The sequence below is a fragment of the Melanerpes formicivorus genome, unplaced genomic scaffold (genome assembly GCF_026170545.1).
Source record: "Melanerpes formicivorus ecotype bairdi unplaced genomic scaffold, bMelFor1.0.p_v2 SCAF_3, whole genome shotgun sequence".
Taxonomy (NCBI): domain Eukaryota; kingdom Metazoa; phylum Chordata; class Aves; order Piciformes; family Picidae; genus Melanerpes; species Melanerpes formicivorus.
In genome coordinates this window covers 33,364,212-33,652,569 of record NW_027142355.1, presented here as the reverse complement: position 1 = coordinate 33,652,569, position 288,358 = coordinate 33,364,212, and the positions used below count along the sequence as shown (strand labels likewise).

General features: G+C 42.8%; 3 protein-coding genes across 7 annotated transcripts; 2 read left to right on the top strand and 1 right to left on the bottom strand.

Moving 5' to 3' along the window:
* Positions 1-78,024: 78,024 nt before the first annotated feature.
* On the top strand, positions 78,025-151,928 carry PRICKLE1 (prickle planar cell polarity protein 1). Of its 4 annotated transcripts, none has more exons than XM_068170268.1 (8): positions 78,025-78,222; positions 141,594-141,773; positions 144,818-144,931; positions 145,770-145,907; positions 146,388-146,591; positions 147,143-147,329; positions 147,473-148,336; positions 149,632-151,928. In XM_068170268.1, exons 2-8 carry the CDS (start codon positions 141,642-141,644, stop codon positions 150,486-150,488), a joined length of 2,496 nt encoding a protein of 831 aa, XP_068026369.1. In that variant the 5' UTR covers positions 78,025-78,222; positions 141,594-141,641; the 3' UTR covers positions 150,489-151,928. The 4 variants fall into 4 exon arrangements, with proteins under 4 accessions (XP_068026369.1, XP_068026374.1, XP_068026370.1 ...); XM_068170273.1 differs by lacking the exon at positions 78,025-78,222 and adding an exon at positions 132,929-132,945; XM_068170269.1 differs by lacking the exon at positions 78,025-78,222 and adding an exon at positions 134,517-134,850.
* A 4,501-nt stretch (positions 151,929-156,429) lies between these two features.
* On the bottom strand, positions 156,430-233,801 carry PPHLN1 (periphilin 1). The gene is given in 11 exon segments (XM_068170242.1): positions 156,430-158,514; positions 158,516-158,668; positions 187,716-187,856; positions 191,565-191,684; positions 198,460-198,542; positions 202,169-202,416; positions 222,250-222,311; positions 223,768-223,938; positions 226,569-226,660; positions 226,890-226,937; positions 233,706-233,801. Coding segments are annotated over 10 exon segments (1,179 nt in total). The 5' UTR covers positions 226,891-226,937; positions 233,706-233,801; the 3' UTR covers positions 156,430-158,406.
* A 93-nt stretch (positions 233,802-233,894) lies between these two features.
* On the top strand, positions 233,895-249,978 carry ZCRB1 (zinc finger CCHC-type and RNA binding motif containing 1). Of its 2 annotated transcripts, none has more exons than XM_068170252.1 (8): positions 233,895-234,020; positions 240,791-240,878; positions 241,033-241,061; positions 244,844-244,955; positions 245,052-245,159; positions 247,299-247,408; positions 247,509-247,584; positions 249,381-249,978. In XM_068170252.1, exons 2-8 carry the CDS (start codon positions 240,795-240,797, stop codon positions 249,510-249,512), a joined length of 651 nt encoding a protein of 216 aa, XP_068026353.1. In that variant the 5' UTR covers positions 233,895-234,020; positions 240,791-240,794; the 3' UTR covers positions 249,513-249,978. The 2 variants fall into 2 exon arrangements, with proteins under 2 accessions (XP_068026353.1, XP_068026361.1); XM_068170260.1 differs by having other exon boundaries at positions 233,895-234,056.
* The last annotated feature ends 38,380 nt before the right edge of the window (positions 249,979-288,358 follow it).

The window sequence follows — 288,358 nt, the reverse complement described above, 5'->3', positions numbered from 1 at the left end:
CATTACTGGAAAATGCAGGAATTAAAAGCAGACCTTAAAAATAGTGACCTTTTTCTCTTCCTGCGTTTTGCAGAGCATATCTAGCAAGTTTGGAGTGACGTAAAGTGATGCAGAAATAACTGTAGGGTTGGATTCTCTCATATATGCCATGTTTACTGTCACCAAGGGATTCAGCCAAAAAAATAAAACCCAAACCAAAAAATAAACCCCACACCAGTGAGATTTGTAGCATTTCAACAGCACATAGCACACATGTCAGTGAAACAAAATGCCAGCGCATCCAGCAGCGACATGCCCCAGCTGAAAACGCCTTCCATGACATGCATTCTACTTCTCTGAAAGCCATGCCAAATATTATAAAATGACGAAACTGTTTTGCTGTGTGAAGTCAAGCTGTTCCTATTCAGCGTTGTTCTTGACAGAGGACGCTAGGAAAAAGTTAAACAAAATGTAGAAAGGGTTGGTTTTTTTACGTGGCTGTTGTCACTTGTGTTTCTTTTTCATCTTTCCTGAGTTATTTCACATGATAAATTGCCACAGCTCTTCATCTCTGAATAAGACCAATCCTGATACCAACTAAACCAAAATAGATTGACAAGGAAGGTCGCGAAAGCGAAAAAATGCTGCCAAGTGTTAGTTTGCATCTAGTCATGGGCTTGGTGGTTAGGCCACACCTCGAGTACTGTGTCCAGTTCTGGACTCCTCAGTTTAGGAAGGATGTTGACTTGCTGGAACGAGTACAGAGAAGGGCAACAAAGTTGGTGGGAGGCTTGGAACACAAGCCCTATGAGGAGAGGCTGAGGGAGCTGGGGCTGCTTAGCCTGCAGAAGAGGAGGATCAGGGGTGACCTTATTGCTCTCTACAACTACCTGAACAGGGGTTGTAAACAGGCAGAGGTTGGTCTCTTCTCCCAGGCAGCCAGCACCAGAACAAGAGGACACAGTCTCAGGCTGTGCCAGGGGAGGTTCAGGCTGGAGGTCAGGAGGAAGTTTTACACAGAGAGAGTGATTGCCCACTGGAATGGGCTGCCCGGGGAGGTGGTGGAATCGCCATCACTGGAGGTGTTCAGGAGGAGACTTGACAGGGTGCTTGGTTGCATGGGTTAGTTGGTTGGGTGGTGTTGGATGATAGGTTGGACACGATCATCTTGAAGGTCTCTTCCAACCTGGTCTATTCTATTCTATTCTATCTATCTAAACATCTTCTTGTTAAAGCTAATCTGAGGAAGTGAATGAACCATCTAAATGGTGTAAAAAAAAAATACACCCACAAAATTTACTCCCATGGTCAAGTGACACTTTTTTCACTTGTCTAGGTACACATTCTTATGTGGATTTCTGGCAGCTCTTCCACCCATGAGAGAGAAAGGACTGTCCATAAATGAAACATGGACTTTCGGGTCTGCTCTTCAGACTATAAAGAAGGATCATCTCATGGAGGAGCTGTGACTCCCTGATGGTTTTCAGTGAAGTGTCTTCAAGCAAGAGCCTCTGCCTGAAAGCATCACGCTTCTGTAATAAAAACTTTTTAAAGCATTAAAAGATCATTTACAGTGGTGACATGATTGAGGAGTTCATTGGGAAAGGCATAGCTCTGCATGCCAGGAAGTGCAGGCAGGCCAGATTTGCATGGCACAGCATGGTGTGACTTTGCAGCAAGGATAAACCAGGAGAAAGGAAGCGTGGTATCTCCCAGTGGCACTTTAAAATAAGATCCTCTGAGCTGCAGATTTGTTACAGGAAAAAGGAGGTTTGGATTGTATCACATCCAAGTCTGTCCATGGATTAATCCCTGACAGCCAGGATCCCAGCTCCATTCCTTCCTGGAGGAGATGGTGTTTCTCACCACTACCACACCGCTCACTCAGAACAAGTGATGGGATTCAGCCTCACACTGTAAATCACAGCATCGGGCAGCTCCCTTCACAGGCATGCCCCGGGAGATAACAGGGCCTGGCAGCCTCCTTGACTTCTGGGAGCTCGCCAGCCGCCCGCTGCTGGAAGGGCTGCTTTAGTGATGCTTAGCAGGGGAAGGGCCAGGCATGGCTGGGAAGGGCCCAACATAGCTGGGAAGGGCCTGGCATGGCTGGGAATGCCTGAGCCAAGGCCAATTGCAGTGCTCCTTTCAGCCTTTGCTGAAGGCTAAGAAAGCTTCACTGATGGAAGTGAGACCCCACAGGTGTAAAGGAGAGGAGATTTTGGATCTTGGCAATGGTAACAACCTGTGTACTCAGGACAGGATCTCTCACTCTATGTTTTGTGGGTTTTGGGGGATTTTTTTGCTTCCTTAAAGGGAATGTTTCCTGTTTTGGTGTTGCTTGAGACAGGAATTCCTTCATTTCACCTTATCTGTCTCCAAACCATACAGTGGTGGCAGAAAGGGTCAGGCTGATATTTTTCAACATCAGACTTTATGTTTTGATGACCTGCTCGCATTCTCTGCAGATTGTTTTCAGCCAGGACAATTATCTGTGCCATGTGCAAAACATGTCGCCTCTGTGGAGATGGGCGGGCTTCACAAGCACTTCTGAATTAAGCTGCCCGACACACTTGCTAAACACTGTTATCCTGTCTCTGGAGGAACATTAAAACAGAAAGAGATTAAATAACTTCTTCAAGGTCACATAGCAAGTGTGTGACAAAGCTGGGAAAATAACACAAATTACTGCAGCTCACTATCCTTTGTCTCCATTAACTTCCGCCTTTTGTTGTTATTGCTATTAATAAACGCAGACAGTATTACAGCAGGCACACTTTCCAATGAGGAGCAGAGACCGTTGCTTCAAGAACTGTAAAAACACAGTTGAAAGGATGGTCTTTCTCTTGAAGAGTCTGAAATCTTAAAGTGAGCCTTTCAGCCCCTCACGTTGCTGGGATGACCCTGTCATTTTCACTGGCCAGTCGTTCAACGTGTTACGAACAGTGCTGTCTATGTGAGGGAAAGGTTGTAGCCCTTCTATGCAGGGGAGGTGGGGTGCCAGGAACATGAGGGGCACTGAATTTCAGCTTCCCCTTTTATTTCTGTCTTGCATTGAAAAGCACTCAAAGCAGACATGACTTTTGCTCATTTCCTTTGAACAGAGCTGAGAGGGAAAGTTACTGATAGCACTGACTGACCTATGAGAAATGAACACAGAGCTCAGCAGCACTCTGCTCAAACTTCAGCTCCATTGCAATCCCTATACCAGCTAAGCTTGATCTAACATCAATATTGCAATATCTGGTGCTGCCAGATTCAGGCCTGGCTACCTTTACAGATTGGACACAGGTTTCTCTTGAGTTGTGAAACAGCTTCCAAACTTCAGATGTGAGTGCCACGTGCTGACTCACAGCCAGACAAGTCACACTGAAGACAATAATGTCCAGGAACTGCAACAATCTGAATTCATTTTAAAAGTTATTTTTATTTATCTCTTCTTTAACATAATAACAGTAATTTTCTGCTTTTTCAATTCCCCCTTTCTCCTGATTCTACCAACTAGGTGATCAGGCAATAAGTAACTCCAGGCACTGAATTTACAGGGAAATTGTTGCACTTTTCAGGTGGTTAAAGTCATTAACTCATACCTTATTACAGCAGCTGAGGCATGCAATAATCAGCCCCAAAAGTACTGCTGTTTAGGTCTTAATGCTCAATTAATTTTCTGGAATCCACATCATGAAACAAAGGAGTGAAACCACAGCAAGAAGAACTAGGCAAAGAGTTATTGTGCTTCCTTTATTCTTTAATTTCAGCCTTGGTTTATCAGAATAATAAATACTTCAACAAAAAACCATGCAGGTCAAACCTTGTTTCCAGTCCAAATTGTTCTTCTGTTGACTCAGACAGGATTAATCACAAAGAGCAGCCACATAGATCAGACCAAAGTCTATCTGTCCCAGCGTGAGTCCCCAACAGTAGATGCTCAGGAAACAGGAGAACCATGAGGCAAGCAGAAAATGGCACTTCCTTGGGATGTCTGTGAATCAGAGTTGGCGTCCTTCTCACTAATACCCATCCGTCGATATTTATGTCCAAGAATCCATCAAATCCATTCCTGAATAAGTCTGCAATTTTATTGTACACAGAATTCTGTGACATGAAGGCCTATGAATTAATAGTGCAGGAAGCCCAGAGAAGAGTCCTTCTGTTTGTTCTGGACTTGGCAACTGCTGGTTTTCTCGGATGTCATGACTTCCTCTTTAGCTGCGTGCTAGCGGGGCATCAACGATTTTGCTTTTTGGAAGGTTACCAATGCTGCTTTCAGTGTAAGAATATTACAAACACTTATTTGCAAAAGAAAAAGGAATAAAACAAATGACAAAACGCACTTATGCAGAGGAGTTTTCGTGTCTGAAACACTTAACAGAACACCTTTGCTGCCAACATACATTTCAAAGCAGTGCAAGCATGCAAGTCTCTGGAAAGGGCTCAGCCTCCTTTACTAGAACAGCTGCAGAGTAATGTTATCAATGCAAGCTCAAGAAACAAATATGCAACTCTATATTAGTGATCCCAGGGCAGTATTCCTAAATTTTCCTACTGCTTACAAGGCCAGAGAGTGCCATTCCAGTTCTCTAGTTCAATCACATGGTTATGAAACAGTACTTCTGTCATCAAGCCCACATTTTCTATTAGAGATATAAAAATACTCATGCTAATTGGGAATTTAAGAACACTCTCTGAGGTGCCAAAAATCTGCAGTTGAGAGAGACAGAGACAATGTTTTGCTTTGTTTAACAAAACATAACTTCGAGGGAAGATGTAATAAAGTCACAAAATTATTAAAACAAATGGAAAAGCAAGAAGGTTGACAGCATCAAATATCATGGTAGAGTGGGAAGTGAATAAGGCAGGAAATGGGACGTGAGATAAAATCTACAGCAAAACAAGGTTAAGGACAAAACAAAATTCAAGTATAACTAAAATAAAAGGAATCCTAACAATTACTTCAGTGCAAGAGGGCAGAAGTACTTAATAAATATTTCTAATCTTGTGGTTGGGAAGAAAGACAGATTTATATATATGATAAAATATTTTGCATACCAATTATAAACCATTTCTAAAGAGGACGCTGAGCAGCAGATTCCAAATGAAGATTGAATATATTTTTTTTAATTAAGAAAAATAACCACAACTCAGATAATTCCCATGTATGATTTTTTGAAAAACCAGACAAAGATCTCTTACATGCTCATCATCATTTCTAGTAAGTTTTGGAACACCTAGTAACTGCAGAGGATTAAAAGAAATCTGACGCTGTGGCAATACATTAGAAGTACACGGGGACAACCTGAGCAGTCACGCTCACAGCAACCTGCTGTCAATGGCGATGCAACAGCTACTGGTGGTTGCTATTAATAAAATATTTTAGAAGGCAGTAGAAGAAATGCCAATCAACACACACTCATGCAAAATACATTTTGCAAAATTAACAGGACAACATTTTCACAGGACTAAAGGTTTGGGTCATTCTTTGTACATTTTTACATCCTTAGCATCAGTGCTGGAAGTAGAGAGAGGATGGCTCGCTAGAGGGAATACATGGAACACTGGGGGAAGGCACTAGGGAAAGACTCTGGGGTAATGGGAATAGAATAGAATAGAATAGAATAGAATAGAATAGAATAGAATAGAATAGAATAGAATAGAATAGAATAGAATAGAATAGAATAGAATAGAATAGACCAGGTTGGAAGAGACCTTCAAGATCATCGCGTCCAACCCTTCAACCAATCCAACCCACCTAAACAACTAAACCATGGCACCAAGCACCCCATTAAGTCTCCTTCTGAAAAGCCTCCAATGGCAGCGACTCCACCACCTCCCCAGGCAGCCCATTCCAATGGGCAATCACTCTCTCTGTATAGAACTTCTTCCTAACATCCAATCTAAACCTCCCCTGGTGCAGCCTGAGACTGTGTCCTCCTGTTCTGGTACTGGCTGCATGGGAGAAGAGTCCAACATCTGCCTGTCTACAACTTCCCTTCAGGTAGTTGTAGAGAGCAATAAGGTCACCCCTGAGTCTCCTCTCCTCCAGGCTAAGCAATCCCAGCTCCCTCAGTCTTTCCTCATAGGGCTTGTGTTCCAAACCCTTCACCAACTTCATTGCCCTTCTCTGGACTTTTTCCAGCAAGTCAACACTTGACACAGCATGCAGAGGGACAAGGAGATCCTGTCAGCCCTGTCCTATCAGAATCACATGTGTAAATGGCTTGGTTTCATGATTTAGTTGATTAGGTGGGTTGGATAATAGGTTGTATGCAATGATCTTGAAGGTCTCTTCCAACCTGGTCTGGTCTGGTCTGGTCTGGTCTGGTCTGGTCTATGCTATGCTATGCTATGCTATGCTATGCTATGCTATGCTATGCTATGCTATTTAAAGGTAATTAATTAAGCAAAAGGCCACTATCAGAATATGAGAGTTTGAGGTAAAAGAAAGGTCCATCTAGCACAGTAACAGGTCCTAGTGTGCCCATCACAGGCTGAGCATACTCTTAAATCCGGCTTCATGAAGGGTACTGAGGGAAACAAATAGGGAGCCTCTATTTGCAAATATGGTACCTGTTGCTCTAAGGTTTATTTATTGCTCCTTTGTAAATGAATTTTTAATGTGCTTTAGGTGGTGAACATGTGGCAATGTAGTTTGATCAGGGTTATACTCTTTTGCTGATTTAGTGCAACATCTATTGTTTTACATCAGACCTTTGCACATCAGACCTTTCAACATCAGATCTTTGCAAATAGTGCATGAACTTATAAACGCTCCTCTTGAGCAGCTGTGAGAACGCGTGTATACCACAGTGAAAAGCAAGAAAAACTATTTAATGAGATTCAACATCTTTGTGGGGGACATGGACAGTGGCATTGAGTGCACCCTCAGCAAGTTTGCTGATGACACCAAGCTGTGTGGTGCAGCAGACACGCTGGAGGGAAGGGAGGCCATCCAGAGGGACCTTGACAGGCTGGAGAGGTGGGCACAGGCCAACCTCATGAAGTTCAATAAGAGCAAGTGCAGGGTCCTGCATCTGGGTCGAGGCAATCCCAGGCACAAATACAGGCTGGGCAGTGACTGGCTGGAGGATAGCCCTGAGGAGAGAGACTTGGGGGTGCTGGTGGACAAAAAGCTCAACATGAGCTCTCAGTGTGCACTTGCAGCCCGCAAAGCCAATCAGATCCTGGGCTGCATCAGGAGAAGTGTGGCTAGCAGGTCAAGGGAGGTGATCCTCCCCCTCTACTCAGCCCTGGTGAGACCCCACCTGGAGTACTGTGTCCAGTTCTGGAGCCCCTATTACAAGAGGGATGTGGAGGTGCTGGAACGTGTCCAGAGAAGGGCCACGAGGATGATCAGAGGGCTGGAGCACCTCTCCTATGAGGACAGACTGAAGGAGTTGGGGCTGTACAGTCTGCAGAAGAGAAGGCTCCGAGGTGACCTAATTGTCGCCTTCCAGTATCTGAAGGGGGCCTACAGGAAGGCTGGGGAAGGACTTCTCAGGATATCAGGTAGTGATAGGACTAGGGGGAATGGAATGAAGCTGGAGGTGGGGAGATTCAGGCTGGATGTGAGGAGGAGGTTCTTCACCATGAGAGTGGTGAAACCCTGGAATGGGTTGTCCAGGGAGGTGGTCGAGGCCCCGTCCCTGGGGGTGTTTAAGAGCAGGCTGGATGAGGCTCTGTCCAGCCTGATCTAGTGTGGGGTGTCCCTGCCCATGGCAGGGGGGTTGGAACTAGATGATCCTTGTGGTCCCTTCCAACCCTGAATGAAACTATGAAACTATGAAACTATGAGATCCAGTCTGAGCAGTTTCTTTAAAAAATTAATTTAACAGTTGCATTCCCAAATAAATGTTAATTAGCACCTATTTCATGTGCTGCCTATGTGCACGACATGTGCATAAACTGTGTTATTGTTGCACAATCGAAGACTTACTTTGCATTTTCTACCTACTACCAGACGACCAATTTTGGGCTAATTAATTGCCTAATGTGTTTGCAAACATTTTTGTGCTTTATTTATTCTATCCTTTGTCCATTGTTAGTTTCCTAATAAAATACAGTCTTTCAGCTCTGGATTTAAAATAAACCTCCTTTCTCTAAAATATGAACAGCCTTTAAGATTTGCAGTGAAATAGCCCAAACTTCACTGTATCCCTTTTGACAAAAAGATTCATAATTTTCATGAAATAATTATATATGAGAGAAGGCAATTTTAACCTCAGCTGATTAGTTCTTATTGTAAACATGTCCAATATTTGAGTTTTCTACATGTTCCTTAGTGAAGCAAATCTTTCTCCTCCTTTAGTTCCTGGATGTTTTTACATTCCTGTTACAGACCAACCAGGATTTTCACCTGTTTAAGACTTGCAGAAGGAATCTAAATGCAGAGTCACCAGGCAGCGTTTGTCAGGTACACGGACTGGAGGTTTAAGATGGAAGGCGACACAGGTCAGCTGCTAATATCAGTGGAGGAAGTTTTAACCTAAAAAAATGCAAGTCAATGAATCTATCAGATGCTTCTGCCCAGTTCCTACCTCCATTTCCTGCTCACTCTCTCTCCGCTGACCTCTGAATCCCCTTGTTTCCTATCTTGCTGTCTTCTTTGTTTCAGCATCTTCATTACTGCTATCTTTGATTGTTCTGTTGCTGGCTCTTCTTCCTTATTTTCTGTATGCTGTTTTTAAGAGACCATTTCTCAGCAACGGCCTAATAATCATTATGTAAAGTGGGAGGCAGCAATGGGTGAGTGACTGTAAGATAAAAACATACATGTTGGACTGATTACTGCAAATCCCCGAAGGTGAGAATATCTTTACAACTTACAATGAACTTTGTGGAAACAGCATTTTAGCAAGGACTGTAGAAGTAACTTATGCTTTAAAATATAGATGGCTGAATAATTTCTTTCAGTTCTTTAAGTAGCTAAAAGAGTTGCTGAAAAAGTTTCACTGTTTAGCAGCTTTCACAATGTTAGATCTTACCCTATAGATATTTACAATGCATAGAAATGGAAGTGGCTAAAATACTGCATATTTTTATAACTTTTTTGTCTTTATAGTTTAAAATTTGTCCTTTTAAAGTAAAAAAAAAGAAAAACTTAGAAATTAAATATCTAGCCAAATCTCTAGTCAATCGAAAACAAAGCTTAAGCTGGACACTGCTCAGCTACAAACCAAAATATGTCCAACATATCTCTGGCACTAATGTGCTCTGTGCTGCTGAAATACAAAAGAATTCTGCAAATCTAAAAAGGACTCAATTTGAAATAGCTTCCTCTACTGCCATAGCAACTGGTACTTAAAACTAATACAAATGGGAGAGATCAGATTAACTGTTTGGTCGTTTTCTTTTGAGGAGTTGCTGTCCGTTTCCCCCATTGCAATAACTTGATTGGGGTGGGACGTTTCACATCTTTATACTTCTTTCATAAAGCACCAGCACAGAGAGACACTGCTTTGAAAGAAGCAAAGGTACCTACAAAACCTAGAAATGTTGAGCAGGAGTGTGAAATGCTGGCTGCTTTGCTGTATTCTGGTACTGACAATGCAAGATAGAAAAAGTGTGCTATTTACCCAGATCCATTTTGAGACCATTTAACAGAGAATTTTATCCCATATTCTGGATAGTTCTCTCCCCCAGACAAAAATGCATCATGTACAACCCACTTGCATCTATCATCAGTGTGCATGTTGGAAAAAAAAGTCTGTCCTCAAAAGTGGGTTGTAAGTGCCCCATCTTCCTTCTTCACCCCCACCAAAGCCTAGGGAAGAGCTTTGCAGCGTGTCCAGGTTACAAATGTAGACTCCAGGGCAAAGCACAGCTCAGACATAATGGACTAATAGGGAGTGTTCCCCTTCAGCAGCCCCTCTGCTGGGGCATCCAGACAAATGTTGTGGCTGGGAAGTATGAGAAGAAAAGCTGTCTCCTAGGCATAGGAAAAGGTGACTCAAACTTTTCTTGACCTTTCCTATAAATGGAAAGATCGAACTATTTGTGGTTGAAACTGTAGTTAGACTAGTGTGGATGGTAGAAGTTTTTTCAGTCTCATAGTATCTGTAAATATTCAAACTGATTGACCCCCATTCCTCCCCCTTCCCCCCCCCCCCCCCCCCCCCCAATATCTGTTTCAGTTAAACAGCATAAATTTACTCTGACTTTTAGCAGACATCACCATGGGAAAATAAGACATGCCACCCTGCCACAGACTAGCAACCTTGCTTGTCTGGGATCTGATGGGCGAAAATATCCCAAAAGTTGGAGAGAAAGATTCAGGAACATTTTCTGTTTCACCAAGACCTATTTTTTCTGAAAGAGTAGCGTACTAAGTCTCTATGAATTTCCCCACTATTAAATTCTTCTAATTCCATTTCTATCCTTTTAGGATCGGAGCACTAACAGCATGATGCAGCTGTGTCCACAAATTCATTCCCTCTCATGTGAGAAAGTGCAGCCTCCTCTCAGCTTTAAACTTCTCCCTGCCTCCTCATGAAGTGTCCTAATTAGCTTGCCTGGTGCAGCCAGTATTTCATACACAGCAGCCACATTCCCTGTTGTATCCTTTCTGAGCTAAATATAGAGCAAGCCATTTTGCGGTGCTAAGGGCAGCACAGCCGCACGAGCAGCAGCTCCTTGGCCGCCCACAGTGTCCGAGGCAGCCACCCTACTACTGCAACATCTCTTTAAGAACAGATGTCTCTTTACGGTTTCCTCAAGATCCATTTTCTCAACAGGATCCTTTGTCTGACTACATCAGCCAAAAAAAAAAATCAAGAGGGCCAGCAGAAAGCAGGATTTCAGTTTCTCCCTGAAAGAGAAGAAAAGACAACCCTCTGTGGTATATGGGATCTTGGGCCAAGCCTCCAAAGCAGCCATTGCCAGGCTCTGAGTGCACAGACAGTGATTCTGAGTGTGCACAGACAGTGATTCTGGGTATGCACAGGACAGTTCATCAAGAAATACCAGCTCACACTGAGAAAGGCATCTGATACATGAGCCTTTTCCAAAACAGGAGTTTGCTGAGAATTCACTGTTCATCTCTGTAGATTGTACTGGTGTGATTTTAACCTCTTTGGATGCTGGACCACGTCAGAAATCAGAGGTGCAGGGATCACTAATTATCTATGGCTGAGGATCAGGACTGTGTGAATTGCTTTAGGAATTTTTACAAGTTTTTTACCATGGGTTTAGTTAGAGCTCCAAAACTGAACCTCTGTGTCTGCTGGCATTGGTAACTTGATTTCAGTCTGTGCCATGAAAATACATAATTTGATTTTTTTTTTTTAAATTCAATCAGATCAACTTTAAAGAGAGTTTTGCCTGAATTTCACTTCCACTTTGAAAGACACTAACAGCAAAAGATTGGTTTAGTCTTGTCCCCTGGCTGACTCTCTTCTTCTTTTAAAAAGCCTCGAGTCATCATCTGGGGCTGAGGCAAAGTAGGCAAATCAGCCAGAGACATCTTCCTAACTAGGTCTTGGCTGTGCAGCAGTGCACATGGGATGAGCCTCTTGTGTGGTGTTCACTGCCCTGAGAATGGCACAAGACTACAGCTCCTTGGTGTTGGTGTCCTGGAGCTGGCAAAGTAAGCATATGAAATGTGGGCTTCAAAAGTATTTCCCTTGGCCAAGATGTCTAGAAAACTATCTGCAGTGGGCAACATGAAGGAAACTTTAAACTGTTATCCAATCTCCTTAAAATTTGGAGCTGAAGACCTAAAGCAAAAGCTTAGGTACTTTCTAGCAAGAACTGATAGCATCCTGATTCCCAGGCACACATACTGACCAGAAAGAAGGAATATTAGTACATCATTTAAAAGTAGAAAATCCAAAGACCCAAACCTGAAGCCTGTAGACATGTAGGAGGATATTCTTGAGGCACAATACTACTTACCTATTTTAATACTCTTCCCAAGTATATATATCAGAAACAGACAAGAGGGCTAGATGGACTTCTGTTTGGACACATTATGGTTGCTCTTTTGTTCCCAGGAAGGTAAGACAGCTGCGAGAAGGTGCTCCGACCCCCTGACTTTCTCAGTGGGTCGCCCTTCAGCTCCTCGGGCTGAAGCCCAAGGGAGCTGCACAACTGATGTCAACAAGAGAAACATCAGACCCTGGTGCCTAAAATTGCTTGCTTTAAGTTAATGTTAAACATATTGCCAAAGCATCTTACACAATTTCAATTATGCACTGAAAGAATCTGCATTGTGGAGTTCAAGTTTGATTGTATCGCCATTTGCTCTGAGGAATGCTTGCGGTTTAATCGCTGTTTACATTTGTTATCTTTTGGTTTACATTGTTTTTCACAGATTAATAGAACATAAGATACCACCGAATCAAGATTTTGCATTAAGGCAAGACACTATTTTAACATGATGTGGTAGCTCTTTAAAACCCAAACAACCATCAGTGCCATCCCCCTGAAATAACTCTTAGTTCCAAATTCAAGTCGCTGGAAGCAGTGGAATGTCCTCATTGGTGAGGTGGCCTGCCAAATCACTGAGCGAGGGCTGGGGTCAGCTCCCCTGCTGGTCTAACTCTAATGACTCTGTGGAGCTGTGCCAATAGGGATTTTGGCTCTCCATATAACCCCCCTCCAGGATGTTCATTGTTTGATTATACAGAACGTGTACATGCTGTGGACATGTAATGTCCTTTGAGTAATCCACCCCAGCAAAGCAACATTAAGAGGCTGGTTAATGAACAGAAATAAAGAATCTGAGCTTCATGTTAACCCCATGAATGCAGTACCAAGTGGCTGCAGAACCCTTTGGTGTAAGTGGTAATTTCCATCACAAACCAGCCATGTAATTTGTTTGCTTACCGCAGAACTAACGCTCATCTCACAGCAGCTCAGTTGTTCTCTGGGCCCTGATTGTGCCATCAGGCAGCAGGTGTCTTCCCAGACTTTCCAAAGGTTGACCCTGACCTGTAACTGCTGCCCTGGGTATGGAAGGCACTTGCACAACCTGCCATTCGTGTCAGTGAAGAAGAAAAATGAGAAGAAAAAAGCTGTGCAGTCAGGGAAGATGTATCATAAAGTAATATACAAACCATACTGGACTAGGATGTTCTGTGTAATCCAAGAAAAATATCTATTATATATTAATTAACAGACATGAACACAAAACCCATACATGGGGTCTATTCTTTCCCTTTCTTACATTAAAAAAAAAAAAAAACAACCAAAAAACAACAAACAAACACATACATAAAGTTCTTAAGCTTTAGTAGACACCTTGCATTTGTAAGGAAGCAGAATCAGGCCATATCAGTAGCAGTAATTGTGTCGGTTTGTCCATTTTATAAGGTCTGTGCTAGGAGAATACACAGAGAACTGACATCTGTCCTAATACCTTGCTAAAATACACATGGCTTGATCAAATCTATCTACTTAATTCTTTTTTTTTTTTATCTTTTTTAATTAAATGACAGATGTTCCCCATATGAACCATCAATGTGTGTGGAGGCTGTTAAACTACTCGTTATAAATGCAGACGTCTCTGCATTCAGTGAATCACTTGCAAATCAATTCTAATTTCATTCTAATGCATTCTGCGTACTCAAGGATCCACCAAATATTTTCTGTGACAAACTTTCAGCTGATAGGTGCTACTCAACATTCCCTGAGCACAGCTAGGAACCCACTGTGCAGCCTTTGCCTTGATTGGATGAGGACGAGGACTTTGTCAACGAGAAAATTAATTCACTTCCAATCTGATTTTTAAGGCATTCAGAATCATTCATACTAAAATTCATGAGGCTTTGGGGATTTATTCATACCAGGAAATTCATTTCAACTCATTTGTATAGAGGCTGACTTAGTGAATCGTAGACCAGTGGCCACCTTAATTCTTCCATTGATTTTTTAATTCTCTGTTTCTTGCTGGATTTTTTTTGTCTTGTTTGCTTTCTGTGTTTGACCAGTCATAAAATATGTATTAATTTATATTTGTGCATATATAAATACAGAAAATACCATATTGGCCACCATTACCAGGAAAAATAATGCTGAGGGGCAGGAAATACCATGGTGGCCACTTCCTTGGTAATCTGGTAAGGGAGAGGGTTTTGTTGCCAGGTGTGACCGTTTGAGGCTGTGCCTTTAAGAAAGGGGCAGTGCTGGAACACTCTGGCTGAATGTTTTGAAAAGCAAAGAGAGGTCTAAACAAATTTCATTGGTAGATTGGTAGAATGCAACTTTAAGTTTTAGTGCAGTTGGAATCTTTTTCAGTTCCTCCCTTTCCAGCCTGTCTGCTTCTGAGCAACTAGCCGGAGTTTTGACCTTGAGTAACAGATAAGCAAAACTAATCCCTGCATGTGCTTGGAGGCCTAATAAGAATTCTCTTCCTTAATAACTGCCTTTTCTCTTTCTAACCCTCTTTGGGGGAAAAAAAAAGGGAGGTAGGGGGAGAGAGGAGGGTACAGGGGGGGAACCCTCCTCTGTCCAGAGGAGGGAGTTTTGTTCCTGTATTCTTCTTTGCTGTATATTTCTGTATATATATTGTAAATACTGTATATATTGTGTATATACAACCTGCATTGCATATTGCTTGCAAATATAGCATATCCTTTGCTGCTCCAACTGGGCCAGCCATGGGTTTTTTTTTCCTTCTTTGTGGGGGGAGGGAAAGCTGGGCCTTCTCTCACCACCACATTAGGACTGCACTTGTTTCAGATATTCTGCCCCCCTGAGTATTTCTAAATGGAAAGTTGAACATAGAGGAGAACAAATGAGGCCAAAGTTTAGCCATCCAAAACGTAGACACTAGTGGGGTCGCTCGTCTGGGTTGTCTTTTGCACCCAGTACAAAGAGGGCCCTCCCATGATGCACATCCTAGAAGGAGACAAACCACCACATGCAGATATTTCTCTTCATCTAGGGGGAGACAGGGCTGTGGAGACAAGCTTGGCAAACAGTGTAGTAAGAAAAAAAAAATCAAGTTTTATGTAGTTCACCATAAGTCAAATGAATATCACCCTTTTGTCTGAACTTGGGAAAATAATCAAGTAAAACAAGGAAGTCATAAGAAATTCAGTCTTTTTTTTAAATACACTCCACCAAGCTTCATATAAATGCTGGCTAAGGCATTTCTGTATGTAGAATAATAACATGAACTGACATTGCTGGCTGCAATTTTTTTCTCCCTTTCATTCTGTGGAGGCTAAACATGGAAAACAAGTCACTGGGAGGGAGGTAAGGGTGAAAAATGTGTCTCCGTCTGCAACTGGAACCTTTTGTTTATTAATTCTCAAAGGACTTAAGGCAGAATCTCATGGAAGTTTATAATCTGACAAAGCTTATGGGGAAAGAAAGGAGGGAGAAAAAAAAACCAAAGGAGCAAGTCCTAAAACTTTAAAGATAATAAATCATAGATTTCAGCTTTCCTATTTTGTAGAATGTCAGTTGAGATGAAAGAGCCTGAGGAGGAATAAAATGTCTAATTTTTCTTTGTCCAAGTCATCACTCCTGTGTTTCTTTTTATTTTACCTACAGAAGATCCATTTTGCTCTGTGTAGCTTACAGTTAATTTGCAGGGGGTCAAACTTTTCCATGGCTTTCTGCAAGGAATGTAGCATGATCTCTGCAATGGACTGTCATGAAACAATATCCTAATGTAGCGTACTCGACAATTGTTTCAACTTTATCTCCTCTTAGACAGGAGAAAGATGCATCAGATCACACATCTATTACTCAAATCAGCCTGACACTGTATCGTTCTATTACATATGCCCCTGAAACTGTAGAAAAAGATCACTGAAGTACAGCATAGAGAGGTTAGAAAGTCCCAAAATTATGGGTGTATTAAGTACAACATCACTGGGGTTTCATTACACTCAGTACCAAAGAACAATTTAATGTTTCCATGCTGTGTGCACAGCTACCTAGACATGGCCAGTGGAAATGCCAGGCATAGGGATGTTTCCTCTGCAACTTGTGCAATTATGTCACAGATCTTTTTGTCCAGTTGGGATCTAAAATTCAGAGTTTACTCCAGACAGTAGGTACCTACCTCTGCATGGCAGAAGAGAAAGTTCTGTCACCACAACTTATAATGGGAAAACAACTGATGAAACACTTGGCCAGGAGGAAACATGAGCTTAATTAACTCTGAATTTGAACTGAATGCTGACAAGGACACCCTGCTGACCACTGAGAGGGTCAGTGTCGGTGACAGGGAAAAGTCATAACCTTGTCTTTGGAAAGACCACTGAACTGCTGAGCATGGAAACAGCACCAAAATAATAGGAAGTGAGAAGAGCTGAAGAGTCCAGGTGCTTTGGGCAGGTCTGGCAGACTGGCGTCTCCAGGGAGTCAGGTGACAGTCAGGGACCTCTGAATCATGGTGAGAGAAACCAGATAGTGTATTCATGGACAGACAGTTGGTCTGTCCAATCTACTGTCCTGCCTCCAGCATAGGGCAGTGCCGATGCCTGAGGAAGATTTGAAGAGGACAAGCCATACATCCATGTTTCTCTGGTGCTTGCCCCACCTTGGGGCATAATTGCTGATGTCTTTGTGTCTGACAGCCCATGGTGACTTTTCCTTCTATGGACTCACTCTCTAATGTCATGAACAAAACCAATCTCCTGCAATAACAGAGACATTTTTACCCCCACAGGGAGCTGCAGATCCAGAGCAAGGGGCCAGCCAGCAAGAGTGGGGGACAGGCTTTCTGAAGGGCTCCCCAGCATCCAGGTGCCTCGGCTCCACTCCAGCCTGCCAGAGGTGCCGAAAATAGCTAGACCCCGTCTGGCCACAGGAGTTTAATGTTCCCTTTATTGCTGAAGCAATGGCATAAAACATCTGAACAACAGTTCCAGAATGTAATCTAACACATTGTTTTGTTTGCATCTTTTTAAAATAAAATCACCAGGGTATAAAAGGCATTCTGTGAATTGTGCTGGCTTTCATGTGTACTGGAATAGGATGTTTGAAGCCATTCAGAATAAGAGTCTTCTGCGGCAGATGCTGCATTCAGACAGTAAATGTAGCGTTATCTTATGATCTGACAGAGGACATTTCCAGAGCAGGTAATCCTTGGCTTTCTTTTTTTAATTAATTTCATTAACTCTGTGCTGTGGCAAGGATATTACAGATACAGATACACAAAAAGCCTTCAGTATGCTTTAGACATTCCCCATGGGACTCAGAAGAGCCCTGCCTCAGCAGACGTCTTCACAGCTCACTGTTGGCTGACTTGGTCCCCCTCTCCACCCCTCCAGGAGCGCATAGCAGACCGCATGGCTACCCCAGGCAAAACTGGATTTTCCAAAAGATTTCATCACCTTCAAGCAGGCTTGGATTTTTAAATCCACTCAGCAACTACTAACTCCTACAAAAGCTGAGAGCATTTAAAGTTTCGTCACTTCATTCAGCTGCCTACGTGGGAACTGGTGCGTGCTGAACTCTTTGGATCTTGCCTACCCTGTGAAGCCAGCCTCCAAGCGTTTTATATCACAGCTGATGGTGTCAGTGTTGACTTCTACATGTTGAGTTAGCAAGTCCTGACATAATACACTAACATGACTCCCTGTGCTGCTCTTTCAGGCTTTTATGTAAAAACATACTTAGACGTCTTAATAGCCCAGAGTTGTTACTTTTACTGGTCATAGATGTCTTACACATAGAGGTTCATATATCAATATATGTCAGCGTAACTGCTAGGCAAACATATTCACAGAATCAAAGAATCAATAAAGTTGGAAAAGACCTCAGAGATCATCAAGTCCAACCTGTCACCACAGACCTCATGACTAAACCATGGCACCAAGAGCCACGTCCAATCCCCTCTTGAACACCTCCAGGGATGGTGACTCCACCACCTCCCTGGGCAGCACATTCCAATAGCTAACAGCTCTCTCTGTGAAGAACTTTCTCCTTACCTTGAGCCTAAAATTCCCCTGGCACAGCTTGAGACTGTGTCCTCTTGTTCTGGTGCTGATTGCCTGGGAGAAGAGACCAACCCCCTCCTGGCTACAACCTCCCTTCAGGTAGTTGTAGAGAGCAATGAGATCTCCCCTGAGCCTCCTCTTCTCCAGGCTCAACAATCTCAGCTCCCTCAGCCTCTCCTCACAGGGCTTGTGCTTGAGGCCTCTCCCCAGCCTTGTTGCCCTTTTCTGGACACGTTCAAGTGTCTCAATGTCCTTGGAATCTTTCTTGGAAAGTGTACCAAAGCTTTCACTGCCTCCCCATAAAATAAGGGGCATCCATTTGAGGGGGTTCTTCCTCTAGTGTTCAAAAATGCCATTGCTACTAGAGTTAACCAATTATCTGCCAAAAAAAAATCATTGATAAAGATATGCCTGTCTGTGTACCCACTAAGCTAAGTGGTTTTCAGTCTAGTAAATTAAAATCACAACTGCATTTAAGTCTCAGGTTTATAAATTGATCATTCTCTGTTTTCAACTTTGAAGAGGTTTCTTCATCTAACCATTGAATTCCTGAAAAAAAAAAGATGGAGTTTATGTCTGGAGCTCTACTGTAACAAGAGAAGCAAGCCTTTAGATTGCATGTGTACTTTAGACTACATATGTATTTTGCAAACACACTCCATGTGGTCATGTTTAACAGTATAAAGTATATCATAAAGATTGAACAATTTGAAATAATCCCATAAAGGACAGGGGAGACTTCTGGATTAATCACTACAGCTTTCGGGTGGTCCAGGATATGCTTGTAAAATTCTCTGCTGAGCACATTTAATATTATGTAGAAAAATTGTCTTTGCAGTATATTTAACTTCTGCATTCCTGTGTTGGCCATACTGCTGAGCAGAGCCAACATGGCCTCAGGCACTAACAGAGGCTGAGTCCCTAGGAGGGGAAATGCTCTGCAGACCCTTCACAACTGCAGGACCAACTGTGCAGGTTTGTTGCTGGATGATGGACTTTTCCGTCGGTACTTGCCAGACTGACAAATCAGACCTGCTGCTTTTCTTTCAAATACATTCCTCATGCTGCCAAGATTTTGAGAAGGTCTGTATATTGAGGTGTTTGGCTTTATTTTTGGCAAAGCAGACTCTCTAAACTCAACTCACAATGAATGTTTTTTTTTCCCTTAGCCTCTAGCAATATGTAAATAGGTGAAATCATCTCTTACATTTAAAAAATAACAATAGAAAAAAAAGTTAGAATGCAATTAGCTAAATCCACTTTTTCAGATCTGGCATTTATTGCTTTCTCTGTTTATAATAGTATCATAGTATCATAGTATCATTCAGGGTTGGAAGGGACCACAAGGATCATCTAGTTCCAACCCCCCTGCCATGGGCAGGGACACCCCACACTACATCAGGCTGGCCAGAGCCTCAGCCAGCCTGGGCTTAAACACCTCCAGGGATGGGGCCCCAACGACCTCCCTGGACAACCCATTCCAGGGTTTCACCACTCCCATGGTGAAGAATTTCCTCCTCACATCCAGCCTGAATCTCCCCACCTCCAGCTTCATTCCATTCCCCCTAGTCCTATCACTACCTGAGATCCTGGGAAGTCCTTCCCCAGCCTTCCTGTAGGCCCCCTTCAGATACTGGAAGGCCACAATTAGGTCACCTCAGAGCCTTCTCTTCTCCAGACTGAACAGCCCCAACTCCTTCAGTCTGCCCTCATAGGAGAGGTGCTCCAGCCCTCTGATCATCCTCGTGGCCCTTCTCTGGACACCTTCCAGCATGTCCATATCCCTCTTGTAATAGGGGCTCCAGAACTGGACGCAGTACTCCAGGTGGGGTCTCACCAGGGCTGAGTAGAGAGGGAGGATCACCTCCCTCGACCTGCTAGCCACACTTCTCCTGATGCAGCCCAGGATCTGATTGGCTTTGCGGGCTGCAAGTGCACATTGAGAGTTCATGTTGAGCTTCTTGTCCACCAGCACCCACAAGTCTCTCTCCTCAGGGCTGCTTTCCAGCCAGTCACTGCCCAGCCTGTATTTGTGCCTGGGATTGCCTTGACCCAGATGCAGGACCCTGCACTTGCTCTTATTGAACTTCATGAGGTTGGCCTGTGCCCACCTCTCCAGCCTGTCAAGGTCCCTCTGGATGGCCTCCCTTCCCTCCAGCGTGTCTGCTTCACCACACAGCTTGGTGTCATCAGCAAACTTGCTGAGGGTGCACTCAATGCCACTGTCCATGTCACCCACAAAGATGTTGAACAAGACAGGTCCCAGGACTGATCCCTGAGGGACTCCGCTTGTCACTGGCCTCCACTGGGACATGGAGCCATTGACAGCCACTCTTTGGGTGCGGCCATCAAGCCAGTTCCTTATCCATCTAGTGGTCCACCCATCAAACCCATGTGTCACCAGTTTGGAGACCAGGATGTGGTGCGGGACAGTGTCGAAGGCTTTGCTCAGGTCCAGGTAAACAGTGCGTTCTTACTTTTAACAAAATAATTTCATACACCTTTCAAGCACAAACTAATGCTTCCCAGTTGTGGTTTTCTTTAGAAAGATATCCTTGCTATAGATGCCTGTCTGAAAACTATCCAATTAAGAGAAGGATCCAAAAGCAAAACATTGATATTAATTTGTCCAAGATCTTCTGCAGCTGCAGTGGCAAGGGAGGAAGAGAGCGGTTGGCTTTCTCCAGCAGACAGGAAGGGGTACTTCCCAGGTGTCAGGAGCTGCATGTACAGTTCAACATGTACAGTTCAAAGTGTACAGTTCAGTGCTCCCCTCAAGCCAGCACAACAGCACTGGCACAACAGCAAGCACACCTTGTCCCTTATTATTATTATTTTCCCAGTAATAAGTCAGATCAGCAAAAAACCTCTTGGTAGAGAGCAATGAAGAAAACTTCATTTCCCATACAAAGCTTGATAGAGTTTTGGTTTCCCCCAGGGCATAGCGAAGGGAAGCTGTGCAGAAGCGCCACACAAACTGCTCTTGTCACATTCAGAGTTTGTTTTCTCTTCAGCTGAGCCTTCCCGTCTGGATGCAAACAATGCAGCAAGCAGCAGTGACAGAACAAAGCACACACACACCTCTCTGTTTACTGCGGTCTGTCGCAGGATACATACCAGCTATTACCTAATATTTGAAGCAAGGAGTGACTGAAACAAGTGATCAGCTCTGGCATGCCTGCTGGTGGCCCTGCTGGAGTCAGCCTTCACCCAGGCATGGGCCCAAGGCAAAACAGTCCTGTGAGGGCCAAGGCTGCAGGGATGCTGAAGGGAAAACTGGCCGAGAGCAAAGGGGAAATTTGCAGTGCTGCTGCTCACATTATCTTGACTGCATGGATAACAAGATTCTCTTGCCCCTGCAGTGTATTAAAGCCTTTCTCTCTCTCTCTCTTCCTAGTTTCTACCTACCTGTTTTACTAATCACAAACCCAAAAAGGTTTAGACTCTTTCTTAGTATTAAAACCCTCTTCATTGCTCTAGCTAAGGAAGGTGATGAAAGAGGATAGATGCTGAAAAACAATCTGTTGTTAATATTAGCTGAGAGATAAACAGTCAGGTTTTCACACTGGTGGTTCATTTTGAGAAAGCTCTCTGGCTTTATCATTTTTCTGCTCACATTCAACATGTAGCAGGACTAACAACTCATCCTCCATTGGCTGCAGATGATACCTCTGCATGTACGTCGACAGACAACAATGGCTTAAATAGAAGTACAAACAAGGCTAGTGTTCTTGGCCCCTATTGTTTAGAACTGGCAGCAGAAATAAAGCAATAAAAATGTTAATAAATATTTCAAAATACTTACTAAATCATAGCTAAACCAGACCTAAACTCAATCTTTTTTTGGAAAGAAGGAGGAAACAGACACTTCATTTCTGCTCCTCAGCTACTCGTAAGCACAGGGCTTATTTGTAAACCTGGCAGCCTTAGGCACATAGACCTCTAAAGTCACAACAGCATTACGTGCAGAAAGCTGTTTCCATTCATCCTTAGGAGTACCTAATCATGTACCATCTTTGTGGCTTGGTCTACAGTAAGTACAAAGAGTGTTAACACAAAAAGGTAAAATGCCCAGGACACTGAGAGAGACATAAGAACCTTGAAGTCTTTTACCCTCCTGAAAAGAAGACTTTTTCAGGAAGGTGAATTCTCCGTGAACTACCAGAATTTAGGAGCTAATCCAGCTGTAATTGCAGATTAAAACACTTTCATCAAGTATGAGGTGAACCAGATCAACCTTCACTTAAGATGATCTCCATGTATTTGCTTGTGGCTTTGCATCTCCTGAGCAATAGAGTCATCCCTAATAATCACTCCTCAGAGGACCCAAGCCCCACCGATCAAGGGACTGTAAACACAATAAAAAGGCTGTCTAAAGGAGTTCAGACTGTCTACCATACAGACAATCAGAGAATCAGCTGAATGCCAGCTGTATTTACTTAGCTGTTTTTCCTACCCCCAGTGTACACAATACATGCAATTTCTTTAAAAATCAGTTGCATATTAGTTGAAAATTGACTTAATAAATAAAATTGGTACAATACATTTAAAAGACATTCATTCACTGATTTTGCACACTACTTATTTAAAATAATAGCATATGATCAAAAATTGTTTTGGCTAAACCAAAATATCAGTTGTCCCAACCATTAAAATGTCCTGGCTGTGCTCCTAGGTGATGACAGTACTATATTTAGTCACTGAGTACCACCAGCTGTCTTGCTAACAGAAGTCTGGCATTTTCCTTAATTGAGAGATGCAGTATGTGTGAAATGATACCACTCACACTCACTCATGATAATACTAGCATGACCTAGTTGAAAGCTTTTGATTTTTTTTTGCTTCTTTGTTCAGAAGAGTAACAGCCAGTTCAGCACAATGTGCAAAAATGAAACCTATCCAAGGGGTTTATAAGGAATTCTCTGCAGATTATGATCTAGAAACCTCATAATTTTGAGTTCCCCCCAGAAGAAAAGGGCAGGTGAGGGAGAAGAAATGGAAAACGTCTCCTTCAACATTTGACTTGCCCACTCACCCACACCTTGAAAGTTTGGATGTTGTTTTCTCTTGGGGATTTTTTGGTTTGTTTTTTCTTTTCCTAACTGAGTGCTGGGCCAGAGGTTGGCCAGGGTGTTACATTCTGGTAGACATTATTGCTTTCTGTTAGCTTTCTACTTAAAAAGAAAAGGTATTACTAAAGGTGGATAATGACTTCTGTTGCTAAATAGTCTGCCCCAGAACTGCAGTTTGGGATACAACAACATTATTTGCACATTCTGATTTGTATTCCTAGAGATGAAGCCAGTGGTCCCTTTCCCAACTCTCATTCCAAGTCTGGTATTAGCCATCAGGTCAAAAATGCACTGCTTCCCATGGGAGCTCCCTGGAGCTGAAGTCTAGGTGACAGATAAGGTACAGCATTCATTCTCTCTTGCCAACATGTTTCCAGTCATATTTGTAAATAAACATTCATTGGAGTAGCAACTAAATATCTGAAGTTCTCCTTCTCAAAAGACCTAACCACCATTTTAGTGAGATGTATGGGGGTTTTTTATCCCCAAACCTTTTTGTTAAGTAGTCCAGTCATAAGAGAAGAGCCATGAGACCCCTGCCTCAGCACACACTGCAGCTTAGCACTCACAGTGTTTTCTGAGTGGGGCAGCTTGGTGTTAAAAGAAGGAATCAGACCCAAAGTTTTCCACATGTGATATCTATGTCCAGCACTGGGATCTAGGTCACAGAAGGGAGGAACAACTCTAATACCAGCTTCTCATATTGACCTCATTCCTCCTATCAATCTGGCCCTTGGAGGTTTCTTGAGTGATGTCCCAAAGTGAAACCAAATTATTATTATGTTGCAAGCAGTCCAGAACTGCCTTGTTGTTGTTGTTGATCAGGAAACATCCTTGTTCACTGTGCCTGCTCCTGAACAGCCAGCTGAAGCTGATGTGTGCAACCAACCATCTTCACTGAAAGTGCAATGGCTTGTGAGTGGACAAAATAAATATTTTATAACATTTATAAGCACTGTGTGGAGGTGAGGTGAGGAAGCTGAACACAAGCCTGCAATTCAGAGATGTGAATTTGGTTCCCAGCTGCGTCACAGGATTTCTGTGCAACCTCACGTGAGTTTTTTATTCTCTGAATATGCAGATGCAAATTCTTGCAGCTCCATGAGATGTTTCTCTGCTTCTGTTGACTGGTTATACCACCTGGAGATCTTGGACCTGACACTTCATGTGCCCCAGTATAACGGGGTGGGTAATGCTTTCCTAGATCTTGAGGACCTCAGAGTAATGATAAAGTCACTAGTGTCTCATGGATGCCTATTGCGATGGATTTAAATATCTGAACGACCAGCAAAAGTCAAATAAATAACATGGGAACACCGTAAGTAGCAATTTCTTGTATATTACATAGCAAGTGGCTATGTTCTATAAAACAGCACCATCATGGGCTTTTAATATTTTTAGAATAGAATAGAATAGAATAGAATAGAATAGAATAGAATAGAATAGAATAGAATAGAATAGAATAGAATAGAATAGAATAGAATAGAATAGACCAGGTTGGAAGAGACCTTCGAGATCATCAAGTCCAACTCATCATCCAACACCATCTAATCAACTAAACCATGGCACCAAGCACCCCATCAAATCTCTTCCTAAACACTTCCAGTGATGGTGACTCCACCACCTCCCCAGGCAGCCCATTCCAATGGACAATCACTCTCTCTATGAAGAATTTCTTCCTAACATCCAGCCTAAACCTCCCCTGGCACAGCTTGAGACTGTGTCGTCTTGTTCTGGTGCTGGTTTTAACCACAGAATGTTTTCCTGTTCTCACACACTTGGTGTTTCATCTCAATGGGGAACTCCTGGTGCGTATGTTAGATCACCCATTCCTGTAGTCACTGTTCCATGAAGTCACATTTTTCAGGAGTGAAGCTGTGGCTTTTTGCTTCAAAGATTATGAAGAAAACAGGTGAACCCATACTACTTAGCAAAATAGTGTATCAGGTCAGAATTTCTCACCATATATCAACTGCAAAATATACTTGAAAACTGAGATTTTAATTAAACATCAGTGTTCTCATCTGACATCACTGGAGGGTCACGGAGTAGCATAAGAGTGCAAATGAATTCTGGTCTGCTTCAGTAGTGGTTAACAAGTCAAAGGAGACTATAACGTCTCATGGAAAGCCCAAAGAGTTGAATAGGAAATGTGCTGTGTTTCCCAGCCCGCCAATAAATAAAGGTCATCAGATCTGGCTTTTTGCTTTTCTGTTGAACACTGGTATCTGCCATGGTGACAAATCTGGAAGGGATGAGTGGGCTCTCAGTCACTGGTTAAGTGCCTGGCTTTTCAAAAAAGCATGAAGCAGAAGTGGTTTGTTTTCCACTGCATTTTACAGCTTCTGCAGGTTAAATGCCTTCAGATTCCTGCAGAGAGTTAAATCTGATGTGGAAGCTGCAGCAGGTAAACAAAGTATATCTTAATGAACTGTCAAGTAACAACATGAGAGAATGCTGCTTTATTTTCATTACTCATGCTAAGCTCCATGACTTCTCCTATGGCTTCTAAGCCCTGAAAAAGACAATGTTTGTCCCAGTGATTCCTGATGGCTAAGAGGCATGGAGGAACAAACCTGACCCTAATTTAGTGCAGCTGAGTCACATGCCTTTACAAAAAGATTGGGTTGTTTGGGTTTGGTTTGTCATTGGTTTTGTGTGTGTGTGTCTTCTGGGATTTTTTTAAGGAAAAATAAACTGTTGAACATCTACATTTAATTAGAGAAGTTGTTTGGTTTCAAGAATATGCCCAGCTGGGTGGCATTAATAACAACGTTGTCTTTTCTGGCGGTAGCTTGTCAGACCAGGAGCATCCAGTTCTACTTGCTGTTCAAACACAATCTGAGAAATAGGTCCTTCCTAGAATATTTTAGGATCTCACAACAAAATGTGACAACTTGGTGCAAGCAAACAAAAAGGGCTGGAAAGGGAGAAGAAGGGAAAAGGAAGGTCATATGGCAGGACAGTTTGGCTTAGTGTGGCTTCAACACATGCTCTTCTAAAAGAAACAAAAGATCCTAGTAATCACTGGACACCTTCCACCCTGCACCAGTTCAGCATGAACACTGTGGTAGTAAGGAGTCTTGAAAACCAATCTGAAGGAAAAGAGAGAGTCCACAACCATGGAATGGCTGGGGCTGGAAGGAACATCTGGAGATTGCCTGGTCCAACACTCCCCACTCAGGAAGAGCCACCTAGAACCAATACTCCAGGATCATGTCCAGATGGCTTTCAAATATCTCCAGTTCCCTCCCTGGTCAACTTGTGCCAATGCACAGACATTCTCACATTGAGAAAGTGGTTTATGATATTCAGAGAGATCCTTCTGTGTTTCTGTGGTGCATTTTGCCTCTGGTCCTGTCACTGGGCAACCAGGAGTAAGTAAGATGCTCTACAGGAAATTGTTTTCAGTCAGTCATAGATTGCAAGACATGAGATTTCTGTGTTCAAAAAGCATGAGATGAATGACTTGATAAAATCCTTACCAGGTTGCTCACAAAGCCCAGAATTTAAGAAACTACAGGCCAGCTCCAGACGTTTAACCTGGCCTGTTTGAAAAGACCTTGTTTGAAAAACACACAAAAACCTGAGCTACTATATGCAGTCTCTTCCTTTGCAGTAAATCAGTGGCTGAAAGTTCCATTTGAAATGGTTTTGTTTCTCAGGATTTCTATCAGGGCCACTTTTAATGTCACACTACTTCACGTGTTTCAACCTAATTGTTCTTCTTTCTTAATCAGCCACGCATTCCTGCCCCAGAAATACAAACATTCATTCTGAGCACAGTAAAAGCATTAGCATAATCAACAGTAAAGGAAAATGTCAGGTAGCCAGTATGAATTCTCTGAGGTTGCAAACACCATGAAAACAACAGCTTTGATATATGACCTGCACTCATTCATCTCAATGTAATATTAACAGTGGAATATTAGGTTACACGCACAAGGCGACTTCTTACATCAAGTTTTTTATCTATTTCACAGGTCACTTCTGTGAAAACATCACTGGCTGATGAATGCAGTAGCAGATGTTACAGAGGGATCCACCAGACAGCTTGTTGTTATCAGTGTTGTGTGGATCTCTACATTTGCGTAGATCTCCAACATTTTTTGCCAAAGTATAAATTACTTACCAGAAGGAGAATATTCTTCAGGTTTTGCACCAAAGGAACCAGCTGCCTTCTATTCCCAAAAATCACAACCAGGTTGCATATCTCTGTGTCTCTCCACCTTCTCTCAAGACCATTTACACGGGACATCTGCAATACAAAATTGAGTGATACCAGATTGACCAGCTGCCCAACAACTAACTCAGCACTGATTATATTGTTACCAGTGACGGCACACAGCTCACCCCCATTCAGCTGATGGCCCCATGGCCCTGGGTTATTTTCTGACTCACAATGATCTATTTCTTAAAGGCTATGTAAATGGTTGCTAGCAATGAATCAGCCCTATAGAGCAGAACATCTGTATTATGCTCTCAGCACAGAAGCCAGATGTCTCATACTATATACTAATGGAGAAATGTGTGGTTGTGGTTTTTCGTCTCTTATATGAAGACCTAAATTAAAACAACAAGCATCTGGTGGAATTGGCCAAAGAGCTTTGTGGAACTGATGGACTCTCATGGGTACTGCTTAGGCCATACAAAGCCCAAAAGGCTATATGCCTGAAGCATCTGAAATTGCCTAAATGGCTTTAAAGACCAGAAACCCTTTAAAGACATGAATCTGAGCACTGAAAGGCACGATTCTGAGGGGTGTATTTTCTGAGATGATTGTCATCCAGTTCAGAGAGCACAAACCATAAAATGTGAAAATTTTTGCTCTCTAAGGGTTGGGAAGGAAGGGAAGCAACCAGAGGGGTGCGGGGTCAAACAGCACATTCTAGGTGTCTTCCAGCTTCAGTAGCCCCACTGTGAAGATCTTCTGATTAGGAACCAGGGCAGAAGCAAAAAGACTGGAAGTGAAGGAAAAATTATTGTTTGGCATAGCCCTCCATCCTATCAGAAATTGGGCAGCTGATTGCAATTAAAGATGCCAGACATTGCTTTGAACCTGTGTCTTTTCCAAACACAGTGACCATGCAAAGAGACTCGGGTGATATGACCAAAGCTGGCATTTCTGGTAGAGAACCTAAGGTTTGTTTAGATTAGAGGCTTTGCTTTAACCAATATTAATCCCTCTCATGTTATAGCTTTTACAATTGGTTTTCTCCTTTTTTCCATGTTCTTCCATGAAGCAAAAGAAAAAGGAAGGGCAGTTCCAAGTCAAGCATTTTTTTTCCTTTGTCCTTTCTTAACTAAGATAAGGACAAATGAGTAAGGAAAGCATGACAAATAACATGTCAGACTATTCTCGCTAACAGAAGCAGAAGCCACAAAAAAAAAGTGTCCCAAACAAACAAACAAATCTGAAAACACAGAAGGATGCATTTATAAAGTGTCCCTTCCTTATTCCTTATGCGGTGAGCTGTTTTCAGTATTTTCCATGCCTATTCATCTTGCAACATTTTTATGGGTCTAACCTCTTTTTTCATCTCTGAGCCATTTCTAGCACTGTGGCTGGAGAGCCCAGCTGGGATACAGCTGTGTACTGTCCAGCTTTGAAGAGCTATAAAAGTTTTCCCTTGTGCTAACATTGTGACGTTGCCCACTGCTTTGGTTTCTCAAATGCTGGTAAGTTAAAAGGCAGACCTGAAACCCCAAAAATTGCTATTTTGAGTCAAGCATTGCTCTCCTTTTGTCTCAGCAGTTTCTAATTAAACAGCACCATACTAGAGGACCTGAAGATCATTAAAGGTGCGCTTGGGTTGTCCAAGAATAGAAACACAATGCAGGTGTTGTTCCCTCAGTGCCTCTGCAAAACAGACAGTCAGTCCCTTTGTTGATTAGCAATTGCACTAAATGTCTTATAAAAGAGTGACCCTAACACTGCTAATACCTTTGGTCAGCCAAATAAATTCTTTCAGACTTTCACAGTGGAAAAAGCCTTCTATTTTATGATTTTATAACCCTGTCATTAGCAATCTTTGAAACAGCATTCCACCCCCAGGTTGCATTCTGTGGTTATGAACTTCATTTGATCACTGCCCCATCAATTTGACATTAACTGCTACAATTTACAACTGCTCTGGCTTTCCACCTATTATTGTCGTACCTCTGCAAGTGCAAAAAACTGCTGCCCAGGGGAAGTCTGAAAGAATGCAATGTCTTGTTAAAACCTGAAAGGGCAACGGGAGTCGAGGGGGAGAACCTCCTAGAAGAGAAGACCGAAGGTTTGATAATGAATAATGCTTCATTCTCTGCTGTGAACACGGGTGACCTGGCATGTAGACCACAGCAAAGTAGTGAATAATTCACTGAGAGAGTCATAGACCTCCTGGTAGACCACAGCATTGCTTTGTCTCACAAGTATGTTCTCCCACAGAACAGGGCTCAACAGGATATTTCAGTCTACAAATGTTTAAACAAAAGGTGGGTGTGACAGGCTGTGCAAGGGGGGTACTGTGCACAGAGCAGGCAAGCCTGCATGACTATTTTTCCATTAGTAGTTGATTGATACTTCTGTAGGCACTACACATAAGGCAATGGAGAGAAGAATGGCTTTGATGGAGCTGAAGCATGTAGCTCATGTTCGATTTCTAACCCAGACAAGAAGCAAATTCCACCCACAGAGAGAGACGTTTACACAGCATTAATTATCTGGTTAAAGCCATAGGTGCATGGACATTTGGAGCAGCAGCTGGAATCCAGACTGATTTCCTGACCTTTCTTCTCATAAAAGAAAAAGCATCCAAAGGAACTATTAGGGCTAGAATATGGTTCCAGTTTCCATGTGAACTGCTTTCTTTGCTTTTGTGGGTTTCTCAGCCTGAGAGACAAACCTTAGACCAGGTTATTTCTGGTTTAGTTTGCAAGGGGGGAAAGGCTGAACACTAGTCAGGCTCTATTTCCTTCTGTCTCTGAGTCTAGGAGCATGAATATGGGCCTGAGCCCTAAAGGCTGTGCTGGAGACAGGACAAGAACAATGCAAAAACCCCTAAATCTCAGCTTTGATCTAGGTGTCCGTTGTGTTTGACAAGAAAGACAGCATGCATTTTTTGTTAACTTGAGTATCAAATTGTTCACAGAAGCTCTTTGTTAGTTCTCTTTTCCCCTTCTATCTTCATAGGCAGAAATATTTTGAGACTAATCTCATGGTATATCTGAAGTTTAAATCATAAGGTCTGATGGGTCTTCAGGTTAAGTAATTTCTATATCCAGATCTTCTCTTTTTACCTTACACTAAAAAAAGATCGTTTTATTTCTTTTCCATCACATAAGACAGTTAATGTCTAATCTCTGCTTTTCTTCTGTTATCCAGATGAGTTGAGCTACCCTCAGGATCTGTAAACTGCAGAGGAATGAAGAACTATTCTTCAGTTCTTCCTGATTATTCTTACACATTGCACAATGTTCTGTAGAAGAGAGAATTGTCTTCTGACATAGTGAAGGATATGTCTGAACCGTCAGCTTATGTGCCAGGAGGAGGATGCCCAGATACAAATTTTTAGTTTGGGATCATGTCCTTTGATCATGGAACAATAAAGCAGAGAACATGAGTTCTGCCCATGATTTGGCAACTGCTGTGTCTTCCTCAATAGGTCATCAGGCAGAAGGACTGCAGGTTGGCACTGTGCTTGAGAAGTGATCAGGATACCATCCTGAGAGCATGGGAAAGGAAGGCAATGGCCAAAAGCAGGACTCCCATGTTCTGCATGGAGTCTCCAAGGTAAGGAAATCACATAATGAGTGAAATGGTGATAGGACAAGGGGCAATGGCTTCAAACTAGAGAAAAGCAGATATAGATTGGATGTTAGGAACAAGTTCTTTAACATGAGGGTAGTGGAACACTGGATCAGGTTGCCCAGGGAGGTGATTGGGTGAGGATCAACAGGGCTCTGGGCAGCCTGATCTCGTTGAGGATGCCCCTGCTCACTGCAGAGGGGTTTGGACTGTATGACCTTGGAAGTCCCTTCCAGCCCAGCCCATTCGATGATTCTATGATTCTGTGTTGTCTTTCAGTCGCCTTCCATTTGGCAGTGTTTCCTCAGCCCCGGTGTTACTGAGTGACCTCAGTATAACTCAGTTCCATTCAACATCACACCACAGAGGATAAGATGCACTACTGTTGTGATTCTGTGTCAAACAGCCTTTTGGCTTTTCCATTTGTAGGTCATGGACTGTTAAGAATGGGACAATTCATTCTGAAAATGGCCTTTCCGGTTCATGCAGTTCTGCACATGCTTGCAGAAGTCCCTTTATTGAAATGCTCAGAGCAACCTGGTTTTATAACTAACCAGAGAATTATTTTAGATGTTTCCCAAATAGATAACGTTCTTTTCACTTTATGCTACAAGTTTGTCTAAAAAACAAATTGACTTCTAAAAATGAAAGCATTTTGGTGTGACTGCAGAAAGGTGGCTATTCCACCTTTTTAATGCTGCTTTTGACTTTCAGATCAGACTGTCTCTTCTCTTACTTAGCAAAGCTTTATAATATCTCCTATTTTTATTCCAGTTTCTTGGAATGATTTAGTCATCATTTTGACTGGTTAAAAGAGGCTTTAGAAGCTACACCTAATATTTACAAGCTTGCACTGTAATCTTACTGGTTTTTTCCAAGCATCAAAGTCACATGGTCTCCTGAAAACTGGCTCATGGAACACCACTTTCTCAGTATCTTTTTTATTATTTCCATCTATTACATACTACCCTCAAGCTGAGAGGAAACCTTAAAGGCACATAACTGAAGAATCTTTGTTTGTTATTTGGAAAAGCTGGGATGTATTTCCTTTGGACGGATTTTACTGACTACGACTGGAAAGCTAAATGTTCCTGTTGTTTCTAGTAAATAACCTTTAAAATAGAGTTTTCTAACCCAGAGTAGATAATAGCAGATAAGGCTGCTCTTGGTATCAAACGAGCCCTCATATTTTCCCAATCAACGGATGTCTGGCAACTTGTATGAGAATTTTATCTGAGAACAGACTTATTGTTCAGTCTCCAACAGCCGAGTCACAGGCAGAACCCTGCCGCTCACTGTCTCCTTTCTCCTGCTTTCTGGAGGGGCCTGGTTTGGCTCCCAGCTCCCACTGAAATATAGGGGAGGCAGGAGTCCTGTCAACCTTTCAGAAGACACTCAGGGCCTTCACAGAGTTGAGTCCATTATTTTCAAGACTGTTTCATCAATCTGAATGCACCCCAGAGGTACGAGAGCTGCGATCCTGTTTCAAGCAGATTTGTTCTGAGAGTCACTGCACAGCTCCCACAGATTTTAATAGGTGTCCCACCTCCTGCAAGAGAGCCCATTATCAACACAGTACAACTCCAGTGTTTACTACGGTGATATTTAAATCTGCTTCTTTATCAAGGTGATGCTCCTGCTGTGTGGCCATCACTCTTTGTCGCTGACCCGCTAATGAGGCTTTATTCACTGACAGTTCAAATCAGACTCTCCTCCTACAGTGCACAGCAAGAAGAGCTTGCCCTGTCTGGTTAGACCTCGGAAACAAGACTGACAGAATCTAACCCTTTGCCCTATAAAAATTGCATGTTGTTCTGAAAGTCAAAATGCAAATAATTCATGAATTCTGTAAACATCTCTAAGGGAAGAGAAAAATGGTTGGCAAAATTGGAGTCTGCTATTTTTACCCGTGTGCCTAGTTGATTGCATGTCATTCTTCTTACACAGAACTAAATATCTTAAATGCAAATAGCCAGAGGTTGTTGTACATTTTTTTGCCCTTTCCACAGCTGTTCATTATAGAGCTCAATAGCAGCTGACAGCAGGTGAATATGTGGATGATGGGCCATGTGTATATTCTGTTAAATAGAATGAATAAAGCATTAAATGATCTTATTTCTTGATATGCCTGGATGCATGCTGCATCTACAAGCAGAGCAACATTAAATTCTGTCTAGCAAATCCCCCTTGTATTTTGCAGTACATCAGTCATGCAAATTTTATGCTATAATCCTTTAAGTAATTATAACCCCCATTTATTTTTAATGATATCAAGTATCCTTTTGCTTTTAGTTCCAGACAATTGAAATAAGGCTGCATGAACCTGGAATATTAGACTACTTACACCTGGTTCATTTTGTATGCTACATTTGGTGATTTACATAACTTGTTTAACCTGGGTAGGAGTAAGTGACAATGGAGATTCCTTTTTCTGAGAATCAGCAGTGCCTTTGAAATTCCCTAACACACTCATTTATCTGTATGTCTTCATGACATTTCTTCACAGGAACTGAGGATGATTTGGAAAGTGCCATTTCTGAGTGAACACACGTTGCTCCTATGTAACAGATATACAAGCATATGTCCCAGGTTGAGGCCAGGCAGATCCTCTCTTGCCTCCAAAGGGGGCAAAAGAATGACACTCACACAAATGGGTTGCAGAAGTGATGGAAAGTTTAAATGGAAAAGCAATCAGTGTTTTACAGGGAGCTACAAGCACAGTGACAAAAGAGGTCCCAAAGCATACAGAGTATCTTATAGCATACCCAAAAACCTCCCAACATCTCCCTTCTCCCCACCTGAGGGTATACTCAAAACCCCCAGGGCTCTTTCTTCCCCCCTCCACTGTTATGCTGGTCTCAGGCTGGCCAGGTCTGAGAATTCCCCTCCCCCCTTCTTCTCCTGGCATTAGGCTCACCCAGGTCTAAGAGGTCTTGAGATAACTCCTCCAGCATTACCTGATAGGAATCATCTCCCATGGGAGCATACAGGGAAGAAAAAGGAAGTGAGAGACTTTGCAGACAGATTTATAGGGTGCAGGATATTATGGGTATGAAATACACTATTTCTCGTGTCCACCCAGTGGGCTGGACAGGGACACAGGAGGTGTATCTTGTGGGGCCACAATAGGAGGCATCCAGCCTAAACTGCCACAGCATATAATGTAGGCATAAAGAGCATATTTTAGGGAAAATGAAACAAAAGGGCTCTAGATGGTATGGGGGTCCAAGAGAGATGGTTAATATCCAAACACCACCTCCTTCATGCCAAAGAGAAATGTATACCCTTGAAAAGAAAATCTAGTAGAGGAGGCAGGAGACCTGCATGGATAAGCAAGGAGCTGCTAGAAAAACTCACATGGAAGAGAGAAGTCTGCAATAACTGGAGAAGGGTCTGGGCAGTTCAGAGGTCTATAGAAAAACTGTCAAAATATGTGAAGATGCAAAAAGGAAGGGCAAAGATCCCTTGTAACTAAGCCTGGCTACAAAAGTGAAAGATAACAAGAAGGGTTTCTTTAAATACATCAATAGTAAAAGAAAGAATGAGGGAAAAGTGGGGCCATTGTTAAATGAAGTGGGAGGCATGGTGACAGATGATGCAGAGGTGGTGGAATTACTGAATGCCTTCTTTGCCTCAGTCTACTGCTAAGACCAACCCTCAGGAATCTCAGACACTGGAGGTAAGAGACCAAAACTGGAGGGAGGAAGAGCCTCCACCGGTCCATGTGGATTGGGCTAGAGATCTCTTGGATGGAATCTATGGGTGCTGATGGGTTGCTGGCTGATGTTGTTGCTGTACCACTCTCCATCATTTTTGAAAGATTATGGAGCACCGGGGAGGTTCCTGAGGACTCAAAGCGGGCCAGTGTCACTCCAGCCTTCAAAAAGGGCAGGAAGGCCAGGCAACTACAGACCAGTCAGCCTACCCTCCAACCCTGGAAAGCTGATGGAGCAGCTTGTTCTGGAGGCCATCTCTAACCATGTGAAAGAAAGAAGGATTATCAAAAGTAGCCAGCATAGATTCATTAAGGGGAAATCTTGCTTGACTAATTTGATAGGCTTCTACAAAGGCATGACCAAATGGATAGATGAAGGGAAAGACTGTTGTCTATCTTGACTTCAGAAAGGCTTTGATACTGTCTCCCATACCATCCTTGTAGATAAACTCAAGAAAAGTAGGTCAGATGATTAGACCATGAGGTAGGCTGGTAACTGGCTCAACAACAGAGTTCAGAGAGTTGTGACCAGCAGCGCAGAGTCCAGTTGGAAGATATAGCTCTGATCTCCACTTGCTCCTGGAAAGATTTATTTCCCTGTGGCTTTAGGAATGCAGGACTTTCAACTCCTTCTACAGCACACCAGCCCTCTGCCAGCACAGTTTTTTTCACCTGATCCATGAGACTGTGGGATTTTGGAAGGTGAGGCAGATCAAGGTGTGTCTCTGTAAGATGACAAATTGTAAGGAGAATTGAAGGACAAGACTGGGTTGGCAGCTTCATCTGTGGGATGGTATCACTGCACAGCTAGTGCTCTACCTCCAAATGTGGGTCTGGGAAGAAAGTTACCAAAGAGCATTAGGAAGGTAACCCCTCCTGCCTTCAGTACCTCTTGTGTATCCTTGCTTACTCTCCCCATCTTGCTCACACAGCAGAGTTTTTGTCTGGACTCCAAAACTTTGGGAGATGCCTCATCACCTTGACAGAGACCATCATGGCACTGCTGAGAACTGTAGAAGACATCCAACTTAGATTAGTAACACCTACATCTGTGAGACTTTCATGAGCACAGTGAAAAAGAGTTTGAACTGCAAAAGTGATCGATCCCAACAACATGAAAGGCCAGGTATTTGGTATAATTAGGACATTTCTACATCCCTTCCTTGTATGCAATCAGAAAGCAGCATGAACTGTTTGTCCTTCAAGTCAGTAAAGCTTAAATACAGTAAGATTTGCTAAAATCAAAAGTACAGGGCCTATGAATTGTAAGTAAGTTCTAGTAAACCAGAGATATATTATCCTGCCAACCTATATGAAAGTTAAGACTCCAACTCCATAGCCCACTGTTATTATATTTTTGTGTGGAATTAGATTGTGCTGTACAGCTGGCCTAATACTGTTTCTTTGCAGCCAACCGTGAACTAAGAGCAGGAGAGAGATTTAGTTAAGTTTAATCCTTTGTTTTCTGCCAGCTTCTGGAAAGAAGTCGTGTGCTCTATATTTGGAGTTCTCTTTAGAAAATTCTTCTGTTACCATCTTCCAGGGAGCCCTTTTTTCCAGCTATACTGCTGCAGTTTGGCCACAATTTTGACCTAACATGCTTTAAAAGGCAGCTGCAACATTTCTTTTTAGCAACTGAAATCCATGAAAAAGTGCTCTACAGTTATGTGCAGAATTGCTACAGATTTAAAGGAATGGGGTTTGCCATTAGCAGGCTTAAAGAAGCCTGGCAGCAGATGCATTTAAAATATAGCAATAAGAAGATCTGAACATAAGCAACATGTAGGCTACAAAAACATAAACTAGGTAATATTTCTATATTAAAACCTATTCTAGTAATGTACAAGGAAGTTGCATTATAATGAGAAACAGATACAAAACCATCTAGATGTATACAATACTGTACATTTGTGGATGTAAGAACTACCATAAAAAATTAACATTGAAGCTAACTCAGTTGAACAAACCAGAAAACAAAGAACAGCCCTGTCAGCATACCAAGTTTCAGTAAGATTAATCTGTGTTGCCAGTGTTGTTCCCAATGTATCTCTCCACACTCATCCATCATCGCCCTCCATGAAGCCAACATGAGCTTGTAGCCTTTATGCTGCCTAAGGCAAACTGGTGTATGTCTGCTTGTGTGTAAATGTAGCCTATTTGTCCAGTCCCCAGTCCAAAAGCCCTCATGCATTTAACAACCAACTGGACATTTTGAGGCATAGGAAGTTTCATGTAAATATGAGGGGGGGAAAATTTCACTGTGAGGGTGATGGAGCACTGGAACTGGCTGCCCAGAGAGGTTATGGAGTCTCCCTCTCTGGAGATATTCAAAACTCTCCTGGATGCATTCCTGTGTTAATCTGGTGTAGGTGATCCTGCTCTGGCAGGAGGGTTGGACTAGATGATCTTTTGAGGTCCCTTCCAGCCACTGAAATTTTGTGATTCTGTGATTCTGGGATTTTGCTGTTCCCTCACTGGAAATATCCAGGCCTTCTCCTGCTCTTGTGTTCACCCCAACTAACTCCAGCTGATAAAAACAGTCTTTTTGAGTCCCACCATAAGATATGTGGGGAAAACAGGGCACTTGCAAAGGGAGTATTTTAGACACTTATTTTAAAACTGTAGAAGAATTTATGTTAAATGCAGAGGAAGCCTAAATGTCTAGCTGAAGATAGACACCAATTTGTATGTGATTAATATCAAGTAAGGGAATTTGGTACTTAGAAAGATGCATCAAAACCCCACTGCACACATAAGTAGCTGCTACAGTCCACCAAAACCTGCTCATAGCCCAAGCACTCACTGGACCAGTGCTTGAAAACCACCAAAGACTCACCAGCTGCACTTTCAAACTAGCTTAAATTAATTTACTCTCTTCTTTTTCATCAGAATGGTAACTCATAGTGATCTTTTTCCATGCCCTTATATACAACACCAGTTTCAGCTCCTGGTTCCTATGTCAACAGAGCCGCAAGCATGTCCCATGTCCACAGCAGAAATGAGGGAGCAGTGGGAATTCTCAGAGCCCTGTCCTTCAGTGGTGCCATTTTCATCCTCTCTCCCCATATTTCCTCTGGTACCATAGATTCATATAATCGTAAAATCAATAAGGTTGGAAGAGACCTCAAAGATCATCAAGTCCAACCTGTCACCCAAGACCTCATGACTACTAAACCATGGCACCAAGTGCCACATCCAACCCCCTCTTGAACACCTCCAGGGATGGTGACTCCACCACCTCCCTGGGCAGCCCATTCCAATGGCTAACAGCTCTCTCTGTGAAGAACTTTCTCCTCACCATCTTCAGTGTCATTCCTAGTAGAGAGCAGGGCTAATATGTATCTCACAGGAATGTTGTGGGCATTAATTAATAAATGCTCCTAAAATGCTTGAAAACCTTCAGGATAAAAAATGTGCAAAATCTTTCCTATAAATATTGTTCTTTTTTTCTGTATCCTGATACTATGTCCCCAGAGGTCTCCACGATTTTAAAGTAGGACAAAATATGGCTCTTAATAACTCAAGTTGGGAACTCTGAAATTTTCCTCCTGACACAATTTTGTACTGCTTAAATTAAGAAACATGAGGCCTGCTTCCCTGCACCAAAACTCCACTGTGCAACGGCTGAGGATAGTAATGAAGAGACCAGAAGATGTGTTCCACATGCCCAGGCAATGTTCATTTGCAAACCTAATGTTGCCTTCAACACATCAACCCACCCCATGCAAACTCAGAACTTGATTTCCGTGGGCTTTTTCACTTTTATCGTTTGGATTCCAAATAGAAGGCATCCACATCAGATACCATTTATCATAGTATCGTATTATCAGTCAGGGTTGGAAGGGACCACAAGGATCATCTAGTTCCAACCCCCCTGCCATGGGCAGGGACACCCCACATGAGATCAGGCTGGACAGATCCAGCCTGCTCTTAAACACCTCCAGGGATGGGGCCTCAACCACCTCCCTGGACAACCCATTCCAGGGTTTCACCACTCTCATGGTGAAGAACTTGCTCCTCACATCCAGCCTGAATCTCCCCACCTTCAGCTTCATTCCATTCTCCCTAGTCCTATCACTACTTGATGTCCTGAGAAGTCCCTCCCCAGCCTTCTTGTAGCCCCCCTTCAGATACTGGAAGGCCAGTATTAGGTCACCTTGGAGCCTTCTCTTCTCCAGACTGAACAGCCCCAACTCCTTCAGTCTGTCCTCATAGGAGAGGTCTTCCAGCCCTCTGATCATTCTCGTGGCCCTTCTCTGGACACCATTTGCATGAAACCCTTCCTTTTGTAGCAGTCCAGATAGACCAAGTGGATGCACACATTTGATTCACGCCATCTAACCAGGTAGAACATGACCTGCTAAACTTCCCTGAATGTACCACCTGGAATGGCATCAACTCCTAAACAAAATACACGGCATTATGCTTTTCATTTCCATTCTGTAGGAGCAGACACAGCTGAGATGTAGGGTGTTTCCTGAGGTTAATGATAACCTGAGGTTAATGGTTTCTGGCTGAACTTTAGGCCCTCGGCTCCCTCTAACCTGTCATTAATCCCCAGGAAATGCCTGAAACCAAGCGTATTATTTAAATCTGGCAGCAATTAATTTATCTCTGGACCTTACAGATGCTCATATTAAATTAAAAAGAGGATGATTTATGGAGACCGCCAATAATGTCCAGATCTGGCAAAGATAGATGTTATCCTTAATATTTTAAATTCAGGTTTCCTTTTTTCACTGAGTCATTTGCTATCAGCCATAGTAAAGGCTTTTATTTAATTATTCAAGCAAATAGGATCTTTCCCCTAATTATTCCATTTAAAAAGAACCATTTTATCTTGTATACCCTGCCAGCTGCATCAAGATTATATCTTTTATTTTCCCTCTTTAGGAGTGTTTCATGAGCATTGTTCGCTAGTGCTTCTGAATCAGAAAATAAAAGTATTTTTAGCTACTCAGTTTAAAAAGAAGCAATCAGAACAAACACGGTGGCATATGTAAGAAATAAGAATTATCACAGTATCACAGTATCACAGTATAACTTAGGTTGGAAAGGACCTCGAGGATCATCGAGTCCAACCTATCAACACAGACCCCATGGCTAGACCATGGCACCAAGTGCCACGTCCAATCCCATCTTGAACACCTCCGGGAATGGTGACTCCACCACCTCCCTGGGCAGCCCGTTCCAATGACGAACGACTTGCTCGGTGAAGAACTTCCTCCTCACCTCAAGTCTAAACCTCCCCTGGTGCAGCTTGAGACTGTGTCCCCTTGATCTGGTGCTGGTTGCCTGGGAGAAGAGACCAACCCCTTCCTGGCTACAACCACCTTTCAGGTGGTTGAAGACAGCAATGAGGTCACCCCTGAGCCTCCTCTTCTCCAGGCTAAACAATCCCAGCTCCCTCAGCCTCTCCTCATAGGGCTTGTGTTCAAGGCCTCTCCCCAGCCTTGTTGTCCTTCTCTGGACACGTTCAAATGTTTCGATGTCCTTCTTAAACTGAGGGGCCCAGAACTGGACACAGGACTCAAGGTGCGGCCTAACCAATGCAGAGTACAGGGGGACTATGACCTCCCTGCTCCTGCTGGCCACACTATTCCTAATGCAGGCCAGGATGCCACTGGCCCTCCTGGCCACCTGGGCACACTGCTGGCTCATATTCAGGTGGCTGTCGATCAGCATCCCCAGGTCCCTCTCTGTTTGGCAGCTCTTCAGCCACTCCGACCCCATCCTCTTGCTCAGCAGTCGATCCACAAGTCTCAGACAAAATAGCATCTGTGAATTTATTACCACATATTCAAAAGATAGGCCAAAAACACAGTATAAAGTTACCCGCTTCTGGAGGGCTAGGAGGTGGAGCTGTACATCACTTTCTATTCTAAGTTTGTCTCTGGTTTTCAGGCTGAGGCTGCCAAAAGTGTGCACACTCTCTATTAAGGCTTCTGAAGCCTTACCAGACCTCTCAGTTGTGTGGCTTGGCAATAGGTACTAGTAAATCAGAGACGCAGTGCAGCTGACTCCGTAATTGCAACCAACAGCCGTAAATCCATTGAAACTAATCTGTGTACCAACTGAAATAAAATCTTTAATCTTGCCTCCTTTCTGTTATTCAGCTTCCACTTTCAAGTCTTATCACAGAATAGTGCCATTAGCTCCACAGATAAAATGGAGTCTTCCAGACTCCTTAAAATCTGGACTTCTGCTGTAAAAGCAGCTTAAGAAAAATATTCTGAAGTTAAAGGCAAGGGGACAAAAATCAGAGCTGTAGATTTTTTTCCACAGTTTTCATTGCAAGGAATTCATCCCATAGTATTTTTTTCATAAGATGGTTCCTGAAAACCCACACTTTATGCTTTAATATTTCTGTAAACTGAGTAAACCAATTCCCTACAGAAAAATTACTGCCTGTATTGCAATGTGAGCTCTCCTGATAGGCAGTATTACTCCACTCTTAGAGAATAACAGGAACAATCTCACATGTGTATATGTGGTCACACATCTGGCTTTGTGCAGCATTAGCACTCCCTTTCCTGAAATCAGTATCTCCTGAATTATTATTTTTTTTTCCTTAATAGCCTTTTCTCACATGCTGATTCTGCTGGCTCTCAGCAGTTTCTGGTACAACCCACCCATGGAGAAGATGGGACAGGTGTAGCAGGCACGCTGCTCTGGTAAGCCTCCTTCTACACCAAGGTGGGTCTCAGCCTCAGGGCTGCCTTCTCTGAAGGTGTTTCTACCTCTGGTAACACCGGTCTGTACACATGGGAAGTGCACAGACACTGTTGCACACATATCCATGCATACTGCACATACTACAGTTTTGTGTGAGGACTGGAAGACAGACTTCAGCTTCCTCCACTGACACTTGGATCACAGAATCTTAGAATGCTAGCATGCACTGAGTTGGGAAGGACCTCTAAAAATCACCTAGGACAAAACCCTGCACTAAGCAGGGACATCCCCAAGAAAACCAGATTGCTCAGAGCCCCATTGAGCCTGACCTTGAATGCCTCCAGGGATGAGAACTCCACCATCTCCCTGGGCAACCTGTTCCACCATTCTGTCTGAAGAAAATTATCTTTCTCAAGAATCAGTGCAGAAAGTGTTCAGAAATGCTTTTTTAACCCGCTCTTTATTACGAGCTCAGTTTCAAAAGGCAGAACTTTCAGCCGTTTTGCTTACAATATTTTGTCTCCTTCATTTTGAAAACAACAGAATTATCTGTTCCAGCCACAGGTTTTGTCCTGTTTAATAATAACTACTCAAAACACATATTCTGCAAGCTCGTTTTCTGATGGCTACAAATGGATTACAGAAACATGATTATGAAATGCCAGTCAGGGAAGGTAAGGGCAGTGCCTAGCACAGCCATACCTTCCTCTTTCCTGCACAGTCATCTACAATGCCCATTTCTTCCAGGATGTAATCAAGCAGTTAATGAGCTTCATCAGTGTGCACTGGAATCTCCTGTTCCAGCTGATACAAGTGGTTTGGGGTGTTTTTTTTTTCCCTTGGAGTAGTCAACATATTTTAACTGTGACTGAAAAAACTGAAGTGCTGACAAATTTTAATGAGCTAAAGAAAACAAATTTCTGATGTTCCTCTAATCATTTAGGGACCAATCTGTACCCTGCATCATTTAGGAAGGACTTTGTTATGTTCTTTTCTAATCCTTGGTGTGAAAGACAGAAAATGTGCCGCCATGCATGTTTTGCAGAGATATCTCTATGGCAAGAGTCAAATTCAATGATGTTTACATGCTGTTTGTTAAATGAATACTATTTCCAGGAAGAAGCAGCCAGCTACGAAGATATGGCCACATTTCTTATGGTTTCCTGATTTTCTGCCTTCTGTTATACCTAAATCCTCTAAATATGTGCTACTGAATCAGCATTCTGTACGCTCAAATGTGATTAGAGCTGTTCAGAGGACAAGGATTCCATTTTGCTGTAAATTTCGAGGTTTCAGAATTTGTTTTCACTATTCAGAGGAATGAAAATAAATCCCTCAACCATTTTTGCAAATGGAAATTGTTATGAAATGTCTGTTTCTGGATAGAAAACCTGATCTTTCCAGCTCAAGTTCTTTCTCCTCTGGCCATAAGTGACAAGGGAACCCTAAGCAAAAACTTTCTCAAGAAATGTTTGTCAAAACTGATATGTTGATACAACATTTTGGCTTTGATGAGGTGACATATTTCATTTCACTGCAAATATTCTGACCAGCTCCAGATGTGATTGACTTATTTAAGCTAAGAAAATGATTCATTGTGAGAGTCTGAATAACCCATTAAAATAATAAAGTAATGCATGGGAGAGTCTGAGTAAGCCAATAAAATAACAGAGTAATGCAATGTTCTTCGAATCAACAGCGCTGGATTTGAACTCTGGTCTTTATGTATGGGTAAATTCATAAACTATAAGCAAATTTGTACAGTAGAAAGGATGTTTCTCACCAACCAATATAATCTCTTGGATAATATTGGCCATTTCATTTAGAATCATGAAGTAAGGTCTTAATCCAACTTTCTCCTGTGCTGAAGAACTAAATAAAACACATCTGAGAAAATTTTACATAATGTGGTTCTTAAAATTTTCTGATAGAAGGAAGCCTAAAACTTCCCCATATCACTGTCCCAGTACCAATCAGGATATGCTGATCATTTGAAATGTTTTCCTACTAACCTAACCTACATTCCTTTGATGAAACCTCAGCTAATTAAGCCAAATCTTGCATTAGAGGACAACGGATCATTGCCCTCAATTGTACCAGTTCCACGTATATTTTAAATAGAGTGAAACTTTTCAAGGTCCTCACATGTTATTCCTTTCTCATCATGAAATCAAGCATTTGTTGAAGTGCTTTCCAACTACCTATGTTTTCTAAACATGTCTTTTTGAAGAGAAGTGAAATGAATTCATTTTATGGAATGAATTCTGAATTGTGTTCATATTACCTGATTAGTCATTTCAATACTTACATAACCACACAGTATCTGGGTTGTATTTTCTATGTCAGGTTCAGCTACTACACCCTGTTTAGTAAGGAGCCTCAGCCTCCCTTGCAGTAAGAGGGAGAGGTAGTCAAATAATCCACCAGTTCACCACCTCAGACTGTGATAATGATGTCTGGTGTTAAGTGGAGCTCTGACCACCAGCATATATCATGCAAGCCTTGATACAGCCCTCAAATGCAGAAAATGCAGAGTGGCTAACTTCTTGTGAACTTCACACTTATCAGGGATTAGAAATCCCTGGCTGAACTAAAGCTTTGAGTATCGGCTGTGGAATTTCCTGAGCCATCTGACAAAGAGCAGGCATCACATCAATACCTCCTGCCAAGCCATAGCAGTGATCCAAACACCATTTCCTTCTTAATGTGTCAAGAAGATCAGTGTGTTATCAGATCAAGCTAGAATTAAACCACAGAAACAGTTACACCATGAACAGGGAAAAGAGAAGAAGAATCATCTGTATTGTTTGCAACATCAGAAAAGAGCAAGACTTGCCACACTGATTTTATCTCCAAATCTATAAATGAAAAATGTGGCTGGGCCTCAACAAGGCTCTACTGCAGTCAACCAAAGAAGATAAGTTTCATAATTAATTTGGGATGTTTGCCTAATTAATACAATTACAGTATCTATTCGATTCAGAATTGATGCGGCTTGGGCAGGGTTTGAGCAGCAATAGGTAATAAAGCCTGATTCCTAGTCATTTCTCTTGGGAACAGGCTGTCTAAGCAAATATAGATCAGAAAATCTGATTCTTACTGTATTCTCTTCAAGAAGACTCCTGAGGCCAGTGGAAACATATGAGGTTTCATATCGGGTCATTAAATTGTCATGCTTTGTCCTTTTATTTAATTAAAATCTTCTTAGTTATGCAGACTTCTGTGCTGCAAGCTGGAATGTAAATGAGCGCTAAGACGAATAGTTTAATATAACATCCACAATCCCACATTCCTTCTTACTTGAGAAGCTGAAATTTGATGAAGCATTTCTATCTCCACACAATCATCCCTCCTCATCGCTATCTTCAGAATAATTGCTTGCATTATAGAACTAGAAAACATCATTTACAGGTTCTATATTACGCAGGTTCCCTGAGACATTCTTTCAGCTTTTGCTATCCATTAGAAAGTTGTTTAAATTGCTATGAAGTTTCAGGGGCTGAACGACATCATACAGCTAGTTTTGACCCTTTTTTTTTGGTATGTCACCTAAATATACACAAAAGCAGATATTTTTCATTACTCAATCTCCTCCTTTTCTGTTCCTGTGGTGAATAGGAAAACACTTAGTCCCATGGACATAATGTACTTTTTCAATGCACCACAAATGATTTATTATAAATGTCTCTCAGGAAGATGAATAAGATTCTCCTGTGCTCTTTGCTGGCTTCAGCGAGATAATTAGATATTCAATTTTATTTCCACTGATACCACCGAGTCCTAAAAGCTGAGAAAAATGTGTATTTCCTGATACCACTTGAAACTAACATTCAACACAGATGTTTGCATTCGGCACATTTGCATTCTCCATATGTATTCTGTTTTAAAAATCTCTGCCTAATGTGGATGGCAACCTTCTCAATTACCCTCGGAGTATTTTGCTCTTCTAGACATAACATCTGCAATTCAATTAAATGTTTCATCTGTTTTCTTCCTATGATTCCAGGATACAAACCTTGAGTCTGTTAATCCAGCGTCGATGCTTATTTCATCGTGAAAAGCGCATTTTGGGATTCTTTAAAACGATGCAATGCTTGAGGAGTGAAAGGAAAAGGAGGTTTTTTTTTGTCTAAGGAAAAAGCTGCTATGGGATCAGACCAGAGAGGGCTTCATAATCACAGCTTTTCCCCTGCAGGCAATTAAAGCGGATCATATATGCTGCATTTCTCTGAGGGCACTGAATTGCTTAGTTTCTTTTCCAGATTTTAATAGGAAAAAATTTAACAGTTTTACAGCTTACAATTCTGTGATCAGTCTCTGGTTTTCATCTACTCTTCTAGATAATTTTGTAATAATTTCTGCAAAAGGAAGTCACAGCCTTCAAGCAGTGGATTTTCAGAAAGACACTTCACCTGAACAGCTTAATGCCAGACAACCTGACAAAATAGCCAGTACTTCACAGGTAGGCTACAAAATGCAGCTTATTCCACATAAATGCTTTTGCAGGCTATTCTGCATTGCACTGGCTTTTGTGAGGCCTTGTCATTACGGTATTTGAGCACATTCAGACATGAATTAAGTGACAGCATTACTATCTGTTGCATTTTCTTTCATGCTTTGTCATTCCTTTCTCCTAAGATCACTGCACACAGTAGAGAACATTAATCCTTCCAGGCCTGTTCACTTAATATCTCTTCAGTGTTTACATGGTTCAGCTACTCTGGGAAATCAAACCACTATCACCCAGGATGTCCCAGGAGATGGGACTCATCTCTTGGGTTGGGAGGTGCTGGAGAAGCACGACTGCTGCTCACAGTCCTTCATTGGGACATCCTGAAGGGAGGTTGTAGACAGGCGGATGATGGTCTCTTCTCCCAGGCACCCAGTACCAGAACAAGAGGACACAGTCTCAGGCTGCGCCAGGGGAGGTTCAGGTTGGATGTTAGGAAGAAGTTCTATACAGAAAGAGTGATTGCCCATTGGAATGGGCTGCCTGGGGAGGTGGTGGAGTCGCCATCATTGGAGGTGTTCAGGAGGAGACTTGATGGGGTGCTTGGTGCCATGGGTTAGTTGTTTGGGTGGGTTGGATTGGTTGATGGGTTGGACACGATGATCTTGAAGGTCTCTTCCAACCTGGTTTGGTTTATTCTAATAAAGGTGTATTCTAATCCATTAGGGCTCTTGTCCCCAGGCTGCTGAGTACACTCCCTGCTCACAGGAGTGAGGCAGAAAGCACAGGAGTGAGCAGCCCCAAGGGCTCTCTCATGGTGGAGGTTTCCCAAGGCTTCTCTTGTGACTGGTTCTGTGCTGCTGCATGCTGACTTCCTTGGGGACCCCATTCTAGTCTGTTCTTCCAAGATATCTCAAAGGTTGGCTATAAAACCTGGGCTCTGGCTTTTATCAGCATGATTAAATTTCAGAACTCACTGTCTGTACAGTTGCCCAGATCCAGACTTCTTCAAGCTAACCTTGAACATGGAGCGATTCAGATACAAGTTCTGCACCCCAAAACTGTGTGTGTGTTCTTTGTCTGCAGTACATGCTCCCATCTCAGCCTTATTTACTTTTCTCCTCCTCATTCACATCATACTCTTGGCTTGCTAGGCCAGTGCTGCACTTATGCTTAATCTACAAACGACAAATTATTCAACCAAAAAGCACACAGAGGAGACAGCCTGTGACAATAGCATCAAGTGTTGATACCAAGGGATCATTGTTTTATAATAGAAGCTAGAACAAATTATTTTTTATGAAAGAAAGTCTGCTTTCTCAAATACATAAAGTTTATACAATGGTCAGAAATTGGCTAGTTCAGCAGATTTTGTGCACATAAATGTTATATGCAATATTTTATGTATAAAAGTTCCAAGTTTACTCCAGTGTAAAGTCTTCCTTTAAAGAGTAATTCTCACCCCATAATTCATTTTTATGATTTTCTTAGGGCTTTAAGTGTAAAAGCTCAATCTGGTTTTGTTTTATTCTTAAAAAAAAAAGTAATAATTTAAAAAAGGACACAGAGCAAGTTAATTTTGACATTGAATCTGCCAAAGGCATGTTGTCAGATCTGAAGTTAAACATGTCACTTTTGCATACACATGCACACACACACACACACGTGCACATCCAGATACACAACTGCTCTTTAAGGCTTAATGACAATAGAAATAGTTTCATGCAAGTGGAAGAAAGGAGGCCCTGACTGGAGCTGATGACTGCAGCAGGCTGTGCTCATTCTTGGGCTCCTCTCCAACCCTCCCTCAGGCCCTCCTGTTTCACATCTAGTGTAAAGATGTTTCTCTCCCCCAGACAGTTTCTCACAAATCTGAAACTTGGGATTTCTGCCAGATGCTGGATCTTAGTCTGAGTCCCTTGCCTGACCACGACCCTTTCCATGTCCTGTTGGTCTCAGAGAGCTGCACAGGCAGGTTCTTCATTTGTCCTCCTCTTCCTCTCCTGCCCTGTAAGCAGAGTTCTGTCTCAAGCTGCACCAGGGGAGGTTTAGGCTGGAGGTTAGGAAGAAGTTCTATGCAGGGAGAGTGATTGCCCATTGGAATGGGCTGCCTGGGGAGATGGTAGAGTCACCGTCACTGGAGGTGTTCAGAAGGAGACTTGACAGGGTGCTTGGTTGCATGGGTTAGTTGATTAGGTGGTGTTGGATGATAGGTTGGACATGATGATCTTGAAGGTCTCTTCCAACCTGGTTTATTCTAATTCTAATTCCTGGTCAGCCAAACCATGTGTACAGAGTCATGAGCGTTTTAGTATGACCCCAAAAGTTGATGAGACTAAATGAGGAAATGACATCTATTTGGACTGGAATGTTATCAGACCACAACAACAGTCCTGAGCCCTCCCTGGATCGGTCAAAGCCCAGGAGGAGGCTGCTTCTTTGGGAGACCAGTAAGAATGACTAGCAGAGGAATCTGCTTCTTCAGTCTTTCTTCAATTGTGCAACTCTCAGATACCATGCAACCTACCCTTTTTTGCCCCCCAATATTATATTTTAAACAGAAATTACTCCAAGTATTTTCTAGTATCTAAACTATACCTGTTCTCAGAATCGCAAAACCAAAGCCATATGTGGTTTGCATTAGCAGAACTGTCTCTGTTAGGATCTCAAGTCCTAATACATTTTCTCTCCATGTAGACTGCGCTGTACTTGGGAGCTGCAAGAATTCTTCTTGCATTCTGCTTTATATTTCAAAATGTTTTAACTCATGTACGTGCTGCAAAAGGCAACGGCTTTTACCATCAGGATGCCATATGAAAGCATTTAAATTCCCTTATCATCCACACAGGGGTTACAGCATGAATAATGGCAGCAGCCACTCTACTCCCATTACCTCCAGAGCCACTGTCATGTCATTGCTATGGCAGTTTCGTGGTCAACAGACAATATTCAATAAAGTGGCATTTTGGTTTCAGCCACTAATGCAGTCCCAAGGTTCATAGCACAGCACAAATACAGAGCATCTTATAGGATTCCTTCTGCTCTTGAGCAGCTTGCAGTTTCTGGTGTGTACCTAGGGGTACTGGTTGATGGTAGGCTGAACATGAGCCTGCAGTGTGCCCAGGCAGCCAAGAGGGCCAATGGCATCCTGGCCTCCATCAAGAACAGTGTGGCCAGCAGGAGCAGGGAGGTCATTCTGCCCCTGTACACTGCACTGGTTAGGCCACACCTCGAGTCCTGTGTCCAGTTCTGGGCCCCTCAGTTTAGGAAGGAGGTTGACTTGCTGGAGCGTGTCCAGAGAAAGGCAACAAAGTTGGTGAGGGGCTTGGAACCCAAGCCCTATGAGGAGAGACTGAGGGAGCTGAGGCTGCTTAGCCTGGAGAAGAGGAGACTGAGGGCTGACCTTATTGCTCTCTACAACTACCTGAAGGGGGGTTGTAGACAGGCAGAGGTTGGTCTCTTCTCCCAGGCAGCCAGCCCCAGAACAAGAGGACACAGTCTCAGGCTGCGCCAGGGGAGGTTTAAGTTGGATGTTAGGAAGAAGTTCTATACAGAGAGAGTGATTGCCCATTGGAATGGGCTGCCCGAGGAGGTAGTGGAGTCACCATCACTGGAGGTGTTCAGGAGGAGACTTGACAGGGTGCTTGGTTGCATGGTTTAGTTGATTAGGTGGTGTTGGATGATAGGTTGGACGCGATGATCTTGAAGGTCTCTTCCAAACTGGTTTATTCTATTCTAGTGTAGTCTAGCCTAGTCTAGTCTATTCATGTTATGTTACCATGTTATAGAGGTGGATCTAGTTGTATAATAGTTTTCTAGGAAAACAGATATCTTTTTTTCAGCCAAAGGAGATACACCCACCTCACCAGAGTCTATCATTCGGACTGACCACCAGAAATGAGCAATAAACATTGGTCTCATAGGATTGCAGAGAGTTCATCAGTTTAATTGGTCTTATCCATGCTGCTTATATGTTGGTTCACTTTCTAAGTGAAGAAAAAAAAAAAAAAAGGTTCTCCCTAAGGCATAAGCCAAGTGCAGTTCTGGAGATAGTTTACTCCTGGAATCACTGCCTGCTGTGAGAGGTTTGGTTTCCAGCAAGACACATAGTATGTGCTCACATGTAGGCATACAACTGTCAGCCCCAGCATCATCTTATCAAAACACCAGTCTGCAATACTGTCTTCACATTTCAGGTAACTTAGACTGAAAAATCATAAGTAAAAATAGGTATCTATGTATAGGCACATGAATTCACTCCTACACAACACAGTCACAGACATGTTGCTGGTGCCTCTATGCACTGAGCACTTCTACTACAGAGAAACTGCCTCAAAAGAGTGTAAGAGATATCTCTCTATCTATATTGCTTAAGCACTGTTTAGTACCACTTGACCCTATTTTTGCTGTCCTGGAAGACAGATCTTTCCTTGGAGCTCTTTAATTTGGTGAGAGGCCTTGAGCACAAGCCCTATGAGGAGAGGCTGAGGGAGCTGGGATTGTTTAGCCTGGAGAAGAGGAGGCTCAGGGGTGACCTCTTTGCCCTCTACAACCACCTGAAAGGTGGTTGTAGCCGGGAAGGGGTTGGTCTCTTCTCTCTAGCAACCAGCACCAGAACAAGGGGACACAGTCTCAAGCTGCACCAGGGGAGGTTTAGACTCGAGGTGAGGAGAAAGTTCTTCACCAAGAGAGTCATTACTCATTGGAATGGGCTGCCCAGGGAGGTGGTGGAGTCACCATCCCTGGAGGTGTTCAAGAGGAGATTGGACGTGGCACTTGGTGCCATGGTCTAGTCCTGAGGTCTGTGGTGACAGGTTGGACTTGATGATCTTTAAGGTCTCTTCCAACCTTGGTGATACTGTGATACTGTGTGATACTGTAATTGCTCATTCAGTAATTGATGCATATCTGCTAAATGGGATCTGTGATCAAACAAATACATAAAAAATAAGTAATGGGCACAGCAAATGCAGTGAACTAAGCTTGCACAAGCAGCTTAATTTTGGCATTTCCTATCTTATGAGTGATTTCAATGTAGATTTTGCATTTTATTTTATTGTCAGAATCCCCATTCTCACTGTCAAGGTATTTCTTTGTTACAGCTCACAGAAAGTTTGAAGTGCTCCAAAATGGGAGAACACCTTCCTTACACATTCAATTGCTCCTGCATCCAAACAGGAATGACTGGATCATTCAACATGTCACCATAACAGATATCACACTCATTCTGAACAGGCTGAATCAGACCAAGACAACCATATTAGTCTGAATGCCCTTGGTACACAATAGACTACAGGCCAAACATTTCCTTGGTGCCAAGGGGTGAGTCCATTCAAGAAAATACTTTAAATGCATTATTATTGTTGTGTGATCAGCAGAAATGCATCCTTGCATTCCAATGTTGGTAGCTTTTGATTTAGTTACCATTTTTTAAATAATTCATTTCCAATCCTAGCAAATCCTGAATTACATTAATAACATCTAGGCAACAGATTTCATATATTCATACTTTTAGAGGGATTTCTCTCCCTAGTGAACACACGCACACAGATGTTTAAGAGAAGCTTTAAAATCTTGGTTCCTTTACAAACATTTTTTTTTCACTGGAAAGAATGTTTGATAACAAAACCTTTCCCTAGACAAGCTCATAGTATTTGATGCAACACTCAGATGAAGAGTTTAAACCAAGCAGGATTCTTAGTTTTAGAAGTACTCAAATTGTACTTAATATCTTTGGTGACCATGTTACAGTGAATAGAATAGAATAGAATAGAATAGAATAGAATAGAATAGAATAGAATAGAATAGAATAGACCAGACCAGACCAGACCAGACCAGACCAGACCAGGTTGGAAGAGACCTTCAAGATCATTGCGGCCAACCTATCAACCAACACCACCCAACCAACTAAACCATGCAACCAAGCACCCTGTCAAGTCTCCTACTGAACACCTCCAGTGATGGCGACTCCACCACCTCCTCGGGCAGCCCATTCCAATGGGCAATCACTCTCTCTGTATAGAATTTCTTCCTAACATCCAACCTAAACCTCCCCTGGCACAGCCTGAGACTGTGTCCTCTTGTTCTGGTACTGGCTGCCTGGGAGAAGAGACCAACATCTGCCTGTCTACAATCCCCCTTCAGGTAGTTGTAGACAGCACTAAGGTCACCCCTCAGTCTCCTCTTCTCCAGGCTAAGCAGCCCCAGCTCCCTCAGTCTTTCCTCATAGGGCTTGTGTTCCAAACCCCTCACTAACTTTGTTGCCCTTCTCTGGACACGCTCCAGCAAGTCAACCTCCTTCCTAAACTGAGGGGCCCAGAACTGGACACAGGACTCGAGGTGTGGCCTAACCAGTGCAGTGTACAGGGGCAGAATGACCTCCCTGCTCCTGATGGCAGTGATGCATAAAATGTAAAATTAATAACAAATGTTTTCCACAAATTCCCTGTAGGACCCACTTTGTATTAGTCACATTTTGGGGTTGCAGACAGCAGACACTGAGGTTCATGTGGAGAACAAGTTTCTGTTTGTTCCTACAGTTCAGGTACCGGAATACACAAACAACATTGAAAGACCATGAAGGAAAAATCTCAAAGATACATGATGCAGTATCATTTGGAAGAAGTTTTCAGCTTTGCCAGACACAAGCAAGCATCAGGATTCGTTTAACAAAGGAGGCAGTTCTGCCATAGCCTAGGAATAGCTGCATGCATCAGAAGGCTAGGATGCAAGATGAAACACTGGCCAGTGTCAAACAAAAGCAAATGTATATCACACCCTTCTTTATCAAGCTGATCCATTTAAGTAGCTGCAAAACATTCATAATTTTTAATTTCCACTTTAGTGATGTCCTTGATTATGTAAAAAGCCAGCAAAACATCCTGACTGCTGGAATGGCAAAGCATTGCTTATGCCTTTGACAGCTTATTTACATTAGTCCAAGTATCAGGTGTGGGTATCAGTCGGTGAACTTCTTAAAAATGTGCTCTAGCATGTTGTGAATGGATAAGACATAGACCAGCTCAACACAAATCCTCCTTTGGTCTATCTAGAGATGAGACCACAGCTGAACACCTGTAGGAAAGATTGCATACAGGTGTCCTTGAAGATTAAAACAAAGAAGAGCGTTAAGGAAAACAAGGTGCTGTGAATTCAGGAAACTACATTTGGATCGCTACGGTTACCAGAGAGCTCTGAAAGTCAAACTAATTTTTCATCTGGACAGTCACAAAAGTTAGGTATGTCAAATAAATGTGACCCTTCACCAAACCCTATCCTGTTTCATGGCTGGAAATGATATTTGATTAAGTAGCTGAGAAGTTAAATTAATTTAAAAGTAATAAAATAGCTTTTAAGAAAACAGCAGTGTTCTATCCCCAAACTGACTGCATAGATCTAGAAATCATTTGCACACATAGGGATCACTCACTGCCATCTTTCAAGGATAAGACACAAACTTTTTAACAGCACATGGCAATATAAGTAGTCACAAGCATTTTTCTCAAGACCAATTTGCTCAAATTTTTTTGATTTTGAAAGAGCACCTGGATCTCTAGAATACATTATGCTATTCTGAGGCTGGACCTACACCTACTTTCAGAGCCAGAGTTACACAGGATGGGTTAGGTTGGAAGGGACCCTAGAGATCATCTGCCCCAACTTCCCCTCCATGGGCACAGGGTCGCCTCTCAACTAGACTTGACTGCTGAAGGCCTCCTCCAATCTGGCCATGAACACCCCCAGAGAGGAGAGATCCACAACCTCCCTCAGCAGCCTATCCAGAGGCTTGCCACCCTCCTACTGAAGAGCTTCTTCCTAAAAGCCAGCCTAATTGCGTCGAGGAGCAGCAATGTAGTGAGTGAGCATCAAGTAGTGAGGGAGCAGCAATGCGGTTACTTTGTATCTGCACTGCTTAGGCACAGGTCTCTGGTTTGTGCCAGTTAGCATTCCCTTTATCTCCATGCTTTGACAAAACTACCTACTGAATCATTAAGAAGAATGCTCACAAGTTATTATTCTGAAACATTTCTTGATTTAGTAGCAATTCAATTAAAAATTTTTCATCTCAAATACGGTTGTCTTGCTAAAGTAATTATAAGACAAGCTTGTCTAAGACACAGATTAAATTACCAGGAACACGTTGAACTACGCTCTACAGATCTTTAGAAATGTTGTGGAGACTTCCATGGAGTTAATAGACACCTACATTTCTAGAACTCAAAAGGATGAACTAACACAGTGGAAAAAATATCCAATTTCAAAGGGTGCTCCAGGTAATCTTTAATAATCTATCTAGAAATTCCCGCTCTGCATATGATTCCCTATTCCTAAAGTGGTTCCCCTAATTGAACAGGATATTATGAGGCTATCCACACCAAACATCATGAGGGACTTCAGTAGTACAGTAACAAAGTCATCCCAACTTCTAAAATAAACGAAATAAAAAAGGCAGAGTCAGTAAACTCCATTATTCCTCAGGAAACCCTTTTAAGCACATCATGAAAAGACCTTCCATGGGACACGTCAGCAAGCCTCTCAAGTGTAACTGTAGGAGAGCCATAACATGGCCTCAGTTTTTACCGGTGTATGCTACTAACTTCAACAGGACCAGGCACATGGTTATCCATTCTGTTTAGCTGTTAGCAGGCTCTCTGTGATCTCTGCCCCCATCAAAGCTCACACTCTTCACACTTAGATGTGAGTCCTTATGAAAGATTGTTCCTAATTAGCAACTCTGTTTTGAGGGGGAAAACACTACAGTTTGTGTGCTGTCTTGTTTGCCCTCAGAGTGCCAAGGGCCTCCGCTCACCGCCCTCAGAGGCCACGGTCCATTTTATTTACTAGACTATCTGCAAATCACAATCCCAGAGCAAATACCTTCCATAGCTTCTGAAAGACAAATTCAGCATCTTGGGTTTTATTGTTGATATTTTTGGTGTTGTTAGTATGCAGAGAAGCACAGGGCATAATAGGGACATTTTTCTTACTCTGCCCTATTCCCGTCGCCTTCTTTGCATTTTCTTTAAATCCCAAGCATGCGTATCTCTTCATTATGGAAAATTTATGCTTAATTTAAGGCCCCAAACTGAAATGCTGCTTACAGTAATGCTTTCTTGAGTCTTATTGACTTATGAACTCTTGGTGGGTTGCCCAGCACTCAGAGCAGCTTTTCTGTTATTTTCCAAGCTACATCAAAGTGTTTGTCTCAAGAGCCTGAGGACGTTTTGGGTTTGGTTTGGGGTTTTTTTGTTTAGTTTTGTTGTTTTGTTTGTTGGGTTTTATTGTGGTAGGGTTTTCTTTAATTTTCAGTGAGTGAAAGACTTAAGAATAATTTTCTAATATTAGTCATGTGTGCTCAAACAGCACTTCTCTCTTTATGCTAAGTTTAGCAGTTCCTCTACACATAACACAGAGGGGAAACAGTAGACCAATCATAGAATGGTCTGGGTGGAAAGGTACCTCTGAAGGTCATCCAGTCCAAACCCCTCTGCAGTCAGCAGGGGCATCCTTCTCCCAGGCAGCCAGTACCAGAACAAGAGGACACAGTCTCAGGCTGTGCCAAGGGAGGTTTAGGTTAGATGTTAGGAAGAAGTTCTATACAGAGAGAGTGATTGCCCATTGGAATGGGCTGCCTGGGGAGGTGGTGGAGTCACCATCATTGGAGGTGTTCAGGAGGAGACTTGATAGGGTGCTTGGTGCCATGGGTTAGTTGTTTAGGTGGATTGGGTTGGTTGATGGGTTGGACATGATGATCTTGAAGGTCTCTTCCAACCTGGTCTGGTCTGGTCTGGTCTGGTCTGGTCTATTCTATTCTATTCTATTCTATTCTATTCTATTCTATTCTATTCTATTCTATTCTATTCTCAACTAGATCAGGCTGCCCTGTCGAGCCTCACTTTGTATATCTCCAGGGATGGGGCCTCAACTACCTCCCTGGGCAAGACACAATGCTATACACAAGTGACGTGCAGATTATCTGATGTATTGTTCCTTCTAGCAACCTTGGGAAGTCAGAGGTCCTGAGCCTGCAGTGAGAATCTATACCCAAACCTGCTGCTGCTGCACTGACTCAGGGTATTATGCAAAGACCACAGCAGACTCCAGGGGAACTTCAAGTCCCTAAAGCAAGTACAACACGAGTTTTTCCTTACAATAGCCCCTATCATTCCATCATACCGCAGAATCACATCAATGAAGAGTATGTATAAACCCTAACTTCACTCTCTAGCTGGTAGCATTCATACCTGAAGATGAATCATGAGCAATATGGATTACTCAGCTGTGCACACTTGCAAGAGTGATGCACCTTCCTTCTTTTCCTATAAAGCAAATCTGTACAACCATCCCTTTTCCCTTCAAACTACATGAAGCCACAGCTGTCACCTTCTAATGCAGCTCTCAGAGTAAGGACACATTTGTCCTAGCAACAAGCACTATGGACATGGATCTGCAAACACCAGCAGGGCTTGCTCTCTAATGCATATCACAAAATAGATGCAGGTTTACACTTGAGAGGAGTTTGGAGAGAGCAATTTCATCCTTTTTGCTTGGTTGTTTTGTGTATTTTTTTCCCCTGGGGCAACAGAGTGTGGGCATTAATCAGTATGTGTGCAGTGTGGATGAAGAGAAGACATGAGCTCCCACAGAGTGCAGAGAGATGTAGCTGGAGAGTGCAGCCCCTGCTCCATTGCTCCCCTGGAGACCTGCACAAGAAAATCCAGATAGGCCATGCCATGGGCCTCTTTTGTGTACCGAAGGATGTGCTGATGTCAGGAAGAGATGAGTTTAGCTGTTCCTAATTTTCCCCTGGGCTGAGCCTCCTGCACAATGCTCCACAGCACAACACCAAATCAGTCCTCTCAGCGCTGACATTACCCAGACTGGGTGAACTTCGAGTCTCAGGCTGAGCTTTGCAGCTTACAGTCAGTTCTTTTAGTATGTGCTGGGTGATTTTAAGCTATGTGCAGTGTATAGGAATCCAATATATATCCCCTTTCATATTTCAGCTTCAAATAAACACACTTCTTATTTAAAAGCAATTCATTCACTTGGGGCTACAGGCGATCTGAAGTGACCCCAAAGGCAGAGGCAGGTAACAAAGACAAGAACTAATCCTAAAGCACATCAGTGCTGAGTTTTGCTGTGAATTTTGTCTGAGCTGGGATAAGAGGATCTGGCCACAAAGAGTTTGCGGAAGTACAACTCTCTCAGAAAATGTAACCTATTGAACTCCTCCCAATTAGTAATCAGTCTCCTTTCATTCTTCTGAATTACAAACATCAGCAAGAGAGGGAGAGGGAGAAATCCACATTGATGTTTTACATCCATTAATTTCAGAGTTTATGTATTATTCAGTCTGGTATATAATTACATTAAAGCTTCTTGCAGTGGTCTTCAGTAATAATTTTTTTCCTACATCATTCCTCCATGCCCTTCACAATTTTATCTGCTGTTAAAAAATATTATCTTTTTTTCATTTCTCACAGGTTGTGGTACTGATTAGACATCTTTTATTGCTAATGTTGCCCTAACATCACTAGTAAAACAGGACCAGACGGTGGTCCCCCAACTCACAACAGCCAAAAGTTGGGTAAACTCCAGCAGACTTCAGTGTAACCCCTTGTATGAGCATCTGTTCACCAATAGAAGATGTTCATGATCTGGCATGTGGTGTTTTCTTGGTCACTGGCACACAGCCACTGGTGATTTCAGAGAACTCTTGAAATGATAGTGGCTTATTGCTTATTCTGTCATTGATTTAAACCTTGGCAGTCTTGTGAATAAGCTTACATATTTAAAACTATATATATATATATTTCTATTAGACCCATTTTGTTGATGAGGCAGAGGGATGATGTACCCCTTCTAAGCCTTGTTTCATAGGCACTTCGGGAATAAGATGAAAAGTGACTGCAGCATAAAGCTCATGGGCCATATGGCAGACTGTCGGGAGACTACTGTCTGCACCTCCTGAATTCAGGCCTCCAGAACAAGTTGCTCCTATCTATTATTTGTATATTTATAGGGTGTCAGTTGCTGAAGTACTGAAAGGCTAGACTAGCCTGAGGCCACAGTCTCAGCATCCAGAGTTCAGATCTCAGGAATTCTTCCATCCCATTCCCATGCTCTGTCCCCTCCTCTGCACAACGTGAAAATAAAATTAAAGCTCTGTCCACCATTATCTCTACGTCTCTTTGGTTTGATGTAATAAAGTACACCATCACTGCTGCCAGCAAGTATTTACCCATTTTGTCTGCATTTCTACCGGAATTTTATGACCCTGCAATCAAGTAAATCAGGAGACTTGTTTCAGGACTGCCATGATAAACAATTGCGTTTCCCTTGCTTGGACTGGTCAAAAAGGAGTAAGAGAAACAGTGGTGACAGAAAATATATGTGAACGTTCAGCCACATCTGCAGCTTGATCAGAAAAGTACTTCTTCATTGTCTTCATTCATTCTCATGTTCATTTTAGCCCTGTTCAAAACAACCAAAATATGAAGCTTGGAGAAATAGTGAAGCAGTGGAAGAAGGGAATGGCTGGATTTTTTTAATGTATACTCTTGTTGCCCTAAATGATTATCTTTTTCTAGTAATAAAAATCATGTTGTGAGCAGTGAAGGTGACCTTTTGTACAAATCTTGCAAACTACAGGGTCTTGGGAATGTCAAATCAAAATCTACAGAGGAACTCCTTTATTCTCCTCTTCCTTAATCCACTGTTAGAAAGTAAGAGAATGGGGCTCACCTAATGCAACATATCTGACTGTATCTGAGTTAGTTACCAATTTACCATTAGTTACCCTTTACCGTTAACAGAAAGGAATAGGCTTCCCAGCTAATGAATGCCAGGTAAATCTTACTCTAATGTTTATTACCCTCCAGCAGTTATGTAGGGAGTTGTTTAATCATGGTTATTTATACTAAAGTCCTGGGAGATAAATCCCAATCTGAATTGACACAGTTTAATGAGCTTTGTCCTTATTGTTTCTAGATTGTGAACAGTTTAGCACAAGACATGAAGTATATAATCCTCTGCTTCACTTACTTGGAATAAACACCACAGCTTACCATTTTCCTGTTCTCTCTGAATGGCTCCATCCTAAGGACCCAACTCAGTAGGTATTGTTCAGCCACAACTTCTCTTTAATAAGTAAGAAAGGAGGGCCAAAGACCAAAGAGTTCACCGAGTTCCTTTGCTCTCCTGCCTTTTAACTTCTCTCTGCAGTCTTCTTTCTCACCTAAGCTCTCATCACCATCTACAGCTTTTAGCAGCTGGTGGCCATGATAAAACAGATCAGCTGTTGAAATTTTTCAGATAACTTTTGACAGCCAATTTGGATCAACAGTCTACAGGAATAGTGTGTTTCTGAAAGCCACACTCAGTTCATACCCCGGTGCAAATGGCTAATGTTCAAGTACGTCAAACAGCTCAGGATTAACTGTACTGGAAAGTATGAATTTAATTTCCTCTGTTTAAGAATTAGAAGAGAAGCTCGTTTCTAAGCTTCACAATTGCAGAATAGTCATTTGATGTTACATTAGGGCTGTCTTCTGCAGGGTGAGGCATTTGGTACCATGTATGGGCATTCATTCAACAACACGCTTAAGTACACACATAGTTTCAAGCAAGTAGCTCTAATGAAGTTAAAAACAAAAGAAGAAGAAGAATATTGCACTGTACTCTAGTAGGCAAGACTTGAAAGGATCAATTATATTTCTTTTCTTTTCTTTTTATCCACAGGAAAAGCAATAGAAAAACTTTTTTCTTTCTTTTTCTTTTTTTTCTTTTCTTTTTAAACTTATTCAGGCAGTTGATGAGGGCTTGACTCGGACTGCGGTATTGTCTTGATAAACTTTCTTTCCAAGGTATTACTTAGATTACTCCAAACCAGGAAGGAGTGAGCAAATGAGAAAGACTGACGTGGGGTTGTGTTTGAGGCCAGATTACCCAGAGGCAGAAAGTGGTGGGCAGCCTTCCTTGGGACCCTGTTCCAGTGACATAGTATGCCTTTTCATTAGAGAAAAATTGCTTTCAAAGGCATCATAGCAACTCCTGAAGGACACTCTGACTTTCAAAATGGGACAGAGAGTTACTGTTTAACACTGAAACACTGTTTATTAGATAAACATTACATTTAAACAGCAGGAAAAACACATGAAACCCTTGCTAAAGTTACCGTATTTTCTTTGCTGCAGCTTTGTCTTTTATGTTACTTTTCTTGAAGACAGAGTTTCATATTAAAGCAAAGGTTCAAAAAAGCATCAGTAATATAAACTGCAATTTACTCGCTCAGTAATACTGTACTTTCTCCACACTGCTTCAGCGCTGATTTCAATGTTTACTTCTGAATAATTGGGGTGGGTTTTTTTTTTTTCTCCAACTCAAGGATCTTCTCACTGCTGCAAGAAGAAAGTAAAAACGTCTGTGCGTGCGACATCGGTCTGCTGCCGCAGCAAAGCGTGTCATCTTACATGCAACCTTTCGGGCTAAATTCTGCTCTTAATTATGCTTGATTCATGCTGTTGACTTGCATACTTTTGCAGGAGTTTGAGAGAGGAGAGAGATCTACTGCAACACTGTTATGAGTACAGCTCTGTTCCTATACTAATCTTACTTCACTGGTTTCAACCAAGTTGCTTCTGATTTATATTAGTTTACAAGAGATCCGTTTCAAGCATGAAAATGATCAGGAAGTATAGAGCTTTATTCAATATTAGAATATTTTTCCTCATTAATCAGGAAGGGCTATGGGAAAAGTAAAGCAGTGACTTCACGTTTGCCGATATGTGGGAACATTTCCACGAGTACTAAACCCCCCCTTTAAAGAAAAATAACATGTGCTAAAGCTTTAAAAGGAGCCCAAACAGAGGATTAATTGAGGAGATTGATTTCAGTTCTCCCCACCCTACTTTAATAGACCTTTTCCCAACTGGGTTTTGGGAAGATTGGACTTTTAAACCAGTTGTTTTTAGCAGCAGTAAGGAAGAAATCTGGGAATTGATTTATTGTAAGGATTTTCCATTGTACTCAATAGACATTCTGTACTGCATTTTTTTCATGCTTTCTAGCTCATACAAATCTGTTAGAGCTTATACTTTGCATCTACTAGTATCATATCTCTTACTTAGACATTAAACATGAAAATCCTGGAACCTGCACTTATTTTTCTTTAAAAAAGAACATTTCATGCAAAGATTTTACTGCAACATATTGCTCTGGTTTTCAGATTGCTTGGATATAGCTCTTGTTTTCAGATAACCTGCTGATACACCACTGTGCTTTAGAACTGCTGTGCAATAGCTGGGGAGCACAGAACTAGATTGAATCTGAAAACTGAAAATCTTCCATGACAAATGCAGCATTTGACTAAAGAGCAAATCCTAGTTTGGTTTTGGGTCATAAAGGTGCAGGTCCCTCATCAATCAAGTTCTTTTTGAACTGATCTAATTCCAAGGCATTAACTCTTAGGAGCCCCAGGAGTCAAAAAGGAGAGGAAATTACTTCTTTTAACAGAGGATGCTCTTGTAACTGCAGCACTGTGACCCACCGACAAAGACAGCTGTGTCCCACGCTGCAGGAGCAGGAGCTTCAGGCAACGCTGCCCAGCGAGCTACGTCTACTCTTGGTCATATCACAGGTAGGGAGAAGCAGTCAGAGGCAGCTATTTCTCTGCATTGCTCTAACCTCCTGCTATGTAAAGCTCTGGCACAGAGCAGTCTGATCCAGCTTAACTGCAGCTCTGCTAGTGAATTTGGTCCCGCGCCGCATACACCGGTGTAACTCAGGCCAAAGTCAGACAGCCCAGGCCAGGTCCTTGGCTCAGTTTGCAGACCACACACCCAGCAAGCTTAGCCATACACCAGCTAGTAACATTTAGAGCTGGTCAAGAAACAGAAGGGAAACACTGCTGATTTTTTAACAGTGTAATTTTTAATTGTGAAAATGATCTTCCAGGTTTATTTAAGCCACAAGAGATCAGAACAGAAGGCAGGGGATCAGCTCCCTGTAAGAGTATCTCAGTCACACCCCTTTCTCTATAGGAACAGATATACCCATACTGTGGCCAGAAACTGCTGACTCTGGGATGCAAAGCACACGATCTGGCCCCTATACTACATTTTCTGTCAAAGTTGTACCTACAATTTATGAAACTCTGGTGATTTTTTTTTCCCCCTCTGTTCTGTTTTAGATCAGGCTGAGAATCCATCTGAGCATTCAGAGATTTTTAATACCGTCTTTTCCTGGCTAAACAGACACACTGGTTTAGTATTTTCCCACATTGCAGGCTTTCCAAAACGTACTGCTTTTACAAGCACAAATGCAAGAAGAGGGAGAGAAAATGGGTAATTATATGTCCTATGATTTCTTATCAAAGCTGTGGGTTGGAAAAGAGGGAGACATCAAGAAAAAATGAGAATAAAATTCATTGTAGACATTATTTCTCATCTCAGCAGCATGTCTTCCAGCTAAACTTCCTCTCCCAAACCTTGTAATTGCAGAGACTGTTTATGATATATCTCATCTGCAAGGATTTGGGGAATTTTGTCACAATGAAATGAAACATTTCCAGCTTAACACGAATACTAAGGAAACAAGAGTGTTCAGTGATACCACCCAGAACTACAGCTGCATTATGGCTGCACAGACAATTTTAAATGCCTGGCATGCTTATAGAAATCCTCGGGGCGGGGGGGGGAAGGAAAAGTATAAGAATCAGAAAAAAAGAAAAAAAAAACCACCCACCCCCCCAAAAAATAAACAACCAAACAACAACAAACTATTCCTGTTCCTTTCCACAGGACATCTATTAGTAATTTTACAGGATTATTTTCCTGTCACATTACACCCTGAAGCTTTGAATCAATATTTGCCTATTCCTGCCAACCTCAAGCACTTAAGAATCTCAACTCCTACCCCAGGCCAGCATGTTACAAGCTCCAAAATCCTTATATGCTTTTTTTCTGGCTCTTTTATTTTTTCATTAGAATGTTTAGATCATATTTTAAGTTTATGTCATCCCTTACTAGATATCCATACAGTACTTGCAGTTCTGGCAGATCCAAAATATTTAGAATACTGAGAAATGCTTCTGAAACTTCTTTACAAGACCCCTACTTGGAAGCCTCACCTGTGGTCAGCTCACAGTGGCTTTATTTGGACATTATGTCTCCCTGTTTCCCAGCAATTTACTGATGTTCATCCCCCCATCTACAATTTAATTTGCTCAGCCTAGACAGCAAAGGCAAGCACATACTCTCCAGCTATAGATCAGTTCAGCCCTCAGCTTCACATCTGTTTCTTGACCTAGCATCACCCCTGCTCCTTCTGTAGCATTTGAGGTTCCACTACTGATGGGGTCAGTCCAGAGAGGGTTCAGCCCTTTCCCCTCCTCCTTGTCCTGAAGACAGATGGAGACTCTAGCAGATGCTGCCTTCTGAGAGAGCAAAAAGAATAGGGACTAAACTGATGGGTCTTTTTTTTGGTCCACTCTTCTTTCCTCCTGTGGTGTTAATAAGGGGCTCTCCCTCTTCCACGTTCTCCCTTTTCCACATTCCACAGAAAATGTGCCCTGCTCATGAATGAGAGTGAATGAATCCTGTGGGCTGTCCTCAAGAGCCCTGATGGATACTCTGTGGCTGCTGGGGACATGGCAGAGGGAATTAGCCAGGGTTGCAAAGCATGCAAGATCTCCACAGGGATCTCAGTGTCTGTTGGACATGTTCTTACTGCCAGTAAGTCTTAAAATGGGGCAATAATATTTCTTGCCACCTGTCCTGGGCAGCCTCAGTCAGGCTGATCATATTCAATCACTGTAGCAAAAGATCTCTTGTGTCTAGAGCTGTTTTCTGGTGACTTCTTTTGTCTCTTCAAGCAGAAATTCCCTGGCACTCCTTTTTATGAAACACCCACTTTATCATGCCTCTCCTTGCTGTTAGTGTCCAAGCTGTACTTAGCTACCAGTTACATTCACAAATCAGTCATTCACACAAGAGACAGGCTTGCAGTTTGGATTTGGTTTTCGAGACAGGTGATTGTAGTACCTTGTATAAATTGTGGTTATGGTATTCAGCCATAACCAGCCACTGCAGTTGCCCCAGCACCAGTGAGAAAATGAGGAAATCTAATGAAAATAATTAACTTTTCAAGCCTGAATTTAGGCATAGAGCATGAATAAAATTCCTTGAATGAAAACTGTCCAGTGTTTTGTGAGTTAAGACAAAACCAGGGGTTCATATGAAAGATCATGTGCTGCATGGAAATTGTTTTGAGGTGAATGCATGCTTTGGGTTTGAAATAAACAAGGGAAAGACTTTTCACATTTTCCAAGGCACCCAGCTCCTCTGTGCCTATTAGGTGGTAATCTACTGGCTTTCAGACAACACAGCATTGCAAAGATAAGAAAGAGGAAGTATTATTACCTGTTTGTAAGTATACATTCTATCTAGTCAATGTAATGAAGGGCAATGAATACCTCCAGATGACAGCATTTTTAAAACTAGGTCAAGCCTATGGAGCAAGGCTGAGGAAGGAATAACTGAGGAAAAGTGTTTCTGCATCCCAAACTGCAATGGTCTGCCCTGTTCTTTAGTATCTAGGAAATTATGAAGGACGTGCCAGCAGTGAAGACTCCATGAGATTAGAAGGGCCAAAGCCCAACTGGAAAATTATTTGGCTTCAGCTGTTGAAGAGAACAAGAAATACATATATTAGCAAGAAAAGGACACTAGGGGGAAAACTGTTGGATGCAGGGGGGAACAGAGTGGTCAAGGATGAGGAAAATGCCTAGGTACTCAATACCTTCTTTGCCTCAGTCTGTTGTTGTAAGACCAGTTGCTTGTCAGACCCTAACTCCCTGAGCTGGAAGATAGTGGTGGGAAGCAGAATGAAATTCCCATAATCTGAGATGAGGTGGTTAGTGACCTACTGCCCCACTTAGATGTAAATAAGTCTGTGGGGCTGGATGGCATATACCCAAGGATACTGAAAGAACTGTCAGAACTGCTCACCAAGCCACTTCCCATCATTTACCAGCTGTCCTGGCTAAATGGGAAGGTTCCATCTGACTGGAGATTGGCAAATATGACACTCATCTACAGGCAGGACCAGAAGGAGGATCCAGGGAATAACAGACCTGTTACTCTGACCTCAGTGCCAGGGAAGGTAAAGAAACTGATCATCTTGAGTGCTGTTATGCAATGTGTGCAGGGCAACCAGGTTATCAGGCCCAGTCAGCATGGCTTCATGAAGAGCAGGTCCTGCTTGACAAACCTGATGTCCTTCTAGGACAAGGTGACTGGCTTAGTGGATGAGGCAAAGGCTGTGAATGTTCTTTATGTGGACTTCAATAAAGTATTTTGCATTGTCTCCCACAGCATCCTGCTGGAGAAACTGCCTACTCATGGCTGGCTGGAAGGACACGTTGCTGGGTAAAAAAAACTGGCTGGATGGCCTGGCCCAGGAGTGGTGTTGAACAGAGTTAAATCCCTTGGGGGCTGTGCTCCCCAGGGCTCACAACTGGGGCCAGTTCTCTTTAATATATTTATCAATTATCTTGACAAGGGCACTGAGTGCATCCTCAGTAAGTTTGCAGAGGAAAATAAGTTGGGAGGGAGTGTTGATCTGCTTGAGGGTAGGAAGGCTCTGCAAAGGGACCAGGACAGGCTGGATTGATGGACTGAGGCAAACTGAGATGCAACAAGGCCTAGTGATGATGGGTGCTGCACTTTGGTGATGACAAACCCATGCAATGCTACAGGCTTGAGACAAAGTGACAGAAAGCTGTCAAGCAGAAAGCAGCCTCAGGGTGTTGATCGACAGCCATCTGAACATGAGGCAGCATTGTGCTCAGGTGGCCAAGGTGGCCAACAGCATCCTAGCCTGTATCAGGAACAGGGTGGCCAGCAGTGCCAAGGAAGTGATCATGCCCCTGTGTGAAACCACAGCTTGAGTACTGTGTTCAGTTTTGGGGCCGTCACTACAGCAGAGACATCAAGGTGCTGGAGTGTGTCCAGAGAAGGGCAACGAAGCCGGTGAAGGGTCTGCAGAACAAGTCTTCTGAGAAGAAGCCAGGGAAATTGGACTTTAGTCTGGAGAAAAAGAGGCTGAGGGGAGACCTTCTCAAACTCCACAACCACCTGAAAGGAGGTTCTAGAGAGGTCAGACTCTTCTCCCTAGTAGCAAGTGATAGGAAAAGAGAAAATGGCCTCAAGTTTTACCAGGGAAGGTTCAGATTGGATGCTAGAAGAAAATACTTCACTGAAAGGGTTATCTAACACTGGCAGGTCCAAACTAGTGCACCATATTCACTAATTCATACACATTTTGAGCCGTTGAAATGGGCTGCCCAGGGAGGTGGTGGAGTCACCATCCCTGGAGGTGTTCAAGAGGGGATTGGACATGGCACTTGGTGCCATGGTTTAGTCATGAGATCTGTGGTGACATGTTGGACACGATGACCTTTGAGGTCTCTTCCAACCTTGGTGATTCTGTGATTCTGTGTGTGATTATCTTACATGTCATTTTTCAGAGGCTCTGAGTAAGCTGGTGGTACAGCAATGGTATATCAGGGGAAAGAACCCCAATGTCATGAATGAGGTAAAAATGAGATCTTACCTTTCTTCTAAAGAAGACAAACACTAGATACATGCCTATGTGATTTAGTGAATGACAACTTCATCTGGATGCAGACACTTAAGTTACCTCTTTGACTTTCAGTGAGTCACTCTCCATTATTTTAAAGACGTCCTGTGGTGATTATCCATTATTTACTTAATTCCTTCTTCTTTAAAGCACTTGGATAAGTGACAGGCCTAGGATGATGTAATTTCCCCGAGTAGAGTAACAAAGGAATAAGAGACAACAAAGCTCTTACTTGCTGCTGTCAAAATTGTATCACCATTCAGGAAGAAGAGTGGGACGCACGATGCTGAGAATAGTGCATACAGCTGCAGTGTGACTGTGCTGCCCAGGCTTCCAGCCAAAGGCAGGGATTTGAGCTGTATCTCAGGATGCTCATGAAGCAGCAATTAAACAGTCACTAGTAAAATACAAAACAGTGCTGGGAAGGCAAATAATCCCAGGCCTCCAGTCGTATTTTCTTATGATTGTATTTCCTTACTCCTCCTTAGTCCCGTTCCCTCTTGCACCATCCCTGGTCAGATGAATGGCTACGTTCCCGCCCAGCACCCCATGCTCTGTTTCTCTAGCATAGTTTTCAGGTCATTCCTCTGCAAGGCAGGAAATATTAATTTTAGCCCTTCAGCTGTAGATGGAAAAGAAGTAATGTAGCCAAGACAGGGTGCTGGGCCATCTTTGCTAGACTGTGGTTTTCCTAAGAAAGGTTGGGCCAAATGAACCTTAAGGTCCCTTCCAACCCAGTGTTCCATAATTCCACAATTAGGCCTCAGGTTAATATCCTGCTGACAAGGCTGACTTACAAAAGACAGGAATCATGCCCTCCACCATCAGCTATGTGGATCAGGATCTAGACTTCCTCCAATCAGATGCATCCCCTTGATTTTCCAAGTCAAGGCTACCTTGTAGGAAAAACCAATGCAGAAACAAATTTCCTAGAGGAGTGCTTTCCTTGCTGTCTTGGTATTTTCTGCAGTGTCTTTGACCAAACCCTAATTTCAAAGCTATATAGATTACAAAAGAAAAGGCTTTCACTTAACAAATGTGATTTCTCAAAAGGTTGTGAGTCTGTCATTCTTTTCTTTTTTTTGTTTTAAACTCAATTTTAAGTACATTGGCTCAGGTACTTTCCTTCAGTGCAATTAAACAATGTATAGAATAAAATCCTATTGTGTTACAGGGAGTCTCAAAACAATCTGAAGAGTACAGTCAGTCCTGAGAAATTTTCTGCCAATTAGCTTAAGCTGGCCAAATAATTCAGTGTGGGTTTGCCAAATCCCACTTCGCTGACTCCAGTGCTTTAACCTTCTGGTGTTTCCATTATATCAGGTTTAACTACATAAAATGCAAGTAAAGAAATATAAGCCATATTTAGCTGACAAATCAGGTGACTTGACGTATTTTCACATGTCAGCCTTGACAGACACATAAGCAGCGTCTGAGAAAATAACATCTCCAAAGGGATGGGGATGCCTTCTTATATCCAGTACCTCATCTTACTTAATTGTTGACACTTCACAGAGGCAATTATAACACAAGAAACCTTATAGGATGGAGAATGAAAAAAAGTAGACAAATTTGGCAACTAGGTCTAACTAGACCTAGAGAGAGACTTAGACCCAAAAGGGAGCTGTCAGGACTATAGAAAAAATGTGACACTCCATGGAAGGGAAAAAACAAAAAACAACTGAAAAATAATTATCAACTGTGTGGGTTGCATCTTCAGTGAGGCTGCTTGATACCTGAACCTGGCAAATACTGGGAGAAACAAGAACAACCATTTAAATGCTGTAAACATTTCTGATTTTCAGAAACACTCCCAACTCATTATCCCCTTTTCCTTCTGTTGGATTTCTGGCTCTTCACCATCTCCAAAGAACATCCTTTGATTTACTTACTTGCAGCTTTTATGTCTCCATGAACTCCCATGTTATCAGGTTTTACAACTCAAATATTTTCTGAAAATGCATTTCAAAGTCATTTCAAACTGCTAAAGGGAGCAGAATGTTAAATTTGTCTATAGGCACACTAGCAGCATAGTGCCTTTCCCCAATAAGATAACAGAAACAATGTCATGCAGCCTAATGCAAGAGAACACAAATAATTTGAATAGTGAATGTCAAATACAGAAAACATATGCATTTAAAACACAGAAAGCAAATGTATTGCATGCTTTCAATAACACAAATCTGGAGCCCCTATTACAAGAGGGATGTGGAGGTGCTGGAGAGTGTCCAGAGAAGGGCATCAGAGGGCTGGAGCACCTCTCCTATGAGGACAGACTGAAGGAGTTGGGGCTGTTCAGTCTGCAGAAGAGAAGGCTCCGAGGTGACCTAATTGTGGCCTTCCAGTATCTGAAGGGGGCTTACAGGAAGGCTGGGGAAGGACTTCTCAGGATCTCAGGTAGTGATAGGACTAGGGGGAATGGAATGAAGCTGGAGGTGGGGAGATTCAGGCTGGATGTGAGGAGGAGGTTCTTCACCATGAGAGTGGTGAGACCCTGGAATGGGTTGTCCAGGGAGGTGGTCGAGGCCTCGTCCCTGGGGGTGTTTAAGAGCAGGCTGGATGAGGATCTGGCCAGCCTGATGTAGTGTAGGATGTCCCTGCCCATGGCAGGGGGATTGGAACTAGATGATCCTTGTGGTCCCTTCCAACCCTGAATGAAACTATGAAACTATGAAACTATGAAATCTGAGCATTTTTAACTTGGTTTTGTGCCCTTCTTATGTTTTTTTCATATTTACTTTCCTACAAATGTTGAAAATAATTTGTTGACGATATAAAGACCCACAAAATGCATTTTGTCTAGCAGAGAAGAAGGGGGGGGTGGAAAGGTACTTCTGATGACATGACCATTTCTACCTCACTTTAGTGGTATAGCTAAAATGTTATTTAAATCTGATTGAATTCTGTTCTCTCTTTTCATGTTATTTAAATCTGATTGAATTCTCTTCTCCCTTTTCATTTTTCAAAACAATGGCTACTTAGGCTATGGATTACATTTTTCCATGTGTATGTATGCTATGTATGCTACCTGAAATCTTTGCCTTTATGGCTTCTGAACTGATTGTTATAATGGACATCACTGAGGGAAAAAGGCCTAAAAATCTGTGAGCCAGTTCGTATCTCAGTCATGGTCTTAATCAGAAGTGAAAGCATATTCCCAGTGCATAAAATTCAAACCTACCTAAATATTTGTGCCTTGTGTATTACTGCACTCAGCCTATCAGCATCAAAACAATGTCATGTGAGGTTGTTATTTGCAGCTAATAGCTGCATCCAGTTACATAGCTTGAATAGTGATGACTTCTAGAGAACAATTCCTCCCTGCTGTTAAAAAACAACCCAAGTTTACCAATCCCTCTGAATATTTCTTTTTCTAATTTGAAAAAGAAACAGCATTTGCTGCTTGAGTGACCTTCCAGATGGTGGAAAACATTTTCATTTCTTTCATTTTTTAGCATGGTAGCAAAAAAATGTGGAATGTTTCAGGACAGTACTCACACGTGTTGGGGACTGTTGTCAAGATTGCATTTTCACCTGAGTCCAACTAACTGAGGAATTATTTCATTAACAGTGGTTTTGATGAAGACTAATGCTGATATTTTTATTGTTTCCTAGAGGTACTTTTTCTATGCATGTTTCACAGCTGAAGATTTTGCATTGATTTCAATGTCCAGCAGGCCAGGTCCTGTATTCATGGAAATAATAAATCAATCAGTAAAAACTTGCAAAACCAAGTTCTTACAGTGATGTAATTTATCCATGTTCATTTTCAATGTAGATTCCAGGTGGGACTTAGTATGAAAAAAACCAAAACACAAATTAGGCCAAAGATAAAGCTAGCACTGGAATTAGATGTTTCGTTTGGTTGTAAGAATTTGATTCACTTTTTTGGTCCATCACAGTATCACCAAGGTTGGAAGAGACCTCAAAGATCATCAAGTCCAACCTGTCACCACAGACCTCAGGACTAGACCACGGCACCAAGTGCCACATCCAATCCCCTCTTGAACACCTCCAGGGATGGTGACTCCACCACCTCCCTGGGCAGCCCATTCCAAAGGCAAATGACTCTCTTGGTGAAGAACTTTCTTCTCACCTCGAGCCTAAACTTCCCCTGGTGCAGCTTGAGACTGTGTCCCCTTGTTCTGGTGCTGGTTGCCTGGGAGAAGAGACCAACTCCCTCCTGGCTACAACCACCTTTCAGGTAGTTGTAGAGAGCAATGAGGTCTCCCCTGAGCCTCCTCCTCTCCAGGCTAAACAATCCCAGCTCCATCAGCCTCTCCTTGTAGGGCTTTTGCTCAAGGCCTCTCACCAGCCTCGTTGCCCTTCTCTGGACATACTCAAGTGTCTCAATGTTCTTCTTAAACTGAGGGGCCCAAAACTGGACACAGTATTCAAGGTGCGGCCTAACCAGTGCAGAGTACAGGGGCACAATGACTTCCCTGCTCCTACTGGCCACACTGTTCTTGATGCAGGACAGGATGCCATTGGCCTTATTGGCCACCTGGGCACACTGCTGGCTCATGTTTACATGGCTGTCAATCAGCACCCACAGGTCCCTTTCTGTTTGGCAGCTCTTCAGCCACTCCAACCCCAGCCTGTAGCTCTGCATGGGGTTGCTGTGGCCAAAGTGCCCCACCCAGCACTTGGATTTGTTGAATGCTATCATGTTGGACTCTGCCCATCTGTCCAGACGGTCGAGATCCCTCTGCAAATCCCTTCTTCCCTCTATCAGATCAACATCTGCTCCCGACTTGGTGTCATCAGTCACATAATAATGGAGGAGACTAAAATCTGCAATCATGACATTATTCTTGCATTAAACAGAAGTAAGGCATGGGAAAATACAGAAAATATCACAGTATCATAGTATCAGTCAGGGTTGGAAGGGACCACAAGGATCATCTAGTTCCAACCCCCCTGCCATGGGCAGGGACACCCCACACTAGATCAGGCTGGCCAGAGTCTCATCCAGCCTGGTCTTAAACAAATATTTCAGGCAACAAATGTCATCTCTCTACCCATGCAGGAGTATGTTCTAGCAGATTACACTTTTGCACCACCTTTACTGGCTGCCTCAATCAGGCTACTCACATTTTAATTTCAATTTTATTTAATTGCAAGAATTGTAATTTCAAAAGAAATCATCAGCACAGAATCCAATAGTGTTTAATCTTAATTACAGCTTATTCTTCATGTCATCTATTCTTCTCTGGAGGATGAATAATTGATTACTTGATTTGTCACAATTATTTGATGAATAATCAATGGTATTCAATCAATTTGTTTAGCGATTGTACTTTGCAATTTACATTTAAGTAAAAGATTAAGATCTGTGCAGTTAAATAACAAACTGTGTTTAAATAACGTTAAAACTGTAATACAGTGAAACAAAAGCTAATCAAGTTACAAGTTGTGATTTACACTTATGCTACCATAGAGAAGGAAAAGGGCAAATGGCATGGTGTATTATTTGTAACTTCTAACACCCTAGCTCCTCAATGTGTAATTTTTAAGTAAATTGAATTTAGTAAGAACAACAGATTCATAAGAGAGACTTGGGGGTGCTGGTGGACAAGAAGCTCAACATGAGCTCTCAGTGTGCACTTGCAGCCCGCAAAGCCAATCAGATCCTGGGCTGCATCAGGAGAAGTGTGGCTAGCAGGTCGAGGAAGGTGATCCTCCCCCTCTACTCAGCTCTGGTGAGACCCCACCTGGAGTACTGTGTCCAGTTCTGGAGCCCCTATTACAAGAGGGATGTGGAGGTGCTGGAGCGTGTCCAGAGAAGGGCCACAAGGATGATCAGAGGGCTGGAGCACCTCTCCTATGAGGACAGACTGAAGGAGTTGGGGCTGTTCAGTCTGCAGAAGAGGAGGCTCCCAGGTGACCTAATTGTGGCCTTCCAGTATCTGAAGGGGGCCTACAGGAAGGCTGGGGAAGGACTTCTCAGGATCTCAGGTAGTGATAGGACTAGGGGGAATGGAATGAAGCTGGAGGTGGGGAGATTCAGGCTAGATGTGAGGAGGAGGTTCTTCACCAGGAGAGTGGTGAAACCCTGGAATGGGTTGTCCAGGGAGGTGGTCGAGGCCCCGTCCCTGGAGGTGTTTAAGAGCAGGCTGGATGAGGCTCTGGCCAGCCTGATCTAGTGTGGGGTGTCCCTGCCCATGGCAGGGGGGTTAGAACTAGATGATCCTTGTGGTCCCTTCCAACCCTGAATGATACTATGATACTATGATAAAATCATCACAGCTGTTTATCAAATATAATATTTATTGCCTTCTATCAAGTTCTTTCTGTGTAGTGCTTATAAATCTGGGTTGATCTTGTGAACCTGTTAATCATATGTATATGGGATCAGACATATGCTTTCAAAGTTCTTTCATCTCTCTGCCCTCGTTTCAGATGGGATGGAGTTATTTTCTTCCCAGTACCTAGTTCAGTGCTGTGCTTTGGATTTAGAATGAAAATAATGTGTAGATTAATGTTTGGATTTAGAATGAAAATGATGATATTTTAGTTGTTGCTGAGCAGTGACCAAAGACTCTTCAGCTTCTCATATTGCCCTACTAGTGAGTAGGCTGGGGGGTACAATAAGTTGGGAAGGGACACAGCCAGGACAACTAACCTAAACTGGGCAAAGGGATATGATATCACGTGCAGTGCATAAACTAGGGGGAAAGCTGGCCAGTGCTCACTGCTTGGGAGCTGGCTGGGCATTGGCCAGTGGGTGACAAGCAATTGCATTGTGCATCATTTGTTTTATATAATATTATTATTGTTGCTGTTACAGTTATTACTATAAACTCCTTACCTTTTCTGTCTTATTAAACTGCCTTTATCTCAACTCACAAATTCTACTTTTTTTAAATTGGGTCAGGTGGGAGCAAGGGAACAGCTGTGTGGTGTTCAGACCTCTGCCAGGCCTACACTCTCAAAGCAGGGATAACAGAAGGTTGCTCAATCTTGGTGTGTTCTGTTCAAACAGAAACATCTCCAGGCAATCAAATGGCCACCCTCTGGGAAAATGATGTGAAAAATCTGTGGTAGGCTCATACAAGAAGGAGTCTAATGCCTGGTGGGACTGGGAGATACATATGCAAAGGACCACTGAGTTTCTGAGTTTTCATCTGATACTAGAGAAATTAAAGGAGTTCTGTCATTGTTGTTTTTTTAAATACAACTAGATTAATCTGAGACCACTCAGAAGGCAGAGTACAATCATCCATGGCTGGAATGGCTACAGAAATATTTGGATATTTTCCAAAGCTGCTCCAAATGTCACTGCTGCTATCAGGAGACACTCCAGCTCTGGCAGGAGGGAGCACCAGGCATAACACTGGATCTGAGAAAGAGGACTAGTATTGCTTACATGTACTGTAAACAAATGCTGTTCTTTTCATCTCAGTCAAGTTGCTCATTTTATCCTAGTCCACTGGAGATAACTAGGCTAAAATAACTAATGGAGAAGTCTGTGATCATTGGTAGAGCATGAAGCTTTCACATAAGGATAACATTTTAGCCCGGGTTGAGAAAATAAATCAAATCTGGATGCTGAGATGGAGTCGTAGTACTCCTCAGTCTATCCTTGGTTTGAATGACTGGTGACTAGGTTCCCACTGCCCTGCAAAGACCACCCAAGACCATTCCAAGTAGCTCTGATGCAAGATTGTTGAGATTCCTGGGGAATCCATGCACCTGCTAAGGTAGTGTGGAAAACAACCCTTTTAATCAATGACATTTTGAAAGATTGCCATTAAGACTGGGTTTTAAAGACAAATCTACAGAACTGATAAACATATTGCTGGGTACAAGCCAAATAAAAGAGTTGGGGTTATAAGAATCAGCAAGTGAAAATTTATGCCTAATTGCTTCAGGCACTCTACATGATTTGATCCCAGTCGAAGTGGCCCAGAAAAACCCAACACAGAACCAGAACAAGGTGCTCTTGTTAATATATGCTTCTATACAGCTCTTTGTCTGAAAAGCTCAAGTGCTGCACAAAGATTAACTAAGCCTTAAAAGATCCATGTGGTGTTAGACAGTTTTATGCTCTGCATGCAAACAAGGTGACTGAGGCACTCCTACTCCTACTTAGAAGTACAAATGGGAAAAGAATGGCCATTGTACTCATTTGTGGGCTCCCTTCCTGAAGAAAGACTAAAAAAGAGAAAATATAAAGCAAATGTCTAGTGCTGCACAAAGTAACAGAAATTAAAGCGCTGCTCCTCCCCAAAAATCTCCAAATTAAGCTGTCCTACACTTTGCACCACAAAGCTGAAACAGAACAAAACAACACCATCTGCCCTTGCAAAACATCAAAATCTTGTCCCTAATCTAACACAAATTTTGTTTTACATACACACTAATGTCAGTATAAAGACTGCTCTGCTTCACTCAAACTCTCCATCTCCAGGTATGGCCTTTTCCTATTCCCCAGTACTCAAACTGCTTTAGTAATTAGACAGCATAGTCTGACCTGTATCTTCTGCACTGACTGAATCCAACAGCACTAGATCATAGGATCCGGGTTGGAAGGGACATCAGGGGTCCATCCGGTCCAGTCATCTCTTTCAAGCTGGGCTAGCCTCAAAGCCACATCAGTGTTAGATGATAATTTTGCTACCTAGCTAAGGAGTTTTTTTTGTTCACCTTCCTGCAGTTGCAGCCACAACTCTGTATGTAAGATTTCAATAGGAAAACATGGGATACTTGAAAGATAATAAAAAATACTTAAAGTGTTCACTAGAGAAGATGTAGGACTGGAAAAAAAAAGGCCTGATGGATTGTTCTAGGCATTTCCTTTTGGAGTACCTGTGTGAATCTATACAGATGCTTTTCTCCCTATTTCAAAATCACACAAAAACTTTTCCTACTTCCCATTTTCAAATCTTAGGCTCCTGAAACATAGGGCAAAAATTGCATTCCTCGCATGAAATTCATGACAGCTGTCAGCACTACTTTGCAGAGAAAACTTCTAAATATAGAACATATTTTTCATACAATAGGTAACAGTCCCAAGGAAGCTCAGCTTTTTACTACATTAAGGTAACAAAATTGGGACTCAAGCCCCTTTTAAACTTGCTTATCAGTACTTTATATGGTCTTTTTCTTGCTTAAGTAATTTTGAAGTGTTTAATAAAAGCTTAGGATATATAAATAGATATTGTAAGTGTGTAAGCGTCATTTTGATATGAAAGTTTCCTTTATGTCTTCTCTCAGCCCACACCACTGGCAGAGAAGCCCCCATCCTCAAATTATCCAGACTTCAAGTGAGTTAAATGTGTATGTGAATTTGAAAACTGCAAAGAGTAGCCAAGGATGCAATTCAACAAAATCACAGGAGAGCCAAGTAGCTCCCACAGAAAGCATAAAAAATAAAATTGATGGAGAATATTACAACCCCTTTCCCAGGACCTGCATTTGAAGACTGTATTTTTTAAAGCCTTATTTCCTCTTGTTTGCAAGTTTATGTATTTTGCAGAGTGCTTTTCCCCTGACACAAAGCAAGTCGTGTAGGGCCAAAGAGAAAACTGCGGTGGATAATTTGATCGTGCTTTGTTTCTGTCCATGTTGTGAAAAACAGAGCAGATAGTAACACCACTAAAGCAGTTATGCTGGATTTGCATTGCAGACATGGCTGTAGAACAGGTAGATTACATTACTGTAGCAAACTTCCCAGGCTACCCATATGGTTAAGGGGAAACTAAGAGTTTATAGCTTAATTAGAGGCATTTCTAAGTGAGGATCAGATAAACAGATACACAACTTAAAAGAGTGCATTGGCCATAAATTCTTTCATTCCAGATTCAGATCTGCTAATATATGACTGCAAACACCTCTGACAAGGTTATTTAAAAGCCAAGCAATCTTATTTCCTATGCCTTTGGAACCTGAAGTGGGAAAAAGTAAATGACGGAAATCATGCAATGCTGCCAGCACAGTCTAAATGCATTTAGATCTTAGTGATAAGTGCTACAGAAATGCTTGGATAGGTGGCAGGAAAGAACACAGGACAAGGGTTTTTAAACCAGCTCTCTAGCAGCAGATGGCTATGAGCAGCCCCTTTGCCATTTTTTAATCCATGATTTCTTCCACACTTCTACTTCATCCTCTATGTTTTTTTCTTAAATTACATGAGAAATCCAAATTCATTCTGATGGAGAGAGTGATAAAGACTGCCTCTTCTGAGGTTTCACCTGTCTGTACAAGCACCTGAAAACTTCCATGGAGATGCAATCTAGAAGTATTTACTTTCAAACTTGGTTAAGATTTAAAAGGAAGTGTTTAAAAAAAGTGATGGTGATACTACACCCAGGCAGCAAGGAAATGGCAGAACAGGGCATCCAGGGTTAGGACTGCAGATGAAACTTTCAAGGTGATAAGTAGGTTTAACACTCTTGCCTGTAATAAAGTTGTAGCCTGGGGTTGTAGTCTAAAGTTGTTTCCTGTGAGTGCTACGTTTTCATTTGTTTCAGATACAGAAAGATGATTTTGACCAGATCAGATTCCAGATAACAAACTCACTCTGCTAACACAGGAAAACCAAATGCGCTTGAAAACACAATGGGAAAATTCCCATTTCCTAACCTCAAATAATTCCTTGTTTAAAGAATCAAGACTGCCGAAAGAGAGACCAAATCTCAGACTTTAAGTCTTCACAGTTCCAAGCACATTAATTTCACCAAGTAGAAAGAGTTTATGATCACTTAGAAGGCACGCTGGTAAAATCATCTTACCTTCCAGTTTGCACCTACAGAAAAAACTACAACATTAAGTTAAATGTCTTCATCATAACTCACCCTTTTCTGGTTTTGTGGTGTGTTTTTTTTTCATAAGGGACTTCAACATTGCAAGAGCACTAAGAGAATCAGAAACTAAGTTCATGTTACTTAAAGTGTGCAAGGTACAAGCAACTGAATAAAGGACTGTGAATTCCAATAACTTGAACAGATACCCAAAGTGCTGTTGAAAATGTAAAGCAAGGGATTCAAATGTATACCTGTCTACTTTGGTGTCCCTTAAATGACTACTGCATTCATTTTGACATCTTATTTATGTTAAGACCAGGGATGCTTTGATTTGGGAAGTGTCCACCTCTGACAACACTCTCAGGGAGCTTTTCCAAGGCTGGTGACTGCTGGCTTCATGCACCCAGTGGGTGAGGGCAATGGGCAAAAAGGGTTGAGGAGGACAAAGAGGGCTGAAGAGGGCAATGATCCTAGCTCCATTCTCTCCAGCAGTGTCCTGGATGCAGCCTCTGACAATACAGTGGGCCACAAATAGAGCTGGAGGGACGTCCAACGCCCACCTTTGCACAGAACAGCATTCCCTCTCCTCCTCCCTCGGCAAAAGCTCAGAATTCCATCTGACCAGGGGAAGCGGAGGGAGGGAGGAGCCTCTGGTCTTCTCTGCAGCCGTCCCAAACTAAGGGCCAGAAAGGCTTTCTCAAGTTTTGCCGCGCTCCCTCGAGCTTCAAACGCTAGCGCACCCCCACCCCGCACTGCCGCCGGGCACATGGCCGGGGCGGGGCCGGGGCGGGGCCGGGGCGGGGCAGGGCGGAGCGAGGCGGAGCGAGGCGGGGCCGAGTAGGGCCTGTCGGCCGGGCCAGTCCACTGAGTCCCGCCCCCGCGCCCCGCCCCGCCGGGTTTTGCGAGCCGCCGGCCGCCCTGACCCGACGGCGATTGGCGGGAGCGGTAGGCGGCAGCCAATGGGCGCGGCGGAACGCTTATGTCGCTGTCCCGGGCGCGGGGTGGTAGAGCCCCATTAGGGCGGGGAGCGGGCGTGGGGTTCAGCTACTCGCGGCAGGGCGGTGGAGGCTGCCGGCGGCAGAGGAGGCTCTCAGCGGGCGGTCCTCTCCACGGCGCTGCCGGGGATGCACGTCTTCCACCGGCGCTGACTCCGCGGGGCAGAGCTGGATACCCTCCTCCCCCAGCTGTCGATGTGACGGACCCCGCTGCCGCTAGCCACCCGGGAATACGTCTCCGTGATTCGGCTGCGCTTTGGGGAGGGTAAGTGACAGCCCCCCACGGGCAGCCCGGAGCGGTGCGGCAGGACGCCTGGCAGGTTTGGCGGGGCGCTCGCCCTAGCTGGGACCGTAGCGCTGGCGGCAGCGAAGCCCTTCCCGCGATGTCCTGCTCTGCGGGCTTCTGCGCTTCGCCCCGGGTTTGCATCGCCAGGGCGTGCCCGTACGAGCTCAGAACCGGCACTCGTCAGCGCGACTGGAGTAGCGCCGTCCTGCACGGAGTTGTTAGACGGGGGCTGCGAGCACAAGAGAACTGGGTGGGTGGGAGTGTTGTCCTGCCGAGCCCGGCGGCGGCTGTTGGGGCTGGGGGATGGCGCGGCGCCGGCTCGGTGCGCCCGGCGGAGCGGGAGGCGCGGCGGGCCGGGGCTGCCGGTCTGAATAAGGGTCCAGATGCGGGAGCTCAGCTGTCGCCTGTCAGTAGGGTGACAACTGGCCTCTCCAACCAGCTTCTGCCTTCTCCCTTGTCCTCGGCGAAGCGTCCGCTTCTGGGTGCCCTCCTGCCCCGAGACGGGGACCTCTGCGGGGGAGGGGGCGACCTCGCTCTGCCATCCCGACGGCATCTTTCCAGTTCTCGTTGTGTTACTGGGGGGGCCTCTACAGCGGCTGAGATGCAGCACACACAGACTTGGCCAAAGTGTGTGTTTGTTTTTACCTTCCTCAATGAAAAGAGCTCTGGAAGGTCGATGGACACTTCCTGAACCCCTTTTCCAGAATATTTGTTCCCTCCACGGGATTTCAGACTCCAGCAGTACCATTTATCTTCGGGTTGGGCTCAGTCTATGGCGCCTTCGTTGTGGTCTGAGCCTGGGACGGCCGGGTCTGGTCTCAGACAGGCATCTGTCATTGTCCCCCAGCAGGGTGGCCGAGTAAAGCAAAACACAGCACCCGCCGGTACCAGCGTCTCTAAATGCCATCAACTGGGGAGTCAGGAAACGCAGCGGGGAATATTTTACAAGCGCTCTGCGAAATGTTTATGCTGAGGATTTAAAGATTAACAATGCATATTCCTTACATGCTAAAAACTAAAAGGTGGCAAAAATAAAGGGTTAGCGTTACAAGCGGCGAAGTTCTGTGTTTTTGTTGGTTAGCTGGTCACTGAAGGCTTTATGCTGCATGTTTTGCATTGCATACTCAGAGTGACTACTGAGATTTTCCAGCAGACTGTGTTTCCCCCCCCAGTACATTCCCCCTTTAGCTCTAGTTACTATTTCTAAGATGGATTTTTTTCTATTACTTCTCTACAGCACAAGTATAGGACAGTGGCTAAGTTTTCATGCCAAAATGCCAGCTGGTCAGAGGGGACTTGACAACGACGAGCAGACGAGAGGAGGGGAGCAGTTTCTCTGACTGCAGTGGCAGACTTGTTTCTCACCGCAGAGCCCCGGATGAGCAGGGCTGGTGCAGTTCTGCCAACACAGTTGTCCTGTAAATCAAGGTCCACAGAGCTGCTCTCTTGCCGTATAACAAAAGGTTTTGTAATGAGTAAGCCCAGATCAGTCATATAAAAATTTTAACATAACTGGGCAAGGTGTGCGTGTGGGGACCTTACAGGGTTAATAGCTAAACTATTAAGATTGGAGTCAGATGTGGGTAAAAGCAACAGGAGAGTCTGGTTTTTCCTAATATCCTGTAGTATGATAACTCTGAAGAAGGTAATTGTTTAAAAAAAAAACCCCAAAAATCTGTTTCAATTTAAGATTTATTAAGCAGGAAGAACCTTACGTAAACATCAAAATCTTTTTCATGTTTGGAAAGGCAAGAAATGCCTAGAAATGTCATCTGAACTTAAAAGTGCCAGAATGCATATGTGCAAGAACGTTATTAATCCCATTTTCAACTAGCTTATTCTGCATCTTAGGGGGACAGGGGCATTTAACTCGGGCTTTTGGCAGAATGGCTTCTGTACTTTTTTGCTTTCCTTTCTTCCCCTCCCTCCCCCCTGCAAACAAATTCTTTCTAACATTGCACAAAACGTTTAGAATACAGCAGTAAGGGATAGCAAGTGTCTTCCAAAGAAGGAGAAATGGAGGAGGCAGGAGAGGGAAACCAGGTTTTACTTACGTATATAATAAGTTGGGAATGTAAATTTGTATATGAGGCGGAGATCTGAGGAATGACTTGGCACACTAATGACCTGGCTTTTCAGAACTTCAAGAGTTTGGTCTGTCTCCCCCTATGGTTATAATAAGAGATTAAATGCATTTGGCATATTTAATTAATTAGGATATGAAAATCAGATGACTTTTTTACTTTGTCATTCTTTTCCTGTGAAATGTTGCTATGCTAATGAACGTCTACATTTTACAGAGTAATTTAAATGGCTTTGGTCTATATTAGGGTTTTGCAGATTGCTTTGACCCTTTCTTGTGCTGCAGCCTTTGTATCCTGGCCTGAAAGTCCTTCCCCATTGTAATATAGATTTTGCATAATATATTGTCGATGGCTGCTCTACGCAGCTTGTGACAGCACAGACTGCCAGTTGCACTTAAATTTAAGGCCTCTGTTTGCTTGGATGCTGTGTCTTGTGCATTCCAGAGTTAATTGTATGTGCAGTGGTGAAGTCCATTTAAAACAAACAAACAAGCTTTTTTTTTGTTTGTTTTCTGCCATCACCTTATCTTAGAGTAAAAAGATCCCTGCTGTTTGGGTATGAAAGCATGCTCTAAAACACTACTCCTTTTTTTTCCTGGTTAAAAAGCATCATTTGTGGTTCTGGTGAAGTTGCTTTGTGATATAATACTGTACTAAAAATACTTGATTATGAGATGGGGGAATAATCACCAAGTGGCTTATGTCAATATTCAGTTTACCCCTTTGTATTAAGGCTTAAGTTTTAATGTGACCAGCACTATTTTATGCTTGTGCTGTTTAAACAGAGGTAAACTCGAGGTTAGCTCTAGTCATTGGTATATGCTTGGTGTAAGCCACGCATGCTTAGGTCCTGCTCCTGGAAATGTTTACAGAAATGAGTAGCTTTTAACTTGTGTGCTTAAATTGTTTGGATTAGGAATTGTATAATGGGAAGAACCAGCTTGCTTGGAAGGATACCGCACAACTATCGCCCATCTTTCCCCCTCCTATCTTGTGGCTGGAGAAGGAAGGGAAGAAACATATTTTGCAAGTAATGGCACACTGAAGTTGTGGCATTTCTGGCAGGCATTCCCAGATAGACTATCAGATCACAACTTACCAAAATTACACATTTTTAACAGAAACACCTCTTTGGCTGCTGGTTAAAGGATATTTCCAGCCACTGAAGCAAAACCTTCACAAGTGTTCTGCTGTAACTCTTCCTCTTTGTATTTTGCTTGTCAATATGTTGCTCTAACGACCCCATACTTATTTTGGCAGAACTGAATGAGCACGTGACTGCTTAGCACAAACTGACAGTACTTCTCAAGCATGTTCTTGTGCAAGGAGAATTGTTTTTAAATGTACAAAATGAGTGAAGTACTCAAATACAAGAGATAAGAGCCAATACAAACATTTTTAGTGTGTTTTTTTTTAATATCTGGAAATGACAGCTTTTTTGCTAGTTTACCTCTTCTTGGAACTCTGCCTGGAAGGCTAACGCCTTAAAAGTTCTTAATGTATAACCATAAGGTTGGTGACTAGCTTTTCAGGATCATTTTGAACCTATCAAGCTCAGAGTGTTTTCACTAGCTTAGTAAACCTGGAGTAGACAGTCTCTGAGGCCTTTGGAGTGGATTACACATCAACAAAAGCCAGAACTCTTATTTCAGTTGTTCCGTACCGAAGTAAGGCGCTCCTGTCTAAGGTTGGTGTTTGAAACATTGATTTATATCACCTGATAGCTCTTACTGTTCTGCCTTGTGTGCTTTTTGCCTTCGTTTTCCTTCTCTTAGACCCTCCTCCCTACTGCCTTGTTGGCCATAAAGTGGTAAGAATATTATGGAGTGTGCTTGTAGGTTTATATCTATAAGAGTTTTATTCAGTTCTTCTCTTTTATCTAAGCACAGGTCCCACAGCTTGCAATTACTGTCTTTGACTTTAACAATCCTGGTTTTTTGGAATGTTTCCAGTTACACACAATATTAGCTTCATGGAGCAGCTGTGTGCCAAAAAAGTATTTCCAACTGCCATCCAAATATTGAAATATGATTGCTTTCCTTTTATTTAAAGTAAATTTTGTTTTCTCTGATGTTTTTATAGCCAGCTTTTTGAGCTCGTTGCCTTCTAATCCTGCATTAGGTAGCTCCAATCTAAAGAACACATGATTCCAGAGCTAGGCTTCTCTGAAGGCAATGTGCCAAATCCATACCTAGTGTTTGTGTTAATGTGGTGTATAGGAAAACTAACTTCTCAGTGGATTTGATGAGTGATTTGTGTAATTACAACCAGCATGATTAAAAACAATCTGCATGTCTATATCACGATGCTTATAATAAAATTAACACACTTTTTAAGCAGGATGATGTTAGTCCCTTAAATTTTCTTGAAGGAGTCTTCATTATCCAAACATCTTCATTTCTGAAGGTATTTGAGTGTTTTAAAAAGAAAGTAAGAACCTGGGTGTAGCTGTGAGTATGGCAATGCAGGCTTCCCATGACATTGCATGGTAGGACTCTTGCATCCTCATGTTCTCTTCTCTTGCCAGTGTGAAAAATAAATGGAAAAAATCCACATCAAGAATTGTGCAATTGAATCTTCAAACTTCTTTAGGCAGATACTGCTATACTGCCCTCAGAGCAGGCATCTCTTCTGTCTTCCCATGTTCCTCATTGGAGCATTGTGAACCATATCTGGCCAAGTGCTATAATTGTTCGGCTTTACCCGTTTTACCCTCCATAATCTTCTCCTTATCAAAGTACTCCTGTGACAGGGATAGACTAGGGCAAGAGGCTCTGCCCAGGCACTCTTGCTCAACCTGTCAAGCACATGGGCTAGTTGGACACTGCCCTCACCCATGGCCCATTTCTGTAGTGACAGAAACGCATAACCATGGCACAAATTGAAAGCCTCCTTACACTTTCAAGTGTGGATCAACTTGTCTAGCCATGGTAAAAGGTTGTTTTCAAGTGTGTTCAAAATTAGTGCATGATTAGTGAAGATGATTTTAAAGATCTCTTTTTGTAATCAGCTGTTACAGTTAATCACCCAGAAGTTCAACACTGTTTATATAAAAAAAGAAATTGGCTGTGTTTGTGTGCATACTTCAGGACTACCTTATTTTTTACTTTAGTTTAGCCTCCTTGCAGCTATCAGTGCGTTTTGTAGGAAAAATAAAAGCTTCACAGACTTGACGTGACTCCTCAAAGTGTGAATATTTATATACTTTAAAAAGAATTCTATGAAGTCATTGAAGAAATGTCTGAACCTAATATATTTGCATCTATGCATACAGACTTCTAAATGAATTAAGCTGAGTCTAAAACCTCACTGGTGAATTGCAGATGTCTTCTACAAAAGTATACATATGGCTTTCTGAGAGCTTTGAACTGTTTTCTCATGCTTTGCTCATCAGAAAGATCATATGGAGAACTTCATTGTGAACTTCATTTTTTTTTCAGTCTTGTTTGCAAAGCATGGTTGATCTCTGTGATAAATATTGAGTTTTCATTCATCCTAGGACCGAAATGACTTTGTTCAGTGCATATGGAATATGGGAATAAGATACACAGAAGATATGTTTATATTTAACAAAATTAATAGTATAAAGCGAGTGCAGAAGAACTTATAAGCCTAAACAGCTTGGTGGGCCAATAGCCAACAAATGTCTTAGAGTACTGCCAAGCATGTAAAAACCAGACCAGGCTCTCATCTGTACTGAGGTACTGGGAAAAGTATGTAACTTCCAGCCCGATAAAGATATTGTTACTCAGGATGTATCTTGGTTCTGTTCTCTTGGCAGCATACTGTATGTTTGGATTTCAACAGGTATCTACTAGGAGGTATTACTAATACTCAGGAGAGGAGTTGCCTAAAAAGGCAATCAGTTGTGTTATGGCAGGTCTTCTCTGCAGTCAGAGTATGGGTCCCCTCTTGCAGAGCATTGGCTTCCAGTTAGGAAACTGGGGAAGGGACCTGTCCACTAGGCTGAGGCAGAAGAGAATCTCCACAGAATAAGAAAGCCATACATATTGCTTTCTGTTCAGACGTGAGCTGCCAAAAGACTGTGGAAGCATTCACAGTGAAGGATGCTGCCACATGGGTTAGTGAGCTGAATGGTTGATTTAGCTGTTTGTGAATCCAGCAAACATCAAGCTTTACCCACTGACCTTTTGCACAGACAATCTGCTTAGATAGTTTTCACAGGGGATTTCAGGTTGTGTGAAGTTGTAGTTCAGTGGTCCAGGCTAATAGCCCATTTCTTTCTCTGTGTATGATTTCAGTTACATAAAACTGTTGATTTCATGCAAGAACAGCTCTTGGGGTTTTAGAGTAGTTGCTAATATATTGAACTTGAGCAATGCAGGTATTTGATTGAAGTGACCACAGTGACAAGCAGGCATCTGCTTCACTGCTGCAGATTTATTGCTTTTCACCTTCCTCTGCAAAGTCTCGCCTGACACTTCTGAATCTGCCACCTCTTAGGCTGTAAATTTGATAAGTTAGCTTTTAATGCCTGCTGTCTGTCTTGTATTATAGCTGTTTATAAACCTTTTTTTTTTTGCATATTAGTTGTATCTTATTAGCCTGGAGCCGATGCTGTAAAGAGGTACTGATAGGACAAGACTCTGTGGTATAGTGTCGCAAAGGTATACTAGGTAGCCTTATTTTAGGAAATGAGGTGATACCAGGCTCCTGTTCATTTAAGGCTTTTAGTAATATTACTTAAACTTTGATGTGTAAGTCTGTTCAGCATTCAAATACTAACTCTGAACCACTCAAAACTGATATTCAAGGACATATGCATTTGTTCTTGGGTCTCTTTCCACCTTCTCATAGTCTCTGGGAGGTGACTAATGCTTTGAAAGAAGAGATCTCATGAAAATCAGCAGGTATATCTTGAATTATGCAACACTTTTTCCACAGGCAGAAGTCATCTTGCTTTGTGCAGTTCTGTGCATTTACTTTATTCCTGTGTTGTCATGTACTAAATCAGCCAATATTTAATGCAATTGTGAGAAGAGACTAGACTTGTTTTTAAAAGGAAGCTGCCAGCATGTCTTCCCACTGGAGTGCAGTAAAGGACTTAAAAACCAGTATGTGAGCGACCCTGTTTATGCACATGAGTGAAGGTGGGGGATAGGCATTCCCAAACAGGCAGTTGCAGTAATACTCTGTCATTGTAGGATTCTGAATATGAATTACTTCAGTCTTGCATTCCTATGACACATAAACCTGACAAACCAACAAAATATGTCCATATCCCATCTGTAAAATGCTTGAGCTATTTTCCTTCTGCTACTGCTTTGTTGTGCTGGCACAGCTTGATTAGGGATGTGGAAATGGTTTAAAATATCTGTGGACTTACAGAGTTTCTTGCTTTTAAGTGAGCTTCCCAAATCAGTGCAATGACTGTGTTAGTGTGCAGAGTTGCTTACCAGGGTGATGAAAGAGGAGCTCCTTAATATGTGCTGCTACCCCAAAACATAAACCATAAAGCTGTAGCTTCTGTTGTGCCACAGGCTCAAACCATGAAGTGTTTTTGTGACCAATAAATCATTCAGTACTTTGAGTTCCAGTCACAAGTGTTGCTCTTTGTAACTACTGCAGTACTAGTTGGATGATCCTGAAGGGTTTTGGAAGATCATCTATTTAAGCTTGGGTGTGAGTGATGGCTAGGCACCATTCCCTGTGATTAATGTAGTTCAGACCTTTCTCCCTATCCCTCACTTCCCAGTTTTGGGGAATGGAAAGTCCGTGCCTTTCACAAAGAAAATGGCCTGCTCATCACTTTATAGAATAATTGTAGGAAAATACTAATCAGTTCTGTCTAGGGGGAGAGGGAAGAAAGTGCAATATTTCTTTCTAATATTTTAAAGACAGCAGAATGACTGGGCTCCTGATTTCTTAATACCAATCCTACGGCTTCCAAAAAAAACCCTGCATAAGCTGCAAGTTCCCCACCACCACCCCCAGCTAGAGCCTCTTTGCCTGCCTTCACTTGTGTACTCTGTCGGTTTCACAGTTCATATACTTGTGGGTTTTTTTTAAATCTCCCCCTGCACTCTGGTGGGAAACATGTCTGCTGTTTCCTTTCAAACACACAAGGCTTGATTCTCCTCTCACAATGGCATAAATTGTGAAGAACTCTACTTGAAATCAATGGAAGTAAAGACATGTGAAATGGGGTGAGAGAAGAGCCCAGCCTCTGGTTTCTATTTTTAAGTGAGTCTGGTTAACCTAAAATTGTTCAATGTGCCACTGTGACTTCAGTTTGTAGATATCAGTTGCTATGCTTGTTTCTTTTCATACATAATCTTTCATTTTCATATATAATACATTACAGCTAGTAACCCTAATCATGATGCACATTTCTCTGATATAATATCTTAGCACTACTACATCAGCAATATGCATGGTAAAGTACTTACTTTACTAGTGTAGGATCCTGCAAAAAGTCTGGGTTGTAGCTGTATTCCTGTGCAAGTCCCAACAGAGAGAAGGTTGGATTTGCTCTATTCATGCAGCTTAAACTTCCTTTGTGGTGTTGGGGTTTTTGTGTTTTGATTGGTTGTTTGTTTTTGGGTTTTTTTTTTCCTTGAGTAATTCTGATTTGTGAAACTTCTTCCTCATTATCCAGGTTTAAGATACTAATTCTACATAAAACTTTCTTGGTTATTGGGTTTTTCTGTGCTTTTAAAGTGTTCAGCTCCATTCTTGTGTTCTGTACATGTACAGGAACTTACTTTAACTTCAAATTTCCTCTGAGCAGCTTGGCAATAAACCTCGAATATCCACATACAATTTCTGCCATTGCATAGGGTTTGGTGGTTGCTCACATTTGTTTATTTTTTTGGCAATGGATTATGGTCCTTAATTACCATCAGTAGTCAAATAACTGAATGAGATTATACAGCAGCGCTGTAAAAACTGTTCATGCTAGCTGTGATCTGTAGATGTGTAGATATCTTTGAAAACAGTCACCTCATTCATTAGCCAGTGCAACAGACTCCAACTTTACCACTATTTAGCTTTTTAAATTAATGCAGCATTCTCTACTTAACTGAAACATTGCTTTGACTGCCTCTGTTTATAGTTTAAAGAAATAACATGACATAGGTGACTCTTGTAACGTATTCTAACTTGGAGTAGGTCTATTGGCTTATTCAAATGTTTGTTTTCTGCTTGAATAGCGAATCACTTTAAACTTGAAGAATGTGACAGGCTTAGTATATCGCTTCAATTTTATCTCTAACTTGATTATGGTGAAAGTGAAATCCCTGTGGTGCTTAGCTTCTTATGATGTTCATTCCTCAAGCTTTCCCTTTCAACTTTAATCCCCTGCCCTCCCAAAAAGTCAAGAGGCTGCTTAGCTAGTATGTGGTGGCCTTATGTATCAGTAGAAGTATCAGGGACAGAAGTTGTCACAGAAGTGGTCTACAGGGTTGTAGTGTTCCAGACTTCCATCTTCCCAGCCACAGAGGTGATGAACAACAAGGCTTCTGACCTCTTGATCATAGCTGTTAATGCCAATAGCAAGTTCTCCCTTGTCTCTTCTAGGTTTTGCATTACCTACCATGGGGAAAAATAAAGCATTTGAGGTACAGCTACAGTCATTTTACTATGATAAATCAACTAACTGTGGCTTTTTGATTACATAGAATTACATAGAATTTGATGATGGAGACTAAACCATGGTGTGGTGTTCACTGCTGTTGTGAACTGCTATGATTGTGTGCAGTAGTGCTTGCCTGTAGCTGATGTGAAGAGTGGTGAGGGCAGAGAAGGATGTATGATAGGGATACATACAGTTGTTACTCAAGCTCTTCTCAGCTGGGAGCTGAATGCTTCTCAGCTTTTTTCTGGTTGAGCAGTCCTTGTTGTTGAGAAGGGAACTGAAAGCCTTCTGAATGCGGAGCTGTGCAGGGGTCTTCCTGGTGTCAGGTTTTACTCATTTTCAATCTTGCAGCTTTGAGACTTATTCTATCATAACATTTTCTGGAGCATTTTGAAGCCCTCTAGAGTTGTGGAGGCTGCAGTGCGTGTTGGGAAGAGAAACTACTGCTGGGAGTATTTTCAAAGCATAACATCTGGTTGCAAAAGTCATCTTTTGCATGAGAGAAACAAAAAGGTGCTGTGGCTAAATTATAATATCTGGGGAAAATCAGTCTCTGCTGCAAATGGGTATATATAGCAAGTTTCAAAATAGGCTGATATCTTTGCCAAGCAATATGAAGCACCTTAGTTTCATGGACTAAGCAGCTTCCACTGAAAAAGGTAGGGGTATAGAAAAGCAAGCTTCTGGTTCTTTGTTGGCTGTAGTGGTTGACAACTAGTCAAAGACAACATTGTGTAAAAAGGTTGGTGACTAAATGTCCCTGAAGACCCTGAAATAACTTTCTGCCTGTTGTGAAACTGATGACATGAGACTTGTCCTCAGGAAATGGGGATGGATTTGGAGCTCCACAACTTGAACTTCTTCATAGACAGTTTTGAGGAGTTGTCACCACAAAATACAGAGCTGAAGATGCAACCTTCTGCAGGACATAAACCTGTTTTGGAAGTAGCAATAAACACAATTTTAGGAATCAGTCTTCTAATAAATAATTCCAGAGCCATTTGCTTGCAGTCTTGCTTTGGGTGTAGGTCTCCTAAAACCTCTGACTACTGAATAGTTTACTATGTACCTATGCCAGGCATCTCTAAAAGCTAACTTTTTCTCACACACATGCTTTCTGACAAGAGACCTCTGACAGATGCATGGCACCCATGTCTTCTGTGGCAATAAGCAAAAAAATGTATGAGATAAGGAATGTCAATTGATAACTCATGGGCAATCCTTCCATTCCATTACAGGTCTGTGTCATGGTGTATGCTCTAAGAAAACATCTAAAACTCTTTCAGAATATGCATGGGTTAAGGACAAGTGGAGGGAAAATAAAGCAACGTTTTAAGTTTCATCAGGCTCTAAGTCTTTATCTGATTTTTGTCTTGTTTAACGAAGGTAAAAATCATTAAAAATGGATACATTGTAGAAGGGTATATTTATTGACATCCTTCTAAAATTACTATTTTAAGATAAATTTGTAATATTGGTGTCTAATAACATTCTGTTATCCTTTTGGTTTTTTTTCTGTTGGCCTTTTTTAGTTGTTTCTTTGGTTGGTTTTGTTTTGTGTGGTGGGTTTTTTTTTCCCCCAGACCAGTCCCAGCCCACAACTATAAAGTAGTTTGTTCAGCAGCACTTTAGGGAATAAAATGAGTATCAGGAGGACACACTGCAAAACAGTTATCTCTGACTATCTGACCAAAGTATGCACATAGCTTGGTACACCTATGAGTTTGGCACTTCAGTAAAACACCTCAGATGTGAGCCTGTGTGTACTTTCTGCACACCTCATGCAACAGATACACACCAAGGACACTTTTTAAGGCCAAGATACACATCTTCAAAACTGAAGTGTCTCTGTAGCTGCTGGGCCAGCATTGGAAGGTGTGTTACTGTTGTAGAGGGCATAGCATACCTGCCTGAGAAGGTGTTGGGGGATTTTGAGTCAGTGCTGTGCTAGCTATCTGCAAGAGAAATGATTGTGAGTAGTCACCTTGAAATTAAGGACAGTCCTGGACATTTTCACTTAAATACTGAAATGTGGAGTTTGAGCTCTAACTGCATCTCTGAAAGACACCCAGGCTTGGTGTAACGGAGCCTGCCTGGGCTCTCCTGTAGCTGGTGCCTCCAGGGAAAGGCTTGAGGCAGGGCATTGCAGCCGGGAGGGCAGCAGCCACATCTCATCAGGCAAGCACAGGCTCCAAGATGGCAGAAGATACGCTAGTTGACTGCTGGGGTATGCAAAGCTCATAACTTGTGCTCTTAGGGCTTTGTCCTCTTAATTTCGTGTGTGGGTTTCACGGTCCTAGTGGAAAACCGCCATGTACTCTGCTGTCTTCACCTGGGAGAAGGGCGATGGACTTCCATCCACGGAGCTGGTGCGGCTAGTGACGGCGGCTTCAGCCGAATGAAAGGTCGATGAATGACAGAGCGTGTTTCCCCGGACACCTCCGCTTGGGTCCGGTCGAGGCAGGAGCGGGGGGTTCCCTCCGCCTCGCTGCTCCCGGCTCCGGCGGCAGAACGAGCGGCTGCGGGAGCGGTGTGCGGAGTCTCCGCGCCGCTAGGTGGCGCGCGTGGGCCGGCGGTGAGAGCTGAGCCGGGCGCCGGGGGCGGCCGGAGTGGCGCAAGGCCCCGGGGCCAGGCTGTCCAGGCGCTGTGGTAAGCTGCTCCCGCGGCCTTGCCGGAGGAGCCGTTAGAAGCAGCGCTGGGTGCCAGGAAACGAGGCTGTGCTTGTTTCAACTGTACTCTGTGGCGCTGGAAGAGCTGCCTGACTGTATTCCAAGGCTTGTTTGCAGTGACACTGAGACCAAAATAAAAGTAGTGTGCTTTTTTTTCTTTTTTTTTTTTTTTTTCCCATTTCTCACACATTGTTATAATTCTACTTGAAGTGAGTGAAATAAATAGATTTGAAGGACAGATGGCAACCTGCCACTGTAAAAAGAGGACTTGCTATTTTTTTCCACTCCTTTGCTTGAGGTGTCCCTGTGTTAATCTGGCACTGTCCAAAATTGTGCTGAAACCCAGACGAAAACAGAACAAACAGAATAGAATAAACCAGGTTGGAAGAGACCTTCGAGATCACTGTGTCAAACCCATCATCCAACACCACCTAATCAACTAAACTGTGGCACTGAGCACCCCATCAAGCCCCCTCCTAAACACCTCCAGTGATGGTGACTCCACCACCTCCCCGGGCAGCACATTTGAATGGGCAATCACTCTCTCTATGAAGCATTTCTTCCTAACATCCAGTCTAAACCTCCCCTGGTGCAGCTTGAGACTGTGTCCTCTTGTTCTGGTGCTGGCTGCCTGGGAGAAGAGACCAACCCCCACCTGTCTACAACCTCCCTTCAGGTAGTTGTAGAGAGCAATAAGGTCTTCCCTGAGCCTCCTCTTCTCCAGGCTAAGACTTGAAGGTCCCAGCCGATATGCTCAGAGGTATCTTTAGGTGTACATCTTTTAGGAGTGATAGCCTGCATCCTGTTTTCTGTCAGTGTAAAATGTGGCAGAAAACCTAGCTTTGTAGGTAAAACGGGGGAATGTGAAGTGAAATGAAGCCTTTGGCCTTGGGTTGCCCTGAGCTCACTGGAGTGGCTGGTATGGCTGGAGCCAGGCTGTCACACTCCATGCCTGGAGGGTGAGGTGTTACTCACGAGGGTTTTGTTCCATGGAAGACCCTCTGGCAGGGTGAGGACACGTGTTGCCTGTTGCTGCATAGGCAGCTTCATGAGCATGTAAGTGGTCCGAGTGCATAGATGGAGTCAGCAGCCTAATAACAGTCACTCCACAAACACAGGAGCCAACAGAAGAAAACCAAGCACTTTGCTGTCTTTTTCTAGACCCCTGATAAGTTGCTCAAACTAGTCTAACCAGCCCCAGAGACTCTATGTAGGGGGAGTAAGGAATGGGCTCTGCTGCTTAGCCAAAGAAGTGCTTCCTTATCACCCTCATTCCTGCAGAGCTTTTGCACTGAAGTGAGCCTGTCCTGAAGATATGGGAGTGAGATAGACCTGTCTGAGACTATGAGTGAAATGAGGAGGCCATTTGGGGTCAGTAATTGTTGGTCCTCCTTTAGAAGGAAGGATGGACAGCTACTAAATTCAGGGACCTGGAGTAATTCTGCATGGGATGCAAGCTGCATCCTGCCACGGATTGCCTCTAATAGGCCTCAGAAGGAGAAGAGGCATCTCAAGAGTTCTGTGACTTCAGGTGGGTTGTGCCTTGCAACAACAGTGTCTGTCTCTCCATGGATACAGGATGGTTATCAAATAAGGAAGGGATGGCACTCACCTGACAGATGAGAAAGGGTGATAGCCTGTGTAGCCTACAGCCAGAAGATTTGTGGATCAAAGCTGTCAAGTGCTGAATCCTGAACTGCAGGAATGGTTGAACTCTTCCACTTGGATTAAATTTATCTAACTGCAGACGAATTACACTCAGGCAAAATACTAAATACTCAGAAAATCTTTTCCAGAAAAGAAATACTAAGAAATTACTGGCACTGCAGAACTCTAGCATCTGGCCAACTTGACCAAAAAATTGTTTAAAAAATAGAAGCCAGGGGTTTTCCTTAGAATTTTAGACATATGTTTTGAGATTATATATTTTGCCAAATTCCTGTGAGTGTTATCCCATTAACATGAAAACTGTTACTGCTTTTATAGGCTTTCTGATGGGGCTGTGAAACAGAGGTGCAAATAATGAGTCACCTGAGTTGCAGGTGTTAAAGACATTCTCAAACAGACCAGAAGGCTTTTGCTTTCTTTTTTTTTTATCTTCTGCAAATACTGGTTAGTGCTACACCAAACAAGACTTGTCTCCTTTTGTACCTTCCTTCCCACAAGAGAAGTAAAACATTCTTTTGGAGTGGTTTTTTGTTACTTGAATTCAATCTTGGGAAAGGAAACCCTCACTGGTAAATAATTAGGTTAGGAACTAGCAGGATGGGCTTAAATGAAAGTGCCTCCTTTAGTGATTCCTCTCCCTTCTTAATTATACAATGGACTTTCTCAACTGCTGCTTCCTGGTATTCATCCAAGTCCTTCAGCCCTGAGTACCTGTAAACAATTAACATTCTCCCACATGGCACACAAATTCTTGGTCAGTGTTTAACAGGGCATTTGTGTGTGGCAGCAGTTTTTAACCTCCTTGAGGAATCCTTCTGTCTTCCTCCTGCCTTTTTCTTCCAAGTCCTTTCCTTCCAGTTGTTAGTTGCTGATGCATAGGCAGAGACTCTAAATACAGCTGTGTCCATGTGATGCTACCATCTCCTGCCCTAAGAAGCTGCAATTATACAAAAATGTCAGGTTTTAATTGTGTATCTTGAATAGTCCCTATCTAATGTTGTCCACATGTGCTTTTCAGTTTGTTACAGCAGTAAGCTGCTGATGGGAACATGCTGTTCCACTCTCTTTCTGGAAAAAAAAATAAAGTAATTTCTGGCTGCCTTGTAAGGTTTCTTGTATTTCTGTTCTGGATTTGACCAGAATATGTTGCTCTTGACTGGACAGAAAGCACAATACTGGGATGTGGAAGAAAGATGTACTATGAGATGGACATTACTTAGTATGTAGGTCGGCCATTGAGTGGCAAGGAGTTAGGGTGTTAAAATGCGCTGAAACTCAGCGTGTAATGTGAGACCCTGAAGCACATATGCAGTACTACTGGTGTGGAATATGTACAATGAGCACAGTCTGGGAAGTACTTATTAGCCAGCAGCAAAGGGTAACTAAGGAAAACCAAACCATTGCTACCCTCAGCAGAAAAATAACAATGGTTGACTTCTGTGCCTTTCTAGAAAAGGGGAGGTCTCTAAAGTGACAGCATTCACAGCTAAACATTGCTCAGCCTGGCTGATAACTTTATAGTGCCATCCTGAGGCATTAAAATTACCACGTGGAAATGCTCAGTGCTGCCATACTGCTTTTGAAAAGGAAACCAAGCTCCACATTTTTTAGTAGTATTCCATCAGCATTCACTTTTCATCAGATCATGCAGAGCTTCAAGTATACCTGAATAAGTTTTGTAAAAAAAGGGGCTCTTTTAAATAGGAGGACGCAGTAATAACAGCATGGTTGCATCTGAGGTGCCAGTCATCTGAACATCAACAGCAATTGGAGCACTTGAGGATTCAGTGTCTGATGAACTGTTATGCCTGTGATCATCCTGTTTTGGAGCGCCCTGCTCAAGACACTGACTTCAAGGATCAAATTTGTCCATAAATTACAGCCAAACAGTGAAGTGCAAACAGCTAGAAGTAATTTTTTTCTCAGTAATGACTGGCAGCTACAGACCTTCAAAATATGGAAGCAGGAGCAGGGAGGTCATTGTGCCCCTGTACTCTGCACTGGTTAGGCCACACCTTGGGTACTGTGTCCAGTTCTGGGCCCCTCAGTTTAAGAAGGACATTGAGACACTTGAACGTGTCCAGAGAAGGGCAATGAGGCTGGTGAGAGGCCTTGAGCACAAGCCCTATGAGGAGAGGCTGAGGGAGCTGGGATTGTTTAGCCTGGAGAAGAGGAGGCTCAGGGGTGACCTCTTTGCTGTCTACGTTTACCTAAAAGGTGGTTGTAGCCAGGAGGGGGTTGGTCTCTTCTCCCAGGCCACCAACACCAGAACGAGAGGACACAGTCTCAAGCTGCATCAGGGGAAGTTTTGGCTTGAGGTGAGGAGAAAGTTCTTCACAGAGAGAGTCATTAGCCATTGGAATGTGCTGCCCGGGGAGGTGGTGGAGTCACCATCCCTGGAGGTGTTCAAGAGGGGATTGGATGTGGCACTTGGTGCCATGGTTTAGTCATGAGATCTTGGGTGACATGTTGGACTTGATGATCTTTGAGGTGTCTTCCAACCTTGGTGATTCTGTGATTCTGTGAATGAGACTGGCCTTTATTTAAAGAGGGTTGTGTTGGTTTTTTTTTTCCTTAAAGCAGCAATGGCTTCTTAAGAAACAAACTTTGCATTTAAAAGTGCATATACTTTTCATTTGGAACTGAAAACATGTAAGTCTTACTGCAAATACTAACTGAATGTTTTGTCTGACTGACCATCTCTTATTAATTACAAAGCTAGAAATAGATTGGATTGGCACATCATAACCCTGAAGCTGCTTCCTGCACATGATCTTTAGTGTTTTTAAAATTCTTTTCTTACCACGTTCTAATCATGTCTGGCAGCATGACATATACCTTCAGGGATCATGTGGGATTTTGGGGTTTGCACCCTGACTCGTAAAGAGTGGTACAGGAATACAAAAAATTAATCATGCAGGCCACAGTCTGTAGTTGTTATTCCATAGTTCAATGTTTGTGCTGTGACCAGAGTAAGCTAAGATTGACAGATCTGTTAGCTGGAGGAAAGCCAGCCATGTAAACAAAACTAATCTCACTGCTGCTTCAGTCTCAAAAAGTCTCTTTAAAAGGTAGACAGCTCTTCATCTTCACTGAAGCTTATACTGAATGTCAAAGATGTTTCTTGAAATGAGAACAAAACACATTCAAAAACAAGGGCAGGGTGTTTTTTTCTTCTTCTGGAAGCTTAATTAAGCTGACTAGAGTGCTGACATTATATGAATAACTACTGATTGTTGTCTCCACACAAGCACCTCTGCTTCATAAAACCTAAAATACTCCTTGTCTCTTGCTGTAGAACGCATAGCTGTGGTGCCACTGGCTGTCTTGAACAGGACTGAATTCATTTGATGGATCTGGTTTCTGAGTTTCTTCTGTAAATTCACAATATGGTGCATCAGGGCAGCATCTGGACAGTGCTTCACAGAAGTATGTAGTACCCCTGGGGAACCTAGCACATCAAAAAAAATGAAGATCTGAAACACTGAAAAAGGCCAACTTCTGTAGCATGCCCAGCTCTGAAATTAATTCTCCTAAACTGGTGCTTCATGAAGGCAACTCTTGGGCAAATTCACCTTATATAAAATATAATTAGACTTAATAACTTTGGACTATTGTTGGCAAAGTCTTCGGAAGCTTCTCCCTTAAGATCAAATCTATCCTTAATCAAACATCTGTACCCTAACAAAGGCAAAAAATATGTTACTTAAAAAAAAAAGTCTATTATTAAAGTGTTCATATCAATGTATAGATTTTAAGTTGTTCATCAGATTTGCTTTTAGCTTGTTTTATAAAATGCTAGTGCACTCTTGCTATGGAATACCTTAAATTTAAAGAACTGGGATAGTCTCATCTGGCAAGTATCAGTTACTTCTGCAGGTTTACACAGGATTGTGTTTATTCCACCCAAACACTTTTTTCCCATCTTTAATGGATGCTTTGTTAAAAGTCTTCTTTTTTTTTGTTTTTTTGGGGTTTTTTTTGAGTATGGATGTGTTTGGGTTTCTATGTTTGTGTTGTTTTTTTTCCCCAGTCTTTTTTACCATCAGCCTCAGGAGGACATCTAGAAAATTAGACTTTATTACATGAATAGTCTCATTTCCATCTAAAGTATTACACATGTTCTTTCCTGCCACTGGTTAACTTGGCCTAGGCTTGGTTCTATTCTTCTCCCACTCAAGGATGACTTAGTCCTTGATGATTTTACAGCAGGAAAACTACTCATGGGAACACAGTAAAGATGCAAGAGTTAAAGATCAACAAATAAAGAATCTGGAGAGACAGAAGAGACAGTAATTACTTTATCTACTTTTCAAACAGTTCCTCCTTTCATTTGCATAGAGACAATCTTATAGTGACCTGATAAAACTGGTAATGAAACATCTGCATAGCTCTGACCTGAGTGGGAGTTGTACACTTCAAAGGACAGCTAGGGTGTTGTGCTCAATCAGGAAACAGAGTTAATTGTATGAACAGTGCTCCAGTACCACCGATAGTTTGCTTAAAAAGCAAATACAATGAACATCATGAACCAAATTTACAAACTCATTTTAATGGAGGACAATAGTTCTGTAGCACTTTGTGTTCTCACCAAGGTGAAGCAGTCACCCTGCTGCACGGGGGGGGGGGGGTTGATCACAACTGTAAAACACAATTTTTGGACTCTTAGATTTGTCATTCACGTTACTCTGTGTCAGATCAAACCCAGTACAAAGCCTGGGTGAGAGCTGGCATAGTTACTCATTGTCTTCCCCATAGGAGAAAGTACAAGTGTTTTTGTGTAATCATTCTGGTTGGAAGCAACTTCAGAAGGTCATATTGATCTAACCTCTCAAAGCAGGGTTAACTGAGTTTGGACCACCCTGTATCAATGCAGGTTTTGGATTTCTGCAGCAGGTCTCTTAATAAATAAGCTAGTGTTTTACTAGTTGTATCTTCATAACTTAGAATGCCTTTAGTAAATCTTGTGTCCCACTGGAAGAATGGGGGTAACAGGAAAAAAAACTCCAGCTTTCTTTCCCTTTTTGAGGGTGCACTGCTGCATCATGATCTGCTACAAAGAGCATGTTGAACTGTGTGTGTGACTTCTTCATTCATGGGTCCCAGTTTGCTGAAGCAGCTGGCTGCACGGTTGTGTGTGACGTAACAGTATCTTCCAGGGCTCTTAGGAGATTATTTGGATTCAATTAAATTCAATTAAATTGTTTCTCTTTTGAAAAATCTTAATTTAGAAACCATATTTATGAAATACAGGCTTAATGCTGCTGTTTGGAGATGGGTGATATGTGATGGACAAGGAGCTCTGTCATGGCGAGGCAGCTTGGTCGTTACGTGGCACAGCAGGCCTTACTCATTCACAGCCTATGCATGGCCAGGGATTTGTTCTCAAAATGTTTACAAGATCAGGAAAGTCTTCAGAAACAGCTGCTTATGAGTGCAAGTTTAGAGTACTTTGAGAGGAAAACATAAATAAAGCAATAAAGATTGTAATCTCCTAAATCTGCATGGTATGGAAGAAGGTTGAGAAACTGGTCGTTCTGAATGAGTAGAAATCTTGCATCTCACCTTGAACCTCTGAGTTTCTTTTCCTTTTGTATGCAGCACATCTGCATAAGCTCTCTTGAAAGCAGCTGAAGTTGTGTGTTTGTACTCTTTCAGAGAAAAATTTGGAGTGTGAATTCTTTCCAGGTAGTTTAGCAGTAAATGGGAAGTTCAATAAGTCATAGCTGTGCTTTAAAGAACAAGAACAGCTCTGAGATTTCAGATGGCCAAATATATCTAGAGCAATTTGCTGGAAATTGGATTTGGGTGGGGATTATCACAGAGGCTGTCCTTTGATATCTGTGGCTCTTCTGTGCATCTGAGGGTATTAGAGAACTGTTCAAGGTATCTGAGTGTAACAAGCCAGTTGCCAGTCAGTGCTGGTGGCCCTGGTAGGTAAGTTGGCCATGCAGGGAAAACGTCTTTCTGAGGAATTCCACTGTTCTGCACCAGTGCTCAAATCCAAGATCCAAAGGAAACACATTCTTTTGTTTTCTGTTACCATCTAACATGTGAGTGTATTACTGTTCAGCCAGTTGACATTGTTCCAGACAAGTAGGTTACTTCTTTTTATTCCTATTGTAAGTTATTAATCAGTGCTTAATTCTGCTTGTGTAGGGCAAGTATTCATATGCTTCAGCCACAGAAGTCCATGAGTTATGTTTTAAAACTCTTATATCCTTTATTAATGCAAACAGCTAATTCATACCTATAGTGAATTTATCTTTGTGTCATCTTCCTCCCCTATCCCAATGTGAAAATGTAAAAGAAGAGAACGAATCAAGATGTCACTCTTAAGCATGGAAGTGGAATCACTGGGCATAGACACAATGATAATGGAAAAGTGCTCACAGAGGGCCTAGTTCCATTGGCTTAGAGCACTATTTAGGTAAGTGCAGCTGTGGTCTGTCTTTCCCCTTGTAGTGGCATTATAGCTTGTCTGACCTCATGGTGAACTGGTTTAAAGAATCAAATCAACAGGAAATTTCACTTTTTTTTTTTCCCTTTTTCTTTTGGCAGAGTTAGCTTTCTGCTTATTTAAATTCCTGCACAGTTCCACTATGTGATCAGCTGAGTGCCAGTGCTGGCACAAGGAGGCTGTGTGTGGTCTGCACAGAGGAAGAAAAGCTGGTGGATGAAAAGCTGGACATGAGCTGGCAATGTGCACTCACAGACCAGAAGGCCAACTATATGCTGGCCTGCTTTAACAAGAACATGGTCAACAGGTTGAGGGAGGTTATTCTGCCCCTCTGAGACCTCACCTGAAGTACTGTGCCCAGCTTTGGAGTCCTCAGCACAGGAAAGACATGGACCTGTTGAGGCAGGTCCAGAGGAGGGACACAAAAACTACGAGAAGGATGGAACACCTCTCATATGAGGAAAGGGTGAAAGAGTTGGGGTTGTTCATCCTGGAAAAGAGAAGGCTCTGGAGAGAGCTTATGTCCTTTCATTACTTAAAGGGAGCCCGCCAGAAAGATGAGGACAATCTTTCTAGTTGGGACTGTTGTAACAAGAGAAAGGGTAATGGTTTTAAACTAAAAGAAGGTAGATTTAGATTAGATAGAAGGAAGTTTGTTGGTTTTGCTTTTAATGATGAGGGTGGTGAAACACTGGAATATGTGGCCCAGAGCAGTGGTAGATTCCATATCCCTGGAAACATTTGAAGTCAGATTGGATGGGGCTCTGAGTGACCTGATCTAGTTAAAGACATCTGTGTTCATTGCAGGCAGATTCCATTAAATGACCTTAAAAATCCCTACCTTCCATAGAAGCATTCAATGAAGAATGCAGAATCCCTGCAGCATTCCAAACCTAACTGGGGTTAAGTTGTGTCTTCAAAGTTCCCAGGTATCCAGTTCTTGTGTGTCTTGCTTTGTCTTGTTCTACAGGTACACCCTACTGCTTTTTCAACTTGACTGACTTTTGTGACTTTCCTAATAGTGAGATGTTGGCATGCCCTAAAATACTTGGGGATGTTACTGCCTGTGATTACTGCCCAGATGATTAGAGGTTGTAACCCTTTGCCTGCCTTGTCTGCATCAATATTTGGTCTACGTGGACTTCAGCAAGGCCTTTGACACCATCCCCCACAGTAAACTGCTGTCTAAGCTGTCAGCTCGTGGCTTGGACCGCAACACTCTGTGCTGGGCTAGGAACTGGTTGGAGGGCCGAGCCCAGAGAGTGGTGGTGAATGGTGCCACGTCCAGCTGGCAGCCAGTCACCAGTGGCATCCCCCAGGGATCAGTGCTGGGCCTCGTCCTCTTTAATATCTTCATTGATGATCTAGATGATGGGGCTGAGTCAGTCATCAGCAAGATTGCAGATGACACCAAGTTAGGAGCAGATGTTAGTCAGATAGAGGGTAGAAAGGCTCTGCAGAGGGACCTCGACCGACTAGACAGATGGGCGGAGTCCAGTGGGATGGCATTGAACAAGTCCAAGTGCTGAGTGCTGCACTTTGGCTACGGTAACCCCATGCAGAGCTACAGGCTGGGGTCAGAGTGGATGGAGAGCTCCCAAACAGAGAGGGACCTGGGGGTGCTGATCGACAGCCGCCTAAACGTGAGCCAGCAGTTTGCCCAGCTGGCCAAGAAGGCCAATGGCATCCTGGCCTGCATTAGGAATAGTGTGGCCAGCAGGAGCAGGGAGGTCATTGTGCCCCTGTACTCTGCATTGGTTAGGCTGCACCTTGAGTACTGTGTCCAGTTCTGGGCCCCTCAGTTTAAGAAGGACATCAAGACACTTGAATGTTTCCAGAGAAGGGCAACAAGGCTGGGGAGAGGCTTTGAGCACAAGCCCTATGAGGAGAGGTTGAGGGAGCTGGGATTGTTTAGCCTGGAGAAGAGGAGGCTCAGGGGTGACCTCATTACTCTCTACAACTAGCTGAAAGGTGGTTGTAGCCAGGAAGGGGTTGGTCTCTTCTCCCAGGCAACCAGCACCAGAACAAGGGGACACAGTCTCAAGCTGCGCCACAGGAAGTTTAGGCTCGAGGTGAGGAGAAAGTTCTTCACTGAGAGAGTCATTAGTCATTAGAATGGGCTGCCCAGGTTGGTGGTTGAGTCACCATCCCTGGAGGTGTTCAAGAGGGGATTGGACGTGGCACTTGGTGCCATGGTCTAGTCATGAGGTCTGTGATGACATGTTGGACTCGATGATCCTCGAGGTCTCTTCCAACCTTGGCGATACTGTGATACTGTGATACTGTGTGATTCTGTAAGTATCTCCTCTGTATTCTGTCTTTAGTTTGATTGCTTGATCTGTACTGTGCCCACAAAATGCAGACTCGGGGCTGGTGTTTATAAACAGCTTCCTGTGTCAGATTTATAAAAGTAGAAGAACAGGAAGGCTTTAAAAGAAAAGTCCAATGCATTCTTATTGTGTGTCCACTACTATGCTTTTAATGAGGCTTTCAGAGGTCCCACATCTAAGAGCTTGTTTAGAAGCAGGGTGCCAAATTGTGTGTTGCTTCCTCATTCAGCTGTAAGTGCTGGGTTTTGGTATTGGCAGAGATGAGTTCCTCAAGGAAGGGAGGGGTTATGGAGCATTAAAGTTAGCTGACTGTTATTTTAAAGAATGGTGCTCTGACTCAAATTTGTGTTTTCCTAGTTATCTGTATAAAACATCTTGTTAGAAGTTCAGCTTTGTGATCTAATAGGTAAGGTATCAAAAGAAAGAAAAAATCATACAGTAATTTCAGTGTTGTTGTTTTTTAATGCTGTGAACATGACTACATTTTGTAAGTATCAGTGTGCTCTTTTAGAGGGCAAACTGCTTGATGGCAGTACATTAGTGTGATTCCCAAAATCCAGTGATAGCAAACTTCATGCATTTTTATTTATATATTCTTTTTAAATAAACAGATTAAGCTTGGTTTTAGGCAAGTTGTGGCTATGAAGTACTTGCCAAAGATTGTTACTTCATTATATCCTGCTCTTAGGGAAGGGAGATCCCAACTGCAGCTGTGTAATAAGTAGGCCACACCGTGCTTTAGCAACAAAGCCAAGAATATAATGGGTGTAGAAATCAGTTCATTTGAGGTGATACCTATAGTTAAGTGATGATAAACTGGTGTAGAGATTCTGTAATGTCAGCAATCTGTGGTGTTATTACTGTGTTTTAAATTCTCCTCTGTACTCTTCTAAATATAAATGTTAAGAAGAAAAAAGAAGCACCAGATTGATTCGTGCCATTCAGAGATGCAAAGCAAGCCGTGTATCTCCACGTGGCTAGTTGAACTGTCACCTATCTCTTCTAGTGTTACACTGTGTGCAGACATCTGCATGCTTAAAAAAGCTGAATACACAAAGAGAGCAGGAAAGGGCTGGAGAACAAAGTTGTCAGATTCTCCAGCTGCAGTATAAAGCAGACTCAGATTCTAGTTGGTGAGGTTTCTACAGCTCTTGGCTAGTAATGCATTCTCTTGCTGTATTCTTGACTATGAGCAGCTATTGTGCTGAAGTGTGGGTCCTGGCTGTCGAAGTCTTTCCCACTTTCTGCATGCAGGAATGGCTGGAGCTCTGAGAGAACAGATTGTCTGGCTCTTTTTTTACTTCTTTTTTAGCCAACCTTGTTTCCAATCTGGTCTGAATGCAATCAGTTATCTGTAGATAGCAAGGAGTGACTGGCTATGAATAATGTCTGTGTTACTTAAAAGTGACATCTGTGACTTGCCAGACTGCCTACGTGAAATGCTTCCAATGATCTAGCTGTTGCTCATGCACTTGTGTAGGAGGGGATCACAGCCTTTGTGCAAGACCAAAGTGCTCTGTTTGAGTCACAGAGTTTTCTAGCCTGAGATCCCCAATGCTGGACTATGTGATCCACTTGGGCTAGTGCATGGACACAAGGCACTCTTGTTGCTAATGGCTCTACCTGCTCCTGCCATCATACTGAATGCTGGTGTGCAGGAAGACCAAGGCTGTGGAAATCCTGTGTTTTGACACATTCTTTAGAATGTCCTTTGCTGAAAGAGCTTGTGTCAAGGTTGACTCATGAGGATTTCACAGAGAAAGCTGAATTCTCACTTCAAGGTTCAAAATCACATGTCTTTTGAAAGTGGTAATATGGGCAGTAGGTCACCCCAGTGCTAGTTTTAGGAGACTTCTGAGCCTCATCTGCCTCTAAGAAGGGAACCAAAGGAGAGTTGCTCAGCTGAGGTTAAAACTAGGATCTAAAAGCTTCTAGTCCCTCTGAGCTGGGGGCTTACAAAGTGCAATAATAATAATCATAAAAATCTGATTTAAAGAGCTGCAGTTACTGCTTGCACTCACTATCTGGAGAAGATACTTAGGACAAGTTCTGGCATGACTACCATGGAAAGTTTTTCATTCCACTATATTTTCGGATGCTTCTAAACTTCAGCCTAGTGATTGTGGCATCTTTCCCTACATGCCCATAGTGTTTGTACCATTTATGTTTACAGGTGGGTCAGTGTTTGCAACTGAGAAGAGAGGGAAATACATTTCTTAGGAGGGAGGTAAACTAACAAAGACTGTTAACTGCCCAAAATCCACTTACTTACCTGTAACCTCTCACATCTGTTGGCTGTCCTGAGTGTTGGTTTAACAAGGAGTCTAGAGATATGCTCTAGTACTGAAGCAAGCTTGTTTGCCATACCCACATCTTTCTTCCCAGTTGGTAGAAGTAGAAAATGACTCTCGTATATGGGTTGTAGATATGTTGTGCAAAGAAGTGGTTTTAGAGAGTTCTAAGAGTGGCTTCTGTCTGATTACAGCTTTGAAACCTACTGAAGGAAAAGACTGAATGCTGAGGATACTATTATATCTGATGCTTTTTAAGTAAATCTACAACATGAGATGTTTAGAAACTTGAAGAGGGTTGAACTCATCATGTTAATGTAATCATACAGCCTGAACACCATGGCCCAAACCTTGCTATTACTTGGTTTTGACAGTTAATGGGGTTGCAGATTGGTATGCTTCATAGTATCTTTGAGGTCTCTTCCAACCTTGGTGATATTGTGAGAACATAGTAGTGGCTCCTTTTTTGTGCAGTTTCTTTCTGGGCCTCCTGGATATTCTGGAAGTTCAAATCCTTGTTTTCCAGTTTGCCCGGGGAGGTGGTGGAGTCGCCGTCATTGAAGGTGTTCAGAAGGAGACTTGATGGGGTGCTTGGTGCCATGGGTTAGCTGTTTGGGTGGGTTGGATTGGTTGATGGGTTGGACACGATGATCTTGAAGGTCTCTTCCAACCTGGTTTGGTTTATTCTAATAAAGTTTATTCTAATAAAGTTTATTTATTCTTCTGAGAATTCTGTAAGGACAAATGAATAAAACTCCACTGCTGTGTCTGTGTTTCTCAAGCCAGCAGAAAATGTTTAGGGCTTGGGATTTTTACTCTAGAATTGCTGTTAACTTGGTTTTTTATACTCTCCAAAAATCTGGTAGCACACTGGATGGATTGTTCTCTAGCATGTAGTTACTAATTGATTGGTTTGAGGAACTATAGTATGCAAATATGAAACCAGCCCTTCAATCTGCACAAAGGATTTCTCTTGCAATGGAAATACCTTAATACCTGTGCTTGTTCACAGATAGTAAGCTGTGTATTTATAGAAGTTCCTTTTACTATCTAGCCAGGAGATGGCTCTGTCTATCCATTCCCAATGGACATGAGTATTTCTGAAGGTAGAGGTAATTGATATTCCTTGGGAGAAGTGTATTTAAAACTGGTATTTTTATGCATCTGTTTTGTGAATTTCTGGATAGCTGTAGGAAAAGGCTTGAATGGGCAGGAATTCTGAGCAGAACTACAGTAAGAAAAATGGATGCATGTAGGTATGTTTACCTGTAATTTGAGATCTGTTTGTGGAAGGCCAAGATAAAGGCCTTACAATAACCAGAACCTGGCTACAACAGCCAGGTAGGCACTTACTGGGCTGTCATGCCTACGGAAACAGTCTTCAGGCTGAAGCTTATGCAGCTACAAAGCATGCTTTTCTTATTTCTCTCCACGTATTGTTACACCTAGAAGCTATTTCCACTGATCCTAAAATAAAAATTATACATGCTGAGTGACCTCATGCTGTTAAGCCGCTGATACTTCAGTCTGTTACTAGATGGGAAAGATGGGCTAGTGATCAGCTCTTTGGTACTTGAGGTCCAGAAGAAGACTGGGGGAGGAATAAACCCAGAATGTTTTACTAAACTGGAGGTACAAGATGAATATTTGGAACAATCCAACTGCAAAGAGCAGTTGTTAACCACTGTGCAGTATGCAGCATAAAATGAGGAGAGCATGTTGGGAGTCTTAAGTGAACTGTGGACATGAAAGAAGTGTTAGGCCTATGTTGCAGCTGACAAAAACAGATGCACCCTGAGTGTGAATTTTAGTTTTGAGGTGTGAATACTGATACAAATGATCACAGCTCTTACACCACAATACTCTTGTGTCATCTAGATCTGCACAAGTGAAACCTTGCTGATAAGGTCAGGTGAAGTAAGAATGGAGTATCTTGTTTACAGTCATAGCTTCTTAGATCAAAGAGAACTGTAGTGTTTTTCTGATAGGAAGTAGGTTGTTAACTTTTCTAAACTTAAATTAAAACCAGTGAATAGAATAGAATAGAATAGAATAGAATAGAATAGAATAGAATAGAATAGAATAGAATAGAATAGAATAGAATAGAATAGAATAGAATAATAGAATTAACCAGGTTGGAAGAGACCTTTGAGACCAACCTATCACCCAACACTATCTAATCAACTAAACCATGGCAACAAGCACCCTATCAAGTCTCTTCCTAAACACCTCAAGTGATGGTGACTCCACCACCTCCCTGGGCAGCCCATTCTAATGGCCAATCACTCTTTCTACGAAGGACTTCTTCCTAACATCCAGCCTAAACCTCCCTTGGTGCAGCTTGAGACTGTGTCCTTTGAATTGGCTAGTGTAAAACTTCTTGCTGTTCTTAGGTTGTCTTCTCTTTGCATTGCAGAGACTTGTTTTAATTTACAGCCACTTGCTAAGCAAATATTGCTGAAAAAAGAAGAAACTGCAGTGTCTTTAAGTGAAGTCCATAAGGCTTGAAGTCTTCATCCAGATTCTCAGTTCCGTGACACACAATGTGTTTGAAAATAGAGTTGCAAGATTGTCTTTAAATGGCCAATGATTTTTTAAATCATTGAGAGATCAGCCTTCAAGTTGTAAATGAAAACCTGTACATTTAGAATAGAATAGAATAGAATAGAATAGAATAGAATAGAATAGAATAGAATAGAATAGAATAGAATAGAATAGAATAGAATAGAATAGAATAGAATAGAATAGATTTTGATGAAATTGTTTGCACTGTATGTGTAAGACCAGACCAGCTTGGAAGAGACCTTCAAGATTATCGCGTCCAACCTATCATCCAACACCACCTAATCAACTAACCCATGCAACCGAGCACCCTGTCAAGTCTCCTCCTGAACACCTCCAGTGATGGCGATTCCACCACCTCCTTGGGCAGCCCATTCCAATGGGCAATCACTCTCTCTGTGTAAAACTTCCTCCTGACCTCCAGCCTGAACCTCCCCTGGCGCAGCCTGAGACTGTGTCCTCTTGCTCTGGTGCTGGCTACCTGGGAGAAGAGACCAACCTCTGCCTGTCTACAACCCCCCTTCAGGTAGTTGTAGACAGCAATAAGGTCACCCCTGAGTCTCCTCTTCTCCAGGCTAAGCAGCCCCAGCTCCCTCAGCCTCTCCTCATAGGGCTTGTGTTCCAAACCCCTCACCAACTTTGTTGCCCTTCTCTGGACATGCTCCAGCAAGTCAACCTCCTTCCTAAACTGAGGGGCCCAGAACTGGACACAGTACTCGAGGTGTGGCCTAACCAGTGCAGTGTACAGGGGCAGAAACTCAGACATTTAAACTCAGACATTTCTACTGAAATGAGAAAAACCCAACCTAAGCATTTAAAGTTTCAATAAATATGGCAATGTGATGGTTAGCATCTGTTCTCTGGAGGTAGGATTCTATTTAGGACTTCTGGAAGTCACCTATTTTCTAGTTTTCATTGCATGCTGCTTCTTTATAGGCAAGATGATTTACATTTTCCTTGATAGTAAGATGCCTATGTGATCTTGAGATAAGAATCCCAAATTATTTAACATTTCTGGGAACCCCTGGCTAGCAAGTATTAGTTAAGTTTGGCATTGTTATTGTTGCAGCTTTTGAAAGGCTGGACTTCTCTGTGAGGTTGCAGTATGGTCAGCTCTTTTCCAGGTGAGAAATGTGTCTTTGGTTGTGCTTTTTTTTTCCCCCAGGAGTTTCTTAGAACTAAGTAGATTTTGGGCACAGAAGGTTGACCTGTTTGTAGGCTTTGCTATTTTTCTCCTCCCCCTGAGACTTCATACTTAAATACACAATTGACGACTTCTAAAATCTGGGTGGCTGAATAGTTTACTATATAGGTTTTGCCATATGACAAAGTGTGAAGATCTAATCAGCAGAGGGAGCTGTGTGTAAGACCTGTGTTTTCTTCTTTTCTCTGGTCCAACTGTACAAACAGATTCACTGAGAAGAATAATAGTACTTGATTTTTTTTTTATTTTTTTTTACCTCATCGTCTTTACTCCTCCTACTTTTTATACCTCTGAAGGAAGGAGGTTTAACAGCTGCCGCATGAACAGTATCACAGTATCACAGTATAACTTAGGTTGGAAAGGACCTCGAGGATCATCGAGTCCAACCTATCAACACAGACCCCATAACTAGACCATGGCACCAAGTGCCACATCCAATCCCCTCTTGAACACCTCCAGGGACGGTGACTCCACCACCTCCCTGGGCAGCGCATTCCAATGACAAATTACTCGCTCGGTGAAGAACTTTCTCCTCACCTCGAGTCTAAACCTCCCCTGGCGCAGCTTGAGACTGTGTCCCCTTGTTCTGGTGCTGGTTGCCTGGGAGAAGAGACCAACCCCTTCCCGGCTACAACCACCTTTCAGGTAGTTGTAGAGGGCAATGAGGTCACCCCTGAGCCTCCTCTTCTCCAGGCTAAACAATCCCAGCTCCCTCAGCCTCTCCTCATAGGGCTTGTGCTCAAGGCCTCTCCCCAGCCTTGTTGCCCTTCTCTGGACACGTTCAAGTGTTCCAATGTCCTTCTTAAACTGAGGGGCCCAGAACTGGACACAGGACTCAAGGTGCGGCCTAACCAATGCAGAGTACAGGGGCACAATGACCTCCCTGCTCCTGCTGGCCACACTATTCCTAATGCAGGCCAGGATGCCATTGGCCCTCTTGGCCACCTGGGCACACTGCTGGCTCGTGTTTAGGTGGATGTTGATCAGCACCCCCAGGTCCCTCTCTGTTTGGCAGCTCTCCAGCCACTCTTGACCCCAGCCTGTAGCTCTGCATGGGGTTGCCATGGCCAAAGTGCAGCACTCGGCACTTGGACTTGTTGAATGCCATCCCACTGGATTCTGCCCATCTGTCCAGTCGGTCGAGGTCCCTCTGCAGAGCCTTTCTACCCTCTAACTGACTAACATCTGCTCCTAAAACAGCTGAGACATCCTCATTGCCACTCAGAAGGGTGGGACAAGCAGGTGGGGAGGGAACATCTACAGTCATGTACGGGTGAGTTATTCTGAACTCCTGGTGCATCTAAGCAGAAGAGGATCTAGAAAGCAAACTTAAGCTTACTGTGAATCTTTGATCTACTTCGGAGTCTCTTAACTCCATGAGAATTAATAAGTGTGGCTTTTAGTGTAGCACTGCAGTATAGAAGATTTGCATTAATAAGCTCTTCACTTGATATGCACAGCAGCTGGTTGTTGAGCATGTAATTTTGCCAAGTTAAAATAAGAGATTTAAGAAAGAAGCTTTTTCTCATAACTTGTCCTTCCATATAATTAGTAGGTTTAAACTTTTCCATCTGCATGACTGTTCTTTTGCACTACATACGTCTTCAAGAGCAGGTTTAATTACCTAATTAAGACTATAGTTATTATTTCCTGTGGAACACTTTAATTACAAATAAAATGTGAGGTGAAGTATCTGCTGTTGAAGTAGAAGGTTTGCTCTGAGATTTTAAAGCCATTTATGCTGGTGTAACTTAGTAAATGTTTCCCTTTGAAACCCTGAGGAGCAGAAACTCTTATTTGCATATATCCACCCACAGGAGCAATGCCTCTAAAGGTAGCCTGCAGAAGACATTTTTGAAGTTACTTTCAAGCAACCTTGGCTTCATACCTTGAAGTAGGAGGCCTAAAAATTATTGCAGTTAAATGGCGTATGTTCTTTAAATAATTGTTTCTTGCCTTAGGTACAGAGGGTATTGAATTAGACAGCTAGGTCATGATGGCCTAGTGGTCAGGTTCTCCACAGTATGTGTTTTTTGAAGCTTTACCAAAATATGGGACAGGAAATTAAATGTCTTCAAGATCTGTAACACTGAAGTATTAAAAGGTATTAATGAGTGCTTAATGATTAACTAAAACAAAATTCTCCTTTTCATACACTAGGCTTTTCTTCATGAGGAAAAGACATTAGAGTCAATGTCTGTTTATATTTTTCTCAAAGATCTAGATTCTCAGGAGAAATACCTATCTTTCAGATGAGATGCTGAAACCTGGAAGCAGTTTGGCTAAGCTGCTTTTCTGGTTCTTCAGAATTCAGACTTCCCAAGAGAGCTGTGGTATTTTATGTAGGATGATGCTCTCTTCTCCATCCCTCAACCCTCAAGAAAATCTAAGTCAAAACCTAACTTTTTCCAGCTGTTCTGTCAACAACAACAAAACCCATAGTACTGGCACACGAACTAATGCTTGTACAATCATCTGAGCTTACTGTTAAACAAGACCCAAAGCTTTAGTGTGAAAATCATTTGAAAATAAGCAAAGCTTACTCAGAAAGTGACACTATAAATGTTGAGTCCACAGACTACATTTGCGAAGTGGAGGAAGCTACATACTCCTTTTTACAGTAAGGAAGGTGAAACAGATGGACCAAGTGGTTTGGCAGAAAGAAAAAGTTTTATTGTTGGAAAAGATTAGAGTTTAGGAATTTTAATTCAGTGGTTTACACACACCCTTCTGAGTATTTACTTATTAAGTTTTTTAATAAGGATGTGGTTTGAAATGCAGGATTTCTCGAGGGGGGGTTTTGGAGAGGTAGTCTTGCTCAACAATTTAATTCATATGTGCTTAATGCCATGCACTGAAAATGCAGCACAGATAAAGCCCCAGTGATGAGCTCCAGAAATCTCTCTTGCTGTGGAAAGGAATATCCAGGATTTGTTAGCCCTGGTGAAGTGAAATGTGGTCACAGATACGTGCTTGCATTCAGGCTTTCCAGTGACTTAAAAGAGTTGTGGTCGAAACAAAACAGATCTTCATGCCACTTGCCAGAAAGAGCATGAGTCTGCATACTCAGGAAGTTTATTTCGGGGCTGGTAAGGAGAGAGGTTAACCTTTTTCTCCTTTGTTGGTGAAGCTTTATGAAATGTAAGGTCTGTGGATGGTTCTTTGTGCAAGTGGAAGAGGGTTTGCTTTTTCTTCAGTAGCCTAGAGCTGGCTTATACCTCTGGAGTACCGCAAATCAGGCATCAGGAAGATCTGTGTCACCTGGCTGCTAGGTTAGCATGCTAAGAAAAGCAGCCATGGCTTTACACAAACTAAAGCTACAGCTATTTAGGCTCTGCCCTTAGAATAAAATGAAGGAAAAAAACCCCAGCAATTTAAGGCTTGTTAAGCTTGGCAGGGGTTTCAAGATCAATTTAGTTCAGGTCAAACACATCCTGTACCCACGCAAATAATTAAAGTTATCTGAAGCCTGTTTGCCTGAATTGCTCTGAAAACAAATTTTCCTGAATACAAAATGAATTATTCCACCATAAAATAGATGGAGGTATGTCTTAAAATAAACTACTTTGCATCTTTTAGCTGTCAGCTTACTCTTTTAAATTGCCTTATTACTTACTTGTCTCAGCCTGCCTACCGCTGTCCTTAAGTGCTCTGGAATCATCTTGCCTTCATACAGTCTTGCCTGTATGTGTATGCGTTTGCATACACAGATACACGTATGCCTTGTTACGTGTGTATAGCGAGAGCATGCAGGCAAGCATGTCTTCAGTGTAGCTCACAGTCTGTGGGCCCTGCTTCCCTGTCACCCTGGCTCAAGATCTTTCCCTTCCTGCACTTCTGAACCTTGTCCTAAGAACAGTAACCTCTCAGACCATGGTGCACCATAGCTTTCTGTCTTGCTGCTCTGGAAGCTTTGCCTTTTAGGGGATGGTGGTTCTGCCCCAGTGGTGTCTCCACTTGTCCACTGCAAGAGAAGCCTCTGAAAGTGCAGATGCTGTAGCTGAGCCTGCTCCAGCTTTCCCTTCCTCCTGCTCTGCAATCTCTCAGCACTTCTGGAGCCTGGGGGACCAGGATTCTCCAGACAAGCACAGCAGGGTATGGGGAGAAGAAGTAGGAGGGCATGATGGTGTTTCTCTGCCTCCTGTACTCAAAAGAAAAGCACTTCAAGCAGGCAAAACAAAGAAAATGTGGTTGTATTGCTTCAATATTAACTCATTAATATGAAAGAAGACAGAAGAGAAAGCAGTCTCAGGCTCCAATATGTGGTCAGATCTCTCTTCCCAGTACTTCTCACTCCCTGTTAGTGGTTGTAGTTGATTTATAGAGCTTAATGAAAGTTATCTTCTGTTGCCTTTCCCTTCCATGTTCCTCACAGAAGTATCTCCTGTTTTGGCCTGGGGCTACAGGCCTCCTTCAAGGTTTCCTCTCATTCCTGATTCCCAGCTTAATCTGCTGCATTGTGTTGGCTTTTTCCCAACACTGCCAGTGCTGACTGTGCTGCTTATTTATCCCATTGGGCTTCATTAAAATAAAGCTTGAGTATAATTTTTAGGCTATTTGGCAGATCAGTGCTGTTTGCATCTAACGCACAGACGTTTGAAAAACTTAGCTGAAAGCAATGTTCCTTTCTGAGCTGACTGATTTTTGTCAAGCACTAAAGTCCTATTTCAAATTTACTCTTAGACAGTTTTGCACTTCTAACATTTTCTTTTTCCTTTGCTGTCTTTTTTCTTTTTCTTCAGTGGGCATCTGTTTCCAGACCCAGACTGTCTGCATTCACTCTTTTGTTCACCTGAATCCCCCCTTCTGCTCCTGGATATTGCAGCTGCTTGTTAGGATGGGGGATGGGGAAAGAGGTTGGTTGCTAAATCTCTTCCATACTTTAGCTGGCAGGAAGATGGTGATTCATCCTGTCAGCTTTGACTTGGAGCATTTCTAGACCGCAGATGTGTATCCCCAGTGTTCCCAGATTGGCTGCACTTCCTTGGAAGCAGAGCTGTGAGGGAATGCAATAGAGACATCCAAGTTTAGCAGCACAAGAGCTATGTAAATGCAGCTATGTCGTTGCTGGCCCAAGCTGAATATCCAGCTGCACTGCATCATGTGGATTTATGAGACTGAGTCTCCACTAGCTCGTGAATCTCTGCTTCTGATCTGTTGCTTGATGTAAGCACACGCGTCTTTGCAGATGGATGCGCTCAGGGGTCTGGTCTGAGATGGTTGTAGCTCTTTGTATCTTACCATTTCAAGTACTGTTTCGGAGCTGTGACAGGCAAGGAGCCCAACAGCCATATGGCAAAGGACATGTTGCCTGATGCCTTGTTCTCTTTGCTGACTGCATTTGGAGTCATATCTAAGTTTTGAACACTCTGGACTTTTGGATGGACTAGCCTGGCCTTCCACTTTGAAGCACTCTCCCAGAAAGCAAGTGGGCAGCTGTGACCTGTGACAGAGGGTGTGAAACATCATGAAATGAACTCTCCAGCAAGACCTTTCTTAGGGTGCTTATAACATGGCTAGCAACATGAGACTACTCCATCATCATTGATTTGGCTGGCTGGCTGGATCTGGCCAGCCTGATCTAGTGTGGGGTGTCCCTGCCCATGGCAGGGGGGTTGGAACTAGATGATCCTTGTGGTCCCTTCCAACCCTGAATGATACTATGATACTATGATTTAGGTTACTTAAGATAATGACAATGAATCAGCTCTTCTAGATCAGTAGTAATAATTTTAGAAATCAAGTCCACCAGTTTCTGATTCAACCTTTACCTACTCGTTTAGCCAGTTTAATCTGTTGATGAGTATTTGATACCATGCTGACCTCATGCCAGCTTCAAAACAAAAGTGCTGGCTGGATCAAGGTATCATGGGGCTTGAAGTTTGGACTGTAACATAAGAGAGGCTTCCTGGTTCTGGTTGCTGCTTCCAGTTTGGGGTGTTGTTCTTTTTCTGTTGGGCTGGCTGGAGGCTAGTCTGAGGTCTGTGCTGACAGATTGGACTCGATGATCTTTGAGGTCTCTTCCAACCTTAGTGATACTGTGAGGCTTGGGAGATGGGTGGGGTCATTTTGTTGCTGGCTTTTGCAGTTATTTCTGCTTTTGTTGTGCTCTTCTGCGAAGCAGGTTAAGGTAATTGTACATTGTATTATTTCCATTAAACTCCCTATCTCAACCACAAGACCTTTTGTGTTACCTTCCCTCCTGATGTGCTTGTGGGAGTGGGCTGTGTTAAACTGGCACAATGCTAAATCTTGCTTTGTTCAGTTCCTGGCTTGTTTGTATGTTACAGTGTAAAGTTAGGTGTGATACTTTTAATAAATACTTCTTCCTGTATCTTCATCGAATAAAGAGATGTTTCAGGGTAAGTTGGACATTGCAAAATCTTGTTTCGGTGTTTTGGTTGGTTTTCCTCCAGTAAAGTTGCAAACTGGAAAGCTGCAATGCAGTTAAAGCAGTGTTGTCAAAGAGAGCCATCTAGATATTAGCTGATGAGATCTTAACTGAGCTTTTCATGGTAGAGCTGTGTCATCAGTTGGGTCCCTGCTTATGAGTGCGTTGGAGGAATGATGAGTCAAAAAACTGCATGTGCATCTTAGCCTGCTGCCCCATAGTTTTCTACTATAAAACTTGCCAAAACCAGTGCACAATGTCATGATATTTAAATGTCCTGTAAATTACCAGTTTTCACAGGCGTGTGCAATAAAGCTGGAAACTCATGGCTCTGAGTATCACAGTATCACCAAGGTTGGAAGAGACCTTAAAGATCATCAAGTCCAACCTGTCACCCAAGACTTCATGACTAGACCATGGCACTGAGTGCCACATCCAATCCCCTCTTGAACACATCCAGGGATGGTGACTCCACCACCTCCCTGGGCAGCCCATTCCAATGGCTAACGACTCTCTCGGTGAAGAACTTTCTCCTCACCTCGAGCCTAAACTTCCCCTGGTGCAGCTTGAGACTGTGTCTTCTTGTTCTGGTGCTAGTTGCCACTAAACCTGAGGTCTGAACACTAGCTGCTGGAGGTTTTTTGTTTGTGGGGGGGTTTGGTTGTTTGCTGATTGCCCATTGGAATGGGCTGCCCGGGGAGGTGGTGGAGTCGCCATCGCTGGAGGTGTTCAGGAGGAAACTTGACAGGGTGCTTGGTGCCATGGTTTAGTTGGTTGGGTGGTGTTGGATGATAGGTTGGACGCCATGATCTTGAGGGTCTCTTCCAACCTGGTTTATTCTATTCTATTCTTTGGTTTGTTGGTTGGGTTTTTTTTCCTTTAGAGCATAATAAATGTTGTTATATCCTTATGGATAATTTTTCAGTAATACTGGCTTAGAATTTCCTCTGAAGGGAGATATATTAATGTGTTGCATGTATTTGCTAATGGAGGGAAAGGGCTGGATGGTCCTTGGCAACCACTGGAGTTCGTTTGGTGCAGGTTTAGAGCATCCTCTGGCAGAGCACTGTCGTGGGGAGCTGAGGGAGTACAGCTGATGGGACCAAGCTGATGCTTTCCATTTCAAAGTGTAAACACCTTAAACAACATGTTTCCAGAATCACAAAGACTTACCTGTACAAGTTGCCTCTGACACTTGAGTATTGAGGGCCAAAGAAATTGGGCAGCTCTAGAAGAGAGACTGTTTGTGTCTGTGCTGGTTTTGTAAGCATTCCAGAAGTCATCTGGTGGATTTACTTAGAGTTGCTTGCCCTTAAGCTTTGAGAGTCCTTTCTAAATATATTTGACAGAAACAAGAACAAAGGTTTTGTTAGGGGTTGCTAGCATACCTATTTAATACATCTCCTACCTAATTCCTCCAGTAGTGTTGTCTTTATTGCTCTTCTCTCAAAAGCAGATTCTTTCTGGAAAGATTGCTTCTAATGTTTGTAGATAAAAGATCATCTAAGAGATCAGAGAACTGTGTGTTTTACTGTACTCCTGTGACTAATTGAAAGATAATGCAACAGAAGGGAGGTGGGAGGGAGAGGACAAAAGAGGGGAAGATAGACTAGGTGCGTGCAAGTCACAACCACAATCTGTACTTCATTGCTGCCGGGGGCATGGAAGCGGAGGGTGTATAAATGTAGGTTAGCTGAGATGGAATAAAGCCCTAAGACAAAACTGTTTATAACTTGTGTGTTGTATCCACATCAGCCTGTCAACAGTGGAGATTAGGGGTTTATTTTGGCTTGGTCAGTTTTATCAGAAGTGCAACATGCCTTGTGTGCACACTGGGGAACACAGGAGTTGCAGCCTCTGCAGGGTGTCATGCTTGCGTAACACCCGAGCCCAACTGGAAGTTTCTTCTTCTTCTCTGAAAGGAGCTAGAGTAACCAGAAAAATGTAATTCCTTCATTGAAGACTGAATCTAACCTCTATCTGAGTTGTAAACTACTTTCTAGAATTAAGACAATTTAATCACAGTCTGTGTTTTCAACACATTTCAGAGTAGATGACCTTGGTTTGTGGTGGGTCCTATGTTTACTCGTGTATGTAAACTGCGGCCTGTTGATCAGACAGGAAATGTTTGGGGTTGAAAAGCTTCCTGTCCTGTCCTCATTCATGTGAAAATGAAGCTTCTCGGTGCTGCAGTCTTTTCTGGCACATCTTGTTACTGGTGTCCCAAGGGTTATGAGCTAATAGGTCGAGGGAACTGTGCTGCAGACATTCAAAAGAGATTGCAGAGCTGTTCTGTCCAAGATGGTTAGTCTGAAAAACAAGGCTGGGACTCTGGGACATTGCCTTGGAAAAAAGTTGTGGGAGACCTAAGTGAAAAGGAGTTTAAAAAAATGAATATCAGGCAAACTTGCTCTTAGGGCAAGAGAATTTTACTTAAAACATGGTTTATGCATGAGGAAAGGTCACAGATCAAATGCTGGGAAAGGTCTGAGGCTAGTCACCTAAGATAAGGATATGGGTGTGTGCATCCAGCACTGATGCAAACTGTCAGATGTTGGATGACTGCATGTGCACCTTAATATGTGTGATCTATATAATTTGATCCTGTGGTCACTGGAGAATGACCAGGTGCTCCATGCTGACTGTGCTCTATCTCCCCACCTTCGTTCCTTATGGCAAGGTAACAAACAAGCACCATGTCCCTTTAATCAGCTGAGGGTGTATTGTCTCTCCCGCCTGTAGCAGCCAACTTAGAATGTATCCAGCCTGGTGTCAGACAAGCAGCTAATCAACAGATCTGCTCTTCCAAATGTCTGCTCCTGCAAGTTCTCCGCAGTTCTCCCTGTTTGTGTGTTTATTCCTGCCGGGAAAAGGGTTGCAGGTTTGTGGGATATAAGCAAGTCCTGCTGACCCTGGCTTCCTGCTACAAGCAGGTTAGTTGAACTTTATGCTGTAGTAGCCCCATTTGTCTCAGGTCAGGTACAGGCTTCTCTCTACCTAGGAAAACGTGGGGACCTGCTTTGGGAGTAGAGGCACAGTGATGGATTTGCTGCATTTCACACGACTTTTATTACCTGCTTTTCATTTGCCCAGTGAAGTCTATGACCTCTGCATGAAAAAGTGTGTTGGATAGTGAGGGCATAGAGAACTTGGCAAAAATCAAAGCATTTACAACATCTATATCTTTGAAGTGCCTATTTAATAGTGCTATTGTCATGCCAGTTGGAGGCAACACTTCTCTTTGCAATTGAAAGGCTCAGCAGAGCTAGCTGATAAGCACTGGTGCCCTGCTGGGAAACTGACCCTTTGAACTGGGAAGAATCCCTCCAGATAAGCAAGTAATGGAATTTTTATCAGCTCCTGCTTTTTTATTGTAGCATGTTTAGAGTTGTCTTTCTATGCAGCAAAAGTATTTTCTCTCTGGTTTAGTAGATGTGTGGGGACTGTAATATTCACACTTTAAAGATTCTGGAAGGAATAACCATGCCGTGCTCCCTCACAACAGAAAGGAAGTAATGACAATATAGCTTAAATAACAAATGCATGTTGATTTAAGAGCCAAGGCTCCTGTCTCCCAAGGGAAAGGAGAGGAGTTGTGAGGATATTCTTGGCATCTTCACAGCACAGATAGAAAGCTGAAAGCGTTTCACTGATACCTTTTTTTTTAACAAATCAGGAAATGTATTTAATGAACTTCTGTTTTCACTATGGAAATTAATGGTCTCTTCTACGTTAAACCACTTGGATGCACTTGTCTGTAAAAATACAGCATTTGTCTCAGTAACGTTTGCAAGCAAAGCACTGTTAAACACTAGGCTTTTTCTGTGCGGTTGAGAGTCTGCTTTCATTTAAAGAAGGGATTGAGATTTTTCAAGGCTTTTCTTTCTGAGCTATAAAACTGAACGATTAGATTTCTTGTCTCAACTCTCACTACCAGAAATGCAAAGAGAAGGAAACTGAAATTCAGACTTGACCTGGGTTTGAGCCTTAATGTGTCCCTCTCCTGGGCTATTGATGTCTCCATTATGACCTTCCCAGGTAACTACAGCATGGGTCCTGTGGAAAGGCTGCTGTTGTCTGGGGGAATGGTTGAGTTTGCTTTGCGTGTTCTGGGTGGGGATGTTGCATATTCAGCCTGTGCAATCTGTTTGGCAAAGCCGCCATCTCTGGCAGGCTACACATCCGATGCAGATGGTTTGAGTTGTGATGTTTGAGACAATAACAGAGAAGATACAGCTCTATTAAAAATATTGATCTAAACAGATTAATCTCTTGGACAACCTTTAGAACCAAAGGAAACTGTAGGGAAGAGTTTTGCAAAGCCATGTGGGAAGCTGCAGTGGAGGACAGGACACATTGCTCTGAGCACAAATTAATCAAGTTCAGGCTGACATTCCTTCGTGTCAGATTTCCCCTTTGGTCTTGCTAAGACACTGCTGCAGTGGGAAACCTTTCTCTCCAAGTAGTTTTATCCTACTTACTTGCTCTTTAAAATGTGCTTTATTCCTTACTAACACTATAGCACCACTGTGCTATATTAATGAATTTGTAATTTAAAGAAGGGGGGCAGGGAGGCACATATGGCAAATACATGCTTTAGTGCTGGTAAGCACATGATTTTGAAGATAAACAAAGCTGTTTCCTTATCGTCAGCATGTACTTATTTTGTTTTGCTGATAATGAGAAGCAATTAACACTGCTAAGCATGATTGAAAACAGCAGTATCCCCTGAAAATAATGTCTGTGTGAGTGACATTGAAAGTCTCTTTTTGCTTCCTTGCATCTGCTCTAGAGTTCATTTATAAATGTAAAATGAATTAAAACCCATCATCCTAACTCCAAAAGGTAGTCTCAAATATCTCTGATTTTCCTTTCAGTCTTGTAACAATGGTCTTCTCAAAAGGCTAAAAGGATTCTGTCCAAAAGTTACCAAATGGTGGGAAAGTTCTAACGGTGTTTTATCACACAGAAGTTTTGCACTGAGGTCTGTAACTGCTTCCGGTACTTGGGTAGGAGTAAATCATAGTTCCAAAATGCAATTTCATTAGGAAACCTCTGTGAGCCTAAATATTGAGAGAAGGCAACAGTTACTCTGCTGTTCCACATATTCAATGTGTTTATTAAAGTCGGTGGAAGGAAGACTTCTCAGAAGCCCAGGCGGCCAGGAGGGCCAATGGCATCCTGGCCTGCATCAAGAACAGTGTGGTCAGCAGGAGCAGGGAGGTCATTCTGCCCCTGTACACTGCACTGGTTAGGCCACACCTCGAGTACTGTGTCCAGTTCTGGGCCCCTCAGTTTAGGAAGGAGGTTGACTTGCTGGAGCGTGTCCAGAGAAGGGCAATGAAGTTGGTGAGGGGCTTGGAACACAAGCCCTATGAGGAGAGACTGAGGGAGCTGGGGCTGCTTAGCCTGGAGGAGACTCAGGGGTGACCTTATTGCTCTCTACAACTACCTGAAGGGAGGTTGTAGACAGGCAGAGGTTGGTCTCTTCTCCCAGGCAGCCAGCACCAGAACAAGAGGACACAGTCTCAGGCTGCACCGGGGAAGGTTCAGGCTGGAGGTCAGGAGGAAGTTTTACACAGAGAGAGTGATTGCCCACTGGAATGGGCTGCCTGGGGAGGTGGTGGAGTTGCCATCACTGGAGGTGTTCAAGAGGAGACTTGACAGGGTGCTTGGTTGCATGGGTTAGTTGATTAGGTGGTGTTGGATGATAGGTTGGACGCGATGATCTTGAAGGTCTCTTCCAACCTGGTCTGTTCTATTCTATTCTACATCTATGTGGGCAGTTACTGGTACCCTGACCCTGAGACCAGATGCCAGACTACCAAAATCCTCATTGCATAGCCTGTGCTCATAGTTGCACTGTGCTGTGTGCCCCACCACACATGCCCTTTGCAGAGACATGGCTCTGCAGTGGATTGTCTTTTTTTCCTTTCAACATGACTGAAATACTCACAAGGGAGCTGAGAGCTTGTGTTGCATGTGTGGAGGTAATACATGCAGGCATGGGCTGAGTGGTTCCGCCAGCACTAGCTCACAGCCTCAGAAGGCGACAGAAGGTGGGTGGAGAAAACCAAACCAAACTCTTTCTGGCCCACCTGGTAGGAACAATCTGTGGCTTTTCCTATATCCCCCACACTGTTCTGTAGTGCTCATTATTCAAAAACCATGCCATGGAGCATATCACCAGTGAAATGGTGTGGGTGACTGCAGGGAAGTGCTTGAGCTTGTGCCCTGGCCCCATTTAATTTACTAGTACAGGGGTGACTTGAATGTCCTTCACGTTAAAGAAGGGTTAAGGAACTCTAAGTGCTTCTTGGCTGTATTTAGCACTCTCCAGGCTGCAGCTGCACCAAAAACTCATGGCTTTGTCTCACTGGTCCTCCCAAGCCATGCTCCAGTATGAGTACTCTGCAGTGCTTCCTGAACTGGAGGCTGAATGCTTTAAGCACTGTCCTCTGCCAAGTTGCTTACTGTGACCTGCACACTAGGGCTGTCTGCCCAATCTGCTCCTGAGGGCTTCCTTTCTGGTGACCACCAACAGGCCCCAGAATGCCATTCTGCATGAGATAAATACAGAAATTATCATGCATATGCTGTGAGAAGTTAATATAGGATGAAAGAGAAGAGAGAGAGAAGAGAAGAGAAGAGAAGAGAAGAGAAGAGAAGAGAAGAGAAGAGAAGAGAAGAGAAGAGAAGAGAAGAGAAGAGAAGAGAAGAGAAGAGAAGAGAAGAGAAGAGAAGAGAAGAGAAGAGAAGAGAAGAGAAGAGAAGAGAAGAGAAGAGAAGAGAAGAGAAGAGAAGAGAAGAGAAGAGAAGAGAAGAGAAGAGAAGAGAAGAGAAGGAGAGGAGGAGAAAGGAGAGAGGTGACATAATCTGTAACTCTACTGAAGCATTCCAGCAGAGTCACACTGAGGTCATGGGAGTGAGACTGATGCCATTAAAAGCAGAAACTTAGTTTATAAAGTTTCTGCCATAACCCAGATTTTTTTCTTGTTGTTGTTGTGATTTAAAAGACAAAACTTTTATTAATAGAAAGCTCAGCCTCTGAAGTAGCTTTTCCACCAGATCTGAAAATGTGCTGTGGAGTTGTGAGAAGAGAAAAAGAAAAGCGTGCAGTTTGGATTGTGATTTCTGCACCCCACCCCCACCCCCCTTAATATTTAAAATGGAGAAGTGCATATCCCCACTTAGCTGTTCCCATGGATTGAGCTGTAGATGTAAAATTTGTTTGAGCCCTTGTTAATGCTGTGGTGTTCTCCTACAAAGTGACTGTGTTGGGAACAGCACAGAAATAGCAGCAGGTTGTTTTGTATTGCTTCAGCATTCTTCTGATTAATGATGTCTGATTTCTTCTAACACTTCTCATGCAAGTGGTGTTCTAGCTCTGCTCATTGAAATAGTTGTACAGCAGTGGCAGTAATTAGACAGACTTCAGCTACCAAAGTTGGCCCACTGTTCCCAGAGGGATTCTCCTGTTTTCCTTGCATCACCTCCTGGGAGCAAGACAGAGCTACGCAGAGTAAGACATGTTATTCACATGGAAAACCAGATTCCATCGCTGCATTGGTCTTCTAGAGAAGATAATGTGCATGCTGAAAATTTCACTAATCAAGCTCTAGTTATTTAGATTAAGCTAATCATTGTCAGTATGTCACAGATGCTGCTTTGCAGATGAGTCAAGGCAGCAGCACTGCTCCTTATCATGAAACATGTTTGGCTGTAAAATAGCCAATTTCTCTGAAAATTTAAATGGTGTCACATTAATTTCTCCACTAATGTGACAAAAACTTCTCTTTACCTCCAGTTAGTAGTGTCAAAGGAGTGAAATGCTGATATTACAATGATGTGCTATTTTCCAGCATTGTCAAAGTAGTGTTCAAAGTAGTGGTGAACCTTTTTGAGACAGTGTAGTGTGAACCCATCTTTCAGATGAAGAAAGGTGACAACATAAAGGTTCTGCCGAAGATCTGTGAGTGGTCACAAGGTGATACCAAACCTTGATCCATATCTGAGGGTTTCAGTTTGTATCATGTACTCTGTTTTCACGTCTGCCATGTCTTCATTTAACTGTTCCACTTAGTTCTAATGATACAGAAGCTTTGTTCTGTCTTGGATCGGAACTGAAAGGGTAACTCACAAGTGTCTTGCTGGAAAACATGACTAGATCTGACTATTTGCCAGTTGAGTACACTAAAACATACAGCTCTGCTTCAGGTAGTCAGTGTTTTCCCCAAAAAATGAATGCCCACTGTTCAAGAGATTCAGTCTTTCCCAAGACAGGCCATGTGCTGAATTATGGACTTGCTGTTCCAAGCAAAGATTGGGCTTTCCAAACAGCAGGATTTGCTTTGGGCTCTTACTAAACGTTGTGTGCTGTAGTGTGACACGCGATATGCCCTGTGGTGTGTCATGTGCTGTGATGCTAATCAACATTCAATACCAGAAGAGGAGAGCAGCTGCTCCCCAGTCAGCATGTCTGAACAGTCCTGCACCCAGCAGGGTATCGCTTAATTCACGCTAATGGATAAAGGACTGACCTCATAACACTTACATAAATGAGGCTAAGGATCAGAGAAGAAATGCAAACTAGTTTTCATTTATTCATAGGGATAGGTGTAATTAGAGGTAATAGCTGGATCCAAAAACTTCCTCTCCAGTGTTTATTTGTTGATGGTACAAAATGTGAATGGCTTGTTCCACTGTTTGTCTCCTGTGAAGTTATTAACTTCCTATAGAAATTAAAGTAAGTGAGCTCTCAAATGCTTATTGAGAGAGTTACAAGGCTTAATGCAGAAAAGCTGCAGATAATTGCATCTCCTAAACTTACTGTAGTCATTTTCACTGTGTAGTAATGGATCTCTATTGAAAATCCACTGCTAAGGGGAGCAGCATATTGAATGAATTTTTTTACCTTATTACATTAGCTCTGCTGTCTTCTGTAGATTAATCAAAAGGAGGCAGCCTCTCCATTGCAGTTGTGGCAACTGGGTAGTAAGGTTATGATTAGGTGCAAAGGTCTTCAGTATCTAAGCTGTAGACAACTAGCTACCCTCTTCCATTTCCCACAGCATTCTTATAGTTTCATAGTTTCATAGTTTCAGTCAGGGTTGGAAGGGACCCCAAGGATCATCTAGTTCCAACCCCCCTGCCATGGGCAGGGACACCCCACACTAAATCAGGCTGGACAGAGCCTCATCCAGCCTGCTCTTAAACACCCCCAGGGATGGGGCCTCGACCACCTCCCTGGACAACACATTCCAGGGTTTCACCACTCTCATGGTGAAGAACCTCCTCCTCACATCTAGCCTGAATCTCCCCACCTTCAGCTTCATTCCATTCCCCCTAGTCCTATCACTACCTGAGATCCTGTATCACTACCTGAGATCCTCTTCTCATTTGTGAAGACTACTGTTCCTCTTGCAAGTCCATCATCTCAGTGGCACAACTGATGCCATGCGATCGATCATTTATGTCTTGAAGAATCAGTCAGTTATGGTGGCATAGTCTAGTGGTATCAAGCAGGAGCTGATACAGATGAAATTTTAACAAGTCATCATATATTTGGGTACTTGGTACAGTGCCAGCTGTGTGCTTCTGACCCAACACTACAAGCTGGTTTTGGCTATGCATATTTCTCCAGGAGCAGTCTTCCTGGTGTAATATGTAGTGAAATAAATTCAGCTTTAATCTCGTTTACAAAAGAACACTGAGTAACACTTGAGGCTCTGTAGTCCCGACAGAGAGCCAGTCTGGGTTGTTTTCTGTAGTTCAATGTGGTGCAAACTAACAACATAACATTCTGTGAGAGCTGGTTTTGCTCCTGCTGAGTGGACATCTTTCTTCACCTTTGCATGGTAACAAAGATATTATCTGACAGTACACCAAGAATTGATGGAGGAAGGACTTCGTAATTCAGCTGCATAATGGCATCAAATTGGTTGAGAAAGCAGTGGCACTACTCAAAATAAGGTCAGGATTCTCCATTCTGTAACTGAAGTCTCCTTAATGAAACTGCAGCTAATTTTTCCTTTGTATATTGTTTTTCCATTCTTTAATGTGTCCATTAGTAATCTGTTAAGGTCCTCTTTCTGTGAATAGAGCTTACACCAGTTGGGAGGTGAAAGCTAGTGAAAGCTGATCATCCAAGCCTATAAAGTGATTCTTGCTCAGACCATTGTCCTGCTCTTTGTTGGAAAAAGTATTTCTTGCTTTAAAACTTGTCCAGTGCAAGGTTTAGAGTACATTCAGAATACTGGAGTTCTTGATGTGATGTGGCAAGGCCACATCATTAATGACAGACCAGCTGTCAATTGATTGCACTTACAAAACCAGTGGGACTATCACTGAATTATCACTGAGTCATTACTTCTGCATATCAGGGCGGGAGAATCCTGAAGGACTACCACTGACAAGAAAGTAGATGATGAGTGAGGAGGGAGGGATGTGTCTGTAACACAAAAATCCAAAGATTATATCAAGCTTGGAGAGTTATGTGTATGTAGCTGTTGTGAAACATCTATTCTCATCTTTCCTCTGCTTACTAATTGTCTGAGAGCTAATCTTGTCTTAGCAATAATTATTGTAGGCAAGAAACCAAGCCAGGAAAATATGCAAGTTTAAAGGTACTAAACTGACAAAAACTTAACCTAACACTAAACACACATGAATATCCTGAGGACTTTTCATGCACTCTGTATGTGACAACTGCCATTTCTCAAACCTGTAAAAGTGCCATGACATAACAAATCCCCTGTCAGACGTATCTGAAGTCATACTGAGCAGCTCTGAGATTCACAGCTTTTACTTAACAAAATCTGATTTGTTAAAACTCAGGGCTCTGCCTTGAGGTCACATTGCTATCTCAAATACTTGCTTTCAAAACCTGTTTAAAAGGTACTACTGAAGCATTACATAGTGGAAAGGTTGGATGTTTTTATGCTGTCTTATCCTGAAACTATCTCACCTTTTTTCCCCTACAAACTTCAGAACCACCAAAGTTAACCTTGAACTGTCTTTGTGAAAGTGGCCTGACACTTGAGCACGATTCCCTCACTCTCTCATCTAGGAACTCATGGTGACAATGAAATGCTTCACTTCATAGTGGTGGAATATAAATGTATTCTTAAAAATGGGGGATGGAACTTGTCCATGCTAGAAAGGAGTATTGTCTATGACCATAGATTGTAATAATAATAATAATAAACCAGGTTGGAAGAGACCTTCAAGATCATCGTGTCCAACCCATCAACCAATCCAACCCACCTAAACAACTAACCCATGGCACCAAGCACCCCATCAAGTCTCCTCCTGAACACCTCCAATGATGGTGACTCCACCACCTCCCCGGGCAGCCCATTCCAATGGGCAATCACTCTCTCTGTATAGAACTTCTTCCTAACATCCAACCTAAACCTCCCTTGGTGCAGCCTGAGACTGTGTCCTCTTGTTCTGGTACTGGCTGCCTGCATTAGCACTTCCAGCCCTAACACTTCTATGGTTCTATGTTGGTACTCCTTCAAAGCTAGGCATTATTACTTCAAGGCTACACATCCGAAGGAATCCATCCTCCTGGGCAAGTTGATAAGAAAAGCTGGGATATCCTGGCAAGGCCAGGTGGGTGTGTTTTGAATCTCTGAGGCTGCCTGCTGACTATCAGGTGTCTGGTATTGTCAAGCAGTTGCTGTTTCAGCATCTGACAGTACCATAAAGACTTAAGACTAAATGGATGCTCATACAAAGGTCATTCATGTTCAGGCTACTAGTGGAACATTCTTAGAACAATCTTCATTTTTATTGTGTGCTTCATACATCAGGATTTTCATTACTATGAATAACCTAAAATCTCCTCTGAAAATATTCTTTATATATTTTTAAGAAGAATCTGCAAGCATTTCTACAAATACAGTTAAGGAAGAACATATGTTTTGCAGGCTCCAGCCTTGCCTTATAGTAATGTCATGATGATGAGGGGACATAAAACTGATTTTCCCTGTTGTAGTTATGACTGAATATCTTGCTAGTGCATGTGGAAAGGGTAATAATTGCTAGCTAGGAAATATAATTAACTGGGGTTCTATTTGAATATTTGTCTGAGATCTTCACTATTATCCTACTGAAAACCAGACAGAACTCTCATCTTGAACAGACAGTACTTGCCCACTTGGCCTTGAACTTTAAGTGCAGTGGAGATGAAGAGAAGGAAAAAAGCACTTTTATGTCTCCAGCCACCCCATCCTGTGTATCTAGTTCCATGGTGAAGTGAATACTTGGATGAGAAATTTGACATTCAAATAACTTTGGACTGTGACTCTTCTAGGTCTGAGGCATTTACTGATCTAGCACTTCTTGCCTAGTCTTTCTTCTCAGTTTATACCTATATGTCCATTATTCCAAGGCTACTTGGCAGGCAACCAAGTAAAGTGCTGGTGAAGCCATCTTCCCTGGCTGCCTTTTGATGTGGTTTTGATGTATCCATGTAGTTACAATACTTAGCTACTGACCAGGAGTGGGACTGGACAGTCTGGGCTTCCCTCCCATGCCCTCCCTAATACCAACAATTGCACTCAACTCATCCTGCAATAAACCTGTTCTGGGAGCTAAATCAGCAGAGAAAAACTAATCATACTTAGAGACAGCATTAAAAAAGAAGGGGAAAAAAAGAAAAACAAAGAGATGTAGCCTCCAAACCAGCATTCCTCACTCTGTTAAGCAGAAAGCCTGTTTGAGTTTCCCAGAAAACATTCTGAATCATAACCCTCCTAGGAAAAGAAACTTGCATATTTACCCTGGATCTTATTTAGTCAGGCACAGTTTAGATTAATGTTAGAAAGGTGAAGTTTGTACTAAGGGCAAAACCTCCTTACTGGTGATTTTTATTTGTCCTGACATGTAAATGGAGGCTGTTTAGGTGCCTCTTCTGGAGCGGTGGATTGTACTGCAGCACTTCCATTGGGAAACAAGACTGGGAATTTATTTAGCAAGCTGCCAGTATAGGAAGATTTCTGACACATTCAAGAAAGATGTGGGATTGAGGGGGGAACCTTCCTGGCTCTTATACAAGGATCTTCAGTTAGGTGGAGGACTTTTATTTTTCCCTTTCTTCAGGGTAGCAGAGAATAAGAAGGGGAGAGAAGAGATGTGAGTGTCATTTCTGTTTTAAGGTAGCAACAAAGCATGGGAACTCATTGTAAAACTGTGCATTAATGTTTGGAGTCAGGGTGTCATTTAGATGCTGCCTAGTCCATGAGAAGCCTTCTTTAGTATGAAGGAAAAAGAAGCTTTATAAAATCAATAAAGCTGCAGTAACAGTAGCATCAGAGTGTGAGCTGGCCCATAGAAAAGTGATTAACCTCTGTTGAAGTAGAAGCATGCCCGTCTTTGAGACAGGGTTTTTTCTTTGCTGAGCAAGAAGTGAGAGGACTGTTCCCAGGCTTACCTGGCTGGGATAATTACTGAGCCATTGATCTTTCTAGGCAAAAGACTGAAACACACACCTTTTGTGGTGATGCTTTTGGTGGTAGAGTTTCGTAGCCTTTGGTCTCAACACCTCATCAATCTGGTAGTCTGTATTTCTGTCTTGCAACTGCTCTACTAAAGAAAGCCAATAAAGATGTGATGTATCTTCTTGTCCATTTGACATTTTTCACATCTTCCTTGCATCACTGTCTGCCTTAAGTATGGTCTGTGAGATTAATTTGGTAAAATATACTCATAGTTAATTCAAGTGTTGTACTTTTCCATATATGTGGTCTCTCCCCTATATGTGTAGTCTGCTGGGTACAGCTGCTGACAAATGGCAGCATAGCACTTGAGTACTGTGTCCAGTTCTGGGCCCCTCAGTTTAGGAAGGATGTTGACTTGCTGGAATGTGTCCAGAGAAGAGCAATAAAGTTGGTGAGGGGCTTGGAACACAAGCCCTATGAGGAGAGGCTGAGGGAGCTGGAGTTGCTTAGCCTGGTGAAGAGGAGGCTCAGGGGAGAACTTACTGCTCTCTACAACTACCTGAAGGGAGGTTGTGGACAGATGGAGGTTGGTCTCTTCTCCCAGGCAACCAGCACCAGAACAAGAGGACACAGTCTCAGGCTGCACCAGTGGAGGTGTAGGCTGGAGATTAGGAAGAAATTCTACACAGAGTGATTGCCCATTGGAATGGGCTGCCTGGGGAGGTGGTGGAGTCACTGTCATTGGAGGTGTTTAGGAGGAGACTTGACAGGGTGCTTGGTTTAGTTGATTAGGTGGGTTGGATAATAGCTTGGCCGCAATGATCTTGAAGGTCTCTTCCAACCTGGTTTATTCCATTCTATTCACTCTGCTGGCTACCTGTTTCATTGACTGCTAGATTTCCCTCCTTCTGTGGATTTTGAGCAAGAGGAGGTTATGACAACCCTTTGTAAATCTCACATTCAGCTTAACACTGTGTTTTGTTTTCCCTGGATGCAATGCTGCAGCATCAGTAGTAATCCTCCATCTCAAATTTTGCTTTTGATTAAACTTACCCACCTGGGTTTTTTTCCTTAAGTTTACAGTATCACAGTATGACAGTATCACAGTATAACTTAGGTTGGAAGAGACCTCGAGGATCATCAAGTCCAACCTATCAACACAGACCCCATGACTAGACCATGGCACCACGTGCCATGTCCAATCCCCTCTTGAACGCCTCCAGGGACAGTGACTCCACCACCTCCCTGGGCAGCCTGTTCCAATGATGAACAACTCGCTCGGTGAAGAACTTCCTCCTCACCTCAAGTCTAAACCTCCCCTGGTGCAGCTTGAGACTGTGTCCCCTTGTTCTGGTGCTGGTTGCCTGGAAGAAGAGACCAACCCCTTCCCGGCTACAACCACCTTTCAGGTAGTTGTAGAGAGCAATGAGGTCACCCCTGAGCCTCCTCTTCTCCAGGCTAAACAATCCCAGCTCCCTCAGCCTCTCCTCATAGGGCTTGTGTTCAAGGCCTCTCCCCAGCCTTGTTGCCCTTCTCTGGATGTTTAGGATGTGGAAAGGCATTGCCAGGGCAGACTGACTATAGGAATGTTACTTGTGTGACAAAACTGTGTTCATAAAGGGTTTGAAATGTACTTTTTCAAATACTCATTTAAAAATTTGTTTAAATAACAGTTTCCAGATCAGTTTCTTTGCACGGATGCCCCACTCCTGGGGTCAGTCTCCCCATTTTGTGTGCTGGTATGTGTGTTAACCGTAGCAGAAGAGCCACACGGTTTGCATCATTTCCTTTTTTATTTTCTTGTAATCTAAATCAATTTCCAAACTAATTTAGATAAATTGCAAGGAGTTCTTTGGAGACAGGGCCCGACAGCGGAGCTCGACGCAGATAAGAGTGACATCATTCATCATCCTCACAGGCTTTGGCGCAACGCTTGCCTGAGAAGTCCCTCAATAAGCACAGAGCGCATTAGCGCCGGCTCTGCAACACCTTCCCCATTGCATAATGGCGTGTTTGCACCGGGCTGCTATCAGAAACCCAGGCAGCAATTCCACCCTGCCTCAGCCTCTCTTACCAGCGGAGCGCTGCAGGCGCGTGCTGGTCCAGTGCACTTTGTGGTGCCTTGTGCAGCCCGGCAGACAGGGTGCTAATTAACCAGGGCATGTTGGTGTGGGAGGGAGAGCCCTGCTCACACCTGTCAGCCCGTGGCTGCGGTGGTGCTGTGGGCACCTGGGCAGTTCCCCCTGGCCTGTGTGACTGTGGGCTGCACGGAGCCAATTATGATAAAATCGTGATTATTGTCTTCAGACAAGCCTGTGGGGTTAAGAGTTTCCAGATATGGCAACAGACCTGTTGGTTCAGGAGCAAGTCCTAGCCCGATCCAGCAAGGAAGGGTATTTTAATGAAACTTTAATTCTTTGCTCCTGAAGCAAAGCGGGGTTGTGGTTTTAAAAGGTGCTTTGGTCTCCAGCTCTGAGAATGTTAAGAAAAGGAAATAAAACCCCTCTGTTAAACTTGCATTCCCAACAAACAGTAGCTGATGCCAGCCAGTCCCCACTCTCCATAGTGAGCTACTCAGGCATTGTTTCCCTCCTTGACGCCTATTGTTGGATGCCTTAGCAAGTCCCTGTGACTTTGCTTGCTGGGTGAGAATGAAGATTTCACTTTTTAAAAGCTGTTTGGGGCATTGATGCTGTTTTGTTGAGACTGAGGCAGGCAGAGGGCAGACTATGAGGATCACAGGCACCAAAGAGTGGAAACCAAGCATCCTGACTCAATCACAACCGAAGTGGGGCAAGAGTGCTTATTTTTTTAACTTGTTGTGTTTCACGCGCACGTTTCCTTTTAATACCTGAATTATCCTCTCTCTGTTGGGTATCATCTCATGTGTTTCACCTGCATATCTCCTGCAGAGCTGATATTCTCTGTATTTTTCAATGTTATTTATATTTGAATGCTATTTTAAAATAGGCAGAGGTTCAGGCTTTGGAGCCATCAGAACTCATGAGGTACTGCTGCTGTACCCTTTCTTTGCAGCCTGAAAAAAAGAACATGCAGGAAGACAGCAGGCAGTGACACAGCATCAGCTGTACGTGGTGATCCACTGTTGGTGCCAGACTCCCCTGTTTGGGTGTGCAGGAGGAAGCAGTGTTGAAAGGGGAGAACACAAGGAAGGTTCCCCTATGGCTGTAGGTGCAGATTGGCAGGAACGTGGGTGGCCTCCCTCTGGGGGTCTATTAGGGTCGTTCAAGACTTCAGCTTTGCTTCCAGGCATCCACTGTGTCAGGTATCTCCTAGTGGTCGTATAGAGCAGTAACTCTGTGCAAAATGTTTCCACCTCTGAAAGCACAATCCCACACTCACGTTCCTCCTGTGAGAGGAGGCCTAGGGCCAGGTTTGACGAGATGCCCAAGTATCTAGAGATGCCGCTGAACGCACAAAGGCAAACATAGTTAAATTTCAGTTCTGTTTGAGCATTATGTATTGTGGGCTGGGAGATCAGGCCATTTATGCATTGACTGAGAAAGACCCTCTTCCTCTGTGCTTGCAAGGCCTGTGATACCCAGTTTGCCCAGAAGACAGAGGGAGTGAAGCTGATAGCTAAGCCTGGAACTGCACAATAGTCCAGCCTTACAGGAGTTGCTCCTGCTTTCCTTTGTGCTGACACTGGCAGGTCCAGGGACCTAAACCTGCATATTTGCACTGGGTTGGGTTTTCCAGTAGATCAGCTGAAACGAAGGTCCCTTACTGTGGCCTTTTCACTCTCTCAGGGCATAAACATGGGACCACTCTCAAGGTGGAAAGTACCCTAGAGCTGTAAATACATCTTAGAGCTCCCTGTATTGTAGCCTGCAGGCACAACCATACATGGTCGAGCCCTTGTCCCTAAAATTCCTGAAGGGCATACCCGCCTGCGTCAGGCAGGCTTTGATTTGTGCATAAACCCTTGGGGAGCAGCTGTAATTCCTGCTCTGTGAACTCCTCCTGTGCTGTCAGAAACATGCAAAACATTTCATGGTTTGTTTTGTTTCAAAACACACAACCTGGATTATTTTAAATTGTTTTCTCATTGACTGCACTCATTCTCTGAAAGAGTTATTGCTCACAGATATTTTTTGTTGTTATTGTAGCTTCCATTCACCTTACTGCATACTTTCACCTTTCATAGCTGACTCTCAACTTTTTCTTTTAAATGAACAGGGTGAGATGATGCTTAATTAAAACTCTTGGAGTGGAGGTGGTGATCATTACAGGGTGATGATGTAGAGGGTGAACTCCTCTGTTTGTGCACAGAACTGAATGGGCTTGAGAGATGGGTGTTATGCCACTGTCCCACCCAGAGAAGTCATCTCTGAAGCACAAGAGGTTAATTCATTTTCTGCTCCTTGGTCTCTCTTCTGTGACTGCCAACAAAGGTAGCAATTACCAGTGTTATCTCAGGGATTGTTCCCTGATGTGGGTAATTGCCAACTGAAAAACCACACTGATTCGCTTAGGGAATTTCTTCCAGGCCAGAGAACACCCCTTGTCTGGTCAACAGTACAAGAAAGTTGTTACCTAGACTAAATTTGTGCTAATACCTTAGGGCAAAAGGTTCCATATCTATTACAGGTCCCTTGAAACATCTGTTTGTTTGAAGGATCAGCCACAGTCAAGAATTTGTAGCATGCCTTAAAGGGCAAGCCATTTTCTGCCTTTCCCCTCCCCACCCCCCCCTTTTCCAGTTCCGTTGGGTTTTTTTAAAGGCAACTTCTGTAGCATATTTTATGCTTTACATAACAAATATGTTATATGCTGTCGTACTTGTTGTGTAAAAAAAAAATTAATAAATCACAGCACCACATTTGTTCTTGTGGAAGCAGCCTGAATCAAAAGAGAAGGAATGGCCTTCACAAGTTGCAAATGCCTAGAGGGAGTTATGATAGCTGGCTCTTTAGCCTACCATTCAAGGCTACTTTACCACCATCAGCTTTGGAGCACTGAAACACAGCCTAGCTGAGATATTTTTTTAATTTAAAAAGGGGGGGGGGGGAGAGGGAAGTTTAAAATAGACTACTTGAAACAATTTAACAAGGGCTGTAGTGGATTTAACAGGGGTTGTGGTGGCTTTTCCATTAAGATCAAAATCAAATGTTTTGTTCATAGAGACAGTAATTTCAGGGAAATCTTCTGACCACATGAGTTCAGGCTAGAACGGCTGGTTTTGGCCTGATTATCTTTAAGTACATTGCCCAGAACAATATAGTAGTTTCTGTGTTCAAGCCAGGAAAATAGAGCAGTGCAGCCAACTGTCTCTGTACACCCTCAAACACTTTAGTGTCGGGGAAAGTGTTAGTGAGATTTGGGACAGTTTCACTACCCAGTAAAGTAAGTGAGTGTCTCCTCTTTGGCTTCAGTAGGCTCCAGGTCAGGAAACTTTGCAAGTTTATCTGCAGCCATTGAGTGGGTTGTGCTGCAGAAGTCCCCAAATGAGATTCTCCTTTTTGAAGTGTGCTGTGCAGATGCGGTGAGCCCTCGCTGCAGGGAACTGCTAAGAAAAGGTCAGGCACCCCTGGAAAAGGAGTAGACAATATATGCAAATTGTTGGTATTTAATTCAGTCATGTAGTGGGGAAGAATAAACATTATTCCTGACATTTCCATTTTTGATTAATGATGAATGGAGTTGGCAGATGTTCAGCTGGCCACCAGATGGGGTCTGCTCAGTCCAACAAACAGAATAGAAACAGTCTGGGTCTTGTAAAGCTAGCACTGACAAAAGCTCTGACAATCTCTGGTTCATCCAAGTGATACACCAACTTTGACCTCGAAACAACTTAGCAGTTTGGGAATGGGGGTAGTACAACCAGCGGAACTGTTTATGGAAGTGAAATGGGGTGTGGAAGGATGGGAGCTGGTTAATTTGCAGGAGTTTCAGCAGGTTTTTTCCGCTGCAGGAGTCACGGAGTGCAGCTTTGAATTCACGGGGCTGGATCTGCGCGACATCTTGCTGCTCACCTACGGTAACAAATATAACTGTTAGGGCGCCAGGTACATCTCATGTCGCTGTGGTTTTGTGATGGGGATCGGCTGTGTTTTTAACGTCGTTAACCCAGGATGGGCTTGGCTACTCAAGATCAGATAGCTCAGTATTGGTCCTGATCCATCAAGTCTGCCTTTCTGTCTGGCTGCGTCTGGCGATGGTTAATCAGCACAGCGGAGCGGGGGGATAGCAGTTCTTCCTGGCCCGCCTTGAATCTCCCGTGTGCCTGGCTGAGCGCCGGGGTCGGAACTAGGAGGGTACACGCTAGGGACAGGATGCTTTCCTGAGCGCCTCTGCCATCTGCAGCTGCCGCACCTTTACCCGTCAGGGCCGTCTCCCCATAGCACCCTGCGGGCAAAGTTATTCAAATTTAGAAGAGTGAATTTAAATTCATGCAAATTGGTTCCTGAGGGAAGCGATAAGTGTCCGCGAAGTGCCTTCGTCCGTCGCCCTCCCGCACGGGGGATAAGGCACCTCCGGCCTCGGTGGGGGTTGGGAAAGTGGGAGGAGGCGAGTCGCTGCTTGCCCCGCTGCTTGCCGCGCTGCTTGCCCCGCTGCCCCTCGCAGCGAGGTTGCCGCTTTGACCCCGAGAGGCAGTCGTTCTCTTTGATAATGACTTCCCAAGGGAAATAAAGAGCGGGAGGGAAGAGGAAAGAGGAAATCTGAGCGCGCTGTTCACGGTTACATTCACGGTGCCGGAGGCGAAGCTGCTCGCCAGCCTTTGAAGCCAAACCACCCGCCTCTCGGGGCGTTTTATGCCCACACTGGGGGGGGTGGGGGGGTGGGATAAAGCTGAAGGCTGGCAGTTGTTTGTCCAGGTAGCTCAGGTGCACTTTACTGTGCACAGGCAGGGTCTCGAACACCTCTTTCTCACTTGAGATGTGCTAAGGAAGGCAGTGATGGGCATCTGCTCGCTGTGGTCCTTGGCTTCGGAGTGATTTTATTTTTTTGGTTACTTTTATTCATACACAGCGATCTAGAGCAAAGGTTTTCCCGGGCTTACTCGGGGTCCTTAACTCCGCAGTGCGCTGCGGGGTGACAGGACCGCGCTGGCCGGGCCGGGCAGGGTCAGCCCGGAGCGCGGCTTAGGGTGGGGTGGGAAATCTATTTCGGGCGTAAACAAGAACAAAAGCCCTGTCGGTAAAACACATGTCCGTCGTGTTCTGAGCGCGAAGATTTATTGCTTCTGCAAACGCTTGGTCCCCCGGGTGGGCAGGCGGCGGAGACGGCGGCTGGAGGGGCTCCTTGCTTCTCTTCCTCCCTCCCTCTCTGCTCCGCCTTGGGCAGCGCTTTGATGGGAAGATCGCTGGTGGGAGAAATTCCTCCCGCGGCCGACGGGGAACCGGTGAGGGGCCGCTCTGTGGCCGCCGCACTCCTGTCCCAAGCAGGGGATGCCGGGGGTCGATGCTGACGGTGCTGGTCCGGGGCGCGTTTCGGGAGGAGCGCTCGGGAGGCTGCTCCCTTCCCAGCTGGCAGCCCCGGGGGTGGAGAGGTAGGAGGGCGCGGGGGCGGCGCAGGTAGCTCTCCCGCCGCGCTCCCAGCAGGCGGGACGAGGAGGGGAAGTGGCGGCGCCGCCCGGCAGGGACTGGGCAGAAGTCCCCCCCTGCTACCCCCCTCTTCGGCGGGGCTGTGCCTGGCGCTGGCCGCTCCTCCGGACCTGCTTGGGGAAAGGAACGGAAAGGGGAGCAGCGCGCCCGGTCCCGCAGCCGGGGAGCTGTGGACGCCTCCCCGGGACTTTGCAGCCCCGGGGGGACAGCTGGGGCAGGGGCTCGGTTTAAAACAGTGAGTGCAGCGAAGAGGTCGGGTCAGCAGCGGGCATCACTTCCCCTACGCCTCCGCACCCAGCTTCTCCAGCAGCCCAGCCACTCTTCGGTGCTGTGAAGAGGTAATTTGCCGGTCCCGATGCCACTCTCCCTCGCGGCGCGCCCGCCGGAGCCGCTGGGCGGGGGCCGGTGTCGCGGCGCAGCGGTGGGGAGCCGACGGGGAGGAACTGGGGGAACCTCGGGCGCCTCTGACCCATCGTAACGGCCTTGAAACTTAGGAAGGAGAAGGAAAATTTCTGTCCTTCAGCCTTATGAAGGCGTCGTTCCGGCCCCTCTGAGATGAGCGCATCTGGCTCGGCCTGCCTGTCAGAATAAACTGGGCTGTGCGCGGAATTAGTTTGGGGAGTTTTACAACTCCAGTCTTCTGACTTACTGAACACTTTCTTGAAGTGTTTTCTCTGGAAACTTGTCTGAAATGAGGGCTGTGAGCCCTAACAAAGAAGGGTGTTGTTCGGGAGCCAACAGGTGACGGGGTGAAACCCGAGTATATGTGTACATTGGAGTAAAGTCTGGCTGCTGTTTAAAATAGAATTTAAAAAATCAATGGGAGACTGTAAAAGGCAAGATTTTGTTCTTTCTAAATCTGTGCACTCTCTTAAGGAGGGCAGGGGGGGAGAAGCATCCGTGAGAATACCTCTTCCTCGGCTAGAGGTTTGGTTCTTGCCTAACTGCAGCGGGCGCTTGTATTCCCCTCAGCGCTGCGCAGCGCCAAGCATAACATCCCAGGCAGATGTGCTGGCGGGGGGTGATACTTTGTCACCGGGCTTCCTCCTTTTGTTACTGCAGGTAGCCTGTCTTTGCAGTGTGGCTTGTCAAAAGGAGATACTCTGAGAAGCACCGTCGGCCTTCGAGTTGCAAAAGTGATCGTTGTGCTAGGATGGGAAAGAGGGAAAGCAGTTAACTCCTCCCTCCTTGCACGCTGGTAAATGAAAGGGGAAAAAAGTTCTAAGGTCCATCTAAAGGTCTGCTGAATGAACAAGTATACAGGGTTCATTCCTTCCCCCCGTATTCTGGATAGTTCATTACTCAAAGGAGCCAACGCCAGAGGAAGTCACCGTGTGATGGTGCTGATGAAATTCTGCTTATCAACTCTGAATTCAGGTTTCCCACGTACAGAGCTGTAGAGCTGCCTGTAAATACATGATTTGTACTGTAGGTAGGGAGTGGGACTTTCTGATCATTCATGTCATACACACTGGAAATTTAGAAAAACAATGGTTATTCTGTGGTAGTTTATTGCTGCTGTATTGTGCTCTTCCTCTTCTAATGTAGTTATCATGCACTGGGGATTAAACAAACAGGTGAGTGGGCTGGCCATGCTAATCTTAACTCCTTCATTGTGAAGGGATACACGCGATATGCATCTTGTATCCCCTATAGCCTTGTTAACAAGCCTTCTAACAAAAAAGTTGTTAAACAATTTGCCCTGCAGGACGGAGTAAAACAGCAGGGGATGGGCAAGGAGATGTTTGTCTAACTGTGCTCACAAATCATGACCTTCTCTATCTGATCAGGGGTGAACATAATCAGTGAGTTGGAAATCCTAGCACGTAGGAACCTTCATATGGGGTTCAGCAATAGCTTTGCTCTGAGTTTGCTATCCTGATACTTTGTTTTGTAGTTAAAAGTGTAGTTTCCCTTCACTTCTTTGAACTTTGTCGTAATACAGTTGGCGTAATGCATTTGTGGAAAAAAAAATGTATTAATTGCTTTTCTTTTCAAAACCAAATTTAGCTGTTTAATTCAATTATGTTATTCATAGTTGTCAAGTTCCCAGCGAAATACCTTGCAGCCTATGAAGTTTTTTTTGCAAGGTAATAATTTGAATGGAGTTGAAACCTCAAAATGTTTCAGACTCTTGAGAAAGCAAAGCAAAACATCCTGCTATGTTTTGTAGATGTTATGGCAAGAGTAGAAAGACCACCTTTCTACTCATCCCTCTGAAAGCATTTATTTTTTCAGCTGTTGTTTATATTCATTTGAGTCCTCCTTAGGATGTATTCATCTTAAACGGACCACTTTGAAGGATGAGCGTGGTTGGGGGATGGGGAGGAAGAAGCCTGTAGTTTTAAAATGCAAACCAAATTACACTTGAGCAGGAGAAGGAAGGAGAACTCCTAAACAAGCAATTGCTAAAGGAGTTCTGCAGAGAGCCTGCTGTTAAGGTGGGCTGGTTTAGAAACCTTGTTCTGAGCAACAGCACAATATTTGTGACAGGGCCGTATTGATAGCTGGTGCACTGTCAGTCATTTTATAGCTGGCTTAACATTAGCTCCATGGTGGCGTTTCTCTTTTAAAGTGTATGCTGTCCTTTCAGTCATCTCAGGTCATGGAGGTTTATAGACCTCGCTTTAAACATTTCCAAGTGCCTTCTTTGGGGAGGAGCAGCACCCCGATGGTAAAGTTGTATTTAACAGTTGGCTTGATGTTCTACCAGCCATACTTTCACCCTGCCTTGTATCGCTGGGAAATGGGCTTGTGGGTCTGTGATTTTCTCTTGTTGGAGCTGGAATGCTTGCTGTCTGAAATGGATGGTCAAAGGCAACCCAAGCAGGATCACTTTCTGTGGAAAAGCAGTGTGGTCTGGCTCACACCAACGCCTTGTCTTCATTTGGAATGAGGCAATGCTCCCGCACTTAATGTACCTTTGCTATACAGCATTATCTAGTGTGGCTTTTGGCCATGTAGAAGCAGCGTGTAGCCTTAGCTCAAAAATGCTCAGAAAAGTTAGCAAGGCCTCATGAATTCAAATTTTGGGTTGTCTCTTGGTCTTTCAAAAGGAAAAAAAATTAGTCAGAGAAGTTAATCTTTGATCTTATAGAGAAAAGGTTTTGGAGCAATCAGTATGAAGCAATTACTCAATTACCTGTGTGCTGGTGAGCGTTGGGTGTGAGTAAACCACAGGTACACCCTGCTTGAGTGCCCGAGGACTGGCAGAGCTGAACCTGTATCTTTGCCTAAACTCTGTAGCAGATCTGTTTCCTGTGGTGCAGTTGAGGTCAGGCTGTCTAATGTAATGTTGGCAAAGATGTTTCACCTAGTAACTCCTTTTATTGCTGGGTTATCGGAGAGGTGTCTTCAAAAGTGAGTCTAACCAACACAAGTTCTTGTGTTGCAATGCTGTGGTAATTGGAAATGGCATCTTAGGCGTGAGTGGCATGTGAGCCAGCTGTATCTGTTTCTGAAGGGAAATTGCAAAGCAATTCATCTACTGACAGGTTGGACTTGATGATTTTTGAGGTCTTTTCCAGCCTTACTGATTCTATGATTCTACTGAGGTCATCTGGAAGGACCTGGACTTCTCATTGATGGTCATAGTGATTTTACCCTTAAGAATTATTTGGGTATAGATGACGTGGGACACTAACTGCCAACCTGAGCATCCCCATTCATCTGGACAGAACAGTCAGCACTGCTGTTGCTTTTTGATAGAGTGGTTTCTTAACTGTGTCACAGTACCCCGCTGTACTTCCTTCCTCACGCTCCAGTTTTATACAAGCAATAAGAAAAACCTTCCTAATGCTTGGCTGAGCATTGGACTGGATAATCTTTGAGGTCTCCCCCAGTCATATACATTCTGTGATTCTGTGACTGCCTTTCCAGTAGTATGTGGAAAGAGGAAACAGTTTTGTATCACTTACCTTACAGTTTGTTTTTGAAGGAAACCAAATCAATGGACCTAGATGTCTTTCTCTTGTACATATATAGGATTGAGCTGTTAGGATTGAGTTTGGTTTTACTTACCTTCCATGACACAAACTGCAGTATGGCCATAAGAAGCTCAGAAAGTGTTTTGCCAAGTTTCAGTTGTTTGGCTAGAGTAAGATTTCAGAAGTTTGCCTGACAGCTCATAAGGTTTGTAGAAACAGCTTGCTCTCAAAGAGGAGAGAGATGTTTGCCTGCCTCTCAAATATTAAATGAATCCCTTCTTACAGCGCAGCTGTGTAGCATAATAGAAGTGTGTTGGTGCCTTAGCAGTGCACCAAAAGTAGTGTGTATGTTTTCAAACCAGAAGTTTTTGAAGTAAAGTTGAACAAGTTAATTTTTTGAGCACTAGCCCAGTGGAAGAGCTAAGTAAGCCCATCTCTTTTTATTTGGTATGGGACTGTATAGACATATTGAAAATGGAGCTAGGTAGATCAGATAGGCTGTGTCATACTGAATATCACAATTTCTCTGCATTTGAGGCTTTGCATGCATGTGGCCACTTTCATGGAGCAGGTTTGGGTTTATGCCCTGAATCAAAGAGCCTGGCACTAGCCAGGACCTCACACTTGAAGGAAGAGAAACTCCTATTGGGTCACTAGTAGAATACTTGGGTACTCATTCTTACATCTTTCTTCCACCTGTGATCTAGCAGCAACTCATTTTCTTTAACCTGGTGGTGATGAAATTGGAAACATAATGTGGTACCCACCAGAAGTTTTTAGATTGCTCTCCCCTTTAGACCCATCAGCCAGATTGTATGTCAAGGATAGTAAAGTCTTCTACAGCTCAGATCTAGCACTGACAAAGTTCCATCTGTATTTAGACAAACAGGTAAAAGAATTGCCTAAAATGGGGAAGGCACAGCTCATGTATAATGTCATACTTTAAAGGCAAGCTTGTTTCTAACCCCACTGGTCAGGATGTCTGTCATGGTTTAGGAAGGATGCTGACTTGCTGGAACGAGTCCAGAGAAGGGCAACGAAGCTGGTGAGGGATTTGGAACACAAGCCCTATGAGGAGAGACTGAGGGAGCTGGGGTTGCTTAGCCTGGAGAAGAGGAGACTCAGGGGTGACCTTATCACTCTCTACAACTACCTGAAGGGAGGTTGTAGACAGGCAGATGATGGTCTCTTCTCCCAGGCAGCCAGTACCAGAACAAGAGGACACAGTCTCAGGCTGTGCCAGGGGAGGTTTAGGTTGGATGTTAGGAAGAAGTTCTATACAGAAAGAGTGACTGCCCATTGGAATGGGTTGCCCAGGGAGGTGGTGGAGTCACCATCATTGGAGGTGTTCAGGAGGAGACTTGATGGGGTGCTTGGTGCCACGGGTTAGTTGTTTAGGTGGGTTGGATTGGTTGATGGGTTGGACGCGATGATCTTGAAGGTCTCTTCCAACCTGGTTTGGTTTATTCTAAATTCTAAAAAATGGTAGGATACATTCACTCTGCTTTTGGTTATCTGTATTTCACTGAAATTCCTGGTCTGAATTTCCTAAGAACTTCTGCTAGAATTAATGTAAGACATTTATCTTAATAAGCTTTTTACTGCAGAATGCTTATGGATGTCAGTGAGGGCCTTCTGTGCCAGCTGTGACTCCCACTGATAGTCAGCTCTTCAGGCTTCATGAATCAACAGAAGAATGTCCCTGTAGGGTTTTGAATTAATAGATCATAAGGTATTTTATAGAGCCTAATCTGTCATAACTGGATTTCAGATATATAATAAACCTTTATTTAGAATAAATCAAATCAGGTTGGAAGAGACCTTCAAGATCATCATGTCCAACCCATCAACCAATCCAACCCACCCAAACAGCTAACCCATGGCACCAAGCACCCCATCAAGTCTCCTCCTGAACACCTCCAATGACAGCGACTCCATCACCTCCCTGGGCAGCCCATTCCAATGGGCAATCACTCTTTCTGTATAGAACTTCTTCCTAACATCCAACCTGAACCTCCCCTGGCGCAGCCTGAGACTGTGTCCTCTTGTTCTGGTACTGGCTGCCTGGGAGAAGAGACCATCATCCGCCTGTCTACAACCTCCCTTCAGGTAGCTGTAGAGAGTGATAAGGTCACCCCTGAGTCTCCTCTTCTCCAGGCTAAGCAGCCCCAGCTCCCTCAGTCTCTCCTCATAGGGCTTGTGTTCCAAACCCCTCACCAACTTTGTTGCTCTTCTCTGGACACGCTCCAGCAAGTCAACATCCTTCCTAAACTGAGGGGCCCAGAACTGGACACAGTACTCGAGGTGTGGCCTAACCAGTGCAGTGTACAGGGGCAGAATGACCTCCCTGCTCCTGCTAGCCACACTGTTCCTGATGCAGGCCAGGATGCCATTGGCCCTTTTGTCTGCCTGGGCACACTGCAGGCTCATGTTCAGCCTGCCATCTACCAGTACCCCCAGGTCCCTCTCTGCCTGGCTGCTCTCCAGCCACTCTGACCCCAGCCTGTAGCACTGCATGGGGTTGTTGTGGCCAATGTGCAGAACCCGGCACTTGGATGTGTTAAATCTCATGCCATTGGATTCTGCCCATCTGTCCAGCCTGTCGAGGTCCCTCTGCAACTCTGTGGACCAACACCCTTCCCCTCCAAAGTTCTCAGAGTAATCCAGCAGACACTCACTACTCTGTGTCTACCTCACACGCACTGCACACACAGCCATCCTTCTCTAGTAATTTATTTTCTGTCAAGTGGTTGTCATGGCTTTTGTGTCACTAGAATGGTGGTACTAAGGGCTTGAAGAAGAACTTGTGTCATTCCTTTGGTTAACACCTGATCAATGAGTCTTTCCTGGATAGACCTGCAAGTAAGATGGGATGTGACACAAGCGGAAGTGTAAAAGCAGCCGTGTTAATACTGAAACGCACTGCAGCTGTTGAACACGGTAGTGTGTGTGTGTCTAGTTTTCTTTTTCTTGAGCGGTTTTATTTTTGTAACTATTTTAAGCACCTTTGAATTGCTTGTGGCAAGCTGTGATGATGCTTCAATCACTGATCTGGGCAACTCAAAGGAATAGTAAAGCGTTGTAAGATCATTCGTGCTGATAATCAGTTATTGCATGTTCAGATTTATTAAAGCTCTGTTAATCTCTTCTTCCAGATCAATTTCTTGATGAGCTGCAGCTGAAATATTTAACGCTTCACACCTATGCCATTGGAGATGGAGGCCAAAGCCAACAATCTTGTTTTTGGGTGTCAGCGAAGCTCAACATCTGATGATGACTCTGGCTGTGCCTTGGAAGAATATGCTTGGGTTCCCCCAGGCCTCAGACCAGAGCAGGTACGAACTGTGCTTCTGCATTTTTAAAGTCAGCCTTGCAAGGACTGTCTCAGGGAGTGCTATGCTGCCTCTACAAGTGTCACTACATTTTTATCGTGTCTAAAACTCTTCACTTCTTATGAAGTGCACATAGAACTTCCCACTTCTTGTTTTCTGTCCTATTCCAGTGAAGCTCTGTGTTGGGATCCTAAAATCCTCCCCATGGAGGAGTTTTATGTTAAAAAAAATCCCAGTCAGGATTTTGCAATAAGTTATGGGCTACAGAGGTAGTGTCGAGTCTAAAAGCAGCACAGAAATAAGTTATTAGGAGAAATTAAAGCTCGTGGCATCCTACCTCATGGCATTGTGCTACATGGGCAGTACTCCACTGCACTTGTACAACTCTCTAAATAATTAGGCAAAACATGCACCAAAACATTCAGCCAGAGTGTCCCAGCACTGTCCCTTTCTTAAAGACACAGCCTCAAACAGTCACAGACTTCTACATGTATGCTACAACAGCACACACAAATGAAAGTGTTCTGTTAGTGTGACAAGTAGTAGTGTGTGTTATGCTTGTTTAAATAGTTGTATGCCTGCAATTTGTTCACGCTGGGATTTCTTTTGTGTGATCTCTGGACCCGACACTCACAGGTTGGTTGGGCTGTTCCTTCCCCTTTCTCCTTTCTTCTTCTATAGCATCACAGTGATGGAAATAAAAGTTGCTATGGGAGATGAAAATGCAGCTCTTGTGGGTATTCATTGCAGCTGTGCTGAAGCTGCATCCTTGGTAATATCCAGAATTCCGACCAGCGTTAAATGGACAGAGCGGCTTTGTGGCATCTGCTAACAGAGGCAGAGCAGCCTTCCTTCAGATGGCAAGCTCATACAGTCTAGTTAAAAAGGTGAAGGAGATGTCTCCTTTTTGCTCTGCTGAGATTTTCTTGATCCTGACTAAAGCAGCAACAAGTCAGCAGGAATGGCAAACGATGGGTTATTTTTAGGGAAATTGTTTTTATCACTTAGGCATGTATAAAAATGCTGAGGAACCAGACCTTAAGGCAAACAGCAAGCTTAGCGTTCCGCCAGAGCAATTAAATGCCCTAATGACGCTCATAATCCAGCTAGCTCAAACTTACTACAGCATTTATTTTTCCCCAAAATGACTTGAGAACAGTGCAATAAAGTCGAGAAAAGGGCATGACAAATATCTTTAAAGCTTTGCTTCTTACTGCCTGTTGTTATCTTTGCCTGCAGCTTCTTAGTATCATAGTATCATTCAGGGTTGGAAGGGACCACAAGGATCATCTAGTTCCAACGCCCCTGCCATGGGCAGGGACACCCCACACTAGATCAGGCTGGCCACAGCCTCATCCAGCCTGGTCTTAAACACCTCCAGGGATGGGGCCTCGACCACCTCCCTGGACAACCCATTCCAGGGCTTCACCACTCTCATGGTGAAGAACCTCCTCCTCACATCTAGCCTGAATCTCCCCACCTCCAGCTTCATTCCATTCCCCCTAGTCCTATCACTACCTGAGATCCTGAGAAGTCCTTCCCCAGCCTTCCTGTAGGCCCCCTTCAGATACTGGAAGGCCACAATTAGGTCACCTCAGAGCCTTCTCTTCTGCAGACTGAACAGCCCCAACTCCCTCAGTCTGTCCTCATAGGAGAGGTGCTCCAGCCCTCTGATCATCCTTGTGGCCCTTCTCTGGGCCCATTCCAGCACCTCCACATCCCTCTTGTAATAGGGGCTCCAGAACTGGACACAGTACTCCAGGTGGGGTCTCACCAGGGCTGAGTAGAGGGGGAGGATCACCTCCCTCGACCTGCTGGCCACACTTCTCCTGCTGCAGCCCAGGATCTGATTGGCTTTGCGGGCTGCAAGTGCACATTGAGAGCTCATGTTGAGCTTCTTGTCCACCAGCACCCCCAAGTCTCTCTCCTCAGGGCTGCTTTCCAGCCAGTCACTGCCCAGCCTGTATTTGTGCCTGGGATTGCCTCGACCCAGATGCAGGACCCTGCAGTCAGCAGCGAGCAGGTTTACAGTAGGCTTCTGATGCTTTAATTTTGGTTAAATGAAGTCCAAGTCATGTCCTGTGCGACCTTTCCCAATTGCTTCCCGAGTCAGGTGACTGATGACTGCTTCTTTTTCATTTGTCTTGCACAGTGATAAGCTGTTGACCTGAACATTATTTAAAGGTGGCTGGCAAGTCATATTTTTGCCAAGGGTCGGCTCTTATTTACAGCCCCAGGCCTCGTGACAAGCTGGAAACTGCAGAGGAAAAACAATAAATCTGTAACTGTTCCACAAAAATATTTTTTGTGCCATTGGGCTTTGTCATAGTGTTCATTACAGCTTTCCTGTCATAATTCTGTTCAGAAAGAAGTGGGGGGCAGGAAGGTTGATAGGTGTGTACACATAATATTGATTTCTTTACCAAAAACACCCAGCCTGTGAAAACTTCTTAGTTCAGTTGCAGCTGATTGAAATTTTTGGTGGATCCAGCCTCCTCCCAAGGGAAGGATGTTTCCACCTTCTCACCAAAGCCCCACATGGAAGCAATGAAAGCTGATGCTTTGGGTGAACCTGATCAGCAGGAGACTACAAAACAGCTTTTGTCTCAACAATGTGTAAAATGCAGAGAGCAAATTAAATGTGTTTATGTAGTGGCTGTTTTCTGAAAAGCTTCATGCCTTATGTGGTAAATTGCAGAGGGGAAACTTGGAATTTCCAAGGGGTTGTTGACCAGCCCTGAAGGGGGTGGGAATAATGAGAACATTAAACGTGCATAATTTATGATACCCCCCTAATTGTCACTGCAAATTGCATTCCAGAAAAGCAATTCAGCAGCTGGGTGCTAGTTTTATCAGAGACAATTCAGGTTTGCTGAGCTGGTTCATCTGGGTCTCCTATTTCCAGCACAAACCCTGTCACAGATCTAATGTAGCGTAACCTTCTTCCCTCATAAATGAGACCTGAGATAAAACAGTAGCTGAAGGAAGCTTGCAGTGCACGGATGATGTGCATCTCTTGGTCTGAACTCTGTGTTCCTCCTGGTCAGGTCCAGCTGTATTTCGCCTGTTTGCCCGAGGAGAAGGTCCCTTACGTTAACAGCCCTGGAGAGAAACATCGAATTAAACAACTTCTCTATCAGCTGCCACCCCATGATAATGAGGTAAATACAGGTTTTAGGATGGACCATCAGGGCTTATGTCTCCTGTCAGCTTTTACTTGGAGAATTACCTACCTGTGCATTTATTGCAAGCCTAAACTGTGGCCTGCGGTGGCATCTGACCTATAAAACAGCATGGTGTGTACACTGAGTCCATTGTTTAGCTGTCCAGTTGGCTTGTGTGCAGATAAGAGCTGTCTGGAAGGACACTGCCTTTGCTTGTTAGGGGTGCTGGTATCACCGCAATAAACCTAACACAAGTTGGGTTTATAGTGTTTGCAGCCACCCACCAATTACCAGGAACCTACAAATTCCTGGGATTGCATTGTAGTGCACAAAAAGGATGCTTTGTGATAGTAAAAGGTTTGCATCTCAGATATGCAGTGTAATTTGGAGTAGAAGTGGAAATAACAAACAAGCTCTTTGTAGGGAGAGGGGGCGGGGGTGTCAATGCTTAAGATCTTGTGCATACTGCAATACTTAGTTGTGGGCACTTAACCATAAATCTAATGGACAATGTTACGACCGATTTAGGTTCATTCCATTACTTTAGGGTAGCAGCAGGTTTTGGGTTGGCTTTTTTTAAACCTCCTTTCTTGCTCAGACAGCTTCTTAGTTGAGTAGGTTATTTTCCCCCCCTTGTAATGCAGAACGTCCCTCTGTGCTACTTGTGCACGATGCTGTATTAGATGACTATTTTGATGGTAAAAAACCACCAGTTGGAAAAGTTCAATGATGAGTGCCAGCACACCTGATGAATTTCTTTGCTACATGCACTTACTAACCTGTTACCTTAAAATCTCAGCACCTAAAATAAGTTCTCCTGTGTTTTCACTCATAGGTCAGATACTGCCAGTCTTTAAGTGAAGAAGAAAAGAAGGAACTGCAGATGTTCAGCTCTCAGCGGAAAAAGGAGGCCCTCGGCCGAGGCACTATTAAGCTGCTCTCGAGAGCAGTGATGCATGCGGTTTGTGAACAGGTAACACCATTGGTGCCACAAGCTAACTAGCAGGCTGAATAGTCTGAAACTACACTATCTCAATATCAAATGTAAGCTTATCTCTGCCTGTGCACACACACAGAGGAGACTCTTTCTGATACTGCATGTAAACAGAAAGAAGGTAGTGCTTGCTTAAGTGAAACATAGCCTTTGCATCCTGGGAATGAACTGGACCTTTGGGGCTTCCTGCTCAAAGAACCTAAACCCCCTGTTGCTGGCCAATGTAATGACAATTAGAAAAATATCATATGCTTAAAACATGTTACCATAACTTCTATTCACCCAAGGTTAGTTGATGCACAGCTTGTCTAGACAAAAATTGAGGTTGTTTTTCCCCTTTTGGAACAAAACCTGCATATTTGATTTGGTGTTTCAAATCAGGTTAAATGTTAGTAGCGAATGGTTTGGGATGGAAAGTGTGTTCACTTTCTGTTTGTTTGTTTGTTCTTTTTCCCCAAGTGTGGTACTAAAGTAAATGGGGGTGAAGTTGCAGTTTTTGCCTCAAGAGCTGGACCTGGCGTGTGCTGGCATCCCTCATGTTTTGTGTGCTTCACATGTAACGAGCTGCTTGTTGACCTTATCTACTTCTACCAAGATGGAAAAATTCACTGTGGCAGACACCATGCTGAACTTCTCAAACCTCGATGTTCAGCCTGTGATGAGGTAAACAATTCACAATCTTCAGCCAATCTTCCTTCCTGTTTAGTTCACAAACTGCTTCGCCTGAGACAATACTAACTTCAGGTGCACTCCTTTATGGCAGGAATCTGCTGGATAGATGTTTGAAGGCTGAAGGGTGTTTGACTTCTTATCAAACTGGCAACATTACAAGCAGCCTGGTGGTACTTAGCAGCCACCTGCCTGTTCCTATTTAGAACTGAATCTTGTAGATTGAATTAGTACAAATACTCCAAAATATCACCTTGATCACAGTTTCTTTTTGGCCAAGATTTTATGTTCTCTGGGGGTTTTCTGCTTTAAAAAGTACAAGTTTTGGCTTTCTCTTTTTTGTTTCCTTAATTTTTGTTGTAGAAAAGATCAGAATGCTGCAGTTGCTATGGGAGATTGTTGTTTCTATCTTTGTATTCCCAAGGCAGCTAAGTAAGAATAAATTTCGTGTGTGAACCGCACAGTTAGGATATTTTGCACCCTCTTAACTCTCAAGGTGAAACTTTGGGCACTTAACTAAAACTTTATTTTTTATCCCCGAAAAGATCATTTTTGCTGATGAGTGTACAGAAGCTGAGGGTCGCCACTGGCACATGAAACACTTCTGTTGCCTCGAGTGTGAAACAATCCTGGGTGGACAGAGATACATCATGAAGGATGGGCGACCATTCTGCTGTAACTGTTTTGAATCTCTCTATGCAGAATACTGTGAGACCTGCGGGGAGCACATTGGTAAGTGTGTCCTTTTTAAGTGTTAAGCTTAAAAGCAAGGGAAGGCTGACTTATTCCACAATCCAGGAATGTAGATTCTGCAAGTAATTGTTCAGAGAAGCCCCAAAAAGCATTGTTTGGTCTTTTTTTTCCTCCCTTTCCAGGTGTTGACCATGCTCAGATGACCTACGATGGACAGCACTGGCATGCCACAGAGACTTGCTTTTCTTGTGCTCAGTGCAAGGTGTCCTTGCTCGGCTGCCCTTTCCTTCCAAAGCAAGGGCAGATTTATTGTTCAAAAACCTGCAGCTTGGGAGAGGATGTTCATGCCTCCGACTCTTCTGACTCTGCCTTTCAGTCAGCTCGATCCAGGGATTCCAGGAGGAGCGTTCGCATGGGAAAAAGCAGCCGGTCAGCCGACCAGTGCCGCCAGTCCCTGCTGCTGTCACCAGCCCTCAATTACAAATTCCCCGGCCTTGCAGGCAATGCTGATGACACACTTTCTCGTAAGATGGATGACTTAAGCCTTTCAAGGGAAGAGGCAAGCTTTGTTAATGAAGACTTCTGGAAAGGAAGAGTAGAGCAAGAAATGCCTGAAGACCCTGAAGAATGGGCTGAACATGAAGACTACATGACTCAGCTTCTTCTGAAGTTTGGTGATAAAAGCCTCTTCCAGCAGCCTGCTGAGGTAGACATTAGATCAAGCGAACACTGGATTTCTGATAGCATGGTCAAGAACAAGTTGGACTTGAAAAAAAATAATCCCAGTCTAGCAAGTAAGAAGTATCAATCAGACATGTACTGGGCTCAGTCACAAGATGGCCTGGGTGACTCTGCATACGGCAGCCACCCAGGCCCTGCCAGCAGCAGAAAAATCCAGGAACTAGACATGGAACACAGGGCCTCAGAATACAAACATGACCAAACGCCATGGTATGGAGGTTCACTTGAATGTCTGTCTGACCTGAAACAGCAAGAACAAAGCGTTCGAGACTCCATGGATTCTTTGGCTTTATCTAATATAACAGGTAATGGGGGAGGGGGGTGGAAATGACTGGTTTTGATGGAGAGGTCATCCAAAGCATGCATGTTGGACTTTCCATATCTGTGATTTCCAAAAAGCTGTGGTCGCAAGAAACGTGTGTAAAGTAGGCAAGAGCTTTCATCAAGTGCCTGTTCTTCCACAAGATAGATTTCTGCTGCTTAAAACTCTTTATCCTTCTTTCCCTTTTGAATTATCTTTCCTTTAAATGCTTTAGAACACCAAGAATGGTCTTGAACTATGTGTCTGTTACATACAAACTACTGCTTTAAGTAAATGAAGGTTTCGCTTTTCCATACCTTAAGCAGAAGTTGCTTTACATACTAGGATAATATTAGAAAAATAATCTGCAAAACACTTCAATTTCCTGATTTGCTTGCTAAAATAAGCAGTAAATCTGAAAGGACAGTAGCTTTCTTTGCCTTGGGAAATGAGCTTTATGAGAATACCTTTCTCCATTGACTAAAGATAAGCTGATAATCCACTTTTGTGAACCTCCTTGTCAAACGTGATTGAAATTAGACACAGGGATGTAAGTCAGATTTTTGAGTGTGTGGGGGTGTTTTAACCTTCCTTTCCTGTTTCCCTACAAAAAACCACAAGCCTGCAAGTTTGTTATGAGATACCCATTTAAAAAGTTGTCCTATCCTCTTCTCAATTTCTCTCCTGTAACCTGGAGCTACTGTAGCTACTCCTGTAGCTCAGGACCAAGCACATGCTGCATTGCCTAAGAGGTAACAAAGGAACCAATGAGGGGAGCTTGGTTCAGGGGGCACAGGAGAAGGAGGAACTGGAGGTATTTCACCTGGGAAGATCAGAGGGCAGATGATGCTGTTGTGGGAATGCATGGTCATTGAACACAAACGTGGAGTAAACTAGGCCAGCTTATCTTTCCTGTAGCAACAGCCGGAATACTGAATAGAGCAATACCAGAAACATGGAATATTTTTGCCTTAGGAATGCCAGGCACATATTGTAGAGTAATTTAAAGTAATTCTTAAAGTGTGTATACTAGAGCTGTTCACAAATTTTAAACTTGTTAAAAAACATCTTCCACTCTTGATACCCTAATTTTAGCTAATTCTTTAGTAATCAGAACAAACACTTCAATGATTTCAGTCAAAACAAAGCTTTATTTTGCTATGAAGCTACTCCTTCTGGTAACGGTTCCAAAACCCACTGATCAGGTCTTCTTGGATGAAAAGCAGTGTTTACTATTTTGTTGTAATACTTATCTCTTTGCTAATTTTCCTTTTCCTCCTTTCTCCATTCCCACCACAGGGGCGTCAATGGATGGAGAAGGCAAGCCGCGACCGTCTCTCTACTCTTTACAAACTTTCCAAGAACTGGAAGCAGAGGACTGTGAGAAACTGAGCAACATGGGAACTCTGAACTCATCCATGCTCCATCGGAGTACAGAGTCGTTGAAGAGCCTGAGCTCAGAGTTGTGTCAGGAAAAGGTCTTGCCAGAGGAAAAGCCAGTGCATATGCCTGTACTGAGAAGATCTAAATCCCAGTCTAGACCACAGCAAGTAAAGTTTTCAGATGATGTTATTGATAATGGAAGTTACGAGAACATTGAAATACGTCAGCCTCCGATGAGTGAAAGGACTCGTAGGCGTGTTTACCATTTTGAAGACCGTGGAAATCGTCCTTCCCATCATCGCAGGAGGAGTAGGAAGTCTCGTTCAGATAATGCACTTAACTTGGCCACAGAAAGAAGATGTTCTCCAAGAGAGAGGTTTCGTTATTACTCGCCTCAGGACCATGAAAAGTTTATTCAGAACAGAAGCTCACGTGAGATCCAGGCGTACATCCAAAACGCGGAGCTGTACGGACAGTACGCCCACACGCGGTCCGACTACGCACTGAGGAATCAGGTCGTTGATAAGTTTTTTGGATTGTATGGTGAGGAAGATGACTCCTGGTGTTCAACCTCATCCTCATCATCCGATTCTGAAGAAGAAGGGTATTTTCTAGGACAGCCAATTCCACAGCCACGATCACTGAGATACCCGTACTACACAGATGACCTTTCTGGTCCAACTGCTGCATTATCTAGCTCTCAGTTTGGACAAAGGACAACCAAATCGAAGAAGAAGAGGGGACACAAAGGAAAAAATTGCATCATTTCTTAAACTGATTTTACCAGTTGGGAAGACCAGTTAATAACTCTGTAGCTACAGCCTGAACCACATCTTTTTATAGTAATAATTATACTTAGGCGAGTTGCTAAGGTTCTTAATGCTTTGCCAGTGTCAATGATAACCGGAGTTTACATTGTATAAGTAACAGTGGGAAATGTCACCATGCCAAATGACAGTCCGCTCAGATAGTGCTAGGTTGACTCTTACTGCAGTTCCTCATGCAGATGTTCTGTAGGCATTTTATTTTGTGCTTGCTCTTCACCTAAGTCGAATTACCTGAGAGAGGGGGTTCAACAAAGACCAGTTAAAGTATCAGACCTGTGCTGTAGCTATATTCACACAGGGTGTGTGATCTTTTGACTTTTTCCTCTTACCACCAAGAAAAGGAAGGCTCCATGCTGTTGCCGTTCTTTCCTGATAAAAGGTTAAAGGTTACTCTTCCTCCTTCAGGTTTCTTTAAAAAAAATTGATTGGTTTGTTTTTTTTCCATTTGGGAAAATGCTTTTTCCCAAGAGTCCACTATTAAAAGAGGCCAAAATCAGAAATGGGAGCCAAAATGCTGGAGGCCTTGATGTAGTCAAGAGCAGCCGTAAATGCTTGATAAAACTTCCGTGGCCTCCACGTTCTTTAAAGAATTCCATCCCTCCAAAAGGATTTTGTGTGTGTCTCTGTTTAAAGGCAGATATTAATTAAGCTGCTGGAATTGGACCTGGCTGCCAGTGAGTGGTGATGCTTTCCATGCCGTGTCCCCCCACCCCCCAGCAGTAAAAGAGAGAGGTACAACTGCTGCAGTCCTTTGCTCAGGCATGTAACCCCATTAGTTCAATGAATCTACTTGCGTAACAAATACTTTCGTAAGGGCTTAAAGGATTAGGCTCCAGAATTGTCTCTTTCCAAATGCCATTATCCAGGTTAAGGAGAAAAAAAAAAAAATGTATTAGCTGCAATTCTAAATAATAATTAAAACAAAAAAACCCACCCCAACCCACCACCAAACATTGATATTTATAATGTAGTATTTCATAGGCTTAAATGTATTCATAATTTAACAGTGCAAATACTAATGTACATATTGTACAGTTAAAAATTTTAAAAGCTGAATATTTTTATATCCCTGAATTTGAACAAGTTTGTTACAGTACCAAACTAGATTTGTTAGGGGTTTAAACAGCAGCGCCATGGAAGAAATATTGCTTGTATTTTAGCCAGAGGTTTTAAGTTGAGGAATACTGAAAAATGTTTAGTGCAAAACGGCTTAATTTTGTCTACTAGGTATTCAAAGCTCTGTATGCATGGTGGGGCTATGTAAATACTCTCTAAACTATGGCCTTCCTAATCTTGCAAGTGTTATTTATGGGTCAAGCAAACTGTAAACTATATAAATGTACAAACCACACAAGCCTGGAATATATCAGAACAACAGATATGCAACTTCTGTGGTTGTGGATTGTTATTTTTTGTTCTTCACAGAATCACAGAATGTTAGGGGCTGGAAGGGACCTCGACAGACCATCTAGTCCAACCCCCACCCCCTGCCAGAGCAGGATCACCTATATCAGATCACACAGGAACACATCCAGGCAGGTGTTGAGTATCTCCACAGAGGGAGACTCCACAACCCCCCTGGGCAGCCTGTTCCAGTGTTCCATCACTCTCACTTGTTCCCCTCCTTGCCCCAAAAGTTTGTGAAGTCCACGAGCATCACAGAACAGAGATGCTGGGTTGTTCCAGGAAGCAAGCTGGCAAAATTTGTAAGGAAGTAGGTAATCTCAGGAGTTGCCTTGAACTCCTACATGGAGCAGGAGCTACTTTAAGTTGCAGTAAACATCTTGCAGTTTTTTTAGATAAAGGGCAGAAGATTGTTACTTGAATCAATAATGACACACACCAACTGAGATACTCAATGACAAAGCTATTGGCTTTCTGACCACCTCAAGAGAGGTACCTAATGAAATACCAGATACTTATTCCCAAAAAAGAAGCCTGGCAAACTGAACTACACTTCTAATTCTTGAGGATAGGGAAGTTTTGCAATAAAAGCAAGGAAGAGCTTGGTGGACGAGAAGCTCAACAGGAGCTCTCAATGTGCACTTGCAGCCCGCAAAGCCAATCAGATCCTGAGCTGCATCAGGAGAAGTGTGGCTAGCAGGTCGAGGGAGGTGATCCTCCCCCTCTACTCAGCCCTGGTGAGACCCCACCTGGAGTACTGCGGCCAGTTCTGGAGCCCCTATTACAAGAGGGATGTGGAGGTGCTGGAACGTGTCCAGAGAAGGGCCAGGAGGATGATCAGAGGGCTGGAGCACCTCTCCTATGAGGACAGACTGAAGGAGTTGGGGCTGTTCAGTCTGCAGAAGAGAAGGCTCTGAGGTGACCTAATTGTGGCCTTCCAGTATCTGAAGGGGGCCTACAGGAAGGCTGGGGAGGGACTTCTCAGGATCTCAGGTAGTGATAGGACTAGGGGGAATGGAATGAAGCTGGAGGTGGGGAGATTCAGGCTGGATGTGAGGAGGAGGTTCTTCACCATGAGAGTGGTGAGGCACTGGAATGGGTTGTCCAGGGAGGTGGTCGAGGCCCCGTCCCTGGACGTGTACTGGATGAGGCTCTGGCCAGCCTGATCTAGTGTGGGTGTCCCTGCCCATGGCAGGGGTGTTGGAACTAGATGATCCTTGTGGTCCCTTCCAACCCTGACTGATACTATGAAGTAAGGGAGGGAGGAGACACATGGGTACTGGCTTACACAAGAGAAAAGGAAGCTATTGCTAAACTAAACTAGTGGTTATGGGCTTGTACTTTTGGGGATAAATTAAGTGGCAGATCCATCACTCCCAGAGGTGGTCTTCACCATGCAAGTCATTTTTCTAATACAAACAAATCTTGTGTAGATAAAAGGTGATCAAAGTACTATCATGCTGCATCACATGGGCCAAGGGGGTGCTCATGGGATGTCTCCAGCTGGCAGGCTGCTATAGTGGCTCAGGCAGCATTTGCTTTCTTTTAGCAGCCAACTGGCAGAGCCCAAGACAGGAGCTCTTACCTGTTTTCCCTCAAGACCAAACTCAGCCAAGGAAGATCCCATTGCACAGCACAATGCCTAGGGGAGCAGTGCTCCAGTGTTGTTGTCTTACAGTGGTTAAGCAGCTTGTTCAGATACCTCTGCTGCAAGGCACACACATCTCTCTTACCTGTTCCAGGCTGCAGGACCGTAAGTAATTAGCAACATTAGAAAACACTTAGAAAGCTTTCCTTTGCTGAGGAACAGACTGCTAAGAAACAGTTGTGTCAGGGAAGGAGTAACAGGTACTTGTAAGGACACTTAATGAAAGAGGGACTAACTTGGATTTTTTTGGTCCATTTTTGAAAATACACCAAGTTTAAGGCTATAGCTATAGAACTTGGTCTTTTACGTCAGCTTGACATAAAAGATTTCTCCTTCATTCTTTCTGCTCACTTCCTAGAAGCAGTGTTTCAAATCAGTTCTTCCACCCTAAAGATAATGGTACAGGACAGAGTGTTGGCTACCAGCACAAGACTCAAGATACAATCACTGAAGCTGTAAGTTCTCTTTTGTGTTATTAGAAGTAGCACCTAGATGTGGAGTTTGCACCCTGGTAAGCACCTAAGTGCAAATGAGCAGTTGCTCCCTTTCTACTTCACCACCACCACCACCCAAGTAGGAAATGGGGGGGGGAAGGGTGAGTTGAGATAAAAGTTTAATAAGGGGGGGGGGGGGACCAAAACACCAAAGCAAAATAGACTCTCAAAACCACCAGATGCGAGAGAAAAACACCAGATGCTTCCACCAGCCAACCAATTCCCAGCCAGTCCCTGAGCAATAGCAGCTCTGGGAAACTTATTCCTGCCCTCCACCCCGCAATGTTATTGTTGTGCAAGATGTCACGTGGTCTGGGATATCCCTTTGGTCAGCTGTCCCAGTTGTGTCCCCTTCCAGCTTCTTGCTCACCCCCAGCTTACTTGCTGGCAGGTGATGTGAGAAGGAGAAAAGGCCTTGACTGTGTAAGCCCTGCCCAGCAGTAGCTGAAACATCCCTGTGTTATCAACACTGCTTCCAGCACAAATCCAAAATGTAGCATCACCTACCACCTTCTATGGAAAAATTTAACTTTATCCCAAGCCAAACCTTCAGGACAGTGTGAGATACTAGGGCAACACATTTTCCACATCCTCATCAAAAGAGAAAGCCTTGCACAGAAGACAGGGTGCATGGAACCAATTCTCCTCTGATACGTGGCATTAGTCATAGTGGTTTCATTGCTTGTTTTCAAAGCAACGTATGCTGTCACTTAAAGCTGCCCACCCAGTTCAGAATCACCCCAGCTTCAGCAGGAAGCACTGACTTTCCATGTTCCTTTCCTTTCTTCTTCCACTTTAATTGTTTTAAGAGTATCTGCACATTAATAATAAGCACTAGGAGTAAGTTTTATTTGCATGTGACAAAACAAATTCCTCCAGCACAGCACAAATTCCTACCCCTTCCCAGGTGCTTCATCGAGGCCACAAGAGCAAGAACAAGAGATGAAGTAAAAGGGTATGTTTGTTTCTACAGGAAGGAAGACTAAAAGCCATGTTTGTTTCTTAAGTGACTGGCACAATATTTTACTTACATCAACAGAAGCATATAGCACAAAAGGTTAAATGTGAATAGTCAGTGTAACAAGTATTGAATGGAAAACCAGTTACTGATCACTCATTAATGTGAATCAAACCTTTCATAGAAACAGCACTTAGGGAAATTCCAAAAGGCTCCTTAGTCCATAAGTAAGATTTAACCCAGATGAAGCTAAGGACAGCCTAACAAAGTTTTGAAAGATCTATCTGACCTATTAGCTGATCTGAAAAACCTAAGAGTATTGGCTGAGGGGCTGGCTCAAAGAGCTAAAATAAATGGGGTTACATCAGCTTGGCAGATGGCCACCAGTGGAGTTCCCCAGGGCAGTTCTAGGATCACTGCTCTTCTTATATCTTATACATATATATGTCTTATATATATATGTCTGTATCTTATAAAGGATACAGACACAGGAGTCAAATGTACAGTATGTTAGTTTGCTGATGGTACTAAACTAGGAGCTATGGACTTCCCTCAAGGGAGACATGGTGCTTAAGGTTTAGCACCAGACTGGGTAGTGTTAGATTAATTGCTGGATTTGACTTTAAAGGTCCTTTCCAGCCTAAACAATTCTGAGGTTTAAAACAAGAGCAAGTCCCAGATTCTCCATGTGGGCTAGGACAGATCTGGTTACATGTACAAATAGGGATGAGAAGCTGGAGAGCATCCCTATGGAAAGGGATTCAGGCGTTTGTGTGCCTTAGTGGTCAAAAGCACCAAGTGTGTCCTGGGGTGAATGAAGCACAGCACAGCTGGTTGGCCAGTCAGAGGGGACTGTCCCAGGCTGCATTGGTGCAGCCCCACCTCAAGCACTGTGTGCAGCTTTGGGTGCCTCAGTATAAGGAGGACATCAGACTATTAAAAATGTGCCCAGAGAACGGTGGCCAAGATGTTACAAGGCCTCAAGGGCAAGACTTACAAGGAGCAGCTGAGGTCCTCCTCACAGTCTACAGCTTCTTCAAGAGGGGCAGTAGAGGGGGTGGTACTGATCTCCTCTCTCTGATGACCAGTGACAGGACATGAAGAAATGGAAGCTGCATCAGGGAAGTTCAGATTGGACATCTGAAAGACATTCTTCACTGAGAGGGGTGGTCAGTCACTGGAACAAGCTGCCCAGGGAAGGGGTCACAGCACCAAGCTTGCCAGAGTTCAAGGAGCATTGGTCACATGGTTTAGTCTCAGGTGGTTCAAGCAAGGAGCAGAGCTGGACTTGGTGATCCTTATGAGTCTCTTCCAATTTGAGATATTCTATGATTCTTTGATTCTAAGCTTAGGTCTTTACAGAAGAACACTTGAAAAATCAGATTCTTTCATCATAGTAAATTTAATCAGGCTTCTACCAAAGGAGACTCCTAACAAACTGTACAGTAACAATGGACATTTGTAATCAAAAATATTTTAAACACTATTTTGGCTTTTTTTTTCCCTCATTACCATTTCTAATCCAAAGCAGAATCTCTGATGTCACACCCTGAAGGCTCCTGGTTCTGTAGACAAGTAGTGACGTTCTGTAGTTATGCCACTGCCTGAGAGAAGACTTTGCCTGTGATTTCATAACTGATCTTGGCAAACCAAGTTATTGCCAGAAGGGGCAGAGCAGGTCTAGCTACTGTGCCACAACAGGTTCTCACTCTGCCCATTTCCTTCCCCAAGTTAGCAACCTGTAGGATCCCTGAGCTGATTCCCACTCACTGTGCGGCCCACATTATCCCAGGGGCCGACAAGGTTAAGTAGCAGGTCATCTCCTTTGAGCAATGTGAACTCTTAGAAACCAACAAACACCAACTGCAAAACCCACATCCCACTGACATAAAAACTAGTCAGGCATCTCAGGAAGCTGATGTCACACATATTTCATATTCCATATCAATATTTGCATGTGTAATTGCTGTGATACATACAGTACTTTGTACAAAAAGCATTGCTATTTCAGTTGACATTCTGATGAAATCTGAGCAGCTGTCTTAATAAGGAGGCTGAATTTAAAGACTCTTTAATTTTAAAACACTGTGCACTCCAGAATCAGTGAGGTTTGGCCATAAGTCCTTTTACAGAGTTTCAAGTTTCTGAATGCAAATGCACACAAAATCATCACGCTTATACTTACCTCTCTGTGATTATGACTGAATTACTCCTTTCCTAAAACACTCATAACAACCAGTACCTTATGAAATGTAATGCTGTACACAGTCCAACAGTCAGGACACCACCAATGAGTCCTGAGTATTTTTCATCTCATTGTGTAGCACTGGCAGTCTCTTTATTCTCCTCAACCACTGTTCCCCAATTTCAAGTTGCTCCATCAGGTCAAAAGTGGTGCCAGACATTCACAGACTCATAGAATGGTCCAGAATCACCTAGGTTTAAAATGATGATGGATTTGGGGCCTTAGGTTTCAATTTCATGTTCCACCTAATACAAAGTAACTTGGACTTACTAAAGAAACAGTCCTGCTTGCCTTCCTTGCCACTCTAAATGCTTGCTCCTTCTTCCTGTCAGCAATAAAGATTACACACAGCCTTCTAATTGTTAAAAACAATGGATGAAAACTGGTGAGAAGATACAAACAGGGGAAGGAAGAGAGGAGGAGAAGGGACATTTCCCTGCTCGGTGGCTGCCTGCAGTTACAGGGTGTAGCAAAAAACATCAAGGAAATGATTAGCAGCAAACAGTAACAAGAAGTGGAAATCATCCTACATAATACTGCTTACTAGTAATGACTCGTGATATGGAAACCACCAACGTTTAGCAGGCATTTCAGGAACCTGTAACTAGGATAAAGAACACAGCACTTCTTACTTTAAGCAGTTAGAGCTGCTCTGGCAAGAGCAGTCCGAGAATAGAGATCACAGACTAAATCTGAAGATTAAAATATGATAAATAATTTAAATCACAGCTGTGACCAGTTTTGCAAGCCTTCCCTTCCTGTAGTACACATGAAAACAAGAGAGATTTCTGGATGAGCTGAGGAACGCAGAGCTGCTTCTCCTTATTTTAATAAAAAATACAGCATCTGAAGTTACAAACATCAAAACATGAGTGTACATACATGGGACTGACAGTTTTTTTCTCCCTAGGCAACTGCATAAAAGTTTAAAAAATAGTTTGCCACTGCACAGCATCTTTGAAAAGAACATCCCTTCCAAGGAACAGGCGTCAACAGGTAGGAAGAATGCACTTGTGGAGACCACGGGGTATAGCCACCAGAGCTATTACGAAGGAGCGCAGACCTTGGGATTCAAATCCTCAGCAAGTTCTCCTCTTTCCCCACGACAAGCAGGTTTATGTGTTATGGCATACACAATGCAGAGGATCTGAAAGCGTGGTTTTGTCCTTAGTATGAGCCCTCTTTGAAGGGTTCCGATAGATCTTGATTGGCAGCATCGTACTGTACAATGAAACGCTTGAGTTCTTCAATGCATCGCTCACCTATTTCATGCAAATTCTGCCTCAGGGCAAACTGAAGGGAATTCTCCAATGATGGATCTTTGTCAATTAGCATCTTCACCACCATGCCAAAGGTTTCACAGTCTTGTCTGTAGACCTAGAAACAATACATTTTAGAAACTGATTAAATGCAAGGCTCTTCACGTTAGCACGCTCGTTGAGTTAGGTCCTACTGAAGATCCACACCAAAGACTGGAATAGAATAGAATTAACCAGGTTGGAAGAGACCTTTGAGATCATCAACCGGATGGGGTGCTTGGTGCCATGGTTTAGTTGATTAGATAGTGTTGGGTGATAGGTTGGACTCGATGATCTCGAAGGTCTCTTCCAACCTGGTTAATTCTATTCTAGTCTAAGATTGGGTTCAACATGGGGTTCAGCTGTAAGGCATAATTGCCTCTTCCTGTCTTCTAACTTGTACTAATGTATCACAGTATAACTAAGGCTGGAAGAGACCTCGAGGATCATAGAGTCCAACCTATCAACACAGACCTCATGACTAGACCATGGCACCAAGTGCCACGTCCAATCTCCTCTTGAATGCCTCCAGGGACAGTGACTCCACCACCTCCCTGGGCAGCACATTCCAATGGCAAACGACTCGATCGGTGAAGAACTTTCTCCTCACCTCGAGTCTAAACCTCCCCTGGCGCAGCTTGAGACTGTGTCCCCTTGTTCTGGTGCTGGTTGCCTGGGAGAAGAGACCAACCCCTTCCTGGCTACAACCACCCTTCAGGTAGTTGTAGAGAGCAATGAGGTCACCCCTGAGCTTCCTCTTCTCCAGGCTAAACAATCCCAGCTCCCTCAGCCTCTCCTCATAGGGCTTGTGCTCAAGGCCTCTCCCCAGCCTTGTTGCCCTTCTCTGGATACATTCAAGTGTTTCAATGTCCTTCTTAAACTGAGGGGCCCAGAACTGGACACAGTACTCAAGGTGTGGCCTAACCAATGCAGAGTACAGGGGCACAATGACTTCCCTGCTCCTGCTGGCCACACTATTCCTAATGCAGGCCAGGATGCCATTGGCCTTCTTGACCACCTGGGCACACTGCTAGCTCATGTTTAGGCGGCTGTCGATCAGCACCCCCAGGTCCCTCTCTGTTTGGGAGCTCTCCAGCCACTCTGACCCCAGCCTGTAGCTCTGCATGGGGTTGCCGTAGCCAAAGTGCAGCACTCGGCACTTGGACTTGTTAAATGCCATCCCATTGGATTCTGCCCATCTGTCCAGTCGGTCGAGGTCCCTCTGCAGAGCCTTTCTACCCTCTGACTAACATCTGCTCCTAACTTGGTGTCATCTGCAAACTTGCTGATGACTGGTAGTATCAGCACGAAACTCAAGAGTTCATGCTCCACAGCAAGCAAAACATGGTACTTGCTAAGAGAACTTCAGAGCAAATCCAGGTTGCTTTTTTTCTGATTCTTTCCAAGGGAAAAGCTCAGGAAGAACTGTTGTCTCTGATTAGCCATAGGACAGACAGATGGTATTTCACTTGGGGTAATTCATCCCTTTCAAGTACTTGCAGCAAGCTTGCTAGCAACCTTCACAGAATGATTTCTGAAAGGTTCTTTCTCCTCAGAGCCATTATATTTTGGGGGAATAGTTCAGAACTTGCCCCCCTTCCTTTTATTGCATATCTATGTGTCCTATTTTATCACCTTTGAAGTGGGCAGACCAAGGACATATCTATGATTTCATACAGGTAAACCAACCTGGCAACTGTCAGTCTTCAGAGGACACTGTGCAACCCCAGCAAGAGTGAAACTCTGGCACTAATAGAGAACACAGACACCTTGCCTTGTCTCCTACACAGGGAGGCACTCAAAGCTGTAGCTGGAAGAAATGCTCTGCTTTTAACTGGTCTTCAAATTAATGGTAAAGACTTCAATCTGCCATTTCTCTCATGCAAAACAGATGAAATTCTCTGACCCTCAGCACTTTTTTCTTCAAAACTTTCACAAAAGACTTGGAGGAGAATCAGGAGAGTAATCACCATTGCTGCATCTGGAATCAGAAGTCACTTTGCTGTCACAACAATCTGGAAGCTAAACACCTTCACACAGGAGATGGACATTTTCAATAGCTTGTGTTAAATAGAACTGACCTAAAATAGGGGAAGAGGGTGAAGGTGGAGCAGGAAGGCAGTTCTCACAACCAAAAACAAAGGAAGCAGCTCAGGTCCTCTGACAATAATTGAGCAATTTGCCCTCAACAAGATTTCTAACCCAGCTGCTACTTCTGATCCTCCTGGTGCAATCTGCCTCCTTCTCAATTGTGCTGATAAACCTATTTGTATAGCTGAGATGTAAATTGCATCACTGAGATGATCCCTTTAAAAACTACGTCCCCCCACTGCAATCCAGTGATTCAATTCCAAAACCAGATGCATCAGCACAACTGAAAGAACCGTGAGCCACAGTTTTAAAGTGGAATTAACTTCACAAACCGGTTTATACCTGAAGCAGTGCACAACCAGCAACCCTCAGAGAACTTACTGTGCTTTGGGAGCAGAGATTATCAATCACAAGAATATCAATTACAGAAGATATTAATTACAGCCTAATGGTATGGTCAACTATTTAATAGAAGTGTGAAAGCACTCAAAGGCCCCTTAAAAAAAGAAAGGTGTCATGGCATGTTAAAATCCATCTTCTCCAGAGATGAGGAGGCAGCGATTTCTGGAAAATAAGCTGAGAATATGACACTTGAGAAAGAAAGAAAACTGCAGAAAAGGCTCCAGACAAGCAAAAAAAGCTCTCTGTTGGAGAAGAACACTGGAAAAACTCGTGACCCAACAAGGTTTGAGAATAACCTTATCTTCAAAGTTCCAGCTGATACTGATTTTGAGCTCAGACCATGGAAAGCTCATCTGTAAGCATCTGGAACTAGAAACTAAAAATGATTCCATGTGTGGGAAAAGAAGAAATAACCTCCTTATATTGAAAAACAAGAAGGGGAATGATACCAATGACATGATCACTCTGTCTGATATATAGGTCAGGTAATCCTGAAAACAGCTAAAGCCATAGGGTGATCATTCACCGAGGCCCTAGCATACTTTTATTCTCTGAACAAAGGTAAAATACCAGCACAATAGACAGAATAAGTAACACTTCAGTAGGCAGATGAAAGAGAAGCAGAAGCAGCTGCTCTTCCAAATAGAGATATTAATATTTATTTTATATACACATGCAAAATGTATAGGCTTGATTGTCCTCTGAATAAGAAAGTATATAAGGCAAATTCATGCTCACTTTGAAGAGTTTTCCAAAAATCAGGACGTCTGAGATCTGTGAGGCTGCAGCAGAACAGGACACAATATTCAAAGGGCAATAGGGCCAGTAAAAGGGTAAGTTAAAATGAAGGTATTAACAACCCTTGTTTCAGCCCACACATCAAGTTCCTCCAGCTTAGCTCTACAGCCTGTGCAGGATTTATAAGTTCTCCAGGTGATCCAGAGAAGCTAACAACTACAGCTTCTGCACTTCTCTGACAACTGGAGAGACAAGTCCCACCAGGCTACGAGTTGGCTTCTATCCCTTCCATGTCCACAGCTGGTAGAAAGTACAACTGAGTAGCAAGTAGGAGATGCAAATTTCTCCTCTGAGGACTCAACTGAATCTTCACTTCTCATTCCAGTAAGAACTGCTCTGACAAATGTGCTTATTTTATATCAAGGTGGACAATATTAACTATGGTCTCCTGCCATTGTTTTGAATTAATACAACTGTGGCACTTGTTTTGAATGCTCATGGAGAGTAGAGTAGAATAGAATAGAATAAACCAGGTTGGAAGAGACCTTCAAGATCATTGCGTCCAACCCTTCAACCAATCCAACCCACCTAAACAACTAACCCATGGCACCAAGCACCCCATCAAGTCTCCTCCTGAACACCTCCAATGACGGCGACTCCACCACCTTCCCGGGCAGCCCATTCCAATGGGCAATCACTCTCTCTGTATAGAACTTCTTCCTAACATCCAACCTAAACCTCCCCTGGTGCAGCCTGAGACTGTGTCCCCTTGTTCTGGTACTGGCTGCCTGGGAGAAGAGACCAACCTCTGCCTGCCTACAACCCCCCTTCAGGTAGTTGTAGAGAGCAATAAAGTCACCCCTGAGTCTCCTCTTCTCCAGGCTAAGCAACCCCAGCTCCCTCAGTCTTTCCTCACAGGGCTTGTGTTCCAAACCCCTCACCAACTTCGTTGCCCTTCTCTGGACTCTTGGCTCTATGCACAAGTAAAAGCCTTTTAAATAGCAATCAAGAGACTTGTGCATGCAAGGCTCCAGCAGCTTTACTCAAGAAATGGGCAAGCAAGTTCATCTAAATGCAGAAGGTGGTACTTCTGCTTGAACACACAAGCAGGATCACCAGGCATGAGAAGGATCACATACATTAAGTGGATGTGATGATTTGACAAGTAAAACTGATGCTCATGATTTAATCTGGAATTTCCAATCCTTTGCTCTTTTTCAGCACAATCTTTGCTGCACTTTTGAGCATCCCTATCATTTCACGCATTGACAGATTAACACTTTCACGCCCCCATCAGAACTCTTTCACAGCACCACAACACAGCTCTAGGCTCTTTGAGCATCTCTGCGCCACATGTATGTGCTTGAGTCAGCCCTCATCTTCAGAGGTGCCTGCTCTCAGCTCCTCATCCAAAAGGCCAAAGACATTCAAGGCTCAGTTCATATGCAGAAAGGAGTTAAGAGTTGTGGCTCATAAACCACAGCCTGCAAGCCTTAGATACTAACTCACCCTTGGGAAGGCCAAACATGCCCAGCAATTGCTATCTTGTATCTGTGATTCATGCAACTTTTCATTTAACACATATTCAGAAGACAGAAACTTCAGTTGCTGAGGGCACATCTCCCACACGTATCAAATAGTCCATGAAAGGAGGAATGAAGCAGCATGTTCCCTGGAAGTCGTTTGATTTCTGACAAAGGCAGAGCTTGAACTCACAAAGCACAAGTACAGCCCTAGTCTGTACCACATCTCCTCCAGACATCCTATTAATGAAAGAGCAAACGGCCTGAAGTCTCTCCTGCTTCAGTGATGCCCCAGGGCTCCTCTACACCAGACAGAGGTAACAGCTTTAGTTCCTGTAGCTAAACCAAGACAGTTAGGCTGGTATAGCCCTCTGGTGGTATAAAGCCAGCTTCTGATTTCCCCTCCTCAGCAGACCTAAAGTAAATCTGACAGAGTGCTCTTCTGTTAACGCAGCCTCATCTATGCCAGGTTTTCTCAGCAGGAGTAGACAGACTATGAGGTATACTTTCTCTTGTACTCCTAACTGAAAGCTTTGCTGAAAGATTTTGTAATGTAGACCCAGCTCTAAGCCGACTGCATGTGCAGTAAGGTTGTGTTACAATTGCACATGTAAATACTAGCAAACAGGGAAATTACCACACACCAAATCACTTTCAGTATTGCTGGTACCAGTTTTTTCTTTGCCAAAGACACCTTTTTAAAGGAAATGTTACCTCTCCCCAAATCATTACTTTTTAGTGTATTTAGATCCTACCTCAGATTCTTCTCGACCATGCAAATAAGACTTTATTAGCTTACTCCAAATTTACTCTCCTTACGTACAATAAGCTAATCCTCTGCTGAAAATGCACAGAGAAATTTTCATTACTGCAGTGGCAGGGTAATTGCAGAGCTACATTTATGAGCACAACATATAAATTTATAGCTCCACAGCGCCCAGAGTGCTCAGAACTGTCATTAAACCCCCTTGCAGACAATTCCCATGATCAAGACATTGAAAATTGGATTTCAACTAAAGATGAACTATTTTTCATGGTTACAAAGAGCTGAATTAACACAACAAATTGAATACCTGGTAACAATAGCAGCACACAATTTTACATCATAAAATATCAACAAGTCTGTTCCTTTGTTAAAAATGCACTAATAATTTTGCCTTGAATCCACGTAATAATTCCTGCACCCATTAACCAATGTGTTTATAGACCAATTAGATATTCATTGAAATGCAAATTGGGGGAAACAAGAATCCACCATATAACAATGAACAATTCCATGTTAACTTGCTACTTGCTGGAGATATGCAGAATATTAAAGCTGTTTGCACTTAAAAAACAATTCTGGCTCCCTTTCCATTGAAAATTTCAAGCACTTGGTTTAATAGACTCTAGCAGCATCTAAATACCCGACTGGAAGTTCTGCTGAAGTCCCTCATGTGGAGTAGATGCTGATACAGGCATCATTTTAAAAACAGCACAAGTTCCAATTTGAACTCTGCTTTGCCCTTAAGGACCAGGACTAGCAACATGAAGGGCAGGGAGTGAGCACAGTGCAGCAGGAAGGGGTGCTGCGAGAAGACCCATGGGAGAAGGCACTGAGGCCACCCCCCTGTGAACATCCCAGGTGTTGGTTGCTGCTCCCTGCATAGGGGGCACAGCTGGTCTGCATCTTGCTTCTAGCACACAGCATCTCCTGCCTGCATTTTTATTTATTCCTTTGATTAAACTGATTTGAAAGAGGAATATGCAGTCTACAACAATACCACTGCAAGGATTCCCACTTCATTTTAAAGTAGAATTCTAGTATGAAAAGAGGTGAAAAGTGCTCTGTAAAACTGGGGGTGGGTCTGTGTAACTACAGCAAACTGCTGAGTTTAAACACACAGTTTAAGACTGAAAACCCTGAAAAGTTGGCTTGGATCCTGAGAACTTTTCCATGCTGTGTAATCCCCTGGGAAGAAAACATGCAGGTCAAATTATTTACTTGCATGAAAGCATTATCTTCAGTTTAAGCTCAAGACATCATCTGGATACTCCTTTGCTTTGAATCATGCCCCTGGTGACACCTCTGTAATTACAGCAAAGTCATGTTGTTTGCACAGGGTGGTGACCATGGAAGCTCAGGGGAAGCCAGTGACTAGTTTTGGGTGTGCAGCAACTACAGGAGCGCCCAAACAGAGCCATGCTGCCTCCTTGTCTTCTGCACATCAGCCTCATCTTCCTATGACTTCTGCTTTGATGGGCTCTGCCCCTCAGCAGTAATACCTCTAATCATCATCTCTGTGGAAAGCACTACCCCTCCTCAACTCCTTTCTTCCCTTCTCCATCCAAACAAAAGTTACACGTTTTTGTGCACTTACTCAATGCTTATGAAGCAATCTAAATAAAGAACACACAGCTTTTGTATCACACTATTGAGCAGAGACAATAAAAATAAGAGGCAATTAAAATGATAAGTCCTCAACAATGACAGGAAGTGTCACAGAGTCACCCAAGGACAAATCCGTAGAGCGAGGCTATACAATTCTGAACAATCACAGCAAAAGCCAACCAAGCTGGTACTATTCAGAAAACTGCTCATGTCAACCATTGAACTGTCTCAGCTCTCCTTTAAGCCAAAGTGAACAGGGAAAGCACCACACACAAAGTACTCAGCACGGTGCAAGATAAACATTGAGCTGCTGTGACATGTACTGCATGGCAAATAAAGCAATAACTGCATTAAGCTGCTGTGACATGTACTGCATGGCAAATAATGACTGCAAAGTTCAGCAACAGAGTTTTCATTTACCAAACCTTACAATTTCCAGATAGTTCCTCACTGCTTTAAAAGAACTACAAACAAGTTTTCAATAAGAAGGAAGAAGTTCACTTGAAGTATACTGCTAGGAAACCCACACATTTACTTAAATCATTTTCAATACTACGGCGGAAGACTTTAAGCGAATGTTTAAATGAAAAAGAACTGACACACAACAGAAATGCACATCATGATACATTTCATTTAATATTACATTTTGGCAAGAGCAAGTGCGTTATTACTGCTTCAAGAAATGTCTTGCTCAGTCAAGCAGAAGTAGCTCCCATGTGGGAGAGCAAGAACTATTATGTTACATGGTTTTACTGGAGATAATTCTTTACTAAACCAATCAGACCACATAATAACGGCATTCTAACACCAACTACAGGCCCTTGGAGACCAGTTTGTGTGTGGCCTAGATTTCATAGGCTTCTTTTACAACAGATGTGTTGGATGAGGGTAATGTTACTTCATATATTGACTTGTGTGTTCCTTCAGTAAAAGAGCAGTTTAAAGTTCTACTTCTCACATATTCTTCTTGTAGAAAACGTGTGCCTTCTGCGAGCAGATGATAAATCTGAACTCAGGTAATCCACAGCAATTACAATTCATCATTTCCTAAACCTCACTAGAAGTGCTGATAATCTCTTAAAAAGATTTACCAATGACACCTTTTCAGCTCAAGCATAATACCCAGCTATGTTTAAGAATGCCCAGCTACAAACAACTATGCAGCTACATCAAAAAAAAACCCTGCCTGAAAGAGCAACAACTTATGTACCTATTAATTTCTCTTTGTTCTACAATGATCTTCAGGTGCAAAAACTGCATTTTCATAGGACCATGAATGAAAATAAAATTCCAAAAGCTCTCCTCTCTGATGGATGAAAAAGAAAAACCCACCAAATCCCCTTACTTGAAATGTACCAGTTCAGGATCAAACAGGAAATAATCAGCTTGATGCCAGAGGAAGGACCTCGCCCTGCAATTTTTATTTATAAAACACTGAATTGATGGAAAGCTATTTCCTAAATCTGCTCCATGGTAAACTTGTTGCTCTATCCAAAACAGGAAGGGTGAAGTTTATCTACAAAAGAGCCTATGTTAAATCTCTTGTTTAAAAATGCTTTAATAGCTCTCAGTTATGTCCACTGACCATAAAGGAAAGCAATATTCATTTAAGCTTCATCAGAATGGGCTGGCAATCACGTGACAAAACCCACCTTCTTCATCACAGAAATGCACACATAACTTTGCATGGAAAGTACAGTAGTTTGAAATCCACAACTATGGACTGTGTTGCAGTCAAGATCAGCAATGATGCATGAGCTTTTACCAAAAAGGGGTATTCAGCTTTCCCTCAAGGTAAGATCACAGTATAACAGTATAACTAAGGTTGGAAGAGACCTCGAGGATCATCGAGTCCAACCTATCAACACAGACCCCATGACTAGACCATGGCACCAAGTGCCACGTCCAATCTCCTCTTGAACGTCTCCAGGGACGGTGACTCCACCACCTCCCTGGGCAGCCCGTTCCAATGACTAATGACTCGCTCGGTGAAGAACTTTCTCCTCACCTCGAGTCTAATCCTCCCATGGCGCAGCTTGAGACTGTGTCCCCTTGTTCTGGTGCTGGTTGCCTGGGAGAAGAGACCAACCCCCTCCTGGCTACAACCACCTTTCAGGTAGTTGTAGAGGGCAATGAGGTCTCCCCTGAGCCTTCTCTTCTCCAGGCTAAACAATCCCAGCTCCCTCAGCCTCTCCTCATAGGGCTTGTGCTCAAGGCCTCTCCCCAGCCTTGTTGCCCTTACGGATGTCTCACTTTCAATTTCAAGAAATATCCTCAGCTACAAATATTCTCCAATACAACTTCTCCATTAAGAGGGCTCGCTTTCACTACTAGGTAAGACAGAATCTCATCCTGGGGTGTGGATCACCTGTGCTTTTAGTTTTTTTTTTCCAATGGCACAATGCAAACGAGCAGCAAGAGAAGAAAACAAACAAACAAAACCTTCCTTTTTCAATTAAGAGCAGCTCCCAGCAGCTCAGTTGCACAGTTAACTAGCAGCAACATTGCCATTGTACAGTCAATGAGTTTTAAGAACCAGCCTTTATATGAGAAGACTCTCTCATAATCACTGTTTAAATAGCAACTTCATGTTTTTCCTTCTTTAACTGTTAAAAAAAAAGCATGCCAAACATTAGGGGGCTTGATCACATTTGCAGCACACAGAAAATACAACACAAAAATAAGTAAACTACTGTATGTAAGGGACAACGTTTCAGAGAGGAAAAGCAACAGCTGCAAGAAGAAAAACAATTACTTAGATTACCAACATTTTATTACTTAGTTTATGTTAAACCTTAACGTTTCTGAAAGTTTAGAATTACTTCACACATTATATTAGCCTTACAAATCAGTTTTATTAGTGCCTCAATATGGGATCACATTTTCTTCATGTCCAAGTCACAGTCCTGTTTCTACTCTCTAAACAGCAACTCTCATCATTTACTTTAAGTACTCCCTTTAAATAGGAAAAATGTAAATTAAGGCCATGTTTTTGAAGACTTCTATAAGCTTTCCCGAGCTTGTGGATGGGGATCTTTTTCCATATGCAGCTGTAACAGTTGAAAAGACTATGCCCCCATACCAGCTGTCACCATTACTGTGTCCAGTTTCGGGCCCCTCAGTTTAGGGAGGATGTTGACTTGCTGGAACGAGTCCAGAGAAGGGCAACAAAGTTGGTGAGGGGTTTGGAACACAAGCCTTATGAGGAGAGACTGAGGGAGCTGGGGTTGCTTAGCCTGGAGAAGAGGAGACTCAGGGGTGACCTTATTACTCTCTACAACTACCTGAAGGGAGGTTGTAGACAGGCAGATGATGGTCTCTTCTCCCAGGCAGCCAGTACCAGAACAAGAGGACACAGTCTCAGGCTGCGCCAGGGGAGGTTTAGGTTGGATGTTAGGAAGAAGTTCTGTACAGAGAGAGTGATTGCCCATTGGAATGGGCTGCCCAGGGAGGTGGTGGAGTCGCCATCATTGGAGGTGTTCAGGAGGAGACTTGATGGGGTGCTTGGTGCCATGGGTTAGTTGTTTAGGTGGGTTGGATTGGTTGAAGGGTTGGACGTGATGACCTTGAAGGTCTCTTCCAACCTGGTCTATTTTATTCTATTCTATTCATTCCAATGTCAGAAATCATCACCCCACTTCTTTGTGTGAGGCAACAATTCATTAAAATTCATTTTCAGGCAAAATCAGCCCAATTATGCCACATGCTAGTACATCAGTTGGGCTGCAGGAAGCAATCGCCTATTCCAGATGAGAGGGCAACAAGCAGCTGTAGATGATGTCTAGAAAGAACATTTATCCATAGCTTTATCAGTGTGTTCAGTCCTCTGCACTCACTCAGGACAGCCCACAGAACTGCCACCTAACCTAGACAAAGTACACAGGATCTGTGCTGAAAGAACCACAGATCTTAGTGTCTATCTTCAGCCAACACAAAGCATATGAAGACACACAACATAAACCTAGCATTATGGCTAGGGGAGGTGAAAGTCAGATGTATGACGAAGCCCCATTTCTCATTACAAATACATTAATTCCTTATGGATTTTTAGCATTCAACATCCTAACTATCCCTCCTGAATCTGTTCCCACAATTCTAGCTATTTCCACTTATTTGGAAGCAGAAATTTGAGCTAAAAAATACGGTAATAAGACAGTATGCCTCTCCCCAGAGAGAAAGCCACAAGGAGTAGAGATTGTCTTTTATGGTTAGTAAATCATATGTCTTAGAGTAGTGATTACCAGTTGTGGTTCCAAGATAAGGTAGCAGCAGTTCTACATTTACACAGTGGATACACCACTGCATCCCACAGTACTTGGAATTAGTTATTTGATAAGTTTGGGTTACAGCTCCTAAGTAATATTGAAAAATCACAGCAATTAGCTGGCTCAGAAAAAGCTTGGGAATCACTGGTTTTTAAATCATGAACTATTTTTTACACAAAACAAGCCTATTTTGTATTTAAAAAGATCTTTTGAAACCAAGAATGTTGGCTTCCTACTTCCTCATTACAAGCCTCTATTAATGAGACAGTTAAACAATGCTGCAGCATTTCAGCACGAGAACTGTTACCTATCAAACTCATTAAAGGAATGCCTGCCCTGTTCAGTCCAGTGTCACTGAACATTTTCCAGAAGTTGTCTGATGGGGTGAACTGACAGAGGACAGATTTGGAACAAACTTGGCAAGATATGTGAACACACTCACGACTTTTTGAAGTGTTTGCTTGTCTTCAAATTCTGGCATCCACTGAAAAGCTTTGATTCTTTTTGAGTCTGGCTTCAGTCAGTCCTTATAAAAAGTATTACGACCAACAGAAGAAAATTGAGATCATCAAATACTCTTTTGTGTCGGGGGATCTGGGGGTTGTTGTTGTTGTTTTTGTGGGGTTGGTTTTTTTGTTTGAAAGCTTTAGCTCTGTATTCTTTACACAGCTTAAAGCAGCCTTCTAAGAACCCTGGCATCCATAAATAGTGAAAACAGTCCAAAAAGGTATTTCTAGTACTCAAGAGACAAAACTTGTACAAGGATACTACAGGTCTAGACTCAGTCCTCTCATATTTACTGTCATGAAATGTCTTATTCATTCTAACCATAAACATTAGGGAGGCTGGTTATGGTACCAAAATTGGTTCACTAGTAATGACAGTAAAGCATTGTGTAAATTGACAGCTCAGTAAAAAAAGTTAAAACTAGAACAAAGTTAGAAGCTGCCCAGCAACTCAGGTTAAAGATTTCTTGAGTATCAGCAGCAGCATTAGGAACTGAGGCCACTGAAAAGATACAGCAAGTTCTTCCTCTACCCAGCACTCCAATGCATAGAACTTCACTCTGGCAAATCACAATGAAATGTTGGGGTGTTTTTTTTTTGGGGGGGGGCTTGATTCTTCAACTAAACACTTCCTAAAATTTCAAATTACCCTTAACACCTTGATGACTTGAAGACATCCCCAAATAGTTAATATCCAGAAGCATACATACTTTGTCACATTAATCTTACCTTTAAAGTTATATAAACTACTGTTTGAATAGTTCACTTATTCAGTAATTTACTTCAGGGCAGACAACAAAACAAGTAATTTCAAGTCAAACAGCAGAAATCCAGGGAGAGAGCAAGCAAATAAGGCTGTAATACAAAAGAACATCTAAACTAGATAATGAAAATGGAAACCATAGATCTATATATTAAAATAATTACTGAATAAATGTACTATTACAACATAAATAAACTTTTCTAGTGCTCTATCTGTAAGCAGAGTAATAGCTGTTGCTGATGAAGTCTACTGATGTTGGATTGATACAGTGTGTTTTGGCTAAGAACAGCATGGAAAGAGAGCGGCGAGGGATCTTTTGATAAGCAGAACTAAACAGTTTACTGCCCGAGATAAAAATAGGTTGCAAAAGGTCAAAACACTTTAATGCAACAGCCAAAAGAAACAGTACCATGCCATTTACCTCTTAACCTTACTGCACAGAAGATCACCATGTGCTCTCAAAGATACAGAATAGAGAGGGGTTATTCGGACAAACACATCCTGAAAAATAAGGCATTCCTCACTCGGTGCCCAGCAGTTCACGCTAGTAAAGATCTGGCTGAGCTACACTGTCTGGGAACAGAATTAAAGGAGGAAAAAGTTTGAAGCCAAATTAAATAAAAGAAGAAACCCCCCAACAAAAACGAATGGCATTTTCTCATTTCATTTAGAAATTCCAGCAGGCTTTTTTGGGTTTTGTTTTGTTCAGGCAGCCAGTACCAGAACAAGAGGACACAGTCTCAGGCTGCACCAGGGGAGGTTTAGGTTGGGTGTTAGGAAGAAGTTCTATACAGAAAGAGTGATTGCCCATTGGAATGGGCTGCCTGGGCAGGTGGTGGAGTCACCATCATTGGAGGTGTTCAGGAGGAGCCTTGATGGGGTGCTTGGTGCCATGGGTTAGCTGTTTAGGTGGGTTGGATTGGTTGATGGGTTGGATGCGATGATCTTGAAGGTCTTTTCCAACCTGGTTTGGTTTATTCTAAACAAAGGTTTATTCTAAAAATCACATGAAGGGTATAAGCAGTGCAACATTCCTATTTTCAGATCAGCAGGTAAAACATCTTATTTCAAGGATCAGTATTCATAAAGAAATGATTTACACACTGAACAAAGGATTCTTTCGTGTATTTAAGAGTACCCTGGACTGTGTAGAATGGTAACAGTAAATGTTTCATTAAAAAAAAATAAAATATATATATATTAAAATGTTCTTTTCTACAGGGTAAGTCAGTAGCACACACTCTTAATGAAAAAAAATGTGACTAACACCTTCCATTTGTCAGCGACAACGCACTGAAACCAGTTCTTGGAACTACTGCTTAGTTTTTAATAGGATCCATTGACTCACTTCATCTTACCTCAACTTAGTACTAAATTCTCTTTCACTTGTTAACCTCTTCTCTTTGTTCTTCTTAATTCTGCACTCCTCAGCAAACTACACTGTGGACAAAGTCAAATCACTCTTCCTGCTCCATAGACCCTGCAGTTGGCCAACACATACTTAATAAATAAACCACTCCTAACTCTGACTACTTTCTGCCACCATAATTCTATGTGTCTTCCTTGTTCTGTCACCAAGTCTTCACTCAAGCTCTCACACTTAGCTCTCTGAAAAGTCAGAAATTAATTGAAAGCATGTTTCACAACAAGTGAAAGCTATCTAAGCATCCTCACATTACCTTGCGGCTTCAATGCATTTACATTTCATGCATTTCTATCAAATGCAAAACATATAAACAAGAGGTAAGTTTCCTATCTAAATGGAAACATTTAAGGAACAAACACTTCCCTCTGTTACATTACAGCCACATGCACATGTTCTCTCAGAGCTTTCATTTTAGATAATAACAGCTTCAAGGAATACAGCAAAAAAAAACCACCTATTTGCTTATATGTTATACACAAATGCCGAGCAATTCATCTTGAAGTGTATAGCAAGTCTACCAAAGAAAATCTTACCTGATATGAGGCATTGAGTATTCAAACTCAATTAACAGGTTAAATGACCTTGCCTCCTTTAAAATCTCAGCAGATCCACAAAGGGCAAAAACAAGCTCATTGCTTTAACAGGCCTCTGCATATCTTAATTCCCTCAATTTAGGAGGGATGTTGACTTGCTGGAACAGTCCAGAGAAGGGCAACGAAGTTGGTGAGGGGTTTGGAACACAAGCCCTATGAGGAGAGACTGAGGGAACTGGGGGTGCTTAGCCTGGAGAAGAAGAGACTCAGGGGTGACCTTATTGCTGTCTACAGCTACCTGAAGGGGGGTTGTAGACAGGCAGAGGTTGGTCTCTTCTCCCAGGCAGCCAGTACCAGAACAAGAGGACACAGTCTCAGGCTGCACCAGGGGAGGTTTAGGTTGGATGTTAAGAAGAAGTTCTATACAGAAAGAGTGATTGCCCATTGGCATGGGCAATGATTAGGTGGGTTGGATTGGTTGATGGGTTGGACGCGATGATCTTGATGGTCTCTTCCAACCTGGTTTATTCTATGTATTCATACATATCTTCAGCAATATGCACATATATTTTTCAAACAACAACAGACTGAAGAGAAGCTGAAGAAGACAAAAGACCTAAGACATGAACCATGTTACCAGCAGCAGAACAAGAGGACACCGTCTCAATCTGCACCAGGGAAAGTTTGGGCTGGATGTCAGGAAGAAGTTCTTCATAGAAAGAGTGATTGGGCATTGGAATGGGCTGCCCAGGGAGATGGTGGAGTCACCATCACTGGAGGTGTTTAGGAAGAGACTGGATGGGGTGCTTGGTGCCATGGTTTAGTAGATTAGATAGTGCTGGATGATAGGTTGGACTCAATGATCTCGAAGGTCTTTCAACCTGGTTCATTCTATTCTATTCTACAAAGGCATCAGACTTTAAAAACTAATCAGTATGATTTTTCAGCAAAAGGGTTATTGAAGCCTCTTTTCCTGAAGGAGAAAGGATCATTTTTATGATCAATGTCACAATTGAAAGAAGTGAACAAACTGGTTCATATGCAGAGTAAAGAAAAAGCTTTGTGTTAGAAGCTGAGGTTACATTCCCAGAAGTCTTCAACATACAGCACAGGCCTAAGTCAAGCAAGGAGTCACCTTACACTTTCACTGCACTGTCAGAAATACACACAGGCAGAAGTTATGTTTCTCCCACCAATAAGAAAAATATTACTTGGATCAATATAAATAGACAAGGAGAGAATACACTTTATAGTAGACTACATACTTCTCCCTGGAAGCATTGCTCAGGCTGCTTACTATGACATGAGTAACACCTACACAAATTAAAAGGCTCCAGAGCCAGCTCATTATAATGATACAAGCTTTTCTTGTTAGCAAAAAGCCCATCCTGCTTAAAATAGAATGCTCTTAAAATGGAGTTTCTTCAGTAAGTCATCTGGGTCATGAGAGACCATGTAATTACTTTAAACTCAAGACTTTTCTGACACACAGCCCCCCATTTTCCAAATATTGACTAATGATGCAGAAAATTTGCAAACCAAGAAGGCATACTGTATTTAACTCTATCTTATCAAATCATGTATACATTCTCAATGTTAGATTAATCATATCTGTACTAGATATGTTAATGTACTAGGTATGTTAATGACTCAGTACTGCAACTGTTTTACTGTATGTTTACTAGTGTACAGATGATAATTGTCACATTGGGAGTACAGAGGTAAATCACAATCCAAAAGGACATTTTAAGAATAGCAGGACCAATAATTTGGTTGTACCTATTAGGAATCATTTCAGTCTGTTATTAAAAGCACCAATACTCCTTCCTGGCTACAACCATCTCTACAACTACCTGAAAGGTGGTTATAGCCAGGAAGGGGTTGGTCTCTTCTCCCAGGCAACCAGCACCAGAACAAGGGGACACAGTCTCAAGCTGCGCCAGGGGAGGTTTAGACTTGAGGTGAGGAGAAAGTTCTTCACTGAGAAAATCATTTGTCATTGGAATGTGCTGCCCAGGGAGGTGGTGGAATCATCGTCCCTGGAGGCGTTCAAGAGGAGATTGGATGTGGCACTTGGTGCCATGGTCTAGTCATGAGGTCTGTGTTGATAGGTTGGACTCGATGATCCTTGAGGTGTCTTCCAACCTTAGTTATACATAGGGGCTCAAGAAACCAACAGTCTGAACCAAGCCAAGGGTGAATCAGAGAGCTTTCCAGAGCTCAGAGTTAAACATTTAGGTATCCTGTTACTAGAAAATCAAAGGGGGAAAGAGGGTAGGAAGGCATTAACTGACCTCGATGAAACCAGAAACAGAATCTTGTGAGTTTATCTTTGCTTCTGATTTTAGCAAAACCATACTTGCTAGAAAACATCCTTCAGCAGTATCACCAAGAAAAAGGGGAAATTTTACAGAGCTGTAGTTATGCCTAATAATAAACCTGACAAAGGCATTTTAAAATCAATCAAGGCATTTTTGAGTTACAGCTAGACCTGCACTTAGGTAATCAGATTAATGATTGGATTTAAAACTCTTTTTTACCAAAAGAAGTTATTCATACTGGGTTTTTTATTTGTAGTTGATGAGAACTACAGTAAACCAGACCAAATGGACTACAGAACGATTCAGCAGCTTATCACATTCCTCAGTGATTTCAGGTACTCAATGCAGGAACGCTGTGTTTCCTGCCTGATGATTGTAGATTCCTGAAGATGCCTCGAGGGCATCCAGAGGGGAAGACATCAAGCTGGAAGCACCTGACTGCTCCTCACTTGTTTCTGGCACCAGAAATAACAACAAGTTTTCTTGCATGATGTAGTGTCCCCACCCTCCAGCCAGGGAGAAACTCTACTGCACTTGCCCGTGGGCTTTAAAGCTGTGGAATTAATTCCCATCTCCACCCAAGTTCCTCTTACTCCCCATCTCATTCTTCTCCCCACCCTCTTGGCTGCAGTTCCCAATCTTGGCACAAATCTTTATTTTTTTTTCAACTGCAAGTCCAGTCCCACCCTCGTTCACAGCTTCCCATACTCCCAATTCCCAACTCTACTAACCTCTTCTGTCAACTCAAATCCTTTTATCTCTTCCAAGATTTCCTCCACCCTCCAATTCAGAGGTCACCTCATTCCTCAGCTAGACATAGTTACACTCCACCTCTTCCTCAGAAACATTTGAATCCTTTTGCCCCTGCCTTCTGGATGCTCTCCTGCATTCAGTCCTCTCCTGCTATTATCCCTTTGGCATGATCCACCACTCCTCAGAGAGAAGGAACTTTCACAGGAAGATTCCTAACTTGACATTCACATGTCTTCCCACACTGGGTACACTCCTTTCAACTGTGAAAAAAGCCCTGAAGTTTTGTTGGAGGTGGAAGGGTGCACCAGTCATTGCCAAGAGCTGATAAAGGCACAGTGTCCATCCCCTTGCTGAGAGAGCTGTGAGCAAGACTGCCCCACCAGTAGAAAGCATTTAATTACAGGTTTCAAGGAGGCTGCCTCTTGGTCACAGGTCCCACAAAGTAGAAAAAGGATCTCCCAAATTAGACAAAGAGACATCTTCATCTTAATCTGTAGCACAGTCTTTGTTGCAGGTAACAAAAGCATTCAAAAGGGCATTCAGCTTTCTTCACAAGGAGTTGTGCCTTGGTGAGGGAGCATGTCTCTGTAATTGCACACTTCCAGTTCATCACATTAGGTGACAGGCAATAAAATACATAAAACATTCAGTAATCTTTTGATCTTCATTTTCCTGAAGTGCAAATATTTTAATGAATTTTATGATGTTAGAGTTTGAATTAGAAGGGACCATATTTAGTGTACAAAGTTGAGCTATCTCACCACCAAAAATACCACTTACTGTGATTTCTCTTTCCTCTCAAGGCCTACTGAAGAACTTTGGGGGCTGGAGCGTCTGGTAACCAGCTTGGTTCACAACTAGATCAAAGTTCAGCTCCAACAGACTAGCTGGAAGAAGCTGTTATGAGTGTATCTAGTGAGGCACTCTGCTCCCAAACGAGTAAATTCTCCCAAAGACATAGAAACAAGGCTGTTTAAGTTAGAAGACACTGAAGTGCCCTGAAGGAAGAAGCATTCTGGTGAAAGCACCTTTAGACAGAAATTAAATAGAAGTATTTTTTTTAAGTTTTACCTTGTCTATGACAAAAATAAATAGTTACAATGCAAACACCACCAAAGACTATAGCTTTCTGAAGGTTTTTGCCTGATGATTAAATAACTTTGAGTGTCTAAGGCAGTGCTTTCAAGACACTGAACACCAGAGGTGGCAGTGGCTCAACACACAACAGAGTGTGAGTGGTCACTTATGGCAGTTGGCACACTTAAGGAACCACAATGTGAATGAGAGAACTACTTAAGGAAATATCTGCAAACTCTTATTCTTTTCTTCTGATGTGAATCATAGCCAGGCCTCATCAAGACTACATGGCAGGTACCTACATGACAGACTGAAGGAGTTGGGACTGTTCAGTCTGGAAAAGAGAAGGCTCCGAGGTGACCTAATTGTGGCCTTCCAGTATCTGAAGGGGGCCTACAGGAAGGCTGGGGAGGCACTTCTCAGGATCTCAGGTAGTGATAGGACTAGGGGGAATGGAGTGAAGCTGGAAGTGGGGAGATTCAGGCTGGATGTGAGGAGGAAGTTCTTCACCATGAGAGTGGTGAAGCCCTGGAATGGAATGGGTTGTCCAGGGAGGTGGTTGAGGCCCCATCCCTGAAGGTGTTTAAGACCAGGCTGGATAAGGCTCTGGCCAGCCTGATCTAGTGTGGGTGTCCCTGCCTATGGCAAGGGGGTTGGAACTAGATGATCCTTGTGGCCCCTTCCAACCCTGACTGAAACTATGATACTATGACACCTGGGGACAATATAAGACAGGGATGTTTTTTCTTAAACCATGGTTGCTACAAAACTCTTTGTAATGCAAAGGTGAGGTCTGCCTGGTACAAGCTGGAATTGCTTTCTCATGTCTTATTTGTTTTGGTTGGTTGGATATTTTTTTTCCAACAACTTTGGCATTTGCATAAGGGGACTTTCTGATGCCTAATGAGATGCAATCTTATTGTGATCTTTCTCCACTGGAACTCACAGAGTTTCTACTCCTGTCTATTTCTACAAAGGCTGTTAACAAATACTCACCTTGGTTTACGCTTAAGCTGAATTCAGTTGAAAGCTGACAACAGAGGCAAAAGATACACAGATACTCTGTGATTGCATAAGCTAGTTTCTCCAAGAAGCCAACTTTAAAAAAACCATTTAATAAAATGGGCACATTTCCAGTTGAAGATTACCACTGGAAAGCTTGTGTCAGCATATTCTAATCTATTTCTGATTTTCTGTTTAAAAATGCTTGTGTGGAGATTTTTTCTTTCACTTGGGTAGCATGTGACCAAAGATGTTAATATATAAATTACTTACTAAGCCAAGGTGGTGAACTGCTTGTGGGGAGTAATTAAAGTCAAGTAAGCACACACAGAACCCACATAAGTACAACATTTCATGTTGCAATGAAACCAAGCATTTAAGCTATCTGGGGGGCAGGAGAGGGGGAAAGATTGTTAGCAAACCAATTAAACCACGGAGAAATAATATCAAGCCCATCTATTAAAGGTTATTAGTGTCATTTAGAGCAGTAATCAAAGTTCAACAGCTCAAAATATTAATGTATAAACAATCCTTCTGTTCTACATGAGAAGCTAAAGAATCATGAACAGCAGAACCCACTTGATTTTGTCAGTATTCAACTTCTGGAATTATAGGTCAGGTTGAACTGCCAGCCTTTTTAAGTCCAAGTGCTTGGGTAAAATAGGCACACTGTAACCTTTGTCCTGTGGGGAATCTCGGCCCTTGTTTTTCTGCTGCACTTTGTGAAGCGTAGCATTGTGACAGCCACACCAGCGTATGCCCAGATAATCACTGAGGTCTGAAAGTCACAACATTAGTGCAAATAAGAGTTAAACACAACAGGAAAAAGATCCTTGCAGGTTGGTGGTAAATGGTGATAAGCATTACTCATTTACACTTCAAGATAAAAACCTCATGTTTTCCTAACTTATAGAAGCAGCACATGCAGAAGCATCCTCAGGTTAAGATGCATAAGCATCTTCAGGTTGGACTCAATGATCTTTGAGGTCTCTTCCAGCCTTAGTGATACTGTGATACTGTGATCTCATGCAACAAAATAGCTTTTTTCCATATCTTAGTATCTGTCAGGGTTGGAAGGGACCACAAGGATCATCTAGTTCCAACCCCCCTGCCATGGGCAGGGACACCCCACACTAGATCAGGCCGGCCAGAGCCTCATCCAGCCTGGGCTTAAACACCTCCAGGGATGGGGCCTCAACCAGCTCCCTGAACAACCCATTCCAGGGTTTCACCACTCTCATGGGGAAGAACCTCCTCCTCACATCCAGACTGAATCTCCCCACCTCCAGCTTCATTCCATTCCCCCTAGTCCTACCACTACCTGAGATCCTGAGAAGTCCCTCCCCAGCCTTCCTGTAGGCCCCCTTCAGATACTGGAAGGCCACAATTAGGTCACCTGTGAGCCTTCTCTTCTGCAGACTGAACAGCCCCAACTCCTTCAGTCTGTCCTCATAGGAGAGGTGCTCCATTTAGGATAGTTTCCAACTCCCATGGTTTTTGGGGATCATCTTTCTAAGAATAAGCTATGAAAAAGAACTCCAAGATTACATTTCAAAGGTCAGAGCAAATGAATGTTTTCTATATCAAGCTTTTAAGATACAAACCTATACAAACTGGAACATGTCCAGAGAAGGGCAACAAAGTTGGTGAGGGGCTTGGAACACAAGCCTTATGAAGAGAGGCTGAGGGAGCTGGGGTTGCTTAGCCTGGAGAAGAGGAGACTCAGGGGTGACCTTATTGCTGTCTACAACTACCTGAAGGGAGGTTGTAGACAGGCAGATGTTGGTCTCTTCTCCCAGGCAACCAGCACCAGAACAAGAGGACACAGTCTCAAGCTGTGCTGGGGGATGTTCAGACTGGATGTTAGGAAGAAATTCTACACAGAGAGAGTGATTGCCCACTGGAATGGGCTGCCCGGGGAGGTGGTGGAGTCACTGTCATTGGAGGTGTTCAGGAGGAGACTTGACAGGGTGCTTGGTTGCATGGTTTAGTTGATTAGGTGGTGTTGGATGATAATTTGGACACCATGATCTTGAAGGTCTCTTCCAACCTGGTTTACTCTATTCTATTCTAAACACTACATCCATTCAAATTAATTAAAAAAGCCAACCAAACCATAACAGACCTCTGTAAATTGTATCCTTTTCATTTTAAATAATTTGCTTGCTTTCCAAATGCCACTCACTCAATGGCTGCGAAATCACTAATGCTCACAGAAAAGAACAAGCTATTAAAAGAAGTGTAGCCTACCCATCTTTAAACATATTGAGTTTAACCTGCTCAGTGACACAGCCGTCAGAAGAAATAAGACATCAGGCTAGGCACTGAGAAACTTAAGAGCCAGGTGTCAAACACAACCTGCCACTAAAGTATCTTTGGTCACAGATGGTCCTATATTTATACACCAATGTTGTCTACAAATCAGATTACAAATGGATTGGAGGATTCAATTACATGCACCAGCAAAACTATCACCTAGACCCCAGGTTTCTGTTATATTAAGATCAGTCCTACTGTAAAAGACACATGAAAACCCACAGAACTGCAGATTCACACTTCAGCAGATTTTCCCTACCACCAGGTTGCCTGTGTGATAGTCTTCTGTTGCTGTCTAGTCCAACCTCCTGAGGGCTGAAAGCTCTTGTCAGTGAAGGAGAAACAGAAACCAGCTTCCATGCCAAACATCAAATCCCTCCTGTCACCTACCATCCTACCACCACATTTCATGTGTCTCTTAACAGCATTCACTCAGTTACCACCTTCCCACCATCACACATGGGGTTCTGAAACCTTTCCTTCAGGATTCTATTCTCCATTTGCCCTACATACAACTTGTTTTAAGCACCACTTGGACTCCTGTTTCATCTGCATGTCTTTCAGAAGACCAATGACAAGATGATACCAGGAATGCTGATAGAACTGACACAAAATCAGTTGTATGGGGTGGGGTGGAACAGATGCAAGGCAGCAGATCTTTGGGCTGGGGCTATTTCTGAGGCAATTGAAATTTATGGTTCCAATTATTTTTCACTGATCCTATTACCATTTTGTTTCATTCCAGGAAAATACAGTCTTCCCCACAAGCAATGCTGAAATGTTCCTTCCACATTCAAAAATGCCTTGTTCGAGACACAGAAGGTTCAGGAAAATACTAAAAAGTTAAAACATTAAGCCCCAGTGCACTGAAACAACTATGACAGAACTTTATCTTCTACCCTTAAACCAGCTAAAAATTAAACACTGCTGAAACCCACCTCTCAAGTGCATCCATGCCCTTCTGTTAAAGCAAGAATAAGCTGGAGACAAAGTTGGAGAGGAGGCTCTCTCTGACCTCCAAATTAAGTTATTAGTCTATAATAACAAAACCTCATCAACACCACCAACAAAAGTACACCCATAATAATAAACCTTACACCCATAGAAACCACAACCTTTATCAAAGCTTAGACTGTTAATCATTTCTAGCTTTGTCCATCAGCTTTCTCAGGAGCTTCACCACTGTCAGTTCTGCTTATCCCTCCAAGCACCTTAAATTCTAATAGTTATTTCAGTATCTAATTTCTCTTACTTAGTTCCTAATTATGTATCTAGGCCCACACATTTTTAGTATCATAGTATCATTCAAGGTTGGAAGGGACCACAAGGATCATCTAGTTCCAACCCCCCTGCCATGGGCAGGGACACCCCACACTAGATCAGCCTGGCCAGAGCCTCGTCCAGCCTGGGCTTAAACACCTCCAGGGACGGGCCCTCGACCACCTCCCTGGACAACCCATTCCAGGGTTTCTTCTCTTCCTAACTCCTTTTCCAATACTGATTAGACTCATAATAACCTAAAAATATTCCTCCTTCTTTCCTAGACTACTCATTGTTACAGCTTCCAAGTCATCTTTCATCCCGTGAAGTTCTCCTGGTTTCTCATGGCAGAAAAAGAAACTTTAAATCAAACAAGCACTGCTAGTGATTGGTTGGAAAATGCAATCAAGTGGGAAATTTCTTAGGTTTCCATTTTATCTTACCAAGAAGTTAATCTTTTCTTTCAGATTCAAAGAGCTGAGCACAGAATGAAACAGGTACAACCTTCTTCCATATTTTCTATGGTTTCAACCAAGTCCAACAATTTTACCAAATACCTAACTACTTAGCCACATTTCAACTAAGCTTTCCAGTGATTTGCCATCAAATTATAACATCTATAAACAATCTTCTTTAAGACTGTCCTCAAGCCAACTGTACTCTTTGACATCTTACAATCTTCAGTACTGCTTGAACACATAAAGAAAGCAGCACTATGTCAAAAACTGTGTCCATGACTACATTTGTCAGTGGGCTGAGCCCCCAGCATTCACCCACCTCAAAATACTATGCTCAGCACAGGCCAGAAACTGTTTACTCTGAAACACACAAGGCAAACACAAAATCTTCCATAGATCGCTAGTGACAGAAAGCTAAAGGTGAATTCTGTCTAATGCATTCAAGAGATACCCTGTTCTTACTGGATACATGCACACATTTCTGGTGTGAAGTTCTCTTTAAAGTGCTACCCTCTGAGCACTGCATATTAATAACACTCACTTTTTATCAGTTTTCCAATGAAAAAAGCTGCTGGCAAAAAGCTGAAATGTGGTAATACACTTCCTTATTAAACTATACCTTCAGGTGCTGAAGTAAAATGAGTGAGCTGCACTGATTTTGCATATGCAGCAGATTGTAATTACCAACACTGCAGTGCATACCAAATAACCCATTAATGTCCACAGAAAGGGAAGAGAACATAGCTAAAGAAATGGAAGTGAAGGACTGCAACTTCTAAAGCACAAAGAAAAATACAAGGGAAGTAGCTAAAGTGTTAGCATTCTTTAACAAGGATCCCTGCCTTAGAATAGAATAGAATAGAATAAACCAGGTTGGAAGAGACCTTCAAGATCATCGTGTCCAACCTATCATCCAACACCACCTAATCAACTAAACCATGCAACCAAGCACCCTGTCAAGTCTCCTCCTGAACACCTCCAGTGATGGTGACTCCACCACCTCCCCGGGCAGCCCATTCCAATGCGCAATCACTCTCTCTGTGTAAAACTTCCTCCTGACCTCCAGCCTGAACCTCCCCTGGCGCAGCCTGAGACTGTGTCCTCTTGTTCTGGTGCTGGCTGCCTGGGAGAAGAGACCAACCTCTGCCTGTCTACAACCCCCCTTCAGGTAGTTGTAGACAGCAATAAGGTCAGCCCTCAGTCTCCTCTTCTCCAGGCTAAGCAGCCCCAGCTCCCTCAGCCTCTCCTCATAGGGCTTGTGTTCCAAACCCCTCACCAACTTTGTTGCCCTTCTCTGGATTCATTCCAGCAAGTCAGCCTCCTTCCTAAACTGAGGGGCCCAGAACTGGACACAGGACTCGAGGTGTGGCCTAACCAGTGCAGTATACAGGGGCAGAATGACCTCCCTGCTCCTGCTGGCCACACTGTTCCTGATGCAGGCCAGGATGCCATTGGCCCTCCTGGCTGCCTGTCACACTGCAGACTCATGTTCACCCTACCATCAACCAGTACCCCCAGGTCCCTCTCTGCCTGGCTGCTCTCCAGCCACTCTGTCTCCAGCCTGTAGCTCTGCACGGGGGTGTTGTGGCCAATGTGCAGAACCCGGCACTTGGATGTGTTCAATCTCATGCCCTTGGACTCTGCCCATCTGTCCAGCCTGTCGAGGTCTCTCTGCAGAGCCTCTCTACCCTCCAACAGATCAACTCCTGCCACCAGCTTGGTGTTGTCAGCCAATTTACTGATGATGGACTCAATGCCCTCCTCCAGATCATCAACAAAGATGTTAAAGAGCACAGGGCCCAGCACTGATCCTTGGGGCACACCACTAGTGACTGGCTGCCAGCTGGATGTGGCACCATTCACCACCACTCTCTGGGCTCGGCCCTCCAGCCAGTTCCTAACCCATCGCAGTGTGCTCCCGTCCAAGCCATGGGTTTGTATTTGTAAGGAGATTTATTGATACTATGGACATATTGATCAAAAGCTTTTATGTTCTCTATCCTGCACTTCCACAAACATGAAAACACAGATTTCTAATAGTCAGAATTAGAAAATGGAAAGATCCCAGCACAAAAGAGACTCAAGGCAAGCGTGAGCTACAAAGATGCATATAAGCAATACAACTTAATTCATTTGCAATGATAAAAATCAAGGGGGTCTAGAATCCATATTAAACAACAGTACAAAGCAAGTCAGAATTAATATGCACAAAAATGTATCTATGAATGTGTAAAAAGTACTAAATTACTTGCCTTGTACATAAGGTAACTAATAAACCACAAAAGGATGACACAACATCATAGGCAGATGATATCATTAAGTACAAGAATTGTCATCCATTTTACTGAGAAGCCTACAACATGTTTTATTGGTTAGGAAAAAATAAATTAGCCCATGTAATTACATCTCACATTTTAATGAAGTAAACATAAGCTCAGAGGAGGCACAATACTTACTTTGCTACCAGCCAAGTCAGACTGATGATGATGAGTCCATCATTAAGGCCTTGCTACTGTGTATTAAGTACACATGGTTTGAGGTAGGAGGGGACCAAAATCTAAGTTTCCCCATCTTGTCTGGTCTACTCTTACCAGAAACAAAGCATGTCTGACCTCATCCATCATCAGAAATAATCCTTTAAAACATGTTTCCCAGCTACTGTTCCAGTTCCTTCAGCTTCACTTAACTTACTACCTCTTAACTCATATTTTAATTAGGGGATATTTTCTAATCTGGACAGTTTAGCCTGAAATGGGCTAAATGCACAAGCAGGCTGACATGCTCATCTAAGGAAACAGTAACCTGTTTCCCTAGCTCAGCTGAATTCAAAAGCAAAGGTAGATCCAAGGCCAGCTTTGACAGCCTCCTTTGCTCCTTCCTGGATTCCCATTAGCCCAGTTTATTAGCTGATTTATTTTACTACATCTGCTGAAACTTAAAAAGTTTAGCATACTCAGAACTTAGGAAACTTTTCTGACAGATTTAGCACAGCTTCTCCTTAGCTTATTCCTAGCCAAGACGCAGAAGCTACTTCGTATTTCTATCCTCTTTTGCCTTTGCACCGCTGAAGCGCTGTTAATCTCCCCAAAAATCTATCAATGGCTACAGGAAGGGCTGTGGAAGAATGGCATACAGTACACTTCCATACATTACAGAAATTGTAAGTATTTTGTCATGACAGAAATGCCTGTGCTTTGGTTGAACAGTCTGTTATTAAACCCAAAACTTTAATTCCTCACAATGTAAAGTTTCGCTTTGTGACCTGTTAGTCTTCTGTTAGAGCAGCACCTCCAGAGAACAGAGACCCTTTAAAAAGTGTTAAATGCACACAAAGACAACTCAGTTATTACTAGGTAAGATTTTACCAGAACAAGAGATCTGGCAGAGCAAGAGAACAAGAAACAGTTCTTTGGAAACCACACACGCTACAACTGCTAAACCTTAACTGCTTTTCTTACTTCACTCTAACTTCCAGGCCAAATATTTAAGTAATATACCTACCAAGAGAAAAGCAGTTAACAGCAGATCTGCAAATAGAATCTGGAGAGGTTGTTAACCCAGTCACACACACATTTTCCCTTCTTTCTGTGTACTATATCTAGGGCTGCTAACAAGCAATACTAATTTAGAAATTCATGTAAACAAGCCATTAATCCAAATGTTTGAACATTCAAAAATATCTTTCTGCTGAACATTTAAAAGCACTGTTGAACTGAAAGGATCCAGTCAGCCAGTAATTCCCAGTACAAAGAAAAAAAGGCATTCAAGAATGTATTAATTACATGCCAGAGCTCTGGGGTAATACACAAATCGAGGGCTGAGTGTCAAATCTCATTCAGAAACTTAGAGGTTTGATTTTTTGGCCAAAAGGAAGGCAGGTACTTGGCTCCTTTGTTAAATTTGTCTTCGAAAATAAGAGATTTTCAGAGGTAACTCACGTCACTTCAACTTCCACATGCAACACTTAAGAAACTGGACACATAATAATGGACTAATTAACAGAGTGTTGCAGACTTGATGTCTAGACAAGATAACATGTTTCAAGAATCCTTGCTACTCATGCTCATAAAAGAAAAACAAAGAGATAGCCTTTTGTGTAACACCAACACTGAGTTGCTCCAATTGTGAATTTAACACCAGGGACATATTTGTCATCGCTTCTGAAAAAAAACCCCACTTCAGCACATTATGTGCTAAAAGCATAAGGTGATCCTTAACTACTTAAGAACAGAAACTAAACAACCCCAACACATTAATGTATATTGGATGTTATTAAATGACAAAACATAAGGAAGTGCATGAAACTCTTACATCAGCAACCTATGAGTAGTCGTTGGCCTTGACACCCTAGTGCAAAATTCTCTGCTACACCCATTTCAAGTACCCAGACCAAACTTTTAAACGCCTACATCTGGGTCGAGGCAATCCCAGGCACAAATACAGGCTGGGCAGTGACTGGCTGGAAAGCAGCCCTGAGGAGAGAGACTTGGGGGTGCTGGTGGACAAAAAGCTCAGCATGAGCTCTCAGTGTGCACTTGCAGCCCGCAAAGCCAATCAGATCCTGGGCTGCATCAGGAGAAGTGTGGCCAGCAGGTCAAGGGAGGTGATCCTCCCCCTCTACTCAGCTCTGGTGAGACCCCACCTGGAGTACTGCGTCCAGTTCTGGAGCCCCTATTACAAGAGGGATGTGGAGGTGCTGGAACGTGTCCAGAGAAGGGTCACAAGGATGATCAGAGGGCTGGAGCACCTCTCCTATGAGGACAGACTGAAGGAGTTGGGGCTGTTCAGTCTGGAGAAGAGAAGGCTCTGAGGTGACCTAATTGTGGCCTTCCAGTATCTGAAGGGGGCCTACAGGAAGGCTGGGGAAGGACTTCTCAGGATCTCAGGTAGTGATAGGACTAGGGGGAATGGAATGAAGCTGGAGGTGGGGAGATTCAGGCTGGATGTGAGGAGGAGGTTCTTCACCAGGAGAGTGGTGAAGCCCTGGAATGGGTTGTCCAGGGAGGTGGTTGAGGCCCCGTCTCTGGAGGTGTTTAAGACCAGGCTGGATGAGGCTCTGGCCGGCCTGATCTAGTGTGGGGTGTCCCTGCCCATGGCAGGGGGGTTGGAACTGGATGATTCTTGTGGTCCCTTCCAACCCTGACTGATACTATGATATTACTTAATGGACTCTGCTCATACAACATGCAACACCAAGAAGCGAGGTTACACTCATATTATGCTCCAAGGAGGAAAAACTAACTCAACACATTTCCAGTGAATCAGACCATTACTCAGGTGTATCATCAGTGAATCAGCAACACATTGCCAAGAGGACTTACCTGCTCAATCTCCTTTGTCTTAGTTGCAATTGCTTTTGAGCGACCAAGCAGCTGGCTATCCTCATATAGCTCTGTATTATCCGTTATATTTGTTTCTGTTTCCTCCACTTGTTCAATGTATAAAGGAGCTGAAGATCCAGCCTTAAAAAATAAAATACAAATTTCAGTTCTGAGAGCAAAATGAAACCCCAAATATAGTTGTTCAGTTAGTTGTATGTCTGCATATCACAACCAACACTGAATTATTGTTGCTACAGTCTAACAGATAAAGAAATACACATTTTAAACATGTAGAAAACAAGACATCAAAAAAACCCCATCAGTCTTAACTGTGTTAAAGACAATGATGTCAGATAACCTTTACCCACCCCTCTGATGAGAAGGAACTTGCAGATGTGGTATTTGTAACACCAGCTAGCAAGAAAAATCCACAATGAAAGTGGGATCAGTTTTCTGAGCAAGGATAAAAGCAACAAAATCAAAGCTAAACAGGCATCAACAGAAATCTAAACGTTGTTCTTGCGTCAGCAACAACTCCTGCAGCATTCAAGACCACAGGTAGAACAGAATAGAATAGACCAGACCAGACCAGACCAGGTTGGAAGAGACCTTCAAGATCATCACGTCCAACCTATCACCCAACACCACCTAATCAACTAACCCATGCAACCGAGCACCCTGTCAAGTCTCCTCCTGAACACCTCCAGCGATGGCGATTCCACCACCTCCCCGGGCAGCCCATTCCAATGGGCAATCACTCTCTCTGTGTAAAACTTCCTCCTGACCTCCAGCCTGAACCTCCCCTGGCACAGCCTGAGACTGTGTCCTCTTGTTCTGGTGCTGGCTGCCTGGGAGAAGAGACCAACCTCTGCCTGGCCACAACCCCCCTTCAGGTAGTTGTAGACAGCAATAAGGTCACCCCTCAGTCTCCTCTTCTCCAGGCTAAGCAGCCCCAGCTCCCTCAGCCTCTCCTCATAGGGCTTCTGGTGTTCCAAGCCCCTCACCAACTTTGTTGCCCTTCTCTGGACACACTCCAGCAAGTCAACATCCTTCCTAAACTGAGGGACCCAGAACTGGACACAGTACTTGAGGTGTGGCCTAAGCAGTGCAGTGTACAGGGGCAGAATGACCTCCCTGCTCCTGCTGGCCACACTGTTCTTGATGCATATTAATATTAATGCATGTTAATATGCAGATTAATATTAAAGGAACAGAGATATCTATTGCATACCAAAAGCAAACATGCACTTAGAGAAATCTCTTACCAAGGTACCAAAATTAGATATGCTTCCCTCCAAAACAGAAATTAAGACAGTCTCCCTAACCCAAAGGAAATAGACTCTCACTCTAAGGAGTCTATACAGAAGATTTAAGAAGCAAAGAAATTACTGCAGGGTATTTCAATCCAATATTGTGGATTTGTACAGCAAATCTTATTTATTTGTTTTTGAAATAAGACTTGAGAAGTGAAGAAGATGCAGAAAACATTTTCTACTAGTCAGAAAACAAAAGAGACAGTGAAGAATCTTAAGACTTCACCAACATAAAAGTGAAAATAATTAGACCAAAAAATAAGCTTAAGTGGTCCTAGGAGCATCTGCTCAGAACTCAGAATTAACCAGGTTGGAAGAGACATTAGAGATCATGAAGTCTAACCTATCATCCAACTATCTAATCAACTAAACCATGGCACCAAGCACCCCATCCAGTCTCCTCCTAAACACCGTCAGTGATGGTGACTCCACCAACTTAGCAGCAATATAAACCACTAAGATAGCATCCCAAATCTTGTTACTGCAGTAAACAATGAAAGAGAGAGCAAAGGCTACTGAGAAGTTCAATGCAATGCAAAGCTCACCTACTAAGCACTGCAAGAAGCTTATCTTGCATAGTCTACTCATCAAGCTGAGAGGTGTTTTTTCTTCCAGGACTCAAAATGAGATGCCGCACTTGATTAGCATTCCTGAAGCACACTTTTTTAAGTCATCTTGGACTCTGCTATAGTCACATGCAATTGCTTCATTTTGAATCTTTCTTTATTTCAAGTCTTTCTGCCACTGTGGTTGTCTTTGAGGCATGGAAGAAGCTTTGAACAAACCTTCTCCATATGAACCACTTTGCTCCCCACCATGAACTGGAGTGACATTTCTCTTCACTGTTACTCTCCTGAACCTCTCAGCAATGCCCATACATCAATTTTCTCCTCCACATGGCATTCATGCTTAGATCTGCTTGGTGTTTCTTTTTCCTTACTCTAACCCCTACCTCCCTCTTTTTTCTCTTTTCAGGATGCCATTGGCCTTCTTGGCCACGTAGGCACACTGCTGGCTCATGTTAAGTCTACTATCAACCAGTACCTCTACTCTGACCCCAGCCTGTAGCACTGCATGGGGTTGTTGGGGCCAATGTGCAGAACCTGGCACTTGGCTGTGTGAAACCTCATGCCATTGGACTCTGCCCATCTGTCCAGCCGGTCAAGGTCCCTCTGCAGATCTCTCCTACCCTCTAAAAGATCAACTCTTGCCCCCAGCTTGGTGTCATCTGCAAATTTGATGATGGACTCAATCCCCTCATCCAGATCATTGATAAAGATATTAAAGAGCATAGGGCCCAGCACTGATCCTTGGGGCACACCACTAGTGACTGGCTGCCAGCTGGATGTGGCACCATTCACCACCACTCTCTGGGCTCGGCCCTCCAGCCAGTTCCTAACCCAGCACAGAGTGCTGCTGTCCAAGCCATGGGCTGACAGCTTGGCCAGGAGTTTGCTGTGGGGAGCAGTGTCAAAGGCCTTGCTGAGGTCCAGGTAGACTACATCCACAGGCCTCCCCACATCCACCAGGCAGGTCACCTGATCATAAAAGGAGATCAGGTTGGTGGGGCAGGACCTGTCCTTCCTAAATCCATGCTGGCTGGGCCTGATCCCTTGGCCATCCTCCAAGTGCTGTGTGATTGCACCCAAGATGACCTGTTCCATAATCTTGCCTAGCACTGAGGTCAGGCTGACAGGTTTGTAATTCCCTGGTTCCTCCTTCTGGCCCTTCTTGTGAATGGGCATCACGTTGGCCAGCTTCCAGTCATCTGGGACCTCTCCAGTGAGCCAGGACTGCTGAAAAATGGAGAGTGGCTTGGCCATCTCATCTGCCAGCTCTCACAGTACCCTAGGATGGATCCCATCTGGTCCCATGGACTTGTGGGGAACCAAAGGGCTAAGCAGGTCTCTAACTACTTCCTCCTGGAAGTAGTAAGAGTCTTTTAGTCTTTTGTTTCACATGTGCACTTGCACATGTGAAGTCCCTTGCTAATTTTACAGAATACAGAATTAACCAGGTTGGAAAAGACCTCTGAGATCATTAAGTCCAACCTATCACCCAGCACCACCTAAACAACTAAACCATGGCACTAAGAGCCTCATCCAGTCTCTTTTCAAACACTTCCACCACCTGCCTGGGCAGCCCATTCCAATGGCCAACCACTCTTTCTGTGAAGAATCTCTTCCTAACATCCAGTATTCATGAGTTCAGTAGGCATACAGACTTTACATGAGAGCAAGAGGTCCATGGAGAATTCTTGGGAGAGCTGAAGCCTCATTTTGTCAGTTGCAGCTCAACATGAATTCAAATTATATTTACAAAGCCTGCTCTGGATTTGTGTATTTTTTTTAAACTACATGAATAAACAATCAAATCATAAGGCTTTAGTCTCCTCTCACTCCCCTTCAACAAACCTTTACTAGCGCAGCCAGGCAAATTCAGGGGTGTTACAAAATGTCCCTTTCAGGAGAGGAGAGGAAAAAAAACAAGAGCCTATTGTTGTAACACTTTAAATCAATTAATAATCCTGTCTTACATCATACTCTGTTATTTGAGGTAAGCTGCCTTCATCAGCCTTCTCTGCCTTCTCAGCTGCCCATTTGCTTGCAGCTTCTGCGAGCTCCTTTTCCGATAGTCTGTTGCTCTTATCCAAGACCTGTACAGAAACAGCACAGTGAAGGTTTACTATGAAATATACTTACACATGGCAAAACATCCTCAAAAGAAAGAAGCAAACATGAAAGTTATTCAGATCTCCAAAACACTTTAAATTAAGAAATAAGGAAGCTGAAGTGATTCATTTTCTTTAAAAGTTAGGTGGGGTTAGAACAGAGAAAAAATAAGGAGAGAAGAAAAAATAGACAAATTGGCAAATTGGTAAATCTTTAAAAAATGTTAAGTGTTAAAATATTAAATGTTAAAACTAGCATCATACTTTTAGAATCACTTTTATTAAGTTCACAGCACAGAGCTAACAGGGAGAAAAAAAGACCACTTGAGAGCAATTGAGCTTAAAGTGACATGGATAGAATAGAATAGACCAGGTTGGAAGAGACCTTCAAGATCATTGCATCCAGCCTATCATCCAACACCACCTAATCAACTAAACCATGCAACCAAGCACCCTGTCAAGTCTCCTCCTGAACACCTCCAGTGATGGTGACTCCACCACCTCCTCAGGCAGCCCATTCCAATGGGCAATCACTCTCTCTGCGTAAAACTTCCTCCTAACCTCCAGTCTGAACCTCCCCTGGTGCAGCCTGAGACTGTGTCCTCTTGTTCTGGTGCTGGCTGCCTGGGAGAAGAGACCAACCTCTGCCTGTCTACAACCCCCCTTCAGGTAGTTGTAGATAGCAATAAGGTCACCCCTCAGTCTCCTCTTCTCCAGGCTAAGCAGCCCCAGCTCCCTCAGCCTCTCCTCATAGGGCTTGTGTTCCAAGTCCCTCACCAACTTCGTTGCCCTTCTCTGGACACGCTCCAGCAAATCAACCTCCTTCCTAAACTGAGGGGCCCAGAACTGGACACAGGACTCGAGGTGTGGCCTAAACAGTGCAGTGTACAGGGGCAGAATGACCTCCCTGCTCCTGCTGGCCACACTGTTCTTGATACAGGCCAGGATGCCATTGGCCCTCCTGGCCACCTGGGCACACTGCAGGCTCATGTTCAGCCTACCATCAACCAGCACCCCCAGGTCCCTCTCTGCCTGGCCGCTCTCCAGCCACTCTGACATGTAGCACTGCATGGGCTTGAAATAGGCAACAAGAAGTCAAAGTGTGGAGTGACCTAAAAATTCAAATAGGATTTTTAGGCATAAAAAGTTGTAACTAATTTAAACTCAACAGTTAAGTGCTGTATAGGATATAAAACCTAGAGCTAATTAGGGTCAAAAAGTATTTTATGCATAGTTTAAATTATGAAAGCTGCTGCCATTACAATTCATTATTTTTTATTCCTGGTGAATGCTGATCATTCATAATAGAGTCAGTCATGGGTTTATGGCCTTTTAATCTACCTTTTCAGATGGAAACACTCATATAAATAATACTTTAAAATGGTTTTCTCCCTAAGAATACAAGATGCCTTTTACTAACAGAGCAACAAATAATGACACATACCCACGTACCAAAACCAGTTTATGAGCAGCTATCTTTATAAATCTTGTTACCACTACATGGGTAACAGAGTTATTTCATTTTAATGAACTGCACATACAGAAGCATCCACCCAAGAATCTATACAGCTCTAGTACTAAAATCTATGACATTAAGATGGATATATAAAAAAACATACAAAAAGCCTGAAAAAGGTTGTCACCATTTCCACCCAATGCCTGTTCCATCACAGCAGACAAGACAAAAAGCAAAGCAAAGCAAAACAAAAGCCAGAGAAAGAAGCAACACTCCCCCTCTCCTCTTGTCTGTTCATTCTAAATTGCATAAATGCAAGCCACTGTTTCATCTGCAGACCTTTTGTGCTTACCTCAAGCAAGAAGTTATCTAAACATCTCTTTGTGCTGTAGCACAAGTACATAATTTAACAGAATCCTTCCAGGATTCTGTTTCAAAAAGACATCACGTGCACCACACCATGTTCCCATAGCAATCCCTCTTCTCTATAAATGCAAATTGTAGAATTATACCCAGTTAAGTCAGGAGATGACAAACTTCAATATGCAAGAGGGCTCTTGAAAGGGGTAACAGAAAGAGGTAATTCATAGGATAATTATTCCAAGTCACCTTTCCAAACTACACAATTATTCTTTCACTAGCCTCACTACAAACTATCTGTTGCCAACTTCAGAGGATTCTTCATCAGATGTTTGGCTTTACCTTGACATTTCTCCAGCTGCTAAAACCTTGGATGATGGCATTGAGTGGATTATCAGTAAATTTGCTGATGACACCAAGCTGGGGGCAGGAGTTGATCTGCTGGAGGGTAGAGAGGCTCTACAGAGGGACCTCGACAGGCTGGACAGATGGGCAGAGTCCAACGGCATGAGATTTAACACATCCAAGTGCCAGGTTCTGCACATTGGCCACAACAACCCCATGCAGTGCTACAGGCTGGGGTCAGAGTGGCTGGAGAGCAGCCAGGCAGAGAGGGACCTGAGGGTGCTGGTTGATGGTAGGCTGAACATGAGCCTGCAGTGTACCCAGGCAGCCAGGAGGGCCAATGGCATCCTGGCCTGCATCAAGAACAGTGTGGCCAGCAGAAGCAGGGAGGTCATTCTGCCCCTGTACACTGCACTGGTTAGGCCACACCTCGAGTACTGTGTCCAGTTCTGGGCCACTCAGTTCAGGAAGGATGTTGACTTGCTGGAGCGTGTCCAGAGAAGGGCAACAAAGTTGGTGAGGAGCTTGGAACTCAAGCCCTGTGAGGAGAGGCTGAGGGAGCTGGGGCTGCTTAGCCTGGAGAAGAGGAGACTCAGGGGTGACCTTATTGCTGTCTACAACTACCTGAAGGGGGGTTGTAGACAGGCAGAGGTTGGTCTCTTCTCCCAGGCAGCCAGCACCAGAACAAGAGGACACAGTCTCAGGCTGCGCCAGGGGAGGTTCAGGCTGGAGGTCAGGAGGATGTTTTACACGAGAGAGTGATTGCCCATTGGAATGGGCTGCTCGGGGAGGTGGTGGAATCGCCACCACTGGAGGTGTTCAGGAGGAGACTTGACAGGGTGCTTGGTTACATGGGTTAGTTGATTAGGTGGTGTTGGATGATAGGTTGGACGCGATGATCTTGAAGGCCTCTTCCAACCTGGTTTATTCTTTTCTATGCTATTTTATTCTGTTATGAGTATCTCCTTTTCCTCAAATGCTGCTCCAACTAAGACTAATGAAAAGCCTAGTACCTTTGTCACCAAGTCAGCTTTGCATTATATAAAGATAACTAAAACTTCATATAACCGCCAATATTTCCACAGGCTGTAAATAGAAACTAATCGCTGCACTATCTACTGGAACACAGCATAAAGCCTGTTTAATTTCATCTCACAATTTAATTCTACAGGTCACATGCACCTACCAAAAAAATTCTAGAGTATATTTTATGCAGTAAAATAACAGTACTACCACAGGGACCCTACCACTGAACAGAAGGAAACAGAATATATTTCTCACAGGAAAATGTCTGCAGCTATTTAGGCTGCAAGAAATTACCAAGCTGGTGTATCTTCTTGAAAACAACCAAACTTTCCCCTCTGCCTCAACAGAGAAGTGAGGTTTTTTTGGTTTTGGTTTCTTCTCAGCTTACTCACAACATCTGAACAGCAAAAACCTGTCAGTTTTCTGTTATCTTTGCTGGAAGCCTTCCCTGTCTCACACATCTGCCTTTTGCTCTAATTGTGTTGGATAGAACCTTCAAGGCTTGCAGTCCAGACAGTTGTTGAAGTAAAACACAAAAGGTTTCATGCCCTAGTCAATTAAATGGGTGGTTAAGATCAGATAACACCAACATGTATTAATTCACACGCATGAATATGTAAAAAATTAATGATAAGAGTAACTTTTCAGATTTGAATATAGTAACTAGAGTGACAAGATATATTGCTGCAGAAGCCTATGCCTTTGTAAGGTATTTCAAAGCTAAATTATAACCTAGAGCATTGACAATTATCTCCTTTAATCTAGACAATAAAGCACCGAAGTTATTTCACAGAATAGCACCAAAGATCATCAAGTTCCAACCCCCCTGCTATGGGCAGGGCCAACATCCACTATCAGATCGCTCAAGTTTGAGCAGATTTTAAGACCCTGGCCACAGAGATGTTCATCATGTCTTGCCAAGACTTTTTCTCCTGATATTTCTATGTCAATGAAGTACTCAGATAATTTAACTGGTCAGCCATCACCCCAAGAGGCTTCCCTGACACAGGACAGTGCACTGTAAGATTTGGGGACTTCAACAGAAAAGCAGTGAAAGCTCACTGAAGTACTTCCCTATCTGCAGATGATGTATACCAAATAAATATTTGTATTGTCTGGGGAAATTATTTCCATAAAAGAGAAAGTTTCATTTGTGTAGCTTACATCAAGTGGATATCCACTGCCAGCAGCTATATGCAAGCTGCTGGCAAAGAACCTAACCCAGCATTGATCAGACTTGACTGAACAAGAAAGCAGAACATTGAAAGAATACTTTATATCTCAAGCTCTCACTGTATACTAATAGAAAAGCAAGAGATTTTGCAATGCCTCCTTGGGTTCAAAGGCTTGCATTATGCAAGGATTTGGTATTAAACTGTAGAATGCTGAGTCTATAAGCAATATACACAAATAATTATGTTTATTTTCCAATCCAAATCAGTAACTTGTGCATAACAGCTTTTATCTTGCTTCCCTAATTTACATTACTGAAAATACATTGTTTACCTCCCCCCCCTTAAGGACACTGGCAAATAGCTAATGCCTAGCACAGCAGTTCTAAAAGAGATGCATACTGGGTAAGTACTTAGAATGACATAGCACAAGCAATGCCTGACTATTTTTTGCCCACCTAATTACTTTCTTCAGTCTCACCTTCTCACAACAAAAAGTGCTTTTCTTTCTCCCCTTTTTTTGGTGGTTTTTGGGTTTAAGCATTCCAGTGCTTTTATTAAAAATACCTCAAGAACCAGGCTAGTACTTACGGTGAATTCTAAGTTTTAATAAGACTTTATTCACTTAAAACAATACAATGCATTGTTCCCTTATTTCTCATTACATTGTTTTATAGCAATTCTGAGAAAATACTCCTGTAGAAATGTTCAGCCTTGAACGTGATTTATAGGCAAGCAGTCTGTGATGTAAAACTGGTTTTGCTGCCACAGGACAGACAGAACAACACTGAATGTTGATTGCTCATTAGTGTTTATTAGCCTGTCCATTTAATTAATTAGCAAGATTTGATGGAAAAATCAAAGGACATCATTTAGAACACAATAACAATGTTTACCAAACTATCTTGTAACATGGCTCCCTTCCTAACCAACCAACCTAGTGGTCTCCTGTGATAAAGTGACTATGTCAATGGATAAGGGAAGACCAATGGATGTGATCTGTCTGGACTTCTGCAGGGCCTCTGACACAATGCCCCACAACATCCTACTCACCAAGTCAGACAGAGAAGGATTTGATTGCTGGAATGTTCAGTGAAAAAGGAATTGCCTGGATGGTCACATCCAGAGGGTAGTGTTCAATGGCTTGAAGTCCATATGGAGAAGAAATGCAGGGTTCTGCACCGGGGCTGGAACAATCCTCACTATCAATACAGACTGGGGGATGAGGTGATAGAAAGCAGCCCTATGGAAAAAGACCTGGGGGTGCTGATGGACGAGAAGATGGACACGAGCAGGTAGTGTGCACTTGCAGCCCAGAAAACCAATCACATCCTGGGCTGCATCCAGAGAGGTGATTTGACCACTTTGCTCTGGTGAGACCTCACCTGGAACACTGTGTCCAGGTCTGGAGCCCTCAATATAGGAAGGACGTGGACCTGATGGAATGGGTCCAGAGGAGTGCCACGAAAATGATCAGGGGGTTGGAACACCTCTGCTATGAGGACAGGCTGAGGGTTCTTCAGCCTGGAAAAGAAGAGGCTCCAGGGAGACCTAATACCAGCCTTCCAGTATCTGAAGGGGGCCTACAAGAAGGATGGAGAGAGAATGTTTAAAAAGGCCTGTAGGGATAGGACGAGGTACAATGTCTTCAAACTAAAGAAGAGCAGACTTAGATTGGATATTAGGAACAGGTTCTTTACCATGAGGGTAGTGGAACACTGGAACAGGTTGCCCAGGGAGGTAGTTGGGGGCCCATCCCTGGAGAAATATCAAAGTGAGGCTCCACAGGGCTCTAGGCAGCCTGATCTAGTTGAGGATTCCCCTGCTGACTGCAGAAGGGGTTGGACCAGATGACCTTTGGAAGTCACTTCCAACCCAGACCTCTCTATGATTCTAAGTGCTATCCTTCTTGCCACATCCTTAAGCATTCCACTTCAGAGTCAACTCTGCTATTCACATTATCTTTGTAGTCAGTTAGACCATCCACTGCACTCTTTCCAAATCTCAAGAATCACTGAAGCACTGAACTCCATCCAAGTACAGACTTGTCCAATTCATCTGCTTCTCCTAAAAGTGCTTTCCCATTTTTGTCCTTGTCATTCCTTTTCCAGCACACTTCAGACTTTGGGAAATGACCATTTTAAATAGATAGGAAACACCCTTTCTCTAAAATGAAACAATGCATACAAAATAAAAGTGTCTGTCACTGTCATCATTAGATACAGAACGTTATCAGCACCTTCCCGTCAGATAAGGGAGACCTATAACCTCCTAGAGTGCAGAGCAATTCAAGACGCTCCTTTGCTTTAACAGCTGCACACAGTATCTCCTTCCAACTGTGGGGAAAAAAATCCAACAAGAAGCAATCTGAAACCATGGTGAGAAGCACTCAAAAATTCACCTTTGATGACAGTACTGCTGTGGAGCCTGAAGGTGACGCATCTCTTGATGTTTTCAGCGATGGAACTGACGGCCTCTCCTTACCTACAATCAAGAAAAAATAACGGCTGTAAAATTATCTTAAAGCTATATGTTGCAAATACACTTCTTGCCTGACAAAAATTGCAGTGAAATTCATTCAGCAGACAGGAAATCTACATGCTCCACCATCTAATAAGTATTGATAACATTTTCTTCTCCTTCCAAAGAGAAGCTATATCGTTTCACATACTTAGGAATACACGCTGTCTTTTTCTTCCAACAGAAAGTGAAAGGGCGCATCAATGTGATTTCACAAGATGATGTGGTTTTACTTTTAATATTCATGTAATAATACAAATGGGGGAAATATCAGACACCAGTAAATCACTCCAGCAAACCTGGCAGTGAAGGAACCGGTTTAGCAGGCCACAGTATGTTCGAAAGCCCTGCCCATGGGAAACAGTCCTATATTGGATCAACCACAGGCTAGATCCTATCTGTATTATCAGTGTTTTTCTTGTAGGAATTAAAAATCAGCAAAATGGCAATTCAAATTCACTGTGCTCCTTGGCAGCCCACAGCAGCACAAGTGGCTGCAGTATAAACTACTAGTTTTCAGTCTGTGGTCCACTGATTACATCTAAGGGATCTGTAAAAGGCAAATACAAACAGCAGGTGCTGTCAGTGAGCCCTAAATTAACTACACTGATCATACTCACTGGGAAATGGCTGACTGTTCACAAATGGAAAATGACACAGACTTATCTTGGCTTCTATTAAATTTGTTTCAATACAATTAAGAAAGGGATGAGTTAAAAAGTCTATCAAAGACTTAGGAAAATTGGGATACAAATTATGCTAGAACTATGAACAAATACACTTTTAATGAGTCAAAGCAATGAAGACAAACCTGGCATCCTAACCCTAATAGCTGAGCTTTTTTAACTCACTGCCATGGGATAAGACCACATCATACTGTGCATTTTCAAATACCACTACCTACACAAAAAATGCAAGGAAAAGTCTGTCCAAAATGCATACTTTAACAACAGGAATTGTTTCACTGGTCTTCTGCTCCTTTCCCACATTTTTATACCATATGCAGAGTGCAGTCTTAATACAAAGCAAGATCAAACACCTGCTCATTTCTGCACATTGTTATAGCAATAGCTGATTTTCCTATGATGATGAAGGCCTAGTAATCCCTGCAGAAATCATCACAGCTAGTGATGGGTATTGTCATGGGTTGAGTTGAATCTGCTGCTGTTAGTCATGCCAGCTTCAAAAATGAAAGCACTGGCTGGAGCAAAGTATTACAGAGCTTGAAGTTCAGATTGTAACATGCAAGGCTTCCTGTTCCAGTTGCTGCTTATGGGTCCTGGGTTTTTGGGTACTGGCTCTTTTCCGCAGGGATGGCGGCAAGGTGAGTGGGAAAGATGGTGGGTGGAGTTTTTTTCTCCTGTATTTCACTGCACTTCTGCAAATGGACTAAGCTAAGGTAAGCCTGAATTGTATTGCTAGATTAATTAGATTATTGGCTAAGGCAATTGTGCATTTATGTTATCTCATTTATTCAGTAAACCCTTATCTCTTTATCTCAACTCCTAAGTTTCTGTGGTTTACTTTTCCCTCAGTTCTGTTGGTGGAGCAGGTGAGTTACACAGGGGTGCATTAACCCATTGCATTCTTTGGTGCCCAAATCAGGCATGAAAGAAGCTGTCTTAATTAAGACAATCAGACTTTGGCAGGAGATAAAAGGGTTGAGATAAACAAGAAGCAAGATAATGAGAGGATTCAATTAAGGCTTGAGGCACTCTAAGAGAGTTTTTAGGTAAGCTTTTTCTGTGGTGCAAAATCCTGACAAGCTGTTGAAATATTTGGCAAAAGTCTGTTGTCAGCCTGGGAGTTCCCAAGAGACAGCTCGGAGCGCTCAGGAGCAAGACAGCGCCTCTCAGATAGCAGGCACGGCTGCTGCGCACAACCAACCTGTGTCAGCATCAGCTGCCCCTTTAAGGGTAAAGAAGCAAAAAGCAGCTCATCCTGCAAAAGATAAGGATGAGCCTGGGAACAAGAGAAAGAGAGGGCTGCTCACTCAGTTCTTACCTCTGGTTTTGGAAGATGGCTAAGGACAAAAGGAGGGAAATCTCTCCTCCTCTCTGTGTTTCAGGCATGAGGAACAGGTGCTCCTCTGGCCAAGGGAGAGAATCTGGGAGGTACACACTATGGCCTACCCTGTGGCTTTACTTTTGTGACCATGGGGGAAACATGAAAAAATGCCCTGCTTACATACCTATGTTTCACTTTTTAAAATACATAATATATGAGCTTACTTAAGAGAAATCATATTCAAACACATTTGCAAAAGTATTATTTAAGCCCTTTTATTGTTTGCAAATAGGCCATTCAGTCATCTAAAGGAAAAGTTTAGCAGCTCTATTTTCCCCAGAACAGGCAGTCACAAACAGTCAAGTGTAACAAGCCATCTGGTTTCTTAAAACTCACTTAATAAGATGATGGGGTCTGTTTAGTCCTGCACTTTGAAAACTAATCCCCAGAACCACAGATGTAATCTCTCTTGACCAGGATCTTTTCTGATTTACGAAGATGTCACCTTCTAATGCACTACTACCACTCAAACTTACTAAAGCTTAGAGTAATTACTGCCAAAATGCTGCAAATGTGATAAAAGTCAACTGAAAAATTTAGGAAAAGCCTGAAACATTCAAAAATTCAACACAGGTTCTCACTTTTTCATGTTTCTCATCATTTTGATCAGTACATCTACAACTCCTGCAAATTTAGTTGAATATAGTATTTTTAAACCTCCAGGAATTCATGTTCAGTGAGTATCACTACAAAATGTTAAAAGCATTGCAGCAATGAGCTAGAAGGATCTTTTCTGTTCTACAAGGGGTGAAATTTTCTTCAATATTTAAACAACATTAACTAAATTCCACAAGATCATCTCTGGCAAGAAGTGCTACATAACAGTCCAGTATGCCACTCTGGAAATACACTTTAGGCCTATTAGTGAATTTTTATACATACATATATATATATATATTCTTCAAAAAGCTGCCAAAAGAAACCAATAGGTTTTGTATAGTTCACTAAAAAGAATATGCAGAAAGGGAAACTGAATTGGATTAGTTTACATAAGCTGAACAAACAGCAAGGACTATGATTCTAGCATACTAAAACAAATAAAAGAACCTCAAACAAACAAAAAAACCCTCAACTCAAACCCCAATTCCAATAGCATTTTCAGAAAATGCAATAAATAACAATGTGTACTTTAATTTCTGCATTTTTTAAATCTCTTTCCCCCAGGCTGCAGGAAGAAAAATCATCTGCTAACAGATGACAGCAAAGCTTCTTGCAAGAGAATTCAATGAAGCACATTAAGACCTAACGGAAGCAGTTGATGCTAAAAGGAGAAAAAGCAGACAATACTGGGAAAAACTGCACAGCTGAAACTCCTACAGTCTGTCTACAGCTGCTATTGAAGCAACACCTACGATCTCCCACATGCTATACATGAGGGAACTGAAAGTACACAACAACCAAAAAGCAGACAATACATAATTGGTGCAAAATGTCTGGTCTTCTCCTTGTAAAAGACAGCACTGTAAGGAAAAAAGGCTTAGACAGTGAGCTGCAGTGAGCAGTTATCATTAATCCAGCATTACCTTGCTGAGAAGAAATATTTCTTTTATGTAAAGATGACATACTTCTGCTGTGCTGGGACTGGTGGAAAGAATAGGCTTTGCTTCTTTCTGGAGAATAGCTCCTGCTACTGACACTGGAGCCAGATCTGCTGTGTGGAGAATCCCTTCGGCCCCCTGGTGATTCCCTGAAGAAAGGCGAGTCCCTCTTATGTGGAGATCGCTCTCTCATATAATGAGAAGGATAGAAGCTTTTTCTTCTGAAGCCATCCCTTTGAAAACAACAGAAAAATAAAAGTTATTTCAATTGCCCTTCCAGTGTTTGTAGAACACCATTAGATAATGCAATGGCAACATTCTGTGCTTGGTAAAAACAAATAGCTAACTGTCATCTGCAGAACACAGCTGAAATCTTTAGCCCGGTTAGAGTATTGGGCAATGAATGAAATGCCATGGGAGAATAGAACAACACATACATAATTTTTTCAGATTGCATTCAAGTACTTCCTCCCTGGAAGCCAATTCCTTTCTATTTCTTGATAATGTAGCAAAAATTGAGACACATTTCAAGAGATTGGGACTCTCACATGGGATAATGTAGCAAAAATTGAGTTCACATTCAAGAGGTTGGGACTCTCATATTTTATTTCTTCAGATTCACTCCATGCCTCCCTTGGAAATTCAGATTTCATTTACAGTATCTAAAAATGCACATGCAGGTATTGCTCACACTACTCAGATGTTTTTCAACTCCGTTTTTCCCTTATTTTCAAGGGACTATGTCCCTCACTTGATTTCGTATACCTTGCTATGGGAAATGCCACCGAGGGATTTCAGTTTGTATCTACCAAGAGCAAAACTAAAATTGCAGAATACCTAACTGCATGCCCATGTATTCAGACAAGGTCAAACCCTGAATGAAAAAATGAAGATTTATACTACTGAAAAGTCAGTGTCTTTCATAACACACAATTTTGAACTCTGCTGTAGACACACTCAGTATTACATGAAACCAAACTGATTCAAAACTGTATTCAGTAAACACCAAAATTTTCTACTAGATGGGTGTATTGTTACTCCAGACCATGCCCCAAATGTTCTGTTTGCCTGCAAATTATATTAGCATACATAAAGGTCAAAAACCTATTATTAAATTGAAGTATTCCTAAAGAAGCTCAAAGATAAGCTTCCAAGTAAACACCTACTGAATCTAGGCTTGTGACACTAGTCTTGGTCAGAAGACACGTTGCTAGGAGAACTGAGTACTTCTCAGCTCCTCCACAGCATTGCTAAGTAAAAATAAAGGCTTTATACCATTTATAGTAAGCCAGAATGTACTGACTTCACTGCTTTTCTCTCCTATTTCTCATCATGGTCCAGTGTTCTAAAAAAGGGAACGTCTCACAAAGACAAGCAAAGATCTAGTGGTCTCATTTAAGTACCATGCAGGTATACCTAATTGTATGCTGGTGGAGAAAAAGAAAAAAGCTCTCTTGTGTACAATTCCTACAGCATGCTACAGGCCCGTATTTGGACTGGTAACAAGGGATTTCAGCTTGCCAAAGATGTTTTGGACTACTGAAACCACACAGGTAGCACCCACAGCAATACAAACCTTGTTACATTGACGTGTTTAACACAGTACTTATTTACTTTTTGCATGGAATGCTTTCCATCTGCATGAGTGGTTCTGCTTTAGGGCACAAACATCATTGAGGTTATTCTGAAACAGAAAAATCACCGGGGCAGAGATGTAGCTAGTAAAACTACGGACAATCCTTCAGTTTATTTCTCCAATTCCAGATGGAACACATCATCAGGAAAATCAAACATATCTTTATTTTGAAAACTTTCCTACAAGACTGAAGTATGAATCAACAGCTCTCAGGCACTGCAGCTTTTAGTAAAATGCCAGCAAAGCACAGCCAGGTTTTACAATTAAATAATTATTTCACTGTCACCAGACCAGTGGCCTTTTATAGGTATCTTACTAAAAAAAACCTTCCTTTAAAGCTCTGCATACCAGAACTCATTCAAGACAATGTTACACAGATCTATATCAGTGTGCCAAAAAACAATCATAGAATCAGTCAGGGTTGGAAGGGACCACAAGGATTATCTAGTTCCAACCCCCCTGCCATGGCCAGGGACACCCCACACTAGATCAGGCTGGCCAGAGCCTCAGCCAGCCTGGTCTTAAACACCTCCAGGGACGGGGCCTCAACCACCTCTCTGGACAACACATTCCAGGGCTTCGCCACTGTCATGGTGAAGAACTTCCTCCTCACATCCAGCCTGAATCTCCCCACCTGCAGCTTCATTCCATTCCCCCTAGTCCTATCACTACCTGAGAAGTCCCTCCCCAGCCTTCCTGTAGGCCCCCTTCAGATACTGGAAGGCCACAATGAGGTCACCTCAGAGCCTTCTCTTCTCCAGACTGAACAGCCCCAGCTCTTTCAGTCTGTCCAATATTCATTTACTTCCTAGACATACATTTTTTCCCCTCTTTCTTCTGTTTATTGCAACACTTTCTTCTTCCCAAGCAATCCAGTAAAAGAAACAATTAAGGAACTGTAAAATACTACTGTATTTAATAGCAGCTATACGGTAGCAATTAAAGAATGAATCATCCCAAAATACACAGAAGGATAATCCACTGCTTTCTTCAAAGGCCTAAGAGCAATGTGCTCACCTTTGGACACTACTTTTTAGGCAATGTGTAGATTAAAAAGAGACTTTCCCAAAGGAAATAAAGGAAATTATCAGGCACTGAGGAAGCATGTTTAATGAAGAACCAGCCAAATCCCTTTGTCCACTTAAACTTAATAAAAATTAAAGAGGCCAGAAAAGTTCTCAAACCAGGTGTAGCTGAAAAATAGACAACTACCACTTTGTTTACATTACATGTATGAGTATTTTATGTAGCAACAGAGTTCAGACTTTAAGAATATTAGAAAGATTAGCTTAGTTTGCCTAACAAAAACACCCCCTCAACCACTAATCAGAAATTAGGTACACACTTTTTCTTCAGTTTCCTTCTAAATCTCTCCCTAAGTAATATTATTTATTTTTAAAGAGTAAGTTTTCTGGCAGACCAGTATGCCTCTTTTATGCCCAAAACACATTTTTATGATCAAATCACCAAGTCCTAGTACACAGAGAAGTTTATTATGGAAATGTTTACAGAGCTCCGTCTGCCACACGCATAGAATAAATGCTCAAACAGCCACAGAAGAATTTATAAAGCATCAGTGAAACACACTTTTAAGACAGGAAAGCACTTTAGAGCCTCTTTCTACATTAATATGCATGAAAAAGTAAATTTTCACTTTCATTTTTTTAAAGTTTTCATTTCATTACTTCATGTTATTTCTTAACAGGACCCTACCTCACACTGAGCACTCAAGCCATCAACTATAGTCAATCTGTTTTGGACAGCACAGCATTTCTGATGTTTTCCATAAATGTGACAAACTACACTGAACAGAACAAAATAAGCATTGTTTTACCTTCTCCCCCTCCTGAAACATTTAAGCTAACATACACCTGCAATTTGGCAATGAAGGACTCAATTCAGCAAAAGCAGTTAAGCACATGCTTCAGATTCCAACACATACTCAAAAGGTTTATTGAGCAGGAACAATATTTGATAGAGATGCAAAACTTTGTGCTTGGCTATGACTTTAAAATAGAACTACTGCCCCTAACAACAAACACAGGATTAATGCCTCATATACAGAATCCCTCTTATCTTTATACTTTGTATTCATACCTCACACTTAATTCTGAAAGCACTGCTTAGCAATATTAGCAGGAAGTATTATTAGCATGTTCAACCTCCACATAATTTAACCATTAAATTCTTAAAGTTGATAATCTTGGCTGAGCTCTTGAAATTTTATAAGTAAGCCATACCCTGATATACCCTCCTAAGTAAAGCTGAGGGAAGAACATAAGACTGGAAGTTATTTCAGTTAACCATCAAGTTTCCTAGAGGAACAAAAATGCAGTTTGGGCAAAGGTACGGTACAGCTTTCTGCACAGCAGGAGACCAAAAGAACACAACACAGGACGGATTTCAGTTGCCAAAGGATCAGAGACACCACCTTTCCTGAGCCTCCTAGTTTACAAAATGAAATGATACAGCTTAAGCTACGTAAAACAGTAACTATAAAACTGACACCCAGGTTAAGAGTATAAAAAAGCAAAATTCACTCACTTGCTGATGTGAAATGCCTGGGAATGGGCATGTACTCCTGCACATGAAAGCACATCACATGCACATCTTTCTTGTTTGTAAGAGGAGTATTAGTTTGCTCTTGTTGAATTGATGCTACTAGGCAACCGTGTACAATACCTCATGCTCGCTATTCTCTCGGACTTCTACAACCCAATAGAGACATCCACCTCAAAGAAGGACACATTTGTGCACTACACTTTAAGGGGCATACATGAATTTCACGTTCAGCAAGCTGCTACTCTTTTCCCCAAAGGATATTTTCAAAGTTCTTAAACAAAAGAATCCAGAAACCAGGAAATATCTGCTTAAAGGAGCTCTTAAGGCTTTTCACTGTTATGCTGTTATTAAGAGAAAGCAATGAGAAGTGCACTGTAGCCCTATGCACCGATTTGATCAACTCTTGGTTAACTTTCCATCAACAAAAGCCTGCAAAAGGAAAGAGCAAGTTGTAGAACAGGTTTGTAAGCAGTAATACCCAATGTCAGGAATGCTGACATACAATACCCTTACTATATTTAGTTTTCTTCTCTTTCCGAATCTCTTAATGAGATCTATAAATCACAAACACACTCCATTTTTCTCTGTATCAGGAAAATGCTCCAAAAATCACTATATTTTTAATCTTAAAGTGCTATTTGAAGCAATTAGGTCACATAGGTTTTGTTTGTATCACTATTGCAAAACCGGGGCACAAGCAGACTTCTGTATAGCCAATTTCAATAAAACTTAGCAAACTAGCTCTGCTTTTGTATTTATCAAGATAAAAGACATTACATATATGCAAAAAAACCACTTTATTGTACTTTTTTTTTTAAATCTCATTCCTTCCTGTCAAGTACACAGTTCACTCAAAATTGGAAAACCCAGAACCCAGACATGTCCTCTTATATTCAGCCATACAGCTTTATCTGGTTGTTTTATTCATTTATCCAACCTGGTCCTATTCTATTCTATTCTATTCTATCTTTTGTCTTCTCCAGTTGACTTTTTCATTTTACTTTGCTTACAGTTTACAGCCACTGTAACACACATTAATATTTCTTGCCCTACCCCCCCACACACACCCTCTCTTCTTTTTTAAGACCATTTCCTATACATTACAAATACCTCTTACTTAAACACAGAGACACACTATGCTACTTGGGTAAATTCCCTATTAAAAGGCCTTTTGCAACTACCTTCTGCCTTCACACACTTCAGTGAGTTAATTTCAGAGAGTAGCTCCAAACTGCATTGGTTAGGCCACACCTCAAGTACTTTGTGTAGTTCTGGGCCCCTCAGTTTAGGGAGGATGTTGACTTGCTGGAATGAGTCCAGAGAAGGGCAACAAAGTTGGTAAGGGGTTTGGAACACAAGCCCTATGAGGAGAGGCTGAGGGAGCTGGGATTGCTTAATCTGGAGAGGAGGAGACTCAGGGGTGACCTTATGTGCTCTCTACAACTACCTGAAGGGAAGTTGTAGACAGGCGGATGTTGGTCTCTTCTCCCAGGCAGCCAGCACCAGAACAAGAGGACACAGTCTCAGGCTGCGCCACGGGAGGTTTAGGTTGGATGTTAGGAAGAAGTTCTATACAGAGAGAGTGATTGCCCATTGGAATGGGCTGCCCAGGGAGGTGGTGGAGTCACCATCATTGGTGGTGTTCAGGAGGAAACTTGATGGGGTGCTTGGTGCCATGGGTTAGTTGTTTAGGTGGGTTGGATTGGTTGAAGGGTTGGATGTGATGATCTTGAAGGTCTCTTCCAACCTGGTTTATTATTATTATTATTAAGTCATACTGATACAAAGTGGTGCTGCTGCAATCCTCATCTTCTTAACCTTCCTGGAATCCCCATTTCCACTCCTTGCCTAACCTGGCATTGATATTTTCTCTCAGGCAATCAAATTGGTAGATGATTATTTGACTGTGGCGGATTAGCATGCAGGGCCAGCTCACTAAAACGTACTAACACCTAATGCAGTATCAAGGAAAAGGAAGGACTGGAATGACACCAGCTCAGATAGGTTTAACTTGATGTGGAAACAAGATTTTTACTGCAAAAGATCCATGTCCTTGCAACATTCATGACTTTAATTATTTCTCATAAATAAAGCATGTCCCTTGGCAGAATTTTAGAGCAAAGTTAACATCAGTAAGACTCAAAGCAGCAATACATTTTGTTCTTCAAGAAATAACAGATATGCATATCTCACCAACACTGAAAATACAACCTTCTGGCTGTGAGTAATAAATGTAGAGTCAAAGATTAATTTTTAAACAGAACACTGTTTACTAGAGACATGTTTTAGTAAAGAAGAAAATTAACAGTATCTGAAGCGGTTGCTTAAGAAAGTTAATTCATTGTTTTGTCATTTCAACCTCCTCTGTTAACAATCTTTTTGTCACAAAATTCTGAAAAAAACCACAATCTGAGGTTGCTACCTCTCCAAACCTCAATTGGTTTGCCCCTCTACTCCACTCTGGTGAGACCCCACGTGGAATACTACGTTCAGCTCTGAAGTTCTCAGTACAAAACATCAACCTGTGGGAGTGGGTCTAGAAGAGGGCCACAAAAATAATGAGAAGGATGCAACATCTCTCTATGAGGAATGCATGAGGGAGTTGGGAGTTGTTCAGCCTGGAGAAGATAAGGCTCTGGAGAGAACTTCCTGTAATGGTAGGGCAAAGGTAATAGTTTTAAACTAAAAGATGGCAGATTTAGACTACATCTAAGGAAGGAGAGGTTTTGTTTTGTGGTTTGGTTTTTTGTGTGTGTGGGGTTTGGTTTGGTTTGGTTTTGTTTTTTAACAATGGTGTTTGAAACACTGGAACAGGTTGTCCAGAGAGGTGGCAGATGCTCCATCCCTGAAAACATTCCAAATACAGGTGGAGTGGGCTCTGAGCAACCTGATCAAGTTGAAGATGTCCCCGCTCACTGCAGGGAGTTTGGGCTACATGACCTTTAGAGATCCCTTCCAGCCTAAATCTTCTATGAGTCTCTAAGTCAACACATTAAAATACCTTTTCCTTTCTACTTGCAAATGCATAAACACACTCTCAAACATCGTTCCCAAAAAGGTTAGACACACTAGACCTCACTTAACATACATGACTGTTGAAAGACAGATTTCAGAAGAGAAAGACATTCCCATAGCTTGCTGACACAACAGCGTTGTGCACCATGGCATCAATATTCAGTTCCACTTCAACAAAGGCATTTGTTATCAACTCACAAACTAATACTACAAGCTTCATATACAAGGGAAAGAACCATGTATGGTTGTGCAAATGTGTATAATGAACAAATGTCAAGACCAACATTATTCTGCTACCTTCAGTATCTGAAGAGGACCTACAGGAAGGCTGGGGAGGGACTTCTCAGGATATCAGGTAGTGATAGGACTAGGGGGAATGGAATGAAGCTGGAGGTGGGGAGATTCAGGCTGGAGGTGAGGAGGAGGTTCTTCACCATGAGAGTGGTGAAGCACTGGAAGGTGTTGTCCAGGGAGGTGGTTGAGGCCCTGTCCCTGGAGGTGTTTATGACCAGGCTGGACGAGGCTCTGGCCAGCCTGATCTAGTGTGGGGTGTCCCTTGTGGTCCCTTCCAACCTTGACTGATACTATGATACTATTAAGAACTTGTCAGTGTGCAAAAATAGCATCACCTTCTAAAAATAATACTAATTCCATGAGAAATGTTTTATTGATAGAGACTTTTCCTCAGATGCAGATCATAACACACTCAAGCTCAGCAGCAGGTGGAAATGGCATATCAAACATCATCTTTGTGGAGAAATGCTTAACCAAAGTATTTTCATATTGTCAATAGCACCAAACATTTTCCTCTCCTTTACTGTATCCTATATCCCCTCTCAATGAGAATTAAATTCCCCAGAATGTTTGGTATATTTGAAATATAACAAACAGAACTTATCTTCCCAAGGGAAATTATGTAAAAGCCCTCTGTGATGATGTTCCTCATCCTGAGAAAGCCATGACTACACTCAAAGGCATTTCATTGGCTGGTCGTTGTAATCATTTGGACTCTCAGAGAGACTCTGTTCTGTTTCCCTCCCCCACAGTTTCTCAGTCCCTAACTGTTTTTCAACATGTTTGTTAGGAAAACTTTCCAGAACAATCAAGTGCTACCCATGGGTGTTTGCCTCATTATTTCTCAATACAGCATTAACTTGCTGTTTTGATACCATCCACCACTCGATTTTAATGCCAGCTATAAAACTGCACCAGACAAGCCTGCTGAGGTGTTAGACAAGACCTTACAAAGTGAAGGCACTGAAACTCATCTTTAAGCATTATACCTTCGAATAGAATAGAATCGAACAGAACAGAATAGAATAGAATAAACCAGTTTGGAAGAGACCTTCAAGATCATCATGTCCAACCTATCATCCAACACCACCTAATCAACTAACCCATGCAACCAAGCACCCTGTCAAGTCTCCTCCTGAACACCTCCCGTGGTGACGACTCCACCACCTCCCCGGGCAGCCCATTCCAATGGGCAATCACTCTCTCTGTGTAAAACTTCCTCCTGACCTCCAGCCTGAACCTCCCCTGGTGCAGCCTGAGACTGTGTCCTCTTGTTCTGGTGCTGGCTGCCTCGGAAAAGAGACCAACCTCTGCCTGTCTACAACCCCCCTTCAGGTAGTTGTAGACAGCAATAAGGTCACCCCTCAGTCTCCTCTTCTCCAGGCTAAGCAGCCCCAGCTCCCTCAGCCTCTCCTCATAGGGCTTGTGTTCCAAACCCCTCACCAACTTTGTTGCCCTTCTCTGGACACGCTCCAGCAAGTCAACCTCCTTCCTGAACTGAGGGGCCCAGAACTGGACACAGTACTCGAGGTGTGGCCTAACCAGTGCAGTGTACAGGGGCAGAATGACCTCCCTGCTCCTGCTGGCCACACTGTTCTTGATGCAGGCCAGGATGCCATTGGCCCTCCTGGCCTGCCTGGGTACACTGCAGGCTCATGTTCAGCCTGCCATCGACCAGCACCCCCAGGTCCCTCTCTGCCTGGCCGCTCTCCAGCCACTCTGACCCTAGCCTGTAGCACTGTCTGGGGTTGTTGTGTAAACAGAGGGTCTCCTTATGGTTTATTAGCTTTATGTAAACCTCACGGATAAGAAGAAAATAACAATTTTCCTAAAATGTGACTCAGTTTTAATAAACCCACGTTACTACAAAATCTGAGTTTGCACATGCTACCAAATTTTTCCCTAGATGTACATAACATACTAATAGCTGTAGAAAACCCTTTTCATGTAATAGCCACTGTTAAGAAAATATAATGACACCAATGTCATTTGACAGTTTAGCTGCATGTCGTAGTTTGGGCTGGGTGCCTTCTGCTACAGGGGTGTTTCCTGTGTCCAGAAGTCCAGCCCAGTGGGTGGACACAGGGAATTATGTATTTCCTACCATGATCCCTTGCACCACTATAAATTTTATGGCAGGGTCTGACACTTCCTCTTTCCTTTCCTCTCCGACAACCGGTAACTGGGGGAGAGATCTCCCAGCCATGGGCCTGGTTAGGCCCAAGGTCACGGGGGGATGGGCAGTCTGAGATCTGGCCAGCTGAGACTAGCCTAGCAGTGGGGGGGGGGGGGGAAGGAGGAGCCCTGGGGGTTTTGGGTACACCCTCAGGTGGGGATGGGATCTTTCTGGGTCTGTTTTGGGGTTTTTTTCTTGTCACTGTGTTCCTAGCTTTCTGCACGCACTCACTGTTCTCTATTTAAACTTTCCATCACTTTTGCAATCTGTTTGAGTCGTTACTTCTGCGCGTGGTGGGGAGGGGGTCTGCCCCAACCCATTACACTGCAGTAGGAAACAGATGTACAGGTAAAAAGCCACAGATTCTTAAAATATGACATAGCTTTAGATAAAAAAACAACTCTGACAAACACATGATAAGAGTTGAGAATTGCCATGATAAGAACTTTTAGGGTTTCTGCTACCAAATTTTGTATATTTACTGTTTACTACTTAAAAGTCAATTTACTGTTTAAGTGCTCCTTATTCAATGATAATTCAGGTTAAGTTTTTAAGATGATCAGAATGTTCTTTGTAAATACCACAGACATGATTTGTCAATCCTTTTGAGGACACATACAGACCGTATTTAAATGCAACTGAAACATTTCAAAAGACCAAAGCATAAGAAATGCACACAGAATCAGAGTGAAAACTGCAACTGTGCTTCAAAAACAAGCTTACCCAGTTTTCTCTTATGGCTCTCAGTAGGAGTTAAAGCCCAGATTTAGAATCCTTCTACACTTGAGATAATTGCATAGGCCTACTGCATGAGCCTGTGTATTTACAAGCTCAGTAGGAAAAAAAAATAAAATCATAATGTAGTGGGAAGTTCTACTGATTTGACAATTCCCTTGTATAAGAAATTTTGAAGTGTTTTGATTAGAAAAAACAAAGCTTTCATTACACCATACCGATATGAAATGGAACCATCAGAACTCCCTGAAACCAGGAAGTCAAAGGAGTCTCCTACCAGCTACGAAGAAAAAAGGATGGGGAGAGGGGACCAAAAAAAATAACACACCATAGCTGAGACTTATGCCAGAGAATGCAGAGTCCTGGCTAAACAGCAGGAATACTGCCACTGACCTCATAAGTTCATCAGGAGAAATGATTAAGAGAAAAAGAAATTAAAATGTCAATACAGCATACATTATGAGTTTCAGCTCATACCCCTCAACCTAAAATCAAAACTATGTAAGCAATTACAGTATCACAGTACAACTAAGGTTGGAAGAGACCTCAAGGATCATCCTGTCCAACCTATCACCACAGAGCCCATGACTAGACTATGGCACCAAGTGCCACGTCCAATCTCCTCTTGAACACCTCGAAGGATGGTGACTCCACCACCTCCCTGGGCAGCCCGTTCCAGTGACGAATGACTCACTCAGTGAAGAACTTTCTCCTCATCTCGAGTCTAAACCTCCCCTGGTGCAGCTTGAGACTGTTCTGGTGCTGGTTGCCTGGGAGAAGAGACCAACCCCTTCCCAGCTACAACCACCTTTCAGGTAGTTGTAGAGGGCAATGAGGTCACCCCTGAGCCTCCTCTTCTCCAGCCTAAACAATCCCAGCTCCCTCAGCCTCTCCTCATAGGGCTTTTGTTCAAGGCCTCTCCCCAGCCTTGTTGCCCTTCTCTGGACACGCTCAAGTGTCTCGATGTCCTTCTTAAACTGAGGGGCCCAGAACTGGACACAGTACTCAAGGTGCAGCCTAACCAATGCAGAGTACAGGGGCACAATGACCTCCCTGCTCCTGCTGGCCACACTATTCCTAATGCAGGCCAGGATGCCATTGGCCTTCTTGGCCACCTGGGCACACTGCTGGCTCATGTTTAGGCAGCTGTCGATCAGCACCCCCAGGTCCCTCTCTGTTTGGGAGCTCTCCAGCCACTCTGACCCCAGCCTGTAGCTCAGCATGGGGTTGCCGTGGCCAAAGTGCAGTACCCAGCACTTGGACTTGTTAACGACATCCCATTGGACTCCACCTATCTGTCCAGTCGGTCGAGGTCCCTCTGCAGAGCCTTTCTACCCTCGAACTAACATCTGCCCCTAACTTGGTGTCATCTGCAAACTTGCTGATGACTGACTCAATCCCCTCATCCAGATCATCAATGAAGATGTTAAAGAGGATGGGGCCCAGTACTGATCCCTGGGGGACGCCACTGGTGACTGGCTGCCAGCTGGATGTGGCACCATTCACCACCACTCTCTGGGCTTGGCCCTCCAGCCAGTTCCTAACCCAGCACAGAGTGTAGTGGTGCAAGCCACAAGCTGACAGCTTAGCCAGCAGTTTGCTGTGGGGGACGGTGTCAAAGGCCTTGCTGAAGTCCAGGTAGACCACATCCACAGGCCTCCCCACGTCCACCAGACAGGTCACCTGATCATAGAAAGAGATCAGGTTGGAGAGGCAGGATCTGCCCTTCCTAAATTCCTTCCTCCTTTCAGGAGGAGACTTGACTTGGTTACACGGGTTAGTTGATTGGGTGGTGTTGGGTGATAGGTTGGACGTGATGATCTTGAAAGTCTCTTCCAACCTGGTTTATTCTATTCTATTCTATATTAAATCAGAGTTCCATGAGACACTCCAGCAGCAAGCAAATTTTGAAAGCAAACTTTTTTTCCTTAGAATTGGAATGAGGAATGCTGCAAGGAAATAAAACGGGCCCTCCAAAAAGATCAGTCAATCACTATGCAAATAAAACCATTTTAAAATTAAAATAAATCACTGAACAACCAGCTGCCAGCGAAAGCAACATTCACCTTACAGAATATCCCTAAAACTAGCTCAAAAGTGCCAAAAAATGCAGTTGAAAATGAGGACCTCTTTCCATATTTTTGCATCATAGAGCGGGAGCAAAGCAATTCTACAACAGAAGTCCTGCTCGTCAGCCTCTTCTTTCTCCCCCATCCCCTCAAGTGACAAACACATCAGGAGACTGACAGCAGTCTGGCTGTGAATTAAATTTCTAGTGTAAACCCAGAGTCCCACCAACTCGGTAAAAGCTGAAACTCAGTTTGACATAATATTCATACAAAGAAAAGAGTCAATGCTCTAGTTTCAAGTCTCTAAGTTAAGGCAAGAGATGCATTACAGTAACAAAATCAGACTTGTCTGAAATGAGGTGGGTTTTTTCCCCACTTTCAATTGCAATGGCCTGCAATAGCAGATAGTTCTGAATTGTTCTTAATCATATATAGCCTTTAGTAGAGCACAATTTTAAAATGCTAAGTGGTATCTGGTTAGGCCACACCTCAAGTACTGTGTCCAGTTCTGGGCCCCTCAGTTTAGGAAGGAGGTTGACTTGCTGGAGCGTGTCCAGAGAAGGGCAACAAAGTTGGTGAGGGGCTCGGAACACAAGTCCTATGAGGAGAGACTGAGGGAGCTGGGGTTGCTTAGCCTGGAGAAGAGAAGACTGAGGGGAGACCTTATTGCTGTCTACAACTACCTGAAGGGGGGTTGTAGACAAGCAGAGGTTGGTCTCTTCTCCCAGGCAGCCAGCACCAGAACAAGAGGACACAGTCTCAGGCTGCGCCAGGGGAGGTTCAGGCTGGAGGTCAGGAGGAAGTTTGACACAGAGAGAGTGATTGCCCATTGGAATGGGCTGCCTGGGGAGGTGGTGGAGTGGCCATCGCTGGAGGTGTTCAGGAGGAGACTTGATGGGGTGCTTGGTTGCATGGTTTAGGTGATTAGGTGGTGTTGGATGATAGGTTGGACACAATGATCTTGAAGGTCTCTTCCAACCTGGTTTATTCTATTCTATTATTCCATTTTATCTGCATGAAAAGATCTTAGTTCTTAAAACGTATCAAAAATAAAACCCCATGTCCCAAAGGAACCCAAAACATCAGTAATACAATTAAACACAGAAAAATTTGGCCAACTAAGAGAAGTAAAATTATAAACCATAAATCTCTGGTTCCAAAGTGTTTGTCCCACGCACAAAAGAGCCAAAGAGATGGTGGGGCAGAAAACTACTCTCGAAGAAAATGTAGCAACTACTGAATTAGTAAGACTGCTGCACAGGACACTTGGTGTAACATGAAGTCATTAAGTATATAGTGTAAAACAGAATCTACTTTTAAGTTATCTATTAGCTTGCTCCAAAAAGTTCTAACTACTCTCTGCACTCACCAAAAATACAAGTCAAGGTAAACTAATTTAGCTAGCAGCCCAATACAATGGGTCTTCTGAACTGAAGATTTCAACAGACAAGTCCTTGCCTGGAGTTATAGACAGATACAATAGCTCACTGTGTTATAGGAAAACTGCAATTTTGTATGTAAATAAACAAGTTATTCTAGTAGTTTGTGTGACTACCCCAGGAGTGTAATGTTCCAGCAGATATTTTATTTATTTAAAAGGCATGTGTTAATGAATGTGATTAGAACTCTGCTTATCAATCTCTGTCAAAAGAGAAACCATTTTCTTTGGGAGAGTGCCATATTTATTCCCCCACACACATTTATTTAATAAAGAATGCAGTTCTTGCATGCTGTCCCTTATGATCTGTCAAATACTGCAACAGAAAAGTAGGCTTACTTCTATTTTTACTACCATCTCATAAATCCCTTTGGCTAAGTTTCACTTCTGCAAGCGAGACAAAGATCAACTTACATTACAAGAAAATTTAAATCCAAAACCTGCAGACCTCCCACACTACAATACACTGCTTTAAATTAGTATAAAGTATTTGAACAAGTTTTACTGTTTTCATTCATTAAAAAATATATACAGGGGTGGTGGGAAAGAAACCTCACACAACAAGCCACCTCCTGTAATTCAAAGGTAACTGCACAGTGATAATGAAGGTAACTGCCTTGGCCTATGACACGTCTGAACCCTCAACATTAGATCCTGCCTTATCAAGAGAAGAGTTAGTGACACTTAATGTCTATCTGGAGACTCACTCAATGTTTTTTTTTTGTTTTATTTAAAATACCCACTCCTGCTAAATATCATAGTATCAGTCAGGGTTGGAAGGGACCACAAGGATCATCTAGTTCCAACCCCCCTGCCATGGCCAGGGACACCCCACACTAGATCAGGCTGGCCAGAGCCTCATCCAGCTTGGTCTCTTTCCATACTCCAATACTCTTCTTTCCATACAACCTTCAGACCAGCCCTCTAGAACATTCTGCCCTGCATGTTTCTGTCCTCTAGAACATACTGCACCTACAAGGGGTTAATCACAAAGTGGAAAGGTAGTTCAAGCAAAGATCTGAACGGCATGATTCTTGGGCTTCTATCCTCCACTTTACTACCCATTTTCTCCTCAGCCTTTGGTAAACACAATCTCACTGAGAAGGTTTGTGTATTTATAAAAATTGTGGTGTATTATCTTTTACTACCATGAAGATGTGACTGTAAATGTGTCAGAAAGACACATAAGTCTCAGAGGAATGGCAATGTGCCATTGAATTAAAAGGTGTCCAAAACAAAACAGAGAACGGAGTGATGAATCATTGTTGCTCACATATCACCGATTGTTTAAAATTAAGCTTCCACACTTTGTCAGTTTCATTTCCAGCATCCAAATTACTGTATTACTTCTGCTTATTAAAGATTGGATTAAGACTACTTCCTAATTTCAAACAGGACATGGAGGGGGGCAACACACCAAAAACCAATAAATAAAACAACACACATTGCAGCAGCAAGTTTTCTTCGTAAAGAAACTAAAACTTGCATCAACAGCTTGAGAGAGGATGTTCAAAATGTCCTATGCAAGACACTTCTCAGGAATCTGTATTAATTACATGAACCAACATTACTACTGATATAGAGCACTTTGTCTACAAATATGGCAATCCTTGGTTTACAAAAAATTTGGACCTCAGGTAATTTTAAGGATCAACTTTAACGCACATATAGCTGGGATTTACAAGTGCGTCATTTGGCAATTTACCTCTTTGAAGATGAGTCTTACCCATCTTAAGATGCCAAGTTTCACCTATTTCACATCTTATGAAAAAGATGACTGAAAAAAAAAATGAATGAAGTAATACTCTGTGCACTTAAAAGGATTAAAACTTGGTAAGACTAAAGTGAATCTTCTAAAGCATTTCATGCAGAAAAATGACTTTACAAAACACCCACTAGTTAGCAAAATCCATTGCTATGATGGCCATACAGAAGTACTGTGTAAAGCTGGAGTTCTTCAACATGTAACAGCCTTGTAACTTAAAAAAAGTAATGACATGCATAAAATAATTCAATTGCTTCGAATAACTGGGTTTGATATATCACTAAAGACAAGTAGCAACACAGCCTCAGAAGTGAGCAACATCCGTAAAAGATGACCGTGGAAAGAAGTTATGTGATCTCTGCTCCTCTGATAAATTCCAAGTTTCACAATTTTCACAGCACCAGCTACCAAGATATTAGAACTGCCACCATGTGTGCAGAAAATTGGTCTCCAAGCTAGGAGATTCTGCTTTGATATGTATGTCTTTATACATGCCAACTACACTTGAGCCAAGTGGTACGTGAGAAATTAAATTACAAGAGATCCTACTTCAAACCAGGCTGTGACAGAATGCACATGAGGTTCCCGAAGTTCAGGAATCTAGCAAGAATCCCTTAGGTCAGAACAAGAGAAAAAGGGTTGGGAACGCATTTTGACATCTATGCCCAGCACAGTCTCTGAATTACTTCATTTTTTCACATATAAAATACGCCATTACTCTAAAGTCATGGCCAGGATGACAGCTGTTCACTGAGCATAGTATCTGACACATTTACAGTTACATCTTCATGGTAGTAAAAGATAACACACCACAATTTTCATAAATACACAAACCTTCTCAGTGAGATTGTGTTTACCAAAGGCTAATTGGTAGTAAAGTGGAGGATAGAAGCCCAAGAATCATGCCTTTCAGATCTTTGCTTGAACTACCTTTCCACTTTGTGATTATCCCCTTGTAGGTGCAGTATGTTCTAGAGGACGGAAACATGCAGGACAAAATGTTCTAGAGGGCTGGTCTGAAGCTTGCATGGAAAGAAGAGTATTGGAGTATGGAAAGAGAGTGTGGGGTGTCCCTGTCCATGGCAGAGGGGGTGGAACTGGAAGATCCTTGTGGTCCCTTCCAACCCTGACTGATACTACTATGATAAAACAGGGCTAAAACTTCCAAAGTATTGAGTGGTCCAGAATAATCCAGTAATAGTTCACTCAGTGGCAGACTACTGGCAAATGATAGCTGCTTTGAAACTGGAGCCTAACTCCCTAAGGAGAAAGAAGGCAAGAAAAACCCCACAGCTACTCCAAGACAAGTAACATCAACAACCCTCTCATCACACAGAGAGAATTACTGCAGCTCAGTGGACACATCACAGCTCAAGTAACACAGCTTCAGCAACTGCTTACTTAGCAGCAACTTCCTACTTTTAAGAAAAAGGCAGGAAGCATTACAAAAACAAAGAAAAATCCACAAAGAAACAATAGCAGCAACAACATCGTCAACAAAACCAGTAAAATCTAACAGCTGGTTTCTTGAACACTGGAAGCATTCACCCTCCAAAACTGTGCATCATGTAAGGGTTTTTGATATTCCAGATAAGCAGCTTCTTTTACTTTGTGAAAGTCTCAAATAATGTTTTCCAGCACTCCAAATAAAGACAGAAGGAATAAAAAGAGTAAGAGATCAGAAACTACTTTTTGTCAGTTAAGCTGCCCAAAAGCAAAGGAGAAAAATGTGAATGGTTAATGTTTAAGAACTATTAAACATAACTTATTAAAGCATATTTTTAGCTGCTGCATTAGTTTAGGGGGGGAAAAAAAAAAATCAAGAAAACTGATTATTTTTGTCAGTAAAAGCTATTGCTTCTAGAATTTTGTGTCACTGCACAGACTACGAAAACTCATTAACTTTACAAGTCTCTTGAGTGTTTACAGCTTCACAAAGCTAATTCTGTACTGGGTTTTAGCCATATTCCATGCAATGTTTTTAAAAAGTATTTCTGGTTAAATTAACCTTAAGTTTCCCTCTACCAGCACATAGAAAAAAAAAACAAAATTCAGAAGTGCTCCAGAAGAGTTTACCCAAAACAACTTCCAGCATATCCAAAGAGAAAGCATTTTTGCATATATTAATTTAATTCAAGGATTTTCACATCCAAGTTAACTGTTCCTATGCACTTCTGTACAATCAGGTTTCTGACAGGCTAAAGCAAATCTACATTAAAAAATCATAGTATCATAGTATCAGTCAGGGTTGGAAGGGACCACAAGGATCATGTAGTTCCAACCCCCCTGCCATGGGCAGGGACACCCCACACTACATCAGGCTGGCCAGAGCCTCATCCAGCCTGCTCTTAAACACCTCCAGGGATGGGGCCCCAACCACCTCCCTGGACAACCCATTCCAGGGTCTCACCACTCTCATGGTGAAGAACCTCCTCCTCACATCCAGCCTGAATCTCCCCACCTCCAGCTTCATTCCATTCCCCCTAGTCCTACCACTACCTGAGATCCTAAGAAGTCCCTCCCCAGCCTTCCTGTAGGCCCCCTTCAGATACTGGAAGGCCACAATTAAGTCACCTCAGAGCCTTCTCTTCTCCAGACTGAACAGCCCCAACTCCTTCAGTCTGTCCTCATAGGAGAGGTGCTCCAGCCCTCTGATCATCCTCGTAACCCTTCTCTGCACATGTTCCAGCACCTCCATATCCCTCTTGTAATAGGGGCTCCAGAACTGGATGCAGTACTCCAGGTGGGGTCTCACCAGAGCTGAGGAGAGGGAGAGGATCACCTCCCTTGACCTGCTGGCCACACTTCTCCTGATGCAGCCCAGGATCTGATTGGATTTGCGGGCTGCAAGTGCACATTGAGAAAAATCTACATAATTTAACAGCAAATACATTCCAATAGCCTCAACTGAACCAAGCATCCCCATGAAGTTCCACCATACCGTTACCACAGTTGTGTAACGGTCACATATTTTGAAATACATATTCTGAAATACAGCAAATGGGACTTTTACCTATCATGCAACACATTTTTGAAGCTGACATTTCATCCTCCCATTTTGAGTGGAGTAAGTCCAGACACATTTAAGACAATACTTTTGACCACTGGGTGCCACTCTTGTTCTGTCTAACAAATTGCCCTGCACTAAGTCAGTCTTTGCACATTTTGGGGATTTTCTTGTTTGTTTGATTCATTTTTTTCCAGCTTTAAACAACTCTGATTCTTCTAAAGTAGAAGGAAAAGATGGAAGAATTCTTAGACAAGTTTCTATAAAACACTTGCTACTTCTCTAAACTCTTTGCTGTCGCTTCTAGGCCCAAGAATGCCATTTTGAGAAGTGCAGTGCAGTGCACAGATCCTACAGTACATGAAGGTTTTTTATTTTATGGTGAAGTTCTGTAATAACCTAATGCTGTATCTAAACCATCACATTCAAAAGGATAACTATTGCAACCATATGGCAACTTTTCTAACTGACCAGGCATCTATAGCTAACTTGGTTTACTTTTGTTGTTCTTTGTACGATGCAACCAGAGTTTTATATAGACAGCAGTAACAAAGAATTACTCTACATGGAACAAGATATTTATGAATGACACCAGAATTCAGTACATGGAAATACAGGCATGGTATGATAGCAGCCACCCTGAGATGTGGAAACATAGTATGTGGCATATAAAAGCACAGCCATGAGATTCTTAAATTAGATTAAATATTGCAATTATGCTAACAGTTAACTCTTGTCTGAATATTTAAGGCGAGTTTCATCCTTGCCCATAAATTTGGAGTGTAAAACTATCCTGTGCACTTTGTCTTACCAAACATCATCACAGGTGTATGTATGTTAGAGCTTTACTCTTTAATGCTATTCCTTACATTTCATAGATGGGAACCTGAGGTACTAGTTGTCAGCCCAGCTGAGAAAACAGGGAGGTCAGAACAAGGCTATAGTAAACTTCATAATCCCATTAATCCACCCCAGCAACCCTTAAAACGGTACTGGTATCTTCACACTGTATTGTGGCATGAAGGTACTACAGTCACTGAAGCAACTATTACACCTAAGAGTTCTCATTAACTTCAACTGCTACAGGAGATACAGTAAATTACACATGGTACCAAGCTGACATCCTGAAGATGCTATCATTATGCCTCACATCTTTTATTAAACAAATACTGCCATAGCCATTCTCATTTCTTTGATTTGTATTTCAAACAACACAACCAGAAACCAATTCTCCACTATCATCTTTTACTTCAACAAATGTCCTTTTCTACATTCACTGCTCCACTCTAAAACTGTTTGGATAACAATGGAAAAATCCCTAAATAGTCCCAGTTTCTGCACAGCACCACAGTGAAGTCTTATAAAATACCTGTATTCGGGATGCCGACTTAGAGAATGATCATCCCGTGGCCACCTGTAGCCTGATTCATCCTGCAAAACACACATGCAAAACACCTGTGAGATATGTATCTCAACATCAGATGTCAGGCACTTATTTACTGCAAAATGAAAGCATTTATTAAGATAAAAGAAAGTATTCATCATTCACAGCAAGGTTCTGCTGAGGTTTTTTTCCTCACTTTATCCCATTACTCTTGTTTTCTTCCCCTACCAATATGAAAAAGAGCAACTTTGCAATACTGAATGAAACACAAAAACAGCAAAAATCTCCAAACTATATACACAGGCCCTGACTTCAAAAAGACAATTTTCCTCACTGAAATGTCACCAATAGCTTGAAATTACAGAATTTCAAGTAGCTGGGTTGGAGGAAGCAACAGTTACAACTTTACAAAGGGACCAGAAATGTTGTACTTGCATGTAGCTACTGGGGGGGAAACAACAAACAAGATTCAACATCAAGAGAGAAGTTAAATTCATGAATAAATGTGTGAATTGAAAGGATAAGTAGACAACATTCACAGAATGCTATGGGTTGGAAGGGATCTCCTGAGATCATTGAGTCCAAGTGTCTCCCCATGTTGAGGTGGAACCTCCTGTGCTCTAGCTTGTACCCACTGTTCCTTGTCATATCACTCAGCACTACCAAACTAAGACTGGCACCTTCATCTTCATAGTATCAGTCAAGGTTGGAAGAGACCACAAGGATCATCTAGTTCCAACCCCCCTGCCATGGGCAGGGACACCCCACACTAGATCAGGCTGGCCAGAGCCTCGTACAGCCTGGGCTTAAACACCTCTAGGGACAGGGCCTCAACCACCTCCCTGAACAACCCATTCCAGGGCTTCACCACTCTCATGGTGAAGAACTTCCTCCTCACATCCAGCCTGAATCTCTTGACACTCACCCCTCAAGTATTTGTTAAATAGAAAGCTTTTGCAATCATTCTATTCATCCAGGTAACTTTGCACTCCATTAGAGAGTCAGAGAATGGTTTGGGTTGAAAGGCACCTCTGAAGGACATCTAGTCCAAACCACCCTGGGTAAGCAAGGACATGCTCAACTAGATCAGGTTGCCCAGAGTCCTGTCAAGCCTCAGAGGACTTAGGACCACTGGTTTTTTCTCAGTTCATACTCTGAGCTTTCCACTGTGATGGACAAGGGCTTTTTTCTAAGTCAACAGAGCAGCTAGGAACCATAAGCAGCAGCAAATAGATATTACCATATAATCAAAAGCCTCAGAAGCACAGTAACAGCAAAAAAAGCACCAAGTATCAAAAACAGAATGGTTTTTTTCTATTCATTCTATTTCAGCTTATGAGAACAGTACTAATATTAGAATATTAGAATAACCTGCATTTCTTAGAATAAACCAAACCAGGTTGGAAGAGACCTAGCAATGCTCTGTCTGAAATAATATTTCAATCATTTGGTATTCAAGCATTAACGAGAAGATAAAGATGGGAGTACAACCACCTTACGTACGCCTCGATGTGGTGGGCCACTTCTTCGGTCATGGGTGAAACTGCGACCCCCTTCATAGTCTCTGTACTCAGCGTAATTGTAATCGTCATACCGACTGTAATTCCCATCCACAGGTCTTTCAAACAGCGGTGGTTTCTTGGGCACAACATTTACTACTCTATGATAATCATCCTAAAACACAAAACAAAATTAATAGCTTTTAACAGTTGGAAATCTGCAGTGAACACACAGAAGTAAAACCAACACGTAACATCTAAGCATGGAACTAGGTCACAAGGATGATCAGAGGGCTGGAGCACCTCTCCTATGAGGACAGACTGAAGGAGTTGGGGCTGTTCAGTCTGCAGAAGAGAAGGCTCCGAGGTGACCTCATTGTGGCCTTCCAGTATCTGAAGGGGGGCTACAAGAAGGCTGGGGAGGGACTTCTCAGGCTCTCAGGTAGTGATAGAACTAGGGGGAATGGAATGAAGCTGGAGGTGGGGAGATTCAGGCTAGATGTGAGGAGGAGGTTCTTCACCATGAGAGTGGTGAGACCCTGGAATGGGTTGTCCAGGGAGGTGGTCAAGGCCCCGTCCCTGGGGGTGTTTAAGAGCAGGCTGGACGAGGCTCTGGCCATCCTGATGTAGTGTAGGGTGTCCCTGCCCATGGCAGGGGGGTTGGAACTAGATGATCCTTGTGGTCCCTTCTAACCCTGACTGAAACTATGAACTACATAATAATCTTAAAGCTGAAACAGCACAAGGGAACAACAATCATGACAAATCATGCCAGTTCAATAGCAGAATAACTTCTTAACCCTTCTTAACCCTGTCATGGTTTAGTTGTTTAAGTGGGTTGGATTGGTTGATGGGTTGGACGTGATGATCGTGAAGGTCTCTTCCAACCTGGCTTATTCTATGTATTCTATTTGGACACTGTTCAGATGCAATCCTTATCCACTACAGGTTTAATGATAGAGGGAAAATTTTCAACATAGTTGAAGTTTATTTTGAACTTAAGCAGCAGCAGCATTAACTACTTTCTAAGCATCTGCAACTTTCTATTTTGAGCATTAGCTACATATACTTCTCAGAGACTTCCACGTTATCTTAGGAATGCAATAGTTACACCTGTACTGGCTGTAAAACAAATGTCAGTAATACCCTCCACACTGTGGAGATTATAGAGAAGACAGTCATTGCTTTCACAATCTGAATAGGTAAGCACCTTCTCAGTAAGCTATCTGAGGACTGAAGTAACAGAGACAGTTTTAACACTCTTAGTTTTTCTTTTAAGTCAAGTTTTGGATAGCTTTTTGCTGTCATGCAAAATTGTTTTATTGTATCTCCTCCAAATAAAATGTCATACTCCGTTTAGCAATTAAAAGAATCGTTTATTAAAAGCAAATTGCACAATAGCAAAAGGTACAAATTCGGTTTTCTAGAACCAAGCATTATATAAACCAACAGCAAATAAAAAGCAAACAAAAATATGAATGCAAGACTTAAAATACAAAATCTTCCTCACTTCATAAGGTATTTTTTCTATGGGTCTTGAAAACACAAGCTATCAATGCAGAGCCTTGAGCTAGCCTATGCAATTTGGAGGAGGGGAAAGATACTCAAACTACTTTTTAACAGCAGAAGTCACAACCTAATGTACCAATAGTTTTCGTAGAAAACAATACTGAATTCAGAAACTACCATGCAAAAAAACCCTTAAGTTCTGAATTCAGAGATCACCCAACAAATTCACTAGAGGGCAATCCAAAGCCAGTCTACAGCCATACCAATACAAAGCAGAATCTACATACACAATGACACACACAGAGACAATGTTTGATCTACCCTACCTCATGGAACATTCCCAGCACGTTTTTTGGGGTGCTTTTTTCTTTTGGGTGTCTTACACAGATGTGTTCTGAAGCTAAAAGACAATTGCTCCATGCTTTAACCTCACATCAAAGTCTCTATCAGACAACTATACTGACATACAGAAGGATAATTACGTGAAATCTGAAGGCATGCCCACTTAACAGTTATTTGTGCAAGTACCAGAGAAGGGCAACAAGGCTGGGGAGAGGCCTTGAACACAAGCCCTATGAGGAGAGGCTGAGGGAGCTGGGATTGTTTAGCCTGGAGAAGAGGAGGCTCAGGGGTGACCTCATTGCCCTCTACAACTACCTGAAAGGTGGTTGTAGCCGGGAAGGGGTTGATCTCTTCTCCCAGGCAACCAGCACCAGAACAAGAGGACAGAGTCTCAAGCTGCACCAGGGGAGGTTTAGACTCGAGGTGAGGAGAAAGTTCTTCACTGAGTGAGTCATCCGTCATTGGAATGGGCTGCCCAGGGAGGTGGTGGAGTCACCGTCCCTGGAGGCGTTCAAGAGGGGATTGGATGTGGCACTTGGTGCCGTGGTCTATTCATGGGGTCTGTGTTGATAGGTTGGACTCGATGATCCTCAAGGTCCTTTCCAACCTTACTTATACTGTGATACTTGCAACTTCATGTTGTTGACCAGGATGTGAAAGCTGTTTCGACTACAATCTATACTTGATACATAATGAGCATTTAGTTTAGATTGGGACAAGTCACTTGCTCTCTCAAGAGATGCTTCGTGCTCAGTTCCAACATACTAACCTATTGGCAAATACTAAGCACATTCATGGATTTAATACATAATTTTTACTAGATAGGACATGAGAAAATAACAGAATTTAGGGTGTATTAGGAACTTAACAGAAGCACATAAATCCAGCCCTATGGCACACATCATGGTGCAAAGATACAGTGTAAAGGTATAAAGCAGAACACCATACACTTACATCAGGATGAATCCTTGGAGGGAGACGCTCTCTTGGAACTCTTTCATAGTCATACCGCCCTTCAGACCACATTTCATCTCTTCGATATGCCACTGAACCCAATAAAATTCCAATTAGCCGAGACCAGAAGGAGAGACATACCATTATCTACTTTCACAAAATAAGACCACAACTGGAAATAGACCTGGCAGGCTATATGAAACTATTGATAATTACAGCTGGTTAAGTATCAACATGGCAAAAGGGTTTATTAGCTGTAGACAGAGGGAGGACTAAGCCACGTATATATTATTGTGAAAAATAATTAACTCTCATACTTACTTTTCTATCAGTTTTAACAGCTCTGGTTTTGAAGATCCATTCAATTACCTATGGAAAAAAAATTAAATCAGAAAAAAAAAAAAAAAAGCCCATATATTCATAACTACATTTTCTTCTAAGACATTTTAAATCTATATATTTCAACTGTGTGAATGAGTACAGAGTAATTTCCTACACTCTACTGAGAAAGAATATGAACTACTCAGCTGAATTCACAAAAATCACAAAACTCCCCATGACAAATTATTACACATAAAACATTCTCCTAAGGAATTCCAATATTTTGTTTCCCTTTTACCATCTGCTTTCTTAAAAAGACTCAGAAAAATATTCAATGTGTTTACTTAATGTTTATCTGGCTTTCAACACCATTAAGTAGAGAAAAATAATGCAGTCGCCAGAAAAGTTCTGTTTAACAAATGCTTTTTATTTGGTAGCTGATGAAGTAGTTCTTTCCTCAACTGCAACGATCCTTTGTGCTAGCAGATTTTGGCCCTACCACTGCTGCAGATGAAACAGAGTATCTTCTTAAAACTTTGTTCCAGTTTATAACAGACTTGACCTTAAGTACATTCCAGGACCAAGAGAGAGGATTAGTCTGATGTAGCACAGAACAAAGATCAAAAGCTGATTACACCAAGACTTTGACTGGTTCTGATTTTGGCAAGGATAAAAGCTGGCAGGCCTACTGTCCCTGCTTTTGCCAGTGTACTCCACACAACAGTTATTCATTCTGAAGCCACTATTAGCCCAGTATATTCATCAGAAGCACCGTTCTGGCACTTTCACAGTTAACTGTCACAACTTTTCTTCATTCTCTAGTTCAGAGACTTTTGCTAAAGCCTAAAAAAATTCTTACCAGCTGCTACACTGCCCTCTTTTTTCCACATCACCAGGTCACTCTACCTGCTCTTACACTGTCCACACACTCCACTTTTCTTTGCATCTGTATAGTTCTGTGTTTTACAGGTACAAGGATGGACAGAAAATGCTGAGGCAAGACAACATCATTACACTGGAATGGTGTCATGCTCTCTCTCCTAAAACAATTTGCTGTCAGTCCCTCATGCCCAGCCCTTGACCCACAGTGGACCATTCCATCTACCCATACCCACTGGACAGCACTTTAGTGTCCCACTGGCACCTACTCCTACCCCTGCTTGCTACAGCCCACCCACCTCTCACACACTATAGACTTTGGTACATGATGGCAAGCCTCACTTGGTTTTTAGACTAAAGGCAAATACCTGAAGCTGGACACAGATAAGATTTTTAAGCAGGGATTTTGCATTTTGACAAATACAGAAGCATTTGTGTCCTTCTGCCTGCAGCAGCAACTGAAAATATTAACTGAACACAACATTCAAAAAACCCAATATATTTCAGGTAAGTGCCACTGAAGCTAAGTGTAAGCTTACACATCATGTGGTGACAGGTTGGACTCAATCTTTGAGGTCTCTTCCAACCTTAGGAATAGTAAATATCATGATACCATGTCACTCAAGCCACCTCCAACATCCCAACACACTCCACTATCAGGCACTGTCATGGATGAGTATTTTAACATCCTGCTCTGTTTGTCACAAAATGAGCAATGAGCAATCATAGATTTTACACAACTCTGACACAGCAACAATTCAAGATTTATTAACACTTAATCAGAAGATCAGTATGAATTATTTAAACAATATTTAATCATCAGAGTGGTTTGATGAATTTTACTATACTGAACACGGTGACTTAGACATAAGGATTCAGAAATGGCAAAATTCACTTGAGGTGATGAAGTCTCCTACGCCAAATCACAGCCACATACACACACACAGATTCAATGGTTAGTACACACACAGTTACACAGAGCTCAACACACACCTATAGGTATAGAGGTCAACCTGTTTGTGGCTTGTAACGTACTATTGGTACCAAATGATCTTTGAAATTTCACAAAATCCAGTTGCAGTGAATTACTATTCCTTTTAGTCAGCATTTGTCAGCAGACAATCTTTGAACTCTTTGTTGTAATCACACAGACTACCTCAGAAATCCTGGCAAAATCTGCTTCAAGAAGCGTCCCAACTTGGGTGGAGGACAGAGGAGGAAGATAGGGAGTCAGAGCCTGCTGCAACCCTGGAGAGCTCCACAGGTCCCACTTAGGACTGTCATTTACAGGATCTTAAGATGATTTGACTTTGGTCAGTATTTTTTTTCATTTGGCAAAAATTCTTGGCTCGTTGCACAGCAGGTTCCAGTGCATGCAGCAGAAGTTTGTCAAGGAACTGGAGTTTCAGGAACACCTAGGGAGCACCAAATTGTACCTAGTCACTGCACTTAGAGCAAAGACAAAAACACATTGTTGGCTGGTTCTGACATCACAGCGGACTCCAGGGGGTCTGTATCACCACACAACCACATTCCTGTACATGCTTTGGTATATTATCAGGCAACAAGGCTGATAAAAACACATCCATTTTGATCACTACTGATGGACCTCACTGAATCTAGCAAGAATTGTCACCAGGCTTTCCACAAAACAAAAACACAAGCTGAAAAAAGATAGCGATACAACAGACTAAACAGAAGTAAAAACTACACAATTACACCAGACAAGAAGTATGGAGGTGGTAGAAAATTCTCAAAAGTGACAATATTTTGCATTCAGAGGAATGAAATTAAGGAAATCAGTCACATACAATCAGCTATTGAGTACATTGCTAAAAACACTGACAAGATTAAAATGTAGAACAGTAATTTTATATATAAGACTAAACAGACAAATTTTAGCGGGGACCAAAGAGACTAAACATTTAAAGGTAGGGAAAATGCATTACCAAGCATCTTAGAATCATAGAATTATAAAACTATTTTGGTTGGAATAGATTTTAAGATTATCAAGTTCAACCATTAACCCAGCACTGCCCAATCACCACTAAACCACATCCCTCAGCATCATATTTATACATATTTTAAATAACTCTAGGGATGGTGGCTCTACCACTTCCCTAGGGAGCCTGTTCCAAGACTTTTACAACTCTTGTTGAATACATTTCATCTGTTTATGGGGGGGGGGGGAAATTCAATTTCTTAAATGATGTGACTTAACACATCTTTAATAATAATCATTAAGAGACTAAAGTCTTAGCATCAATATGAGAAGACTTCCTTAACAAGGATTCAAGAAGAATCAGGAAGAGTGTGGCCAGCAGGAGCAGGCAAGTTATTCTGCACTGTGCTCAAGCACTGGTTAGGCCACACCTTGAGTCCTGTGTCCAGTTCTGGGCCCCTCAGTTTAGGAAAGATGTTGAGTTGCTGGTAGGTGTCCAGAGAAGGGCAACAAAGCTGGGGAGGGGTCTGGAGCACAGCCCTGGGAGGAAAGGCTGAGGGAGCTGGGGTTGCTTAGCCTGGAGAAGAGTAGGCTCAGGGGAGACCTTCTTGCTCTCTCCAACTCCCTGAAGGGAGGTTGTAGCCAGGTGGGGGTTGGTCTCTTCTCCCAGGCAGGCACCCAGCACCAGAACAAGAGGACACAGTCTCAAGCTGTGCCAGGGGAGGTTTAGGCTGGAGATGAGGAGAAAGTTCTTCCCAGCAAGAGAGATTGGCCATTGGAATGTGCTGCCCAGGGAGGTGGTGGAGTCCCCATCCCTGGAGATGTTCAAGAGGGGATTGGATGTGGCACTTGGAGTCATGGTTTAGTTGTAGTCATGAGGTATTGGGTGCCAGGTTGGACTTGCTGATCTCTGAGGTCTTTTCCAACCTTATTGATTCTATGATTCTAAGAGATCAAACCTCAAGTTCACTACACTGTATTCAGATGAATCTGTTCTCAGTACAAAGTTCTAAAACAAAAATTAAAAAACCCAAATTATTTCACACCTGATATCATTATCACTTACATTATTTTCTATTAGTATATACCACCAGGCGTAGCTGATGACATATAATCTCTTGTTGTATTAAACAACCCCTTCCTACTGTTCATCTGAGGTGACTGCTTACCCTAAAGCAAGGTTTTTATCTCAAATAAAGATACTGCAGCATATGCAGAAGCCATTCTATTAACAAAGTGCAAGCTGCTCCACTGTGGCCAGCTGCCAAGAATGGCTTTGCTCAGATTATCACGGCACCATGCCTTGCTCTGTGCTGGTGTAACTGATGTACTACAAGGGTTTCTTTATCAAACAGATTACATGTCTAACTTAGACACTAAATTTTTTTCATAGCTGGGTTTTCCTTATTGATCAATTATTTATTTAGAAAGAAAACAATTTAAAACATACATACTAAAACAAAAACCAACAAAACCCTGACAATTGCAAAAGCACCCCACTAATCTACAACATTTTGCACCCTATTCTTGCCTGTTTACGCTTACTTCGACATCAATTTTATCAGTCTACAAATATCTACTTATCAGAGTTCTAATTTCCCAGTGTGTGTTATCAGCCTTTTGCAGAATCTACATTTTTGTCTCAAACACATAGAGTTTCCTAATCCAGATGGCTACAGCTTGCCATATGTCAAAAAGCATAAAAACGATGCTGTGCTGTAAGGGCAGAGGCAGGCAGCTGCACTATTCTCTGATGCTACTGCTTTTAGGACAAACAGTACAGACTGATAAACACGGACCAGTTCTCTCTCCTCCAGTTTGGAAAGCTCTCAAAAACAGATTAGATGCTTTTGTACAAATAAGACCAAGGAAATATGTTTAGATAACTGCAATTTCTTAGAAATATCATGGCCAAATTTACAACAATTTGAAGACACAATGGCAGACAGAAAACGCTGCTTTTTCTTCCAACGACTGGAATCAGGTTTTGATAGTGCTTCAGATATATTCCGGTATCTCTTATCTACACAGGAGGCAAGGCAGATAAAACTGAGTTTTGAGGAAAATAAAGGAACTTTCTCTTCTTCTCTGGGACAGGCAGAAAACACTGAATAGACACAGTCCCCTATTTTAAGATGAAAAAGCAGAAGTGCACGAGCAGATGGAAAAATCCAGCACAACAGTACATAAAATACTGTGAAGGAAGCATTGAGGGGAAAAAAAACAAAACACCAAAAAAAACCAGAGATACAGACAGAATCCATCTCATTTTCTAATAACAAATAGCAGGCTGTAAGATTTTCAAAAGCACTCAGAATCGTAACTGCAGTAACTTTAGGCATATTCTATCTAAACAGCAACAACCTGAAGGAGGAGTCATTCTTCCAATCTCTCCTGACCTGTTCACAATAATTCTGGCTTAAGAGAAAGGGTAAAAAAGAAAAATAAAAGAATATTTTTAAAATTTTAAAGCACTGACCATGAAAGTCACAATAACACTCAGCTCAAAAGGGAAAAAAGGCAGAAACGTGTAAGTTGAATAAAATTAACTGCAGCATTCTGATGACGACGTACAGTTCCACGGGTTCAGTTTCCCTAATGCATCACTCTAATATACCACTAGGAGCAAGAGAAATAGAGGCAATTCCTTGGGGGTTATGTAAATACAATGACTGATGTATTAGCACTGATCTTTGCCTGAATAGCTGCAGTTACCAACTTCTCATCCTTCTTTAGCACTAATGCTGTGAAAAGAATACAGGCTGCGATAAGGCTTTTGAACCAGCATTGTCAACGCAGACAGTAGTATGGATCACCCCCTTCGCTGTGACCTTCCATCGTGCAGCACAAACATTTCAACAATGTCAGCTCATCATACTGTTGTCGTAACAGGCCAAAACTGCAATGCTTCTCAACATTCACACTTGAAAGGAACAACCAGCTCTGAATGTTTCACCCAGCGCAAATCACTGTATCAAACTCAGGTTAGTGCTGGTACAGATTCTGTGAGCTTCCACATTTTTTTGTGTGTATTTCTGTCAGTCTTTGATCCTTTCGAGTTCCAGCCGCTTCTGATAAAGAATAATTGTAAGACTATCCATGAAAACTAATGCATTGTAAAGAGCCTGCTTAGGGAGTGTGAGAGAGAGAAGGTTTAAAGTGTCTGAATACTAATAAAGGCTTTAAACATATTTCAAGGCACCCCATTGTTAAGATAACCATATAGATTTATTCTAGTACTTCTAAGGAAATCAGCTAAGTGACGAACTCGTCTCTTATTTCTCTCTCTAGAAACATTAAGGATACTGACGCTGCACCATGGTACCCACATGGTGCCTCCCCGAAAGTGCTTCCAGCCGGATTTATACAGCCCCCAAACACTCTACTAGTTATTCAAGTCTCAAATAACTCTCAAACAAAAACACAAATAAACTGAGAATCAAAACTTCTGGCAAGCCCGGGTTTTTTAAAGGATTAAAAGGTAAGGTTTACAACAGTCACCCTCCGTGCTAACACCGCAGCCGCCTGCCCAGAAGATACTATGCTTCCCGGCCCTCCCGTCCCGCCATTTCTATTCACCCCAACTTCTGAGGAAGCTGGGCAGGAAGCCCCACGAGCCGGGCTCCCTGCGCCGTGGAGGACGAAGGCTCAAGGCCCCCAGAGGTGCCGTCTCCCAGGAAGAGCCTCACGAATGCTTCAGCAAACACCCGAGCACGTGCTCGCAGCATCCAAGCGCCGCGGGGCGCAGCGGGAGGGAAGGCAGTGCTCTTCCCGAGCCCCGCAACGCTCAGCGCCTCACAACGGAACCAAAATGGCAAACCGCCGCCCTAAGAGCCCGCGGGCCGCCGCTGAGGGCCACGCAATCAGATCTGACATGATGAAGTAACCACGTTCATTCCGCGGAAGAAGGAAGCCAGGCAATCGGTAACGCACCAGCCCCCACGGGCAGACTCAGCCGCCCGCTGCCCTAACCCGGGCCGGCCCGCGCCGCTCACCCGCCTCCCGTTCCGGCTCCCGCTGGGCAGCAGACGCGCTCGCCAGCCAGCGCCGCGCTTGCTCCCGCTGCTTCCGGCGCTCCGCAGACGTTGACGGAAACACTCTCCGCCTGCCTGCCTGCCATCCACCGTCGCCATCGCCAATTGGCTGGGACTAGCGCTAACCGCTGCTCGTCGGCGGAAGAGCGCCGCCGTGCCGGGCGGTAGGCGGTGTCTGCTTGGGGCTTGTGTCGCCGCCCGTCGGGGCCCACGCGTCGTCCTGTGTCGCATCACACCATGGGTGCCCGCGCGGGCTGAGGAGCTCTGCCGTGACGGGTAGGGTCCCCTGGAGGGGAGTAGCCACGGGAGCAGGTGCGCGGGGAGGCCGAGCCAAGCCGGCCCGGCCGTGGTTCGTAACGAGGGTACCGCGGGTGGCAGGAGGGTTTGTTTACAGCTGGGGAGGCTGTTGGATCCGGTTTAGGCTTTTGTGGTTTTGAGGAGGGACTTGTGTGCCGAGGGAGCATCGGCGTGGCACTTCGCGGCAGCTGGGCGAAGCTGCTGCGAGTAGGGCAGTGCTGTCGTACAGGATCTGCAGGGTAATATTCCTTACGGCTAAACGCTTTAATACAAGGTGTGGAAGTTTCTGAAAAGTCTGCAGTTCTCTTGCCTTAGTATTGGTTCGTACTTACTGAGCTCTGAAACTGAATCGCTTGTTTAGCTTGAGGTTTTAGGAGGTAATCTGGGCCTGTCCCTGCTGGGTGCCGAGTGCTGCACTTTGTCCACGGCAACCCCATGCAGAGCTACAGGCTGGGGTCGGAGTGGCTGGAGAGCTTCCGAACAGAGAGGGACCTGGGGGTGCTGATCGACAGCCACCTAAACGTGACCCAGCAGTTTGCCCAGGTGGCCAGGAGGGCCAATGGCATCCTGGCCTGCATTAGCAATAGTGTGGCCAGCAGAAGCAGGGAAGTCATTGTGCCCCTGTACTCTGCTTTGGTTAGGCCACACCTTGAGTCCTGTGTCCAGTTCTGGGCCCCTCAGTTTAAGAAGGACATCGAAACACTTGAACATGTCCAGAGAAGGGCAACAAGGCTGGGGAGAGGCCTTGAGCACAAGCCCTATGAGGAGAGGCTGAGGGAGCTGGGATTGTTTAGCCTGGAGAAGAGGAGGCTCAGCAGTGACCTCATTGCCCTCTACAACTACCTGAAGGGTGGTTGTAGCCAGGAAGGGGTTGGCCTCTTCTCCCAGGCAACCAGCACCAGAACAAGGGGACACAGTCTCAAGCTGCGCCAGGGGAGGTTTAGACTCGAGGTGAGGAGGAAGTTCTTCACCGAGCGAGTCATTCGTCATTGGAATGGGCTGCCAAGGGAGGTGCTGGAGTCACCATCCCTGGAGGCGTTCAAGAGGAGATTGGACGTGGCACTTGGTGCCATGGTCTAGTCATGGGGTCTGTGTTGATAGGTTGGACTCGATGATCCTCGAGGTCCTTTCCAACCTAAGTGATACTGTGATGCTGTGAGTGCAGGGTGATGCTAGATGCGATTGAAGCAAGCTGTTCTTCTCACATCCTGACTATGCTGGAAATCCCCTTAAAAAGAAAGTGTTGTTAGAACACATAATGTAGTCCCTGGTTGCCCAATCTTGTCCCAACATTTTTGTAATTGGATTACTACGTATCAGTGGTGTGATTCAAACCACGGATCCGTTTTGTCAACATCTTTGACTGGGACAGATTGAAAGACTCCTACAGTTTTTCTGCTGATGGCTTTATTTCCCACATTCTGATCCTCTGCTATATTTGCTTTATATTGTTCAAGTGACTACATAAAGATAAGAGAGATTATGCTCTAATTGCTTATTATGTGCCCCTAGTGTCACACAGAATTGTAGCAAGTGGTTAATATCTTTTTCTGGGACCAGGGAGAGCATGGGTTAGTTTTCTGCCTTGGATTATAAGATTGAGCCATGCCCCTGCCACAACTAATGATTTGTTGATTTGTGTCTACACTCTGTTGGTACTGTTAAATCAGAAACAGAGTAAGGCGTGTTAAGGGTCACAGAATCATTTTGGTTGGAAAAGACCTTTCAGAATGTAGCATCCAACCGTTCCCTAACTCTATCAAGTCTGGGGCTAAACCATGTCACTTAGCACTATATCTATGTGTTTTTTAAACATCCCCATCATGGGGATTCAACCACCTCCCTGAGGAGCCTGTTCCAGTATTTGAGAACCCTTTCATGTGAAGAAGTTCCTTCTAATGTCCAACCTGGTGCAAGCTGAGGTCATCTCCTCTTGTCACACAAGAACTCAAACAAGCTAGCCTGAGTGAGTGTGTCTGGAGTAATTTACCCACGTGCTTTAACAACCAAATCACAATTCACGTGCTTTAGCAATAAAATCACAATTCTGATCTGTCTGTTACATACTTAAAACCGAATGACGACATAAGTTTGTGCTTAAGTTGTAATGTTGATACTAACTCGTGAAAATATCAGTAAATTGAGACTCCACTTGATGCTTCAGAGGCATCTGAACTATTTTGGTGACGTCCTTATGTGTTCTGGGACAGGATAGAAAAGCCAATTACTGAAATTAATCATTGTCTTCTTTGGTGGTGTTCTCAATGTGAGTTATCGATGTTGCATTAAGATGATTGGATTAAAGCAAAATACACTTGTGTACCCAGTACATTTTGAAGGAGACTTAATCATTACTGACACATGGCTCTTGTCAAAAAATTACTTCTTTTAATTCAAGTTTTGAAAAAAGACAAAAATGGTTAAATTCAAGAAGTGGCAGTACTGAGAGACAACTCCATCCTGGAAGTTATTATGTGAAAATGATAAATAAATAGACATGAGTATTAGAGAGATGTTATTACATTAATGGGAGTTGGGCTCAACTCCATGGAGATAATGTACTGGCTTCCAGATGATGTTTTAAAGTTAGGTAACCAGGTAATACCCTGAAGATCAGAGAAGACCCATAAAAATATTTATAAAACATAAATATTTTGGTATGTTGGGGGATATCTAGCAGAACAAGGGGACACAGTCTCAAGCTGCGCCAGGGGAAGGTTCGGCTCGAGGTGAGGAGAAAGTTCTTCACAGAGAGAGTCATTCGTCATTGGAATGGGCTGCCCAGGGAGGTGGTGGAGTCCCCATCCCTGGAGGTGTTCAAGAGGAGATTGGATGTGGCACTTGGTGCCATGGTCTACTCATGAGGTCTGTGGTCACAGGTTGGACTCGATGATCCTTGAGGTCTCTTCCAACCTTAGTGATACTGTGATATAGAAACCAAATGGTACATAACTCTCAAATGAGTCTCCTGCAGCAAGTAGAAAGCTCAGATGATTTGGGAAAGTCTTGGGAATGTTTTGTCAGCCTGTATACGGAAAAGCTATAAAGCAGAGAGACTGGTCACCCACAAGAATGAATGTCATGAAAACATTAATACTTGTGTTGGATAGTTTTATGAAGTTAGGAAGTCTCTGAAATAAAAGGACTCTGAACCTTGTAATGGTGAGCTTCCAGATGAGATGTGTTTTATCTGGAGAGGTAGCGTAAAGCTGGAATTTAGTTTATTTTACCACACCACAACTTCCCCACCCCTCCCCCCAGCTATACGATATCTGAGCAATAATCATGAAGCTGTTATAGCAAGGTTGGCCATCATAAATGAAGGCAGGCTACTGTTTGTGATGTTGGCTCTTGCTATCCCCACAGTGGCTTTGTGATGGCTTTACCAAAAATTCTAATGGATCAGCTAAGACTATACATTTTGTTAAGGTTTATTGGGGTGGGATGAATTCTAACAGTAGTTGGATCTAAAGCTGCATTTATAGCACTGTATTCACAACAGATAACCAAAAATTTGCATTTTCACTTACTCAAGCTTTTTTAGAGATTACTCTTGTTAGAAAATAGTTTTTTAATGTTCTGCAGAAGGTCTTTTGCCAGATAGGTGAGTGGCTCAAATGTTGTGCAAAACTCTTAGTGTATGTGCTGACTTAGGATGTCTATAAACGATCCCAAGGAGCCTTGGGTATTTAGAAAAGGAAGTCCTCCTGTCGATCTGGGGATATACTCTTTCCTGGAGTGGTAAATTTGAACCTTTGCCATCTTGAACGTGAGCATGCTGTAGTCCTACACTGTACTTCCTCTTTTATTAAAATTCTGCCTAGCTGGCAAGTCAGACATTAAAAGTAAGAAGTCCTGTCTCAACAGTCCTAAACAATACCAATTGCTAAGAATATTTGGGCAGTTGGGGCAGCAAGACTACTTCACTTAAATTTGTCCAGGGAAGTAGAAACAAAGCTCAGCCTCAGCTGTCTGGTAGCCAGTGCTCCAGGGTGCACAATTTCAGCTCCTGGAAAAAGTGTGCAGCTGAAAATGACACTTCTGTAGCTTGCAGTCATTAGTAATTTCCTATTGGCTGAGCTGCCAGGCCTGTAGTAACCTTCACTGGATGTATCACCTTCTCCTCTGGGGTTTGCATTGTGGTGTTGCAGAATACGCAAGCTGTCTGCTCTCCAGTCATGCCATCCTCACTATTCATTAATATGGGGCTTCCTTGGTCTCCTCTTAAAAGGTGCAATAGCTGTCTACAGCCATGTGAGGTTCACCTCTGCTGTTTGCTCCTCCACTGTTTCATAGTTTCATAGTTTCATTCAGGGTTGGAAGGGACCACAAGGATCATCTAGTTCCAACCCCCCTGCCATGGGCAGGGACACCCTACACTAGATCAGGCTGGCCAGAGCCTCATCCAGCCTGCTCTTAAACACCCCCAGGGACGGGGCCTCGACCACCTCCCTGGACAACCCATTCCAGGGTCTCACCACTCTCATGGTGAAGAACCTCCTCCTCACATCTAGCCTGAATCTCCCCACCTCCAGCTTCATTCCATTCCCCCTAGTCCTATCACTACCTGATATCCTGAGAAGTCCTTCCCCAGCCTTCCTGTAGGCCCCCATTGGCAGTGTACTGTAATGCAGTGCTAAAGTAGCTTCCACCAAATCCTTCGTATCCACTGTGCATCTGGGTAACTGCACTTTGTTCACATGGAATGTTGCCAAGTCAGTCTGGCTAGGCTTGTCAAGGATACTAATGCCAAGCAGCAAGAAATCTGGGATAATGAATCTGGTCTGTGTAACACCAGATGCAGTGTGTGGCTCTTACTGCAAATTTATTCTGCTCTCATTTGCTTAACCTTTATGATGCCATTTCTGCTCATGCCAAAAATCAGTCTCTCAACATGAAAAATCTCAAAATTCAATCACTTGGAAGCTGCCACTCAAATGAATTGTGATACAGTAAGCATGTCAGGAAAGAGGCAAAACACTTGGATAATCAGTAACTACAGGGACTGAGTTGTGAAATGCCAGAAAATGAACCACAGCTGGATTAGGGTGTGATATTAGTTACTTTGTTGGCACTTGGCCATGCAATCTGCTCAGATTCACTACCCAAATAGTCCCCTAAGAAACTGTGTGCTACAACAGATGTTGATTTTTAATACTTTACTTTCTTTATCCTGTCATCAGCTTTTGTTTGTATTTTGAAAGAAAAAAGCTGATCTTGCTGAAGAAATGGCTTGATTCTCAGTTGGAAATTGGGCAGAGGTGCCAAAAGACAGGAATGAGGCTGCAGGAGAAGTAGTAATTGGACTGTGTGTTTTGCTGTATTTTTTGCTGTGCCCTCTTATGAGGGCTGTGTTTTACTCTGGTCTTAAATTTTATTCGCTAAGCTCTTGGACTGAGCCATGGCTGCAGAATGGATCAGAGGGAAGAAGTGTTTTGCACAGACTTTAACACCTCTTAAACTTTTGGGAAATGTCCAAACAGGAGGCAAAACACAGGCTGTTCTTTCTCAAATCAGATTGGTTGCTCTTCACACAGTACTAGATGGTGTGTCTGCAGTTGTAAGTGGATTTCGACTGATTCATTGTTTCCAGACATACTTAGCTGTAAGAGCTCAAAGGAGATTGGAAATGAAAATGGCTTTGAGATTTCTCTGGTTCTTGCCAATATACAGCTGCTTAATCAGGAAGAGGAGATGAGGGGAGGGCTTTGCCTCTAGGGGAGATACTCCCCATGACCAGCTCTGGACTTTTGCAGTTCCATAGTGGTGTAGAAGCCTGAGCAACAGATACAGGAGGAAATCCTTACTGCTTTAGCATCTTAGATACATTATAAAGTCAGTGTATTATCTTCCTCTCTCCACAATAATTAGGACTCTGCTTTAGGGAAGCTTTTTGTCTTTTTATCTTTTTTTTTTTTCTTTCCCCAACCAATTGTGATTTACTCTGTTTTGGATGCATCTGACCTGAAATTTGTAGGAAGAATCAGAGCATGCAGGAGGTACTTGGAACAAAGGTTACTTATTTCAGATATAGAGCATAAAGCTTAATAAATGGGCATTAATTGTTTCTCCCTATATCTTTCTTTACTGCACAAGTCAGCAGAGGTTTATTTTAAGCACACTAACTTAGGTCTGTATTTCCATGACTTACAAATGGATTTGCATACAGCAAAAATATGCTTTGGATCCAGGGAAGAAAAAAAGAAACTTGTATCTTCTGTAGAACATGAAGAGGCAAATGCAAATTTCATGTAAAATGATGAAAGAGAAATGAAAGCTATGCTTTCGTGCAACTTTATCCTAACTCAGTATCACAGTATAACTAAGGTTGGAAGAGACCTCGAGGATCATGGAGTCCAACCTGTCACCACAGACCTTATGACTAGACCATGGCACTAAGTGCCACATCCAATCTCCTCTTGAACACCTCCAGGGATGGTGACTCCACCACCTCCCTGGGCAGCACATTCCAATGATGAACGACTCGCTCGGTGAAGAACTTTCTCCTCTCCTCGAGTCTAAACCTCCCCTGGCGCAGCTTGAGACTGTGTCCCCTTGTTCTGGTGCTGGTTGCCTGGGAGAAGAGACCAACCCCTTCCTGGCTACCACCACCTTTCAGGTAGTTGTAGAGGGCAATGAGGTATCTCGGGGCTAGATTTGAAAACCAACTTTAAAAAAACCTTGCAACTGTTTTTTAATTGCTGTTTGTTAAATACAATTTAATTCTCCTCTCTTTTCCCTTCCATCAGAAAAATGAGTGGTGGGTTGGCACCGAGCAAAAGCACAGTGTATGTGTCCAATTTACCCTTTGCTTTGACAAACAACGATCTCTACAGGGTAAGTTTTTAAGAGCTGCATTGTTCAGAGTAAACTTGTTGACAACAATTTTGAGTGTAAATACACAAAATCTTAGCAGTTTGGCTTGATGAATTTACTGCTAATGCAATGTAGTTTTCTGTTTGCTAAGTCTTTATTTTGTTTTGTATTTCAGATATTTTCCAAGTATGGAAAAGTTGTCAAGTAAGTGACCTGATACAGCCTGCTGGTTTTGTAGCTTTCATTTTAAATATTTAATGTCTTTGCTTCACTTGCAGGTCTTGTGCTTTTTATACTTTAAGTAGGAATGTGGAACTCTGTTGAAGTCCTGCTCATTTTTAATAAAGTATAAATTTAACAACTGAAAGTCCTTTCAGATGCACATGTAATGTAAGAACACTTGTGTTGGGGAGGCTTTGCTAACCACTTCTTAAGAGCAAGTACAATGTTATTATATGCAAATGGTCTTTTCTCTGAAATAGTTGAAACAAAATTGTTTTAGTGAGCATTGCACTCCTTCCCCTGAACACTGCCTAGGACATGAGTGGGTAAGTTTAAAAGTGGGAGGTTCTACCTTGGTGAACTAGATGTCATGATTCCCACAAGTAGTTCCCACAATTGCAATGTATAATTCCTCTATGTGAGCTTCTCAAGGGACTTGGTTTTGTGACTGTTTAGTATCTAAGATCAGATGTAGGGCTGCATAGTAATGACTTCTAATATGTGGGGTATTCATGAACAATACTTGTGAACCCCTGCCTCTACAGTCAAATGATAGAAATAAATGCTACAGTAAGGAACTTGATGTCTTGTCTCTCTATTTTGTTAGAAGACTGAGTAATAAGTCTCAGGACTTCAGCTTTTTGACCCTACACCAGTAAATATTTACTCTAACTTGTAGTAGTTGTTATAATAAGCTGAGACATGTAGTTAAATCCAAAGTTTTCAAGGTCTCAGTAGTGTGTTCCAGGTGACAAATGGTAGGAAAAGCCAGACTGCAACATAAGAAAAACTTACCTTTTTAAAATTGACTGAGAGGAAAACTCTTGTGGGGCTCTAGTAGACATGAAGTGAGCAGTACAACTGCACATGTACAGTCTCTGTTGTTTCCAGAATGGAGTGTCTGATCTAGGCTGAACATGAGCCTGCAGTGTGCCCAGGTGGCCAGGAGGGCCAATGGCATCCTGGCCTGCATCAAGAACAGTGTGGCCAGCAGGAGCAGGGAGGTCATTCTGCCCCTGTACACTGCACTGGTTAGGCCACACCTCGAGTCCTGTGTCCAGTTCTGGGCCCCTCAGTTTAGGAAGGATGTTGACTTGCTGGAATGAGTCCAGAGAAGGGCAACAAAGTTGGTGAGGGGCTTGGAACACAAGCCGTATGACGAGAGGCTGAGGGAGCTGGGGCTGCTTAGCCTGGAGAAGAGGAGACTCAGGGGTGACCTTATTGTTTTCTACAACTGCCTGAAGGGGGGTTGTAGACAGGCAGCGGCTGGTCTCTTCTCCCAGGCAGCCAGCATCAGAACAAGAGGACACAGTCTCAGGCTGCGCCAGGGGAGGTTCAGGCTGGAGGTCAGGAGGAAGTTTTACACAGAGAGAGTGATTGCCCACTGGAATGGGCTGCCCAGGGAGGTGGTGGAATCGCCATCACTGCAGGTGTTCAGGAGGAGACTTGACAGGGTGCTTGGTTGCATGGGTTAGTTGATTGGGTGGTGTTTGGTGATAGGTTGGACGCGATGATCTTGAAGGTCTCTTCCAACCTGGTTTATTCTATTCTATTCTATCTGGTTTTGTTCATTGTAGTAACAACATTTAACTAGGTGTTCATCCTTTGAGGTGCCTCTTCTCTGTAAATTTGACACTTCTGACTTCCATGTTTTCATTTAGATACATACCCATACTCTTAATGTTTGGGAGTAGGGTTCTCTTACTGTCTTGGGTTTTGGACTTGTATAAGAGGAGGATAAGAATTGTTTGAAGTATTGGCTGTATGATGCATTACTTATTTCAAAAGTGTCATAGCAGCATTCTCTTTGGTTTTTTCCCCTTTTTTAATAATTTCTAGCTTCTTTTTTTCACTGTCATAGGTAACAGAAACAGTGTTCTCAGATGCCTATGAAGAAGTGCTATACTGCATCCTTTGTGGAAGTACCTAATTAAGAATGTGCAATGGTGTCTGTGCTGTTACTGTTTTTCCACACCATTTTGCAAACAAATCACTTGCTCACACCTACTGATTCCTGAGGTTTTGTCTAGTCCCTGCTAGAAGTTAAAACAAATGCAAAAACTCACAGAACACCACGTGTAAAATACTGCCATTATTTTTTTTTTTCACTTTTTTTGTTTTGATGCAGCAAGATTTGCTTCTTTTCACCCCTTTGCAAGCTGACCTGACAATGAACAGTGCAGATATTGGGTGTTCCACTGCTATTCCCATTTTGCTGTGAAACAGACTAACAAGGATCAGTTTTCCTATTTGTAACTAGTAGCGCATTCCCAAGAAAAATCTTTGCAAATATTAGCTTGATTTCTGTAGAGTCTTTGTTCAGGGACTTTAAAACACTTTGCAGAGAGCTTTCCAATGTCATCTAGGTCAACTTGAACTTAATTAAATAAGCTTTAGTAGACTACTTTCTGAAGTGTGTCTTGACTTAACAAAATCATGCTGGCTTTTCTTCTGTACTGCATTTCTCACCCCAGTATATCCTGATGATTATGATTTCAACTCAGTTTGTTCAGTGAGAAATCAAACTTCCTAGGGTTCTGAAAAGTTGCTGACTACAAAAATATTTGTCCCACTTGTTTCTTTCACTGCCTGTATTATTAACTAGTCCGTTCGATATCCCAATGAGAAGCCTGACAGTCATATTAGAGTTCCGTTGGAACTCTTGAAAAAGTAACTTAGCAAAAGAGTTAATAGAATCATTTCAGCTCAGCACTTCCTGTTGGAGGCATCCTTGTCTGAGGGGCTTGGGTGAAAAAATATTCTAAGCTTTATCTTTCCATGCATGGATGTTAGGAAGTTCTTCATAGAAAGAGTGATTTGCCATTGGAATGGGCTGCCCAGGGCGGTGGTGGAGTCACCATCACTGGAGGTGTTTAGACAGAGAGTGGATGGGGTGCTGGGTGCCATGGTTTAGTTGATTTGATAGTGTTGGATGATAGGTTGGACTCAAAGGTCTCTTCCAACCTGGTTAATTCTATTCTATTTTGTTTGGGGGAAAATTGAGCTTTCTTTACTGATCTTTTATTTCATACTCTCTTTACTATGGAGGTCATCTCTTACTTATACAGCTTCTCTGGTAGGCCTTTTGCATTGCAGCAGGGTTTGTGTGTTGGGTTTTATTTTTAAATGTCGTATTAACTCATATAATTTTAGTTTGCCTTATGTCTGAACCTTTTGCTAGCTGTGGTGGGTACAGGGAGAATTTATTCCTGACCTTTTACCAGTTGCTTTTATTTTCACATACATGCAGACTGGCATCCTGTTTCCCACTGTTTTGCTTTTATTGGGCTAAATACAATTGATGTTAAAACTGAAAGAATTAAGATTGTGTGGGCTCCTCCCTGCCTTCACCTCTTGTTAATCTTTTTGGTTATCTGTTTTTTTTAGTTGTTGTGGTGGTTTGTTTTTTTTTTCCCTGAGTCTTAAACTGTCTTAAAATCCTCAATGTGCTACCGGAGCTGTTGATTTCAGTTTCAGGCTGAAGATTTAACCTTGTATCTCAGGTAAAATAACATATGCATCCATGACCTGCATAGATTCCAGATGGAAATATTTATAGAACAGTACTACGTACACTTTTCTTAAATCATCTCTACTCTTCTTATGAACGTGTGGCCAGGTTAGATGTCACTCTGAATTTCTGTTTGGTGAGCTTTAAATATACTTCCCTTTCTGCTATATAACAAAGCTAAGATCCCACTGAGACATTTAAGGGAAAAAAATGCCTCTTCTGGTGTATCAATTCTGTGGTTGTACATTTTCAGAGTTACTATTATGAAAGACAAAGACACCAGGAAGAGCAAAGGAGTCGCCTTTATTTTGTTTTTGGATAAAGAATCTGCACAAAACTGTTCTCGGGCACTTAATAACAAACAGGTAAACTGTGGGAACTGATATGGAGGGAGGATTGGGTTTGCAGTCCCAAAATAGTTACCTTTTGTTTTTTTTTTTTCCCTTCCTAATTTGCTGTAGTTGTTTGGAAGAGTAATAAAAGCAAGTATTGCCATTGATAATGGAAGAGCAGCAGAATTCATTCGCAGGCGTAACTACTTTGATAAATCTAAGTGCTATGAATGTGGGGTGAGTAAAACCAGAGACTAACTTACATACTCCATCTTTTGACTGTCATGGCTTAACCCCAGCTGGCAGCTAAGCACCACACAGCCACTAGCTCGCTTGTCTCACAGCAGGATAGGGAAAAGAGAATTGGAAGGGTAAAAGTGAGCTACAAACAGTTAAATAACTGCAAGGTAATAATAATAATTATATAAACTGTAATGAAAAGTTAAATAACAAAGAAATAAACCCCAAGAAAGACACATGGTAAAAGTGAGTTACAAGCAGTTAAATAACTGAAAGGTAATAATAATAATAATAATAATAATAATAATAATAATAATAATAATAATAATTATATAAACTGTAATGAAAAGTTAAATAACAAAGAAATAAACCCCAAGAAAGACACATGGTACAAATGAAAACCATTGCTCACCACTAACTGACCTATACCCAGCCAATCCTTGAGCAGCAGCCCCTGCTCCAACCTTCCCCTCAACTTCATTTGCTGAGTATGATGCCTATAGTATGGCATGTCTCTTTGGTCAGTTGGGGTCAGCTTTCTTGGCTGTGTCTCCCCACAGCTTTTTGTGCACCCCCAGCCTACTTGCTGGTGGGGTGGTATGGGGAGCAGAAAAGGCTTTGATCTGTGTAAGCACTTCTCAGCCATAAGTAAAACATCTCTCTGTTAACACTTATTTTCAGAACAGATGCAAACCCCCATGCCAGTGCTGTGAAGGAAATTATCACTAACCCAAGCCAAAACCAGCACAGAATCCTAGCTTATTTCTTTATTTTGGCTATGGTTAATGCTGTTAAAATTGGGGAGGGTTGAATTTTCCGTTTTCCTGTTGATATTATCAGTTTTCATAACAGTTGTACCATTTTGAAGAACCTAGTTCAAAATAGCTGCTTTTGATGTATCTTTGGAAATCCATTATATAGTTAGCAGTAAAACAAATACTGGAAACAACTGGTTTTATACATGAGTGTGTTTTTTAGGCAATTCCTTTCTTTTCCTGAAGATAATAGCATGGGAGATTGACACATGGATAGCAAAAATGTTTGACTTATCCCCATTTTTTAGACTGTTGATGCTGAGATTTATATCTTCTCTTGAACATAACCCTACCATAGTGTATTCAGCTATTGCAGGAGCCAAAGAAAATCTACTTTGCTCATAGCTTTTTCTCAATTTGCAGTTAAATGTGCCTATCACCACCAATCTCTATGTTTCCATGGCAAGCTTAGAGAAGAGTTTGTCTTCTGTGTTCTAATTCAGCATTCCATTTATCTTACTAATTACTTCCCTTTTTTTCCCCTGTGAACTCTCTTACATCAACTTTCTTCATGATATGTGCTGCACTTTGGCCGCGGCAACCCCATGCAGAGCTACAGGCTGGGGTCAGAGTGGCTGGAGAGCTCCAAACAGAGAGGGACCTGGGGGTGTTGATTGACAGCCACCTAAACATGAGCCAGCAGTGTGCCCAGGCGGCCAAGAAGGCCAATGGCATCCTGGCCTGCATTAGGAATAGTGTGGCCAGCAGGAGCAGAGAGGTCATTGTGCCCCTGTACTCTGCATTGGTTAGGCTGCACCTTGAGTCCTGTGTCCAGTTCTGGGCCCCTCAGTTTAAGAAGGACATTGAGACACTTGAACGTATCCAGAGAAGGGCAACAAGGCTGGGGAGAGGCCTTGAGCACAAGCCCTATGAGGAGAGGCTGAGGGAGCTGGGATTGTTTAGCCTGCAGAAGAGGAGGCTCAGGGGTGACCTCATTGCCCTCCACAACTACCTGAAGGGTGGTTATAGCCAGGAAGGGGTTGGTCTCTTCTCCCAGGCAACCAGCACCAGAACAAGGGGACACAGTCTCAAGCTGCGCCAGGGGAGGTTTAGACCCGAGGTGAGGAGAAAGTTCTTCACCGAGCAAGTCATTCGTCATTGGAATGGGCTGTCCGGGGAGGTGGCAGAGTCACTGTCCCTGGAGGTGTTCAAGAGGAGGTTGGACGTGGCACTTGGTGCCATGGTCTAGACATGAGGTCTGTGGTGACAGGTTGGACTCGATGATCCTCGAGGTCTCTTCCAACCGTAGCGATACTGTGATACTGTGACCATAGAGTTGTTTGTAATGCTTTCTGTTAAGCAATATTTCTTTTTCTCCAAGGAAGCAGGCCACTTAAGTTATGCTTGTCCTAAAAATATGCTAGGAGAGCGAGAGCCACCAAAAAAAAAGGAGAAGAAGAAGAGAAAGAAAATAGCTGAGCCAGAAGAAATGTATGTGTAATTATTTATGTGTTGCTACTTTTAGGAAGCTTTTTCATACTGAACACTTAAAATAAAGCTATATATATTTCTCTCTCTCTGCGCAATGAAGTGAGGAGGAAGAAGAAAGTGAAGAGGAAGGAGAAGACCCTGCTCTGGATAGCCTCAGCCAAGCCATAGCTTTTCAGGTACAATCTGGAAGAACTGCATATTTATTATTTATCATTATTTAAATGCAACTGTGTTTTCTTTTTTAGCTGCTTTTCAGAGGCCCTGCGATACAGCTTTAGGTCTGTCCACTCTGTAGTACTCAGGACACTCTTGCCTGGCAGTAGTTGTAACTATATCTGCTTTCTTCCTTTTGCAGTCATGTTCAGGCATGGGTGGACTGTTGTGTGGCTGAGGGTTTTTGTTTGGTTTGATGGGTATTTTACAGTTTCACTAGTGCCACACTTGTGCATCGCAATTTATTTCCTTCAAGCTCCTTTCACTTTTTGTTTTTCCGACATCTGTGCTGTGATGATCTATTAGTGCTTCTGTTCACAAATCACTCTTTCCTCTCCTAACTGCTGTATCCTCTGCCCTCACTCAAGAATAACCTTGAACAATGTCTGGTTCTGAAGCACTTCCTTTGCCTGAAATAGGCCTCTCTAAACATACCTAATGCATTTTTTATTATGTGGATAGATCGTCTGACAGCTATATTACCATCTTCTTTAATACTTCTTTACAGGCTTTTGTTTCAGTACACAGACCAAGCCTGACCTGATGTTCACATTTCTTGGCTCCCTACTCTACAGCTGTTCCCTATGTGCCCTTGTTCCCCCACCAAAAAAAAAACCCTGAGAGTTTTTAAGATAATTTTGTTCTGGATATGACTGCAGTGAGTGCAACACCTTGACATAACGCAGTATGAAAAAGTGATGCAAATAGGCACAATTATCCCCCATCTCCTCTGAAAATTCCACAACTGGAAGTAAAACCATTCCATTTCTCTTGCTAGCCAAAGATTTTTGCTGGGATAGCATATTTCCCAGTAAAAATCAGAATCATCTGTTTAAGCCTTTAGTGGAATAGCCTTTCCAGTTCTGGGCCCCTCAGTTTAAGAAGGACATCGAAACACTTGAACGTGTCCAGAGAAGGGCAACAAGGCTGGGGAGAGGCCTTGAACACAAGTCCTATGAGGAGAGGCTGAGGGGAGCTGGGATTGTTTAGCCTGGAGAAGAGGAGGCTCAGGGGTGACCTCATTGCCCTCTACAACTACCTGAAGGAGGGTTGTAGCCAGGAAGGGGTTGGTCTCTTCTCCCAGGCAACCAGCACCAGAACAAAGGGACACAGTCTCAAGCTGCGCCAGGGGAGGTTTAGACTCGAGGTGAGGAGGAAGTTCTTCACCGAGCGAGTCATTCGTCATTGGAACGGGCTGCCCAGAGAGGTGGTGGAGTCACCGTCCCTGGAGGCGTCCAAGAGCAGATTGGACGTGGCACTTGGTGCCATGGTCTAGTCATGGGGTCTGTGTTGATAGGTTGGACTCGATGATCCTCGAGGTCCTTTCCAAACCTAAGTTATACTGTGATACTGTGAACACTTTCCCTGAGTGACTGCAAAAGACAAGGGACAGAATTGTTAGTGGAGCAAAGCTGATTCAGTAATGTCAGTTTAAAACGCAGTGCGTTCTTTTCTTCCCATCTCACCTGCTCTGTAGTTCTGCAAGTTTGCCATAGGCAAAGTTCCTCTCTTTGAACCCAGAGGGCACTTCATTGCAGAGGCCTGCATTGCTGCAGAAGACCTGACATTGGAGTGCAAGAACTGTTTTCAGAAGTGTCTTCCAGTGCATTCATCACACAGTTTGTCTGGAAATTGAGATAAAACTTTTAAATTCTTCAGCATTAAATAATTCAATGCATATCAATATTTAGCATTATTATTTGTAATGCATCTTAATTTTTCTTAATCTTAGCTAATACTTCTCCTTCTTTCATTGTAGCAAGCCAAAATTGAGGAAGAACAACAAAGATGGACACAGACTGCAGGAGAATCCTCAATTGCAGACGATTCCAAGCGTCCACGGATTAAGAAAAGCGCTTATTTCAGTGATGAGGAAGAACTTAGTGATTGAAATAATACTAATGTATATGCATATATAATTTATATAGTGTACATTTTGTAAAGTGCTACAAAGTTCTCTGTAATACACATTTGTTGAAGACAATTAGAAATCATGTTGTAGTTCTGCTCTGTCCCTCCAACCTCCTGTATTTTGATCTCTCTCTTGAAACTTCCTTCAAGGCAGCTTCTGAAGAAAATTATGTCTTTCTACACTTGAATCCAGAAAAAATCTGAGTGAAATCTTCCATAAGAGAGTTTCCCAATTTTTATTTTCCCTAAGAGGAGTTCCTCTTGGCATCACTGTTAGTATCAGTGTTGGTCTGTTGATTGCCTCTTTAGAAGCAGCGTTTTGGTAGTTCTTTAGTAGCATATGAATCTTTCACTGGTTCTTCTGCATAGGGTTGACTTTCAACCTGTAGCATTGTACTAGTATTTTAAGTCTTCATACAGCAATATAATAAATTACTGTCACAGCAGCTTGCTTTGTGAAATCATCTGTTTTCCAAAAGATACTAAGATGATGATCTTCTGCCTTATACACAGTTTTAGTAACTTGCTGTGCATTTCTTCGTATTATATAGCCTGTATACAATATATGCTTCCTAGCATTTTCAAGTTAAAAGCAATGCAGTCATTAGTTCAGTCTTGAAACACAATTTATTTACTTTTTAAGACTTCCAGTTCTGTTGTGTTTGCATCAAAAATGAGAATGTCTGTACATTTTTAAACTGGGAGTGTGCATGTTTTGATATGCTGTGATCTGCAAGTCTCGTGCTGTGGTAAGGGTTTATACTGGGCTGTGTCTCCTGACTGCAGTTTGGGTAATTATGGTTATGCACAGGGTTTTAGCTAACATGAATCACAGTCCTGTGTTCTTAGGCATCCAAACCTGCTGTCAAAATCAAAGCAGCACAGAGTTTTCTACATGCTTAAAAATCAGCCGCCTTATATACTTGGAACTGTCATGGTCTCTAAGCAAAGTGTGTTGACACCTACTTTGTACCTAAAGCTGTTCAGATTTTTTAAATAGGGTCTACATCTTTCAGTCCTCTGCAGGGTTCTCGTTGGTGGGATGCCTCTTAGGCACAGTAGGAGAAAGGTGCTGCATCACTGGTCACTCCCAGACACATGGTGATAACCTTCTCATATAACCTTCTACAACTACCTGAAAGGTGGTTGTAGCCAGGAAGAGGTTGGTCTCTCCTCCCAGGCAACCAGCACCAGAACAAGGGGACACAGTCTCAAGCTGCGCCGGGGAGGTTTAGACTCGAGGTGAGGAGGGAGTTCTTCACCGAGGGAGTCATTCATCATTGGAATGTGCTGCCCAGGGAGGTGGTTGAGTCACCGTCCCTGGAGGAATTCAAGAGGGGATTGGATTTGGACCTGGCATTTGGTGCCATGGTCTAGTCATGGGGTCTGTGTTGATGATAGGTTGGACTCGATGATCCTCGAGGTCCTTTCCAACCTTAGTTATACTGTGATACTGTGATATCAGTCACTTTGTGTGGTCAAACTTTTCATCTTTAGGAGGCGGTGTATAGAATGCATTTACACTGCCATGTTTGGAAGAAGAAAGCAACTGGCCTCTGTTTCTGTTTTCAACTCCATCTGTTGTTTATCAGAACTTGTTTTTCTTACAAAACCAGAAAACATAAATCCAAACACAGCATTACATGCCTCTTGATGAATAGCAGTTTACATTCCAATCTGTAACTGGGTGCAAAGGAAAGACATGCCCCGTTTAAGTCAATATTAAGCACATTCAGAACATTCAGAAGGTCGTTCTTGGGTCTTCTGTTCCTACTTTCACAAGAATTCAAAAACAAAAATAAGGTAATCCAGTAAAAGATTTTTATGTACAAACTACTCGAGGTACAAAATGGGGAGAAATACTGAGCTTTAAAGATAGGAAGGTCAGTAATACAAAGAATGCTTTTAAGACTTACTCTGTGACTTTCTGCTGACAATAGTATAAACTAAAACTGAAGCTTCTTTGGATAAATTTTGGAAAGGTCTCTGGGTACTGAATAACTGAATAGCTAAAGCACTGTTTATAACATAGTGTTAACAAATGCAAATCACTGTACATCATGTGTTAGGAGTTCTAAACTCTGCTAAGGAGGGAAATCCTGCTGCCGGCATGCTTCTCTGCAAAGGTTATCCTAGGTTAGGATTCAGCAGCAGTAGAACAAGAAGAACAAACGAACAACCCAAAATAACAACAAAACAACAACTGGGGGAAAAAGCAAAACTGGTAGTTTGAGCCACATCAAATATATATTCCTACACTGCTGTGAGTAATGCTGGCTGAAATCAGTAATATTTGTGAGATGTAAATCAAGGGGATGCAGGGGCTGGGTTCTTTCCCCTTCTCCAGTTTCATTTTGGGTGGTTGCAGCTGTCCTGTGCAGATTTCAGCTGAGTATTTTTGGGTTTTCCCATTTCTTCCTTTGTCTCTTCTGGTGTAATCTGATATCCCTGCAGTAAATAATTTTGTGTAATTCAACTAAAATCTTTCCACTTCTTATCTCCTGCCAGGAGGCTGGGGGTAGGAGGTGGAGGGAACAGTAGTTGGAAACTGACACAAAGAAACAAAAATATTAGAGGATAGATCATTGCCCTCTACAACTACCTCAAAGGAAGTTGGAGTGTGGGGGGGGTCAATCTTTTCTCACAGGCAACAAGTGACATGATAAGAATAAACAGGCGCAAGTTGTGCCAGGTTGGATGTTAGGAAAAGTTTCTTCACAGAAAGGGTTATCAAGCATTGGCGCGGGCTATCCAGGGAGGTGGTGGAGTCACCGTCTCTGGAAGTATTTAAAGGACATGTGGATGTGGTGCTTAGGGATGTGGTTTAGTGGTAGATTAGCAGTAGTGGTGAGATTGGGAACTCTAAGCAAGTGGTTTGCTTTGGTGATTTCAAAGGTCTCTTCCAACCTCGATAGTTCCATGAGGTTTGTCATCTTCTCCAATACCATATTGAATGTTGTTCTTGAAAACTAAAATGTGACAGAGGACCAGGTTGACATTGTCCATAATTTTGGCTTGATAATGTTTGATATCTTGTAAGACCTAAGATTTCAATGAAGTAAAGTTTCAAACTTGTCTTTCATTACACTGTGTAGTGTAGTGTAGTAGTGGAGCTTGCTGCTAGGACACTTTTTCTTTCAGGGTCATAGGGTTAAAAGTACTAAACTTACATGTGGAATGTGGTGTTTATAAAAACTATTTTAAATGCAGTCTCCATTCAGAAATACCCTAAATCACTGGCTATCTCCTGACTGTAAAATATACAGAGACAGTAACAGTTTAGGAATTATTTACTCTTACACATTTCACTGTTTCACATTTGCTACTGGTGTCTTATCAGAAGAATAAAAGCAAAACTGACCTCTGTAGTCACCTAATACAGTACTCTTTTAAGTGTTCTAGAAGCTGAAGCATGTTGATGTATCTTTCTACTCTGCTGCTTCTGCCTCACTGCTTTCCCCATAGGATTTGCTTTTGTCAGCATGAAGCAGTAGCTCAGTCCAGACTATTACAACTGACCCAGTGGCATTTCTCCTTGCTCTTTTGTTACAAGCATAAAGTTGCTTGTGGCAGGTGATACAAGAAAAGAACCAGATAAAAAAGTCTGCTTCTGTGCAGAACTGGCAGCTAGAATTCCTAACCTTAAAAAGTCTTCCTCTAACAGTTTTCTTAACTGTTTGAACTTCTATTGTTTAGCAATGCATACAGCTTTTGGCTGAGAGTAAGGGTAAAGAAGCACGCAGCTGGTGCCTAAACAAGGCCCTAGAGGGACTTTGGAATAATAAGATCTTTGCACTTTGGTTTCCTGAATCAAAGTTTCTATTCTTTGTTGTCAAAACAATGAAGCATCTCTAGGTGAGAAATTCAGAACACTGGCGTTAGATAGCATAGGTATTTGTTTTGCTTGCTTAAATCCACAATTTTTGCCTGCAGCACCCTCTGATGCAGCTGCCTCATTCTGGAAGAAGCCCAAAGCTTGTCGGCTGAGTCCCTTTTTTATCTTTGAATGCCAAGTGACCTGCTCCTGTTTGTGCCTAATCTCACCTACTCCAAGCAGCACAGCTTCAGTTTTCATCTGAGTGTTAAGAAGCTAAATGGGGTGCTAGTTAGGCTCCTAATTTAAATAGGGCCAATAGGAAGCAATTAGTTTCCAAAACTTAAGCAATAGAGCGGTGCTTTTGTCAGTTTGGGATCTTCAAGCACCAGCTCAGGAAGCAGAAAACAGCTTTGGTGGCTCCATGGCTCCGGGCGCTCGGATCTTTCCGCAAGCATCTGCTTACTAGATTTGGTCTTTGGCATTTTCAAAACGGCTTGAAAATTGTCAAAATACTGCTTTCTGGGTCGTGAGACCTCTGGTCTATTTTAATGGGTAACCAAGTAGTGTCTCACAAGATGACTTTTATCTGTCCTTGGGGAAGAAGCGGCTGTGGAAGGGGGATAAGGATGATTAGCTTAGCTGATTATAAATGGTATTACTCTCACTGTGCCTGTGCAGCACTTGTTAAACCGTTGTGGCTGTGAGACACTGGAGTAAATTCAGTCCATGTTCAGCAGGCTCCCACTATGTTCTTGGCATATTCAGGTTACTGCTCTCAGCAGAGCAGTAGAAAGGGCTGTAAATATAAAGGACTATGTGTAGCTAAATAGGTGATGCCTGGAACAAATTGTAAACAATTTATCTTTGGCTTCTGGGTCACGGTGTTCTCTGGGATAGACCTTTCTTAATCTGCAGGGATGACTTATTGTGACATGGGAAGCTGAGCTGTGCTTGCTGTTTGGCTCTACTCTTTCCTGGCACAAAATATTAAATTGCTTAGAAAAGCTAAATGGAGAAAGTAGGATGTATTCAAAGCTGGTATGAACACTTAGAAGTAACTAGTGTAGAGAGCTCTTTAATTTCCACTTTTTGTTCTATTTGGCATCTGCAGTGTCAATACAAGAATAGAATAGAATAGAATAGAATAGAATAGAATAGAATAGAATAGAATAGAATAGAATAGAATAGAATAGAATAGAATAGAATAGACCAGGTTGGAAGAGACCTTCAAGATCATCACGTCCAACCCATCACCCTACACTGCCTAATCAACTAACCCATGGCACCAAGCACCCTGTCAAGTCTCTTCCTGAACAGCTCCAGTGACGGTGACTCCACCACCTCCCCGGGCAGCCCATTCCAATGGGCAATCACTCTCTCTGTGTAAAACTTCCTCCATCACAACTCCACTGTTGCTCCTCCATGAAAATAATTCAGATTACAATCTTCCAGATGTGTTATCTTAAAATAACTGGTATTGGACAGCTGATTGATTCTTTTTTAGTACAGATTACAAAGCTGGTTTAGGTATCCCTAAAATGTTCATGCTAAACCACTTTGTTTATCTTGTGAATCTTAACAGGGTGAGGGTTTTTTCTGTAGCTGTTGATGGCAATATTAAAAAATACTACACTCTTCCTTATTTAGAGAAAAAGGTGTGAAGTGGAGGGTTTAATCACTCTTAGGGTAGATGGTCTTGTTTCTTCTTATCTGTCCTGTTGTCTGTAAAACGTTCTAGAAGGGATAAATTGAGGTCATTACTCCAAAGGCAGTGATGTTATTTAAGTGGAAGAATTGCACAGGTTTGTGAAACAATGTTTTGTCAGTGCCAGGCTAACCCTAACCTGCTGTGCATTCAGACAGATGAGATGCATGCCTGTACAAATATTTAATGATGTGATGGGTAAAGCCTGTACTAGTATTTAATGATGTGATGGGTAAAGCAACAAGTAAAGAGTTACAGAAATCACGGCAGCAAAATGTGATAAAAGCATGAGTGAAAAATCAAACCAATTTGGTGAGGCAATGTAGGTCACAGGGGGTTGAAGAAATACCACAGTTACTAGCATGAGAACTTTAGTGTTTGATTAATATGATGCTCCAGAGAATCACATGCAAGTCTGAGCTTGAGTCCCTCACAGGCAGCAGCCACAGGCCTACATTCAGATAAGCTGATCCACGAAAATTGAGCAGTTGAATATTAGAAGGCAGTCAAATACAGATACTGCATCAATCTTGGTGCAGTACAGCAGAAACCGTCACTTGATTGCAGGAGTCAAGGTGTATTATTATAACTGGGTATGTGGTGGCAGAGGGCATAGGCAAGTTCTGCCCAATGAATGGATGTACCATGGAAGAAAGAGAGACCCAAAATAGAACCAATAGGGATATTAAGGACTGTGTGGGTGTGCTGCGAAGTTCCAAGGCACTGAATTGCATTTTTAGGATTAATGGGATAGAACTGTTTATACTATGTTGTGCTTAATTGAAGAATGAGTGACTTACATCTGGAAATTATGCACCTTTCAGTAGTACAAGTTTGTACTGATGTGCAAATACTCAAGAAAGGGAGAAGAACTAAAGGAGGATACAGTTCTATAAAAGAACTCACTTGGGATGCCCTTGATGTGCAAATTTGATTAGGTGGCAAAGAGCCATCTGCCCATGAAGCCTGGAGGCACGAGGGTGAGTATAAAATTAAATGACTTAGTAGCATATGGCAGTTAGGATAGACAAGAACATGCAGTACTTGGAAGTGATGGGTTTGAGTTCATGAACCATGTATCTGGAATGAGTGATTGTAGTCCTTGAGATTATGTTCTTCCAAAGAAAGTTTTTGAAAATTCAGCAGCTAGGTTTATTTTCATCTGCTGCAGCATAACGTTTTTAAGAAGTGTTTTTACTGTGGGAGGCTTTCACAGGAAAACCTTGACAGAGGAAACTCGGCTAATTGCAATCTGGAACACAGTTCTGCTACAAGGGTGGATTCTCTGCAAGTCCCATGCCTGTGGCATCCCAGAGAATGCACAGCCCCAGGGCATTATTCATGTTCATGTTTAATTTAGCTGAAGCTGCTGGAGGATGTCCAGAATCCTCTCCATTTGCTATACAATATAGGTCAAGCTCATGATGGAGTACTTGAGTTCAGGACAAAGTAGCCCTGCAAAATTTTAACCTTTTTTTTCCACTCTTCTGTTATTTGTACTAGGTTGATGGATTTTGTATTATATAGCATGCATGCTAAATATTAAGAGTACAAGCTCCAATATGTTGCTGCTCCCACCAACTTACTGCAGATTTGGGTGTGGTATTCTTTAGGATTTCATATGAGTGCAATCATTATTTAAAGTTCTAAATTGGCAAAACTGATTGATGGGAAGGCACGGAGCTCCCTTGATCTGAATGTGGTATGAGCACTACACACAGATTGCTCTGCTCCCTTGAGGATGGGGCAATCAGTAATTATTGTAACAGCGTTCTCAGGATGCTTCTAGGGCTGGTAGCCAGAGGAGGCAGGAAGGAGGCAGACAGGGCAAGGAAGTGAGTGGGACAAATGTCCATCCAGAATAAGTGATATAAATTATGCTAAACACTTTCAGTTTTCTTTATAGAGATTTCCTTCTCAGCAGTACTTTAGATCAGAATTTATGAGGATTAAGTTGGCTGTGGCTGTCTGGAGTATATATACATGTAAATTCTAACTGCAGAGGTTTGATTTCAGCCACTGAGAAGTACAACATGGATTATACTCATGCAAATGAGACTCGCTACATCTTCATATTTAGTTACCTTCATGCTTTAACTGGCTTCTCCTGGGGAACAATGACACCTGTCTGCCAGTAGAACTATTTATTGTGAACTATTTTTTTATATAGGTGTCATATTTAAATCAATTCTGACATGAGAGGCTTGAACACAGCCCAGTGGCTCTGTGGAAATTGAAGAGGGCTTTTATAGGAAATGAGTGGTTTTGCATATTGCAGTGAAGGTTTCTGTTTCACATTCAACTCAGTTATCTGATTTTCTCAGGTGCTAAACTTCACAGCAGTATGGCAAAGGTGGATGCAGCTCAGCTTTAAAAAAAAAAAAAGCAAAGCCCCAAATGACTTCCCAAAGGACAACTTTTGTGTCACCAGTTACTGTTCAAGAGCCCTTTAGCCAATAAAAAGCTTCTAAGACCTAATGATGATTCTGAAAAGCAGTGTCTCTTAGACTTGCTTCCCTTGTCTCCTGTCTCTTCTTCCCTCATGGGACTGTTGCAGTTCAGAGCTTTCTCCAGTTATTCCAACTGTCAGACAAAGTTCTTCTGTCTGTGTTCACCTCAAAATTGATATAGAATACATAGAATACATAGAATAAACCAGGTTGGAAGAGACCTCTAAGATCATCGTGTCCAACCCATCAACCAATCCAACCCACCCAAACAACTAAACCATGGCACCAAGCACCCCATCAAGTCTCCTCCTGAACACCTCCAATGATGGTTACTCCACCACCTCCCCAGGCAGCCCATTCCAATGGGCAATCACTCTCTCTGTATAGAACTTCTTCCTAACATCCAACCTAAACCTCCCCTAGCACAGCCTGAGACTGTGTCCTCTTGTTCTGGTACTGGCTGCCTGGTAGAAGAGACCAACATCCACCTGTCTACAACCTCCCTTCAGGTAGTTGTAGAGAGCAATATGGTCACCCCTGAGTCTCCTCCAAGCTAAGCAACCCCAGGTCCCTCAGTCTCTCCTCATAGGGCATTGAGGTTTTTTTCCTAATTCATAACTTACTATTTGTTCTTCTGTCTGTGATGAAGCTTTCCTTTCAATATTTCTGACTCTCCCAGATGGAAAAATTTCTGCTCTGGGAACTTCATGTGTTGATGTCCAGTCTGCAGACCAGCTTCAGGATGTCTTCTTGTAACTATACTGGACTTGAAAGATGCTTTCTTAAAATAAGGAAACCCACATTGCTTTCCAGCTATGCAATTCATTTAGTTATTCTGTCCAATTGATTTTCCACTTTCATTGTAATTGATTTCATATCTAAATAAAAGCATAGCGATACAGAGCTATACAGAGATAGCAGAGCTACAGGCTGGGGTCAGAGTGGCTGGAGAGCTGCCAGGTGGAGAGGGACCTGGGGGTACTAGTCGATGGTAGGCTGAACATGAGCCTGCAGTGTGCCCAGGCAGCCAAGAGGGCCAATGGCATCCTGGCTTGCATCAGGAACAGTGTGGCCAGCAGGAGCAGGGAGGTCATTCTGCCCCTGTACACTGCACTGGTTAGGCCACACCTTGAGTCCTGTGTCCAGTTCTGGGCCCCTCAGTTTAGGAAGGATGTTGACTTGCTGGAACGAGTCCAGAGAAGGGCAACAAAGTTGGTGAGGGGTTTGGAACACAAGTCCTATGAGGAAAGACTGAGGGAGCTGGGATTGCTTAGCCTGGAGAAGAGGAGACTCAGGGGTGACCTTATCACTCTCTACAACTACCTGAAGGGAGGTTGTAGACAGGCGGATGATGGTCTCTTCTCCCAGGCAGCCAGTACCAGAACAAGAGGACACAGTCTCAGGCTGCGCCAGGGGAGGTTCAGGTTGGATGTTAGGATACAGAAAGAGTGACTGCCCATTGGAATGGGCTGCCTGGGGAGGTGGTGGAGTCCCCATCACTGGAGGTGTTCAGGAGGAGACTTGATGGGGTGCTTGGTGCCATGGGTTAGCTGTTTAGGTAGGTTGGATTGGTTGATGGGTTGGACGCGATGATCTTGAATGTCTCTTCCAACCTGGTTTGCTTTATTCTATTCTAAATAAAGGTTTATTCTATTCTAAAATAAAGCTGCAGGAGACTTTACTCAGTCAGGTTTTTTTCCCCTTCAGTGAAATGCTAATAATGTGAGAGGTTCAACCATCTTCCGTCACTTCTATTTTTTTAAATTTTTAATTAACCAGGAAAATAGAAAATGTTTAAAAATGGACATAACCCCAGCAAGCTGAAGTGAGCAACTCATAATAAAAGTTCACCCTATGTTTTGTTCTAAAATTGCTTGTATTAATAATGAATAAGGAACAAGAAATTAACTTAAAAATTTGCTGCCTGGAACTTTTCTTCTGTCATCTTTTCCTCCCTCTGCTTGCAATGTAATTGTTACGGTTCCTTGGCATAATATGAATGAGTTAAATTGAATTCACTGAGATGATTAAAATATATATGGTCATCATTAAGTGAATTATAGCAAACCCAACAATGAATCACACAGGCTAATGTTTGTTGCCATGTTTGATGACAGATGTATCATACTTAGGCTTCAGCTGATTGAGAGGCTAATAAACTACATTGCAAATGTCTAGACATACTCCTTTGGAGAATACTCAAGTATGAGTTTCATGCATGCTTCCAGTCTGAATGATAAGTTCATCATTCATTGAGAACTGGTTTTAAAAGGTACATTTTGTGCTACAATACTATGATAGGCTGGGGGGGGGGGGGGGGGGGAGAGAGGGAGGGGGAAGCGTCTGTTACTATCTTTAAAAGTTTATTAGCTGTTCCATTATCTTTTTTCCTCTTTCTTCCTTTCCTTCCTTTTCAAGGGTTTAAGACTTCACTGTGGAAATCTACTGATGTTTGCCAGAAAATACTCACTTTAGAATCATATCTTTATTTCTGACATAGAAAACGGTGTGGTGGGAAATCTCTGTAATGCTTCTGTATGATTCCAAAGATACTGTTGTAAGCTTATTCCATTCATTGATTGTACTTTAATTCACTTAGAAATCAAAATTGGCTACCTGTCCCCTTTAATAAGAGTAAGCCAACCCACAGTTGGTTATTCCACATTTTGATTTGTATTTCTATAGGTCCACACTCAGGCTTTTCCCAGATGTTTGTATTTTTCTGTTACCACAATAACTGAATACTGCTTTAAGGAAACTGTGTTTCAACCCAAATTTCAATCACAGGAGGGAACTGAGAGACTGCAAGGAGCCTCTGTAGGCTGCTATCATTTACATGGCATGAATAGTTTGTTAAGAAACAGGAAGGTCGTATGAAATAAAGAAGCCACCTTGCTGAGAAGAAATCCCACACAACTGATTGTTCACTCTTACTGGTTTCCAAATCTCCCTCTCTCACCCAGAGACAGTGGCTCAAATTTCACTTAGTGAGACTATTATTGATGCCATTCATTTTCAAAAGCGTCACAGCAGAACTGAAGCAGGAAGAGGCACAAGCTTGGAGCTCATAGCAATGTTTAAAAGAAGCTGTGACAAAGGCATTATTGCAAACTACCCCAAAGTGGAATAAAATGAGAAGTGCAATAAAAAACCCAACTTAAATGAACCACAAACTTTTCAACAGAGCTAAAACAGGGGGGGAAGGGAATAGAATAGACCAGGTCAGAAGAGACCGTCAAGATCATTGTGTTCAGCCCATCATCCAACACCATCTAACATCAACTAAGCCATGGCACCAAGCACTCCATCAAGTCTCCTCCTAAGCACCTCCACTGATGGCAACTCCACCACCTCCCCAGGCAGCCCATTCCAATGGGCAATCACTCTCTCTGTATAGAACTTCTTACCAATATCCAACCTAAACCTCCCCTGGTGCAGCCTGAGACTGTGTCCTCTTGTTCTGGTGCTGGTTGCCTGGGAGAAGAGACCAGCCTCTGCCTGGCCACAACCTCCCTTCAGGTAGTTGCAGAGAGCCATAAGGTCTCCCCTGAGCCTCCTCTTCTCCCCAGGAACCCAGGCCAGTTTGCTACGTCTAATTAGCACAAGGATACTGAGGCAAAATCAGAGCGGCAGCCAATCCAACTAAAAACAGTAATGAGTGTTGTACAAATAACAGGAAACAGGGAGTATGTTCATAGGAAGGGTAAAATCAGTGAGTGAGTCAATCCACCCTTTAATGGGAAGGAGTTCTTGGTGCAGCAGCTGAAAAGGCAGAGGTGTTTCAGCCCAGGTGGAATCAACCCTCACTGATAAAGTCAACTCTCATGCTAGTAACCATCTACCAGAGTGCAAGTTGCAACTGGGAAAGAAAGGGGTAGAGAATGCTTGGATTAATAAGATGTTAAAATTGCTGGCCTTCCCAGAGTACCTAGAGACCCTAGGCAATTTTAGGAGTTTGTATTTGAGAATTTGCATTTACAAGTAACATACACTCAGATTCTGATTTTCCAAAATGAGAGCTGAGGATTTTTAGACCCATGGTCAAAAAATATCCTGGATCAAAATTATTGAGCAAAGGGGTGGAAAGTAAAGATCAATATGGACTGTAATCAATCTGATGTCTTTCTGTGGAAGGTTTCACGTGGAAAAGGGAGGTGGAAGATATAATTTGTCATAACTTCATTAAGACTTGGGATATTGTGACATAGAGGCATCATGGTTTAAATGCTACTACTGTATCCTGAGTGAAAATTGCTGGGGAAAACTGCTCTCAGCACTTCACAGAAAAAATGATGAGATGTACTGAGTGGGGTTCTGCAGAGATCTGCCATGAATGCAATACTACTCAATTAGCTCTTTAAAACCTTGGATGGTGGAATGGAAAATATGCTTGTAAAACTCATGAATAATGAGCACCACGCAGGACACCAGCTGGCTTGCCTTTTCATCTGATAGTGCTGAATATTGAATGGCGTAAGAATAGCTCTTCCTTTCCTAGCTGTTCCTGAGCTAATCAGTTACCTCCAATGACCTCTGTGAGCACCTTCTGCTCAGCCTTTGCTTCTCCCTGAGGTTCTTCTACACTGGCATGGGCTTCTGCCCTCTGCTTATCACAGCAATTTCACCTGATCTGTGCTCAAGGTTTATGTATCTTTGTCTTGTTGGGGACAATGGCAAGATGATCAGTAGCTAAGAGCATCTTCAAGGAAGAATGTTTTAATGAAAGCTTTCCAGATAAAAATGGGAGTGAAAGCCCTAAATCTGGTTCTACACACCTGACAATTCTATGATTCTATGACTGTATTTTCCTGGCTGATCTAAGCTTTCAGTAGATTCTGTCTCTTTCCTAGAGAACAGAAGGTCTTGCAATGCTTGGTTCACAGGCACTTCAATATTTCAGAGATGGGTGAGGTTTTTTTGTTTTGAAGAAGAGGGCTGTTTGTTTAGGGGTTTGCATTTTGGTTTCTGGTGGTAGTTCATTTTATCTTCAAAGTCCCTGTCTAACAAAACAAGTTTCTTTTCCTTAGAGGCAAATTATAAGATCTTCAAAGCTAATAATTGTCCTCTGTCTTTCAGGGCTATGTTGAAGCCTGGGGCCATAGACTGCATTTCCCACAGTCCCCAACAAGCTTTACTCTGTCTCTAGCTGTGATGCTCCTCTATCAATAACCTCCCAGCACTAACAAGGTCAAATACCATATTTATAATACTTCAGTGCTCTTAGATTGAGGGCAATCTTATCTGTTCCTGGCTAGTCCTCTGGTGAAGTGGTAGGGGGAGACATCCATTGCCAAGACAGTAAATGTCAACACTGAAATACATATTTTCAGGGCTCATTTGAGTTCAACCCCTTCAGCCTGTCAGCATGGAGTTTATCAGTGTGGGGGGGGAAAAAAATGAGAAGCAAACCCCTGAGCACAAATAAGTGACAAAAGCGAAAAACAAAGAGTTCCTTAAGTGTGTTCTTACACTTCAGGACTTTTTGTTAATTCAAAAGAGAGCCTTGTGTGAGATCATCATTTAAAGAGGAAGCAACTACAAACAATTTCTGTTAGACATCAAGAGACAGTAAACCTGTTGAGATGTTGGTCATGCTCATTACATTTCTTACTTAGCTGTGTGATACTCTCAAGCCCTGCTCACTGGAAACCCAGACACTCTCATTATGTATAGATTCATGGTGCTACATAATGATGCAGTTAGATGAGAAGAGGCAGTCTTTTAACAATTTTGCAGCTTTTCTTGTATGTTTGCAGAGCAACATGATGAAAATTTCCAGGTCCTGCTTTGATAAATGACAGCTTGTAATTACAGTCACGTTGCGTGGGAACGTGGGCACACTGCTGGCTAGATCAGAGAGAGAGACAGACAAGATCAAAACCTCCCTGTTACTTTTCTCCCCCCCTCTCTGAGCCTATTTTAGGAATATTGATGAGAATGTTTTCATACTTTTTCTCATTTCCTCATTTTTATAGCTGTAAAGGCTTTGGTGGTTCAACGTTGTTTCACTTCTAATAAATTCTTTGTTTGCTTGACATTTATCTATTTTCACTTGACTGTGCTGTGTCCTTTTTCTCCCTCCACCATAATCTGAGCTCTCCGCCCCCTCCACTGCTGTCTCCACCTTCCTCCCTGGAGGCAGCCTCTGTCATTATCACCTCTCCTTCACTCCTCTCCTCCCTGACAGAAGCGAGAAGCTCGATGACACACAGTTTCCTGCTTTTACTTATTTAATAACTCCCTTTCACTGTGGTGCTTTACAACCTATTGTAGAAGATCCAGGAGATAAAATTGAAGAGCAGTATACAGAGCAATAAACACCCAGAGAGCTGTGGGGTCTGCCCACCATTCCTGGCTCCTGCGCTTGGCCATGCAGATGTGACAGTACCGTGGGCTGAAGGGCTGTGGTTCGTGGCCTGGCAAAGCACTAAGTCTGACTTTTGAATGCTTTGCACCCCATCAGAATATTGCAGCTACATAATACAAAATTCTGGGCAGATATGAAGCCACTCCAAAAGGTGAAATGTTCCCAAAGGGGTTAAGTGTTTGCTGATAGGTCTCATGACAGATCATATATTTTCTTTTCCCACCTAGGTTTTACTGGAACATCCCTATCTTTCCTCAAGTCTTTTCTTGGTCAGTTCTTTGCCCACTTATAATTGTTTTGACCAAGAGCAAGAGTAATTCATCAAATCACCTATTCTCAGCCCTGCTCATCCTTTTCCTTCCTGTAGTGCAGCTGGATCTCTGCAAATCTTTACCTTGGACCTTGACTTACACTACAGCTCTCCATTGCCATGGTAGCCAGCAGCAGCGTTGTCACCCACATAGGGCCCAGCAAAGGCTATAGGAATGTCATGTTTTCAGTCTTACCAGCTGTGATCCAAAGTAGATCCAGGAAGAGACCTGCTGCAGCTCTGGAGAGGAGCTGTTGTGCAGCAGTCCCCCACCAGCAAAATGGCCAGGGATAAAGAATGGAATGCTGGTGCCTTGTGCATTTGGTGATATAGCCCCAAGTTTCCCTTCTGCAGGAGCCACTTCCCCTCCTCTGGAGATGGACATCCATCTACGCTGATCAGAGTGAGAGCAGTGTCATGGTACAGACAGTAGGTAAAGACAACTTCAACAGTTCCCAGGTACTCTTAAGAAGGTCCTGGGCTAACAGGGGCACAAAATGAGAGGGGCAACCCCCTTTTGCAGCTGCTTTACTTCCCTGTCATGCCAATTCGTATTTTCTGCTCATACTAACCAAGAAGCATGGTTTTCCAGCAGAGCTATCCAGTCGTCTTAGTTAACCCAGCACCTGGTCTTCCTGTGGGAACCAGAGATGGCAGATAATGAGAATGTGAGACTGACCTTCAGATTATATGGGGAAATGTAGCGATAACAGAAAACTGTCACAGGTATGAGAAAAGCAGGCTGGGGAGCCACCTGCAAGAGTGAAAGGAGGAATGTGAGTAATAAACACGTGAATCTAGAAGTCAGTGGGATATGGGAATAGAATTAAATGATGTAAACAGCTAATAAATTTGAGCTTGCCTAATAGGCTAATGCCATTTTCTTGCCTCTGCCAAGTGCCCACCTCTCCACAAACTGGCATGAGTTTGTATTTTCAGTACATTGCCTCAGGGACTTGACAGGACCAGTCTCGATTGTCCTTGAGGTCTCTTCCAACCTTAGTGATATTGTGATATATAGAAACTGTGATATGCTGGCAAGTGGTAGTCCATGCACTTCCCACAGCAGAGGTGCTTCCTCCTCTGGCCCACAAGACTGTGTCATATCCCCATCCTTCACTGGCTGGAGGACTACTTCTAAGCATTTAATTTTTGCTTGGTCTGTCTCCCAAAACCTTTGCCACTGAGCAGACATAGAGCCAATTTTTAAAGTGATGTCAGTCACATTCACACATGTCACACAAACCCAGAGCTGTTTATTCCAATCAGAAAACGTTTTGGCAATGGATTGACATAAAACCAGCCTGGCTGTCCAGCTTTTGTCAGTTTTCAATGGTTGCATATATTTGACATGATACTGGAAGTGAGGTGACCGTCTTTTGGTGAACACTAGGCATACTAAGGCAAGTTTAGGTTGTTTTCTTGTGAAATACTTATTAGTTATTAATTTATTCATGAATTCTCATTAATTCCTTGTTATTAGTTATTTGTTTAATTCTAATCAGAACACAGTTTAGTTACCTAATAAGTTTGGCTGTTTAGGTCTGATTAACTCAAAAGCAGTTTGCTTCTTAAAGAGCTACCAAGCCCCTTACAGAACTACTAGTTCCTCCTAACTTCACAGTAGAAAAGCACTTTTTTTTTTCCCCCCAATATTGACCTCAGTTTAGAACGAGACAGGCCTTTTTGGAATGCTAAGCAAATGCACCTAGACAATGCAGATACATTAATTCCTCACAGGAAGATCAACTGAAATGCTGCCTCCCAAAGTCCTGTTGCTCTTAACCCTAACCTCCTAGGAAAGAATGAGAGGGATGAAGAGAGACTGCCATTTCACCCACTGTCTTACTCCAGACCTGACATTATCCATGACAACTAGAAGGAAACTCTGAATATGCATTTCTAAGAGATGGATGATGCCCTGGAGCAACAGAAACACAAAGCACTTCCCTGAGGAGAAGAATAGGATTAACGATCTTGATTGTTTTATAATGGCCTCTGGTATGTTTTTCCTGTTAGGAGGCAAAAGAAGCTATTTGCTACACAGAATGAGTATGGAAAGAGTCCTGTATGGATATGGATTTATCCAGGCATGTGATAGTGTTAGTTTATGAAAAGAAAGACCACTTAGTTGGAAGGAATTTTCACGTTTCTCCTTTCTGAAGTGCATAAACTAGGAATCCTGCTCCAGCAGGGGGAAAGCCAACAAAAGGCAAACTGAAAAAGTAAATGTTGCCTTCTAAGTATTACCTTTCAATATTGTATCTCCCCCAGTAGAAACAGTGGTCAACATGTTCATCTTCCAGAGTATTTTATGCTGCTTTTAATTTGGTACAACTGTGGGCTGCCACCAAATACAGCAGTCTTTCTGTCTTCATGTCCACACTCCTACGTGTCCCTGTTCTTCTCCTTGTGTCATATCTAGGGATTATGCAACTTGAGGGTGAATCAGCTTGCCTGATGCAACAGGAATCTAACAGGTTTTTGGTGGGATAGTTTACTTTGGGCTGACCCAAGAGAATTGAGCAGGAGGTAGATGAGGGGGATGGGGAAGAAAAACTGATGAGTGTGTGAAGCGGTGACCTCTTTACCTCCATCAACTTTACTCTGACTGCCATCTTAGGCAGCTTCAAAACTGGGAAAGTGCACAGGGGGAGCTGTTCTCTATCAATATGTGACTGGACCAACATCAAAGATTCGAAGGAGGAGGAGGTGACAATAAATGTGATGGAAGAGGCATTATGCTGAGAGGTTTGAATGCTAAAACATATAGGATATTAGAGGAATGGGAAAGCACCATCTCAGCCCTTTTTGGAGAGCATAAGGAGACAGATTCATGCATCTTGCATAACCTAGTGTCTGAGGAGAGTTTATACCGTGGAAATGAAAATCTCACTTAGCTTTAACTAAGAAATATTAATAGTTTTCTTATTTGCTGCAGATAACAATCTAGTAAGTGATGTGCTATGAAAGTGGAGGCAGCAAAAAGACGCCTTTCTGAATAATTGGTCACCACCCCTCCAGGCTGCATCCACAGAAGAATGCATATGCCAGTCACAATGATGGTGTCCCCAGTTAATACTCTTAATTGACAAAACACTTGATCTGAACTAAAATAGTATTTCTAAAGACACCATCTTTATATCAGATGGGTTTATATATTTCATGTTTAAATTTTGTCTGTTTTTCTGATTAAATTCAGGTACCTTCTGGGTCTTTTGTTGTATGGCCATTCAGTAGTTCTAAAAACCAGTGGTGTAAATCTTAATCACACCATATCAGTGGGAAACTTCCCATCCACCTTCCTACTATACTTTTTCATCCGGCGCATGTTCTTACCAACTTCTCTTTCCCCCATTTTCTTAATAGTAATTAGGGAACAAGATAAAAGCCCTCTATCTCACACACAAAGGCAGTAAAGGACTAGAGGGCTAAACAGCCAAGGTGTTTAATTCAGTAAAGGACAGAGATTTCCCACCTTCAAGCCCATTCTGTAGATTTCTTGGACTTCCACACAAATCACAGAAGAATGAGAAGTTTTACCTGAAAACAGCTATGACTCTTAAACAGCTAAAACTTTCAGTGTGGCTGTTGTTAAGCACATACTGCCTTCTGGAAAAAAAAGTGAGACATTAAAAAAAGCTGAAGAAATGAAGAGAGTTAGATAGAAAAGTAGCATTAGTGCCAAATGGTGTCACTGTATGTGACATCTCCTCTCAGCTTGTTGCCCTCATCCCAGCTTCCTCAGTGTTGCTTCTTCTGAAATGCACAGGGTCTGGCTCTTAGGGGCCTTAGGCCATCCTCTTGTCTGTTTGCCTTGGTGAGTATTAATGGTTATTTGGAGGCAGCTGCCTGGATTTTCTCACCACGTGGCTGTTCATGCAGTCACATCCAAACTCTGCCACATTTGGTTAACTTACTACGATAAACTGATCAACTATTTCCTATATAAATTGTTGAACATGACCTTGTAAGACCTGAGTTAGCATGAATTGTAAAAAGAGATAAGCTCAAATCTCATCATTTTATTTTCCAGTCTTTTCCAAGACATTTTTACTTTATCTTTTAGGTGCTAATCTGGTCCAAAGTACATATAGGTGTGTCTTCAGGCATCATGCATACTGCACATAGCCCTCTACATTACAGGAATATTAACTGGAATATAAGGTCCAAGGTGAAGCTTTTGAACATTAGAAGGTGGCAAGTTTAAGATCCTCCTATTACTCCTTTTTCATCTGTATTCTGCATTGATCCAGACAGACATCCCATGGAGGAACAATACGTGCAGATACTGTATAATGCACTTTGTGCAGGGAGCCAAGTCAAGGTCGTATAGTCAGCTCACATCTTCTAACTTCCGCATAGCTGACTTTGCTACCCACATAATGTTGTTCTTAAGCAGCTTCCTTGCTTGTTAAAGAAGGTACAATCATGTTATGAGCGTCCTAGGCTACGGACAGATGCTGTTTTCCAGGTCTAGATATGCTGCAGTGAAGAGTTCTCTCTGCAGTTCACATGCGCCTGCTCCTTCACCAGGAAAAGCTCCTATACCCTGATACCCACCAGCTGAGTCTGCCATCCACTTCTGAAGTCTGAATAATTCCCTCTAGGTTAACTAGGGTGAGCAGGTGGGCTTTGCTCATGTGCATCATTTGGACTGGTTAGAGGAAAGTCATAGGTCCCAGAGTGGGAGTTTGTAAGTCTCTCAGCAGACCCTAAAAAAAGGTTATCTAAGAACTGGTGCCTCCTGTTGGAGCAGACCATGAGTGTGCACTGTTTGCATGGAGGCATTTGCAGAGTGCTCTCCTGCCTACATCTGAGCATCCCAAAACAGGAGGACAGTGGTAAATTTTTATAGTTTTGCTCTCTGCTAAAGCTATGTTAGATGTTCTTATAAAAGAGGAAATACATTTCCCCTGGAAAATATCAGAATCTCCAAGCTGTGCAGTGTGAAAAGTAAAGGGAACAATTTTTCAGGGCAAAAAGGGACAAAGACCTGAGCAGCCCAGTCTGGCTTCAAAGCTGACCCTGCTTTGAGCAGGCAATTGGGCTAGAGTCCTCCTGAGATCCCTTCCAACCTGAGTTATCCTGTCATTCTATGATTTTCTTTAAAGTAAAAAAATGCCCAGCCATGGTTTGCTGTCACTGTTGCTACAAACTGCATGCAAATAGCTAGGGCTTTGGAGAACTGCTGGGAGGGTTCCCGTTACAACCAAGATAGTTGGATGCCTGGCTGCCTCTAGGAGGATGGTTTCCACTCTGCCAATCTTTCTGCTCTGTTATTACTACTCACATGACCCCAGGGTTGGTGCATCTACTAACCAAGCAGGCAGAAAGCTAGTTTAGTGAGCTGACCTGGCTTACCCATGAGTTAGACAGAGGCTAGAAAATGGAAAAAGGTGGGGCCACATGGCCAGGATTAACCCTGGGAAAGCAAGGCCTTAGCTTCTTACATCAGCGAGCTCTGAGATAGTCATTTTATTCTCGTAAGTTAATGTACATGTGCCTGGCCTCTGACTGGGTCAGCTCTCCTGCTGTCATGTTAAATTATTTAATATTGGACCTGATCCTTCAGGACTGCAACCCCATGATGCACACTGGTCTCTGACTCAATCTTGTGATGGATTTTTAGACTGTGAGAACCAGGAATCAAATCCTGGATCTGTGAAGTGTGTTAAATAAGTGATAATCTAAAAGAACATTTTGCTTCAAAGTAGGTTGCCTGTTTGGAGACTTTTCTGCCTTTTGATCACAGGTCAGATTCATGTTATTTCTGCCATCAAGAACATTGCTCTTTTTGAGTGCTTTCCAATGCAATCTCCAGTGATGTCTTACTGCTCAGGTTGCCTATTTTTATATTGCTGACCTGTGATGTGTGCAATGAAGCCTGACTTGCTGCAGCCTAGAAAGAACAGTCCAGCTCTCTCCTTGCCTCTGGTTACAAGCTCCCACTGCTTCAAATCAAACATCTGTGGGCTGAGCTAGACTAACTCACAGATCAGAGTAGAGAAAATCAACTGCAGAAAACCCAGCAGAGCAGTTACAGTCACTGGCAAGCTGACCCAGCTCACCATGCCCTGCTCTGTCTGTGGCATCCGAGGCAGGGGAAGACAGGGATGGACCTCTGGGCAGAGAAAGGGAGTGCTCTCTAGGGATATAGCCCACAATTAGCTTGTATTGAGTGACTGTGAAACTACAAGATCAGTCACCTTCCACTTTTGAGAAGTACTTGCATTAAAACTCTTTGGCTCTTCAGGTGCTTTTACACATAATTCTAGGAGAAATGCCCCATAGAAGCTTTACAAGCAGTAAGACACTTTTCCTCACACAAATACAAGAGAAAAGTGGTTATATAAAAATTTCTTCTGGCACAGAAGAGGAGCAAGCTTGAGAATATTTTGTACTTCATCAGTTAAATATTTACAAGAGTAAAGGGAAGTGGTGGGTTTCTATTTAGCTTTTGGCAACAAATGCAAAAACATGCAGTGATTAGCTTTACATGAAATCAGCGTGAAAGAACAGTATTTTTAAGAAGCTGTCAGGGGCTTATCTCACAGCTGGCACCTATTAATCCAGTGAGTAATTGCTGCAAACCCAGATAGGCTCCAAAATTAACACTACCCATTAAGAAAGACCATGGAGCGCCTTAATTATGGCAGAACATTTTTGGCTGGCAATAAACAAATCACTCAGTGTTGTGTTCACATCCATTACCATTGGTTTCTAACCAGAAGAAACTGTAAATTTATGCACTTTTAATACATTAATTCATGCATAATGTAGCATCACCCAGAAAGGTAACAAATCTCCTCTTATTTCCACATCAGCAATTTTTGTGGGAACTAGCCAGTTTGCCATCACACTTTTTCCCTGGTAATGTTCCTGTGTTAATGTGTGTTTTCACCCAGCCTCCTCAGACATGGCACAATTACTTCAGACTCAGCAGTGCAGCAATAAATTGCAAGTTGTCCTCTAGCTTGTTGTTTTTTGGTTTTTTTTTTTGCACACCCATGGAAAGCTTCTTCCCTGCAGTTTGTTCTCAAAGGCTTGAGATTCCATCTGCTTGTTTTATTGCCCAGGTGGAAAAGGCCTGGTGAGAGGCCTTGAACACAAGCCCTATGAGGAGAGGCTGAGGGAGCTGGGATTGTTTAGCCTGGAGAAGAGGAGGCTCAGGGGTGACCTCATTGCCCTCTACAACTACCTGAAAGGTGGTTGTAGCCAGGAAGGGGTTGGCCTCTTCTCCCAGGCAACCAGCACCAGAACAAGGGGACACAGTCTCAAGTTGTGCCAGGGGAGGTTTAGACTCCAGGTGAGGAGGAAGTTCTTCACCGAGCGAGTCATTCGTCATTGGAATGGGTTGCCCAGGGAGGTGGTTGAGTCATCGACCCTGGAGGCGTTCAAGGGGAGATTGGATGTGGCACTTGGTGCCATGGTCTAGTCATGGGGTCTGTGTTGAAAGGTTGGACTCGATGATCCTCAGGGTCCTTTCCAACCTAGGTGATACTGTGATACTGTGAAGAGGAAAAACCCAAACAAGATGAAACTAAAAGGTCTGCATCCATTTAAACCTCTTCAAAATCTAGAGGTGTGTGAATTTAAGCTGACTCACTGAAAATTTACAGTGACAGACAAGAACTCAAAAGTCTTACTCCAATACTGAGTTAGAAACACACATAAACAACTTAGAAGCAGGCTTAAACAAGAACTTGCATGCACTATTTATTTCAGTGTAACAACACAATGCTGTCCTGGAAAAGCGTGTGAATCAAGGCAGTAAGTTCGATCCTGTTAGCTACCAAAAGACAGTTCCTCAGCTGAGACACTGTGGAGGAGTATTGAACACTAAGTTTCAGTGTTCAGCTGCTAGTTAAGCAGGGAGCTAGGACAGAATAAAGGAGAATATTGCTATGATTCTGGGGAAGGTGGGGGCCCCCTCAGAATGGCAACAGGGGAACTGGAGATAAAAGACATGGAGAAGGCTAAGGTTCTCAATGACTTTTTTCACCTCAGTCTTCACTGGCAAGGGCTCCAGCCACACTCCCAGAATACAGAAGATAATGGCAGGGACTGGAAGAAGGAACTACCCATTGTGGGTGAAGATCAGGTTTGTGACCATCTGAAGAACCTGAAAGCATTCAATTCTGTGGGACCTGATGGGATACACCCAGGGATGCTTAGGGAGCTGGCAAATGAGATTGCTAAACTGCTCTCCATTATATTCCAAAAGTCATGGCAGTCTGGGGAAGTCCCCACTGACTAGAAAAGGGGAAACATTGCTCCCATTTTCAAGAAGGGAAAGAGGGATGACCCAGGGAACTATAGGTCAGTCAGTCTCACCTCTGTACCTAGTAAGGTCATGGAGCAGAGGCACTGCAGGCACTGCTGAGGCAGAGTAATAACAAAGGATCACCTAGTTTAATTGCTCTGCCTCCCCCATCACCAGCCTTCATCTTCCCAAAGTAGCTTCTGCTCCCTCTACACCATCCTCCACCCTGCCTCAACAGCTCCAGCTCCCCCACCACCATTTTTGCACCCATCCCAGAGCCAGGAGCAAGACCCTCAACCAGCCAAGATAGCACACAGAGGAGCTCAGCCCCAGTAAGGAAGCCCAGCAGCACCCATGGATGATATTGGAGTTGCAATCAAGCCTGTCCCTAACAACCGGGGGGCCACCAGGCCCCCCGGCCTTTGTTGTCACCACCACCATCACCCAGTGTGCACCATGTGGGACTCACCAGTGATGAGAGGAGGATCCCTCAGCCCAGATGGGCTCAGCTTAGGGCTTCTGCCTTTCCTGGTGGGGATTAAATAGGGGAGTAGGTGGGGAAGGCAAAGTGGCTACACCTGGGGAGGGAGGAGACTCTCCCTCTACTCCACTCTGGCTAGATCCCACTTAGAATACTGCATCCAGTTCTGGAGCCCCTATTACAGGAAAGATCTGGACATGCTGGAACATGTCCAGAGAAGGATCACGAGGATGATCAGAGGGCTGAAGCTCCTCTCCTATGAGTACAGACTGAGAGAGTTGGGGCTGTTCAGTCTGGAGAAGAGAAGGCTCTGAGGAAACCTTATTGTGGCCTTCCAGTATCTTAAGGGGGTTACAAGAAAGCTGGGGAGAGACATTGTAGGGTGTCAGGTAATGATAGGACTAGGGGGAATGGAAAAAAAAATAGAAATGGGTAGATTCAGATTCGATGTTAGGAAGAAGCTCTTCACCATGAGGGCAGTGAGATGCAGGAGCAGGTTGCCCAGGGAGGTGGTAAAAGCCCCATCCCTGGAGGTTTTTAAGGCCAGGCTGGATGTTGCTCTGAGCAGCCTGATCTAATGTGAGGTGTCCATGCCCATGGCACGGAGTTTGGAACTAGATGATCCTTGAGGTCCCTTCAACCCTGACAATTCTATGATTTTATGATTCTATGATTTAAGTGTTACAAGGGCAGCCTTGGGAGGGAAAAAAAAAGTAAAAGAAAAAGAAAAGCTCTAAGAATTTACTTACCTGATTTGCTGAAAGCACCATGAGGCTATAGCAGCTGCAAGTTACAGAACAATAGTCACTTGCATTAAAGCTCATAAAAGCTAGTAGCAATAGCTTTTTATAAAAACATAACTTAATCTTTTTATGGGCCCCTCAATGCAAACATTCACAGAGGTTACTGGTATCCTGGAGTAATGTATCTGGGCTTTTCAGCTGAAGAATGTGTTTGGTTTGTTTAGTTTTCTTCCTTTTTTTCCCAGATACAACAGTGCAGACATCCCAATATAGCTGAAACCCGTCTTTATAGTATCATAGTATCAGTCAGAGCTGGAAGGGACCACAAGGATTATCTAGTTCCAACCCTCCTGCCATGGGCAGGGACACCCCACATTAGATTTTAGGAAGAAGTTCTATACAGAGAGAGTGATTGCCCATTGGAATGGGCTGCCCAGGGAGGTGGTGGAGTCGCCGTCATTGGAGGTGTTCAGGAGGAGACTTGATGGGGTGCTTGGTGCCGTGGGTTAGCTGTTTGGGTGGGTCGGATTGGTTGATGGGTTGGACGCGATGATCTTGAAGGTCTCTTCCAACCTGGTTTGGTTTATTCTATTCTAAATAAAGGTTTATTCTATTCTAGATCAGGCTGGCCAGAGCCTCATCCAGCCTGGGCTTAAACACCTGCAGTGATGGGGCCTCAACCGCCTCCCTGGACAGCCCATTCCAGGGCTTCACCACTCTCATGGTGAAGAACCTCCTCCTCACATCCAGCCTGAATCTCCCCACCCCCAGCTTCATTCCATTCCCCCTGGTCCTATCATTACCTGATACCCTGAGAAGTCCCTCCCCAGCCTTCCTGTAGGCCTTCTATCACTAGTTCCTACAAATGCTCTGACTCTTCCCATCTCCATTTGATTTCAAACACAAATAAATTGACTGTGCAGTCACATTTGCCTGTGCAAAACATTTCATGTACAGTAGAAAAAAAAAACAACACCCCAGCTACTACATAGTTTGTTACCCTCTGTGTAATGTTCAGTTGCTTCTCAAAATAAATATGCATCTAATAAAGCAACTAAATAAATAAATAAATGAATTAAACCCTACACTGCCTTACTTTGTATATGACATTTTTTGACTTTTGGAGGGCTCCTGGTTTCAGAATATGACCCTTCTTCCTTGTCAATTAAAAATGAAATAAAGCAGCAGACACTAAAAGAAATATTTCACCCTGACCATCTTCCGGAACTGTCTGTCTCTTTTTAACTCCCCGGCTTTCCCACTGTCTGGGTACAGCTGCAGAACACTCATATTATCTCTGATTTTCCTGCTGTTCATCTTTATAGGGGTAACATTAGCTTTATAATACTTCCAATCTTTGATAGCACTAGAAAGAGATCTTTCAAGGTTGCTTCTGAACCTAGGGGTTTTGTATAGCGACACCGTTCATCAGCACACGTAAGACCCTAGGATTGGACTAGCCAGAAATAATTCTTCCAAGCTCTTGAACTGAGGACTTCAAACTGAAGCTGCAGCATGCTGTGAAAGATCATCCTGACTGTACCTGCTGCACCAACCCTTTCCACACTTTCTGAACATCAGAGAAAGTTTATATAATCTATAATACCATCACCACAGGTGATTTTGTTGTTGTTGTTGTTGTTGTTGCACTTGCAGAGCTTAAATATACTGTAAGGAGCAGAGAGAACTGTTGTGTTTGTGGTATATGTCTCACAGAGATCTGAGTGAATGGTTCAATACTCTTTTTTGGCTTTTTTTTCCCTTTGTATGCATCAAAGGTTGAAGCTTCTTTCAAATGGATTGTAGGATGTATCACCTAGGATATGGATTTCATGGGATGCATCACCTATGCTTTGGGCACCACACTGCTTTTTCCAGTTTAGAGAGAAAAAGTTTCAATTAATTTTTAACTGAAAAATTAAAACCACCCCCCCAAGTCACTTGAGAAATTTGCAGTTTGCCAGTTTTTTATCCCCTATTTCTGTACAATAACACAAACCCAGGACCATTCAAACTTGTCACAGAGTTCAAGCTCCTGAAACCTCACATGCAGGCTTCATCTGGAGGACATACATTGACACTATGCTATTGGTGATTCATATAGAAATTGCTGGAGGTGATAAACAGGTGCAGATCTATACCTCAGCGTATAATGCTGGAGCTAACAAAGCCATGCATCATCTTTCCTCACTCACTGATCTGCATGATTCAGTTTAATTGGGGAAAATCAGTCGGGGACACTGGCCTCATCTGTTAATAGCTCTCCCTGACAGCCTGCACAATTACAACCCAGTCCCCAGTGCCACTCTCGTAAAGGATCTCTGTGCCTGACTGCCAGTCAATTAATGATCAGGCTTATGAAGTCTCTTTGGCTGGTGTTAGTTGCCCCAGTAATGCAAAGCAGATGTAGACCTGGCCAAGTTTGTGACTATATTTTGTCTGCTTTTCATTGCCATGTAGCAGCACAAAGCAACCAGTGCCTACTGATGAATTTGCCTCAAAATTCCAGACAATAGTTTCAGCTGAGCTAAGATTTCTCATAGGTATCTTCAGTTTCTGTCAGATATTATGCCACTATTCTTGTGTCGTCTTAGTGAGATTCTTCCTGGGTTTTCTTGTTAAATGTTCATGTGTAAAAACCCTTTAAAGTAGTTCTCAGCCAAAGATGAGAGTTAAGTTGGAGTTGATATTGAGAATGCATCTCACTAATTTACTCCCAGATATGAACCGCATTTAGTGGTGGCTACTTGCATCAAAACCTAGATCCCTTTTCACAAATTTGGTGGTATCTGCAACTGATGAATCGAATGTCAGGTCCTGGATGGACACTATCAAAGAGAATAAAAGTAATTATGGATTCTTGCACAGACATCTGACAGCTCTTTTACTTTCATGAGCTGATATCTCAAATATAAGAATACTTTGAATTATAAATGGAATAGTCTGTTTTGTTTCTATGCTATTTTATCTTTTGATCTGTGGGTTACAACAGTTGAGAAGACATACAAATCTGCTGTACAGCTAGGCATAGAGATAAAACCCTTAGACTGCATTGGTCTTTTCATTGCTGTTGAGAAAGCAGGCAGTTTGCTGTCAAAGTGTTTAGTTTACCTGCCCCTAGATTCAGATGACCAATTAGTCACACACATCAGGGTAATCTGATGGTTGAAGATTTCTGTATGTCCATCCCTTGTCCCAGTCAAGCCTACTAAAAAATCCCACTGGTTGGTCCATTAGTAGCATGACAAATTGAACTTCAAACTATGTCATATTACTCTTTGAAGCTACATCATCCTTTGAATGCTACAGTGTTTAAAATGAAAATTGGAAGGGTGATTCTTACCATGGAGCTCAGCAATTCTATAGCTTCAGAGATTACAGACTAAGTAGATTTGGATGATTAGCTTATCAATAATGCTAGCATTAATGAAAATAATACCCTCCTTCTCTAGAATGGGCTTTCTTCTAGGACTAGTTTGCCTGCCTTCTTACTCATACCTAAGAAGAAGGTTTCAAACATTAAGAATTCCATACTGCAAGTTCCACTTATTTTCTTGTCAACGCTATTTTGAATGCTTGTTTTTGAAGCATTCCACATTTTCCCTACTTTGTAGGAGTGTTAATGATGCCCTCCATTCTTTTACACTAGTCCAAAGAGTTTGCTTGATATACTTGAGTGTTCTGCTCTGTCAGAATGATATCTTACCTTGGCAAATGTCCAGCTGGCATTTCATTTAAATTTAAACAATAGAAACCATTATGATTTTGAACTCCCTTCACTCAATTCTCATCACACAAACCCACATTTCTACCCCAGTGCAAATACATAACCTTCTCACAACACTGTTTTAAATTAAAGGATAATTAGCTTTTGGACATGCCATCAAATTATAAATTGTAATGTATCCTAAAGCTACAACTTGAATACAGCTCAGTGGCAGACCAGAGAGATTATGATTCATGCTTTAATTTTATCTGTCAGGTGCTATTGCAGTGCTGTTCTGGCTAGTGTCCCAGGCAAACTCCTCAGAAGACAGAACATAGCTCTTAGAGTATGTACATTTTTTGGACTTTGAAGATCTACACCCTCTCTTGTATTTGACCTCCTGAGGTTACCAAACAAACCCAAAGTCAATCAATCATTTCCACTGTCTTGTTGAGGTGCTCTTTTCCTATGTCTGCTATACAGCTTGTTATCTTCTAGATATTCAGATTCTTATCTGGAATCAAGTGTACAGGTCAAAGAGCTTAAATAAAGGTATGATGGTGAAGCCAAGCAGAGTATCTAGCTCATTTTACAGCGTGTTAATGAGAGATGTGGCTAAACAGTTTCTGCTACATATCTCCCTTCTTAATTGTGAAATAGTTTTTTTCCAACAAGTAAATCCAATTACAGGATTTTTTTTTGTTCTTTCAATGAATTGAACTACAGACAGAACTACTCAATTTATTTGAAATCTTCCTACATGAGTAGCTAACAAATATTCTGTTGCTACTATATAAGCTAGTGACTCACATTATTAATTACTTTATCTGCTTAAGTACTTCCCCAAGGATAAGGGAAATGGTAAAGCCTTTGTGTTATACTGGTATCATAAAAAAGACATTCAGCACTTCATTCCTAGCAATATTTATCAATGTTTATGTGAAAATGGTAGGAGTTAAATAGAGTTAGGACAAATTTGGACATTATAGTCGAGAATGCTACCAGATTTGCAATTAATTAGATAGTCTTTTCATAAATCCACTCTTCAGGAAGATGCAATCCTTCTCCAAACCATCTGATTTGATAGAGTATTTATAAAGATGATTGGTTTTTTTTCTTCTGGGAGAGGTGTAGTAAAGCACCGCATGTTCTTGTGTAGTTTGCAAGCAGTAACTAATAAACCGAGGCAGAGATCTGTGGATGTGTTTGAAAGCATAAATCAGAAGCCGTCACGCAAAGATGACTTAAATCTTGTGCTAGCGTGCCTTGATCTCAGGGTTTCTTTGAAGATTTCTTTGTAAGGCTGTAAGACAACATTCTGAGGGTTAGTCAAATGGATGTAATGGGCACAGATGATGACCACTCCAGCGCTGAATTAAGTAGCAAAAATGTGGGGTTTTTTTCAAACTTCCTGTTGTGTAACTACATTTCTTTTTCCTTTTTAGCAGCCAGACAGAAGCAGTTTAGCTTGAGAGCAGAGCTTTTGCATCAGTGGTGTGCCTCTGCAGCATGAGCTGTGCGGCCGCCTCAGTCATTTGCAGGCTAGACCGCACCAGTCAGAACGTATGGTGTAGCTGCTTTGTAAAGAAGTCATCTGACCTCAGCGTTCAACTTCCAGTCATGGTAATCTATGATGATCATCCAGATAATGGCAATATTTTTTTTTTCCAGGGTACTTTTGTTTAAGGTTTAAATCACCTTAAAAATAATGCTGCTGCATGATTAGCCAGTCTTTTGTTTGAACACTTCTCCCTGAATCCTGAACAATTGGGAAAATCTTCTACTTGATCAATTACCTAACAGGAGAGATCAACACCAATCCATCTTGACTGACAGGTTCCTCTGGGAGATTTCTGCTTCTCCCAGCCTCAGACCACCTGTCAGTGCAATGAGCTCACTACAGACAGTAACTCTGAAGCTGCAGGCAAAGCCTGAGGGTATGCCCCACATTAATTAAAGGACTTTGTTACTCTTTCTCTCTCTATCAATTATCTTTTTGTTTGTTTGTTTGAAGCTCACTAAAGATCTACCAAATGTTGAGTCTCTACACAGTCCAGACCTACAGTTGGCAGCAATACAAGTCCAGCCAAAAGGATGCAGAAAGACACAAAGGGGTGTTAAGTGCATAGTTATTTAGGAATGCTGGCGTTGCAATAAGCTTAGCACACTGACAAGGAAATTGTCTTCCCCGCAGGGGAGAGGCATCCTTGCCCAACCCTGATTCTGAACCCACACAGTGATGTGTTCTATTAGCTGAATCTGATCCCGGTGCTTTTTCTCTTCCTTTTTGCTTTATTTTCAGGTGCTCAATGTTATATAAATTTAATCAAGAGGAAAGGGGGAAAAGGGGAAAATGAAATGGGGCTGGAGGCAGACAATACTAAAATGGATTATGTCGTGAGGGATATTAACTTGTGCCAAACTGAAAGGGCAGTGATTCCAAGCCAAAAAACCAAACCAAACCAAACCACAAACAAACCAAACCAAAAGCAAACAAAACCCCACTGCAAAACAAACAACCCAACCAAAACCAAACCAAAAAAAGATATCTTCATTAAATCCATCTGTGGCAGTTTAGGTTGGGTCCCTCCTGTTCCTGACACATCAGTTGCACCTCCAGTGTCCCAAGTGTCCTGCCCAGTAGGTGGACACAGGAAGCAGCGTATTTCATACCCATAATATCTTGCACCCTATAAATCCATCTGCAAAGTCATTCTCTTCCTCTTTCTTCCCTCTCTGCTCCCATGGGAGGTGCTCCCTATCAGGTAATGCTGGGGGAGTATCTCAAGGCCTCTCAGGCTTAGCTAGGCCTAATGCCAGGAGGAGAAGCGGGTAGGGACAGTCTGAGACCTGGCCAGCCTGAGACCAGCCTAGCAGTGGGGTGAGGGGGGAGAAAGAGCCCTGGGGGTTTTGGGTGTACCCTCAGGTGGGGGAGATGGGAAATGTTGGGGACCTTTGGATGTGCTGGAAGGGATTCTGTACTCTTTGGGATTCTTTTGTCACTATGCTTGTAGTTTCTGTGAAACACTAATTGCTTTTCTGTTTAAACTCTCCATCACTTTTGCAATCCATTTGTGTGTGTCATTCTTTTGCCCTTCTCAGGAGCAAGAGAGGATCTGCCTGGCCTCAAACCAGGACACTATCTTTCTCTTCCTTCCCTAGAATAGTGTGGGAACTGGTAAAAGGGAACTTGAGAAGTTTCACATGGAGATCTTTTACCTCTGAGTATTTAATAATGAAAATATAATGACCTGTTATGGAATATCTTTTAAGATACATCTACCACTGTTCTGAGTATATATGCACCCATGTCTCTCTGTGTGTATATGTGTGAATATATAACTATTAGCAGTGGAAGATGCTTTTTGTTATACACAGAGAAGGCATTTTTCTTAAGGAGTTATTATCTTTATATATATGGTTTGTTTTTTTCCTGACAAGGTTGGTTTGTTCATTCACTGCTCCTATTACATCTGAAAAAAACCGCAGTACATTTGCAGTATCCTTTTTGCCTCCTGATGCCACATTCACATTCATTCTTTCCCCTTTATTTGTCAGAGATAATGCCTGTAAGTCAAATTCTGATCTCAAATTAAATTTGGGGGAATGTATAAAAGAGATTTACAGTGAGAAAAACTGAATGGCACTTTTGATCCAAAGGTGGCCTATGGACTTGTGAAACCAGACTTTGCAGTAGGTATTTGTGTGCTGACTGACACTGGAGTACTGAACTGAAGCTGGAGCTTGCTTAGGGGCTTTTGTTCCAGTATTCAGTTTTTTGCTCTGACAGCTTTTAAAAATGCTGTGTAGGACCAGCAAGCTAATCAGATTCAGAATGCTTTAAGTATTGCTGTATAGTGTGAAATCTCCTCTGGAGTGCTGCTCTTCCTTTGGCACTATTTCCACTGGAAGCCTGCCACCTGCACGACCTGAGGAAACTCAACCACTGTCCAGGTTTTAACATTTTAAAACAACTCCTAAAAGAAAGAGCATCACTGGAGGTGAAAAACAAGAGAAGAGTGAGATGTGACAGAAAGGGAACTTGGAGGATGGAACTAGCAGAATGAGCAGTACAGAAGACCATCTGGAAAGATATATCTCAGATGTAAAGAAAAAGACACAAAGAAAACAGGAAGGAGATGAAGGAACACATAACAAGGAGAAAGGAAAGGAAAAAAATAAATCAGGAAGATTACAAAGAGCAGAGAGAGAAAGTAGGAGCAAAGTAGGTGGGATCTAAACAGAGAGCACTGAAAGTGGCTATTTTTTTTTCTCTCCTATAGCCACAAAGGAGCTTGTCATGCTAATCAAGGTATGTATGTGTTTACCCCTATAACCAGCTTGATCTTATGCTGAAATCAGCAAGAACTGGCAGCTGAAGACAGAAATTGTTTCTGTTTAAAGGAGCCTCTGCAATGCATATCCATTCCTCCTTGGGAGGGCTCTGGCTTTGTCCAAATAAATCACCCTTGGCAGAGGATGTACTGGACACCACTTCAATTCACTCTGATGAGAGCAGCCAGGGAAAGATTTAGCCCTGGATTTAAATAGCTGATAATGACAGCTTTAACCCTGGAGATCCAAATTCACAGAGGCTAATGAGCCTTGTTTCCCTCCTCTCCCTTTATAGATGGTTCAAAGCAAGACCCCAGCGTTACCACATTGAACCATTTGCCCCAGAGGAGCCAATATCTAACCATTTGTTTGGAGACTACCACTGGCTCAAGTGCAGACAAACATTGCATGAACACCTTTGCAGTCTCTGAAACCATCACCTGGCATACCTTCAGTCTAACAGTCACAGGCAGTTTTTAGCACACCTCTCCTGCTAAAGATATGATAGAAGAATAAAGTGCTGGTATTATTTATTAATGATCTTTAGTGACTTATCAAAAATGAATTCTCATCTTCAGTTTAAAAGACTGTCACATGCACCACCATACCTGGGAATATCAGCAAAAGGACCAGAAATGTTTAATGAGTATTGAGAATGTTCTTTTATTCCTAGCAGTGATTTTTAACACCTTGGATAACCTCCAATAAAGGCTGAATGGAAAAAATGAAGTAGGAAAACTTCTACTGGGAGAATTTTGTCTGACAAAACAGAAAGCTGAAAAGCTTCACTACAAAATCTGCAAAGATAAAGGTTGGACCCAAACTAGAAGAGTAGGCAGTAACTGAAATTTGATAATTACCAAGCATCTGAAATTAAGTGTTTTGATAATTTCATTCCAGCCCATTGAGGACAAATACAACAAATGACCACTATGGTCACCTATATACTGCTGCTGCACTATAACCTGCAAGTGTTCTGTGTACAACACTTTGTCTTCTGTATTTGGAGCCAAATTCTCATAAGCATATTATACAGTCTAATTATGGCCTTAGAAATACTCCTGGACTTATTCACCACTGTATAACTCCAGGTTCAAGATAGCATATCCTTGCTGAGTTGGAATATAAGGAGGATGAGTAAGGATGGAAAATAAGGAGGTGAGCGGTGACAACCAACACAGCTTCACCAAGAGGAAATCATGTCTGAGAAATCTGGTGGCCTTCTGTGACAGGGTTACATCACTGGTGGATAAGGAAAGAGCAACCAATGTCATCTACTTGGTCTTGTGCAAAGCATTCAACATTACCCTGCACAACTTCCTTGTCTCTAAATTCGAGGGACATGGATTTCATGGATGGACCACTCAGTCAATAAGAAAATGGCTGAATGGTTGGACTCAAAGAGTGGCAGTCTGACAACTCACTGACTTGATGTCTGAGTAGAGACTGCTGATGAGTGGTGTTCCTTTGGGGTCCGTACTGGAACCAGTGCTGCCTAACATGTTTGTTATCAACACTGACAGCAGGGTCAATAAGTTTGCCAACAATAGTGAGTTGTGTGGTGCAGCTGACACTGGAGGGAAGGGATGCTGTCCACTGGGACCTTGACAGGCCTGAGAGGTGGGCCCATGAGAACCACATAAGCTTCAACAAGGCCAAGTGCACATGGGTCAAAGTAATCCTAAACACAAATACAGGCTAGACAATGAATGGATGGGATTGAGAGCAGCTCTGTGGAGAAGGACATTGGGATACTGGTGGATGAAAAACTGAATGTGACCCAGCAATGTGTGCTCACAGCCTAGAAAGCAAATCACATCCTGGGCTGCATCAAAAGAAGTGTGACCAGCAGGCTGAAGGACATGATTCTTGCCCTGTGCTCTGCTCTGGTGAGACCCCACCTGTAGTACTGTGTCCAGCTCTGGGAGTCCCAGCATATGAAAGGCATGGATTTGCTTGATCAAGTCCAGAGGAGGAGCATGAAGATATCAGGGAGCTGGGGCACCTCCCCTATGAGAACAGGCTTGAAGAAGGCTCTGGGGAGACTTGGCTGCTTCTTTCCAGTACTTAAAGGTGACCTATAGGAAAGATGTGGAGAGACTCTTTATCAGGGTGTGTAGTGCAAGGACAAGGGGTAATGGTTTCAAACTGAAAGAAAGTAAATCAAGATCAGATATAAGGAAGAAATTCTTTACTGTGAGGGTGGTGAGGTACTGGAACAGTTTGCCCAGAGAAGCTGTGGCTGCCCCTTCCCTGGTAGTGTTTAAGGCCAAGCTGGATAGGGCTTTGAGTAACCTGATCTAGTGGAAGATGTTCCTTTCTGTTGGAACTAGATGATTTTCAAGGTCCCTTCCAACCCAAACCATTCTATGATTCTGTGATCTCAGGACCACTTTAAAGGTGTGAAACCTGAATGCTATGGTGGTGAACAGAGTCTCATGAATACAGTAGTTCCCAAAATACCATTTAATGTGTTCGGGTCAGGCTTGTACACGCAAGGAATTGCAAACTACATAAAACACATTTTAGGCTCTCTGGTGTTACAATGCACTCTAGATGTGACCCCTCTCTGCCTCAGTCCTTTCAAAAGCATCATTTTCCTCTCCTGCCTCCACACACTAATAAGAGATGTGTGGACTGCCAGGTGGCATTTATACTTTTTTGATAGCTTGGGCTGACCCCAAGGCTGAGCCAACACACACTGGGTTTGCATGGAGGGCTAGTCTTCACTGTCACCAATTTTACTCTCATTATTATACTGCCTGCAAATACCTTTTATTTCTTTAAAACCTCTGAAATACTTGGGTTTGTTTGTTTAGTGCAATAGCATACAGAAGCCCAGATGGGATTCAGGCCTCATTATACCAAGCATTTAAAAAAAAAACCTTGCCAGACAAATTCCCCTGAATTGATTTAATTGTGTTGATTTTATTACATCAGTGTAACCCAAACAAAACAGATACACTGTGCTGGAATAATGTGGCATTTGTTCCAGTGCAGTTTTATCCTTCTGTAGTTCCCCTTTTTCTAAGTGGAGATTAAAAGATGGTTTATCTACAATATAATGATAATCGTCTTTATGGAGAGAGGGGTTTTTTTTCCAACTGAGGCAGTGACAAAGTGATTACTTAATTGCTCAAGATTCTGGTAGTGAAGTAACTGGCATAGATTTGATGTGCACAGCAATGGTTCAAGTATTGACTGAATGGCAAGCCTTCGTATGGATTTACACAGCAACAGCCTGTTCTTGAATAACCTCATACACAAATGTGGAGGGGTTTTTTTCAGGAACAACTGTAATTTTTTTCTGCAGCAAGAATCTTTACACAATGTGGTGGTTTGAGCCTTAAGTGAGAGTTAAAAGCTCAAATGGGGAAAAGGCTGAGAATCTCTTCCCCACTCCCCCACCCTCCTCCCTCCAAACAGGGAGAGGGAAAAAAAAAAAAAAAGGGTAAGAAGCAAATCCACTAAACAACAATCTGGAGTCAGCTTGGAAGTAGAGAGGCGAATAATTTTTCTTCAAATTATATCATAGAATCATAGAATCGTTAGAGTCGGAAGGGACCTCAAGGGTCATCTAGTACCAAGCCCTCTGCAATGAGCAGGGACACCTCACACTGGATCAGGTTGCTCAGAGCTCAGAGCCACATCCAGCCTGGCCTTAAAAACCTTCAGGGATGAGGCTTCTACCACCTCCCTGGACAACTTGTTCCAGTGCCTCACCACCCTCATGGTGGTGACCCACTATGGTGACCTCTTAGCTAGTAAGTTTTGAATTAGCCTGACTATCTTGATATATATAACAATAACAGGGAAAAAAAGGTTCACAAGGGCAAGGAACAAGAATGGATGGGAGGGGGACAGAAAAGAATAATACAAAACCAGTCTTTCTCTGAGGAGGTGCGGAGGCAGCAGGGAAAAGGATCAGGTCCGGCCACGTGGCTGAGGAGCAGGAGGGCAGCTGCAGTAGCTCTCATCCAGCAGAGGCAGGAGCCAAAAAGGAGATATAACAGTTATGATGTCCTGCTTTTTATACCCTGGCTGGGCAGGGAGGGGGGAGTGGAACAGACTCAGCTTTCCCAGGGGAAACGCCCTGCAGGGAGGGTAAAGTACCCGCAAGCCCTCCACCCTGCTTTGTTCTTTTGTTTTCAGAAAAAGGCGTTAACCCACCTCACACAAAAAGATATTTAAGAATTGCCACCACCCCCTTTCATATCCTTTTTTAATAGGAATAGACTTTTAACTGAGAACTCATGCATGCCAGAACATTTATACTGTAAGATATTGAAAGTATTATTACAGCTTTGACTTCCACAAAACGATCAGCATAATATCATATTCAATATCACAATCACACCATGAACATTTCCCTAGTACAATGTGATAACAAAGTAATTTTTAAGATGGTAAGAGACTAAATGCTGCCTAGAAAGGGAATGCCTGATGTACAGAGACAAATATATTTTCCATCCCTTCTGTCTTAAGGATGTGTTTACTTTAGCTGAGCTGAATTAAAACAGAGTGAAATAATTATTCTGGAACAACTGCACTTCCAGATTAAATCAAACTTGAAACAGAATTCAAAGGGTGAGTGTCAGGAGGATGCAGCCAGATTCTTCTCAGTAGCGCCCAGTGACAGGATAAGGGGCAACTGACACAAACTGGAACACAGAAGGTTCCATGTGAACACAAGATAAAAATTTCTTCACATTGTGGGTGGCAGAGCACTGGAACAAGCTGCCCAAAGAGGCTGTGGCATCTGTCTCTGGAGGCATTCAAAACCTGCCTAGACATGTACCTGTCATTTACTCCAGATGATCCTGCTCTAGCAAGGGAGTTTGATTAAATGATCTTCAGAGGTCATGTCCAACCCCTATGATTCTGTGATCATGTGATCCCCTTTCTTGCTCTGAGACAGTTTTCTAAAGACTACCAACACCGACACCATCAATTTGGGCATTCAAGCTATCCCTGTAATATGCTATGTAAATATTTGGCATGACACAGATGAGTTTTCTAGATTCACATGGGTATCACTGGGATGACAAAACGTCTGGATATGGAATTCTCCATTTTGTTAGTGTGTAGCAAAGTTCTCCTAAGTCTCTTGATTAAGTATTTGACTAATACACATACCTCTTCCATGTGCTTCTGCATTGCTGCTAAAAGATGCTTTCCACTACCGTTTCAGTTGCAGAGATCATATGGGATGGCTCAGTGCTTTCATTGGTGTTCTCTTGTGCTCCTGCTTAAGGCCATAACTAGGTGTGAGGGCAACAGCCTCTCATTCCTCTTTAGTGTTACTCAGGCATAAGACTCATCCTTGCACAGACCCACAGGCACCACAAGTGGCAACCCATGGAAGACATTACAAACTATATGCCTGAACTTCGGAATGGACCATCCAAACTGTCCTTCAGATCCCAAAATAAGGATTAGTTGGGGCATTCGGTGGGAAACAGGCCCAATGATGCTGCTGGAAAAACCTCGTGATCTAAAAGTGCAGTGGTTTGGGTGACGGCCTAGCAGCAGCAGTTCTGGCAAGCAACCATCTTGGCCGTTAGGGATAACATTTGTGGCTGGCAGTTGCAATTCCCCTTGCTGATTAGAAACTGTTCTCCCCGAGAATGGCTCCCACAGGATTACAACATATCGTAGCATTTTGTAACTATCAGTGGAAGTTCTGTTTTCTCACAATCAGTATGGAAAAAGTAGACTGTGACAGAGGAAAGGTCAAGAGAATGAAGTTGTTTCAAAATAATTGCTTTCTGAAAGTGGAGAAATAATGTTTATTTATACAGCAAAGTGCACTGTAGAAAAGGGCACAGGGAGACAGGTTTCTTCACTGCTTCCTGTCTAGAGATTTCTCTGTAGTGTGGGGTTCAAGCAGAGATCACAGAATCACCTCATTTAATTCTGTAATTTTAAAGGCTGGATGTTCAGTTCTGGACTACTGGTGCAAAGCTCTCTTTATAGTCAAAGGAGAGAAATGGTCCCCATAGGTGAGAAAATTGTATGCCTGTCTTCACATCAGATCAATCACCTTCAGCAGGAGCTTGTTTCTCCCCGCTGGGGATTTGGTCTGGACACTTAGCTCATGTAGATGTCTAACCAAACACAGACAAACCCAGGCCAGCTGTCTGTGCCTGATGTGGCCCTACCTCAGATGTGCAATCTATACATTTTATTCATAATTTACAGAAGGCTCTATGAGATGCATAAAAAGAGGGAAGGAAATTTCAATGAATTAAGGAAAATGCAAGGCAAACTTGCTAAAAAATCAGAAAGTAGGGAAAATTACAGTACTGGAAATATGTGAATACAGTAGGAAATTACAATAAATGGACAACCAGAAGGAGGAAATACTGGTTTCCAATTGTTGGTGTACAGGATTGTTAAAGAGACACAAGAGAAATCTGAATCTTGTAAAAGTATATTTATTTAGGGTGAATATCCCACTAACAGGTCTTTTTTTTTTCCCTCCCTAAGATGACATCAAGCACTTTACATTTCCCTTTTCTTTGTCATACTCCAGTCTTCAACTTTTTTTTTGACAGCTTTGCTTTCAGAATCAGAGTTCCTCCACTGTTCCGTTGCTAAATTTTCAAAGATGACTACATCTTCAGTTATGCTTTTTCACACACTT

Bases quoted from the DNA above. Each gene is read 5' to 3' on its own strand.
- ZCRB1 (XM_068170252.1), top strand. From the start codon at position 240,795: ATGAGTGGTGGGTTGGCACCGAGCAAAAGCACAGTGTATGTGTCCAAT. The intron at 244,956-245,051 runs GTAAACTGTGGG...AATTTGCTGTAG, and splicing joins GGGCACTTAATAACAAACAG to TTGTTTGGAAGAGTAATAAA. The intron at 247,585-249,380 runs GTACAATCTGGA...CTTTCATTGTAG, and splicing joins GCCAAGCCATAGCTTTTCAG to CAAGCCAAAATTGAGGAAGA.
- PRICKLE1 (XM_068170268.1), top strand. From the start codon at position 141,642: ATGCCATTGGAGATGGAGGCCAAAGCCAACAATCTTGTTTTTGGGTGT. The intron at 145,908-146,387 runs GTAACACCATTG...TTTTTCCCCAAG, and splicing joins TGCATGCGGTTTGTGAACAG to TGTGGTACTAAAGTAAATGG. The intron at 148,337-149,631 runs GTAATGGGGGAG...TTCCCACCACAG, and splicing joins GGCTTTATCTAATATAACAG to GGGCGTCAATGGATGGAGAA.